Genomic DNA, 262,710 nt, shown 5'->3' on the forward strand with positions numbered 1-262,710 from the left:
CTGTCCTGTAGGGTCGCTATGAGTCAGATTTGACTTGATGGCACTGGGTTTCATTTGATTTTTTTACCATTGAGTCAATTTTGACTTAGAGCCACCCCATGTGACAAAGTAGAACTGCCCACAGGGTTTTCTAGGCTGTTATCTTGACAGAGCAAATAGCCAAGTATTTCCTCTTTAGAGCCACTGGTGAATTTGAACCGCCAACTTTTTGGTTAACAGCTGAGTGCTTATCCATTGAGCCACCAGGGCTCCTTAGTCTGTGCCTTAACCACGTGAAACCCCGAGAATGAACATTGAGTATTCCTAAGGAGCACTGGTGGCACAGCGGTTAAGAGCTCAGCTACTAACCAAAAGTTTGGCAGTTCGAATCTACCAGCTGCTCCTTGGAAACCCTATGGAGCAGCTGGACTCTGTCCTATGGGCTTGCTATGAGTCAGAATCAACTCAATGGCAATTTTTTTTTTTTTTTAGTAAGGGGACCCTGATTTAGATTTAACAAAAAGGACATGGTTCTAAACGGACATCTCTGAGAATAATACCTCTTGGTGTTTCAAGGTGTCTGTCTCCTCACCCCCTCACCCCGCCCCATGTGTGTAATCTGCCTTTATTTTTCTCTTTTTAGAACTCAGAAATGGTTAGGTTTAGGATCTGCTATACTCTGGTATGGAGCCCTGGTGGCGCAGTGGTTAAGAGCTCAGCTGCTAACCAAAAGGTCAGCAGTTTGAATCCACCAGCCTCTCCTTGGAAGCCCTATGGGGCAGTTCTACTTTATCCTATAGGGTTGCTATGAGTCAGCTTCTACTCGACAGCTGCAGGGCCTGTACACTCTGGTATGACATCACTAACATATCAAAAGAAAAATCCTACTTCCAAACAGGGTTTTATTTTCAGGTACATGGGTTAGGATTTCAACACATATATTTGGGGGTCAAAATTCATAACAATCATGCATTGCTTATATATAATCCGGAAAACCAATACAGCTATTTCCATTTAGAAAAAAAGTTGAAATAAAAATGTCTGGTTGTGATCTGAACCACATACAGCTTTACAGAGAAAGACCTCAGGAGGAAATACCGCAGCTCCGCCTCTGGGTGATGCACGTATGCCTGACTCTGGCCCTCTGCTTCTTTATATGAGTTGCCTTTCAATGAGCGTGTATTCTTTCTGGAGCTAAAAAACTCACTGCCGTCAAGTCGATTCCGACTCATAGCGACCCTATAGGACAGGGTAGAACTAGAGATGAAAAAAGAAAGCTTATGTATAAAAAATACATACACACCTAAAACACCAATGTGTTGATAGTAATTGTCTTTGGCTAAAGGAGCTTACAGAGATTTCTTACATTAATTTTTTTTAAGTAGTGCATTTTTAACGTGTGGTAAAATAAATATAACATAAAATTTACTATTTAACCATTTTTAAGTGTACGATTCAGTGGCATTAAGTACATTTCACAAAACTGTGTAATGTACTCATCACCACCACCTGTCTCTAGAAAGTTTTCACCATCTCAAGTTATATTATTATTTTTTCTAAATTGTCTTAGTTATCTGGTGCTGCTATAACAGAAATACCACAAGTGGACGGCTTTAAAAAAGAGAAGTTTATTTTCTCACAGTAAAACAGTAAAGTAGTATAAAAGGCTAAATCCAGTGTGCCAGCTCCAGGCAAAGGCTTTCTCTCTCTGTTCGCTCTGGAGGAAGGTCCTTGTCCTCTGTCTTCTCTTGGTCTGAGACCATCTCAAGCACAGGAACCTCAGGTCCAAAGGACACGCTCTGCTCCCAGCAGTGCTTTCTTGGTGGTATGAGGTTCCCAACTCTCTGCTTGCTACCCTTTCCTTTTATCTCTTGGGAGATAAAAGGTAGTTCAGGCCACACTCCAGGAAACTCCCTTTACGTTGGATCAGGGATGTGACCTGGGTAAGGTTGGTGTTACAATCCCACCCTAATCCTCTTAACATAAAATTACAGTCACAAAATGGAGGACAACTACAAAATACTTGGAATCATGGCCTAACCAATTTGATACACACATTTTTGGGGGGACGTAATTCAATCCATGACATAAGTGTATTGCTTTTTATTAAAAAAAAAATTAACTTATTTTGTTGTTGTTGAGAACATACACAGCAAAACATACCCCAATTCAACAATTTCTACATGTACATTTCAGTGACATTGGTTACATTCTTTGAGTTGTGCAACCATTCTCACCCTCCTTTTCTGAGTTGTTCCTCCCCATTAACATAAATTCACTGCTCTCTGAGTTCCTATCTAGTCTTTCCAGTTGCTATTGTCAGTTTGATCCCACATAGGTACATCTTGAAAGAACACAATGTACAAGGTAGACATTCTTTACTAGTTAAGCTAAACTATTGCCAAACTACATTCATTTTTTTAATGCTTCTGAGACAGGCCTCTTTTTTTTTTTTTTTACTATTATTTATTTATTATTTTTTGTTGTGCTTTAGATGAAGATTTACAGAAAAAATTTGTTTCTCATTACACACTTAATACGCAGTTTTGTGACATTGGTTGCCAACTCTGTGACATGTCAATACCCTCCCCTTCTTGATCTTGAGTTCCAGATTTCCATTCGTCCAGCTTTCCTGTCCCCTCCCACCATCTTGTCCTTGTCCCTGGGCTGGTGTGCCCATTTAGTTGAGCTACGTGTATTATTGTTTGTTTTATGGGCCTGTCTAATCTTTGGCTGAAGGGTGAACATCAGGAGTGACTTCCGTACTGAGTTGAAAGGGTGTCTGGGGCCGAGACAGGCCCCTTATTAAGGAGTGCTCATGAAATGATGTCATGGCTCAAGGCAATTTTTTTTTTTTTTTTAATGGAAGAGGAAAATACAACTTGATTTCAAGGCTTGTCATAGGCACTAATAACACCCATTTGGAAGAGCTGGCTCAGTGAAGGACCCAGCACAGGACCTCTGTGAAAGCAAGGGCTTTGCCTCCTTCGTGGGGCAGCAGAAGGGTTTTAAATCAATGCTAGTTATCTGTGAGAAGACAGTGATGAGCTTCCTTTCATGGCGTTATCATATGGGAAATCAGCATGAGCTTTCTACATTGCCACCATTTAGTCGAGATTTTGTTCTCCCACTGGTGTAGAGTAAAATTCTAAAAGGCCATCTATATGAGATCCAAATTCCAGATGGCCCAGCATCCCCCTGCCGAGACCCTAGAGCAAGGGACAGCCAGTTGTCAGGGGCTGGCACCTGGTATCCTTTCAGATCCCCTAAAATTGTGTGTGTACTGGGGGGACTGTCAAAAAATAAGCTGCCAACCTTTCCAGGGGACACATACTGGTCCACTCTCATGGGAGAACCCCCCTCTTGGGGGAGAGGATGTTCTGAATTATCAAAAGAGTCAAATTTGCAACATATTTGGCATCCTAGTTTGTTTTAAAGAATCCCCATATTTTAAGGATCGACTATATTCGGTGGGTGAAAGAGGAGGAAGGAAGTGTGAATGGTAAGAACAATTGGGGAACTATTTTATTTAATCCTAAAAACAACTGCATTCACCTAAAATTTAATGCAACCGTTTAGTGTGTCCTCCCACAAATTTTCTCTTCATGCAGGATACAGACTTTTCAGGTCAGCCAGCAGGTCAGTGCTAAGTAAGTGTCTGTAACCACCCACAGGAGGGCTTATGAGGGAGGCCTTAGGAGAAAGACTGCCTGGAGTCAAATTCTAGCTCTGCTACTTACCTTTCTAGGCCTCAGTTTACCCATCTATAAAATGGGACTGTGAAGGTGACAAGGTACCCTCCTGTCCTAAGATTTAAAAATCTTCATAAAGGTGAGGTACTGGTAGACATGTCTGGCCCTCGAGTTTCTGCTGAATACAGTATTTTGCACCCAGAATCATCCCAGAAGCAGTGGGCACACAGAGCCGGGCACCGCTGGGGTCCGGTCTGCACAGAGCCTCCTTGTTCACAACACCAGGCACCCCCTCGGCTCTTCTCCCTTACTGTGTGGTTGTTTATCCAGCCCTCCTAGTGTTCTTTTTCTCTCCACAGCTTGTTCTTTGTCTGAGTCACAAATTCAGAATTCTTCTAAACTGGCTACAAATGAAAACATCAAGAATGCATGACATATAAAAAGCGTGTACTCAAATTTCCAAGCAGGATAGAAAACAGGCAGAAGGACAGTTCTGAACAGACTTCACACGGGAAAGGGCACAAGGGATAGAAAACAAAGGATGGTAAAATATTTGTCCTTTTAGGGATCAGGGTTATGTGAGTGATAACAACTTTGCAGTGGATGACACTTTTCATAGTTACTAAAATAGAAGAAAATTTGCAAAAACTATTAGCACCTTTGGTGTGATGGACCACTATTGTGTGACCTTTCTTGCCATGGTTTTGTAATTCCCACTCAGGCGACTGGGTGGGACTGTGCAGATGGGGTAATTGTGGCCCACCAAAAGACAGATTGCATTGTTCAAATCTCCTGCAAAACACCCCTTTGAAAAGCAAAGATGTCACCTTGAGGACTACTGTGCACCTAACCAAGCTGTGGTGTTTTCAATGGCCTCAAATGCATGCGAAAGCTGGACAATGAATAAGAAAGACTGAAGAAGAATTGACGCCTTTGAATTGCAGTGTTGGCAAAGAATATTGAATATACCATGGACTTGCAAAAGAATGAACAAACCTGTCTTGGAAGAAGTACAACCAGAATGCTCCTTAGAGGTAAGGATGGCGAGACTATGTCTCACATACTTTGGACATGTTATCAGAGGGATCAGTCCCTGGAGAAGGACATCATGCTTGGTAAAGTAGAGGGTCAGCGAAAAAGAGGAAGACCCTTAACGAGATGGATTGACACAGTGGCTGCAAAAATAGGCTCAAGCATAGCAAGGATTGTGAGGATGGAGCAGGACCAGGCAGTGTTTCGTTCTATTGTACGTAGGGTCGCAGTGAGTTGGAATCAACTTGACGACACTTAATAACAATAGCATACCAGCAAAGTGTTCCAAGCTGTAAGTAAGGATGAGGGTATCTTAAGTGCACAAAGAGCCCTCTGGAGGAAATAATTGGGGGAGGGGGATAAGCAGGTTTAACACAGGGTTGTCCTTGGAGGACTAGGAAGAGAGCAGACCAACCCCACCAAGAGATAATGTGAACTGGCAGTAATTTAGAAGCGAAGGAGTGGGGGAGATGATAAAATGCAGAGATGCTCAGCTCACTGGGAATCCAGGAGACCCTGAGGTGGGTCCTACCCATAAGATCGGCAAAAACAGCAGAGTTTGGAGAGTGTTATATATTGGAATACAAAAAGTGCAAGCCCCCATGCCCAGCAATTGACTTCTTGGTCTACAGCAGCAACTCCCCAAACTTTCTTGCTTTCAGGACCTGTTATGGTTTGAACTGTGCCTCAGAGCTCCACCCCCCGCCCCCCCGCACCAACACACACACCAAGATATGTTGAAATCACAACCCCTGTACCTGTGAACATGAAATAGGGTCTTTGAAGATGTTATCAGTTGAATTAACATGAGGTCAGCCTGGAGTAGGGAGGGTCCTAATTCCATCTGAGTGGTGTCCTTATAGAAGAGAAGAGACAGAGGAAGATGAATGCCTGGGGCTACCAGAAACTGGGGGGAGAAAAAAAACCCTAGTCTTCTAGTCTGACTCATAGCAACTGTATAGGACAGAATAGAACTCCACCACAGAGTTTCCAAGGAGTGCCTGGTGGAGTCAAACTGCTGATCTTTTTGTGAAGCCATAGCACTTAACAACTACACCACCAGGGTTTCCACCAGAAGCTGAGAAAGACAAGAAAGGATCTTTGGAGAAAGCATGGGCCTGCTGACACCTGCTATAAGGCAGTAATATTTTCTGCAGGTACATTGTGGAGCCCTGGTGGCACAGTGGTTAAGAGCTATGCCTGCTAACCAAAAAAAGGTTGGCAGTTCGAATCCACTACCCTCCTTGGAAACCCTATGGGACAGTTCCACTCTGCTGTATAAGGTCTCTGTGAGTTGAATTTGACTCGACACCAATAGATTTGGTTTGCTTTTTTTGTTTCTGGGTACATATACATATTTCCAAGCCATAGAAAAGGTCTGCAGAGATCACCTCAAACTGATAGCAGTGGTTACCTCCGTGGAGGTGGAAGGGGACAGAATTGGGAGAGGGGTGTACGATTTTAATTTTTTTCAAAAAGAATATATTCAGGTATTTACTGTATAATTAAATATTAACTAAGAAAATGATATAGTTTAGCTTTCCTGTCTGAATTTCACCTACTTGCTAAGAGATTTATCCAAATAAGTCCAACTTTCTAAGATTTTTAGACATTTTCCAAAGCCTGAAATAGAAATAACCACTGTTCATTATCCAGAGTGACTTGCCATGAGGATTCCACCCCAAGGCTGTTTAGAAAGCTGACATCCAGGGTCTGGTACCCTCCGAGTCAGACTCAGTTCTTAGAAAGTTCCCACCAGCACTTAGCGAGCACGCTTCTCCCTTACTCAGGAAAGCTGAGCTGGGCAGGGCTTCCCACCTTCTGCTCCCGGCTGCTTCTGAGGCACAGGCGACGGTGGTTAAACTATGATTTAAAAAATTCAACCTAAAGGATGGAACCAGTCCTAAGAGTCATTAGCAACAGAGTTGAAATAGAGCCCCCACAGTGCTGTATTAAAAACCCTGTTTCCTTTGCTGGAACTTACTATTATTTTCCCCGCTTTGCATTTGAACCCTGCTTTTGCCTGGAAGGTTGTATATAAACTCCATTGCACCTGCATAACATATAACTAAAAATGTTCCTGATGTAACTTGTATGAACTCCCTACTTACAAACCCCTTTAAAGGTAACTTGCCCACCTGCCCTCAGTGAGCAGTCTTGGGAGCAGCAGTTCCGACTAACTCCTTTCCTTGTACAACTAAATAAAGGTGGCTTTCCTGTTCTCCCACTTCGGTCTCTCGTTTATTGGCCAATACGAGTCACGCTTAACAAGAATCTGGGATTTCTACCCGGTAACAGAGTGAACCCCCATCTGATGGTTCAGCTGAGAAATTGTGGACAGAGTGGCTTGTGACTGAGCCATGGAAAGTTTTATACATTCAAAAAATAAAGAAAGAGAAGGTGGAAGGGGAAAAGGGGGGTAGGCGGGGGAAGGAGAAGGAGAAGAAGAGGAGCAAGAAGAAGAAGTTCAAAGGAAAGGGGATTTTCTCACCTAATCACAGTTGCAATGGTGAAATTTAGGAAATATAACATCAATACAGTACTCTTATCTAATATACAATCCATATTTAAAATTCACCGATTGTCTAATTCTTGTCCATTTTAGCACTTTTTTCCCCAGTCCAAGATCCAATCCAGGATCACACATTGTATTCTTTTAACTTTTAATTTTGAGATCATTTTGAATTTACAGAAGAGTTGCAAAAACAGTACAGAGAGTTCCTGCAACCCCTCCACCCAGCTTCCTGTTATATCAATGTCTTACATAATCATAGAACAATGATAAAAACTCAAAAATTAACCTTGGTGCAATATTAACTACAAAATTTATTTGGATTTCACCAGTTTTCCCATGAATGTCCATTTTCAGTTTCAGGATTTAAGCCAGGATCCCACATTGCATATTAGTTGCCCTGTCTCCTTCCTCTCCTACAATTGATAACAGTTCTTTAGTCTTTCTCTTCTTTCCTGACCTTGACACTTTTGAAGAGTCCAAACTCAAAATCCAAATCCAATACCATCGAGTCAATTCTGACTCATAGTAACTCTATAGGACAGAGCAGAACTGCCCCATAGGGTTTCCAAGGCTGTAAATCTTTATGGAAACAGACTGCCACATCTTTCTCCTGCGGAGTAGCTGGTGGCTTTGAATCCACCAACCTTTCAGTTAGCAGCTGAGCACTTAGCAACGGTACTATTAGGGGTCTTTTTGAGGAGTATTGGCCAGTTATTTTGTAGAATGTCCCTCAGTTTGGGTTTGCCTGACCTTTCTCATGATTAGATTGAGACCTTGCACAGGGGCTATTCTCAGTGTGTCTCAGCAGGGGGTGCATGATGTCACTGCATCTTATGACTGGTGATGTTAACCTTGATCACCTGGGTAAGGTGATGCCTGCCAGGATTCTCGACTTTGAACTTACTATTTCCCCCTTTGTGATTACTAAGTGACTTGGAGAGATACTTTGAGACTAAGCAGATATCCTGCTTCTGCTTAAACTTTCACCTTCTGAATTTACCATCAGCTGGTGGATCTTGCCTGTGGCGATCATTACTGTGTGATTTTAATGGTGATTTGCTATTTCCCTCATTTCTTCTACATTTATCAGTTGGAATTCTTCTACAAGGAAGAGTTGTCCCTTCTCCCTCATTTATTTGTTCAATTATTCATTACATCCTCATATACTTATCTATATTATTATGGACTCATGGATATTTGTTTTACTCTTTGGATTATAATCTGTCGTTACTTATTTTGTTGCTCAAGTTGTTCCAGCTTTGCCCTTTGGGAGCTCTTTCAGGTTGGCTCCTGTGTCCCTTTAACGTGCCCACATCCTTTTGATTCTAGAACACTTCCGGGCTCATCCTATGTATACCCTGCCCCAGCCCTAGAATCAGACATTTCTCCAAGGAGCCCTAGTTCCTTTTCTTGAGGAATGGTATTGCTGTGTGATGGATCACTTTTATATGGCCTTTTTAGCCATGGTCTTGTAACTCTCATCAATTGATTGGGTGGAACTATGCAAATAAAGCGTATGGAATCCTAATGAGAGGATTGGTCAGTTTTGCCATCTCACTAGACTTAAAATGAGCCATTCTAGAGTCAGAAAGGGAGGGACCTGACTACCACCAAGAGATGAGAGTGGAACATGTCCTTCGGACCCGGGGTCCTTGTGCTGAGATTCTCCTAGACCCAGGAGACAGAGAGAGAGCTGTAATGCCAGAGATGGAGCAAGATGCTGAGAATCAGTGGCAGAGAAGCAGCAATAGCAGAACCAGGAGGTCAGCGTGAGACAGCACAGTAGGCTTCCTGGCCCACAGAGTAAGGCGGTTACAGTGGGCGTGCTGACCCACAGAGCAATAGAGCTGAGCACCTTTGGGCTGAGGCTTGCTGGCACAATGAGGGTACCCCCAGACATTTACTGGCAGAGCTAGGGTTTTGCAACACTTGCCTGTTCAGGGAAGAGGCCGGGCATAGGGGCTGAGAGGCCAAGAGCCAGAGAGAGCCCTGCCTGTGGACACAGCTGAGAAGAGACTGTCCTGATCAAAGAAGTGTATCCTGAGTATTTCCTGATCTTGAATTGTATAACCTGTTACTTCCCTGATAAACCCCATTACCAAGAGTATGGTCTGTGACTTCTGTGTGGCCATTGCAACGAATTATGGAACCCAGCAAAGAAGTGGAGTGTGCTGTGGGAGGGATGGTCGGTGTCAGAACTGATAAAGATGGCAGAGAGAGGAGGCATGTCTAATCTCTGCCTCACAGGAATCAGACTTGGGCTAATGATCTTGATTCTCCTTCCCTCTTGTGAAGTTAGAGGAGGTCAGATGCCCCATCACATCATTTTTACAGATATTTAGATCTGGGTGAATGCTAGGTGTGCTCACTGCTACCTGAGTGTCATTGCTTCTAGTCCTCTTCAGTAGCAGCAATGGTACCCACTAGTAATGGCTGAGTGTATTTCCTAGCAATGTATTGTAACGACCCAACACATTGAATGTTGTTGTCATGTTCCTTTGCTCTCTTTTAATCTTGAACATTTCTGAGTGTTCAATTTCATGACAGTGGCATTTTTAAAGGGCTAGAAACTATGTGGTCCTCCTGTCATGCCTGTGGGGCTGAATTAGGAATCTCAGTGTGGCGATCAGCATCCTGGACAGGGCTGCCAGTACTACAGGCAGGACCACCTGCTGCTCAGTGTGCTCCCAGGGGTCAAGGCCTATCTTTGATTCTCTAGAAAGGCGAGGGGCACAGGTACAAGGTGTGGGGCACAGGTGGGCAGTGGGCCATCTCATGGACACACCATGTGACAACAGAGGAGAGGTTGGAGCAATGCGTCTACAAACCAAGGGATAATGAGAATCGCTGGAAACACCAGAAGCTAAGAGAAAGGGACAAGGTAGATTCTGCTCTAGAGCCTTCAGAGAGAGCAGGGCCCTGCTCATGCTTTGATTGCAGACTTCCAGCCTCCAGAACTGTGAGATAATAGAAGAGAAAGGAAAAGAAGGATGGGGCCCTGACAGCATAAGAAGTAAGGGGAGAGGGAGCCCACAGGGAGACTGAGGAGGAGTGGCCCAAGAGGCAGGAGGAAAACTGGAGAGTATGACATCTCAGAAGTCAGGAGAGGACAATTTCTAGAAAGTTGGACTCATGAGTTACTCCAGGGATCCTGGCTGAGGGAGGTATGTGCCGTCTTTGACAGGGCTTCCATCTCTGGGCCCAGGGCAGCTGTTTTAGTTGTCCTTAAGGAAAGGGGAAGTGGCTTTGCAGCTAAAGAGATGGCGTGGGAGCTGCCCAATCACTCCCTGTCCCATGCTAGTGGCCTGAACTCCATCACTTGGCCACATTAGGTACCACATGAATGGCTAAAACTGGTGGGGGCAGGAAGATGGTGTTCTATTAATATGGCAGGGGGAGGCAAGGAGAATAGGGCTCCAGGGGTCCAACTGAAAAGGCATTGCTCTAGATGAACTTCTACATCTCTGGCTGGTCAGTCTCCTGCGAACAGTGGTCCAGTCACCTTCACTTGTCTCCTCCATCCTACCACTCCCCTGCCATGGATGGGCCCAGCTGAGGTGTGCAAGGGTGTGAATATACACAGGTTAAAGTCGTTTCCCCTGACCAGCCCTGCATCCCCACATGAGCCCCAGCAGCACCTTCCGTAAGAACAGCCCCCTTCTTGCCCTCTTTTCTCCCTGCTTTGGCCCAGACCTAGAGACCAACTATTTGTGGTATTTTTGGTTACAGCACCACTAAGAAATGAAGACAGTCTTCTAGAGAGCAACTAACTGGTCAGATGGCAATGAGAGTGAAGAGTAAACCTTGATTTCGATAAGCCGCTGAATTGGCCAATTATTTGTTACACCAGCTGGTAAAAATTACCTGGACACATTTTCCACATGCAGGTGGATACTTAAAATACCCTTGAGGGAGATGATCATGAGGATGATATCGTGGTGGCTATTGGGATAGGGGAAACCCTGGTGGCTTAGTGGTTAAGTGCTACAGCTGCTAACAAAAAGGTCGGCAGTTCGAATCTACCAGGCGCTTCTTGGAAATTCTATGGGGCAGTTCTACCTGATCTATGGGGTCCTTGTGAGTTGGAATCGACTTGACAGCAATGGGTTTGGTTTGGTTTTTATTGGGATAGGTTGATGGTGACAACAGAGTTGGTACTTTGGTTATGATGAGGACAGCATTCACGGTTGCTTGATGCTAGTGCTAATGACTGTGGTGGGGTGAGGTGGTGGGGTGAGGTGGTGGGGTGAGGGAGGGAACGGAGCCAGTGGTGGTGTGTTAAGTTCAGGCTGCTGTAATGGTTGTGAGGGAGTGATGCGGATGGCAGTGGAGGTGGTGTGGATTGTCTTACTGGCTGTGGGAACCTGGAGTGGGTGTTGACAGTGATGGCACTGACTGTGGGGGACAGCAGTGGCCTGGTAGGGGATGGCATCTTTGTTGTGATTGGGGATGGCGGTGGTGCATTTGGCATGGCTGCGCTGGGGTTGATGGCAGTAGGTGGGTGGGGTTGTGTACATGGCTCTGTGGTGGCAGCCTTGCTTGTAGATGTGGTGGGCCTGGAACAGAGGCCGTGGGAGGGAGAATGGTGGATTGAATTCCCAACATTCCCTGCGGCTTTTTCACCTCAGGAAATCTGCATCCTGATCTTGAAGTTTCCTCCCTTCTTGCCTGCCCTTAGGGGAGTCACAGCCCCCGGGGTAGAGGAGGAAAGGGAGAGAGAAGTTAAAGAAGAGAAACAAGTGAAAGAGAAGGTGAGAAAGGATGAGACTACAGAAGGATGGAAGGTCAAAGGCCATTTTAGGGAAAGAACGTGCCCTCTCCAGGCGTTTCTGTTGCAGTGGTATAAATCTGTCCTCTCCTCTCCGCTGCGGTCTTCAGCGTAGTCTACTCCACTCCCTGCCGCATTGTGAGGACAAGTTTTTTGGGAACTTGGAGAGGGCCAAATATTTATAAGAAACTGGCTGGGGACAGCCCAGGGAGAAGCAGGTGCCAGGAGACAGGAGGGCTGAGAACCCAGGTCCCCAGGACCTGGCAGGTCTAGGGTCTAGCTTGGAACACCCAGGGATTGTGGAATTGGCAGGGTGGAGCGGGACAGCTCATTTTACCAAGAGCCTGAGGGACAGAGATGCCCCAGCTGACATCTGCTTACGACAAAATGAATCCAGGTTTCCAGAAGGAGTCGTCCTGGGGTGGTAGAAGTGGTTAATGCATTCAGCTACTAACTGAAAGGTGGGCAGTTTGAGTCCACGCAGAGGTGCCTGGAACCAAAGGCCTGGCAATTTATATCTGAAAGGGCACAGCCATTGAAAACCCTGTGGAGCAGTTCTACTCTGACACACACGGAGTCGCCATGAGTGGAGTCAAATCGAAGGCAACGGGTTTTTGATTTCAGAAGGCACCAGACTCGGGTGTCGAGAGGAAGAAAAAAGGTCTCTGAGCTTAGATAAGACAGCAGAGCATCTGTTTTATTTTGGGCTACTGGTGGCTGGGCTGACCAGGGCTAGGGGCCTGGGGAGTGGGCTGTAGCCTAGGGGTGAGGGGGCAGGGCTCAGTGCCAGGGCCCAGTGGTAAGGCACAGCAGGCCAACCAGGAGCACCAGGCCCAGAATGGCTACGGCAGCCAGTGCGATGTCCCACCAGATGCCAAGGGAGGCCCAGGAGGTCTGCAGCTGCCAGCCGCAGTTGCCCAGCTCATAGCCAGTCAGCTGGCTCAGTGGGCGGCCGGTGGCTAGGCTGGGGCTGGCACAGCGAATGAGGTGCAGTTCCTCAGGTGCGTGGTCCTCCAGCCAGAGGCGCAGGTAGGTGAGGCTGCAGTCGCAGTGCCAGGGGTTCTGTTCCACGTTGAGGGTCTGCAGCTGGGGCAGGTGGTCGAACGCACCTGGGGGCACCTCGCGCAGGCTGTTGTTGGTCAGCAGGAGGTGGCGGGTGTGGACAGGCAGGGCGGGCAGTGCTGTGAGCCCCTGGCCTGAGCAGTCTACCCCCAGCCCCATGGTCTCCAGGGGATGGCAGATGCACCGTTCGGGGCAGTCCTTGTTGGCCTCCACCACAGCCCAGAGCAGGAACAGGGCCCCCCAGGCAGGCATCGGGAAGCTGGGTGAGGGCAGAGCAGTGTGAGGGAGGGCCCAGCAGCCTGTGTCCACCCTGAGGGGCACAAGCTCCAAGCCCAGGGGCCAGGGGCCACTCACCTCTCTCCTCGGGCCTCAGCTTTCACCTCTGTACAATGGCTTGGAATGAAGGAAGCGAAGGGCATGCCCAGCCCAGGCCTGGCTGACCTCACACTGGGCACCCAGGGCCAGCTCTGACTGGAGGTCGGTTTGAGGGTGAGTCAGGAGGAGCTGGATGATGATGACGGTGATGGGGAGGAGGAAGTGCAGAGGGTGGAGGCCCAACGGGGAGAATAGATGTGGGGGAGAGGAGCAAGTTCTCGGGAAGGGCCAGGAACATCCTGGTTCCCTAGCAGAGGTACCAGCCCCTGCTTAGGAGGATGATTGCTGAATAAGTCTCAGCCCGGAACACAGAACAGGAAAGCTTTGGAGAGGGCAGCTCCCGGGGTCCGAGCCTAAGCCTGGGGTCAGCTTAGATTTCCTAGGTTTGGCAGCTAAGCTTACATCAAGCCCAGTTGGTGCCACACATTCTTGGCCAGCTAAGTGCACACTTTCTGATGCCGTTGTAGAAAACTGCACGGCAAGCATACTGAGGTAGAAACGGGGGACCCAGAGGGTACTGCTTGCAATGCCACTCATCTGGCTAACACTCAGATGGGGCCAGAGAGGGAAGGCCCAGAGAGGGAAGGTGACTTCTCCAGGGCCACCTAGCCAGCTGTGTCAGCAACCAACCCTAATTCAGGGCTCACGAGCCCCAATTCGAGTCCTTCTCTCCAGGCTCTCTCTGGCTTTCTGCCTTCCTTTAAGGGCTCAGTGTGGGGCTGTCCCCTTCCTAGGATAAGGCTGGTGCCTGGCCTGGAGTAAGTTTCCCAAGGAATATTTCTTGAATGAACAAACCTTGACTGAGTCAAGACAATAGCACCTCAGTGTGAACACCCCCACTCGACCCAGCCCTGTCTTTGAAGGGGATCGAATGAGGGACAGGGCCTGGAAGGCCTCCTTTCTCTCTGCCAGGCTTTGTCCCACCACCCACCTGGGAGGAGGATCAGGGAAGATAGCAGGTGGTGCTAAGTAAGGAGGAGAGCTGCTTACCTGTAAAGGCCAGGGCACCCGTCTGCGGTCTGATGAATCCATGGTGGCAGCTCTAGGCGATGGTGGGAGGAAGGAAGTGATGAAAATAGCCTGGCTTATCCCCAGGGCAACCCTGGCGGGCCTATCTCCAGAGGCAGGAGACACCCGGGGGCTGTGGCCAGGAGCACAGAACCACAGGCCAACCCTGTATTATGGGGCGGGGGGGTCCCACAGTGGATGCCACAGCACCATCATCCCATGATGGGGTTCATAGAGGGTTCGTGGGAGAACCCTAGAGCCCTCTGCTTGGCCCCAGGAGGCAGGGGAGGCTTCTGGGAGGAAGGGACCCTGAGATGAGTGGCTTGACTTGCTGTTCTCAGTTTCGCTGGGAGGAAGGGACCCTGAGATGAGTGGCTTGACTTGCTGTTCTCAGTTTTGCTCATCTGCAAAATGGGAGCAATAATCTCCTTCCTCTTTGCCTCACAGGGGTGTGGGTTGGGAATCTCCCCTGGACTAATGTAGTGGTACAAGAGTAGGCCAAGAATCCCATGGGGGCAGAGTGAATGAGTTTTCAGTTCTCTTCTGTCCTGAATAGGGCAAGGAGAAAGTCTCTTTTTGGTGCCATGATGTCTGAATACCCAATATTTTCTTATCTCTCTTCTGTAGGCCTGGGGCTCAGAGTCTCCAGCTCAGGCATTTCTCTCAGTCTTCGTTATCTAGTGCTGCTATAACAGAAACACCACAAGTGGATGGCTTTAATAAAGAGAAATTTATTCTCTCACAGTCTAGTAGGCTAGAAGTCCAAATTCAAGGTACCAGCTCCAGAGAAAGGCATTCTGTCTCTGTGGACTCTGGCAGAAGGTCCTTGTCATCAATCTTCCCCTGCTCTAGTTGTTTCTCAGCGCTGCGACCCCCAGTCCAAAGGACATGCTCTCCTGTCTCTATTTTCGTGGTTCAAAGGACGTGCTCTGCTCCCAGCACTGCTTTCTTGGTGATATGAGATCCTCCTGTCTCTCTGATTGCTTCTCTCTTTTATGTCTCAAAAGAGATTGGCTTAAAACACTAACTAATCTTGTAGATCTCATCAACATAACTGCCAGTAACCCATCGTATTACATCATAGCGATAGAATTTACAACACATAGGGAAATCACATCAGACAACAAAATGGTGGACAGTCATACAATACTGGGAATCATGGCCCAGGCAAGTTGACAGACATTTTTGTGGGACACAATTCAGTCCACGACATCAGACTTTCCAAGCACAGTGTTTCTACTTAGGTCAATGACTAGTTTTACACTGACGTTAATGATAGAAAGTTGCCTTTTAAAAACAAATGTATTTTTATTTTAATCATATTTTTAATATTGTAAAATATTAATCAAAATTAAGCATAATAGTTAAATATTATAATATAAACATTATATTACTGAATTTAAATATCAATGCATACCTTTTCTATTAAGCTAAAAAAACTTCACTGATATGAAATTTTCACTAGACGTAAAAAAGGGTTGGTAGAGATGGCAAGGTTAGTGCCTGCGGAGAGCGCAGGGAGGGGACTGAAGTCTGGGAACCCCTGGGATTCAGGAATACTTTAGGAAAATATGGAAGAGGTTCTAACAACATCAGTGAACAGAGCCCTTCTCTGGCCAGAGGGGCCCAGGAAAGGAGCTTGAGTGGGAGCCGCTGAGGCTGGGCTGTCTATGAGTAGGGATGGGCCTCCCAGGAGAGGAGGAACCCCCTGGGCCATACCTCATGGACACAGCCAGTGTTGGTCAATGAGGTCAAACCCAAGGAGGGGGTCCCAGGCCCCCAGACTGGAGGTGCTCAGAAGCCATTAGGGCCAGTAAGGAAAATTGAGGCCCAGAGCAGCTGTGTTACCTGCCAAGGCCACATTGAGCAGGGCCCGGATTTTACTTAGCCAGGACAGAGGAACTCTGTAACTGTTGTTTGTTTGTTTTTAATAGTGGCATATAAGTAACGAAGAATTTGCTATTTCAGCGATGTTCACATGCACGGTTTAGTGACATTAATTGTGTTCATCATGGTATTCAACCATTGTCCTTATTCATTCCCAAATTTTTCCATCATCCAACTGGTTTTTGTTAAGGCAAGGTCACAACATCAAAAGTCACAGTGGCCAAAATGAACAGTCAAGGGCAAAGGGGCTGAGCGTGCTTTAAACACACCCGCTCACATATTAGACCCGCAGGAATGTTCTTTACATCCACAAAAGAACTTAAGTGTTTGTCTTAGTCAGTGTTCTCCAAAGAAATGGAACCAGCGTTATCTATCTATATACTGTATTTTCACGAAAATAACGCATACCTTCTATGCTTCTTTGACAACCACACCCTCCCCTCAAGAGATGTTTTCATAAGCTCAGCTATGCCAATTTTTTTTACATGTTGCTGTTGGCAAACAAACACAGGAGGCAGGCATTATTTGTGTAAAAATACAAGGTACCTATTCATATATACATATGTCATCTTAGTGGCACAGTGGTTAAGAGCTTGACTGCTAACCAAAAAGTCAGCAGTTTGAAGCTACCAGCCACTCCTTAGAAACCCTATGGAGCAGTTCTACTCTGTCCTATCAGGTTGCTATGAGTCAGAATCCACTCAAAGGTAACAGGTTTGGTTTGGTTTTATAACTATAAGGAGCCCTGGTAGTGCAATGGTTAAGCACTCGGCTCCTAATTGAAAGGTTAGTGGTTTGAACCTACCAGCCACACCACAGGAGAAAAGACCTGGCAATTTGCTCCTGTAAAGATTACAGCCTAGGAAATCTATTGGGGCAGTTCTACTCTTTTACAGGGTCACTATGAGTTGGAGTCAACTCGACAGCACATAACAACAAATACTTGTATAGTTATGGATGGAATTTTGTCCCCCCAAAATATGTGTTGGAATCCTATACCTGTGGATATAATTTCATTTGGGAAAATAATTTTTTCTTGTTATGTTAATGTGGCCATATCAGTGTAGGGTGTGTCTCAAACCAATCACTTTTGAAATACAGTAAAACCTGAGAAAGCTGGAACCTGTGTAAGGTGGAAACCAGTCAGAGAAGGAAAATGCAAATATTTTCCACTAAAATGAGCAATAGAAAAGTGGGAAGACTGTACCCTGTCAAAGGCGGAAAACTTGTGAGACCTGGAAAAACAAGGCAATATCATTGAGTTCCTGCTCTCACAGGTTTCACTGTGTGTGCGTATATATATATATATATACATATATATGTGTGTATGTGTGTATATATATATATATATATGTAAAACCCATTGCCGTTGAGTCGATTTTGACTCACAGCGACCCTATAGGACAGAATAGAACTGCCCCATCGGGTTTCCAAGGAGCCGCTGGTGGACTGAAACTGCCAACCTTTTGGCTATCAGCTGTAGTTCTTTACCACTGCACCACCAGGGCTCCATATATATGTATAGAAAGAGAGAGATTTACTTCAAGGAAATGGCTCACACAATTGTGGGGGCTGGGAAGTCCCAAATCCATAGGTAGGTGGTAGGCTGGAGAGCTCTGCTGGCTCATGGGATTGTGGAGAGCTGGCAAGTCCAAAATCTTCAGGTCAGATGGTAGGCTGGAGACTTCTGCAGGCTTACGTCCCAAGATCCATAGGTCAGGCAATGAGAAGGGTGCAGGGTCTAGAGAGAGAGCAGGAGCTCTGCCAGAATATCCATTTATATTCTGGAGGCAAACCACACTACCAAGGAAACCCCCTTTCAATTGATTGGTTGGTAACATCAGATCACATCATGGAAGGGGGCTGATTACGTGATATTACATTACATTACATTATGAGGCAGCAACCAATCAAGTGTCTGGCCAAACCATTGAGAATCATAGCCTAGCCAAGATGATGCATAAAATTAACCATCACAGTCCACCCCTTGTCAACATGGCACTTTACACATCTCCTTAAACCATACATAATCTCCAAATGAAGACAATTATTAAGTCATAGTTCTGCCTAACATGATACAATTAACATGCATACGACCGAAAACATACTAACCCCCTTTTACATCTTGTATTTTATGATAAGTAATGGGAAAAAAGGACAGAAGAGAACAAAGGTATTTCCTATAAGTACATACATGCAGACACACACATATAACAAAACAAGGAAGAATACTCATAAAAACTTCAGTCCTCATTTCTGTAACTGGTCATGTGGTTGTAGCTGGTATTTATAACTATCTTCTTCCACTACCCATTCCATATTCTCTTTGTCCTCAGCAAGCACTTCAGTTGTTCTCGGTTCTTTGCCTGGTGGGGTGAGCCAAACCTTCATTCCTGTAGGGTCTGAGCCATTAGTAGTCCTGTCTAATTGGGTTGTTGTAGTTTTCCATTGACTTTAATCCCACAACACGGTAATGCTAACAGATATCCTAAAGGGTCTCCTGTATCCTAGATATACTCTTCTTTACCTGTATTATATGATAACATTTCAATTTTCCCTTGGTAATCAGGATCAACCACTCCAGCCAGTATAATAACTTCCGTCTTTGCCTGTTGATTCAGAGGAATGAGGAGCACAAAGTGGCTGGGTGGCATGCTTTACTTCCAGTTCAGTGGAATCAGTGTTGTGTCTCCTGGTGTGAGCATTCCTTCCTTTTGAACAAAGACCTCTAGACCAGCAGAGCACACGGTAACAGGGACAGGAAGCAAAAATTTTGTGTGTAGTTTACTAGGGGTAACAGTAATGGTGCCAATCTCATTTCTACTGCTTGATTCCTGGACCTGGGAATCCTGGCTATGGGAGAAATAGCACGACATATTTGACACCGAATTAGAACATTGGACATCAGCAATATTCTCATATAAACCTTATAGGACTTCTTTTAGTTTACTCAGTCCTTTGTAGCTAACTTTGGTTCCATGCAATTCGCGGTCAACAGCAGTCTGAAAACTTTATCAGCTTCTACATAAGAGTTCTAGACATCTTAATTCAGTTTAGTGGTATACCATAGTACTTTTCATAATTCCAACATAGTCCATCTTTCTGTTGAAATATTTTGGTCAAGCATTTTTAGCAAAGTAAAACTTATCCGCAGATGACAAAATTCAATATGGAATGATAATATTTTTTAAAAATGAAAGACCTATGGGAATTAATTACAAAAGATAATGCAGAGCCTAATAAAGTCAATTCAGACAAAAATATCTCGAAACATAATGATTAACCTGATTTTAAAGAGCTTCTGACATAACATAATAATCTTGAGACGTGATACTGTATAATCAGGACATACTGAGGATATACCAAGATTTTCAAGTCTCTAAATATCTGAATAGTAATAAAAACTCCATGGGTAAACTATGTGAATTCTCTGGTTAAAATCATCAGCTTTAATGATGCTAGATTCAAAAGAAGCAAAGTTGTGACCAAGTTAGCAATTAAAAAGTAATAAAATTATGACATAATAGTTTGTGCTTGTAGTGTCTAGTCTCAGGCAAAAACATAAGAGGAAATACTAACACATAAATTTTAACCCAAAGAGAATCGGGCACTTCTCTTGATTTGACAATATATTTCATGTAATTTATAACAAATAAAACCTTTTGGCACTTTTCTCAGAAACAAATCCTTTATGGCTTTCCACAAAGTTTCAGAGTTGTCAGGAGTATATTATAGGTCACTGAGAAACAATACTTAAATTATTTAACCAAAGCTTTTAAAGGTAAAAAACCTTAGCTTTTTTTTTTCAGAGCCATGCTACTTGGTTTTCAACTCAGTAATTTGTTCTAATGAGACATTGAACCCTTGTCTTTGAGGCAGATTACACAAAGAATAGATTAACTCTTCAACCAGTAGTTAAACAAATTTTGCTACTTTAACAGTGAGAAACCCAACACTTTGTATTTGACTTTAAATCTTTTTAGAAATTCTCATAAATTAACCCATCAAACTTGCAACCAGACAGATAAAAACTTTCACTATATCAAAGAAATTCCCTTTTTTAATAAAATGTTTAAACTTTGTCTTTGCTTCATATCTCTTACAGTACGACCCTTTTAGTGGCAATAAGGAATATACCCATTAGCAGACCTAAATATATATATCTTTTCTCTGTGGCATAAAAAACAAAAGCATATAAAGTTAAATTATAATGAATATTAGCTTAATTAATATTATTTGGTCAAATAACCCAAGAAGCTGCACTGTATGAAGAAGAATGCAGCATCAGGATTGGAGGAAGACTCATTAACAACCTGTGATATACAGATGACACAACCTTTCTTTTGTCTTAAAAAAATGTCTTAACCTACTTGGTAGGGGGCCTTCAAAAGATTCTCTGGAGCTACATGGCCTCAGAGGCTGGAGGCCAGTGAGACGTGATCCTTCCCTGCCCTCCCTATCTTTTGGTTAGTGATCAAAGACAAGAATCAGTAGTCCTAATTCATTTACAGAAGTTTAAGTTGGCCTAGATATTTTGAAATTCAAAAGATAAACAAATTCTCTTTTAATATTCTCTTCTTAAGCAGTTTTACCTTCTCTTTATCACAGGTTTTTATCTACCCAGTAAATACCAAGGCACTTTAGCAACTCAGTAAAGGAACGCCTTACTTCGTGGCTAGCGAAGGCTTGTCTTATGCCTCCCCTTTCCCGTTCTGGAACTACTAGTATTACTTTAAGACAAAATTACCACTTTTTCTTAAATAAAACACATTTCATATAATATGTAGTTTAAGTTACTTAGGAAGTTTTTGTTTTTAAGACTGAGGTAATACAGAACGTAAAAATCTTTGTCAGAATAAACTCATTTTCATTAATTCCTGAAAATATTTGGACTATTAAATTTATATAAAGACTTATTTATATTAAACCAATCAGAAGAAATATGATAATCTAATTTAATAATACCATGTAGAGGTAGGAGATTATTACTTTTTCGTAATGCTATTTTTTGCATGTTTTATAGTATCCTTTTTTTTCAGAGAAGCAATTTAGAATAATCTGTCCCATTTTAAAGCCTCGCTATGCCAATTAAAATAAATAACCTGTCTTATTTCAAACAGACCATTTTATATCAAAGTAGCTATTAGAAGTCCAAATCATAAGACAGGTGCAAAAAACAGTTTTTCTTGGAAGGGAAAAGAACTGAGAGTTGCCCAGTGGCTAAGAGCTTGGCTGCTAACCAAAAGGTCAGCAGTTCAAACCCACCAGGGGCTCCATGGGAGAAAGATGCGACAGTCTGCTTCTGTAAAGAGTTAGAGCTTAGGAAACCCTATGAGGCAGTTCTACTCTGTCCTGTAGCCTTGCTATGAGTCGGAATTGACTCAACAGCAATGGGTTTGGCATCCATCTTCCCCCATCTCTGTTTGCTTCCCTATGCCTACTCTGTTCATTTTGTATCTCAAAGGTGATTAAAGACACACCCTGCACTGATATGGCCTAGCTGACATAACAAAGAAAATCCTATTCCCAAATGGGACTATACACACAAGTATAGGTGTTAGGATTTACTAAACATATTTTTTGGGTACTCAGTTCAATCCATAACACCCTGTCTTAGTTATCTAGGGCTGCTATAACAGAAGTCCCACAAGTGGATGGCTTCAACAAACAAGTTTATTCTCTCACAGTCTAGTAGGCTGAAGTCCAAATTCAGGGTGCCAGCTCCAGGGGAAGGCTTTTTTTCTCTGTCAGCTCTGGAGGAAGGCCCTTGTCATCAATCTTTCCCTGGACTAGGAGTTTCTCAGTGCAGGGACCCAGGGTCCAAAGGACACACTGTTTTCTTGGCATTACTTTCTCGGTGGTATGAGGTCCCACTGTCTCTCTGCTCAATTCATTTATATCTCAAAAGAGATTGGCTCAAGACACAATCCAGTCTTGCAGATTGAGTCCTGCCTCATTAACATAACTGCCACTAATCCCATCTATCAACATCATAGAGCCAGGATTTACAACACATAGGAAAATCATATCAGATGACAAGATGGTGGGCAATCACACAATACTGGGAATCATGGCCCAGCCAAGTTGGCAAATATTTTGGAGGGATACAATTCAATCCATGATACCCCTTAAACAAAAATTTCCTTTCCCCCTCCTTCCCACCCCTGGTAACCACCAATAAGTGTTCTTATTTCTTATCACATGTGCCCTGTGTGGCTGTGTGCAGGCCAGGACACCTGGACTTGGTAGGCCCTGAAGCCCAGGGTCTCCCCTTCCAGCAGCAGAGGTCTCCTGCCCTCTCTCCTGCCCAGATCCACCCAGTTCTGCTCTCAGAGCAGGAGTGGGGCTTTCACTCAGACGGGGAGTGACCCAGGGAGGCCATGGGCATGCCCAGATCTCCCAGCTGCCAGGCTCTGGCTCCCAGTGGGCCAATGTCCAAACTCCTGCCTTTGGTTAGGAACGAGAAAGCTGCTGCTGGCCCTACAGTCACACCCTGTCTCCACGGGGTCATCAGGCTGGGACTTCAGTGAGGACTTTGACCAGAGCCTGGACCCCAGAAAGGAGCCTCAGCCTTTTTTGGGCCTTCCTTACCCCCCTCTCTGAGCCTCTTGCTTTCCCACCTCCACGCTTTATGGCAGCAGGATTGGGCAGATTCATCACACAGGTGTCGGCGGGGCGGTGGGGGGGCCGGGGGAGCCCTGATTTCCTTCTTATTTTTAATGTGCAAAACTTCAAAAAAAAAAAAAACCTAACCCACTGCCGTCAAGTCGATTGCGACTCATAGCGACCCTACAGGATGGAGTAGAGCTGCCCCACAGAGTTTCCAAGGAGTGCCTGAAGGATTCGAACTGCCGAACTTTTGGTTAGCAGCCATTGCACTTAACTACTAAGCCACCAGGGTTTCCGTGCAAAACTTAAAACAACAAAAAACTACACAAATAACAAACCATTTTCACTGTGGAAAAATCAGAATATTCAGATGGGCAGGAAGAATACAAAAATTTCCGTAATCCTGCAATCAAACAAGAACTACTCTGGAGTTTTCTCCCCTTTTTTCTGTGTATGTTTTTTTCTACCCAAACTGGATCACACACATTCCCCATACTCTTTCGGAATTTCCTTTTCCTCCTGAGAATAAACCCACATGTACGTCACAGTCCTGTGGGTGGCTCAGCACCCGCTGCCTGGATGGGGCATTATTTATTTAAGGCATCTCCTGAAATAAAAGGCCACCCTCCTTCCCAAGGCTCATGTCCTTATCTTGGTCATACAGGGCCTTGGTGTGTATATTGGCGGGCGAGCGGTTTTGGGGTGGGAAGGGAGAGCTGTTTGGGCTTCCTCAGGGAGGAGGGGCTCCTTCCAGGGGCTGCCACGTTGGCTGACTTGGTTTACTGCACTGCTTTCCCCTGGGAAAACTGAGGCATCCCCTCATTCTGCCCCTTCAGGCTGCCTGCTAGGTCACCCCCCAGTTCCCTGTATATGGAAGTCCCCTCTCTCAAGGCCCCTTCCTTTCAAACTGTAAACATGTTTAAGCCAAAAACCCATTGGCATCAAATTGATTCCAACTCATGGCGACCCCCTGTGTTACAGAGTAGAGTTGCTCCATAGTGTTTTCTTGGCTGCAATCTTTATAGAAGCAGAGCGGCAGGCCTTTCTTCCGTGGTGCCTCTGGGTGGGTCTGAACTTTTAGGTTAGTAGGTGCCAGCCTCCTTTATTCTCGACAGATCATGTGAACGCCTGTGTTGTGCGCGTGCATGTGTGTGTGTGCGCGTGTGTGCATGTGTGTGTTTGGACCCCTCCCTGCTCCTGCCTTGTTTCTCCCCTTTGCTTCATAGCCAAAGCAGGTACTAGTCCTACGTCCTGTGGGCAAATCTTTATCCCCAGGCATTTGTTTTCTCTCTGACCTTCAAATCCAGCTGCACCCACTGGGCCTGCCCATCTCTGACCTCGGCCCATACCTGGGCATCCTGCTGTCTCCTGGATGTCTCCTCTAAGTGTCCTATGGGACCCTCAGACTCACCATGGACTAACTGGACTTCGTCCTCCCACCCCACAGCTGGTCCTCTCAGTGTTCTCTAACTCAGGGAAAGCCCACCCACCCAGTCACCCAACCAGTGACCAAGGGCGCCTCCCTCTCCCTCGGTTCCACACCAAGTTCGGCCGTCTTTCCTTCTGCATTTCTCTGGAATGCATCCCCCCTTCTGTGACCCCCTCATCTGATGACATCTTCCACCCCTCTCCAGCTCCCCCTTATGTGTCAGCAGCAACACTAAGCCCTCACCTTTTCCTCTGATGCCCTCCTCGTAGTCCTTCCCCCAGGACCCTGCAGCTGCAGTGGTGGGAAGTGGGGTCTGAGCAATTCTTTCTCTTCCCCTACCAGCTTTTTTGAAGAGCACATCACCTGGCTAGGCCACCTGTGGCCACCCTCTACCCCTCCTAGCTGCTCCCTCTCATTGACGGTGACCTCACTTCTGCTCCCTGGCTTCCTGTCCCCATGAGAGCTGTCCTCCTTCTCCATGACTCTGACATCCTGCAGACAATTCCGGGGCACTCTGGCCTCACAGGTCTTGAGCCTCCTTTCCCCTCATGATCCTGCCCTCTGCTCCACCTCAGCTGCCCACTCCCACAGTCCTACCTGGACTTGCCACCCTCAGCCACTGTTCCCCTTGAAATTGTGATCCAAGCTCCCACTCCAGCTCGACTCCCCACACCAGCTTGTCTTTGAGCAGCTCCGTTGCGGCCTATCTCTGACCTCAAGGCCTCTGGGCCAGTGACCTATTGCCTTTCCTTTATCCCTCTCACCCTCATAGCCTCACAAGCTGACTCAGGGATGACCAGTGTCTTCAGCATCAGCTCTCACCTCCCCCCTTTTTTTAAAATTGTACTTTAGATGAAGGTTTACAGAATAAACTAGTTTCTCATCAAACAATTAGTACACATATTGTTCTATGACATTGGTTAACAACCCTATGACATGTCAACACTCTCCCTTCTCAACCCTGGGTTCCCTATTACCAGCTTTCCTGTTCCTTCCTGCCTTCTAGTGCCTGCCCCAAGGTTGACGCGTCCCTTTAGCCTTGTTTAGTTTCATGGGCCTGCTCAATCTTTGGCTGAAGGGTGAACCTCAGGAGTGACTTCATTACTGAACTGAAAAGGTGCCTAGGGGCCATACTCTCAGGGTTACTCCAGTCTCTCTCAGGCCAGCAAGTCTGGTCTTTCTTTTTGAGTTAGGGTTTTGTTCTACATTTTTCTCCAGCTCTGTCCGGGACCCTCTATTGTGATGCTTGTCAGCGCAGTCAGTGGTGGTAGCCAGGCGTCATCTCGTTGTACTGGGCTCAGTCTGGCAGATGCCATGGTAGATGTGGTCCATTAGTCCTTTGGACTAATTTTTCCCTTGTATCTTTAGTATTCTTCATTCTTCCTTGCTCCTGAAGGGGTGAGACCAGTGGAGTATCCTAGATGGCCACACACGGACTTTTAAGACCCCAGACACTACTCACAAAGTAGAATGTAGAACATATTCTTTATAAACTATGTTATGCCACTTGAGCTAGATATTCCCTGAGATCAAGGTCCCCACGGCCCTCAGCCCAGCAATTCGGTCCCTCAGGGAGTTTGGACGTATCTACGGAGCTACCATGACCTTGCTTTGTACAGGTTGTGCTGGCTTCCCCAGTATTGTGTATTGTCTTACCCTTCACCAAAGTTTCCACTTATCTATTGTCTATTAAGTTCAACTCTCCCCTTCTTTTACACACAAATAGAATTTTAGCTGGACACATGGTGTCCCAGTGAAAGACTACATTTCTCAGCATCACTTTCCTTGAGACGGTAGTCATGTGACCAAGTGCAGGCCAATGGGAATGGACAGAAGTGATGTGTGTGGTTCTTGGCTCTGCTGGTGAAGAGAAGGGGCATCCTCTCCACTTCCTCTTTCCCTCCTTCCTGCTGGCTTACAGGGAGCTACAGAGGTCATCTTGGTTCATGAGGAGGACCCTGAAGTGAGAATGGCAGAGCAGAAAGACAGAAGGAACCTGGGTCCTTGAAGATACTAGAACTGCTGTTCCAGCTCTGGTATGCTGATCTGGACTTTTCCCTGAGAGAGATAAAATTTTATTTTGTTTAAGCCACCATCTTTTCAGGGCTCTTTGTTACAGCAGATGAACGTGCTCCTATCACCAAACCCTCAGTCTGCCTGTAGCTATGCCCACACCTTTTGCCTTCTCTGTGCTGCTGTGGAAGAAGGCCTCTGCTCCCGTCTAAGGCTGTGGTAGGCAGAATTTCTAGGAATGGCTCTGAAGATTTTACATCCTAATCCCCAGAACCTGTGAATGTGATGAGGAATCACTCCTGATTGTGCTGAGTAATATGGCACAGTTGATTTCAAAAAGGGAGGTTTTCCAGGTGGTCTAAGCTCATCATAAGAGCCTTAAAAGCAGAGAACTTTCTTTGGTTGGTAGTAGAAGAAGTCAGAGAGTTTTGAAGCACGAGAAGGACTTCAGTGCCAATGGGCTTGAAGATAAAGGAGGACTGGATTCTGCCAACTACCTGAAGGATCCTGGAAGTAAGTTCCCCCCAGAGCCTCCAGAAAGGAAGGCAGCCCTGCTGACACCTTGATTTCCACCTGATGAGACCTAGCAGGGAACCCATTTGAGCCTCCTTGTGCCTGGATTTCTGACCCAGGAAAACTGTGAGGAATAAATGAGTGTTGCTGTGAGCCTTAAATTTGTACTCATTTGTTACACCAGCAACAGAAAACCAGTTCATAGGCCAGTCCTTGCTCTTGTGCTTAGAATCTTGCCCCCTTCCTCTTCTCCAGGACATTGCTCCACAGCCATCCCCCTCTCCCACACCATCAATTTATCCTTTATTGGATCCTTCCCATCAGATTACAAAAAACAAAACAAAAAAACCAAATCTGTTGCCATCAAGTTCACTCTAATTCATGACAACCCCATGTGTGTCGGAGTAGAACTGTGTGGTCCATAGAGTTTTCAATGGCTGTGAACTTTTGGCAGCAGATTGCCAGGACTCTGCCAAGATGCCTCTGATTGGGTTCGAAATGCCAACCTTTCAGTTAGTTGTTGAGCACAAACCATTTGCACCACCCAGGTAACCTCACCAGGTTAGAAACAGGCCAATACATCAGCTTTTTGAAAAGCCCTTCCTTGACCCCACATCTTCCTCTGACACCACCCTGCTTCTCTGCTTCTTTCCACCACAAAACTCCCCCAAAGTCTCGTCTTTACTTGCTGTCCAGTCCATCAATGATTCCTGCTGTCTCAGCCCCAAAATGTACCCAGAACATAGCCATTTTTTCTTCCCTGTATTGCTACGAAGGAGCCCTGGTGGTGCAGTGGTTAAGCACTTAGCTGCTAACCAAAAGGTTGGCTGTTGGAATCCACTGGGGGAGAAAGATGTGGCAGTCTGCTTCAGTGAAGATTTACAGCCTTGGCAACCCTATGGGGCAGTTCTATTCTGTCCTATAGGGTCGCTAGGAGTTGGCATTACCTCGATGGCATTGGGTTTGGGTTTGGGGCACTGCTACTGCCCTGGTCTCCTCCTACCTACCCTTGGCTTCCCATAGCAGCCAGAAAAAAAACCCATTCCTTATTGCAGCGTGCCTGGCCCCCTGTGGTTTGGCCCCTGCTGACTTGGCCTCTCCCCCTGCTTGCTCATCTCAGCCACACTCACCTTTATTCTGTCCCTCACACATTCCTCTAGTTTCCCCCTCAGGGCCTTTGGTTTTGCTGATCCCTTCACCTGGAACCTTCTTCCGCAGAGCCTCACATGGCTTCCTCCTGATCACTCACGTCTCCCATCAAATGACTCCTCCTCAAAGACCACCTCTGGCCAGGCAGCCCCTCCATCACTTGTAGCATGCTGCACCTTTAATTTGTTCACGGCACTTAGCAGTACCCGAAATTGTCTTATTTTTTAATTTATGTGTTTATTAGATGTCTCCTCCCACTAAAGGTAACCTTCAAGAGGACAAGGACTCTGTCATTAACTGCTGCATCTCCAAGATCTATGCTGGCACACAGTAGGTGCTTAAAAATGTTTATCGACTTTGCTGGTCACTTCCCCTGCTGTCCTGGCCTCACCCAGTATTGTTGTCTGCCTGTTGCTGTTCTCTGCCTCTGGCTACAACATCTTTTTTGGCTTCCCAGTGTCTGAAGGATAAAATTCAGTTTCTCAGCGAGTTCTCCTTGGCCATCCCGTGCCCCGTTCTCATTTGTCATTTCTTCCCAACCCGGAACTCTGTGGCAGGCCTTCGTTGTCCCGTACTCCCCAGCCCACTGCTGAATCTGGTCTCTATGGCTTTGCCTCTGCAGTACCCTCTTCCTGGGGCCCTCCCCTAATGTTTGTCTGGCACACCCCACCCTTTAAGGTTCATCTAGTGTCATGGATTGAATTATGTCCCCCCAAAAATGTGTGTCAACTTGGTTAGGCCATGATTTCCAGTATTGTGTGTGGTTGTTCACCATTTTGTAATCGTAATTTTGTGTTAAAGAGGATTACGGTGAGATCGTAACACCCTTACTAAGGTCACATCCCTGATCCAATGTGAAGGGAGTTTCCCTGGGGTGTGGCCTGCGCCACCTTTTATCTTACAAGAGATAAAAGGAAAGGTAAGCAAGCAGAGAGTTGGGGACCTCATACCACCAGGAAAGCAGTGCCAGGAGCAGAGCGTGTCCTTTGGACCTGGGGTTCCTGCGCGGAGAAGCTTAGTCTTAGAGAAGGCCGACGGAGAGAGAATGTCTTCACTTGGAGCTGACGCCCTGAATTTGGACTTTTAGGCTACTTTACTGTGAGGAAATAAATTTCTCTTTGTTAAAGGCATCCATGTGTGGTATTTCTGTTACAGCTGCACTAGATGAGTAAGACACCTAGGGTGTGATGTCTTCCAAGAAGCTTTCCCAACCTCCTTGCCAGCTGAGTTAGCAGTGTTTCTGTTTGCTTATCTGTCCCATGAGCCCAGCAGCTCCTTGGGGACTCTCAGCACCCACTAGTAAAAAAAAAAGTTGCTGCCAAGTCCACTTTGACTCATGGTGACCCCATTGTGTCAGAGTAGAACTGTGCTCCATGTTGTTGTTGTTAGGTGCCATCGAATCGTTTCTGACTCATAGCGATCCTATGCACCACAGAACGAAACACTGCCCGGTCCTGCACCATCCTTACAATTGTTGTTATGCTTGAGTTCATTGTTGCAGCCACTGTATCAATCCACCTTGTTGAGGGTCTTCCTCATTTCTGCTGACCCTGTACTTTGCCAAGCATGATGTCCTTCTCCAGGAACTGATCCCTCCTGACAACATGTCCAAAGTATCTAAGACGCAGTCTCGCCATCCTTGCTTCTAAGGAGCATTCTGGTTGTACTTCTTCCAAGACAGATTTGTTCGTTCTCTTGGTAGTCCATGGTATATTCAATATTCTTCACCAACACCATAATTCAAAAGCATCAATTCTTCTTCGGTCTTCCTTACTCCTTGTCCAGCTTTCACATGCATATGATGCGATTGAAAATACCATGGCTTGGGTCAGGCACACCTTATGTCTTCAAGGTGACATCTTTGCTTTTCAACACTTTAAAGAGGTCCTTTGCAGCAGATTTACCCAGTGCAATGCATCGTTTGATTTCTTGACTGCTGCTTCCATGGCTGTTGATTGTGGATCCAAGAAAAATGAAATCCTTGACAACTTCAATCTCTTCTCTGTTTATCATGATGTTGCTCATTGGTCCAGTTGTGAGGATTTTTGTTTTCTTTACCTTTAGATGTAATCTATACTGAAGGCTGTGGTCTTTGATCTTCATTAGTAAGTGCTTCAAGTCCTTTTTACTTTGAGCAAGCAAGGTTGTGTCATCTGCATAATGCAGGTTGTTAACGAGTCTTCCTCTAATCCTGATGCCCTGTTCTTCTTCATGTAGTCCAGCTTCTCGGATTATTTGCTCAGCAGACAGATTGAATAGGTATGGTGAAAGGACACAGCCCTGATGCACACCTTTCCTGACTTTAAACCAATCATATCCCCTTGTTCTGTCCGAACTGCCTTTTTTTTTTAATTGTGCTTTAAGTGAAAGTTTACAAATCAAGTCAGTCTCTCACACAAAAACTTATATACACCTTGCTACATACTCCCAATTACTCCCCCACAATGAGACAGCCCGCTCTCGCCCTCCACTCTCTCTTTTCATGTCCATTTCTCCAGCTTCTAACCCCCTTCCCTCTCTCATCTCCCCTCCAGGCAAGAGATGCCAACATAGTCTCAAGTGTCCACCTGATCCAAGAAGCTGACTCCTTACCAGCATCCTTCTCCAACCCACTGTCCAGTCCAATCCCTGTCTGAAGAGTTGGCTTTGGGAATGGTTCCTTTCCTGGTCCAACAGAAGGTCTGGGGGCCGTGACCACTGGGGTCCTTCTAGTCTCAGTCAGACCATTAAGTCTGGTCTTCTTCTGAGAATTTGGGATCTGCATCCCACTGCTTTCCTGCTTCCTCAGGGGTTCTCTGTTGTGTTCCCTGTCAGAGCAGTCATTGGTTATAGCTGTGCACCATCTAGCTCTTCTGGTCTCAGGCTGATGCAGTCTCTGATTTACACGGCCCTTTCTGTCTCTTGGGCTCGTAATTACCTTGTGTCCTTGGTGTTCTTCATCCTCCTTTGGTCTAGGTGGATTGAGACCAACTGATGCATCTTAGATGGCCGCTTGCTAGCATTTAAGACCCAGATGCCACTCTCTGAAGTGGGATGTAGAATGTTTTCTTAATAGATTTTATTATGCCAATTGATTTAGATGTCCCCAAACCCCTGCCCCTGCTACGCTGGCCTTCGAAGCATTCAGTTTATTCAGACTTCTTTGCTTTTGGTTTAGTCCAGTTGTGCTGACCTCGCCTGTACTGTGTGTCGAACAAACTGCCTCTTGATCTATGTAAAGGTTCCTCATTAACACAATTAAGTGTTCTGGAATTCCCTTTCTTCGCAATGTTATCCATAGGGTTTTCAAAGACTGATTTTTTGGAAGTCGATATCCAGGTCTGGTTTCTGAGGTGCCTTTGGGTGGACTCGAACCTCCAACCCTTTGGTTAGCAGATGGATGCATTTGCACCACCCAGCGACTCCACAGGGGAAGTGTAATAGATGCTTGTTCATAGAGCAAGTGAATGGCAGAAAGTTGGGCAAGCTTCTTGGGTGATTTCAGGTGATACCTGCTTGTGACATTAAAAAATAAGACTCACAAGTGAGAGTTGCTCCTTTCCCCACTGTATGTGAAGGAGAAAACTTCAGGTTGGAAGCTGCTTAGGAAAATCCTTATCTGGAGTTCGGGACCCTTTGGTATCCCCCTGAAACACTTTTTCTTTCTCTGGGTAGGCAGAGGGGAATAAGAGGCAAGGGATAGTATTTAGCATCTTTAGCCTGTGTGCAGCCAGGGAGGAAAATGAGCAACCCCACTGACTGCTGCCCGGAAGTCCCTTGGACCAGATACCCTGCTTGCAGACACATGGCTCTAAAAAGAAAGGTGTTCAGATCAGGGCTTCAAACTGGCTCATTCTGGCTCAATTCTGCTGAGAATTTGCATGTCCACTCCAGGTATACTGAATCGGAATCTACATTTTAACAAGATCTGTAGATTCTGATTCAGTATATTTGGGGGTGGAAATGCAAATTTTCAGCACTTCACCTGGGGATCTTGTTAGAATGTAGATTCTTATTCAATATATCCGGGGTGGAAATGCAAATTATCGGCAGGGGTTCGAAACAGAACAAACCAATTTGAAGCCCTGGTTCAGACTCAGGCTCTGGGGCAGCATGCCTGGCTTCCAAACCTGGTCTTGGTACTTACCAGCGTCTCTCAGGCTCAGTTTCCTCATCTGTAAAATGGGGGAAATAAAAGAGCCTGCCTCCCAGGGTTGCTGTGAAGATGGAGTGAGAAGCATGCAAAAGGTTCACTGGGAGCCTGGCACAGTTGGCGCTGGGTAAGTCAGCTTTGTGCAGGAGCTCCGGATACTGCCAGGCAATAAAAAGTGAGTGTGGCACCTCCCATTTGTCTCTTGTATCCACGACTTTGACTCATTGTAATTCAAAGGACAAAACACCCTGGCTGGGTACAGGGAGGGTCCCAGCAGCTCTTAACACCTATGGCTTTGACCTCTCTGTCACCCTTGCTTGTCCTCTCAGGCTCAGCAATTGTATCTACTCAGAAGTTAATAACGTTGTTTTGTTTTTTGTGAACTTACTGTTAGGTTACTTTCTCTGTAGGGCAGCTGAGACTGGTTTCTCAATTAAATTAGAGCATTTAAGCGTTCCATTAAAAATACATTCATATAAGTTTTAAAAGGGAGCTGATTCTAGGAAAAATATTAAGTAGAAAATAGCACAGGCGGTGGGGAGCTATGGCAAATACCCAAGGAGGGAACAGTCAAATGAGTTCAGTTCGGGACTCATTTCCTGACCTCTGCCTTTGAGGTAACGTTGAACTTTTGCCGTTCATTCCTCTATTCGATGAACGCGTCCGCCACCTAGTGGCAAAGCCGGGGAACTACAGGATATTTTTTGGGTGGTGGTTGGCGGTGGTGGCGGTGGGGTACGGGGAGCTGGAGGGGGCAAGCGGGGGTGGGCGGGGTGCGCAGTGGAGGGGGAAATTTAAGGTCCTTGGAATGACTTTGACGCCAGAAGGTGAGAGAGGATATTAGTTGGAATTTCCCAGAAAACATTTTTAACATGTTTCAGAAATGCAGAAAATATTTTAACGAGACCATTTGAGATCTTCTAGGAAAAAGGCAAATGAGTGGTAGTGATGAAGGCTGTTCACAAATACACCGAAACTGCTGTTCTTCCTGAAACGTGGTAGGATTACACCTCCCGCCCAGTCCCAGGCCCGCTTCAAGGCCATGCAGCCAGTGTAGCTGCACAGGGCTCTGCGCAACTTGGGGGTTTAATGCTCATTGGCTGTCCTAAAATTTTGTGTTACTTTTACCTTTGAATGCGTAGTTTGTAAGTAAAGTCTGGTTGGACGGTGGAGCATGTGCTGGGGGCTTGGCGTCTCAACTTGATGCAGTGCCACCTCCTGTCACCTCCTTGCCTCTCAGCCTTCTCCCCTGGTCCCCAGGTGTCTCCCTATTACCCACCCGCCCCTGCCCCCAGGAAAGGAAAAAGCTTTATATGTGCCTTTAATGACATTTTTCTCCTGTTTTTTTGAACAAGGAGCCCAACATTTTTATTTTGCCCTGGGCCCCCAAAATTATGTAGCTGTTCCCCCCCATCCCATGAAGCTAAAAAAGGACTATATACCTGCCTTTGGTCAATGAGATGTGAGCAGAAGTTATGTCACTTCTGAGAAGCCATGAGTGTACAATCCTTCACATTCTCTTTCCCCTGCTGCGTGGTGGTGGAAGCACACATTGACACACGGAGCCTCTGTCAGTGTAGGTCCTTGAGTGACACCCATAATCGGACCCACCTGGACCACTTGTGTTGGAGATGAAGCGTGAGCGAGAATACTCTGCTTGTATTAGCCACTGGGAATTTTTTGTTGTTACTGCAGCGTAAGCTAGCCCATACTGACTGATATAAGGAGTTACTGCTACATCAATGTTTATTTATTAGTGTGTTCAGATGTTCCTGGACATACAATATGAAAGATGTCTGTATAGGGGATTTACAGGGTATTGGGTCCCTGAAATAACTGTATAGGGGATTTACAGGGTATTGGGGTCCCTGAAATAACTGTACACTGAGAGCCTGCAAGTCCTGGGATCCAGCTCCCACTTTACCACTTACTAGTCTTTGGCCTTGGGAAAGTGCCTGCACTGCTCTGGCCTTTGGCTCCCTTCTCTGTACAATGTATACAGTCTTTGCCCTGCCTACCTCATAGGGCTGTGGTGAGGACATGGTGTGGTCAGGCAGGTGAAAGTACTTCCTAAATGGTGGAATCAGCACAGTGGTGGGTAGGGCTCACCTGGAGCTCAGTTCTAGTATATCACTAGATTCAGAGTCACCGATAATCTGTGTTGTGTATTTGCTGCCAGACCTTGGTAAGGAAAGAAACTCACAAACATAACATTTCCCTTGGCGGGGGGCGGAAAATTTTGGGATATACTGTATGTAGCCAAAAGCCAGAAATGCCCACAGGCAGAAGTCAATGGACAGTGTAGACAGGACAGCCATTCCAGATACTGCCTTCACCTCTCTGTGCTTCGATTTTCTTCATCTATGAAATGGGAATGTTAAAATCTCCACATCTCACAGATGCTTTAAGCTCTCCATAAATCATCAAATTAAAATTTCGTCTCAACAAATTCTGATTGTATCCACAGGCATTTCTGCCATTCTAGCCGCGTTCCTGCTGTTCTTTGTGGCCATGCTCAGTAAAGGCCCTGCCCATTTATCACAGAGCTGGCTGGTCAAGTGGCTTCCACCACGCGAAGAAGGACAACACTCCAGGGAATAGAAGAGCAGCAAATGGAAGGAGCCTGGATCCCCATGTGACCATGTGGAGCAGAGCTGCCCTGCTAACCAGCACCACGCACCTCCGACTGTTACAGGAGAAGGAAATAAACTTCTGTTATGTTTGATCCAGAGTATTTTGGAGTCTCCTTATTAGGGAGACGTAGCCTATACTGTAACTAATCCAGACTCCAAACCGTTAGCAAGTCCAGCGTTTACTAGCCAGAGGAACCTAGCAGTATATAAACGTACCTGAGACTTGGCCTCAGAAGACAGGGGACCCCAATCCAGGCTCAGATACTCATTAGCTCTGTGATGCTGGGTAGCTCACCTAGTCCCTCTGGGCACTCCAAGATCCTGCCCCACCTTATAAACGTCTTCAATGAGCGGCGTGCAAATCGATTGCTGGGCAGCGGCAAGGGGGTTTTTATGCGGGAACTTGCCAAGACTGAGGCTTAGTGTGGTTGCAATCTCTAAGAACCCTCTCCACCTGCTGTCTGGAGATCCCAGGTGGTTGGAGCTGGGGGAGCTTCAGAATGTCTTCTGACCCCTCTTGTTTTATTTCTTAAATTAGTATAAAGTAAAACTGACTTTTTTGGGGAGGGATTTCTAGTTCTAAGAATTTTAACACGTGTAGATTCATGTCCACCACCCAAATGTCAGTTTGTCCTACTGTGATGGCTTGTGTGTTGCTGTGATGCTGGAAGCTATGCCACTGGTATTTCAAACACCAGTAGGGTCTTCCATGGTGGACAGGTTTCAGTGGAGCTTCCAGACTAAGACAGACAAGGAAGAAAGGCCTGGTGATCTACTTCCAAAAATTAGTCAATGAAAACCTTATGGGCCGCAACAGAACACTGTCCAACTTGCTTGCTTTGGACGCATCACAGCGGGGATCAATCAGTGGAGAAGAACGGTGAAGTAGAGGACCAGTGAGGGTGAGAGAGACCCTTGGTGAGATGAACTTGTACATCCCAGTGATGGTGAGGATGATGCAGTACTGGGCAGCTTTTCATTCTGCTGTACATGGGGTCGCCATGAGTCAGAGTCTACTTGGCAGGAGCTGACGACAACAATAGATAAATGTAACCCCTCCACGTTAGCACCCAGAATAGCGGCCCCTCTTACTGGCAGATGTGGGCTTCTGGAGTCCAGCAGTCAGCAGCAGCAGAGCTGGAGGAGCCCCGGGGCTCAGGCTGGGGCTACCTACTCTGCTCAGATCAGCATCCCAGGGTCTGGCCCTGCGCACTGGCCCTGGGGTGACTTGGCGCCCTTACCAACAGGCCTGTCCCATTGTGATGGCCACTGGCCTTGGGTTCTGTTATTCCATTTCCAGAGGAACTGTCTGGAAACTGGGATTGGGCCTGTGTCTCCCTTCTTGAGTGCCTGCAGTAGCTCCCTGCTCCCTCCTGTTCCCCTCCATCTGCCTGAGCTGCTGAGTGCCTGAGGCCAGCCCAAGCCCCTCCTTCCTCACTCCCTGTAGCCCCTGCCCAGGAATGCCCATTCTCTGGGCTTCCTACCCCTGCCAGTGACACCAATAACTGCACATCTGCCAAGCCCCAACCCCCCCGGCCACCCCTAAAGCCCTCTGTCCCCCACATCCCCTCTTCTCTGCCCCCATGGCTCCGGCTCGAGCCTCCTTGCCCTCCATTCTTGCAGCAGCATCTTTTTCATGGTACCCTGCCTCTAGCTCATCCCCCACGTGGCAGCCTTATCCTGCTGGAAACCTTCCATGGGTCCCCACTACTGTAGGGTAAATTCCCAGATCCCTGTCCTGTCACTGGGGCCCCTGTGATCTTCCTGCTCTGCACCATGGCTCAGAACGGACCAGCCCCTGTCCCCATGACCCTGCTGAGTGCCCCCATGCTCCTGCTCACACGGATCGCTCTGTGTCCAGCTCTCGTAGCAACTGGTACTTCACCTCCATTTCTCTTGATTCCATTCACACTGCTTTGCAGTTACTGGCCAGTGGATCTTTCCCTCGTATGAACTTTAAGCTAATGGGATAGGCGTAATGTCTTAGCCATTGCTGTGACCTCAGGAGGCCGAGCACCCAGTACGTGTTTAGGAAACAAGGGTTTCTGGTGCCCCCACACTTTTGCTCTTGCTGTGACCTCAGCTTCCCTCCTCTTTGTCCATCCAGATCCTACCTCTCTTCTAGAGCTAGTTCAAGGCCAGCTTCCACCAGGAAGCCCACAGTAATCACTCCTTCTTTAGAATTCCCCTTAGTCTTTCTTGGTCTTCGACATTTCCTGGGGCTGTGGAGTTTCCCCCAAAGGGACCAAGTGTGTCCTTAAGGTTGGGATCAGTCTCCCAACCTGAGAGCAGCAGGCACACTGCTCCGAGGGCAGGAGAAACAGCAGCAGGTACAGGCTGATCAAGCAACTGCCAGCTATAATGTGGAGTCTGGCAGTAGGAACACAGGGGCGGCCAGGGAATCTGAGAGAAGTCCATGGAGGGGTACGTGCCAGTCTCTGCAGTGGGAAGTGCTGGGTTCAGACCAGTCTTTGAAGGAGCTTCCAGAGTTCCAGCGAACATAGTGAGGGCCCCTAGTGGCCCAAGCCTTATAAACCTGGAAGTGATGGCAGTTATGGGCCCATCACGGAGGGTCAGATGGTAGCCCACATGCTGTGGGGGGTCAGATGGCAGTCAGTCTGGCTGCTGCTGCTCTGATAGTAGCCAGGCTGACCAGGTGACCCCTAGGCCAGTGACCTCAGCAGGAGATGAGGAGGGAGTCAGTGTGGGCAGGTGCTGTGGAGGCCGGAGCTGAGGTCTGTCTCCGCAAGAGCTTGCAGCTGGCCAGGGCTTGGTGCAGGGTATCCAGCTGGGGCCCAGCTCTCCCCTCTGGAAGGAAAGGACAAGGAGATATAGAGTGAGCCTGCAGGGCCCAGCTCTGCTCACCCTGCCCACAGAGCCACTGTCCCTCCTTCCTGGGGCCCGGTCCTCACCAGGGCACCCACTGTCATGCCCTGTGCCCCTCCCAGCCCTGTTCAGCTTCCTTTGAGCCCCCTGCTTCTACCTACTCCGCTATCCCTTTCCCACGGAGGACTCTGGGGAGGTGAGCTTCCAGCACACAATTCTTGATTTCCTCCTTGACACCAGGCCCTGTGTGGGGTGCTGGATGTAGCTGGATGAATAGGGCCTTCGGTCTTGCCCAGATGTGCCTGGTGAGGCCCAGCGAGCAAGGGCTACACCACTGTCGGTCATCCCATCAGCCCTGGGGAGCTTGTCCTTGCTCGTCTTGGTTTCATGGGCCACAGGCTGGCATTGATGGAACTCTGCTGCCCTGAACTCTGTCCAAACATGGAGGCCAGATAGCCTAGTGCTTAAGAAAGATGCTCTGGCTAGAACCCTGGCCTTGGGTGCGGCCAGTGCTGCCTCTGTGCCTCGGTGTCCTCATCTGTGGAATGGGTGATAACAGTACCTTCCTTGCAGGTTTACTGTAAGAACTCAGTAAGTTAAAAATATTTAATGCATTCACCCTGTACGTGGGGTCCCTGGGTATAGCAAATGGTTAGCAGTCTGCTAACTGAAAGGTTGGGGGTTTGAGTCCAACCAGAGGGACATAGGAAGAGAGGTCTGGCGATCTACTTCTGAAAAATCAGCCATTGAAAACCTTATGGAGCACAGTTCTACTCTGATACACACAGGGTCACTGAGTTGTGGTTGACCGGATGGCAGCTGGGGAGCGGGGGTACCCAGCGCTGGCATGCAGTAAGCCCAAGCAATGGTCAAGTCTGCACTGCCAGCAGGGTGCTCCTGCCCACTCTTGTTGGACTGATCCTTGGCTGCACTGGCTTCTGGTTGGGAGTGTTGCTCCCCTGCTCTTGTTGAATAGCACTTTTAACTTTCCTAAGTCTGTTCCATGATGATATCTCTTGGAGGTATACAAGGCAGGGAGAATGGCACCATTCTGCAGAAAAGACACTTAGGACAGACAGTGCTGGGCCTGGGTTGAGGCTGGGGTTCTGCATCAGGATGCCCTCTAGCCATTATTCCGGTACAGAAAGACTGGGAGCTCTCCTACCTTGTGGGGGGTCCCTGCAAGCGTCCAATGTACTCAGCAAAATCTTCCCCAAGGCTCTTTTGGAAATGTTCTTAAAAAGAAGTGAGGAAGGGCTGGATCAGATGAAGCTGCCTTGTTCTCATTCAATGGGGCAGGCACGGGGGCCTCCGTCAGCTCCCTGGGGCAGTAAGGTCCCCCTCTCCCATCACCCTTGCCTGGTCCCCATCCCCAGGCTGCTTGCTGGGTTCCCCAGAGACTCTTGGTGGTGGCTGGAGAGTATGCAGGATCCATGCATTCAAAGGTCGCATATTTATGATTTACTGTCACTTACATACATTAACTCATTTAATCCTCCCAACAGCTTTCATTTTGAGGCCAAAGTTAGCATAGCTTCATAAAATGAGCTGGGGAGGCTTCCCCTCCTTTTTTGTTAACTTTTCTGAGCCTCCACTCCCACATCTGAATAAAGGAGATAGATGACACCTACCTACTGTAAGGGGAGCCCACAGCCCAGTGCTTGACTCTGGCAGGGCCCCCTCCCCAGGGCTCCGTCCCATCCCGAGTGCCCGGCTCCCCCCCGTGATCCTACCAGGGCCCGGAGCCTCTGCAGGAGCTGCAACACGTCCACCAGCTTCTCCTCCAGCAGGGACAGCCGTACCCTCTCCGTCTCCACTATCTGCAGCTCCAGCCTCAGGTGCTCATTCTCCTCCACCTTCCGCTGCAGCTCTGCCTGCAGGAGCAATTGGCTCAGTCCTCGAAGCTGCCCTCTCCCTGGTACTCATGGCATAAGCCCCACGCAAGGCCTGTGGCCTGTCTCGACTTCCTCTGGCCTCTTGCCCAGCAGTCATCTCATCTGGTCTTCCAACACATGCTAGGTGACAGGGAAGATAAACCACCCTGTCCCCTCGAGGGTGGCACTGAGGCTCAGAGGGGCTGAGTGCCCAGTCTAAGGCTGCACAGCAAGTAAGACTGATGTAAGAAGGTGCATATTTTGTTTCTTAGTCCAAGGACTCTGTTCTCCCTTTGTTTCTCAATCTGGTTTCTTTAAAAATATTTTGATTACAAGCAATAGAAACCCATCTGACTAGCTTACACACCAAGGAATTTACTGGCAGGCTAGTGGGTAGCTCACAGAAAGGACTGGCAGCTGGAGGACCTTAGGAATGGGGCGGCTATGGGGATCAGACAGCAGGAATGTCTCAAACCCCTTGCTCCAACTCTTCCCCCGCCCTCTCCAAGACTGAGAACCAGGGAGAGGGGCCTGATTGGCCTAGCCCAAGTCACTGCCCACCTTGGCTAGTGGGGGTTAGTCCCACCAGGATACCTGCCCCTGGGAGAGGGTATCGCACAAGTGTCACATGTCCACCTGCAAGGACGTGTGCAAGGAGCCGGGCAGTCCTACACTTGGTGTCGATGGAGGTAGGTGTTGAGTCTTCGGGGCTCAGGGCCCACTCTGAGTTCCAGGCAGGAGGAGACCAGGCCAGTGGCGACCCCATTGCAGATGGGTCTGGAGAGCGGGCTCAGGACCCAAGGGCCTTCCCAGCCCATGCATCTCACGAAGTGTCTACTTCTGTAGCCCCCATCCCCCTATTTCCTTAAAGTCTACTTAGAAAAGGGGTGGTGGCTGTGCCCTTTGGAAGACTGTGCCTGCCACTTTATTTCAGGATGGTTAAGAGTACTACATGGAGCCCTGGTGGCACAGTGGTTAAGAGCTCAGGCTCCTAACCAAAAGGTTAGGATTCATCCTTGGAAATCGTATGGGGCAGTTCCACCCTGTCCTATAGGGTCGCTATGAGTCGGAATCAACTCGATGGCAATAGATTTTTTTAAGAGCACCACACTTCGCATGTACAGTTCCCCCTCACCAGCCACAACGGCTGCAATGTCCTGCAGGGTGCTCTGGTGGGCGTGGCCAAGACATCAAAGGCAATAGAGCAATGGTGGAGAGGAAACAACAACATTAAACATGTAATAAGACCAGTACGACATATAAAGTACTAGAAGGTGTCTACTTCCAAACAGCGATATCCATAGCTCCTATTTATGGAGCGCTCACAGCAAGTGTTAACCCATTTGATGCATGTAGCATGGTACTGCCATTTTGTCCATTTTTCAGGTGAGGAACCCAAGGCACAGAAAAGTTGAGGAACTTGCCCTGGGCAAAAAAGCTAGGATTTGAACCCAGGCAGTCTGACTTAAGGTGAGTAACCTTTCTTCTGAATCACATTTTTAGACTCTTCAGGGCCTCTCACAGTAGGGGGTGCTCCACTCCGAGACAGAGGCCCCAGAAATCAGAGGAGCTATAAACCCCTTTTCACTGGAAAGGTGTGGACTAGCCACACTGGTCTACATTTAACAACATTCATCCTCGTTTCCTTTTGCAGATCTCAACAAAATATGTGTATGACCATGAACTTTGTCCAATTTATTGAAATGCTCAAGGGATTGTTTTTTTCTGTCCTGGTTTTTTATCTCGTTTACTGAGAGGCTGGAGACTAAACAGGCCCTCTGTCTTTTCACCCCCCGGTGACTCATCCAAATGGTCTTCCGAAGGAGACAGCAGGTTTGAGGTGGCACAGTGGGGTGGTTAAGGTCACAGCTTCAAGCCCAGCCCAGCCGGCCTCTCTCTCCCTGGGTCCTCACCTCAAAGGTGGGCTCAAACATCCCGCCCATCCCTATCTCATCTGGCTCTTCATGGATAACACAGAGCAAAGCCTGTCCAGAGCCTCACACATGATTAGTGTGCCATGCGTATTAGCTGGTATTGTTTTTATTATTTAAGGAGAGAGGGCTGCATCAGACCACAGATATGTGAAAAACAGGACATATTTAGAATTTCAGGTATACAATAAAACAAAACACTATCTTATATCAAAACCACTGTTGGCAAAGTACAGCAGGCTAGGGGCTCGTGGAATAACTTTTAATATCATCCCGTCTGGTTACTGTGAATAGAAAAGTCACTATGGAGTAGATAAGGCTGGAAAAATGCTACGTGGCCTCACCAAAATGAGGACACTTTGCTTGGGCCCATCTGTCAGTGTTGCCTGCCCAGACTCGCTTCCTCCTCTTGGACTTGGAGCAGCACTCCCTCTCCTTTGGGAAACTGCCCCTGCTCTCCTTCCTCTGACTGTGGTGAGCTGCCAATCACAGAAACTTGCCCTTCCCCCTGAACACAGGGATTGACCCAGGGACAGATATATGACTGAGGCTGGGCCAATTGGAGTTCTTCCCTGAGATTTTGTGTACTGGGACTAAGACTCTCATTCTCCCTCTGGGGTTTCTCAGGTGGGCCAATGAAAGCCTGGAACTGTCTGTGGTCCTGCTTTCCCTTCTTCACCTACATGGAGGAAGCTCCTCTGAAGTAGTGGAAAGTGGGGCCAACACCCATAGAAATACAGAGCTGAATGGGTGGAGATAATCTGGTCTGAGTCCCTGGATCCAACTGTGCCTGATGCTCGTGTTACCCCTGTACTTCTCAGCTCCATGTTCCAGTAAAAGATTCCTCATTACATTGAAATCAAAGGAAATCACGTCTCCTCTCTGAGTCTTGGTTCACTTGGTGTGCTCATCTGTGAATGGGACTGAGCTCCCTCGGGTCCAACCCTCAACCTCTGGGGCCCAGCTGACCTCCTCCCCCGGTGTCCCCAGGGTCTTTCTGCCGCAGCCCTGGGTTCCCAGCTGCTCCACCAGCATGGCAACATGGGCCTCCAGCTCCCCCAGGGCGCAGGTGTGGTCTGCATTGCCAAAGTGGCTGAAGTAGGTCATAAGCTTCTTGGCGGGCTGGCCGTCACACCTGCAATTGAAAGAGAGCACCAATGCTGTGAGAAGCTGCCTTCCAGCATCTGCTGCAGCCATGACTAAGCCTGCCTCCTCCCAAAAGCTGAGCCAGGCCACTCCCTGCTCAGCACACTCCCACAGCTACCCCATCACTGAGAGGAAAAGCCAAAGACTTCACCTGATCTGCTCCTGTGACCTCTCTGACCTCAGCCCCACACCTCCCCTACACGCTGTCCTCCAGCCAAGGGCACCTGCTCCCTGTCCCTCCAACACGCCTCAGTGTCTTTGCACTTGCTATTCCCTCTTCCTGGAATGCTCTTTCCCTGACATTTACACTGTATATGCCCTCACTTCCTTCCCATCTCTGCTCACGTGACACCTTCTCAGGGAGGCGTCCCAGCATCTCCCTGCAACTCACTCTGCCCCTTACCCATTTGTCATTCTTCATGGAATAGAAGCTTCAGAAGAGGAGGGCCTTTGTCTTATTGCTGTTTTCCCAGGACTCAAACAATTGCCTGGCACATAGCAGGTGCTTAACAAATGTTTCTTGACTTAAAGACTTGGTGATAACAATAACCTCAGAAATTCACAGCACTTTACACTATAATAAAAGTCAATGCTGCCTCCAGTGGTGTACCTACTATGGTCCTGTTAAGGATTTTATATCCTTGTTCTCAAATCCTCACCAAAGCTCCACCAGACAGGTGTTACTGTCCCATCTCAGAGACGAGGATACTGAGGCTCAGGGCTGTCCAACAACTTGTCTGAGGTGCCCTGGGGATCCTCAGCTAGGGTAGCCATGAGGATTAAAAAAACTAATACATATGAAAGTGCCCACCCAGGGCCAGGCTGGATGAAGGGCTGGAAACAGTGTTTGTTACAAGAAACTGGATTAGGGAAGGGTCTGCTGTGTCAGAGAGGGACACTGGGGCTTTGGGACATCTCTTGGGACAGTGACCAAAGGGGTGGGAAGTCATCACAACCACCCCAAGGTCACTGAATCCCCACACAATGCTCCCCCAACAGACAAGGGGACAGAGCCAGGACTGGACCAGGTTGGTGGGCCGCCCAAGTCCAAGCTCTGGACAAGCAGTGGCTCACTGCAGGCGGGTCCTGGACATCTGCCTGGCACACGCACCCACTCCCGCAGCCAGAGAGGCCTGCCAGCAGCTTCTTGACTTCGGCCGCTGGTGGCCTCTGCCCCTCCCGCCACTCCTCCTGGGCGTCCTCCTCGTCCGAGGCGGCCTGGCCCTCCACGGAGCGGAAGAGCTGCTCGTCCCCTGCTGGAGAAGCACAGGCATGGAAGCAAAGCCAAGCGCTGGGTCAAGGGGTAATGGGATGTGGTTAGTCAGGGGAGACCTGATGTTCTCTCCTACCTTCTCCAGATGTCTGCTCCTACCCACTCCCCATAGCACCCAGCAACTGCCAAGGACAGTACTGTCCTCTGTGTGACTGCCCAGGAATGAGGCTGGGCCCCCCACAGCCCCTCCCTGAGACTGTACACAGGGCCACTGGGAGAGGTGATCCAACAGCCAGGGCCTGTCTGTGGTCTCAGAGGTGAGCACTATTTCCATCTTAGAACATGGCAGTCCTAGCCAAAGAAGGCCAGGCTGTCTCTTAGGTGTTGGGGTCAGAGTATGGGGCACCAGGTCAAATGAATTTTCAACTCTCAGGGAACTGAATACTTTTAACCTTTGAGAGTATGTGGAGGAAGGGGGTGTCATGAATGTGATCATCTGGGGTCCCCAACATTGCTGTGCTTTGGGTGGTGGGCGCCAACCTGACTGAGCCTCAGAGAACCCTGGGGTCAGCTGTGGTCACCTTGATTCTCCCTGGGCACCCTCCCCCTCTCCCAGGGACATGAGAGTCAGGCCTGGCCAATCAGAGCACAGAACACTGTGCCACAGTGACTGGCACAGGGAAGGGCAGGGGGTCCAACTGAGCCAACAAAAGTCAGGCCAAACTTTGACTGGAACTTTCAGGGAAGAGAAGTGCCCCTTTGCTGTGGTCTGGGAGTTAGGGGTGTGGCCATCTTGTCCCCCGCCCCCCAGGGGAAAGCATTCTGGAAAGTAAATACATGCAAAGAAAAGTGGAGGGGAGGGCTTCACGAAGGACAGGGATCTGCTGGCATTTCAGCTGTGCCTGAAACCTACTCACACTTTTTAATTATGTGAACCAGTAAATTTCCTTTTAGCTTAAGTCAGTTTAGGTTGAATTATCTGCCACTGGCAGGCAAAAAATGTTTTAACTGTTTTAAGAAACGACAAAATTACGAGCTCCCACCCCAGAGAATCATGTGTGGTAGAGCTGGGTGGTCCCGGGCAGCTGTGTCTGTAAAAGGCTCCCAGGTGGTGCTGGTTGCCTGGGAGGTCCGGGAGCCCCTGACCGGAGAGTATCCTGACTTTCCAGTGGCGTGTACTAATGATGCTCCTGTTCTGTCTTAGTAAAAAGTGTCCAAGAGCAAAGAGAACCAGAACTGAAGTTAGCGGGTCATGACTTTTTGATGGTGTCAATGCATTTCCAACATTGACAACTGGTTTTTTTCACTGAATTTCCTGATGCTGTGCCTGTGTGTGTGTGCGCGTTTGTGTGCACATAAGCACGTGCACATGTGAGCATCTGTGTGCGTGTGCCTGGTGCATGAGCATGTCTGTGTGCAAGTGTGCACGCATGTGTGTACTTGGGCGTGTGCATGCGTGTGTGGTATTGTTATTGTCTTGGCGCCCAAAGCTGGGTAGGTGAGGGGCTCTGAAGGTGGGTGGGAGTGATGGAGCCCAGCAGCACCTCTGCAATCGCCCACGGCTGAGCCAGTGAGCCCAGGCACCACCTCAGTCAGATTTTTTAGCCCTTGAGAGAGCCAGTCTCTTTCCCTTCATCTTGATGGCTCCATATGCACCAGGGCCTGGTTCAGGTTCTTAAGACCATGGGCCTCTATGTGGTCTTCTTGAGGGGTAACCATTCAGTCCCTGCTTACTCCCCTCTGATGGTGGGGAGCTTACTCTGGCCCAACTCCCTGGGCAGCCAATCACTCCCTGCCTAAAAGTGACAAGGATTCGACTGGAACTGGCCTCCCTGGAGTTCCCAGTGGGGGTGCCCCACCCCCCGAACTGGCTGTCATGCTCTCGGGAAAGGGGCACCTGTGGGCTCAGAGCAGCTTGAGCAGGTAGGGGAGGGGAGTTCTGATGGACACTGGGTGGTCGCATTGGGGCAGACAGGCCCTTGGGAGCAGAGCAGGGCCACAGCCAATTGACTGTGAGCCAAGTGGCAAGCTTAGGTGTGAGGGACCAACCTTCATCCAGGCGTCTGCTTCCAGAGCTGCTGTCTGACTGCCAGGCTGCTCCCTCAAGAGGAGGGCCTGGGTCTCTGGTCACACTCTCTTCAGGTTCACCACTGTTGGCTTCTGGATCTGGGCTGGTTTGTGATGAGGCTGAGAGCTGGGTGACCTCTGACCTATGGGCAGGGGGAGAGCCACAAGTGCTGAGAAAGAGGAGCGGTATTTACCAATTCCCTGAAAGAGTGTGGGGTGGGCCCACCCTCTTCCACTATTTACTCTGCACAGGTAAGCTGTCTAGGAGGCACTCAAAGTAGACTCAGGGATTAACCTACTGGCTGTCTACCCAGGGCCCAGCCATTTGTAGTCCCATCAGAGTCAGCATTCCATGACCCAATGGGAAGTGGCAGATATTCATAATCCCAGCCTCCCTTGCAGCTAAGGCAGGGGCATGTAGCCCAATTTTAGACAATGAAATCTGAGGAGCCTCCAGGACAGAATTTCATCCCTTGTGGGAAAAAAAAAAAAAAAGGACCAGAAAAGGAAACGTCCTGTCCTCCCTGTCTTTGGACATTGTCATGTGAGGATGTGATGTTTGGAGCTGCAGCAGCTATCCTGTGACCACGAGGAGATGGCCAAGAAAATTGCAGAGTAGTTGAACAAATTCTCTGACATCTTTTAGCTGCTGAGTTGACGAGCTCTGAAGCCATCCATCTCTGGACTTCTTATTATAGGTGAGATAAAAAAAAAAAATCTTCTCGAGAATATATAAAGAACTCCTACAACTCGATAACAAAAAGACAAACAACCCAATTAAAAAATGAGCAAAGGACTTGAACAGACATTTCTCCAGTGAAGATATACTAATGGCCAATAAGCACATGAAAAGATGATAAATGACATTAGTCACTAGGAAAATGGCAAATGCCAATGCCAATAGAGATACCACTTCATACTCCCTAGAATGGCTATTATCAGAAAAGTGAAAAATAACAAGTATTGGCAAGGATGTGGAGAAATTGGAACCTTTATCCACTGCTCCCACACTTTGTCAGTTTGTTGTACTGTGGGGGCTTGTGTGTTGCTGTGATGCTGGAAGCTATGCCATTGGTATTCAGATACCAACAGGGTCACCCATGGCAGAGAGGTTTCAGCTGAGCTTCCAGACTAAGAAGAAGGATTCAGCAGTCTACTTCTGAAAAGCATTAGCCAGTGAAAACCTTATGAATAGCAGCGGAACATTGTCTGATATAGTGCTGGAAGATGAGCCCCCCAAGTTGGAAGGCACTCAAAAGACAACTGGGGAAGAGCTGCCTCCTCAAAGTAGAGTCAGTCCCATTTTATTCATGCGAAAGCTGGACAATGAATAAGGAAGACCAAAGAAGAATTGACGCCTTTGAATTGTGGTGTTGGTGAAGAATATTAAATATACCATGGACTGCCAAAAGAATGAACAAATCTGTCTTGGAGGATGTACAACCAGAATGCTCCTTAGAAGCAAGGATGGCGAGACTACATCTTATACACTCTGGAGACGTTATCAGGAGGGATCAGTCCCTAGAGAAGGATATCGTGCTTGGTAAAGTACAGGGTCAGTGAGAAAGAGGAAGACCCTCAACGAGATGGATTGACACAGTGGCTGCAACAATGGGCTTAAGTATAACAATGACTATGAGCATGGTGAAGGACTGGGCAGTGTTTTGTTCTATAGCACATAAGGTCCCTATGAGTCGGAACCGAATGGACAGCACCCTAACAATAACAACAACATCCATTGCTGGTGGGAATGTAAAACGGTGCAGCTGCTGTAGAAAACCGTTTGGTGGTTCCTCAAAAAAACTAAAAACAATTCCACTGCTAGGCACATACCCAAAAGACATGAAAGCAGGGACTCAAACAGATACTTGTACACCAATGTTCAATGCAGCATTACCCACAATAGCCGACAGGTGGAAACAACCGAAATGTCCATCAACAAACAAATGGATAAACAAATATGTGGTACATCTATACAATGGAACATTATTTACTCATGAAGAGGAAAGAAGTTCTGATACATGGATGAACCTTGAAAACATTATGCTGAGTGAAATGAACAAGAAACAAAAGGACAAATATCATATGATCCCACTTATGTGAAATATCTAGAATAGGCAAATGCATAGAGATAAAAGTCTATTAGTGGTTACCAGGGGCTGGGACAACGGAATGGGTGTTTTTGCTTAAGGAATACTGGGTTTCTCTCTGCGGTGGTGAAAAACTTTTGGACATAGGCAGTGGTGATGGTTGCCTAACATGATGAGTGCAATTAATGTCACTGAATTTTACACTTAAAAATTGTTAGAACAGCAAAATGTTTTGTTATATATATTTTACTACAATACAATTCAAAACAAAACAAGACAGTCTTCAGAGTCTCAGCTACTTTTAATTGCACATTCTATTCGTTGTCCATGAAAGACTTCAATTGAAACATTTCCCTTCTCTGGGTTTCAGAGAATCTCCTTTGCCCTCAGCAATCAATTTTCTTGATATACTAAGGTCCTCTAAATATTCGTTTTCTGTTTGCCTCCAATGACAAGGTTAGAGAAGAAAGAAAAATCTGTCATAATGTGAAAATATTCACTAATGAACTGACTACTGATTAAAATAGTTTCCACTCCAGCAACCCCCAAACTGACTTTACACCAGCATCTGCCCCTCGCCCCAACTTTTTCGTGTCTTTACTCAGTCGCCCCTCAGTGGCCAGTTGTATCAACCCAACGCCAACCATGTACAAAGTGAAAATCTGCGTCTTGAAAAACAAGAGGTTTGGTAGGTCAGTGAAAGGGAGGCTGGAGAACTGCTTGAATCACAGGCAAAATCGCTGGCAGTGAGGACGAGGCACAGCTGGACCAGCTCGCAACTGAAGAGGAGAAGGTCAACGGAAGGAGAGGCCAGGCCCGTCGGAAGCGGCTCAGAGGCTGGAAGAGCCCTAGAAAACCCCACCAAGCCATCAAATACTTTTTGCAGAAATGGCCCTTCTTATGATTAAGCTGGAGCCCTGGTGGCACAGTGGTTAAGAGCTCCGCTGCTAATCAAAAGGTCATAAGTTCAAATCCACCAGCCACTCCTTGGAAACCCTATGGGGCAGTTCTACTCTGTCCTATAGGGTTGCTATGAGTCCGAATCGACTTGATGGCAATGTTTTTTTTTTTTTTTTTTGGTTTTATGATTAAGCTGCAAAAAAAAAAAAAAACAACGAAGTTAAGGGCGCGCCATAGTAGTCTCAATTTTGTTGGAAAAAGTACGCCAAAAGGAATAATCCCTTGAATCATTCTACGTCTAAGAATTAGTGCATTGTACTTTAGTAACAAAGATTACTTTTAAAAAAGAAAGACTGACTAGTTGAAAATATCACTTGGTTTTAATAAACAAATAGTACAACAAATGCACTTTAATAAATTTTACTTTTATTTTTCAAGTTAAAGTCCTAATCAAATCTTGCACACACACATTCTGTGTGGATTCACTTTAGTGGATTTCCCAGGACCAAACATTACTGAAAAACAAGGAGCCTTCCTACTTAGCTCAGAGGGTGCTGTTTGGAGCCACTCACAAGTCCACTCTAAGGCGGACCTAGAGCACACCCAGGGGCAGGACACGGAGCCTGGATGCAGCAGGGCCCTGGAGTAAGGCACCTTGGCTTCGAGCCCTGGCTACCAACAAGAACTGGCAGCAGTGGGACCCGACAACCTCCGAGGTCTCCCCAGCTCTGCTTTGAATTCCGAAGGTCAGGACAGCGTGGGCAGGCAGAGAAGCTGAGGCGCCATCAGCCTGGCCAAGGGCTCTGCTGGCCGTGTGCGTGTCACAGAAACCACAGCAGCTGCTCCTGGAAGGGGAGCAGATGTGCTGTGGCAGCTGCGGGAGGCAAGAGTCACGTCAGGGGATGGCTCAGAATCCGGAGGGCTGTCGGGCGCCTAGAGGAACCACTGAGCCAAACAGGAGGCACTGCTGTGGCTGCACGTGAGGGCAGCGCTGTCTGTGGCTGCCCCCTCCACCTTGGTGATAGCTCTCTGATTTCACCCAGGTTTTTTTTTTTTTTTTAATCTACCTACCTACCTACCCCCACCCACCCCTAGGCTGCATAGGCTGCATAGTCTCAGCCCCCAGCTAATCAGCATAACCCCAGACCCCGGCCACAGTGATTGATCCAGGGCTGCACAGGCAGCCAGTGAGACACAAGAGCTGCTTTCCGGGAAAGAGGAGCTTCTTCTCTATCTAGCTCCCCTCCTGGTGAGGGGGGAGGATGAGGTCAAGAACTGTAAGGGACCATTTGTGACTCTGAAGGAACTGCCTCAGCTGCGGGGGGCTAGGGTTAGCGCCTAAAGATGAAGGCAACAGAAACAAGGGCCTTAGTAGCATTATTTGAGTTGCTGGATCAGGCGCTGCTTAAAACCAGGGCTAACCTGAAGCTTTTCTGTTTTATAAGTTAATAACCACGTGACTAGAGCTTAGGTCATGCTAGTTGAGATCTAACTGGGGAGAGGACAGTCCCTCTCTATGCCAAAGGCTCAGACCACAGCCTGGAGAAGACAAGACGCAGGGACATAAGGTCACTGTGTCCAAAACTCAAGGGTAGCTTGTTCCATGCCCCCAGAGGGTGGTGTTTGACCAGGTTGAGGGGGGAACAAAGGTGAGAGTTGGAGACCCAAATGGAGGCAGGTTTTAGTTCACTGAGAGGGAGAATTTTCTCACAGGGAGAGCTGACCAAGAAAGGAAAGGGCTGCCCTGAAAGGGAGTGAGGCTCCTGGCAGAGGAGGTATGTAAGCAGGTAAGAGACTTCAGGGGGTGGAACAGAGTTGGAGGTGAACTAAACAATATCAAAGTCTTCCCGCTATCAGATAGTTTTTCTAAGATATTTAAGGGCTTTCAACAAACAAAAAGAGATGGTGGGATAGCCCTTACTGAGTGGCTTTACTAAAAGGTTCTTGGAACAGGCTGGCTTGGGTAGACTGGGTCCCTATACTCCCCACAAGCCCACAGCCACTCAAGTCTTAGACAGCGTGCTCCAGGCACAACTCTGTACGTTAACAGCAACAACAACTAGCTCTTTCAGAGTGCTTCCTAGGTGCACTGTTCTCAGGATTTTAAACCTTATGAGGTAGGCAACATCATTAACCCCATTTTACAGATAATGAAACTGAGGCACAGAGCACTAGAGTAACCTGCTCAGGCCGCACAACTTAGAAATGGGAGAGCCAGATTTACACTCAAGCAGGCTTCTCCGGGACCCACATGCCTGGTGTGACCCAGCCTATCTGCCACCCTCATTAGGTGCCTACAGGTCCCAGAAGAGGAAGCCACCAAGAACAGAGCCATGAGAAGAGTGGGACAGATGAAGATATGCTTTGGAATTTTCCAAGGAGTAAAATGTGGCTGCACCGGCGGTCATGGTCCCCAAACCTTCTGTTGGTCCAGGACAGGAACCATTCCCGAAGACAACTCATCAGACATGGAAGGGACTGGACAATGGGTTGGACAGAGATGCTGATGAAGAGTGAGCTACTTGTATCAGGTGGACACTTGAGACTGTGTTGGCATCTCCTGTCTGGAGGGGAGATAGGAGGGTAGAGAGGGTTAGAAACTGGCAAAATTGTCACGAAAGGAGAGACTAGAAGGGCTGACTCATTAGGGGGAGATTAAGTGGGAGTATGGAGTAAGGAGTAAGGTGTATATAAGCTTATATGTGACAGACTGACTTGATTTGTAAACGTTCACTTAAAGCTCAATAAAAATTTATTTAAAAAAAAAATGTAGCTGCAGAGAAACAGAACTATGAATTTCCCCAGGGAGATTTGGCATTTGCTACTCTTGCCGTAGGAACTGGTATTTAACTGCTTCTACCACTGTCCTTCTTCCCTGGATCATCCTATAAGATCATTCTCTCAATCATACAAACGGTGCTGGGTTGTCTCCATCTTAAAACAAGCAAACAAAATAACCTTCCCCGACCACATGCTTCCCCCAGCTACCACCCCTCTCTCTGCTCTACTTCACAGCAAAACTTGAAAGAGCTGCCTCTCGTCCACATGCCACCCAAATCACATCCTGCCCCCACCAGGTCACCCATGACTGCTGTCCCGACAAACTCTGTGGCTGTTTCTCATTACTAACCAGACTTGACCTACAGAGAAAGAACTGATGCTAGGTTACTCGTTCACTGGAAACACTGCTTCACGTGGCTTCCAGGAGACCATTCTCCCTGGGTTTTCCTCCTTCTCGGTCTGTTTTGCTAGTTTCTCCTCTCCATCCTCACCACTAAATGCTGGTGTGCCTCAGGGTCCATGGAGGACCTCTTCTGTTCTTCACATACACTCATACTATAAGGGCTCTCAGCCAGTCCCATGGCTCTAAATGTTGATGACTTCTAGATTTGTGTCTCCACTCTGGTCTCCCTTGAGCCCTAGACTCAGTTCCAGTTTTCAAAATCAAGTTCTCCAGGCACCTCAGGCTCCTCACCTGCCCCCTGAGTTCATCCTCGTCATCCTCCACCTGCTCCTCCTCCCTCCCCCTCAGCAGCTCAGAGAGGCCACTGGGTCTGGCCATCTGGAGGTCATACATAAGAACTCAAAGTCTGGCATCTCTAGCTTCCCATGCCAGTGTCTAGCCCAGGGTTCCTGTTAAGAGGCTGTTCGGCAAATAGCTGGTGTACAGATGCTATTTTGTGGCATCTACCATGTGCCCAGGTCAGTAGAGGCATGGGGAGGAGGTGGGAGGGAGAAAGAGGATAGAAGGAGCAGCAAGATATGGCAGAGCAGCCCCTGCCGGCAGTGGACTGGTCCGCTGGGCAAGACCTCAGGCCATCAGGCACAGACAGCAGACAGGCCTTGGCTCTTCAGGACCAGCTCTACTGGTCTCAGGGCCAAACCTACACGCTGGAAGGGGTGTGGCACGGTCAGAGGGGAGGACTCACGGAGTCAACAAGAGTGGGGCTGGACAAGGGGGAAAAATGGGGTGAACCAGCCTGAACTGAGCCCTCTGCTCTGGGTTGGGGGACTATGTGTGCTCTTTTGTGTAATGCTCTGTAAAAATAGTGTGGGGACAGCATCTGACCTCCTCTAACTTCACAAGGGGAAAGGAGAACCAAGATCAACCGCCCAAGGCTGATTCCTATGAGGTGGAGGTCAGGTATGCCTCTTCTCTCCAACATCTTTACCAATTCTGCTACCAACTTTCCCTCTCACGGCACACTCTACTTCTCTGCTGGGTTTGATAATTGATTGCAATGGCCACACAGAACTCACAGACAATACTCACTATTATAGGATTATTAGGGAAGTAACAGGTTACAATTCAGGTTCAGGAATGCTCAGGATACAGTTCTTCCATCAGGACACCCTCTTTCCGGCAGTACTTGCAGGCACACCTCTCCCTGGCCCTCTGCCTCTGCCCAAAGGCACTCAGCTTTCTTGTTCTGTGGGCTGGAAAGCCCAACGCGTGGTCTCTCCTGCTGGTCTCTCCTGCCACTGCTTCTCTGCCACCACTTCTCACCGTCTTCGAGGTTACAGCTTGGTGGGTCCAGGAGTTTCTCAGCACAGTGATTCTGGGTCCAAAGGATGTGTTCTCTGGTCCTGGTTGTTCTTCCTTGGTGGTGGTGGAGTCCTCTCCGGCCTCTGGGGTGGTTCATTTCAAGCCCAGAGGGATGGCAAAACTGACTAATCCCTTTGGTGGGCCACAGTTACCCTACCACACAGTCCCATCCCCTCACTTGGGTGGAATTTACAAGATCATGGCTAGCAAGGCCACACAAAAGTGATCCATCGCACTGTACTCTCACACCTGGGAACTATGACATTGCTATCTACAAGAGGAGAAAATTAAGTCACAGAGGTGGCTGGGGGCAGAGTGGGGATTTGAGCCTGGGCCTAAACCTCCCAAACCTGACCTTGTCCCACTGTCCCTTCCATGTTTCGCCAGGCCACTGCTAGACTCATACAGGCCTTATTTATCCTATAGATGGTGGAAGCCAGTGGAGGTTTGCATGTATTAGGTTCAACTGTACCGAATTGGTGATTATTACTGCTATTGACCTGCAAAACGGCAATTTCAAGGAGTCAATCTAACAGAATGTATTCACATAAAAAAAAAAATGAATATATTCATACACTCTTTCTTAATTGACTGAATGCAAACCCATCACTTCAGTAGTAGGTATCCTGGTTTGTGAAAGTCTTTGTTAGAAGTTTCTGGGCCTAGATTCTGACAGATGTTGGACCTGGAACTCTACACGTCACATGGTCCAGTGGTTTAACTCAAGTTTTGTGTAAGAATGTGCTCCCTGGAGTTGGCTCTGGGGAGCTGGGGTGGAGCTGCCTTCGCTTAGCTGCCTGGGGATGGGGTGGAGGCATCCTGAAGCCTGGCTGGCTGTGCCAAGTGCTCTTGGCCTGATCCTCTCCCTCACTTTTCCAGAGGCTGGGAGCTCCCGGCTTGCAGGTCCAGCTACCTCTAAACTCCAGCCCCAAGGACACTGAGCTGACCTTTCAACAGGTCTCTATTCTCTCCTCATACAACAGCCATCAGATCTTGATGCCATGGTCATTTTCTTGAAAATAGCTCTGACCCTGATCCAAAATCTTCTGTGGCTCTCCATGGCCAGCCAGAAAGGTCCAAGACCAAACCAAGCCTTGCCTTCGAGCTGATTCTGACTTATGCCAAAAAATAAACCTGTTACCATCAAGTGGATTCCAACCTGTCAAAACCAAAAAAAAAAAAAAAAAAAAACCCAAAAAACCTGTTGCTTTTTACTCAATTCCGACTCATAGCGACCCCATAGGGTTTCCAAGGAGTGGCTGGTGGATTCAAATTGCCAACCTTTTAGTTAGCAGCCAAGCTCTTAACCACTGAGTAACTAGGGCTCCAACTCATAAGTACAACTACCCCCATCGGGTTTCCAAGGCTGTAAATCTTTACGAAAGCAGGTTGCCACATCTTTTTCCAGCAGAGTGGCTCATGGGTTCCAACCACTAACCTATTGGTTAACAGCTGAGCTACTATAAACGCTGTGTCACCAGGGCTCTCACATCAGAGAGGTCCAGATCCCCTAATACTCAAGGCCCAGCATGAGTTGAAGTTACTAAAGCACAGATTCTAAGGGGTTATCAGGGACTGAACTGTGTCCCCCCAAATTATCTGTCAACTTGACTAGGCCATGATTCCCAGTATTGTGTGATTGTCCACCACTTTGTCATCTGATGTGATTTTCCTATGTGTTGTAAATCCTGTCTCTATGATGTTAATGAGATGGGGTTAGAGGCAGTTATGTTAATAAGGCAGGACTCAATCTACAACATTAGGTTGTGTCTTGGGCCAGTCTTTTTTGAGATACAAGAGAGAGAAGTGAGGAGAGAGGCAGCTCCAGGAGCAGAGCGCATCCTTTGGATCCAAGGTCCCTGTGCCTGAGAAGCTCCTAGTCCAGGCGAAGATTGATTACAAGGACCTTCCTCCAGAGCCAACAGAGAGAGGAAGCCTTCCCCTGCAGCTGGCGCCCTGAATTTGGACTTCTAGTCTCCTAGACTGTGAGAGAATAAATTTCTTTTTGTTAAAGTCATCCACTTGTGGTATTTCTATAATAGCAGTGCTAGATAACTAAGACAGGAGACAAGAAAATATTGTGTTTAGGGCAACTTTATGGGTGGGGAAAAGTCCCCTTACACACCTTCCTGCCTCCAGTTCTGCGCCCCCCCACCCCCGTTCCCTCTCCACTCTGGCTACAGGCAGTTGTCCCAGCACCATTTGTTGAAGAGATTATTTGTTCCCCATTGGATGGGCTCAGCACCCTTATCAAAAATCAATCAGCCATAGATGTATGGGTTTAATTTCCGGATTCTCAATTCTATTCCATTGGTCTATATGTCTATTCTTATACCTCTACCAAGGAGCCCTGGTGGAGAAATGCTTAAGTACTCAGCTGCTAACCAAAAGGTCAGTGGTTTGAACCCAATTAGAGGCTCCATGGGAGATAAGATCTGGTAATCTTCTCCCATAAAAATTACAGCCTAGGAAACCCTGCTTTGTCCTATAGGTCGCTATGATTGTAACTGACTTGATGCCACACAACAACAACAACATACCAGTACCACACTGTTTTGATGACTGTAGCTTTAATAATATGTTTTGAATCAAGCAATGTTGAGTCCTCCTACTTTGTTCTTTTATTTTTTCAAGATTGTTTCAGCTATTTGGGGCTGCTTGAAATTCCATATGAACTTGAAGATTAGCTTTCTCATTTCTGCAAAAAAGGTTGTTGGAATTTTAATAGAAATTGCATTGTATCTGTAAATTGCTTTGGGTAGAATTGACATCTTAACAATATTAAGTCTTCTAATCCATGAACATTGGATGTCTTTCCATTTGTTTAATTCTCCTTTAATTTCTTTCAGCAGTGTTTTGTAGTTTTCAGCATAGAGGTCTTTCATCTTGGTTAAATTTATCCTCAGGTATTTTATTCTTTTAGATGCTATTGTAAAAAGAATGGTTTTAATATCCTTGTCAGATTTTTCATTGCTGGTATATAGAAACACAGCTGATTTTTGTGTGTTGATCTCGTACCCTGCAACTTTGTGGATTCAATTATTAGCTCTAGTAGCATCTTTGTGGATTCTTTGGGATTTTCTCTATATAATATCATGTCATCTGTGAACAGAGATAGTTCTACTTCTTTTTCCATTTGGATGCCTTTGATTTTTTTTTTTTTTTTGTCTTGCCTAATTGCTCTGGCTAGGACTCCCGGAATGATGCTGAATAGCAGTGGTGAAAGCAGGCATCCTTTTATTGTTCCTGAACATGGGAGGAAAATACCAATTTGGCACTGACTGTGTACGGGGCACTGCTGTGTTTTTATGCAAGCTCATTTAATTCTCACAGCAACCTTAAGAAAGGGGGACTCTTATGATGCCATTTCACAGATGAGGAGACTGAGGTACAGAGACCAAAAGTAACTTGCCCAACTTAACAGACTCTCCTGCCTGCAGCATGCACCCCCTAGCCCAACTTTTCTGACTGGAAAATCCTACTGGTCCTAACTCCCCTATTCCCCAACTCAAATGTCACTCCCTCTCAGAAGTCACCTCTCCCTCTTCCGGATGCCCATAGTGTGTATTTTCTCACGTCAATGTGTTATGACATGTCTCCCTCACAGACTGGGATTTCCTTGAGGGCATTCAGCACAGGGCCAGGAACACAGAGTGGCCCAATAAGGGTTGTTGAATGAATGAATGAATCAGTTGGTTCAGTTTAGGTGGGGAGGAGCAAGGGCAGGCCAGGCCCAGGACCAGCACATAGCCTGAGTGTCTATCTCAGGGACCTCCGAGCACCTTCCACTCTCAGACTGTTCCAGAAAAGACAAAGGAAAGAGCACTAGATGTGGAGCCACAGATCTGGGTTGCATCCCAGCTCCATCACTCCCCAGTTCTCACCAGGAGCAAGTCAGCTTTTTCCTGCCTCTTCTGTCCACAGGAGATAGCAATGCAGACTTTCCTAAACTGCAGGCATTTTTGGTCACTCGCCCTGTTATTTACTAGCATATGTTTCTTTTGGTGTCCATGGGTGGTACAAATGTTAATGTGCTCAACTGCTAACTGAAGGCTTGGAAGTTTGAATTTACCCAGAGGCATTTCAGAAGAAACACCTGGGATCCACTTCTGAGGAATCAGCCACTGAAAACTCTATAGCATACAGTTCTACTCTGACATACATCGGGGCAACAATTCCTTCAGGAAGGGAACATAACCAACCATGAAAAGCCAGTATCTTTTGCTATAAATATAAAATAACCATTAAAATACATGAAAACAAAACAAAACTAGTCAATTCTAAATAGGTCTTATTTTCTGTCTGCCCCTGAACCTGAGGCTGTTCTTGCAGTTAAAAGTGAGGTTAGCAACTATTGGGAGGTATTAGAGACTCCCAGCTCCAAACCACGATTTGGAATAAGTGGGGCTGAAGGGAGCAGGAAAGGGCTGGCATCCCTACCTGGCGTTATTGTGACTTAGTCCCTGGGCCTGTGACACTGCAGGCACCCCCGCCACACTCTGGACTCTCTCCTTTGGGAACCATGGGGGAAGGGGACACAGAGATTCTGTGGATGCAGGATGCTTGCTCGCCCACCAGGCATTGGTGGGATGCCCCTTCCAGGCTCCAGGAGGCTCTGGGGTTAGGCCAGTTCACTGTCCTCACACTTTCACATCCGGACAGACCCGGAGTCCTCGTGCGGGTGGGTGTTCCTCTGGTTGGCCACATATGCACACCACTTGGAGCCCCGGGAGCCTCTGATGTCTTCTTCCTGCTGGAGGCCCATGGCCACATCTGGCCACCAGCCCAGCAGCTTGCACAATCTGACAAGGACCAGATGTTGCTGTTCTTCCTGTCCTCCAGTGTAGGGGAGGACAGTCACACAGTTCAGCGCCTGGCTCCTGGCTCAAAATCTCCCTCTGATAGACCCCTCTCTCAATTCTCAAAAGCCACCAAATCTGGGTTCCATCTCTGCAAGACCGTGGCTTTAATGTGTGACCTTCCACAAGTCCCTCTGCCTCTCTGAACCCCACTCATTCATCAGTAAACATTGACTGAGGCTCTGGGCTGGGTTCTTGGGGAGCCCACAGTCAAGTGTAGACCACGGTCAAGTGTAGACAGGGCTATTGTGAGGATGAAATTAAATTAACACGGTGCTTCTCAACACGTGGCATTCTGCCTGTGCCAGTATTTGAGATGATTTTACCTGGTGCTTGGATGAACAGGTGGGTGTGTGCGTATATGTGTGTGTGTGTTAATTAGTTAAGTATTTATTTTAATGTTTATTAGGAAAAAATGGACATATCAATTTTGGTTTTACGTTTATGGCAGTGATATAATTTCCTGGTAAAACAGATTTAAGTAAAAGGAGTAAGCCAATTGAAGGAAGATGGTGCAGGATCAGGCAACATTTCCTTCTGACGTACGTGGTGGGGTTACCACAAGTCGAGGCTGATGCAATGGCAACTAACAACAACAATTTCATAATATAATATACATTCCAATATGCAAATACTCAGCCATAATGAAGCTTTCAGATGCTTACACCTACTTACAATGAATAAGTTTGAATTTAAGAGAAGTGAGTAATATCTGGAGTCCCTGGGTGGTACAAATAGTCAAGCGCTCCACTGGTAACCACTTCGGAAGAAAGACTTGCTGATCTACTTCTGAAAAATCAAGCCATTGAAAACCCTAGGAAGCACAGCTGTACTCTGACACACACGGGGTTCCCATGAGCTGGAGCTGGCTTAAGGCAACCAACAGCAACAAACAACCCCAAAGGTAACATTCACCTGAATGCTGCCGACACTCTCTGTATCTGACATTTTGAAATAAGGGCTAAGGAAATATATTTATAGATACAGTGGACTCACTGGGATGCAAGCATAACATATGCTAACTGACATCGACATTTTTTATAAGCAAGTTAAACACCACCAGTGTTTTTACCATCTGCAATATGGCTCTGAAGTGATGAACAACTCTTGGAAAATTCCAAATAAAACGAAGTGTAACCATTCCTCTACCACCCTTCTGTCAGTTTGTCATGCAGTGGGCAAATCTGCTACAAAAGACCTCTTTAAAGTGTGGAAAGCAAAGATATCACTTTAAGGACTAAGGTGTGCCTGACCCTAGCCATTGTGTTTTCAATTGCCTCACGTGCATGTGAAACCTGGACAAAAAAGTAAAGAAGACCGAAGAAGAATTGATGCCTTTGAATTATGGTATTGATGAAGAATATTGAATATACCTTGGACTGCCAGAAGAATGAACAGATTTATCTTGGAAGAAGTACAGCCAGAATGCTCCTTAGAAGCAAAGGTGGTGAGACCTCGTCTCATACTTTGGAAATGTTATCAGGGCGGAATAGTCCCTGGAGAAGGACATCATGCTTGGTAGAGGGTCAGTGAAAGACAGAAGACCCTCAATGAGATGGACTGACACAGTGACTGCAACGATGGGATCGAGCACTGCAAGGATTGTGAGGATGGCGCAGGACCAGGCACCGTTTCATTCTGTTATCATACATCCGTTGATGTAGAGTAGATTTCGACATAGGGTTGCTACAAGTTGGAACTGACTCTAGGGCACCCAACAATAACAACACAACCATCCCTCAACTCACACAGCACTGCATTCTTGGAAAATTCTTTGTATATTAAAATTGTGCCAAAAATGTGTTTATATGTAAATCTGACCCTAGATTCTGGTCTCAGTTAATTACAGTGAAATCCTAAATAAATTCACTGCATAAATTCTGGCTGGACACTTGAAGTAGTGTGGGACACAGGAAAATCCTTGGGTGTACAGGACCTTCCCAGATGGCTTATATCCCTGGCAGATCCCCCAAGGGCCAGGAGATCCATCCCCCAGCCACTGAAACAAACACCCCCTCCCCACAAATTTCCAGAATGTTCCTAGGGGATATACTGTTCCCATGAAGACTCCCTGTTAGAGACCTCTCCCCTGACCTCTGGCCTCAAGTCCCACAGCCACGGCAGCCTCCTTCCAAGCCTGGCTCTTGGCAGTCTCACCCTGGGACTCTGTGGTTCTGCCTCTGCAAGGTCCCAACCCCTGAGGTTTGGAATTGGAGGCTGCTGGGAAGGGTAGCATCCAGGCCCCTATGTACCAGTGCCCTGCTTACCTGCAACCAGCCCTGGCCCCTTCCCACGTGGCCTCTGGGCTCACACAGTGTCATAAGGGTCCAGCCTCTCAATCAAGGGCACCCCCATCAAGCCACTTTTGAGACTCAGCTTCCTCAGCTCTTAAGTGGGAGTAAGTAACCCCATCTCGTGGGATGAAAGTGGGGATTCAACAAGGGCTATATGTGTCTGGCATGTGGTAGGCACTTGACAAATGTTACCTCCCTTTTTCTGCTCACAGCCATCTCCTTGTCTCTCTTCCTTTCTCCTCTATTCACTTACATTTTTTTTTATGGTAGCAAATATATAGGTAACAAAACATTTGCCATTTCTATCATCTTTACATACACAGTTCAGTGACATTAATTACGTTCATCATGTTACTCAACCATCATCATTAACCATTCCTGAACCACTTTTTAATAAAATCAAATAAATGCTTGAATTTCAGCATGTGGTAGTCCCACCATTTCTTAATCTAACCTGCACTGTCTAATATGGTAGCCATGAGCCACATGTGGTTATTTAAGTTAATTAAAATTAAATAAAAGAAAAAATTCAGTTCCTCAGTTGCACTGGCCACATTTCAAGTGCTTAATAACCACACGTGGTGCAGAGTTACCATACTGGACAGCATAGATATTGAACATTTCTATCATCACATAAAGTTCTATTGGGCTGCCTTGATCTAAAGCTTATGTTACAAGTTAAATAGTTTACAGTCATTTTGCCCAGAAATGCAGTTCTCACTTGTAAGCCATTGATTCAATTTGCTATCATGGTTGTGCAGTGAAAAGCTTCTACTGCAATCATCTGAACCTAGAACCCAACTCTGTTGTACATACAAACACAAAATATATCATGAATGAGGTTCCTGCCACAGTCCCAAATCTTCTAGGAATTACGTAATAGGGTATCAAACCACTGGGATAAATGCTGACGAGGGTTCTGTTTGAGCTTCTAAGCCCCACATGAGTGAAGATCTCCACCCTGCAACAGAGGGAGAAAAATTAAGCTGGGTGCCTGTCTACACCACCTAAAAGAGTGGACTTGGAGTAGGTTAAAGACTTAAATGCAAAAGGTAAAATTAAAATAGAAGGAAATACAGGGGAAGAAGTTTGTGACCTATGTATAGAAGGACAACTCAAAAAATTAAAAGCAAAACTCAAGGCTAAAAGAATTTGGTGAATTCACCCATATCAAAGAACATCTTGGAGTCAGATAACATTACTTGTTTAGATTATGTATCTGCCTTCCCCACGACCCTATAACTCCTCTCCTGGATATTCGTTTCGGAGACATTCTCACACCAGTCTACGAGGAGGTGTGGACAAGGGTGTTCTCTGCAGTGTCATCTGGGGAGGGGAGTTGGAGGTGTCCACTCCTGGGAGTGAATGGAGGGCTCTGCGGAAGGTAGGAGCCATGGATGATGGACCCCGAGCAGGATGGATGCGTCATAAACACAGTGCTGAGTGTACAAGGAAGATGCAGAATGAGACATAGCACAGCACCATTTCTGTAGATGGAAAAGAGACACACAAATACATATTTCTCAAGAACACAAACAAATAAGAAGATATATGAAAATCACATTAGAATGGTTGCCTAGAGGGCAAGAAGGGGGACAGGAATAAAAAGTGAGAAAACCCATTCCTATCCCTGCGCTAATCCAAGTCTCAGATAATATGAGGTACCCAAATGCAGAATCAGTGGCCACCAACGACCAGTTGTAAGGACATTACCATTTAACTCAGGGGTCTGCAAATCTTTTCTGTAAAGAGTCAGAAAGTAAATATTTCAGGCTTTGCAGGTCAGATGGTCTCTGTTGCCAAAACTCAACTCTGCCACTGTAGTGTCAAAGAGTTAGAACCCTCACGCTATTAAAGTAAAAGCAAAGAGATTTATTGAAGATAGAGCAATTCATGAATTGGGGAAACACAGGGCAGAGAGGAATCTACCAAGTGCTCCTACCTTCCGAGGGAGAGGCGAGTCTTTTATATGTTAAGAGGGGGAGGGTAGACACGTGATGCCACATGACTAATAGTAAAACGGGGCAGCAGAGACCATTAACACCATAATCTTCTCTCAACATCAGCAAACTGGGTAGGGGCAGCGAGAAACCACCAACATCATAATCCACAAAACCACCAACATCATAATCCACAAACCCTTCCCGGAACAGCCACATTCTTACCCCTACTCTTGTCTGCTAAGAGCGGTTAAGGTTTAGGGAAGTCGAGGGCTACAGTCTCAGGAATGCAGAGGCAGAGGCTTTGGTCAAGCTAAAACCTGATTCAAAATGGAGTCTAGCTAACAATGTGGAGTCAGATTCAAACCAGGCTTACTATCCTGTTCCAGCCATGTGCCTCTATTTGGAGTATTCCTACACAGTAGCATGAAAGTAGCCACAGACAATACATAAACGAATAAGAATGGCTGTGTTCCAATAAAGCTTTATTTATGGACACTGAAATTTGAACTTCATGAAATTTTTATGTGTCATGAAACATTCTGTTTTTTTTTTTTTCCGCCAACCATTTAAAAATGTAAAAACCATTCTTAGCTTACAGACTGCACAAAAATAGGGATCGGGCTGGATTTGGCCCACGGACCATAGTTTGCTGACCTCTGACTTAACTGATGACTTCTGCCTTCAGTCCAGGGAACATTTAGTCCAAGGAACACATGGTGAACTGAGGTCTCATCTCTACTCCCAAGGCCACCCAACACCTTCTGGATTTGCTAAGAACACTGAATGAGTTACTAATAAACGAACCATCTGTTTGGGAGAGAAAGGATACCCTGAGGATCTCAGGGACCCTGAGTGGCTAGGACAATGTATCAATCTGGGTCACCAGGAGGGAGGGCTGTTATTTTAGCTGCTCTGATAAGGTCAGTGGATGACTGACAGTCTTTGTAGGACACATGATCTCATACAGGTACAGGGCCACATCAAGCTCATTTGTGGAGTTTAGGGCTGACTCAAGTTTGGGGTTGACCCAAAAGTCCAATATGCAGCATGCTGCAGCAGCAAAAGATCTAGTGGTGGCAGCAATGGTGCCCCAGCAGACTGCTCCTGAGGTCACCTGGGTCTGCCCTCCCTTGCTTTCTGCCTGAGTCTGACCTTCCAACATACCTGTTATGAACTAAATTGTGTTCCCCCAAAAGATAGGTTGAAGCCCTAACCCCTGTACCTGTGAATGTGATCTTGTTTGGAAAGAAAGCTTTTCTTTCGTTGTTTTAACGAGGTCATAGCAGAGTAGGGTGGGTCCTAAACCTAATCCCTTCTGAGTGGTGTTTTATAAAAAGGGAAAACAGACACAGAGAGACACACAGGGGGAAGATAGATGCCAGGTGGTGACAGAGACAGATGCATCTATAAACAGCAAAGGGACACCAGAAACTAGGAGAGAGGCCCAGGAGGGAGCTTCCCCTAGAGCTGATACCCTGATTTGGACTTTTGGCTGAAAAGCACAGCCCTGCTGAAGCCCTGCATTTGGACTCCTAGCCTCCAAAACTGTGAGACAATCAATTCCTGTTCTTAAAAGCCACTCACTTGTGCTTATTTTTGTTGCAGCATCAGCAGGAAACTGAGGCGCTACCCGTGGCTTCTATTAGCTGCAGTATGCTCTGCCCACCAACTTCCTTCCCGCTTTAATGAGTTTTTTTTTTAATGAGTTACCATCAGTTCCTGTTGCATGCCACCATCAACCCCTGGCTGGTAACTCACGCCACCATCAACCCCTGGCTGGTAACTCATGCCACCATCAACCCCTGGCTGGTAACTCACTTCCCTTTTCCAAACCTCCCCTTTCTTTCCAATGAAACGTCTGCCTCCCTGTGGCAGGCACACTGGTCACCTTGTGGTAGGCAGAATTTCTGGGAAGGGTCCCCCAAGATTCCACACTTGATTATGGACTTTAATGACACCTGTAAAATACCTCTCCAATGGTTGAATAACTGCCTACCCACATGGACGCATCAAAAAGCCATCACTCCCCCTGGAGTAGATGGAAAACATCAGTTGTGTTTTTTTCTCTCTCTGCTTTTAACCCCTGAGCTATTCAGTGAATCCTCAAGCCTTAGGAAGCTGCAGGGCTGACAGGATCCCACAACCCAGCCAGGGAGGCAGGTTTGGGCTGTCAGGAGCCCGCCCCCATGCTGTGTCTGAGCTGAGAGGTGACAGGGAGGCCTTGGAGGCTCACACACAGCAGCTTCCTTTGCTTCGTGGCATTTCCTGAGAGAAGCCTCACAGGAAACAAGCCCAGCATGTGAAAACAAGAGAACAACAGTAGGAAGAAGGGCTTGAGAAGGGGGGCAGTGGAGGAAGAGCCGAAAATAAATTACGAAGAGAGGTGACAGCGCCCAAGTGTCAGTGTCCTCAGGGCTGGGGAACGTTCCCAAACAATCGTCATCTGTGGACCCCATGCGAACACGGGGACCGATGGGGTCCCACTTGCCTTACTGAGCACAGGTAGGGGGAGGTGCTGGCACTCTCTGGACGCTCAGAAAAACTGGGCTGAATAAAGAAAAGTCAATGATTAGCTCTGACAAAATTACTGAAACAAAACAAGAAATTTCTGCCCCATCCCTTAGTGGGTCTCTGACTTGCGATGGCTCCGAGCTTCTCTCAGTCCCCTCAGTCCTCCCAGGAGAAGTCCCCCTGACTCAAAGCAGACAACAGGAAGCCTCCAAAGTTCCCAACAGTCCCCACATTTGCCCAGTCACTGAGGAAATCATCAGCGCCTCCTGGGACAGGCCCTTGGCGTGATAGCTCGGACAGAAAAGAGAGGCAGTGGGCGCCATCACTGCCCATGGGAGCTCCCAGTCTAGTGGGTACTATTGTCCTTTGGAGAATCCACCCCTCCCCTTCTCTTATTCCATATGACACAGGCAGTGGGGGTGGGCCATTGACCCAGGTCTGGTCCATCAGAAAGGCAGTGATTGGTCCAGAGTGTTCATATGACCCCAGCCTGGCCAATCAACATATTACATGTCCCTGGTAACAGTGACTGGTTCAGGGATGGGCATGTGACCCACGTCAGGGTAACTGGAATTAATCTCAGGATTTTGTTGGAGCTACTGGGGAAGAGAAGCTCTTTCTGTTGGGGGTGATTGGGAGGATAGGAGCTAATCCTGTTGATAATGGCAGATTTTTGTTACCATATTGGAACATCTGAAAGAGGAGTCAACTTGAGGAAAGCAGAAATAAGAAACGGAATGGGAGAGATTCTAGATGACATTACTTGAGCCCCTGGATCCAGCCATGCCTGAGGCCAACAAAATGCCCTTGGGATTTTTAGTTGATAAATAAATATATGCCCTATTTTCTTTGGGGGCGGGGGGCGGGGGTCCTTGGGTGCCGTAAACAGTTTGTGCTGATCTTCTAACAGAGAGGTTGGGAGTTTGAACTACCTGGTGGCACTATGGAGAAAGGCCTAGCTACGTACTTCCGCAAAGATTACAGCCAAGAAAATCTTATGGAGCACAGTTCCACTTTGTTACACGTGGGGTTGCCATGAGTCAGAATCGACTCCACAGCAATGGGTTCCCCCTCTTTTGGCTTAAGGCAGTTCAAGTTTGGTCTCGGTCATTAGCGACTAAAAAAATCCTATATAACATAGAACTCTCCCATCCCCAAAAGCATGTATTTATTTCTCACCATTTCTATACCTCATGCAAGAGTGATAGGTATACGAATTCTACACAGGACCACCTTGATTGTCTATGCCCTAGCATGTACCATCCGACAGTTGGAGACCATGTGTCTACTCCCTCATGTCCTTGAGGTTCCCTGGGTCTGCAGAAGCCATCTGTGCCACCCACAGCCTGAGGCCAGGTCATGCTAGAGCCCTGGTTCTAATACCTCCAGAGTAACAAGAGGTGCTGGACCTCCATCAAGAACTTGTCTGTCCTTCCCATGTCCCCTTGTGGGTAAATAACACCTTCTATAAAAAAAAAAAAAAATTTTTTTTTTTATAGGGTCGCTATGAGTCAGAAGCAACTGGACAGTAACGGGTTTGGGTTTTCTGGTAAGAAGAGAGACCTCTTTGGACAGGGCCACCCTGAACGAGGGGAAATATCAACACGTGCCAGGACTCTAACTCTCTGGGAAACCAGTACACTGCATAAAAATGTCCAACATCCGGTTCACAGGCCCAAACAGCTGCCTTTTCATTTTCTCTTTTTTGGTGTTATGCCACAGTCCTTATACATGTGGATTTTCACTTCCAAGGGGGAAGTTCACAAAGTAGACACTGGTTGTCTGACCTGCATCCTTTTTTTTGTCTCTTGGTAACAGAACCACCTTCCTTTTTTTTTTTTTTTTTATAATAGTTTATTGTGTTTTCCATGAAAGTATACACAGCAAATTAGGTTCCCATTTAACAGTTTCTATACAAATTGTTCCTGATGTCAGATGGATCCTTGCTGAAAGCAGAGAATACCAGAAAGATGGTTACTTGAGTTTTATTGATTATGGAAAGGCATTCGGCTGTGTGGATCATAACAAACTATGGATAACACTGCGAAGAATGGGAATTCCGGAACACTTAATTGTGCTCATGAGGAACCTTTACATAGATCAAGAGGCAGTTGTTCGAACAGAACAAAGGGATACTGAGTGGATTAAAGTCAGGAAAGGTGTGCGTCAGGGTTATATCCTTTCACCATACCTATTCAATCTGTATGCTGAGCAAATAATCCGAGAAGCTGGACTATATGAAGAAGAACAGGGCATCAGGATTGGAGGAAGACTCATTAACAACCTGCATTATGCAGATGACACAACCTTGCTTGGTAAAAGTGAAGAGGACTTGAAACACTTACTGATGAAGGTCAAAGACCACAGCCTTCAGTATGGATTGCACCTCAACATAAAGAAAACAAAAATCCTCACAACTGGGCCAATAAGCAACATCATGATAAATGGGGAGAAGATTGAAGTTGTCAAGGATTTCATTTACTTGGATCCACAATCAACACCCATGGAAGCAGCAGTCAAGAAATCAAAAGATGCATTGCATCAGGCAAAGCTGCTGCAAAAGACCTCTTTAAAGTGTTGAAAAGCAAAAATGTCCCCTTGAAAACTAAGGTGCACCTGACCCAAGCCATGGTGTTTTCAGTCGCCTCATACACATGTGAAAGCTGAACAATGAATAAAGATGAATTGAGGCCTCTGAATTGTGGTGCTGGAGAAGGATATTGAATATACCATGGACTGCCTAAAGAACGAACAAATCTGTCTTGGAAAAAGTACAACCAGAATGCTTAGAAGCAAGTATGGCGAGACTACGTCTCACATACTTTAGACATATTGTCAGGAGGGATCAGTCCCTGGAGAGGGACATCATCTTGGTAAAGTAGAGGGTCAGTGAAAAAGAGGAAGACCCTGAATGAAATGGATTGACACAGTGGCTGCAACAACGGGCTTGAGCATAACAATGATTGTGAGGATGGCACAGGACCGGGCAGTGTTTCGTTCAATTGTTACATAGGGTTGCTATGAGTTGGAACCGACTCGATGGCACCTAAAGATAACAACAACAACAACATACAAATTGTTCAGTGACACTAGTTACATTGTTCACAATATGTCAGCATGCTTTTTAATTGCGTCCTGGTTGTTTTGTTTCTAGTGCCCTAGTTTCCATACCCCCTTATCTTCTCATCTTTGCTTTAGAGTAATTGTTGACCTTTTGGTCTCATGTAGATAGTTATTTAATGGAGCACCATACTCATGCATAATGTCCTTTATTTTGTGTGCCAATCTGTTATTTCACTAAAGTGTGACCTCAGGGGATAGTTTCAGTTCAAGTTTTGAGGAGTATCGTAGGGCAATAATCTTGGAGTCCTCTCAGACTTACTGGTCCAGTAAGTCTGGACTTTTTAAGGGTGAGTTCTGTTCCGCGTTTTTTTCCTATTCTTTGGTGGGTGTTATCAGAATTCATCTATAGTGGTCCTGGTCAGAATGTTCAGTCTTGGTAGCCAGTCACCATCTAGTTCTTCTGGTCTCAGGGTAGATGAGGCCACGGCTTATGTAGGCTATTAGCCTTGTAGACTAGTTTCTTCTCTTAGACTTTGGTTTCCTTCTTTCAGTTTTGCTCCTGGTGAGTAGAGACAGATGATTGTATCTTAGATGGCTACTTGCAAGCTTTTAAGACCCCAGATGCTACTCACTTCACTAGGATGCAGAACATGAACTCTGTGAACTATATGATGCCAACTGGCTGAGTTGTCCCATGAGACTAAGGTCTTAAGCCTTCAAACGCAGAAAACCAATCGTGCAAGGTGTTTGGGTATGTCTGAGAAGTACCTGTAACTGTGTCCTCCATGAATACATACACATGCACACACATATCTGTACGTACAGTACATACAGATACTTCTATCTGTGCACACAAATGTACACGCTTGTGCTTACCCATACACATATATGCCTGTACACATACATATGTGACCATATACTCGTTTTCTGGTTATTGTTGGAGCTATTGCCAAATTGGAAACCCTGGTGGCATAGTGGTTAAGGGCTACGGCTACTAACCAAAGAGTCGGCAGTTTGAATCCATCAGGCACTCCTTGGAAACTCTATGGGGCAGTTCTACTCTGTCCTATAGGGTCGCTATGAGTCAGAATCGACTTGATGGCACTGGGACTGGGTCTATTGCCAAATTATGTATGTCATAGTCTTTAGCACAAACATCCTTTTTTCTTGTGCACTCTTTAGTGGCATCGTTTACTTTGGTCAAGCTGTGCTCATTATACCCACATTTGGTGCTTAGCACCCGCCTTTCTTTGAGGAACTGTTTTGCTCCATGACCATCATAGCACCCACCCTTCCCCAACTACAGGGTTGAGTGTGTGCCCTAGTTCTGGACAATAGAAGTGCTGACCCCATGTGCAGACACCACCTGTCAGCGGAGGCTTGCATGTTGCTACGATGCTGAACAGGTTTCAGTAGAGCTTCCAGACTAAGACAGACTACGAAGAAAGGTCTGGTGATCTACTTCTGAAAATCAGCCAGTGAAAACCCTACAGATCACAACAGTCCAATCTGCAACCAATCACGGAGATGATGCAGGACTGAGCAGTGTTCATTTCGTTGTGCGTGGGGTCACCATGAGTCATGGGCCAACTCAATGGCAGCTAACAACAAAGCACCTAAAAAAAAAACCAACAACGACGAAGCACCTAAGTCACAGTAATGGTCTAGAGGTGGGGCTGTAACCTGAACTGGTCCAATCAATGCTCTTCCCTGGGATTTTATCTACAGATGCTGGAAGGCAGGCTGCTGGGTAATAGAAGTTGAGAAGTGATGGATCTGGGGTCACCGCAGTCATGTTCCCTGTCATGTGGAGTGGGACAAGCAGAGGTAAGGGTGGCAGAGAGTGCTGGTGGCATGTGATAGAAAGTCCACTCCAAGGAGTGTGAGGCAGACCTAGGAATGCTCCACAGGTGAGAACGAACTAATGGTGATATTTACTGAGGGCTTATTTTGTACCAAACACAATTCTGTGTGTTTTACATATTATCTCATTTAATTCTTATCCTCTTTTTTTTTTTTAAGGTAGGCACTAAAATTAATCCTATTCTCCAGATGAGAACACTGAGGCACAAACGGGTTGAACGAGAGGAAATGTATGACCCATAGAGGCCAATGGACAAGGCAGCTCACAGCCAAAGGCTCCTACCTGACACCTCAGCCCCGCCCCTAGGCCCTGTGTGGCTTCCCCTGGTCTGGGGCGGAGCCTCAATATCTTAGTTCACTTGTAAACCATCTACAGGCCTAAGGCCACGCCCCTGGCCTGGAATTGAAAAAGCCGGGAATTGAAAACAGGGAGTCTAACTCCAGAATCTACCCTCTTACCCTAACCACGCAGCCATGGGAACTGCTACAGCTTATTCCCAGTGCAAAAATGGAAAGAGTCCTCGGCTCGTGGGCTCTTGGAAAACTGAGTCGAGCCTGGATTGTGCCCCTGACTTGCTGTGTGACCCGGGCTGGATCACCTCCCTCTCTGGGCTCCAGCTTCCTTCTGAGGGGCACACTTATTGTACTTATGCAATAAATACCCTTCTCCCTGGGAGGGGCATAAGGCCCCAGACCCTAGAGAGGGTATCTCTGGGCTGTTAGACAAAGGGCTGGTCCCAGGCTCTGTTCCCAGAGAGATCAGGCTGGAGCACACATTTAAATGAGAGCAGATTTCTCTGGAAGACACTACTGATGTACATTCAGGGGACAATCACACCTCCTCTTCTCTTGTGGCCTCATCTCTTGGGGTTGAGCAGGCCTCTCCCTTGCTCCTCCATCATGTTGCTTTGGCCAGTGAGCTTCCATGAAGCCCACCAGTGGTTCCTGGGCAGGCTTTGCTTTTCACATAGAAGAGATGTCCTCTTCTTTCCGCCTTTAATCCAGCTGTAGAGCTGGGGTAACATCTTGCAACCAGAAGGCCACATGCCTTAAAGAACACTGACGAGACTCACAGAGCCCACCCCAGACTTCTTGTTAGGAGTGAACAATAAACCCCAGTGTGTTTGAGGTACTGTTAGGTGAGTTCTCTGTAACTGGCAGCTGAAAACATTCCTAACTGTTAAATCCACTATCAGAGACCTCTTCCCAGCAATCCACAGAATGTCATCCTTACACAGGTGGGGTATGACCACCCACATGTGACACCTGGTCCTATTGTGTAGCAAGATGGCATCGGTGGTGTAGTAAGAGTCTACCTGCAACTTGAACTTAGATCCAGGTGGCATGGGTTGCTAAACGCAGCTTTGCAAACTTTGGCTGTAGTTTCAGGGTGATGGAGTTGGAGGATAGAAGGTTTGGCGAACCCTGCCCCAGGGCTTCCTGTGCTCTGGTGGGGCCCTGGCAGGATACATGTGTCATCACCCAAACGCATCTCCCTCAAGAAAGCTGTTGTTGTTGTTAGTTGCCCCTGAGTCAGCTTCGACTCACGGCATCCTTATGTACACCAGACCAAACCGGTGCCCAGTCCTGCGCCATCTTCCAGCACCATACTGGACAATATTCCATCAAGGTCCATAAGGCTTCTATTGACTGATTTTTGGAAGTAGATCACCAGGCCTTTCTTCCTAGTCTGACTTAGTCTGGAAGCTCTGCTGAAACCCATCCACCATGGATGACCCTGTTGGTATTTGAAATCCCAGTAGCATAGCAGCCAGCATCACAGTGACATGCAAGCCGCCCCGGTGTGACAGACTGATGGGTGGTGGTGAGAAAGCTGAAAACCAAACCCACTGTCATCAAGTTGATTCCGACTCATAGCGACCCTATAGGACAGTGCAGAGCTGCCCCGTAGGGTTTCGAAGGAGCAGCTAGTGGATTCAAACTGCTGACCTTTTGGTTAGCAGCCATAGCTCTTAACCACTATGCCACCAGGGCTCTGAGAAAGCTGAGGGGTCATGAAAAAGCACATTCACTGAAAATCCCCACCCTAGCCTGTGCCCAGCAGTACCCTTGGCTGCAACGGAACCCTTTGAGTTTCACTGTAAATGTAATCCATATAAGATTCACAGGTCCGAGTATTCACTGTCACTGACCTCTGAGGGGCCAGCCCCTCTACCCATGCTTCTTAAACATGCCCCCCATTATCTCAGAGCGCTCTATCGATGCCAGGCCAAGTCCCGTTCCCTGACCCACTACGAGGTGAGAAGCTCCAGCCTTGTTCTGGGTGGCCCCTTGCTGGCTCCTCTACCTACAGGAAGTTCCTCATTATCAACATGGCCCCTGAATCCAGCTCTAAAGTCCACCTCAGCCAGCAAACCCCAAGAGTCTATACTCAAGGAAAGACCTATCTTGGCAAGGAGAATGGCAGGGCTGAAGCTTCCCAGTCTCCAGGTAAGGCCTCTGGGGATGAGGCTGGGGGTCCATCCTTTCTTTGGTCTCATACTTTCTCCACTGGACCCAGAAACATCATTCTCATCAGCCTCTTTGCCTCTCACCTCCCTCCTGCCCAGTCTGCCCTCCACCTGTAGCCTGGTGGGGTCTTCACGAAGCTCAAGTCTGATCACTTCTCTCCCTGCTTCGAGCCCTTCTCTGTCTCCCTTGTTCTCTGGAGTAAAGGCTCGTGCCTCAATCTGGCATTCAGGGCCCTTCACCAACCCCCACCTGCCTCTCTGGTCTCCTCTCCTGCCACTTCCCACCTCAAACCCTCTAGTCACAAATCTTCTTCCCAAGAGGCATCAAGGCCTTTCATACTTCTGAGCCTTTGTACTCATGGTAACCCAAATCTGGAATGCCTTTCCCCACCTCTTCCCTGAGAAAACTCCTATTCATCCTTCAACACTCCACTCAGATGGCATTCCCCAGCCAGAGCTGCTCACGCTGACCCCTGTGCCTCCCCTCACTCTGCACTCTGTCAGGGTCCTTCCCACACTGAACTGAAACTGCCTGTTTGCCTGCCTGGTGGTCCCACACACAGAGGGTTTCCTAGGGCTGGGACCCTGTGTTGATATTAACATCACCCACCGCCATGACTGGTTATGGGGCGCATGCTATATGGTAAGAATTCAATAAGGGATAAGTGGTAATAATGAACTTTAGTATTTATTAAGCATTTTCTCTATGCTAAGCGCTACTCTACACACTTCAAGTACATTTATCTTCAGAACAACTCTATGAAGCGGGAATATTATCATCCTCATCACTCCCATTTTACAGATTAGAAAATCAAGGCTCACAGAGGTGAGAATGACTTGCTCTGGGTCACATTCCCAGAGCTGCACTCTCAGCGTGCCACCCCACCGTCTCCCCCTTACCTCGCTGAATACCCACGCCACTACCCAGAGATACAGAACCCCGTGCTCACTTTACGGATGAGGAAGCTGTGGCTCACAGAGGTGAAGGGCATGTCTCATGGTCCCATTATAAATGAATGGAAAAGCTGGGATTCAAACCTAGGTGGGGCTGGGTCAGCTAAGCCCACCCAGACCCTGCCTGCTAAGCTGTCTCTGTGTCCCCAGGGCACTGGGTGGGCCATGGGACAGGTGCCGTGCACCGCCCCTTTGCGAGCTCTGGGTATTGCCCCTGGGAAAAAGGCTGGGTTCCCACCACAGCCACCCGTGCATTGCTCTGAGGATAAGGGAATCCACAACCAGGCACCTCCTTCCTCCTGGCTCCAGATGGTGTCCCCTCTCTGCCACCCCCCCTCCCCCGCTGTCTGCTCCCTCCCTCCCTCCCCTGCCCCTGACAGCTAACTTTGGCCCCCCAGGTCAGGCCAGGCTGCAGCAACGGGGCAGAAGAAGGAGGTGGCCCTCTGATGGCCTCATTTCTGTGTCCCCTCCGTGAGGCTGACCAAATGAGCAGCTCTCAGCCCCCTCCCTTCATCCCTCCCTCCTCCAGCCTCCCACTGCCCCCCATCACGCCTTTTCATCCTCTCCCAACAACAAAGACTCAGAGGCCCTTCCTCCCAGCTCCAGTTTCCAGCTGTGCTGGGCTGAGTTTTCTGGCTCTTTGCACCCCAGCCCCTGCCCTGCTGTGCTGGCCCTGCTGCCTGCCCAGTGGGGTGTCCTGAAGTTCCCGCGGAGAGAAACCAGCTGTTCCTGGGTCCAAACAGGGTGCAGGGGGGAGACTGGGGCAGGCAGATGGCTGAGACATGGGAGATTTCTTCTACCCAGAGTCAAGGATGACCCCTCCAAGGAGCCCTCTGCCTCAAACCACAATCAAATGGAGCCCTTAGCATCCATGCATATGTGCATCCATTCGTTTGTTCATTCATTCATTCACAGTCTTCCTGTGTGCTCACCCTTGGACTCAGGCTGGGGCAAGGAAATGCCAAGACGGTGTCCCTCCCCAAGGGGATCATGGGCTAGGGAAGAAGGCTGGTAGATAGCAAGTCCTGGAGAGCCTGACCAGGCACAAGGCACAGTGTCCCAGGCTACATTCAAAGCTCTCCCATTAAAACCTGTTGCCGTCCAGTTGATTCCGACTTATAGCAACCCTATAGGACAGGGTAGAACTGCTCCATAGAGTTTCCAAGGAGCGGTTGGTGGATTCAAACTGCCGACCTTTCGGTTAGCAACTGTAGCTCGCCATAGCTCTTAACCACTGCGTCACCAGGCTCAAAGCTCTCAATAGCCTGGAAAAGCTGACTTGGAGGCAAGTCTGTCCCCTCGTCTGACCTGCTTTCTCTGGGTCCTCTCCTGCCCAGGAATTGCAGAGTTGCCACATGTGGGGGTGTTCCTGAGAAAAGAAAGACTCTGGGCTGCAGGCTCCAGAAAGGGGCAAGGGGCGGGGGCAGGGATGTGTTGTTTCAACACTTACCAGATTCACTCCCCACAATTCTGGAGAGACACCCACTCACAGTCCCAGGTTCCCTGGGGCTGACTGGCTTCAGCAGCGGGCAGGTGATTAAGGGCTGACCAATCAGAGCATCCCATCTGCCTGACCCCTATGACAGGTTCAGTGACGAACATGTTTCCTAAATGGGTCCAACAAGGCTCAGTTCCAGCACTTCAGTGGGATGGCTAAGGCAATAGATTATCTTTTACTGGAGCTATGGGGATTTTTATTTATTTATTTTTTATAAGCTTGGCACCCCAGGAGCTACTGAGGGAGAGAACTTGCCTGTAAATGAAACTGTCACAGAGGGAAGCAGAGCTGGTGATTGATATATATGCATAGGAAAAGTGAGTCCATGTTTGAGTACCTGGATCCAGCCACGCCTGAAGTTGCATATGCCTAGACGTTTCAGTTCTATGAGCCAATACCTTCTTTTTCACCCAAGTCAGTTTGAGCCAGGCTTTCCGGCACTCATCTAAGAAACCCAGCTGATAGAAAGGAAGAAAGAGAAAACAGAGGGGAGAAGGGTAGACAGTAGTTGGTCTAGGTGGGGAGAAGTGCCATGAAACACCCTAGTTGGACAGGAGGCTAAACGACATTTTAAGAATGGCGATGCCAACTATTCCATTTGAAGTTGTTTGCACTCTTGCAACATGACCCCCTCTTCCCCTCCAAATCATCAGTAAAGTCTACTTGCTCAAAAATGTGTGCAGGATGTACTATCTTGTGGGGTTTGAAGAGGAGCTGAGTTTTTTGGTCTGCGATGAGGTGGCGTGCGACAGAGACCAGCCGTGGGGAAGCAGGAGCCCAGAAGCCGAGGTGGCCATGGGGAGTGGGCAATCCCTCTGTAAAGCTCCATATTCATAATAAGTACTCTTAAACAATGCTGTATACACAATTCCATTTAAAAAGAGGCCTTCATGCTTTCCAGAGTTGTAGGCACACTTCTTCAGAGATAAGTTTGTAAAGCTCCATACTCACAAAACCCTATCAACTATTTGAAAACGTCCCTAGAAAGAGGTTGTTACAGAGTGTGTTCAGCAGGCTGTGGGCTGGGCAGGTGGGCTCCTTGGCCATTTTCTTCCTGGTTTTGGGGGGTCTGGGGATGCCTTCCACCCCTGGGTTACCTCTATTTGATCTGGGACGCCTGTCCAAGCTCTCACCATAACTCTAAAAGTAGCAGTAGCTTCCTCGTGGCCCACAGCACATAGCACATTTGCGTTCTAACACGCATGTGCATGACCTGCTCCCCTTGGGCCCAGGGAACCTTTGGAAGGTCGTGGACATGTCTATGCCATTTCTATGTCCCCAGAGTATCTGCACAGGGCCTGGTCCATGGAAAAAACTTAGAAAATGTTGTTGAATGGATAAATGAATGTCTCCAATTGCTCAGGAACCTCCCTTCTCTCAAATATTTACTGTATATTCTCCTAGGTTGCTGATCAAGATGGTGGATTGAGGTGCTATGGGAAGCTTCCTCTCCATCTACAAACAGAGAGGAATGCTGGATAAAATATAACGATTTGAAAGAATATAGAGGCAAGGTCAAAAACAAGAAGGAAAGACCTCCAGCTTGTAGTGGGGAATAAGAGATGGGGCCGAAAGACCCATGGAAGGGCCAGGACTGGGGCTTAATGCCCGCGAGGGGACAGGTGCAGAAGGCCTTGCATGATGAGTTAATAGGAGGAGGCTCCCCACACAAAGTCGGGAGCCATCAAGGGGGTGTCTCATCCATCAACAGAGATGAGAATGCTCTACTCATTGGCCTTGGGATACTGTGCCCAGATGTGGAACTCAAATTCTCACTACCTACATTGTCGGTATCAACTCGACAGCACTGGGTTTTTGGTTGGTGGGACATAGTTAGGAGACGCCAAGCTAAGAAACTAATTTAAAAACCAGTCTAGACTCAGACCCTGGTGGAGGCAGATGGGAAACTGCTTTGCAAGAAACTCCACCAAAAATCCATTGCTGTTGAGTTGATTCCAACTCATTGAGGCCCTATAGGACAGAGTAGAACTGCCCTATAGGGTTTCCAAGGAGTGGCTGGTAGATTCGAACTGCTGACCTTTTGGTTAGCAGCTGAGTTCTTAACCACTGTGCCACCAGAGCTCCCAGGGAACTCTACAACCCTGGTTATATGTGGAACTCTCAAGGATCATGCCTTCTACCAAAGATGAGCTCATAGACAAAAATTACAAAGCACACCAGGAACTCATCATCATGAAAGACAGCAAATGTTGTAAGCCAAAGGAAGCTCAGATTTCAGAGAAATTCAAAAGAGCCTCTAAGATAAATATATTTAAACTGTTTAAAGAGATCAAACATTGGATTGAACCCAAGATGAAAAAGAACTAAATAGAAGCCCTATAAATGAAAAATATAACCACCGAAAAATCACTTTAGCGAGGTGACGGAGAAGGGGAAAGGACACCTGATTCAGAGTTAGGAAATGCAGCTGTTTCAGTTCAATCAAATTTTGGCTGCGTGGCTTTGGTCAAATCACTCCCCCACTCCAAGGCTCCATTTCCTCATTTGAAAAATGGTGATGTAATACCAACCTTGCAAAGTTATTAGAAGGTCAGAGTGAGTCAGTTTCTGTGCACGCGCTTTGAGAACTGAAAGATGCTAGAAAAGTGGGGGGGTCAGGTCATTCATTCTAACCAAATGGCTTCAAAGCTGTCATCCCCAGGAGAGAATCCATCAGTGTACTCTTTTTGACCCAAAGGCACATCTGCAGAGCACCTGGAGGCAATCCAGAATAAAGTCACTTAAGGGGCATGGTGTGGCTATGGTCTTTGGCAGAGCACCTGGAGGCAATCCAGAATAAAGTCACTTAAGGGGCATGGTGTGGCTATGGTCTTTGGCAGAGCACCTGGAGGCAATCCAGAATAAAGTCACTTAAGGGGCATGGTGTGGCTATGGTCTTTGGCAGAGCACCTGGAGGCAATCCAGAATAAAGTCACTTAAGGGGCATGGTGTGGCTATGGTCTTTGGAGCATGGGGCCTCTTCCTCCCAGTAATTCCTCCAAACTGCAGGCCCAACTGGCCCAGCTGCAGGGAGGGAGATGGCTCAGCTCCACCCTCAGGGGGCAGTTGAGCTCCAGGCACTTAAAATGCAAAAGCCAAGGAAACATCACAGACCTTTCCAGCCTGTAAAATGTCCTGCAGACATTTCTGGTGGTGAGAGAGCCCAGGAGGACTTGAACATGCTACCAAACCCAACCTGGGTATACAGCTTTGGGGCCATTCCGGCTGGGGTTTGAATCTTGGCCTGGTCACATACTATCTGTGCCATACCAGCTGGTTTTCTCAGCTGTGAAATGCAGAAAATAGCATTTTTCTCTTAGGGTGGTTTAGAGGCTACTATGAGCTAACAGGAAACCCTGGTGGCATAGTGGTTAAGTGCCACGGCTGCTAACCAAAGGGATGGCAGTTCGAATCCATCAGGCGCTCCTTGGAAGCTCTATGGGGCAGCTCTACTCTGTCCTATAGGTTCACTATGAGTCAGAATCGACTTGACGGCACTGGGTTTGGGTTTTGGTATGAGCTAAAAGGGATGAAGTGCCTGGCACTTTGCCTGGTAGATAGTCAATACCCAATAAATGCCTGTGGCTGTTCTGTCCCTTCCCCTTTCTTTTCTTCAAAGAGGGAGAGCTTTGGGGCAAGTCAGTCCTTAAACCCACAAACTCTGACCATATCAAATGGGCAGAGAAGGTCTGCCTCCTGGGGCTGGGCAAGGTTGAGTAGGGACAGGAAAACAAGTGACAGAGCCATCACCTAGTTACTGCATCACTCACCCTCTGATCCTCGGTCTCCTCATTCACTGAGCACCACCTCTGGGCAGACCCTGCTGATTGCCTCCGCAATATCTCTTTTCCCTTACTCCTTATGAAGCGATTTTGTTTGGGGCATCAACATGCCCAACTGTCCTGCAGGTATCAGTAGTCACGCAACACAGTTCTAGCCAATGAGATGTAGGTGCAAAGCAAGTTCTAGCAGGGAAGGGGCAAAGCCTCATTAGGAGAAAATCCCCCTCCCCCCATCCTCCTTCCTTCTTATGCTGAATGGCAGACACGAGGCCTGGAGATGCAGCAGCCCTTGTGCAACCATGAGGCAACAAAAAATGTCGAGTGGAAGGAACACAGGCTATGGGGTCAGGCAGATCTTACTTTTTCACTTCCTGGCTGCTTGGTCCTGGGTATGTTACTTCTCAGAGCCTCACTTTCCACCATCTGTAAAATGGGAATGTCATCTCTACCCTGTACAGTCCTTGGGAGAATTAAGTGGTGCAACGGATATAAAGCCACTTTTTCTACGCTAAAGGGCTATACCGATGTTTATAGTTGCTCTTACAATCATGCTATAAAGGATTGGCTATTACTTTAGGGGAAAAAAAGAGCAGACCCTTTATTTCTCCTCTTGGAGAAAGTTTCAAGGCTAGACATGGTCCCCAAGCCAGCCAGCCCTACTCTTTAGATGATCAGCTATGCAAACAGGAAACCACTCTCCAAACATTTGGAGCTGCAGGGCTGGCCCAGGGTCTGCCTCCTAGGGAGGCCTCCCTCCAGCCTTCTCATCTCCCAGCTGTGAGTGCCTCAGAAGTCAAGGACACAGCCCCTCCTCTGAGAGTGAGGGTGAATGCCACCCCTCTGGCTGCCCTGCTTCCAGCCAGGGCCAGGCCACCTTCTGCTCATGCTGGAAGAAAGACAACAGCCCCACGTTGGCTCCCCACTCTCTTCCCACATCTCTTCATAACTGTAGCCAGGGTAATTTTTTTTTTCTTGAAATGTAAATCTGATCTTGTCACCCTTTGCTTAAAACTTTTCCATGGCTTTCCATTGCTCTTGAGACCGAAGTCCTTGCTGCAGCCTTCAGGACCCTGAATGGCCTGGCTTTTGCCAACCCTGCAGCTTTATCCCTCCGGCTGCTCTGTCTTCCTTTTAGTGTCTGGAACCTGCCAAGGTCCCTCTGCCTCTATTCCCATACCGTTCCCACTTTCTAGAACACTCTCCCCTCTTCCTACCCGTGGCCTATCTTGCCAGGAAATACCCTATCCTCAGCTCTCAGCTAAGATATCAAGGGCCCTGTTCCTGTCCTTCCCAGCACTCATCCAGCCTGCAAGGACACACTTATTCAGACAAGCTCACTCATGCCTGCCTCCTGCCCCACTCAGCTAAGGGCTGCTCAAGGGCAGGGATTTTTGTCTGTCTTTTTTTTGGTCATATCCCTGGTGCCTGGTGCAGCACAGACACAGAGCAGGTACTCAGTAAGTATGAAAGGCAGGCAGGCAAGCAGGTAGCCTTTATGATGCAAAAGGGAGAGAGAGCTCCTGTTTACTAAGCACCTACTGTGCGCCAGGCAGGACCTCAGACCTCATCACTTCTGGCAGGCAGGGATTCCAATTTATGTGCCGCAGAAGAGGAGACAGAGGCTCAGAGAGGGGCAGTGATTTACCCAAGGTCACACATCTATCAGAGGCCCGGCCAGGATCTGAGCCTTGGTCCCAAGCCCAGGTTCCTGCCTTGGTGGAACCCACCATCTAGCACAAGGAATCATTCTCAACCTGTTTCCTCATCTGTAGAACGGGTACATAACAGTACCTACCTCACAGGGTTGTTGTGGGGATCAAATGAGTTAAACCATGTAAAGCGCTTAGCTCAGAGCCAGCCACATCTAAGTGCTCAACAACTGTTAGCTATTATCATGACTGGGAGCTCTGGTGGCACAGTGGTTAAGAGGTTGGCTGCTAACCAAAAAGTTCAGCAGTTGGGATCCACCCACTGCTCCTTGGAAGCCCTATGGGGCAGTTCTACTCTGTCTTATAGGATCGCTATAAGTCAGAAGTGACTCGACCGCAGTGGGTTTGGTTTTTGGTTTGGGTTATTATCGTGATTATTTTGTTGATTAGATCAAAGAACAAACAAAAATTAATATTTTCAATGGCACTCCAGGAATGAGCACCTAGACAGACTTTGTGGGTGAACAGGTGGATGGACGGATGGATAGATGGATGGATAGTGGATGTATGGATGCATGGGAGGGAAGCAAGCAATGGAGTCGAAGTCGAAGGATGACCTAAGAAATGAAAGACCCGACTAAGGGACGGCAGAATACGTAAACAACGAATCCAGAAACAATCGCTGGAACACGAAGACAAGCTGGCCAGGGAGCAGGCATGCACACCTGAGCGTTGGGAGAACAGGAGCTGACACGGGGCACCCGGGCCGCTCGCCCGGGGACCATGCCCCCCCTCACCTGTAGCGCTGCAGCTCTGCCTCCAGCCGCCGCACCCAGCGCTGCAGGCCGGGCACCTGCTGGGCTAGCGCCTCGAGCTCGCGCACGCGGCGCAGGCTGCGCAGCACGGCCTGCCGGGCCTCCTCGGCACGCCGCCGCACCTCCGCCTGGCCCCGTTGCAGTCGCCCTGCGCGGGCCTCGGCCGCCGCCAGCGCGCCCTGCGCTTGCCGAAGCTCCCGCGCCGCCGCCTCGGTCCCGCTGGGCCCCACCTGGAGGTCGCCTGCCTGGCTCTTCCAGAGGCCGACCTGCGGGGACAGGGCAGCAGGGGGCAGGCGGTGAGCCGCCGGCGGCAGATGAACGACAGGAACACAGGCTACCATCCCAGCACACCCGGAAGCACCGGAGTAATGGTGCCCTAGGCCCAGTGCCTATCCGAATCAGGCGTGGCTCTAAGAGCCTGGTGTATAAGAGCTCACCCAACTGTCACTGGGGAAACCCTGGTCACGCAGTGGTTAAGAGCTACCGCTGCTAACCAAAAAGTTGACAGTTCAAATCCACCAGGTGCTCCTTGGAAACCCTATGGGGCAGTTCTACTCTGTCCTATAGGGTCGCTACGAATTGGAACCGACTCGAGGGCAACGGGGTTTAACCGTCACTAGCATCTGACAGAGGCAGGAGTTCTACCTAAAAAATATCCCCTTTTTATGGATGAGGGAAACTGAGTCACAAGTCCATAATCTGCTCTTTGCATTATACCAGTGATCCACAAACTTCCCTATCACTCGACCTTCTGGGGCTCCTCTATTTCCCAGACTCAGGAACAGTTCAGTGCCTCAAATTGGCATCTAAGGCTCTCTCTAGACTGCTCACTGGACTGTCAGCTCCTTGAGGGCGCAGTTTTGTCTGTCTTGTTCACAGCTGTATCCCCAGAGCCTAAAACAAGCCTGGTAGGCAGTAGGTGTTCAATAAATACCTGGCAAATAATTCATCCTGCAGTCCCAGGACACGTCCCAGGCCTCCCCATCCACTACTTCTGATTCCAAACCACCGGAGCACTCTCCCATCTCTAACCTTTGCTCATCCGTGCCCCTTGCCTGCCCTTCACTTCCACAAACATGGTTACAAAAACAGCACCATGCCCCCCCCCCCACACACACACCCTGTAGCACTTTCTCTGCTCCTCAGAGCCAGATGACTACACCAAGCAGAGGCTAAGACAATGTCAGCTCCCTCCTGGCCAATGGACCCCTTTAGGTCCTTTTCCTGTCTGTCCCCTTGCCCCTGCATCATCCTTGGCACACAGCTGGGCACAGTGCCGAAGTGTTTGTAGACTGATGGCAGACGTGTGTGGGAGGGGTCGGGGGGGGTCCATAGCGTATCAGTGCTTCCTTCTCAATACCTGAGAGCAGGTCTGGCCAGCAGGCCTGAGCGAACAGTGACTGCCTGTCCGCATTGTTACCGACACTATTTCTCACAGGGCACCATGAGTGAGCCCCATAAGTAACTGAATAGAGAACGAGTTGTTGTCTACGCCATTAGGCAGGATGCTCCTTGAGGTTGGGACCAGGGCTTTCCTCACACCTCTGTCTCCTAAACCCGAAGCCTGGCACCAAGAGCTAAAGATGCTTGTTGCATGACTGAATACGGGAAACGACCCAGGTTTCCTGGGAAGGCTCAACTGAGATAGAAGGGGAAAGAAAAGATGGGAGTTAGGACGGTGTGGGATGGTGTCTGGGTGGCACTGGGGTTTAGGGGTCGGATGGGTGGGAACAGAGGTGAGATGAAGTGGACTGAAGTGGGATGGGGTGAGTGGAGGTGAGGTCGGGTGGGGCTGCCCTTTTCTCCTTCTCCGCTCGGTTCGGGCTCCTCCGCCAGCCAGCTGCTCAGGCAAACCCCTAGTCCCCACCCGCTCACTAGACACCGACCCCGGCGGCGCACCTGCAGCGCTAGGCAGCGCGCGTCACTGCTCTGCAGCGCTGCGCGCAGGTCCTCCACCAGCTCCCGCAAGCTGCTGTTCTCTTCCTCCAGCCGCGCCACAAGTTCGCCATCTGGGCCGCTGTCCGGGCCAGGCGCTCGGGGCTGGCGGCGGCGGCGGCGTGGGCGGCGCAGACGGATCTGCGTCTCTATGTGCTCGCTGAGCGCGCCGCGGGGCAGCCGGGGCCCTGCGCGGGTGCCGAAGTAGCCGCAGAGGCGCGCGTGGAACTGGCGGAAAGTAAGTTCCGGAGGCTCTGCGCACAGCGCCAGGCGCGCCTCCTCCTCGGCGTCCGCGTCCCCCTCGGCGACCTCGCCAGCGGCCGCGTCCCCGGTGTTCGCGTCCCCGGCTGCCTCCCCGGCGACAGCGGTCCCCTCGGCGCGCAGCCCTAGCACTGCGCAGAGCGCGCGGAAGTCAGCGCGGGGCAGGCGGCCGGCTCCGCGGCAGTCCAGGTGGTGGAAAACCTCCTGCAAGTACTGGTCCAGGCCTGTGGCCAGCACCACAATCTCGTTCTCCACGCCGCGGTCCAACCCGTAGTGGTGCGCCAGGGCGCTCAGCAGCCACTGCGTGCGCCGCGCCGGCCGCCGATATGGGTCGCCCGCCGCGCCCTCCATGCCGGCCTCCACGCTGGGGCCGCCTGGCTCCATCGCCTCAGCCGCGCGTCCCCACTCCGGTCTTTCCGCCCCGCCACTTCCAGAGTTCCTCGAAAGGAGGGGCTTAGCGGCCGCAGGCTGGTTGGAGCGGCGCCGGGGGCCGCGTCCGGCAGTTGCGCTGGCCCTGCAGGAAGTCTGTGTTCCCCCCACCCACCATGGCTTAGAGAGGGGCTAGGGTAAGGGGGTGAGGAGCCCCTGAGACCACCGCGATGGTACCACAGACCCGTCTCTCTGCCGCTTCTGCTGGGACCTCAGCGCTCTTCCGCCGCTCAGAACTCCCGCCCGCTCCACCCCCGCGTTCAGGCGTCTACTCTTTTCTTGCCCTTTGGGAGTCGTCAGCTTTCAACTCCCGCATCCTCTGCCCCTAGGGGTAGGAAGCCCAGGAGGGACTGGCAGGTAGTGGCTTTTTCCGGTTGCTGGGAACATGTCCCCCACCCACAGGCGTCACTGCATCCCCTCCTCAGAAAGCCTTCCCAGGTTAGCCATGAATGCCTGCAACATCTTAAAGGGTGTGCAGAAGCCCCCATCCCTTTTAAATTTAGCTCCTGGACTCCCAGACCCACTGTTATGAATTGAATTGTGTCCCCGGAAAAGATATGTTGAAGTCCTAACCCCTGTACCTGTGAATGTGACCCTGTTTGGAAATGAGTTTTTCTTAAGCACTGGACTACTAGCGGAAAGGGTGGTGGTTGGAACCCACCCAGAGATGCCTGGGAAGGCAGGCCTGCCAACCTGCTTCTGAAAGGTCACAGCCTTGAAAACCCTGTGGGTCAGCTCTCCTCTGCACACATGGGGTTGCCATGAGTCAGAAGGGACTCCATGGTAACTGACAACAACAAAGTTAAACAACGTCATACAGGATTAGAGCGAGTCCTAATTCTAATCCCTTCTGAGTGGTGTTTTATAAAAGGTGAGAACAGACATGGAAGCACACAGGAGACCATAGCATGTGAGGATGGGTTTAAGAGCAAAGAAATGCCAAGGAACGCCCTGGGCTACAGAACTTGAAACAGACAAGGAAGGATCTTCCCTTAGAGCTAGGAGAGAGAGAGAGAGCATAGCCCTGCCAACACCCTGAACTTGGACTTCTGGCCACCAGAACTATGAGTCAATACATTTCTGTTCTTTAAAGTCACCCACCTTATGGTATTTCGTTGTGGCAGCTCTAGCAAACTAAGACACCCACTTCTCATCCCACGTGGTTGCACACCCATTTGCAAACTGGATGGCACAAAGAGCTCCAAGGGGTCAAGGTTCAGGATGCTTCACTGGTAAGAAATAATCTGAAGTGGACCCTCTGTTCTCTAAGCTGTGTATGTGGTTTTGGGGGTGGGTAGGACTCCCCAGAAAGGCGTGGTCTCTGGTCTGCAGGAGATGGTGAGTTGGTGATGGGGCCTGAGTTCCGTCCTTGCACTGGGGTGAGACTAATGCATAGGCTAGTGCATTGCAATTTGGCTAGCATTTCCTCTGGTGCCTTAAAACACATTTCTGGAAGGTGAAAGAAAAACCAGCTTTTCAGGTGTGTGCTGGGCTGTTTTCCCTTTCTTTTTTGCAAGAGTGGTGTAGAAATGTTGTGCATCTGTTACCTGCACTGGAAACGTTTTCCTGCTCCCTGTCAAGATGCCGGCCATGTGGAGCAGGAGACAGGCTGACTTCTTCTGACTGTCTTTCTTCAACAGTCCTTGGCTGTAGGATGTGCAGAATCTTGCATTGTGCACAACTCTTATGATTTTTAAATGTTTCCCTCTGGAATTTGAAAAGCAATTAAATTCTAAAGGCGCCCTTCTGGTAGAGGCTCAATAAACATGGGGAGGTGCTTTGTTTTCTTGTCCTAGCCTTTGTACTTTTTGTCTCCTCTGCTCCAAAACCAAAAAACCCATTGCTTTCAGGCCAAATCCAACTCATAGTGACCCTATAGGATGGAGTAGAACTCCCCTATAGAGTTCCCAAGGAGTGGCTTGTGGATTTTAACTGCCAACCTTTTGGTTACCAGCTTGAGCTTTTAACAACTACACCATGAGAGCTCCTCCTCTGCTCCAGTGTTCCACAATCAGCGCTGTGCCTATTTGGCAAATTCCTACTTGAAGACTTTGCCTGAGGGAGGAAGGAGTTAGATCCTCCTCCCCAACCACCCTTGTTTTTTAATTATAAAAATAATAGTAATTTGACAGAGTTCTAGATCAGTTCCACTTCTTGGCTTCATTGCTCATAATAGTGAAAAATTGGAGACAACCTGGTGCCCATCAGTAGGAGAAAGGAGCAAAGAATTTTGGAATGTTTCGGGAGGTGGAGCCAACATGGCGCTATAGACAGAGGCACCACACCATCCCTCCACAGCAAAGACCTGAAAGACTAAGTAAAACAGAGACAAACATGAATCCTGAAACCCTAAGTGTCAAAAGAAGAGAAAAAGAATTCAACCAAGCACCGAATAGAATACGAAACTGACAGAACAGAGATCAAGGAGAAATATGAGCAGAGGTCTCCTGTCAGCTAATGCAGCACAGCTTCACCATCTTAGACTTCTGTCAGAGATGGGCGGACAGGGAGTATGTACAGGAAGGCAGCTTCACGGCGCTCCCAGCAGGAGACAGAGCACCTGGTAACCAGCAATACACGCTTTCCAACCCCCCACCTTTCCTCCCCTTGCTCAGCCTCAGCCGCTTCCCAGCCGGCCAATCCACCACCCACCGATACCCAGTGGGCCGAATGACCACGGACAAACCAGCAGGCTCCTTCAGTGCCGTTTCTTTGTTGGTTTTTTTGGCTTCTTTTGGTTTCTTCCCTGCCTCTCACCTCCTCCTCCTCCTTTCTCCCAAACACCTGATTCCGTGTGCCATCTTTGCTTCTTCTTGACAGGCTATGAAGTACCACTCAGCTGGGGAACAGCTTCTCTGGTCTGTGCCACCATGTTGGTGGGATCCCTGGGGCTTTTTTTTTTTTTCCTTTCATTTTTCTTCATTTCTTGGTTTCTTGTCTCTTTCTACTTACCTTCTTTTCCTGTCTCATGAATACCTGGAGCTGTGTGCCATCTTCACCCTTTCTAGCTGGGCTGCATTGCACAGTTTGGGAGCCACTTCCCTGGTCTGTGAAGCCTTGCCAGTGGGACCCCTGGGGGCACTTTTATCTTTTCCTTTTTGTTTTTCTTCATTTCTTGATTTCTTGTCTCTTTACTCCAATGGCAGTTTTCCTCAGCACTTTTTTTTTTTTTTTTAGGCACCTGTTTCTCTCTTCTCTTTCCCTTCTTGCCCATACCCAACCTAGCTCCACACATCACAACTTCCCCCCTCCTGCGTATCTGCACTGTGTGCTGAACATCCTACCCCTGAGCAGCACAGGCACGGCCTACTGGAACCTGCCCTCCACTGACCCCCAGCCCACCTTGTCAGCCCCAGTACATGCCACAAACAATCCGTCCCAGCCCCTCCCCTTCAGCTGGACCTGGCCTGCTGCATCATAGCTGAGCGACTGGCCCTGCCCATTGGACAAGGAGGTGAAAAATATTGTGCCCACAGATGAGCTAACAACAAAGAACACACAGCCTGCCTGCTCAGACATAACCAAATAAAACAAAAAAGCAGGATGAAACAAATCTACAATCAATAAATGAAGAAAATAACTACTGAATATCCTGAAGACAGCAGACAATATCAAAACATACCAAAGAATTGGACAAGATTCTAGTAGGCCTCCAAAATAAAACACCAGATGACTTTCCGGTAGAAGAAAAGGCACTGGAACTATCTGATATGGAATTCAAGTCTCTAATATTCAGAGCTGTCCAAGAGTTGAAGAAAAAAGCAGACAAAAATGAGGAAGAATCTTGGAATGTTTCATGCAGTAGCTAAGGGGAGGGCACTGAATCTTACTACATAAGTATCCAGGAGAAACACCAAAGATGAGTGAAAACAGCATGTTACAGCATATTATGTACAGCGTTAATACTTTCTTCATTCTAATAACAACAAAACCACACAAAACAATACTTACTATTTCCCACTAGGACATATGTATATAAATGCAAAGAAAAAGATAAAAGGGTTTATGAACTGACTCTGGTTATTTCTGGGAAGGGGAAGAGGGAAGATTTTCCAAAGGACCTTCAGCCTTCTCTAACGTTTCCCTTTCAGATAAATCAATGTTTTTTGTGTATTTCTTTCTTCTCTCTCTTTTTTTTTTTCCTTAGGGGAGGATACACTATTTTTTAAACAGCTTTATTGATATATAATTTATATAAAGCTCATCCACTTGGATATAATAAACCCAAACCCATTGCCATCGAATCGATTCTCATACTGACCCTATAGGACAGAGTAGAACTGCTCCATAGGATTGCCAAGACTGTAAATCTTTATAGAAGCAGACTGCCACATCTTTTTCCCCCGAAGCAGCTGGTGGGTTTGAACCACTGACCTTTCAGTTAGCAGCCGAGTGCTTGACTGCTGCACCTTCAGGGCTCCTTTTAGATATATTAATTTGTAATTTACATAAAGTGCCCCTGTTTAAGGTGTACAAATCAATAGTTCTTAGTATATTTATAGAGTTGTGTAACCATCACCACAGTCTAATTGTAGAACATTTTCGTCACCTCTCAAAAAAACCTTGTACACATTAGCAGCCCCTCTTCATCCCCTTCCACCTTCTCACCACCCCATCCCTAGGCAACTGCTTACTTCCTGTCTCTATGGATTTGGCTATTCTGGACATTTCATATAAATGGAATCATACAGTACATGGCCTTCTGTGGCTGGTTTCTTAAAAAAAAAAATTTAAAACATTAGCACGTTAATAAGGTTCATCCGTGTTGTGTAGCATATATCAGTACTTCATAGCTTTTTATGGCTGGATAATATTGCATTGTATGGAAGTACCACAGTCTGTTTATCCATTTATCGGTTGATGGATATTGGGTTGTTTCCACCCTTTGGCTATTATACTGCTACTACAAACATTCATGTACAAGTTTTTGTATGAATGTATATTTTTAGTTCTCTTATAAAATTCGAATAGCAGTAATAGTAGTAGCGCTGTCAGAACCTGTCTAACTTCAGTGGGGATAATGACCAGGATCAGCCCAAAGCTGATTCTCATGAGGTGGACGTCAGACATACCTCTACTCTCCAAACTTTTTAACCAATCCTGACACTATTTGTCTCTCTCATGGTACCATCCTTTTTGCTGAGTTCAATAATCCATTTCCTCAGCCCCTGAGGGCAGGCTCCCCTTGGCCCCCTGAAGACAGGTTTCTCTTGGCCCTGCCATCTATCACCACCAACTCTGTCACTAGGCCCTTCCCAGGTCCGTCACGGCCTTCAGTGTTAGAGCCCTTGACTTGTGTTACAGCAGTTTGAGGAGGTTCCTTGCCTCCTTTCTCTCTGCTTCTTCTCTCTTGCCTTTTCTGCTTCCTGTCACTTCCTTTCTGAAAAAAACCTCTGTGGGGCTGGCTGCTTATAACTACACACTCCTCAATCTCATGGTATGGCCCTCCCACTAGGGCCTCAAACTGACCAATCGCCTGTTGGTAAGCCACATACACTTAATTTGCATAGTCTATAGTCACTTCATTTGCATAGTATATTGGCCAGTCCCTGCAAGGTGCATACCAATCACAGGGCAGGCTGCAGCCCAGGACCAGACTAAAAGTATCAAACCACAAGTTGTTTATAGCTTACCCAGGAAACATCAATCAACCTGGAGAACAGTAACAAACCCTCTATGGTAGTAAACTAGGGCAAAGGTTAACTCCTCAGGGCTTAGGGGAAAACTCTCTCAAGATGTTTTTCTAAAGAACCAAGGCAAAAAGTCCACATAAAGGAACTCATTTCATCACAAGTATATACCTAAGAGTGGAATTGCTGGGTCATGTGGTAACTCTGTTTAACTTTTTGAAGAACTGGAAGTTTGTTTTCTGAAGTGGCTGAGCTGTTTTACATTCCCACCAGCAGTGTATTTCATATGTTGTTGATATGTCTGGTAATACAGGTATCCTCAATCCTGGATTCTCACTCCTCCTGCCCTCAGCATTCTCCACCTCAGTTCATGGTGCCTCCAGCCTTCCTCAGCAAAACCCTTGCTGCCATCTTCGGTTCCTCTCTTGCCTTTCTACCCCACATCCCAACTGTCAGGCCGTCCAGTGGCACTACCTTCATTCAAAATCTGTACTGAATCTGACTCCTTCTCTCTGCTCCACTGTTGGAATCTGGACCAAACCCTAACACTGTGTTATTGCAACAGCTTCTCTCAAGTGCTGTCCTTGAACCCCTACAGTCTGTTCTCAACTCAGTAGCCAGAGAGAGCTTGTTAAAACTTAAGGCAGACCATGTCCCTCCTCTGCTCAAGGCCTTCTAATGATTTTCCTCTGCCTGGTGTAACTGAATGAGGGTTCTTGTCCTACCTTACTAGCTGATCAAAATAAGACGGATGCTGCACCACCAGTTGCAAGGGAAACAGTGGAAATTTATTGTTTGCTCAAACAAGGAGCAATGTGGGGCCTAGCAGCCGAAAGACCACGTGCTCCCAGCCCCAGGGGAGCTTGGAGCCTTTATGCCTTCCAGTCCCCAGGGGGCGGGATTGGTGCCCAAACCCTGACACCCTGGTCCCTCCAGGTGCTGAGTCATTTTCAAAGGAAGAGAACTTTCACTTTGTAAATGAGCTCAGATGCAGCTGTGTGCTGGAGAACATCTTCCTTTCTGGGGAAGTTCAGGTCCATGGCTCTTCATGTCCTGTGCATGCCAACCGAGATCTCCATTTGCGAATGTGCCAAATTTCTATGCCAAATTCAAACAGCTGTTGGGGCCCTCAGCGGTCAGGCCAGGCCATAGTTACAAACCGTGGCTTGGCCCACTAAGGGGGGAAACTGTGGCAGAGAAGGGGAAGCCTCAGTGGCGGCTTCACTGGTAGTAAAAACTGAAGTCCTCTCTATGACCTCAAGGCCTGACACAATCCTCCCCTGCCAACCTCTCCAACCTCATCCACTACCATTCCCTTCCTCTCTGACCTTCTTGCTGTTCTCCCAGATATTTTTTTGCACCTGCTTCCCACAGATATTTATAGCTCCCTCCCTCACTTCCTTCAAGTTCTTTGCTCAGCTTCACCTCAGCGAGGCCTTCCGTGATGACCTCATAGCACACAGCGCCTTCCAATGTACTACATCGTTCCTCATCTGTATTGTCCATCTCCCCTTGTCAGACTATAAGCCCATAAGCATAGAGATACTTAAGTTTGGCTCACCTAGAACAGTATATGGCACACAGAAAGAAAAAGATCTTCAACTTGCATCCCAGCTGCCTCCTCATAGTTGCCATTGTAAATGGCATGGCATGTGGCCTTCCAGGTGTTTTCTTTGCCTATAAATGATTTTTTTTTTTTAAACAGCCACTGTACTACACTGTCACTTACTTGTGGGCCTCTCCTTCGGTCTGAGCTTCTCAAAGCCAGGGACCGGACCTTCCTTGCCCTGGTGACCTCCAGTGCTCAGCATGGGGCCTGGCACAAAGTAAAAAAAAAAAAAAAAAATTTTTTTTTTTTTGGCACAAAGTAGGTGCTCATAAATTTGGTTTGCATGAACACACACTTGTAGAAGTGAGCTCACAGCGTCATGAGGAAAAATCACCAGAGGGCCCTGAGCAGAGGAGGGACATGGTCTGACTTAAGTTTTAACAAACTGTCTCTGGCTGTTGAGAACAGACTGCAGGAGTTCAAGGACAGCACTTGGAAGAAGCTATTGCAGTCATACAGTGTTAGGGCTTTGTCCTGGAGCCCTGGTGATGCAGTGGTTAAGTGTCCAGCTGCTATGCAAAAAGTGAACAGTTTGAATCCACCAGCCACTCCTTGGAACCCTGTGGGGCAGTTCTACTTTGTCCTATAGGGTTGCTATGAGTTGGAATCAACTCGATGGCAATTGCTTTGGTTTTCTTTTCTGGGCCTGGTCCAGGGTGGCAACAGTGGAGCAGGGAGGAGTCAGATTCAGGATGGATTTTGAATTAAGGTTGTTGTCATTCGTGGGATTTGAGCATCCCGAGGCCCAGCCATGTTGGAGTCAGAGAGGCTCTGAATGTCGGTAATTGATGGGATCCGCTCCCTCCGCTCCGCCAGCGTTAGAAGCCCCCGGGCCTGGAGCCCCACCTCCCAGGGCTTAATGTGTGTATTTAGACCAGGACTCTGTGGGACTTGGCTCTGGACTTTCAAGTTCCGCCTCTGCAAATGAATGCGATTTTATTTCATGTTAGTGTGGAGAGCTGGTAACCTAGGCAAGACTGCAAAGCTTGCCCCCCACCACTGTCGCCGCAGCTGGTAACTAACTGCCTTTGGTGAAGGAATCCTTTGAGCAGTAACTTTCCTGGCCCAGTCAATATTGAAAAGAAAGCCTTACAATATCTTGCCTTGGAGCTGTTGCCTTGGGCCCCACTCCCCCCGCAGCTCAGCGGGGGCCATGCAGCCAGGGAAGTCAGGATTTATAATGGGGAGCTGTCAGGCCTGTCTGTCTGCCAGGCAGTGTTACCAGGCGCCTCTGAAGTAATTCCGGTTGGATCCACAAGGTTTTTGTTTAAGGTTCAAAGTGAGCAAACCCAAAGGTCTCCCTGTGTTCTTTTGTGCGAGCGGGGGGATGGGTGTGTGTCTGTGTGTGGGGGGCAGAGGAGAGGCCCTGGCAAAGAAGTTGTATTCTGAAGTCCGTTCAGTATTGTTTGAGCCATTTCAAAAAGTATCTTCTTCGAAGTATCTTTAAAAAGCTCAGAAAAATGCTAAAAAACAAAAATCATCCACCATTGCTCCATTAAGAGGGGACCACGGTGTGTCTCTGATGTATTTATTTCCAGTTTTCTGTGCAGCTGCCCATGAAAGAACTTTTTGGGTGTTGGAAATATTCTATATCTTGATTGGGGTGGTGGTTACATGATTGTATGCGTCTGTCAAAACTCGTTGAACTGTACACTTCAAGTTTACACTGTGTAAATTGTCCCTCATTAAACTTGACTTAACCAATACATTTGAAATGATACTGCTGGGCTTTTTCTTTGTGTAGTACCATACTTCACGTACAGCTTTGCCATCAGTAACGTTTCTCTGCTAAGCTTGTCCCGGAGGGCTGCTCTGCACACCCGCTTATGGTTTAACCATCCCCCACAGATGCACAGTGAGATGGTTTTCCGTTTTTCTACCTTAAAACAACGCTGCGAACAGTTTGTTCTGTATGCTAAGCGATTTATGTCTGGGTCGAGGAAGTTGAACATTTTCTAAGCTCTTGATATTGCCAAATTGTTTTCTAGAAATTTGATGTCATTCTATACAGTCCCCAGAAATGTGTCATAAAGATTTTGGATTGTTAGGTGTCTTGGTTAGTGGACTTGCTTCAAATTTAGACACCACATTTTATTTCTCTTTATTAAAATGGGTCTGCTGCTAGGCAAAGAGTTCTTCGAAATGACACCAAAAGTATAGTCCAAGAAAGAAAAAGTTGATAACCTAAACCTCATTGTCTTAGTTATCCAGTGCTGCTTGAATAGAAATACTGCGAGTGAATGGCTCTTACAACTCAATAATAAGAAGATAAACCCCCCGATCAAAAAATGAGCAAAAGATATGAATAGGGACTTTACCAAAGGAACATATGGATGATCAATAAGCATATGGAAAATGCCTATTATGATATGAAAATACCATTAGTCATTACAGAAATGCATATTAAAACCACAATGAGACACCATTTTACACTCACTGGTGTTGTTGTTAGGTGCTGTTGAGTCGGTTCCGACTCATGGTGACCCTATGTACAGCAGGACAAAACACTGTCTCGTCCTGTGCCATCCTCATGATTATTGTTATGCTTGAGCCCACTGTTGCAATGACTGTGTCAATCCATCTTGTTGAGGGTCTTCCTCTTTTTCACTGACCCTCTACCAAGCATGATGTCCTACTCCAGTGACTGGTCCCCCCTGATAACATGTCAAAAGTATGTGAGAAGAAGGAGCATTCTGGTTGTACTTCTTCCAAGACAGACTTGTTAGTTCTTTTCACAGTCCACGGTATATTCAATATTCTTTGCCAACACCATAATTCGAAAGCATCAATTCTTCTTTGGTCTTCCTTACTCGTTGCTCAGTTTTCGAATGCACATGAGGCTATTGAAAACACCATGGCTTGGGTCAGGTGCATCTTAGTCTTCATGGTGACATCTTTGCTTTTCAGCACTTTAAAGAGGTCTTTTGCAGCACATATGCCCAATGCAATGTGTCTTTTGATTTCTTGACTGCTGCTTCCATGGGTGTTGATTGTGGATCCAAGTAAAATGAAGTCCTTAACAACTTCAATCTTTTCTCCTTACAACGGTGTTGTTTATTGGTCCAGTTGTGAAGATTTTTGTTTTCTTTGTGTTGAGGGGTAATCCATACTGAAGGCTGTAGTGTTTTATCTTCATCAGTAAGTGCTTCAAGTCCTCTTCACTTTCAGCAAGCAAGGTTGTGTCATCTGCATAATGCAGATTATTTATGAGTCTTCCTCCAATCCTGATGCCACGTTGTTCTTCATATAGCCCAGCTTCTTAGAATTATTTGCTCAGCATACAGATTGAATAAGTATTGTGAAAAGATACAGCCTTGATGCATATCTTTCCTGACTTTAAACCACACAGCATCCCCTTGTTCTGTTTGAATGGCTGCCTTGTGATCTACATGCTGGTTTCTTATGAATACAATTAAGTGTTCTGAAATTCTCATTCTTCACAATATTATCCATAATTCATTATGATCCACACAGTTGAATGCCTTTGCATTCAATTTCGATCTTTACGCATTTCATTCTTGGCAATTTCCAGTTTTCCTAGATTTATACTCCAAACATTCCAGGTTCCGATTACTAATGGATGTTTGCAGCTGTTTCTTCTCATTTTGAGTTGTGCCACATCAGCAATGAAGGTCTCAAAAGTTTGACTCCATTCATTCATTCATTAAGGTCAACTCTACTTTGAGGAGGCAGCTCTTCCCCAGCCGCCTTTTTAGTGCCTTCCAACCTGAGGGGCTCACCTTCCAGCACTATATCAGATAGTGTTCTACTGCTGTTCATAAGGTTTTCACTGGCTGATTTTTTTTTCAGAAGTATACAGCCAGGTACTTCTTCCTAGGCTATCTTATTCTAGAATCTCAGCTGAAACATATCCACTAAGGGTGACCCTGCTGGTATTTGAATATGGTGGCATAACTTCCAGCATCACAGCAACATGCCAACCCCCAGAGTATGACAAACTGACAGACATGTGGGTGTTATGCTCACTAGAATTGCTCTAATAAATAATACAGACAATAACAAGTGTTGGTGATGATGTAGTTAAAGAGGAACTTCATACGTTGTTGGTGGCAATGTAAAATGGTACGGCTGTTTTGGAAAATAGTTTGGCAATTTTCAAAAAGCTAATCATAAAACTACCATACCAAAAACCCAAACCAAACCCAGTGCCGTCAAGTCGATTCCGACTCATAGCGACCCTATAGGACAGAGTAGAACTGCCCCATAGAGTTTCCAAGGAGCGCCCGGAGGATTCAAACTGCCGACCCTTTGGTTAGCATCCATAGCACTTTACCACTACGCCACCAGGGTTTCCAAAACTACCATATGACCTAGTAATTCCACTCGTAGGTATTTATCTACGAGAAATGAAAACATAAGTCCACACAAAGACTTGCATTAGAATATTCATTGCAGCATTAATCATAATAGCTCAAACCTAGAAACAGTCCATCAACTGATCAAAAATTTTCTGTCCACACTGGAATACGGTACTATTCGGCAATAAAAAGAAACAAACTACTGATACATGCTACCACGTGAATGGACCTCGAAAACATTATGCTGAGTCGAAGAAGCCAGACACAGACCACATATTGTATGAGTCCACTTACAAGAAAATGCAAACTTATGGGGACAGAAAATAGATTAGTGGTTGCCTGGGGCTTGGAGTGGGAGCAGAGAGTAACTGTAAATGTGCATGAAGGTTCTTATCAAGGGAATGAAATGTTCTAAAACTGATTTATGATGATGATTGCATCACTTGATAAAGTTACTAAAAATCATTGAATTGTACACTTGAAATGGGTGAATTCTGTCATATGTAAAGTATACTTTACTAAAGCTGTTAAAAAAAGGGAGTGACCTGCTTCTGCTAAGTTAAGGGTGGCAAAAAGAAGGTGAGCTGTTCCTCAATACCCTTCCAACTGCCCAAGTCTTGGAATAACTTCAGAAATCCTTCTGAGGGCCCCATGAAAATTTTAGGGCTCCCCTATACTGGAAGGAAAAAGGAAGTAGTAATAGGTTGTTCAGTGGCCACAAATTCCTCCCATTCCTGGACACTTGCCCTATTGCAATGTGACTTGTCTCTTCTTCCTATCTAGAGATGGGGTCTATTTCATTATCCCCTTGGATCTGGGATGGCCTCACGACTTACTTTGGTCAGTGGAATATGCCTGAAGTGACATTAGCCAGTTCCAAGCCCAGGTCTCAAGAGGCCTTTCAGCTTCTACATTGGCCCTCTTGGAACACCACCTGAGACTGCCATGTGAAGAAGCCAGGCTATCCTATTGAAGGATGAAGGGCTATGTGGAGGGAAACTGAGATGGCCCAGCCAATAGCCGGCACCAACTGCCATATATGTGACTGAGGCCATCTTGGATCTTCCAGCCCTATTGACTCTCCAGATGAATGCAGCTCAGTGAGTGAGTCCAGGAGAGGAACCACCCAGCTGACTCATAGAATTGTGAGAAATAATAAATAGTTGTTGTTTTAAGCCACTAAGTTTTATGATAGTTTGTTATGCAGCAATAAAAACTGAAACACAAGTTTCCTTTCCTTTGCTTCTGGCCTTGTCAGCCCTGAGGCCGTCTTTGCTGAGCTGAGGTTGTGGACCCACCTCTCACACCTAAGTACCTCCTGGCACATCTTTGCATATCCTGAGCTGGACACCATCTCTCAGTGGTTGCAAGCCTTGGCTGTGCAGAGTATATATATATATACAGTGCAGTGGTTAAGAGCTCAGCTGCTAAACAAAATGTCGGCAGTTTGAATCCACAAGCTGCTCCTTGGAAACCCTATGGGGCAGTCCTACTCTGTCCTATAGGGTTGCTATGAGTCAGAATCTGATTGACAGCAACAGGTTTGATTTATACATAAAATTTTTTTTATGTATATGTGTACATACATATATATGTATATATTCCAGTTTTTTTATTGCTATACAATAAATCTCCCCAAAACTTATCATATCAGTAATTTACTTTGCTTGTAAATCTGCAATTTGGGCAGGGTTTGGTGGAGACAGCTTGTTTCTGCTGCATATGATGTCATTTGGGGTGGCTCAAAGGCTGGGGGTTGGAATCATTTCAAGTCTTGCACTCTTGCATGTCTGCTGGTTGATGCTAGCGGTCAGCCGGGGACTCAGCTGGGCTGTCAGTTGGAACATCTACATGTGATCTTTCCATGTGACTACTAGGGCTTCCTCACAACATAGCAGCTGGATTCCAAAAATGAGTGCCCCAAAAGAACAAGGCAGAAGTATGTGAAATTTTTATGACCTATTCTCAAAAGTCACATAGTGTCATTTCTACCATACAGTATTGGCAGAGAAAGTCACAAAGCTCTGTCCAGGTTCCAGGAAGGGGACTAGACCGCACCACTCCATGGGAGGAGTGTCAGCCTCACATTGTGGGAAGACCATGTGGGAGGGATCTATTGAGGTGGCCATTTTGGGACATAAGTACCATCTGACCCAGGCTTCTCAGCTTACCCTTGGAGAATCAATCAGTAGGTCTGGACTGGAGACTTGGAATTGTTCTTTTGATCTGTTCCTGGATGATTCTGATGCACACCCGGCCTGAAAGCAGTTGGCTAGTCTGTAGTCCTCTCTGGGCATTGGCCTTTGTACAGTTCTTATGGCTTCTGGACCCCAGGCTTGGAGATCTTGGGGCGAGATCTGCCACTGGCCCAGGTGAGAATGTGACCAGAGAAACCTCTGGAGGGAAATCAGCCTCAGGCCGGCAGGTGGGACCTGAGGTGCAGGAGGCCTGGTGTGTCTGTTCAAGGGAGGAGCTGTGCTAACCTGCCTCTATTAATGGGCCCTTCTGGGAGCCGAGGTTCCTTGTAGCTTTTTCCCCTTCCAACTCTGTGTGCCTCTCTTTAGCCTTTCTGGTTTGCAGTTGTCTGTGTCTTCACACTGCTGATGGTGGGGTGTGGACAGGTGGTTATGGCCCTCAGTGGTGAGAGTTTGAGCCCCCTCCCCAGGTCCCCAGCTCACTGTCATTCAGGGACTTCACCTCACAGCTGTTCTCAAGGCTCAGTTTTTTAGGCTGATTGAACCTGAGAAGCACTGGGGGCCCCAGTCAGCAGGCAGTACCCTGGAAGGAATGACCTCATACCCAGTGGGTAGTCTAGGGAGCCGTGGACTGGGAGGCAGGGGACCTGGGTTCCAGGCCCAGCTCAGCCACGATTTTGCTCTTTGATCTTAGCTTGGCTCCTCAGTTTTTTTCCAACAGTCCTGTGTGAGTGGAACCTCTGCTTCCATTCTGAACAAACTAACTACCCGAGTGATCCTAACGTGGCCCCCCACTGCCGTAGTCTAAGCTCCCTACCTGCCCTTCCCAGCTGTTTACCATCTGGTCCCCTAACACACACACCTGGCCCTAGCCTCATCATCTGTTCTCTGAACTTGCCATGTTTCACCCCCTGGACCTTTGTGTATGCTGTTGCCTCTGCCTGGAATGCCTGCTTTCGTTTCACTGTTTAGCAAAACCCAAGCCTGGCTTTGTCACCTCCTCCATGCAGCCTGCCCTGACCCCTCTGGGCAGTCACCTCTGAGGTGTGCATCACCCCTGCCCCGCCCCACCGCCAACCACAGCTCCTTTGGTGTTCTATAGCCCTCTATGTCTGTCTGCTCTTCTGGAATGGGAGGCCCAGGGCACATTTCTCAGCTCTGGACTTTTGCAGGAGGGCCAGCTTTGGGTTCAAACGGGTCTGATTTCAACCCAGTGCTGCTACAGACTCTGTGTGGCCTTGGACAGATGGCCTCACCTCTCTCAGCCTCAGCTTCCTCATTTCTAAATTGAGTCTCATGACCCCTAAATACAGAATCGTCAAGATATTTTAAGGATATCAGGGACAGAAACAGAAAGTCTATATAGGAGAGGTTTGGGCTGCAAACCTCAGTTAGTGGAGCCCGTTACCAATCGGGAAGGCCTTTTCCTTTATCAAAGAATGGGAGGGGGAGCTGATGGAGATACGGAGAGGAACAAGCGCCCCCCCCCCTCCATAATGTAGGGAAGGGATGGGTGCATAATAGGCGTCTACGTTCAGGGCAGAAATTCCTTAAAGACTGATTAATAGGACGAATGAATAAATGCAGGCAACTGGCTTCCGAATTTGGACACACCTATTTGACAACACCTTTTCTGAGCACCTGGTGGCGCAGTGGTTAAGCGTCTGTGGGCTAACCAGAAGGTCTGCAGTTCGAATCCACCAGCTGCTCCTGGGAAACCCTATGCGGTAGTTCTACTCTGTCCTATAGGGTTGCTTCCAGTCTAAATCAACCTGACCGCAATGGATTTTTTTGTTTGTTAGCTTTTGATCTGGGATCTGCGGCCGCGGGGAGGCCCCGCCCCCAGAGGAGCCCCGCCCCCTGCAGCCTCGCCCCTCAGCAGTCAGCGCCCCTCTCCTAGCAACTGTCAAACAGAGTTTGGCTGCCGTTGTGGGCGGACAGTCCTTGGAGACTCGCCGGGGTGGCTGTTGAGCGGGCGTGGGCAGCTGACGACCCATTCTGAGCCCGGGCCTGCCCCCCAACACATCCACTCACAGGTACCGCTGGGCCTTGGCGGTGATTGGGACCTTGACCCTGGCCACCTTGGCCGCCCCAGTCCAGGCATTCCTTTCTTCCCCATCCCGCGCAGAACAAAGTCTCCTTTCTGAGCGTTAGCCCGAGGCTCTGCCTCCACAAACCCTGGGCTTGAGCCCTGAGCCTGGCGTTCAATGCCCCTTGGTGCCTTGCCGCGGGGGTCGCACCTTCATTGATCTCACCAGGCTCTTGCATGTGGTCTCCCCTTTGCCTGGCTTGCCTTTCCCCAAATGGCAAACTCAAACTGTTCTTTGGCACAGCTTCCAAGCATCCTGAGGCCTCCCTGGAGTGGAAGCTCAGGGGAGTGGCCGCCCATGGCTATGGTTCCCTGGGGACTTTGCTCACCTGGGACAGGCATTCCTTAAGCACAAAGCCCTGAAGGTCTTATCTGGGGTGGCGGAAGGACAAAGACGCCGGCTGGAGAAGCGGGCTGCTCAGTGTCATGACTACTGCCATCCATCATTCCCTGGGGTTCCTTCTTCCATGCATTCTCTAAATTTATTGAGTGCCAACTGTGTGCTAGCAGGCCAGGCCTGGACAGCACAGGGAAGGGAGGGAGCAGAAGGGTTAGAAAAGAAGGGTGGGATCCCTGCAAAGGCAGGGCTCACACCTGGGAGAGAGGGTGGTGACAGCACATGACATTCTTTTCTCCCAGGCCAAGCGCTGCCGGACAAGGCGCCCTGTGGTATGTCGCTGCAAGCCTGGGAGTGTGGGGATGAGGACCAGGTGATCACAGAGCCCATCTCCTCCTTCACCAGCTTCCACCAGTCTGCAAGCCAGTGTGATGTGGAGGAGTACCTGAAGGCCAAGGCCAGGGCCCAGGAGTCTGACACAGACCAGCAGTCCAGCAGCCAAGAGTCCTCAAATGAGCCTGCCAGTACCTTCAACTCTGACGTGCCTCAGGTCGTATCCTGCAAGTTCATCATCTCACTGGCCTTCTCAGCCAATGCTGGTAAGTGCTAGGGCAGAATTCCAGCACGCTCTGCAAAAAAGAGTTTAGGGCACATAAGCCCCTTGTCCTCCCTCTACCCCCTGGGAAGAGGGGTGGCAGATGCCAGGAGCCCCATTCTCAGAGGCCAGAAAAGAAGCAGATGGAGTTACTCCTACCGTTTTTTTTTACAGATGAAAAAACCACAGTGAGGTTAAGGCATTGGTTCCCATAATGGGTTGTGCATCAACTCGTTGCTTGTTTAAAATACTGATTCTTAGATATATTGACGCTGAGTGTAAAGTTATATCAATTAGCTATTGCCACAAAAATGCTGTGTAACAAACCCAAAAAGCCTCCCAACTCAGTGACTTCAAAGAGCTATCTCTTTTTTCTCTTGGCTGTGCAGGTCAGCTGCTCTGGGCTGGGCTCTGATGGAAAGGCTCTGCTTGGCTTCCTGTGTCTCCCATCCTTCTCCTGGACAAGTGGGCTAGCCCAGACACATTCTTATTATGGAAAGGCAGATACAAGATACACACAAGAGGGCAAGCCCAGTCACTCAAAACACACTTCAAGTCTGAGCACATCCCACCTGCTAACATTTTATTGGCAAAGCTGGTCACATGATCAAACCTTAAATCAAGGAGCAGAACAGAGAAAAGCACTCTACATCTTTTTCTTTTTTAATTTTTATTGTGCTTTAAGTGAAAGTTCACAAACCAAGTCAATTTCTCATAAAAAATTTATATACACCTTGCTATATACTCCTAGTTGCTCTCCCTGTAATGAGAAAGCACACTCCTTCCCTCCACTCTTTTTTTTCGTGTCCATTTGGCCAGCTTCTGACCCCCTCCACCCTCTCATGTCCCCTCCAGACAGGAGATGCCAACATAGTCTCATGTGTCTACTTGATCCAAGAAGCTCGCTCTTCACCAGTATCATTTTCTATCCCATAGTCCAGTCCAATCCCTGTCTGAATACTTGGCTTTGGGAATGTTTCCTGTCTTGGGCTAACAGAAGGTCTGGGGACCATGACCATTAAGCCTGGTCTTTTTCTGAGAATTTGGGGTCTGCATCCCACTGCTCTCCTGCTCCCTCAGGGGTTCTCTGTTCTGTTCCCTGTCAGAGCAGTCATCGGTTATAGCCAGGCACCATTAAAAAAAAAAAATTTACTCGCCATCCTTGCTTCTATGGAGCATTTTATATACTTTTTTGGTTGTTGTTGAAAATATACACAGCAAAGCATATACCAATTCATCAATTTCTACAAATACAATTCAGTGACATTGATTACATTCTTCAAGTTGTGCGACCATTTTCATCCTTTTTTTTTCTCCCCCGTGAACATAAACTCACTGCACCCTAAACTTCCTATCTAACCTTACAGTTGCTATGGATAGTTTTTTCAAAAGAGCAGAATGCACAAGGCAGGCATTCTTTACTGGTTAAACTATTTTTTGTTTTAAAGAAGACTTTAGGGAATATTTTTGGTTTAAGATTTAAAGATTATCTCAGGGCAACAGCTTCTGGGGTTCATCCAGCCTAAATGGTTCCAGAAAGTCTAGATTCCATGATAACTAGAAATTCTGTTCTGCATCTCCTCCCACCCCCTTTGGATCGGGATTCTTCTGTACGATCTTTGATCAAAATGTCCGGTAGTAGTAGCCGGGCACCATCCAATTCTTCTGGTCTGATGGCAAAGGAGATAGTTGTTCAAGGAGGCAATTAGCCACACATTCCATTTTCCTCCTCCTATTCCTGACTCTCCTTCCTCTGTTGCTCCAGGTGATAGAGATCAATTGTTGTACCTTGGATGGCTGCTTACAAGCTTTTAAGATCTGAGGCACTACGCAAAGAACTAGGAGGTAGAACAGAAGCACAAAACACCATATTTGGCTAATTAACTGGGATGTCCCATGAAACCATGACCCTAAACCTCCAAGCTAAGAAACCAAATCCCATGAGATATTTGGTTGTACTGAGTGCCTCAGCAGCTGCTTTTTTTTTTTTAATGTATCTCACATATTTGCCAATTAGCACTCTACCTCTTGATAGACTTTTTTTTTTTTTGTCTGCTTGAACTCTCCCACAGTGATGATTGAATTAAGCTCCTCATTGTAGTTCTGTTGATTGTTGCTTCACCTATGTTGCAGCCTTATTTTATTAGGTGTATACCTGTTTATTTATTTTTATACCTGTTTAGATTTGCCATATCTTCTTGGTGAGTTGAACTTTTTGTCATTATGTAGTGATCTCCTCTATCAATAATTAATATTTTTATTAATAAATAAAATAAATAATGATAACTATCTTGGATCTATTCATATCAAGGAAAATAGCCCGGAAAAAGACATTTGACAAATATCAACCAAAAGCAAATTGGTGCTTATTTGATCACCTTCACCCCTCTATCTCTTGCAGTATCTCCTAGGCTTGTATTTCTTATTTTGGTACTTCCTCCAAAGGCATTTTCAAAATAGATCTTGTGTGGCAAAACTTTATGAGGCCTTGAATGCCTGGAAGTATTTTTATCATGCCAAGGCCTTTGAATGACAGTTTAGCTAGATATAAAATTCTAGGTTCAATGATTTTTTTCTTTCATTACCTATTTATGGGTACGTGTATAAATGTTTATTTCTATAAATAGATTATTTAAAAGAAGTGATATCCTTCATGTTCTCTTCTACAACTTGATTTTTTAAACAATTTGCTCTTTTATTTGATGGAATATCTTAGAAGATATGAACACATACTTTTTATTTTGTTGTTGTTTTACTTTTAACACCTATATAGTATCTAATTGCATGGCTCTACTCTAATCTATTCTGCCCCTTATTGGTGGACATTTAAGTTGTTTCAAAGTTTTCTCTGTTACAATTCTTCAATGTTGTTGTTGTTGTTAGGTGCCATCGAGTCGGTTCCAACTCACAGCGACCCTATGCACAACAGAACAAAATGCTGCCTGGTCCTGAGCCATCCTTACAATTGTTGTTATGCTTGAGCCCGTTGTTGCAGCTACTGTACCAATCCACCTCATTGAGGGTCTTCCTCTTTTCCGCTGACCCTGTACTTTGCCAAGCATGATGTCCTTCTCCAGAGACTGATCCCTTCTGACAACATGTTCAAAGTACGTAAGACATAGTCTCGCCATCCTTGCTTCTATGGAGCATTCTGGCTGTACTTCTTAAAAGACAGATTTATTCATTTCTTCTGGCAGTCCATGGTATATTCAATATTCTTCACCAACAGCACAATTCAAAGCATCAGCTCTTCTTCGGTCTTCCTTATTCATTGTCCAGCTTTCACACGCATATGATGTGATTGAAAATATCATGACTTGGGTCAGGTACACCTTAGTCTTCAAGATGACATCTTTGCTCTTCGACACTTTAAAGAGGCCCTTTGCAGCAGATTTACCCAATGCAATGCGTCTTTTGATTTCTTCACTGCTGTTTCCATGGCTGTTGATTGTGGATCCAAGTAAAATGAAATCCTTGACAACTTCAATCCTTTCTCCATTTATCATGATGTTGCTCTTTGGTCCAGTTGTGAGGATTTTTGTTTTCTTTATGTTGAGGTGCAATCCATACTGAAGGCTGTGGTCTTTGGTCTTCATTAGTAAGTGCTTCAAGTCCTCTCCACTTTTAGCAAGCAAGGTTGTGTCATCTGCATAATGCAGGTTGTTAATGAGTCTTCCTCCAATCCTGATGCCCCGTTCTTCTTCATATAGTCCAGCTACTCAGATTATTTGCTCAGCATACAGTTTGAATAGGTATGGTGAAAGAATAAAATCCTGACGCACACCTTTCCTGACTTTAAAGCACTCAGTATCCCTTTGTTCTGTTCAAACAACTGCCTCCTGATCTATGTAAAGGTTCCTCATGAGCACAAGTAAGTGTTCTGGAATTCCCATTCTTCCCAATGTTATCCATAATTTGTTATGATCCACACAGTCGAATGCCTTTGCATAGTCAATAAAACACAGGTAAACATCCTTCTTGTATTCTCTGCTTTCACCCAGGATCCATCTGACATCAGCAATGATATCCCAGGTTCCACGTCCTCTTCTGAAATCGGCCTGAATTTCTGGCAGTTCCCTGTCGATATGCTGCTGCAGCCGTTTTTGAATGATCTTCAGCAAAATTTTGCTTGTGTGTGATATTAATGATAAAATGATATTGTTCTATAATTTCCACATTTGGTTGGATCACCTTTCTTGGGAATAGGCATAAATATGGATCTCTTCCAGTCAGTTGGCCAGGAAGCTGTCTTCCATATTTCTTGACATAGACGAGTGAGCACCTCCAGTGCTGCATCCGTTTGTTGAAACATCTCAGTTGATATTCCATCAGTTCCTGGAGCCTTGTTTATCGCCAATGCCTTCACAGCATCTTGGACTTCTTCCTTCAGTACTGTCGGTTCCTGATCATATGCCACCTCTTGAAATGGTTGAACATAGACTAATTCTTTTTGGTATAATGACTCTGTGTATTCTTTCCATCTTCTTTTGATGCTTCCTGTGTCATTTAATATTTTCCCCATAGAATCCTTCACTATTGCAACTCGAGGCTTGAATTTTTTCTTCAGTTCTTTCAGCTTGAGAAACACTGAGCATGTTCTTCCCTTTTGGTTTTCCATCTCCAGCTCTTTGCACATGTCATTATAATACTTTGTCTTCTTTAGCTGCCCTTTGAAATCTTCTGTTCAGTTCTTTTACTTCATCAATTCTTCCTTTTGCTTTAGCTGCTCGACGTTCGAGAGCAAGTTTCAGAGTCTCCTCGGACATCCGTTTTGGTCTTTTCTTTCTTTCCTGTCTTTTCAATGACCTCTTGCTTTCTTCATGTATGATGTCCTTGATGTCATTCCACAACTCGTTCAGTCTTCAGTCACCAGTGTTCAATGCATCAAATCTATTCTTCAGAAGGTCCCTAAATTCAGCTGAGCTTCCAGACTAAGACAGATTAGGAAGAAGGACCCGGCAGTCTACTTCTGAAAAGTATTAGCCAGTGAAAACCCTATGAATAGCAGCAGAACACTGTCTGATGTAGTACTGGAAGATGAGCCCCCCAGGTTGGAAGGCACTTAAAAGATGACTGGGGAAGAGCTGCCTCCTCAAAGTAGAGTCAACCTTAATGATGTGGACAGAGTAAAGCTTTCGGGACCTTCATTTGCTGATGTGGCATGACTCAAAATGAGAAGAAATAGCTGCAAACATCCATTAATAATCGGAACTTGGAATGTACAAAGTATGAATCTATGAAAATTGGAAATCATCAAAAATGAAATGGAACGCATAAACATCAATATCCTAGGCATTAGTGAGCTGAAATGGACTGGTATTGGCCATTTTGAATTGGACAATCATATAGTCTGCTATGCTGGGAATGACAACTTGAAGAGGAATGGTGTTGCATTCATCGTCAAAAAGAACATTTCAAGATCTATCCTGAAGTACAGTGCTGTCAGTGATAGGATAATATCCATACACCTACAAGGAAGACCAGTTAATACAACTATTATTCAGATATATGAACCAACCACTGAGGCCAAAGATGGAGAAATAGAAGATTTTTATCAGCTGCTGCAGTCTGAAATTGATCGACATGCAATCAAGATGCATTGATAATTACTGGTGATTTTAATGCAAAAGTTGGAAACAAAGAAGAAGAATCAGTAGTTGGAAACTATGGCCTTGGTGATAGAAACAATGCCAGAGATCGAATGATAGAATTTTGCAAGACCAACGACTTCTTCATTGCAAATACCTTCTTTCACCAACATAAACGACGACTATACACATGGAGCTCGCCAGATGGAACACACAGAAATCAAATTGACTACATCTGTGGAAAGAGCCAATGGAAAAGCTCAATATGATCAGTCAGAACAAGGCCAGGGGCTGACTGTGGAACAGACAGACCATCAATTGCTCATATGCAAGTTCAAGCTGAAACTGAAGAAAATCTGAGCAAGTCCACGAGAGCCAAAATATGACCTTGAGTATATCCCACCCGAATTTAGAGACCATCTGAAGAATAGATTTGATGCATTGAACAATTCTGCAGTGGAAATCCTTATATGTATAATTTTGTGCAAATGTGTGAGCGCTTCTGTAGCCTGAATTTCAAGATGTGGAATTGTTGGGTTAAGGTATGCATTTAAAAATTTTGGTAGGTATTATCAAATTGCCCTCCCAAAGGGTCATAACAATTTGCTGTCCCATCAATAGAAAATGAAAAAGCCTGTTTGTCCACTTGCTGGTCTACCTTGGATTGAAGCAGAACACAGACCAGTGAAGAGCTGCAAACTTTCTGGTCAATGGTACCTTTTCAAGAAGTTCTGATGTCTGCCAAAAATGGACAACCAAAAAAAAAAAAAAAAACCAAACCCAGTGCTGTTGAGTCGATTCCAACTCATAGTGACCCTATAGGACAGAGTAGAACTGCCCCATAGAATTTCCAAGGAGCACCTGGCGGATTCAAACTGCCAACCCTTTGGTTAGCAGCCAAGGCACTTAACCACTACGCCACCAGGGTTTCCAAAAATGGGCAGGAGAAGCTTTATGCCAAATTCTACACACAAACTAATTATTCTGAAAGCACAAAATTAATGCAGAAGCAGCCTCCTATATGTTAAAAACTTGAATTTTTAAAAACTATGGCTTTAAAGATAGTCATATTTTGTAGAATGAAATTTGGACTAAATATTTATGGAGTGCCTGAAACATCTCATTCTGGTGTGAAAAGCCCTAGCCTAGAAGACACAGTTCAAGGAGCCCTGGTGGGGCAGTGGTGAAGAGCTTGGCTGCCAACCAAATGCTCGGCAGCTTGAATCCACCAGGCAGTCCTTGGAAACCTTTTGGGGCAGTTCTACTCTGTCCTATAGGGTCGCTATGAGTTGGAATCGACTCGATGGCAATGGGTGGAGGGTACGATTTAAGTCCAAGATCAGGCCATGGAGGCTTCTTGGGCCCTGGCCTCTGGCTGAAGCTCCAGCCTCGCCTTCTGCATCCTATGCTCCAACCACCCCATACTGTGCAGCTTCCTCAATGAGGTTTGTGCTAGGCCATTCCCTCTGCCTGGAATGCCTTCCCTAATCTGTCTGCTAGCTTCACGCCTGCAAGACTCCTACATGACTCCCCGCCCCCCGTGCCCAGGCAGAGTTCATTCCTGCCTCCTCTGTTGTACTTCAGAACCTCGTTCATTCTGCTGTCATTACACATATTGCATTGTATATGATTATTTATTTATTTTTTTATCAGCACCTTACTAAGGACCAGGACTCACTCAAAGAGTCATGTACGTAAAATTTTTACCCTAGATGCCTGGCTTGTCTCACCCTCTTCCAGGCCATGCTGCTCCTCTGGCTAGGAGGAGGACTGGACCCGTCTATTATGCAGCCACAGCCGGCATCGGAACTGTGGGGAAGGGTCTGCTCTTGCACATGAGGTTAAAACAAGACTCATTTAATCTGTCATTTTAGGTCATAAAGGAAAATATCCAACTTTGATCGAAAAATACAGGAAACAGTCTAAAGGAGAAAAAGCTGTTACAAAGACTCGCCGTTTCTACCACATTGAGTATTACCTTCTGCCTGATGACATACAGCCTAAAAAAGTTGACGTGGTGGTGTTTCCATCCGTGACCAAAGTGTTCCTGGAGTCCGGCATAAAGGTGTGTGTGCGTGCATTCATGTGTGCATGCGGGCCCATGTGGTTAACTTTGCGTGTAGACTAATACTGGCTACCCGATGTGTGGCCTGTCGACCAGCAGCATCATGGTCACCTGGGAGCTTGTTGGACATGCAGATTCGTAGCCCAACCCCAGACCTGCTGAATGACTCTGCCCTGGCCTAATTCCAATTTGCGGGACTTTTTATTTAGGTGTTTTTACCCAGTCGTTTCGTGGGTGTTTCAAAACCTTTGCAGCTCTTGAGATTTCTTTCTTTCTATATGTGTTTGAGTTTGTGTGCATGAGCTTGTGAGCGCGAGTACGCCCATGAGTGTGTGCATGTAAGTATGTGTGAGTGCGTGTGTGTGAGTGTGTGTGTGTGTATATGTGAGTGTACCTGCTCACGCATGCACATCCCTGCCAGTGGTTTAGCTCTGGGTCAGTCCTTGGAACCATTAGGAGAGGACACAATTGGAAGGTGGTTGCTTTGATTTTACTTTTTCCAAGGAACCCAGGGGTCTGACAGGGCCCAGTGTATTATATCCCAGTTCCTGACCTGAGTTTGGAGCCAGGAGAGAGGCAGACACAGTGGTGGGACTAATGGAGAGCCAAGCCTCAACTTCACTGCTGAGGAGGGTGTTGGTGGGAGTTGTTTAGATCTGTAGATGACTGAGTCTTCCTATCTTTACCACAGTTAAAGTCTCAGTGTTGCTTTCCACAGACAGTGAAGCCGTGGCTTGAAGGTGATAAAATCTGGGTGTCATGGACCCAAGCTTTTACCATCAACGTGACAAAGGAATTATTAAAGAAAATAAATTTTCATAAAATAAGCTTGAAGCTCTGGGACACGAAGGACAAAGTTTCGAGAAGAGCCAGGTATTATCGATTAAAGGTCCCTGGTCACTCGGAAGATATCGAATCTTTTGGTAAGTCACGTACTCAAGTTTTAGTTGAAATGTTCCTAGAAGCTGTGTCTTCTCTCTAGTCACAGAATAAAAGCCAGCTCCCCTCATTTCCCTCATCTCATTTTCATGGGGCACTCACTGGTTTCTGTATCAGTGCTGTGATTTCCCCCTTCTGCCTGTATGGGGGTTGGGAAGTGCTGCTGGGTGGAGCGCTGGCTATGTTGGGCTGGACATGTCTGCACACGTGGACATTAGGACTCCACCTCCACCCTTTCCACCTTTCGGGACCTCCTGTCCCAGGACCGCTGACATGGGCACCCACCACCACCTGTCTCCCTGGATGAATTGTATGTTCATGGAAAAAAATTAGAGGATACCAAGTGTCTTAATCACCTAGGGCTTCCTTGGTTCCTTGGCGTTCTTTGGCTTGTAAACGATCCTCACATGGTATCTGTCTTCCCTTGTGTAAGCCTCTGTGTCTATTCTGGTTTTTTTATAACTCAGAAGTGATTAGGTTTAGGACGTACCCTACACTGCCATGACCCCATTAACATAACAAAAAGAAAACCCAATTTCCAAACAGAATCACATTTACAGGTACAGGGGTTAGGATTTCAACACGTATTTTGGGGGGGACACTATTCAGTCCATAAAACCAATAAACAAAAAAGAAAACTTAAAAGGCCCACCAGCCCAAGACAGCCACATTAACATTTTCATGTAGACCCTTCTGGGCTCTTGTGCAAATATTAAATCAATGTCAGAAAGTCGCCTTTTCAACTTTCCTTTAAGGAGATAGTGGGAGGGGTGGAGAGATCCAGGCTCTGAAGTCAGGCAGCCGAGTCCAATCCTATCTCCATTTTGTACTAGATGGTGACCTTGGACACATTCCTGAACATCCATTGCTCACTTGTAAAATAGGGGAAATAAATAGTAGCTACCTCACTAGAGTTAGGCAGGGCGATGGGAGCAGAACACCCTGGGCTTAAGCAGTAACCGTGCGCGTTGTCTACAGAGAATTTAAAAACTATAATAAAATTCTGTCAATTAAACTATTAAAAAAAAAAAAAACTTGCCGTCAAGTCAATTCTAACTCACAGTGGACTTATGTGTTACAGAGTAGAAGTGTTCCATAGGGTTTTCTGAGCTGTAATCTGAACAGAAGCAGATCTCCAGGCCTTTCTTCCATGGTACTGCTGGGTGGGTTCAAACTGCCAGTCTTTAGGTTAGTACCTGTTACCATCGATTCGATTGTGACTCAGAGCAACCCTATAGGACAGAGTAGAACTGCCCCATAGGGTTTCCAATGCTGTAAATTTGTACAGAAGCAGACTGCCACGTCTTTCTCCCACAGAGAGGCTGGTAGGTTTGAATCGCTGACTTTTTGGTTAACAGCTGAGTGCTTAACCACTGTGCCACCAGGGCTTCTTTTTAGGTTAGTCATCGAGTGCAAACCATTTGTGCCACCTAGGGACCTCAGATGAAACCATGACATGGTATTAATTGTAAGATGTATCCTGAATTTTCTAGAGATGTTAAAAGGTAAAAAGACGTGCATATTACTCCATGCAATATGGCCATGTTATTGTTAGTAGCGTCCAGACAAGTATCATTATCCCCATTTTGCAGCAAGCAGACTGAGACTGTCACTTGCGTGGAGTGAGTGACAGTGCCAATATCAGACCCTGTGCTTTCTCTGGTTTCCAGCCTACCTTCTTGTGGAGGCTTTCTGATATTGGAGGCTTGGGATGTCCGATTTTTGATCTTTCATTCATATCCAGAGTTTCTTACCCTTGGCACTATTAACATAGTGGGTTGGATAGTTCTTTGTCATGGGGCCATCCTGTGCATTGTAGGTGGTTTAGCAGCATCCCTGACCACTAGAAGCCAGTACTAGATGCCATTTGTGCCGTTTGTGACCATCAGAAATATCTTCAGATATTGCAAAATGTCCCCTTAGGGGCAAAATTGCCCTTGGCTGGGAATCACTGACTTATATTCAAACCTATATCCAAATTACTAAAATGTGTGCTCCAAACCTCCTGCCTCAGATGCACTTGGAATATGTGCCCAAATGCAGATTCCAGGGCCTGGCCCAGAGCTGCTGAGCCAGAATTTCTGGGGTGTGTTAGGTGGCCCACTGGTAAACATCTGCCCTGCTGTGGACTCACACTGAGAGAGGTGCTGGGGTAGGGGCATCAGGAAGTCTTCCTGTAGGTGGGAGCGTTGGGACCAAATTTGAAAGAGCCAATGGAATCCGTTGGCCGTAAAAGGGAGGAGGAAAGGTGTTCTAGGCCCTGTAGGGAGAACCCATTGGCCTTTGGCTGTCAGTGCTCTTGACCTGAGGCCACCTGCCCTTCTGGAACCTTGACGCAAGCCTGGCATCACTGCTTATTTAAATAAGAAGGGTATGTTCACTTTGTAAAATAATTTAGAAATAGACTAGCAAAAAGGAAAAAAATTTAAATCATAGGATGCCTGTCCTGAGATAATCGACGTTAACATTTTCCTGTGTAGTTTATATGTGGGTACAAATGTTTTTTTTTGTTGTTTAGTAAAAATAAGGTCTACTGTACATGCTGTCTTCTTGTCGTTAGGTGCTGTCAAGTTGATTCCGACTCATACTGACCCTACGCACAATAGAATGAAATACTGCCCCCTCCTTTATCATTCTCATGATCATTGTTATGCTTGAGCCCATTGTTGCAGCCACTGTGTCAATTCATCTTGTCGAGGGTCTTCCTCTTTTTCAATGACCCTCTACTTTACCAAGCATGATGTCCTTCTCCAGGGACTGATCCCTCCCGATAACACGTCCAAAATATGTGAGACATAGTCTGGTCACCTTTGCTTCTAAGGAGCATTCTGGTTGTACTTCTTCCTAGACAGATTTGTTCATTCTTTTGGCAATCCATGGTATACTCAATATTCTTTGCCAACACCACAATTCAAAGGCGGGAATTCTTCTGCATACGAGGTGATTGCATTGGGTCAGATGCACCTTAGTCTTCACGATGACATTTTTGCTTTTTAACACTTTGAAGAGGTCTTTTGCAGCAGATTTGCCCAGTGCAATGCGTCTTCTGATTTCTTGACTGCTGCTTCCATGGGTGTTGACTGTGGATCCGAGTAAAATGAAATCCTTGACAACTTCAACCTTTTCTCCATTTATCATGTTGTTGTTTATTGGTCCAGTTGTGAGGATTTTTGTTTTCTTTACGTTGAGGTGTAATCTGTGCTGTGATCTTTGATCTTCATCAGTAAGTGTTTCAAGTCCTCTTCACTTTCAGCAAGGAAGGTTGTGTCATCTGCACAATGCAGGTTGTTAATGAGTCTTCCTCCAATCCTTATGCCCCGTGTTCTTCTTCATATAGTCCAGCTTCTCAGATTGTATGCTCAGCATACAGATTGAATAGATACGGTGAAAGGATATAACCCTGATGCATACCTTTCCTAACTTTAAACCATGAAGTATCCCCTTGTTCTGTTCAAAAGACTGCCTCTTGTTCTATGTACAGGTTCCTCATGAGCACAATTAATGTTCTGGAATTCCTATTCTTTGCAATGTTATCCGTTGCTTGTTTTGATCCACACAGTTGAATGCCTTTGCACAGTCAATAAAACACAGGTACATCCTACATTTTTTCACTTAAAAAGGTATCTGACTGAGGCCCTTGTTTCTTGGGAGGGAGAAACACCGTAGAGGTATGTTAAGTGTTACAGTGGGGATAAAGAAAAAAAAAAATCCGTTACCATCGAGCCGATTCTGACTCATAGCAACCCTATAGGACAGAGTAGAACAGCCCCGTACTGTTTCCAAGGAGCACCTGGTGGGTTCAAAGTGTTGCCTTTTCAGTTAGCAGCAGTAGCTCTTAACCACTATGCCACTGGGGTTTCCTACAAAGGGTTTAGGACATTGCTTTTGATGCACTATAGATCACATGCCAGAACTCGTCACCTTTCAGCCCGCTGGCCTCTATTGCAGTATCCCAACCAGAACTGGTATTGCTCTTCTCTCTAATCTACTAGTCCTCTTGGTTTCTCAGTGTTAGACAAATACTCCGTCACTCTCGAAGCCTGGAGTCATATTTGAATTCTCCTAGGCCCTCACCTCTTGGCATCCCCCACCCCCACCCGACATCTAGTTGGCCAGACCCGTTTGTCGTTCTTTAGAACTGTCTACCGCACAGCTATCTCCTCTTCCCTGGCCCTGGCTCTCTCTGCACACAAGCTTTCCCCTGCCCACTCTGTTCTGCCATCGTTGCCCAGCCTTTATGTGTTACCCTTTGACCCTGGCGCTTCATTGCTCTGCAACTTTCCATAGCTGCTCAGTGAGTCTAGCCTTGAAGGCATTTTATAACTAGTTCCTCAAGGTCGTCACTACTCCCACTTCCACCTTCACATTCTTGCTCACCTCTTGATGCCTCATTGATTGCCTTCAGGAAGCTGGCCATAACTTGAGGGATTTTAGCCTCATCTCTTTTTCCAAACTTTTTATTTAACTTCAATACTGAGTTCAATTTCACCTCTTTCTTGTAGCTTTTGTTATCTCCATTCATTCACTCACCCTTCCATTCACTCATTATTCCACACAGTTTTGGTTGCTGCCATGTGCATGCAAAGCCCCATTTTGATAGACATGAAAGTCCTAAGAAGGGTGTATTCCCTGCTGAGGAAAGGAGCTCTGAATATGGTCCTGGCTTTTCTCTGGACCAGCTCTCTGACCATAGGAAAGTTACTAAGTGCCCAATTCCTCATCTGTAAAATGGGGGAATTGGTAATGATGTCCTGTAAGAGTGATGATTAAATGGAACAACACACGCCAAGCACTTGATGACCTTATTTAGTAGAAGAAACCATTGCCAACTGAGACCTGTGCTTCTCCCAAACATCTGTGTGGTTATTCTTCTGAATTTCCTAGTATTTGGAAGTAGCACCTTAGGCAACAGTTCCAGGATGTCAGGATCTTACCTATCTTATCTGTTGCTTTATCTCCACCTCTAGGGGAAAAAAAATTTTTTTTTTTTTTAGGGGAGTGGTTTTCCCATAAACTTGTTGCCATGGAGTGGATTCTACTAGCAATCCTATAGGACAGAGTAGAACTGTTCCATAGGGTTTCCAAGGCTGTAATATTTACAGAAGCAGACTGCTACAACTTTCTCCTGTGAAGGAGCTGGTAGATTCGAATTGCCAACCTTTCCGTTAGCAGCCATGCGCTTTGCTTGTCACATAGTAGGTACTCGGTAAGTATTTATGATTGATTAATTGATTGAGTCAATGATCCTTTCTTCTCCTCCTTTCTAGAGGAAGTGAGACATTTGGTTTTAAATCAGAGAAGAATGTCTGAAAAGGGCATTTCCAAACCCAGCACTATCAGAGAGGAGTGGAGCCAGGAGTATCTACCAGGAAAACAAGAAAAAGCAGAAAAATACTCAAAGTCTTTTCAGGGTGAGTGGAGACAACCTTTGAGGATAAATTGAGTGCAGGACTATGGCAGGAAGAGTGATTGGTGCCACTAGTGTGTATGTGCACTGGTGATCCTCCCATGTATGAGCTATTCTGCTGCTCATCCTATGAGGCAAGCACTGCTTTCATTAAATGGCTCACTTTTTTGTAGTTGATCCTTTTTCTTTAATTTGTTTGTTTTGCAATTTACAAAAATGAACCAAAAAAAAAGCTTTTCTAACTGTAGAAGTTACTTTTTTTTTTTAGAAAATTTAATTTTAAAAAAGTATGTAAAAACAGGGAAGATAATCTATAATTCCACCACCAGGAGCAATCACTGTAGCATTTTGGTTATCATATTTTGGCAAATTTCTTTGTTTTTGTTCTAGGATTTTTTTTTTTATGTAGATGATGAGGTTATCCTGGATACATAAAAATTTTGTATTCTAAGATTTTAATTAACATTGTCGTTTGCAATTTCTAACATCCTTAAAAGCTTTCCATGAACTTCATTTTTAGTGGCTATGTAATACTTCATCTGCTGGAAATACTGTAATTTTCTTAAATATTCTTTATAGTTGGGAACTTCGAACTTTTCAAGTGTTTTCAGTCTTCTGTAACATAAATAGCGCTGAAGTGAATAATTTAACAGGTATAGACTTTTTTCTTCTTTTTTTCTCTGTGAGGTGTTATATAAGGAACTGGAGGCCTCTTCCTGACTCCATTCATCTAAACAATTAGAGCTGTATGTTCATTCATTGATTCATTGATTATTAATGAATAATTTTACTGAATGCTTACTATGTACCAGGCCTTCTGCTTGGAGACTTGTGCTACAAGAATGTGTGAGCTGCCCTCATTTTTTAGAGAACTGGTATGGAGGAAGAAAATGTTATTGGCAACATTTGCTAATAAATATTATCAGGTTCTTACCAGACAGAGCCTGAAACTTCTTCTAAGAACAGCGAGGAAAATGAGAAATCACTCAAAATGGATGATTGTTCCACAGTTCGGTAAGGATGGACCCATGTTATTTTGGGGAGTGGGAGTGGAGCCCCTACAGACTTCCACCAAGAGTCGTGTAGACTCTTTAATAACTCCATTTAAATTAGAGTTCACATAATCCAGGTGAAATTAAAGGAACAGGAGAAGGGATTCTGGTGCTTTGGGCGCATGTTGTACTTTAGGCACTGTGTTCTCTGCACACATTATTTTGTCTCATTTAAATCTTAATGATCACTCTGGGAGGTGGTATTAATATCTCCATTTTCTACACAAGGTGAATTAGTGGGTAAGTGATTTCTACAGTCATAAAACCAGAGTTCTTGGTAGATTCAGGATTCCAGTCCACACCTTCAGACTCTGGAGTCTACAGCTTTTCTTGCTGTGAGTGCAATTACTCTAAGGGCTTCTGTTAGCCTAGGAAGGGTCTGAAGAAGGTGGTTACTTGGATGCTGTGAGGAACAAGGGCAGAATAGAAGCCCACCCGGTGGTTTGGGGAGAACAAAGAGAATATGTTATTTAAAAAAGTCTTGATTTTTTTATAGTTTTGCATTGAATTTATAGATTAATTTGGGAAGAAATGACATTTTTACATTGTTATTTCATCCATGATCATAGTATATCTGTTCACTTAATTCAGATCTTCCTTCACGTCCTTTTATAGAATTTTTTTTCTTCCTATAGATATTATACTGTATCTGAATTCCTAGGTATATTATAGTTTTGGTTGCTCTTATAAAAACATCATATTTTCCATTATCTATTCTATTGGTAGAAACTTGATTGTGTAAATGTAGTCTATGGACCAATAGCTTCTGCATCGCTGGGGAGCTTGTCAGATACACAGAATCTCAGGCCTTGACTCAGACCTACCGAACCCCCATCTGCATTTTATTTACTGAGATCCTTAGGTGATTTGGGAACTCTGGTGGTGTAGTGGTTAGGTACTACAGCTGCTAACCAGAAGGTTGTCAGTTCGAATCCACCAGGCACTCCTTGGAAACTCTATGGGGCAGTTCTACTCTGTTCTATAGGGTCGGAATCAAGTCGGTGGCAACGGGTTTGGTTATTTATTTTTTTTCAGGTGATTCATATACACATTGAAATTTGAGACTCATTTGGTTAGAAGAATGCAATGTCATTGTTTTATCTGCTCACATTTAATCCAGTAAATAGATCGTCAGAGCTGGTCTCCGATTTTTTCACTTTCACTTATTTTTTCCTTTGTGAATTTTCTAGGTGGAATATTTCAAGAGGATCAAATGTTTCTTTAGGAGGAATAAACATGGCAGAGATCAAGGAATTAATTGAGAGGTCATCGTTTGGCAGCTTAACAAGCATGTTAGACAGGAAAAAGTCTCAGAGTAAGTTAGAAGGAGATTTTGGAATTTTATAACTGGATTTGCAAGAATTATGAAATAAGCGCATTTCAAATTCAGGGTACTTGAACAAGATTCTTTAATATGTGACTGAACATTACTCAAAAGTAAAAGAGTACTGTACACACTTTCATCTTATTCATCCCATCCCAACCAACATTATCCATCCATCCCTACCATCCCTCTATCCATCCTCACCATCCATTCGTCTATCTATACCATCCATCCATCCCCAAAATCCATCCATCCACCCATTCCCACCATCCACCCATCCCTGCCATCCATCCATTTCCACCATTCATCCACCCAACCAGCCCCACCATCTATCCACTTATCCATTCATCCATCCCCACCATTCATTCAGTCCACCATGCATCCATCCACCTACCATCCCCACTATTCACCCATCCCTGCCATCTATTCATCCCTGCCATCCACTCATCCCCACCATCCATCCATCCCCACCATCAACCCATCCTCACCATTCATCCATCCCCACCATCCATCCATTTTTACCATCCATCCCCATCATCCAACCATCCCGGCCATCCAGCCACCTATTCCGCCCATAATCCATCCCTACCATCCATCCATACATCTGTCCGTCCGTCCGTCCATCCATCCATCCATCTCATTTATCTGTCCTCTTGAATGATAAGAAGTTATTTGCCAAGTGGAATAAGGAAAACATCATCCCAGGCAGGAAACCCTTGTGCAGAAGCATGTACTCTTAGTCACAGACTGACAAAAGACAAGAATTCTCAGAAGCTACTAAGTCCATCTCCTCACCAGTTTTTCACCCAGCAGTTGGGTTTCCAGTATGAGATGGAAAATTCTAGAGCCAGTGCACTCGTTGCCCTCTTGGATAGCTATTTCATGTTTGTTCATTTGTGACTGCTACAACTCACTTTCTTAACTTTTAATTAATTAATGTGTTTTTCCTGACAATGACCTGATTGTAGTTCAACAATCTGAGGCTAGGTGTTGGAGATACAGTTGAATAAAACTACTTCCTATTTTTAAGGCCCTTACAGTCTAGTCCACACTTTCATATCTGAACACCTTTCAACTCCTAAGTTTTCTCTTTTCCAGTTTAAACAGCTCATTCTTTTTAATGTTCTTTAAGCATTTTCATGAATTTTTCAAACCACTCTTTTTATTGTGAATTATTTAAACATAGAAAAGTTCACAGAAAAATATAACAATAATGTAGTCATGATTCAGATTTATGTGTTAATATTTTGCCGTATTTCCTTTGTTTCTTTATTTTTTCTTTATTTTTCAGAAATAAAGTTTACAGATACAGCTCAAGTCCTTTTTGTGTCCTGTCCTTTTTTGAGAAGCATGCTCTGCCCGGACATAGAAATTGGTGTGATCCTTTTCCTTTCCTTTTCTCTCTCTCACATTCACACAACAGTGTATTGATTTGTTTTTAGAGTTATAGAAATGACTTCAAACTGTTCCTATATTCCTGCAGCTTGCTCTTTACGTTCAACTTTTTTTCTGAGATTAACTAGTGTTGATAATGCAGATCCAACTTCTTCACTGTAATGTCTGTAGATATTAGATGGATGTACCACTCTTTTTCCATCTGGTCCCCAGTGAGGAACATTTGCATAGTCTCCAATATTTCGCTCTCACGAGCAATGTTGCAGTGAGCATCCTTGCATCTGTCTCCAGGCGCACATGTGTGCAAGACTAGGGCATTTATCTGGTGGAATTCCTGGGGCGCAAGAGATGTGCCTTCTCCATACCATTGCTAGATGTAGCCATCTAGCTAAATAGGTACTCTCCAGTAAGTACTCTCCAGTAAATAGCTACTCTCCAGATCATACCTAATTACTCTCTGTCTTAGTTATTTAGTGCTGCTATAACAGAAATACCACAAGTGGATGGCTTTAACAAAGAGAAATTTGTTTTCTCACAGTCTAGGAAACTAGAAGTCCTAATTCAGGGTGCTAGCTCCAGGGGTAGGCTTTCTCTCTCTGTCGGCTCTGGGGGAAGGTCCTTGTTAACACTTTTCCCCAGTTGAGGAACTTCTCAGCACAGGGACTCCTGGGTCCAAAGGATGCACTATTCTCCTGGCTCTTGTTTCTTGGTGGTATGAAGTCCCCACTTCTCTGCTCACTTCTCTTTTTTATATCTCAGAACAGATTGACTTAAGACAAAATCTAATCTTATAGATTGAGTCATGCCTCATTAACATAACTGCCACTAATCTCACCTCATTAACATCATAGAGGTAGGATTTATAACACATAGGAAAATCACATCAGATGACAAAATGGTGGACAATCACACAATACTGGGACTCATGGACTAGCCAAGTTGACACACATTTTTGGGGGGAAACAATTCAATCCATAATATCCTCCTACCAGCAGCATCTGAAAAGTCCTCCTTCTCCATGTGGCCACCCATGCTTTATGTGGTCAGACATTTCATTCCTGATTCCTGATGAGGCTGGATAATGTTTCATAAGCTTATTTGATCATTCAGATTTCCTTTTAATTTATTTGCCTCCATGTTTCTTTGCTTATTTTTCTATTGGTTTTTGAATTTTTTCTTATTGATCTATATGCTTTGTTGTTACATCTTCTGAGTAATTATGCTATGTCAGTTACGTGCATTGCAAACATCCCAGACTGGGATCTGTATCTTCTTACTTTACTTATGGTGCCTTGTATACCAGTTATTTGTTTTAACTATTCCTTTCTAGGTTGTAGTTTTGGTGATGTTTAAGAACTTCCTCATTCAGACGCCAGTATAGTCTCCTATGTATTCTTCTAATGATTTTGAAGTTTTTGCTTTCCATTTTTAGTCTGCAGTTAATTTTGCACATAGTGTGAGGTAGCTTGATAATTTCATTTGTTTCCAAATGGGTAGTCAATATAATGTATTGACTGGTCCGTCCTTTTTACTGATTTTAAATGCCACCCCTGCCATATATTAAGTTCCTCTGTGTATGTGGATCGGTTTCTGGGCTTTCTAGTCTGTTCCACTGATCTTTATGTCACTGAATCAATAGCTTATGTTTTTAATGAGCATAGATTTGTATTATCTCCATTTTCTTCTTGATATGAGCTGGGCACTGAGCTAAGCATTTTATGTGTTGTTGTTGTTGTTAGATGCCGTCGAGTCGGTTCTGACTCATAGTGACCCTACGCACAACAGAATGAAACACTGCCCGGTCCTGAGCCATCCTTACGATCGTTGTTATGCTTGAGCTGATTGTTGCAGCCACTGTGTCAATCCAGCTCGTTGAGGGTCTTCCTCTTTTCCACTGACCTTGTACTTTGTCAAGCATGATGTCCTTCTCCAGAGACTGATCCCTCCTGACAACATGTCCAAAATATGTAAGATGCAGTCTCGCCATTCTTGCTTCTAAGGAGCATTCTGGTTGTACTTCTTCCAAGACAGACTTGTTCGTTCTTTTGGCAGTCCATGGTATATTCAATATTCTTCACCAACACCACAATTCAAAGGCCTCAATTCTTCTTCCATCTTCCTTATTCATTGTCCAGCTTTCACATGCATATGATGTGATTGAAAATACCATGGCTTGGGTCAGGCGCACCTTAGTCTTCAAGGTGACATCTTTGCTCTTCAACCCATTAAAGAGGTCCTTTGCAGCAGATTTACCCAATGCAACGTGTCTTTTGATTTCTTGACTGCTGCTTCCATGGCTGTTAATTGTGGATCCAAGTAAAATGAAATCCTTGACAACTTCAATCTTTTCTCCGTTTATCGTGATGTTGCTTATTGGTCCAGTTGTGAGGATTTTTGTTTTCTTTATGTTGAGGTGCAATCCATACTGAAGGCTGTGGTCTTTGATCTTCATTAGTAAGTGCTTCAAGTCCTCTCCACTTTTAGTAAGCAAGGTTGTGTCATCTGCATAACGCAGGTTGTTAATGAGTCTTTCTCCAATCCTGATGTCCCGTTCTTCTTCTCGGATTATTTGCTCAGAGTACAGATTGAATAGGTATGGTGAAAGAATACAACCCTGACGCACACCTTTCCTGACTTTAAACCAATCAGTATCCCCTTGTTCTGTTCAAACAACTGCCTCTTGATCTATGTAAAGGTTCCTCATGAGCACAATTAAGTGTTCTGGAATTCCCATTCTTCCCAATGTTATCCATAATTTGTTATGATCCACACAGTAGGATGCCTTTGCATAGTCAATAAAACACAGGTAAACATCCTTCTGGTATTCTCTGCTTTCACCCAGGATCCATCTGACATCAGCAATGATATCCCTGGTTCCATGTCCTCTTCTGAAACCGGCCTGAATTTCTGGCAGTTCCCTGTCGATATGCTGCTGCAGCCGTTTTTGAATGATCTTCAGCAAAATTTTGCTTGCATGTGATATTAATGATATTGTTCTATAATTTCCACATTTGGTTGGATCACCTTTCTTGGGAATAGGCATAAATATGGATCTCTTCCAGTCAGTTGGCCAGGAAGCTGTCTTCCATATTTCTTGACATAGACGAGTGAGCACCTCCAGTGCTGCATCCGTTTGTTGAAACATCTCAGTTGATATTCCATCAATTCCTGGAGCCTTGTTTATCGCCAATGCCTTCAGAGCAGCTTGGACTTCTTCCTTCAGTATTGTCAGTTCCTGATCATATGCCACCTCTTGAAATGATTGAACATCGACTAATTCTTTTTGGTATAATGACTCTGTGTATTCCTTCCATCTTCTTTTGATGTTTCCTGTGTCATTTAATATTTTCCCCATAGAATCCTTCACTATTGCAACTCGAGGCTTGAATTTTTTCTTCAGTTCTTTCAGCTTGAGAAACACTGAGCATGTTCTTCCCTTTTGGTTTTCCATCTCCAGCTCTTTGCACACATCATTATATGTCATTTTATGTACCTTTGTTCACTTCCTCTTTTCAACACCCTGGGAGGCAGGTGCTGTTGCCCGTGTTCAACAGAGGAGGTAACTAAGGCTCAAAATGGTTGGGGTTCTTTCCCAGTGTCACACAGTACAAGAGTTAGAGCTAGTTCAGGAACTCTGATTGTTCAACTCCAAAGTCCAGACTTTAACCATACACTGGCTAAGAGCTACTCAGAGGAGAACTTTCAGGACCTTGTGGCATTGTTGTTATAGTGGCAGCCTTAGTTCCCTCTGCCCACATTCTTGGGTACCAGCAGAGCTGGGGGTTCAGAACACTCCTGCATCCACCTAAGAACTGGTCTGTTCTGGACTGTTGGCACCTCTTCTGGTTGCTGGGAAGGGGCAGCAGGTCAAAGAGCAGCCTCGCCTGCGAGAGCTTATGGAACCTTTCTTCATCTCTGCAGCATGTGCACATCCTGTGTGCCAGCTAGGAGAAGACCTACTAATGTTTCTTTCCTTCTCTGATTTCACAGTTAAAAGGAAAGATTCTGACATGAAAAAGAAGATCCAGAAGAGAAGGAAGCAATCGAAAATAGAAGAGGAAGGTGATTCCAAACTGACAGGCTACTGGAAGCAGGGTGTCTTCTCCATCCAGCTGGCAGTGATGCCACTCCTTGCCGGTAGCTAACCCCACACCCCAGCAGTACTGTTGTCTTGTCACAGGAGGCCGGGTTTCCATAAACGGGATGCTCACGGTGACTGAGCCCTTGTTCTGGTTGCTTTATTTCATCCTCACAGCAACCTCAAGGCAGTGGGGGAGGGGGTATAATTGTCTCTATTTTACAGAGGAAGAAGTGGAGGCACAGAGAGGTTTTAAATAAGTTGTACAAGATCACACAACTAGTAAGTATGAAGCCAGGATCGGAGCTCAGGTCTGTCTGATTCCAAGGTTCAAGTAAACCTGTGAGAATAACAAATGTGGTAATTTTGTTTGCTAAATAAGATGCTGATTTTTATAAATATTTACTACATATTTTTTCCAAAGGAATCTAGTAAAGGGACTGAGGAAAGGGAACCAGTTTTTACTGAGCATCTGTTAGGTGCCAGGCACCTTACATATGCCAAATAATTTACTTCTCATCAAACTCTGATCTTCTCAATAAACTTGTGGTGGAGGTGGTATTGGGAGCGGGGAAGTAATCATTGTCATCATTTTTTCAGTGAGGAAACAAAACCTCAGAGAAGTTAAGTAACTTGCCCAAGGCCACACAGCTCAGTGTCAGAACAGAATTTTAATTCTTTTGCTTTATAAAATCTACCACAATTTATAAACTAGGTTTTCTACATTTTGGTAAATAATGAATAGATATTTATTCTATCCATATATTTTGATGGTGGAGAGCTTAGAATATATTTTGGGTAACATTATGTGGCTGTTTAAAAAAAGAAAAGCGTAAGGTTTAAAAAAAAAACTTTTTTTTTTCTTTTTCGAGAAAATCCTCTCAAGCCTCTTCCATTTTTTGACCATCATGTTGAATGTGCTCCCTCTACTGGCCATTCTGCAGAACCGTAGACTTTGGTCTTTTCTGAGATGGAAAAAAGCTTTTGTAGAATTGGGAGCCAAACCCCAAAAAGTGAACAGTGTCGCGTTCAGTTCCACAGGGGTCGGGAAAACCATAATCTTCACAAGCCTTTGGGCTGATGTCGATACATTTTGAGGAAATACTATTAGCTTTTTAGTTTTCATTTTTAAACCGAGTTTTGAAAACCAGCTTTCACCTAAAGTTGGTCCTTTCTGACTGCCTTAATTTTCTCGTAGCGTTCAGTCTCTTCTAGAGAAGTGAGTACATTTTCACAGGGATCTCTGCCCATTCACATGCTGTGCTCCACAAGTACCAGGCTCCCACACAACTGTTGCGTGCATTGCTTTGAGCAAAAGTCTTTGGTAAGATGTCTCCTTAGTCCTTGAATCCCGGAGAGGAATCGGTGGTCCTTCGGTGGGTGAGCTGTGTGTGACCTGCCCCGCTGTGGGTCTGGGTTAACGTTGCTTCTTAGTTTTGCTGCCCGAGTAAGGATTGTCTCAGCCTGCTGTGTGTGACTATTCCCAGCAGGGTGAAACTGACGGTGTCCAGCCTCCCTTCTACTTTAACCCGTGCTATGCTGGCTGTGTAATATGGCAGTTAGTGCAAGAGCAGTGCTGACAGCCACACTTTGAATCTTGACTCAGTCACTTACCAGCAAGTTCCCTGCTTTCTCTAGGTCTCAGTTTTCTCATCTGTAAAACAGGGGTGATAATTTCCACCTCAGAGGGTTGTTGTAAGGATCACATGAGATAATGTGCGTAGACTGCTTAGCACAGAACTTTGCACACCGTAGGACTCGAGAGCTGGTCAGTGTGGAGGTGGGAGCTGCTCCTGCCAGGACATTTCATTGGGTGAGATGCAGAGGACTGGGCCTCTAACCAGGAAAACAGAAAGATAAACCACCTCCCTTATACTGTACCTGTTGCCGTCGAGTTAATTCCCACTCACAGCGACCCTCTAGGACACAGTAGAACTTCCCCACAGAGTTTCCAAGGAGTGGCTGGTGGATTCGAACTGCTGACCTTTTGGTTAGTAGCCACATCTCTCAACCACTGTGCCACCTTATACTGTAGACATAGTTTATTGGCATAAACCAAGAGTGACCTCAGCATAGTGGGCCAATTGTATGCTCATTCTTGCCCTAAAATGGTAGCATCAGTTATCTATTCTAAAACCAGAATAATTGTTTTTGGTAATCATCTTCGGTTTCAAATTAGGCCATAGATCTTGTCTATCTTAGTAGTAAATATTGGTTGACCAGTAACCCGATAAGATTCTACTTAGATTCTGTGTTTGGAGTGGCTCTTACTTTGAAAGGAGGTGGTATGGCATAGAGCAGAGGGGTAAGCTTGGCCAGGCAGGATTGGTTCGGATCCTGGTTCCACAGCTTATTAGCCAAGAGGCCTTGGATGATTACTTAATATCTCTGAGCTTCAGTTCCTCCGTTTATAAAGCACCGATGATAGCGACCACACAGGGCTGTTCTGAGGACTGGATAACATTAGCTCAGGATAACGTGTGGCAATTGTAGGTACAGTGCCTGTTCCCTCCCACCTTTTCCCTTACTTTGCAACCAAACCAAAAACCTGTTGCCATTGAGTTGATTTCAACTTATAGCAACCCTATAGGACAGAGTAGAACTGCATCCTTACAGAAGCAGACTGCTACATTTTCCTCCCACGACTCTGGAACAGGGGATCTCAATCCAGTGATTTTGCTCCCAGGGGACATTTGGTAATGTATGGAGACATTTTTAGTTGTCACACCTCGGGGAGGAGGGTGCTACTGGCATCAACTGGGTAGAGGACAGGGTTGCTGCTAAACACCCCACAAAGCCCAGGACAGTCCCCATGACAGAGAATTATCTGCTCCCAAATGTCCATAGTGCCAAGGCCAAGAACCCTGCTCTGGAATAATGGCTGCCATCTCTCTGAATTTCCACAGGGATTTCTTCTAACATGAGCAGTCTTTGATATGAAAAGGATTACAAAGTTATAAAAAGAAAATCACAATTAGCTATGGCCTTAATGAGGCGGTTTTGTTTAAGAGAGTAAGCGAGAGCAGGGAGTTTGCCCTAGAAGGGCACCCTGCTGCATGCTCCTAGCCTGCCCTGATGTCTGTGGCACGCACTAGGCCATGGCTTGTTTTAGAAGTGACTCCACTTTCTGAGTGTGAGTGACTTAGCTCTTGTGTGCTTTGGAAATATATTTACAAGTATTTTGAAAGGAGAAGAACTGATCTTCTTGAGTATCTGTTAGGCAGTGTCCCTGACACCTTCCCATACAAAACCTCTTTGCAGATGAGTCAGAATTGACTTGATGGCAACGAGTTTTTTACAGAACTTGTAGGACCTCAGTTTGAAAAACACTGGTGTATAGCATGGTGTCTGTAAACTTCTCCCAATTCATTTTTTTTTTTTTTAAGTTTTCCTCTTTTCGTTGTAATTTTATCATTGGCCCTGTTCAGGTTACTTGACCCTTCGGTGCTTGTCTTGGGGCTGTCATGAGTTAAGGCCTAATGCTGTGTATATTTCTCCCACAGGATGGCAGACTGTTGTGAGTCGTGGCAATGAGAGGACTGCCAGCATTTTAGATTGTTTTTTGACTTTACAAACAGAGGTACCTATCATGAATGAAGAACAAAGGCAGGAATTAAACCCCCTGATCATAAAGATCAAGTGTGCTTCCTGCCTTCCATCACAACCTGTGCCCATTCATGAACTAGAGGTAAGAATATAAGCCAGAAAAGTTAAGAGTTCCTCTTCTCAGCCAGCTGCCCAGTACACATCATCTCTAATACTCCCAATGGCACTATGTGGAAAGTGTGATTATCATCACTACTTTACCACTTAGAATCTCACAGCAAGATATGAAAGAGAGTCCTAGGATTAGGAGCTACCATGTCCAAGGTCTCTTCACTACACCACGTGTGCTCTTCAAATGTAGGTGACCATCCTCCCTTCAAAAGAAGTCCCTAGGCTTTCTTGTTACAGCAGCAGTGCTCACGTAGATGTTTACTCATTTTGAACCAACCAGTTTCAGCATTTATGTTTATCTTGGGGATTCTCTTTTCGTTCTTTCAGTTTGATCTGTGTCTCCTGGGTTCTACGTCTTCTTGCTTTGTTTGCTCTCAGTTTTGATGGAGGATGTCTCTAGCAGGTTCTTGAGAAAAGATTGATGGCAGATAATTTTTTTGAGATAACGTATGTCTGAAAACAGCTTTATTCTACCCTCATACTTCATTGATAGTTTGGCTGGGGATAGAATTGTAGGTTAAAAATCAATTTCCTTCAGAGCTCTGAAGGCATTATTCCATCACCATTTTATGTTCTGTGTTTCTGTTCAGAAGTCTGAAGCAGTCTCATCCCTATACCTTCTCTCAAACCTTGTAGAACCTTCATTTTGTCTTCTGAAACTGCTTAATGATGTGTCTTGATATAGATATATACATATATTTCTATTTAATATATGTATATGAATAATTTTAGAATCACAGGAATTTGCAAAGAGGGCCTATGTACCCTTCACCCCGTTTCCCTCAGTGGTTACATCTTACATAACTACGGTATAATGTCAAACCAGAAAAGTGACATTGGTACAACATGTGTGTTTAGCTGTATGCCATTTTGTCACATGTGTACATTTATGTAACTATCACTGCAATCAAGTTACAGAAGTATTCCATCACCACGTCTCCCTTATGCTATCCTTTTACAGTCCCACAATTTCTAACTCCTGATAACCACTAATTTATTCTCCATCTGTATAATTTTGTCGATTTGAGAATGTTATATAAATGGAAACATCCAGTATTTGACCTTTTGAGATTGGCTTTTTTTTTTCACTCATTATAATGCCCTTGCATAAAGTTGAATCATGTTTCTTTATTTACTCTGCCAATTTCTTCTAGCTGTGTATTTTAGACCATTTACATTTAATGTAATTATTGATCTGCTATGGCTTTAGTCTGCCATTTCATTTTTTGTTTTCTGTGTGTTTCCTCTGTTTTCTTTTTCCTGCTTTCCTGTGGGTTACTTAAGCAAATTTTAGAATACCATTTTGATTTTTTTTTTATAGTATTTTAGAGTATATGTCTTTGTATAGATTTTTAGTGGTTGCTCTAGTAATTGTATTATGCTTACATAACTTATAACGCTCTACTTATGTTGACATTTTATCAGTTAGAGTGAAGTGTAGAAACCTTACCTTCTATTAAATTTCTCTACCTTCCCTCATTTATAATTGTCTTAGATACTTCCTCTACATATACTGAAAACACATCAGACGATGTTATAGTTTTTGCTTCAACTGTCAAACATAATTCAGAAAACTCAAGAAGAACAGGAAAGTGTATTGTATTTACCCATAATTTTTCTCTTTCCATTGTTCTTTCTTCCTTTCTTATGTTCTAAGATTTCTTCTTTTATCATTTCCTTTCTGTTTCAAGAACTTCCTTTAACCATTTTTTTTAGGGTCAGTTAGTTTTCCCTTGTCTGAGATGTCTTTACTTCTCCTTCATTCCTGGCCTCCACTGACACTGTGGGAGGAGGGTGGTTTGTTACCACTGGGGAAGAATGGAAGTCCTAGCTTCCTACTTGAGCTTTTCTGATACCATCTCAGTGAGGGGGGTAGCAAGGGGCAGCTTGTTACAGCCAGACAAGAGTGGAAGTCCAGGCTCCCAATTTGGCCTTTGCTTAAGGGGGTGAGGATAAGGCTGTGTTTTTTCCATAGTGTTTAAGGTTGGGTGGTTAATTATCTAAAAGTTTTCTGTCTTGCTAGATTGTCCCTTTATTGGTTGGTTGTTTGGAGAAAGCTGGCTTTTCTTGAGGCTTTTTTCTGCCTGCTGCCATTTGCATTTCTCAATTGTTGGCTTCTCCAATATCCAGTCCAAATAAAAATCTGAAGGAACTCACCATATCTTGTTCTTTGGATGCTTCTTCTCTCCATCTTTCAGAGTCTTCTTATGTTTGTTTTATATATAATGCCCAGGGTTTTTAGCTGTACTCAGCAGGAGAAATAAGGAGAAGTGTGTCTATCCTATCTTGGCCCAGGACTGGAAGACTGTGGGTGTATTTTATCCATCAGTCTGGAGGAACCAGTGAGCCTTTTCAGACTATGTCCTTCAATTCTGGGAAATTGTCTTGAATTATTTAACTATTTCCTCCTTTTCTTTCTTCTTTTTAGAACTCCTGTTATTTAGATGTTGAATCTCCTGGATTGGCCTTCTAATTTTTTTTTTGATACTTTTTCTTCCCTGTTTATTTTTATACCAGGTGTGCACAAAAGAGTTAATATAGCAGGCCTTAGACTACTATACTTAAAAGGTCTGCTTGCAAGCTTGGCCTTGACTAGCATACGGGAATTTGCATTTCAGGGGAGTTCCAACCATTCTGTGATAAGAGTGGATCACTATGCCTTACGTGTTTATGCAAAAAATATGGTTTATGCTGCACACCTGTTTTCCTTCTGGGAGTCTGGACTTTTGGTACATGCTAGCCTTCAAAAAACACCTTGGGTCATTTCATCTACATTATCTAATTATTTAGATATTACAGTTGTTCATAGTATTCTCTTAGAATCTTTTTTTTTTTTTTAACTTTTATTAAGCTTCAAGTGAACGTTTACAAATCCAATCAGTCTGTCACATACAAGCTTACATACATTTTACTCCCTACTCCCACTTGCTCTCCCCCTATTGAGTCAGCCCTTTCAGTCTCTCCTTTCCTGACAATTTTGCCAGCTTCCCTCTCTATCCCCCCATCCCCCCTCCAGACAACAGTTGCCAACACACTCTCAAGTGTCCACCTGATATAATTAGCTCACTCTTCATCATCATCTCTCTCCCATCCGCTGACCAGTCCCTTTCATGTCTGATGAGTTGTCTTCGGGGATGGTTCCTGTCCTGTGCCAACAGAAGGTCTGGGGGGCATGGCCGCCGGGATTCCTCTACTCTCAGTCAGACCATTAAGTATGGTCGTTTCATGAGAATTTGGGGTCTGCATCCCACTGATCTCCTGCTCCCTCAGGGGTTCTTGGTTGTGCTCCCTGTCAGGGCAGTCATCGATTGTGGCCGGGCACCAACTGGTTCTTCTGGTCTCAGGATGATGTAAGTCTCTGGTTCATGTGGCCCTTTCTGTCTCTTGGGCTCTTAGTTGTCGTGTGACCTTGGTGTTCTTCATTTTCCTTTGCTCCAGGTGGGTTGAGACCAATTGATGCATCTTAGATGGCCGCTTGTTAGCATTTAAGACCCCAGATGCCACATTTCAAAGTGGGATGCAGAATGTTTTCATAATAGAATTATTTCGCTAATTGACTTAGAAGTCCCCTCAAACCATGTTCCCCAGATCCCCGCCCTTGCTCTGCTGACCTTTGAAGCATTCATTTTATTCCGGAAACTTCTTTGCTTTTGGTCCAGTCCAATTGAGCTGACCTTCCATGTATTGAGTGTTGTCTTTCCCTTCACCCAAAGCAGTTCTTATCTACTGATTAATCAATAAAAAACCCCTCTCCCTCCCTCCCTCCCCCCTTCGTAACCACAAAAGTATGTGTTCTTCTCAGTTTTTACTATTTCTCAAGATCTTATAATAGTGGTCTTATACAATATTTGTCCTTTTGCCTCTGACTAATTTCGCTCAGCATAATGCCTTCCAGGTTCCTCCATGTTGTGAAATGTTTCACAGATTCGTCACTGTTTATCGATGCGTAGTATTCCATTGTGTGAATATACCACAATTTATTTAACCATTCATCCATTGATGGACACCTTGGTTGCTTCCAGCTTTTTGCTGTTGTAAACAGAGCTGCAATAAACATGGGTGTGCATATATCTGTTTGTGTGAAGGCTCTTGTATCTCTAGGGTATATTCCGAGGAGTGGGATTTCTGGGTTGTATGGTAGTTCCATTTCTAACTGTTTAAGATAACCCCAGATAGATTTCCAAAGTGGTTGTACCATTTGACATTCCCACCAGCAGTGTATGAGAGTTCCAATCTCTCCGCAGCCTCTCCAACATTTATTATTTTGTGTTTTTTGGATTAATGCCAGCCTTGTTGGAGTGAGATGGAATCTCATCGTAGTTTTAATTTGCATTTCTCTAATGGCTAATGATCAAGAGCATTTTCTCATGTATCTGTTGGCTGCCTGAATATCTTCTTTAGTGAAATGTGTGTTCATATCCTTTGCCCACTTCTTGATTGGGTTGTTTGTCTTTTGTGGTTGAGTTTTGACAGAATCATGTAGATTTTAGAGATCAGGCGCTGGTCGGAGATGCCATAGCTGAAAATTCTTTCCCAATCTGTAGGTGGTCTTTTTACTCTTTTGGTGAAGTCTTTAGATGAGCATAGGTGTTTGATTTTTAGGAGCTCCCAGTTATCGGGTTTCTCTTCATCATTTTTGGTAATGTTTTGTATTCTGTTTATGCCTTGTATTAGGGCTCCTAGGGTTGTCCCTATTTTTTCTTCCATGATCTTTATCGTTTTAGTCTTTATGTTTAGGTCTTTGATCCACTTGGAGTTAGTTTTTGTGCATGGTGTGAGGTATGGGTCCTGTTTCATTCTTTTGCAAATGGATATCCAGTTATGCCAGCACCATTTGTAAAAAGACTATCTTTTCCACAATTAACTGACACTGGTCCTTTGTCAAATATCAGCTGCTCATACGTGGATGGATTTATATCTAGGTTCTCAATTCTGTTCCATTGGTCTATGTGCCTGTTGTTGTACCAGTACCAGACTGTTTTGACTACTGTGGCTGTATAATAGGTTCTGAAATCAGGTAGAGTGAGGCCTCCCACTTTCTTCTTCTTTTTCAGTAATGCTTTGCTTATCTGGGGCTTCTTTCCCTTCCATATGAAATTGGTGATTTGTTTCTCTATCCCCTTAAAATATGACATTGGAATTTGGATCGGAAGTGCGTTAAATGTATAGATGGCTTTTGGTAGAACAGACATTTTTACTATGTTAAGTCTTCCTATCCATGAGCAAGGTATGTTTTTCCACTTAATTATGTCCTTTTGAATTTCTTGTAGAAGAGCTTTGTAGTTTTCTTTGTATAGGTCTTTTACATCCTTGGTAAGATTTATTCCTAAGTATTTTATCTTCTTGGGGGCTACTGTGAATGGTATTGATTTGGTTATTTCCTCTTCGGTGTTCTTTTTGTTGATGTAGAGGAATCCAAGTGATTTTTGTATGTTTATTTTATAACCTGAGACTCTGCCAAACTCTTCTATTAGTTTCAGTAGTTTTCTGGAGGATTCCTTAGGGTTTTCTGTGTATAAGATCATGTCATCTGCAAATAGTGATAACTTTACTTCTTCCTTGCCAATCCGGATACCCTTTATTTCTTTGTCTAGCCTAATTGCCCTGGCTAGGACTTCTAGCACGATGTTGAATAAAAGCGGTGATAAAGGGCATCCTTGTCTGGTTCCCGTTCTCAAGGGAAATGCTTTCAGGTTCTCTACATTTAGAGTGATATTGGCTGTTGGCTTTGCATAGATGCCCTTTGTTATGTTGAGGAATTTTCCTTCAATTCCTATTTTGGTAAGAGTTTTTATCATAAATGGGTGTTGGACTTTGTCAAATGCCTTTTCTGCATCAATTGATAAGATCATATGGTTTTTATCTTTTGTTTTATTTATGTGATGGATTACATTAATCGTTTTTCTGCTATTAAACCAGCCTTGCATACCTGGTATAAATCCCACTTGATCAGGGTGAATTATTTTTTTGATGTGTTGTTGGATTCTATTGGCTAGAATTTTGTTGAGGATTTTTGCATCTATGTTCATGAGGGATATAGGTCTGTAATTTTCTTTTTTTGTAATGTCTTTACCTGGTTTTGGTATCAGGGAGATGGTGGCTTCATAGAATGAGTTGGGTAGTATTCCGTCATTTTCTATGCTTTGAAATACCTTCAGTAGTAGTGGTGTTAACTCTTCTCTGAAAGTTTGGTAGAACTCTGCAGTGAAGCCGTCCGGGCCAGGGCTTTTTGTTGTTGGAAGTTTTTTGATTACCGTTTCAATCTCTTTTTTTGTTATGGGTCTATTTAGTTGTTCTACTTCTGAATGTGTTAGTTTAGGTAGGTAGTGTTTTTCCAGGAATTCATCCATCTCTTCTAGGTTTGCAAATTTGTTAGAGTACAATTTTTCGTAGTAATCTGAAATGATTCTTTTAATTTCATTTGGTTCTGTTGTGATGTGGTCCTTCCCGTTTCTTATTCGGGTTATTTGTTTCCTTTCCTGTATTTCTTTAGTCTGTCTAGCCAATGGTTTATCAATTTTGTTAATTTTTTCAAAGAACCAGCTTTTGGCTTTGTTAATTCTTTCGATTGTTTTTCTGTTCTCTAATTCATTTAGTTCAGCTCTAATTTTTATTATTTGTTTTCTTCTGGTGCCTGATGGGTTCTTTTGTTGCTCACTTTCTATTTGTTCAAGTTGTAGGGACAGTTCTCTGCTTTTGGCTCTTTCTTCTTTTTGTATGTGTGCATTTATCGATATAAATTGGCCTCTGAGCACTGCTTTTGCTGTGTCCCAGAGGTTTTGATAGGAAGTATTTTCATTCTCGTTGCTTTCTATGAATTTCCTTATTCCCTCCTTGATGTCTTCTATAACCCAGTCTTTTTTCAGGAGGGTATTGTTCATTTTCCAAGTATTTGATTTCTTTTCCCTAGTTTTTCTGTTATTGATTTCTAGTTTTATTGCCTTGTGGTCTGAGAAGATGCTTTGTAATATTTCGATGTTTTGGACTCTGCAAAGGTTTGTTTTATGACCTAATATGTGGTCTATTCTAGAGAATGTTCCATGTGCGCTAGAAAAAAAAGTATATTTTGCAGCAGTTGGGTGGAGAGTTCTGTATAAGTCACTGAGGTCAAGTTGGTTGATTGTTGTAATTAGGTCTTCCGTGTCTCTATTGAGCTTCTTACTGGATGTCCTGTCCTTCTCCGAAAGTGGTGTGTTGAAGTCTCCTACTATAAATGTGGAGGTGTCTATCTCACTTTTCAATTCTGTTAAAATTTGATTTATGTATCTTGCAGCCCTGTCATTGGGTGCATAAATATTTAATATGGTTATGTCTTCCTGATCAATTGTCCCTTTTTTCATTATGTAGTGTCCTTCTTTATCCTTTGTGGTGGATTTAAGTCTAAAGTCTATTTTGTCAGAAATTAATATTGCTACTCCTCTTCTTTTTTGCTTATTGTTTGCTTGATATATTTTTTTCCATCCTTTGAGTTTTAGTTTGCTTGTGTCTCTAAGTCTAAGGTGTGTCTCTTATAGGCAGCATATAGATGGATCGTGTTTCTTTATCCAGTCCGTGACTCTCTGTCTCTTTATTGGTGCATTTAGTCCATTTACATTCAGCGTAATTATAGATAAATAAGTTTTTAGTGCTGTCATTTTGATGCCTTTTCATGTGTGTTGTTGGCAATTTCATTTTTCCACATACTTTTTTGTGCTGAGACGTTTTTCTTAGTAAATTGTGAGATCCTCATTTTCATAGTGTTTGACTTTATGTTAGTTGAGTTGTTATGTTTTTCTTGGCTTTTATCTTGAGTTATAGAGTTGTTATACCTTTTTGTGGTTACCTTATTATTTATCCCTATTTTTCTAAGTAAATACCTAACTTGTATCGTTCTGTATCGCTTTGTATCACTCTCCATCTGGCAGTTCAATGCCTCCTGTATTTAGTCCCTCTTTTTGATTATTGTGATCTTTTACCTATTGACTTCCATGGTTCCCTGTTATGTGTATTATTATTATTATTATTTTTAATTAATCTTAATTTGTTTGTTTTTGTGATTTCCCTATTTGAGTTGATATCAGGACGTTCTGTTTTGTGACCTTGTATTGTGCTGGTATCTGATATTATTGGTTTTCTGACCAAACAATATCCTTTAGTATTTCTTGTAGCTTTGGCTTGGTTTTTGCAAATTCTCTAAACTTGTGTTTATCTGTAAATATCTTAATTTCGCCTTCATATTTCAGAGAGAGTTTTGCTGGATATATGATCCTTGGCTGGCAGTTTTTCTCCTTCAGTGCCCTGTATATGTCGTCCCATTCCCTTCTTGCCTGCATGGTTTCTGTTGAGTAGTCTGAACTTATTCTTCTTGATTCTCCCTTGAAGGAAACCTTTCTTTTCTCCCTGGCTGCTTTTAAAATTTTCTGTTTATCTTTGGTTTTGGCGAGTTTGATGATAATATGTCTTGGTGTTTTTCTTTTTGGATCAATCTTAAATGGGGTTCGATGAGCATCTTGGATAGATATCCTTTCGTCTTTCATGATGTCAGGGAAGTTTTGTGTCAGGAGTTCTTCAAGTATTTTCTCTGTGTTTTCTGTCCCCCCTCTCTGTTCTGGGACTCCAATCACCTGCAAGTTATCCTTCTTGGTAGAGTCCCACATGATTCTTAGGGTTTCTTCATTTTTTTTAATTCTTTTATCTGATTTTTTTTCAGCTATGTTGGTGTTGATTCCCTGGTCCTCCAGATGTCCCAGTCTACATTCTAATTGCTCGAGTCTGCTTCTCTGACTTCCTATTGCGTTGTCTAATTCTGTAATTTTATTGTTAATCTTTTGGATTTCTACATGCTGTCTCTCTGTGGATTCTTGCAACTTATTAATTTTTCCACTATGTTCTTGAATAATCTTTTTGAGTTCTTCAACAGTTTTATCAGTGTGTTCCTTGGCTTTTTCTGCAGTTTGCCTTATTTCATTTGTGATGTTTTGAAGCATTCTGTAAATTAGTTTTTTATATTCTGTATCTGATAATTCCAGGATTGTATACTTTTTTGGGAAAGATTTTGATTCTTTTGTTTGGGGGGTTGGAGAAGCTGTCATGGTCTGCTTCTTTATGTGGTTTGATATGGACTGCTGTCTCCGAGCCATCACTGGGAAACTAGTTTTTCCAGAAAATCCGCTAAAAAAAAAAATGCAGTCAGATCCCTATCAGAGTTCTCCCTCTGGCTCAGGCTATTCGGATGTTAATGAAGCCGCCTGGGGAGGGTGGGGGAGGGATCAGAGAGATAGGAGGGTAGCACCTCAGAATATAGCCAGAGTTGCTTGTCTTGCTTGGAATGACTGTTATATCTGAGATTTCCACGGGGCGCGTCGCCTATGTGTGCTGGCTGTGTGGAGATTGCCCCCGGGGGGTCTGGCCCGCTGGAGTCATGGTCAGATCCTCCGCTGCCAGCCCCACGCCCAATGTCAAGGTTCCCCTACTGGGACGGTGCACTCCCGACTCCAAAATCAGTCGCTGCCTCCTGGGGACTCCCCATCCCGCCAGCCGCGTCACCGCGCCGCCTCCGAGAACCGGATGGGCCCCCCCCGGGTCAGCTCAGGCGAGCGGAGCAGCTCCCTGTGCCTGCGCCGCGACTGCGCATCCCAGCTGGGACGCCGCTTTCCCCACTCCAAGACAAGTCGCTGCCCCCCGGGGACCTCCCCCACCGGCCGCGTCGCCACGCCGCCCGCGCGAACTGGCTGGGCCCCCTCCCGGGGTTAGTTCAGGGGCGTGGAGCAGCTCCCTGCGCTTATGCCGTGCCCGCGCCCTGTCAAAATGCCGGCGGGACGGCTCCCCGGCTGGGACGCTGCTCTCCCTGCTCCAAGACCAGTCACTGCCTCCCGGGGACTTCTCCCACTGGCTGCGTCGCCACGCCGCCAGCATGAACTGGCTGGGCCCCCTCCCGGAATGAGTTCGGGGGCCAGGGCTGGGCCCCTTGTTTGTGCTGTCTGCCCCCCTGGGCTCTGCCCCAAATCGGGCGCTGAAGGTCACCTGACTGGTACACTGGCTCCAGGCTCTGAAAACAATCACTGCCTCCCCGTATTTGTTTGTTCTCCGTCTCTAAATCTATGTTTGTTGTTCAGGGTTCGTAGATTGTTATGTATGTGATCGAGTCACTTGTTTTTCCAAGTCTTTGTTGCAAGAGGGATCCGCGGTAGCGTCCACCTAGTCCACCATCTTGGCCCCGCCTCCTTAGAATCTTTTTTATTTCTGTGGGGTTGGTAGTAATGTCCCAGTTTCATTTATTATTTTAATATTTTCTCTTTGCATTTTTTCTTATCAGTCTAGCTAAAGGTATGTCTATTTTATTGATCTTTTCAAAGAACCAACTTCTGGTTTTGTTGATTTTCTCTACTGTTTTTCTGTTCCCTATTTCATTTCTCTCTGCTCTAATCTTTATTATTTCCTCCCTTCTGATGTCTCTGGGCTTAATTTATTCTTCTTTTTCTAGTTCCTCAAAGTGTAAAATTAGATTATTGATTTAAGATCTTTTTCATTGTATGCATTTACAGCTATAAATTTTCCCTCTGAGCTCTGCTTTTGCTGCATCCCACAAGTTTTGGTATGTTGTGTTTTCATTTTCATTTGTCTCTAGGCATATTCTAATTTCCCTTGTGATTTCTTCTTTGATTCATTGGATGTTTAAGAGTCCATTGTTTAATTTCCACATATTTGTAAATTTCCAGTTTTCCTTCTGCTATTGATTTTTAATTTCATTCCATTGTGGTTGGAGGAGATACTTTCTATGACTTCGTTCTTCTAAAGTATATTGAGACTTGTTTTGTGATTTAACGTTAGCTTCTCCTGGAGAATGATCCAAGTACACTGGAGAATAATGTGTATTCTGGTGTTGTTGGGTGGAGTGCTCTATATACATTTGCTAGGTCTAGTTGATTTATAGTGTTGTTCAAGTCCTGTATTTCCTTATTGATCTTCTGTGTAGATACTTTATTATTGATGGTATATTGAAGTCTCCAGCTATTATTGTAGAACTATTTCTCCCTTCAATTCTGTCAGTGTTTGCTTTATATATTTTTTGGCTCTTATGAGGTGCATACATATCTACAATTTTTATATCTTGATGTATTGACACATTCATCATTATGTAATGTGCTTCTTTGTCTCTTGTAACAGATACTCACTTAAGTCTGATATTACTATAGCCACCCCCACTCTCTTTGACTACTATTTACATGGAATATTTATTCTGTCCTTTCACCTTCAACCTACCAGAGTTGTTGGATCTAAAGTGGTTCTCTTGTAGATAGCATATCGTTGAAAGGGAATAAATATGTTACACTATTAAAAATCAATTAAACATATCCTCTAATACTACCTACTTTTGGTTTAGTTGATTTTTGTGGTGAACCATTTTGATTCCCTTCTCATTTCCTTTTGTGTATATATATATATATATATATATATATATATTTAAATATTTTTGGTGGTTACCATTGGGATCACATTTAAAATTCTAAATTTATACCAATGCAGTTTAAATGAATACCAACTTAACTTCAATAACATACAAAAACTGTTCCTATACTGCTCCTCCCTACAAATTCATCTTCAACCATTGTGTGCCCAATAACATAAATTTATAATGATTTTTATATGCATTTATATTTTAAATCATGTAGGACATAGCAAATAGAGTTACAAACCAAAAATAGCATAAAATTGGCCTTTGTATTTACCCATGGAATTACCTTTACTGGAGACCTTTTCTTAGTTCATAGAGCTTCAAGTTACTGTTTAGTGCCTTTTTTTTTTAACCTTAAGAACTCTCTTTAGCATTTCTTGCAGGGTCTAGTGCTAATGAACTCCCTCGGCTTTTGTTTATCTGGGAATGTCTTAATCTCACACTCATTTTTGAAGGACAGTTTGGCTGTATATAGAATTCTTTCAGCACTTTAAATATGTAACCCCACTGCCTTCTGGCCTCCATGATTTCTGAGGAGAAATTCGTGCTTAACCTAATTAGGTTTCCTTTGTATGTAACAATTCACTTCTGTCTTGCTGCTTTCAAGATTTTGTCTTTGGTTTTCAAGAGCTTGATTATAATGTATCTGAGTGTGGATCTCTGGGTTTATCTTACTTGGAGTTTGTTGAGCTTCTTGGATATGTAGACTCATGTTTTTCATGAGATTTGGGAAGTATTCAGCCACTATTTCTTCAGATAGTCTTTCTACCCCTTTCTCTCTTCTCCTTCTTTAATCCCCATAATACATATGTTGATCCACTTGGTGGTATCCCACAAGTCCTCTAGGTTCTGTTCACATTTCTTTATTTTCTTTCCTTTTTGCTCTTCAGATTAAGTAACTTCAATTGTCCTATCTTAAGGTTCACTGATTCTTTTTTCTGCTAACTCAAATCTGCTAACAGATTCTTCCAATGAATTTTTCATTTCAGCAATTGTACTTTTCAGTTCCCATGTTTCTGTTTGGTTCCTTTTTAAAATTTTTATCTCTTTATTCATAGTCTCATTTGTCCCTGTATTGTTTTCTGGATTTTCTTTAGTTCTTTATTCTTATTTTCTTTAGCTCTTGAGCATATTTAATACTATTGTTTTAAAGCCTGTCTAGTAAGTCCCTTATAAGGATAGTTTTTGTCACTTTATTTTGTTATTGTAAGTGGGTCAGCCTTTCTTGTTTCTTTTTCTTTTTTCTCATTCAGAAAATTTATAAACATATTGTTTTGTGGCATTGGTTGCAATCCCCACAATGTAACAGCATACTCCCCCTTTCCACCCTGGGTTCCCTGTGTCCATTTGACCAGTTTCTATCTCTTCCTGCCTTCTCATCTTGCTTTTGGACAGGAGCTGCCCATTTGGTCTCATGTAGTTGATTGAACTAAGAAGCACATTCCTCATGTGTTCTTGTTTCTTTTTTTGTGTGATTTTTGCTGTTGTTGTTGAAACCAGGACATTTGAGTATTATAATGTGGTAGGTTTGGAAATCATATTCTTCCCCTTCCCTGGGTTTTGCTTTTTTTTTTTTTTTTATGATTGTTGAAGGCTGTAGCAGTCCATTTGTTTAGTGACTTTCCCTAACTATTTTTGCAAAGATTACCTTTCTGGACATGTGTATACTGGAGATTCTATTTCTTAGCTTGAGTTCAGGTAATGTTTTGGCAAAGATTTTCTCTAATGCCAGGGATGGGGAAAAAAAAACACAACAAAAGAAAACAAAATGTTACCAAAAACCTGTCCCAGTCTTTGCAAATTGGCTTTATGCTTAGGCTCTCATTCAACACTTAGCCAGAATTGCAATGAGCCTAGGTATCCCCAAAATGAAAGCACAGGGTCTTCTCAGGTAATTTCTGTACATGCATCTTACCCTGGTCTCGCATGTGGCTTTCTCAATTCCCCTATATTCATGGTGCTTTTGAAAGTCTTAATTTCCAAAAGGAACTCTCTCCCCAGCCTCTCTTTCCAGCTTACTGTATGCCTTTATGGCCCTTTTCAGCCCCTGGCTGCTATAGGCAGTCATAGCCCTAGGTCACTGCCTGTTGCCCCTCATCCCTGTGCCAATTCTGAGACAAGCCAAACCAAGACAAACACCTTGCTTCAGTCTTTTAGGCCACCCCCAGACAAGTTATAATAGACACATGCAGTAATTTACTTCTAAAGTCTGCTCTGCTTAGAGCCAAAGACCAAACTTCTTTTTGAGAATGTAGGTCACAGTCACTGCTTTAAGACAGTCACACTGACCCAGGGAGGGTGTGGGTAGAAAACTGAAACTTTCCTACCATTTATATACTGTCTTTTTCTTGATTCAGTGTTTGCTTATTGCTATAACCCTTTGACTAGTTTCCAGAGTTCTGACACCACTGATCCTGCCAGTTTCTGCTTTTTGTTTGTTTGTTTTTGTGGGAAGATGGGAGCATGCAGCTGCTTATGCTGCCATCTTGCTCCACCTGTCTGAAAGTCTGAGCCATTATGTCTGCAAATATTTTTTTTCTGCATCTCACTTTTTCTTCTCTCCTTCTGGGACTCTGATGATATGAATGTAAGACCTTTTAATATTGCCCCACAGGTTCCTGGGGCTCTGTCTACATTTTATTTTCAATCTTTTTTTTTCTTTGTGTGTTCAGATGGCCTATTTTCTTTTGATCTATTTTCAAGTTCACTTAATCTTTCCTTTGCCATCTTCATTCTGTTATTTGTTCCATCCAGTGAATTTTTTATTTATGTTTTTATATTTTTCTGTTCTAAAATTTCCATTTGTCTCTTCTATATAGTTTCTATTTCTTCACTGAGACCAGCTGTCTTTCCATATTTTTCAAGTATGTTCACTGTTAACTTCTTCCACATGGTTATAATAGCAGCTTTAAAGCCCTTGTCCAACAATTCCATTATCTGAGTTATCCCACAGTTCACATATGTTGATTGTCTTTCCTCCTTAATAATTAGACTTTCTTGGTTCTTTTTATATCAGGCAATTTTGGATTGTATCTTAGACATTTTGAATGTTTTGTTACAAGACTCTAGGTCTTGTTTAAATTCTATGGAGAATGTTGGCTTTTTTGTTTTAGTAGACAATTATTCCAGTTAGAATCAAGCTGGAAGTTGCGACCCATCTTCTGTGGGCTGTAGTTCCAATGTCAGTTGTCAAAGATTTTGTAGTGCTATTCAGATCTGTCCTGCATGTGCACCACACAGGGACTAGTCTGAGATCTGAGCAGTGGTCTATTCTGTAGTACAGTTCTCAATGCCTCTGATAGTGCTGTTTAAGGTCAAATCCATACATGCACAGTTCATAAATAAGCTCATGAGTTTATACACAACTTTATAGGATCCCTTTCTTGAGTTCCCTTCTTCTCCCAATCTCCTCCATACTCTTCAGCTTCTAGGGAGCCCCCTTCATGGTCCTCTGGCTAGAAAGATGTAATTTTAATATTCCCACTCTAATATGCACTTCCCATGACTGGGTCTGTCTTTGAGAACAAGTTATGAAAAGATATATATAGAACTGCAATGGGGATTACTCCCACACTCCTTGGACTACAATTCCTTTGGCCAGAGAGAATTCCAGTTTCTCAGGTTTTGTGGTATCTGTTCAGCTGCTGCCATTGCCACCAGACTGCATCTTTGGAAAGTTAACTTGCCTGAGGACAGGACCAAGAGAGAAAAAAACAGATTATCCTCCACTCTTTCTGTCCCCTCCCACTCCTATACTAGAGAGGGCTTCTCTTAGAACTCTCTCTGTTCATGGCTGGTACACAATTTTGGGATTTGGGCTTCTTTTGATTCCAGTCTGGGGCATACAGAATAAAAACAAAACCAAGGAAACTCATTGCTGTGTTGGTTGTACTTCGTTTGATTTCCTCCCAATCCACCCACACACAACCATTTACTTTTTAGAGTCCTTAGATAGCTGCTCCATAGTCTCTCCAGGGTTTTTAGTTGCATTCATTAAGATAGAAAAAAAAAAATTTTTTTTTTTTAAGATAGACAGGGTGAAATGTGCTTGCTTATTTCGTTTAACCAATTTAGAAACTCCTCTTTTACTATTAAAAAAAAATTTTTTTTTATTACTGTAGTGTTTTTTTTTTTTTTTTAAATACTCTGGATACAAGTCCTTTGTCAGATATATATGTATTGCAAACATTTTCTTCCAGTCTGGGGCTTGACTTTAATTTTCTTAATAGTGTCTCTGATGAAGTTTTGTTATGATTAGTGCTTTGGGTATCTTGTCAAAGAAATCTTTGCCCACCCCAAGTTCATGAAAATATTAGGCTATATTTTCTTCTGGAAAATATATGATTTTAGCTTTTACGTTACATCTATTTTTTTTTTATGATCCATCTAGAATTAATTTTTACATATGGTGTAAGGCAGGAGTTGTCTCTATTGAATTATTGTGGTGCTTTTGTTGAATATCAGTTTTTGATCCTCTAAGTATTGGTCTACTTCTGGACTTTCTGTTATACTCCATTGATCTCTTTGTCTGTCTTGATTTCTATAGAGCTATATAAGTCTTGGGAAACCCTGGTGGGCATAGTGGTTAAGAGTTCAGCTGCTAACCAAAAGGTCAGCAGTTCGAATCCACCAGATGCTCCTTGGAAACCTTATGGGGCAATTCTACTCTGTCCTATAGGGTCGCTATGAGTCGAAATGACCTGACTGCAACAGGTTTTTTTTTTAATATAAGTCTTGAAATCAGGCAATGTCAATCTTCTACCTTTGTTCTTTTCTCTCTCTCTCTCAAGATTGTCTTATTTATTCTAGATACTTTGCATTTCTATATAGAGTTTAGGATCAGCACATTAATTTCTACCAGGAAAGTCTGCTGAGATTTTGATGGGGGTTGCACTTCACGTATACATCAATTTGAGAAAAATTAACATCTTAACAATATTGTGTTTTTCTGACTGTGAAAATGGGATATTTCTCTATTTAGGTCATCTTTAATTTCTGTTTATAATGTCTTGTAGTTTTCAGTGTGCAGTTCTTTCATTTAATTAAACTTATCTTTTATTTTATTTATTTAATTTCTTCCTAGTTTGTTTTCAATGCTATTATAAATGGTATTTTTAAAGTATTAATTGCTAGTAAATAGAAAGGTCCCTGGGTGGCCCAAATGGTTAAGTGCTCAACTACTAGCCAAAAAGTTGATGGTTCAAACCTATCCAGAGGTGCCTCGGAAGACAGGCTTCTGAAAGGTCACAGCGTTGAAAACCCTATGGAGAAGTTACATTCTGCACACATGGGATCATCACGAGTCAGGATCAACTTGATGGCAAATGACAACACAACAGTAAATAGAAATACAATAGATTTGACCTTGATGATACTATTCTATTTTTAAAGCTATCATGTATACTTGTTTTATGTACCTGATCATTCTAATATCTTAAGCCATTGTGTATCTGATTTTGCTAAGGGAACCTTTCCTTCTTAGTTGTTTTGAGATTTTTATTATAAGCTCTGTTCAATGGAACTTTCTCTGTGAAACTTCTTTGAGGTCTAGGTTGCTACTGGATTTTTCCAGAGAGATTTTTTTAATTGCTTCTCCAAGTACTGACAAGCACCAACCTAGGTTATTTTAAAATAAATTCTCAGCTTCAGTGGAAAATAAAATGTATACTTGGAGTATAATTTCAGATCACAAACTTTTATAAGGGTTAACTTTTAATTACGAAATCATAGCACCAAGGTTAAAACATACAAGTTTCCCTGCTTTCTGCACTTTTGTTCTTATTCTCCAGGCCTTCTTCAGCCCCAAGCTCCTCTGAATCTTTCCTCTTCCCCTTTTTGCAACTTTTAACTTGGAGGCCTATTAGCATGCTGAAGGTGAGCCTGGGCCAACCCTGCAGATGTACGTCTGGGAAATTTGGATAACATTTTCCATAAACCACTTGTCTTCACCTCTTTTGTGCCCAGCCTTGGGCTGGGAACTAGAAATATAGATGTGAAAAAGACACATGGCCTGTCCTCATGGCAGTCACAATTTGGGGGGAAAAACATAATGATTAATAGTTATTGAGCCCCTGACTTATGCCAGCCACCATCTTGGTGCTTTCATGTACATTACATCACTCCATTCCTGGTAATGAGCTTGAGCATAGGTTCTCTCATCAGTGTTTGTGGATGAGGAGACTTGGGCTCAAGGGGCTGCAAGTAGTAGAATGGTACTGAAATTTAAGCTCACTGAGCTGGGAGCCTCCCCTTACCAGAGGCAGAGTGACTGCCATGGCAGCTGAGTGACCTGCTGTGACCTTTTTCTTTCACAGAGGCTGTGCACTCCAGTGTACTGCAAGTACCAGTTCTACAAGACTCCAGTTCACAAGACAGAGGGGCAGCCCCATGGAACCCATGTTTACTTCCAGGACATCAATGTCATCCTCCTTGGGGCGTTGTGCCCCAATGACCTGAAGGAATACCTGGCAGGCCCCCCCATGGTGGTGGAAGTTCATGATCGTGACCTCAAGTCAGAGGAATATTCCCGGAAGCCCACCCTGTTTGGGGAGGACCCCCTGGATACATGCCTCAACCTTCAGGCCCTCATCTCTCCCAAACAGACAGAGAATAACCCCTTTGAATCCCACAACAAGATGTGGGATCCTTACGGGGTCGCCCAGGTCAGCTTTGCCGACCTTCTTCTTGGCCACACATACCTGAATCTCTTTGTTCCCATCCACAGCTGTAAGCCCAAGCCCACAGGCCAAGGCCACGACAGCAGGAACAGGAAGGTTGTGGGGTTTCGGGTTCCAACAGACCATCTCCAGCATGGCCCAATGCCCATGGGCAACTACCTGGAGGCCAACTCCCTCCTCAAGCTGCGAGTGGATCTCGCAGTGCCACTGCATTTCAGGACGGAAGCCCCCGACCAAGACCTGGTAGGCACCCAGTTTGGCCTCATCATTTTCGTGTTTGACTCCAGGAAGACCTTCCTCCTCCACAGCCTGCTACAGGACATCACCATGATCAATGCCAAGGCCCTTGACCTGGACTCGTACCCTCTCAGAAACATCCAGCAGATCCTGTCAGCTTTTAAGATGCGGGTGAAGGTCCAGGACCAGCTGGACCTGGATGTGCTCACTGGTTTCCACCTGCTGGATGGGAAGATCCACCTCTTCATTCTGGAAGGTTTAGCTGACCAAGGCTTGAGGCGGCTGTGGGAGAGCCACCAAAGCCGGTAGGTGGCTTCCTTTGCATTTTAGTAAAAGTGGTGAAGTTTGGATACCCCATGAGTGAAGAGATATTTCAAAGCCAAGACCCAGTTTAGCGTCCTTGTTGATTTAGTTCCTCTTCGGGTATAAAAATATTGCAGGGTATTTACCAGGGCTCCGAAGTTGGACTTGACAGTAGGAAGATTTAGTTGCCTTTGGTTGAAGTGAAGAATTTAGAGACATAGAGAAGAGAGAAGGTGGCTCAGGAAAATAGGTCCTGATCTCAGGCTTGTGAATTATATGGTATGTGGTTGTTTCCAGATTTTGAGTATTACAAATAAAGCTGCTATGAACAATCATGTACAGAGTTTTGTGTGGACATAAGCTCTCATTTTGCTGGGATAAATACCCAGGAGTGAGGTTGCTGGATCATGTGACAAGAGTATGTTTAGTGTGGTAGGGAGAATTCTAAGATGGTCCCCAAGGTTTCTGTCCCTAGTGTACACACACCTTCTCCGCGTTATTCAATCAAACACTAATGTAGGTGCTTCTGTGAAGGCATTTTCCAGATGTAATTGAGGTCTTAAATCTGTTCACCTTAAGATGGGAAGGTGGGCTTTTGAAGGTGAGCCCTTTAAAAGTGCAGAGTTTTCTCTGGTTGGTCTACATGTCAGAGACAGAAGAAGCTAGAGATTTGAATCACAAGAAGGATTCAGTGTGCCATTGCTGCCAAGGAATGCAGATGGCCTCTAGGAGCTGAGTGGCCCCTGGCTGACAGCCAGCAAGGAACTGAATTCTGCCAACAACAAGCATGACCTTGGAACTGGATTGTTCCCCAGAAGAGATCTCAGTCTGGCTGACACCTTGGATTTCAGCCTTGTGAGACCCTGAGCGGAGAACCCAGTCACACTGTGCTGGACTTTAACCTACATAACTATGAACTAAGGAATTGTTTTATGCTGCTAAATTTGTGGTAATTTGTTATGCAGCAATAGAAAATGAATACATTTAGTTTTTTTATTTATTGTAGGTGAAAGTTTACAGCTCTAGTATCTCATACAAAAATTTATACACATGTTGTTGTGACCCTAGTTGCAATCCCTACAATGTGGCAGCACACTCCCCCTTTCCACCCTGGTATTCCCCTGTCCATTCAACCAGCTCCTATCCCTTTCTGCCTTCTCATCCCACCTCCGGACAGAAGCTGCCCATTTAATTCATGTATCTACTTGAACTAAGAAGCACACTCCTCACAAGTATTATTTATGTTTTATAGTTCAGTCTAATCTTTGAAGAGTTGGCTTTGGGAATGGTTTTAGTTCTGGGTTAATAGAGAGTCTGAGGGCCATGTCCTCTGGGGTTCCTCTAGTCTCAGTCAGACCATTAAGTCTGGTCTTTTTACTAGAATTTGAGTTCTGCACCACACTGTTCTCCTGCTCCGTCAGGGACTCTCTGTTGTGTTCCCTGTCAGGGCAGTCATTGGTGGTAGCCGGGAACCACGCAGTTTTTCCGATCTCAGGCTGATGGAGTCTGGTTTATATGGCCCCTTTTGTCTCTTGGGCTAACATTTTCCTTGTGTCTTTGGTGTTCTTCATTCTCCTTTGCTACAGGTGAGCCAGGACCAGTTGATGCATCCTAGATGGCCGCTCGAAAGCTTTTAAGACCCCAGAGCCACTCGCCCAAGTGGGATGCAGAACATTTTAATAAACTTTGTTATGCCTTTGACCTAGATGTCCCCCGAAACCATGGTCCCCAGACCCCTGCCCCTACTACTCTGTCCCTCGAAGTGTTTGTGTTCAGGAAACTTCTTAGCTTTTGGTTTAGTCCAGTTGTGCTGACTTCCCCTGTATTGTGTGTTGTCCTTTCCTTCACATAATTCTTGCCTACTATCTAGTTAGTGCTATGGCTGCTAACCTAAAGGTCGGCAGTTCAAATCCGCCAGGCGCTCCTTGGAAACTGTATGGGGCAGTTCTACTCTGTCGTATAGGGTCGCTATGAGTCGGAATCAACTCAATGGCAATGGGTTTGTTTTTTGTTTTTTTTTTCCCTCCCCACTCTCATAACCATCAAAGAATGTTTTCTCCTGTGTTTAAACCTTTACTTGAGTTTTTATAATAGTGGTCTCATACAATATTTGCCCTTTTGCAACTAACTAATTTCATTCAGCATGATGCCTTCCAGATTCATCCATGTCGTGAGATGTTTCATGGGTTACGTTGTTCTTTATAGCTGTGTAGTATTCCATTGTGTGAATATACTGTAATTTGTTTACCCATCTGTCCACTGATGGGGACCTCGGTTATTCCCGTCTTTTTGCTGTTGTGAACAGCGCTGAATGAACATGGGTGTTCCTGTGTCTATTCACGTGATGGCTCTTCTTTCTCTAGGATATAGTCCAAGGAGTGGGACTGCTGGATCATATGATACTTCTAGCTTTTTAAGGAAGCACCAAATTGATTTCCAAAGTGGTCGTACCATTTTACATTCCCACCAGCAGTGTATAAGTATTCCAGTCTCTCCACCTCTTCAACATTTATTATTTTGTGTTTTTTGGATTAGTGCTGGCCTTATTGGGGTGAGACGGCATCTCATTGTAGTTTTGATTTGTACTTCTCTAAAGGCTAAATGATAGCATTTCCTCATGTATCTGTTAGCCACCTGAATGTCTTCTTTGGCGAAGTACTGTTCATAGCCTTTGCCCATTTTTACATTTAGTTCTTTAAGAAGCTACCAAACTGTTTTCCAGAGCAGCTGTACCATTTAACATTCCCACCAGCAATGTGTGAGAGATCCATTCTCTTTGCATCCTTACCAGCATTTGGTGTTATTATTTTTTATTGTAGCTATTCTAATAGGCATGTAGTAGCCCTATGGGGCAGTTCTACTCTGGCCTACAGTGTCACTATGAGTCAGAATCAACTTGACGGCAACAAGAATGGCTGGTGATGTTGAACGTCTTTTCATGTGTTTATTTGCCACCCGTATATTCTCTTCAGTAAAATGTCTCTTCATATCCTTTGCCAATTTTCTGGTTTTTTTTTTTTTTTACTATTGAGTTTTGTGAGTTCTTTATATATTCTAGACATATATTCTACAGCCTTGTCAGATATGTGGTTCACATTTTTTTTTTCCAGTTTGTAGCTTATCTTTTCATCATGTTAACAGGGTCTTTTCCAGAGCGAAAATGTTAAATTTTGATGAAGTCCAATTTATCTTTTTTTTTTTTTAATGGATCATGCTTTTGCTATGTCTAAGACCCAGGTCCCCAAAATTTTTTCCTAAAAGTTTTATGGTTTACACTCAAATCTATGATTCCTTTTGAGTTATTTTTTTATATAAAGAAGGAATTTTAGTTTGAGGGTTTTTTTTTTTTGGTCTATGGATATTCAATTGCTACAGCACCATTTCTTGAAAATAATATCCTTTTTCTATGGAATTACTTTTTCACCTTTGTCAAAAATCAGTTGGCTGTAATTGTGAAGGTCTATTTCTGAGTTCTCTAATCTGTTCCACTCATCTATGTGTCTATCCCTTTGCCAAATACTACACAATCTTGATTACTGTGGCTATACGATAAATCAAAGTTAGGTAGAGTGATTCCTTCCACTTTATTCTTTTTCAAAATTCTTTTAGCTCTTCTTGTTCCTTTGCCTTTTCATATAAATTTTACAATAAGCTGTATATACCTACAAAACATCTTGATGGAATATTGATAAGAATTGTGTTGAACCTATATATAATTTTGGGGAGAATCAACATCTTTGGTATGTTATTTTCCAATCTATGAACACAGTATGTCTCTCCATTTATTTAGGTATTCTTTGATTTCTTTCATCAGCATTTTGTAGTTTTCAGAATATAAGTCCCACACATGTTTATTCAATTTATATCTAAGTATTTTGGTTTTTTGAGTGATTGTAAATGGTATTTTAAGTTTCAGTTTCTATGTGTTCATTGCTAGTATACAGAAATGCACTTGACTTTTATACGTTGATCTTGTATCCTGCACCCTCACTGAACTCATTACTGGTTCTAGGAGGTTTGTGGTAGACTCCTTGGAATTTTCTACATTGATGATCATGTCATCTGCAAATATGGACAACTGAGTTTCTCTCTTTCCAGTCTAATACCACGTATGCCTTTCTTTCCTTTTTTTCCCTTATTGTGCTTCCAGTGCAATTTTGTGTAAGAGTGGTGATAGCAGATATCTTGCCTTGTTTCTGGTCTTTGGGATAACACATTCAGTCTTTCCCCATTAAGGACAATGTTAAGTGTAGTTTTTTAGATCTCCTTTATCATTTTGAGGAAGTTCTATTCTATTCCTTATTTGCTGAGAGTTCCCTAATTTGCTGGCTCACACAAGTCACAATAATCAATTCCAGGCAGATTAAAAGCTTATTTTTTAAAACTTTTTATTTTGATGTAATTATAGACACACATTAAGTTGCACAAATAGTAGAGAGAGGGCCTTGTACCCATTACCCAGCTTCCTGCAATGGTGACCTCTTACATAACTATAGTACATTATCATAGCCAGGAAATGGATTGGCACAGTAAATTATCTAGACTACAATTATCTGCTGTTATTCAGATTTCACCAGAAAAAATCTAAAATTATAAAACTTTTAGATGCTAATACAGGAGAACATGTTCATAACTCCAGAACAGAAAGAGATTTCTTGAACAAGACATAAGAACAAAGCATAAAGGAAAGGATAACGCATTTGACTACATTAACATCAATAACTTCTGTTCCTCAAAGACCATGAAAATTATGAAAAGACAAGCCACAAACTGAGAAAAAAAAAAATATATCTGCCTTATGTAGAACTGACAAAGAGCTAGAATCGTGAATATATATAAAAAAAAAATCCTATGAATCAATAAGAAAACAGTAAAAACATCCCTGTAAAAGAATGGGCAAAAGACTTGAACAGGCACTTCACAATGTCCCAAACCACAGCTTCCTGAACAGTGTCATGCAGAAAAAGTGTCACCAGGTTCAACAAAGTGTAGAAGGAGCAATGTAGCGAGCACAGGGAAGTAAAATGGCAGGATGTTTAGACACTTAGCCAGGTTGACAATGTCAGAGTGCAAAGTGTGAGTGCCAGGGTGGGGGAGATGGAGGAGGCAGAGAGGGGATATGGAGGGAAGTGGCCGTGGAGGGGATGGGGATGGTGGGACAAGGCTGGTTTCAACATTTTTGCTGCCAACCTCCCTTTCAAGGTCCCTGGTTTTGAAAGATTTTTATCTACCAGGTGGTATTTGTTATTAATGTATTTCTCGTTTGTTGAAGTTTAAATACATAAAAATTTCCCTCTACCTGCCAGACAGAGCTAAGAAGCATACCCAAAGTGTTCCAAGAACCTGCATACCAGTGTTAAGGCTCTTAACTGTGGCCTTCTCTTGCAGAATTCCCAAATCAGAACATGGCAAATACAAGGTGCTCTACAACTCCCAGCTCTTGTTCCATCACCGCCTCTATGCAGACCTGGAGACCATCCTGTACCATGTGCACCTCTTCAAGCCTCTGTCACTCCTCATGAAGCACTCCCAGCTCTATGTCCGGAACGTGGTGCCGCAGGACGCCTTTCAGGCCCTGGTCAGGTGGGGCTGCTCAGCTGCTGTCCCCGTGGATGGCAGCTGGATGTCTGCTTGGCCAGGCCACCCTTGTGAGATCCACTGTGGGCTACACAGTGGCTCTCTGAGGTGTAGTTTGTATTATTCTTTATGCACAAAGGAGCTGAGCCAGGGGTGGAGTTCAGTTCAGGGTAACACTAGAGCCAGCTTTTTCCACTATTCCACATGATCTTCCAAGATAGTTTCAGAAGCATCAAACACACGTCATGAGTCTACTTTGTCTGCTCTTCTTGGGGAATGCCCTAGAATAGCCTGCGGAGTGACCAACTGGCCAAGATGCACTTTCTGACGGAGGGATGGGGAAGCGGTGAAGGACCGGACCCATCGACAAACCACCAAAGCTTCCTATCCCAACTGAATATTTCCTCTTTCTGTCTGCTTTATCCTACATACCCTGTCCTGCCCTCCCTCCCCATTCCTCAGGAAGCCCTTCTCCAAAAATCAGCATCTTTCAGTACTTGCATACCTTTGATGTGCTGTTTCTTCTGCTCAAATGCCAGTCCTTCCTCTGTCCACCTGCTGTCTCAGCCTTCGGATGTCAGTGCACACTAACTCACCTGGGAAGCTGCTACTCCCATGGGCTGTGAGCTGTGATGCTTCCCTTCTATTAATGAGCCCTCTGCTGAGCCCTGCCCCTGCATGTCTGTCTCCTCCATTCATGTGTTAAACAGTCACTCTAACAGTCTGCTCCTCTAGAAGCGCCAGAGACATCAGATCCGTCTGGGGGGGGGGGTCCCCTCTCTCTGGGAGCCTCAGTTTAGAAGGGGAGGCACACAAAAAAATAAGTGCAGTAGGGTGTACTGGGACCTCATGCCAGCCTGCACCAGGCGTGGTGAGCCGCTAAGGAAGGGGAGTAGCGAGTGGAACCTTTGAGGAGGTTCAAGGCTGAGTGTGGAGAAGCAGCGAGCAGGTGTTCACCCGCTGCTGGGGAGGAGGCTGGAGGTGCAAACTGTACCTTTGTATTTTTAGAGCCAGCAGCAGAGCTGGCCCAGAGTCAGCCCTCAGCTGGTGCCTGCTGAATGTATTAAGAAGACAGTGCGAGAAAGGTTGAGAAGGTGTGCCTTTTATCCCACCCTCAGCTCTGCCAAGGCACTGGGCAAGCACAGATTGGGGAATCCCAAAACAGCAGGGCAGGGGCTCCAGGTCAGGGAGGGCACATGGGCGCTGGGCAGCAGAGAGTCATGTGGGGAGGCGCAGAGCATCTGCGGGTCAAGAGCCTTAATGACCAGTCAGAGGACTAGGTCATGACTGGTGGTGACAGGAAGTAGCTGAGGGATTCTATTACAGAAAGGGAAGAGAACTATTAAATGCTTATTGCATCCTAGGTAGTTGCCCACATTATGGTTTTATTCCTTTCTAAAAGATGAGGAAATAGAAGCTCAGAAAGATTAAGCAGTAGGCCAAGGTCACTCAGTCACTAAGAGGTCAAGTCCAAGTTCCACAGGCATCTGCCTCCCGGCCACACTTCAGAAGTAGTTGAGACAACGAGCTCGCAAGTTACAATTCCTGAACATGTGTTCCTGGAGAACGTCAGTGTCAATCACATGCCTACTGCATGCTAGGCCCTGGGCAACGTGAGTTCAGTATTGCTGCCCTTCTAGACTGTAGTCTTCAGAGCTGGGGGTGGGGGGGTGGGTTGGATAGGGGGAGGGATGACTGTTCAGTCATTGAGCTTTGTTAAGAAATGAGGCAATGCGTATACCATTCTTCTCCTGGTGCAGGGGGCTCGAAGATCTATAATCCAGCTGCCAGCTCTTTGGCACTGTTCCCTGGTGGGACATGGGCTGGTGAGAAGCGTGAGAGAATGCCACAGTAAAAGTATTTACAGCAGAATGTGGGGAGACCTTTAAGTTTGCGGGTGTGGGGAAGAGAGGCAAGGAGGCATTCCTGGGCCCCTTTTACATCCCCTTTCTGGAGTCATCAGCCTTGAGTCTGGGCTCTTCATTTGCTAGCTCTGTGACCTTGGTGGCAGTTACTTGACCTCTCTGAACTGAGCAGGGTGGCTGTTGTGTATTTCAGGCTTCACTACATCTGTCATCACAGCACCAAGCTCAAGGATGTGGTCACAAGAGACCTGTTGCCTTCCTCTGCCATGATCAAATGTTTGAGTCAAGAGTTTGGGATGCCCATTTCACAAGAAGAACTTTCAGATGAAAAACAATTGGCCCTACCACCTCATCCTGCCCCCAATCTTGAAGACCTCCGAAGTCGGAAGTCTACCCTCACTTTTGAGATCCAGGCCCACCAGGAGAAGTACCTGCAGTGGCGGACCGCCATGATGCTGAAAAATAAAGACCATAAAATGAGTGTAATCCAGGTGGGCATCCTCACCTCCCTTGCATCAGGGTCCCCAGGCTTTTGTCCCACCTGGGCTGTCCAGTCACCTGGTGAGAGATATAGGGCATATATTGAATTTTTGAGCTGGGCATCTGCCCCTGGCCCTTGTCTGCTCTCTTACTGGGCCAGATGGGCAAGAAGCACAGGGCTGATCCAGGCCAGAAGCTTTCATTTCCAGGCCTGGCTTATCATAGCCTTCCTGAAAGGTAAGAAGGAATGCTCTTAGGTGTACATTACCATTACCATGGTCCTAGAGTTCATCTTAGAGAAAGAACCATCATGTGTGTATGTAGCATCTTGCTAAGTTGTTAAGGGCATGGGTGTCATAAAATGTCCAAGCAACACAGGGAAATAGTAAACTAATCTGCATGAGAGAATGAGGAGGCAGGGAAGAAAAGGAGAGGGAGAAGTTGGTAAGGCAATGGACAGCTGGGTCTATGTGGGCTGAATGGCCAAGGAAAACCTCCCTCACCATTCTGCCAACCAAAAAAGACTCAACTGAAAACACAGCCATCTAAGGTGTGATTTAAGTTGCTTCTCCCAATCTTTAGTAAAGTCTCCTACAAGCTTGAAAGCTTTGTATGTGTGTGTTCTTTATGAAGGCTCAGTGATTGAAAACCGTACGGAGCACATTTCTACTCTGACACACATGGGTTTGCCATGAGTCAGAATTGACTCCATGACAACTGGTGATTCCATTTATTTAGATCTTCTTTAGTATCTTTCAAGGAGCCCTGGTGACACAGTGGTTAAAGTGCTTGGCTGCTAACCAAAGGTTGGCCATTTGAATCCACCAGCCACTCCATGGAAAAAATGTGGCAGTGTGCGTCGGTAAAGATTTACAGCCTTGGAAACCCTATGGGGCAGTTACACTGTGTCCTAAAGGATTGTTGAGTCAGAATTGACTTCATGGTGGTGGGTTTGGTTTTGGGTTGGCTAATATCTTTCACCCCCACGTGTCTGTCAGTTTGTCATACTCCAGGGGCTTCCGTGTTGCTGTGATGCTGGAAGCTATGCCACCGGTATTCAGATACCAGCAAGGTCACCCATGGAGGACATGTTTCAGCTGAGCTTCCAGACTAAGACAGGCTAGGAAGAAGGACCTGGCAGTCTACTTCTGAAAAGCATTAGCCAGTGAAAACCTTATGAATAGCAGCGGAACATTGCCTGATATAGTGCTGGAAGATAAGCCCCCCGGTTGGAAGGCACTCAAAAGATGACTGGGGAAAAGCTGCCTCCTCAAAGTAGAGTCCACCTTAATGACGTGGGTGGAAAAAAGCTTTTGGGACCTTCATTTGCTGATGTGGCGTGACTCAAAATGAGAAGAAACAGCTGCAAACATTCATTAATAATCAGAACCTGGAATGTGCAAACTATGAATCTAGGAAAATTGGAAATCGTCAAAAATGAGATGAAATGCATAAACATCAATATCCTAGGCATTAGTGAACTGAAATGGACTGGTATTGGCCATTTTGAATCAGACAATCATACAGGCTACTATGTTGGGAATGACAACTTGAAGAGGAATGGTGTTGCGTTCATCGTCAAAAACAATGTTTCAAGATCTATCCCTAAGTACAGTGCTGTCAGTGATAGGATAATATCCATACGCCTACAAGGAAGACCAGTTAATACAACTATTATTCAAATTTATGCACCAACCACTAGGGCCAAAGATGAAGAAATAGAAGATTTTCATCAGCTGCTGCAGTCTGACATTGATCGAACATGCAATTAAGATGCATTGATAATTACTGGCAATTGGAATGTGAAAGTTGGAAACAAAGAAGAAGAATCAGTAGTTGGAAGATATGGCCTTGGTGACAGAAACAATGCCGGAGATCGAACGATAGAATTTTGCAAGACCAATGACTTCTTCATTGCAAATACCTTCTTTCACCAACATAAACGGCGACTATTTTTTTTTTTATACACATGGACCTTGCCAGATGGAACACACAGAAATCAAACTGGCTACATCTGTGGAAAGAGACGATGGAAAAGCTTAATATCATCAGTCAGAACAAGGCCAGAGGCTGACTGTGGAACAGACCATCAATTGCTCATATGCAAGTTCAAGCTGAAACTGAAGAAAATCAGAGCAAGTCCACGAGAGCCAAAATATGACGAGTATACCCCACCTGAATTTAGAGACCATCTGAAGAACAGATTTGATGCGTTGAACACTAGTGACTGAAGACCAGACAAGTTGTGGAATGACATCAAGGACATCATACATGAAGAAAGCAAGAGGTCATTGAAAAGACAGGAAAGAAAGAAAAGACCAAGACAGATGTCAGAGGAGACTCTGAAACTTGCTCTCGAATGTTGAGCAGCTAAAGCAAAAGAAGAATTGATGAAGTAAAAGAACTGAAGATTTCAAAGGGCAGCTCGAGAAGACAAAATAAAGTATTATAATGACATGAGCAAAGAGCTGGAGATGGAAAACCAAAAGGGAAGAACACGTTCGGAGTTTCTCAAGCTGAAAGAACTGAAGAAAAAATTCAAGCCTCGAGTTGCAATAGTGAAGGATTCCATGGGGAAAATATTAAACAACACAGGAAGCATCAAATGAGATGGAAGGAATACAGAGTCATTATACCAAAGAGAATTAGTCGATGTTCAACCATTTCAAGAGGTGGCATATGATCAGGAACCGATGGTACTGAAGGAAGAAGTCCAAGCTGCTCTGAAGGCACTGGCGATAAACAAGCCTCCAGGAATTGATGGAATATCAACTGAGATATTTCAACGAACAGATGCAGCGCTGGAGGTGCTCACTCGTCTATGCCAAGAAATACGGAAAAAGATCCATATTTATGCCTATTCCCAAGAAAGGTGATCCAATCGAATATGGAAATTATAGAACAATATCATTAATATATCACACGCAAGTAAAATTTTGCTGAAGATCATTCAAAAACGGCTGCAGCAGTATATCGACAGGGAACTGCCAGAAATTCAGGCCAGTTTCAGAAGAGGATATGGAACCAGGGATATCATTGCTGATGTCAGATGGATCCTGGGTGAAAGCAGAGAATACCAGAAGGATGTTTACCTGTGTTTTATTGACTATGCAAAGGCATTCAACTGTGTGGATCATAACAAATTATGGATAACATTGTGAAGAATGGGAATTCCAGAACACTTAATTGTGCTCATGAGGAACCTTTACATAGATCAAGAGGCAGCTGTTTGGACAGAACAAGGGAACACTGACTGGTTTAAAGTCAGGAAAGGTGTGCATCAAGGTTGCATTCTTTCACCACACTTATTCAGTCTGTATGCTGAGCAAATAATCTGAGAAGCTGGACTATATGAAGAGGAACAGGGCATCAGGATTGGAGGAAGACTCCTTAACAACCTGCATTATACAGATGACACAACCTTGCTTGCTGAAAGTGAAGAGGATTTGAAGCACTTACTAATGAAGATCAAAGACTACAGCCTTCAGTATGGATTGCACCTCAACATAAAGAAAACAAAAATCCTCACAACTGGACCAATGAGCAACATCGTGATAAATGGAGAAAAGATTGAAGTTGTCAAAGATTTCATTTTACTTGGATCCACAATCAACAGCCATGGAACCAGCAATCAAGAAATCAAAAGACTCATTGCATTGGGTAAATCTGCTGCAAAGGACCTCTATAAAGTGTTGAACAGCAAAGATGTCACCTTGAAGACAAAGGTGTGCCTGACCCAAGCCATGGTATTTTCAATCGCCTCATATGCATGTGAAAGCTGGACAATGAATAAGGAAGACCAAAGAACTGATGCCTTTGAATTGTGGTGTTGGTGAAGAATATTGAATATACCATGGACTGCCAAAAGAACGAACAAATCTGTCTTAGAAGTACAGCCAGAATGCTCCTTAGAGGCAAGGATGGCAAGACTGCATTCTACATACTTTGGACATGTTGTCAGGAGGGATCAGTCCCTGGAGAAGGACATCATGCTTGGCAGAGTACAAGGTCAGCGGAAAAGAGGAAGACCCTCAACGAGGTGGACTGACACAGTGGCTGCAACAATGAGCTCAAGCATAACAACGATTGTAAGGATGGCTCAGGACTAGGCAGTGTTTCGTTCTGTTGTGCATAGGGTCGATATATGAGTTGGAACCAACTTGATGGCACCTAACAACAACAACAGTGCCTTTCAATAATGCTTATATTATTTTTCATTAAAGTCTTATGTCATTTATTAGATTTATTTCAAGGTACCTTATATCTTTATTTTTATTAGTTTTCCTTTTGTTATTGGTTTCTAGTTTCATTCTATTGTGGTCAGAAGATACTTTTTATGATTTAATCTTTTTAAATTTATTAAGACTTGTTTTGTGGCCTAACATATGGTCTGTCCTGGAGAATGTTATATGTGCATGTGAGATTTCTCCTTTATTCTGTTAATGTGGTGATTTTCAAGTATTATATCAGCCTTGAATTCTCAGAATACAACTTGGTTTATTATTCTTCTCATATATAGCTTTAATTGATTTGCTGATGTTCTAAATTTCCATAAAATTCTCAGGGAAATTTATAGCTATAAATATGCAGATTAAAAAGAGAAGAAAATCTCTTATCAGTAACTTAACTGTACATCTTAAGGAACTAGAAAAAGAAGAGCAAAATAAACCCGAACCCAGCAGACAGAAATAATAAAGATTAGAGTGAAGACAAATGAAATAGAGAATAGAAAAACAACAGAGAGATACATGCACCTATATCCATAAAAGGGACTGCCACATAATTTTCCATTCTTGTAATAGTTATGTTAGGTTTTGGTTTGAAGTTAAGATTGGCCTGATACAGTGCTTTGGGAGGTGTTCCTTCTCGGAAAGAATTTATGTAAGATCGGTGTTCTTTAAATATTTGGAAGAATTTGCCAGTGAAGTGATCTGGACCTTAAGTTTTCTTTGTGGCTTTTAAATTACGGATTGTTTATTTAATAAATAAGACCATTCAGATTTTCTCCATTAGAATGTGTCAGTTTTGCTAAGTTATGAGTTGCATTTTTCTGGGAATTTATTTCATCTGAATTTTAAGTTATTGGCATGAACTGGTTTCTAATATCCTCTTTTACAGAATCTGTGGTGATGTCCCCCTTTCAACTTCTAATATCGTGCTTTGTCTTCTTTCTTCATCAGTCTTCCTCAGGATTTATGAATTATTCTCTTTAAAGAACCAAATGTTTTGATTTCCACTACTATATAATCATTTTCTATTTTATTTTTGTTTTTGCTCTTACTCATTTCCTTCTTTCTACTATCTTTGGATTTTATTTGCTGTTCTTTTTCTAACTTCTTCAGATGATGCCTAGATCATTGGTTTGTAACATTTTATAATATATGCATGTTTGCCATAAATTTCCTATTAAGTTAGGTACATCCCCACAGGCTTTTGTATATTTTCATTATCAGTTAATACATTTTCCAATTTGCTTTAATTTCTTCTTTGATCCATGGATTATTTAATAATATATTGTTTAACTTCACGGTCATCAGAGAATATATTTTGTATAATTTCTATCCTTTGTTGAGATTTGCTTTATGGCCCAACATATGTCAATTTTAGTAAATGTTCCAGTGCACTTAAAAAAAATGTGTATTCTGTGGTTGTTGAAGTACCGCTGTCATTAGGTGTCACTGAGTCGTTTCTGACTCATAGCGACCTTACGTACAACAGAACAAAAACACTGCCTGGTCCTGCACTATCCTCATGATTGTTGTTATGCTTGAGCCCACTGTTAGAGCCACTGTGTCAATCCATCTCGTTGAAGGTCTTCCACTTTTTCACTGACCCTCTACTTTACCAAGTATGGTGTCCTTCTCTAGGGACATGTCCCTCCTGATAACATGTCCAAAGTATGTGGGACGAAGTCTCGCCATCCTTGCTTCTAAGGAGCATTCTGGCTGTACTTTCAAGAGAGATTTGTTCATTCTTCTGGCAGTCCACAGTACATTCAATATTCTTCACCAACACCATGATTCAAAGGTATTAATTCTTCTCTATATGTAAATTACATCAACTGTATTGTGGTTTCGTATCTTCTGTATCCTTACTGATCTTTAAGACCTATTTCTCCTTAGAGTTACTAGGGGAAGTCTGTTAAAATCTGCAAATATGATTATGGAGTTGTCTCTTTCTCTTAGGTGGATCTTTTTTTTGCTTTATATATGTTGAGGCTATGTTTTAGATACAAATTTAGGAATGTTTTATCTTCCTGTTGATTTGACTGATCATTTTGTAACTATGATAGGCCTCTTTTTATCTCTGGTAATAATTTTTTGATGTATACATTAAATATAATACAATGCACAAATCTTAAGTGTACAGCCTTATTCATTTTTATTTATGTGCATACCCGTGAAGCCATTACTTGAATCAAGATACAGAACATTTCTATAACTCTTAATGTTTTCCTTTTCACTGGTCAGGGCTCTGGTAAAATGTTGAAAATGCAGTGATAATAACTTTGTTTTGTTGCTGATCTCAGTGTTTTCAATATTTCACTATTCTGATATTTGGTGTACGTTTTTATAGAAACCCTTTATCAGATCAGGAAATGTTCTTTCTATTCCTAGTCTACTAAAAGTTTGTTTTAATCATGGAGGGGTGCTGAATACTAAAAAATTCTCCGCATCTACTGAGATGATCACGTGTATTCTTCTGTTGTTGTGTGGAGTGTTCTGTATATGTCTGTTAAGTCTAATTGGTTTATGATGTTGTTGAAGTTCTCTCTTGCCTTATCAATCTTCTGTCTGGTTGCTCTATCCTTAAAAGTGGTGTGTTGAAGTCTTCAAATATTATTGTAAAATTGTCTGTTTTTCCCTTCAAGTGTGCCAATTTTTGCTTCACATATTTTGGGACTCTGTTGTTAGGTGCTTATATGGTTACAATCATTATATCTTATTGTGGGATGGAGCATTTTATCAATATATAATGTCCTTTGTCTCTTGTAGCCCTTTTTGATTTAAAGTCTATTTTGTCTGATATTAATATAGCCACTCCAGCTGTCTTTTGGCTACTATTTTCATGGAGTATCTTTTTCCATCTCTTTACTTTCAACCTCTTTATGTCTTTTTATCTAAAGTGAGTCTTTTGTCAACAGCATATAGATGGATATTTTTTATCCAGTCTACCTAATCTCTGCTTTTAACAGGACAGTTTAGCCCATTTATATTTAATTACCGATAAGAACTTACTTCTGCCATCTAGCAATTTGTTGTTTTCTGTATCTTATGTTTTTTTGTTCCTCAGTTCTTACATTAGTGCCATTTATTGTGTGCTCAGTTGAATTTTTGTAGTATATCATTTGATTCCCTTCTTTCCTTTTCTGTATATGTTTTAGTTATTTTCTTAGTCTTTACAATTAACACCTAAACTTGTAACAACCTAGTCTGAATAATACTACGTTATAATGGTGTACATACACTCTGACCCTATACATCTCTGTCTCTTCCCCATTTATATTATTGTCATAAATTATATTTTTATATGTTGTGTGCCCATTAACATAGATTTATAATTGTTTTATGCATTTGCTGTTTAAATCATATATGAAAAAAAGAGGAGTTACAAATCAAAAGTACAACGCTGGTTTTTTTTATCTACATATTTTATCACTGTTCTTTATTTTTTCTTATAGCTCTGAGTTGCTATTTAGTGTCTTTTTTATTTCTTGTAGGGCAGGTTTCCTAGTAATGAACTTGTTCAGCTTTTGTTTACAGGGAATATCTTAAATTTCTTCATTTTCAAAGAACAGTTTTGCTGGAAATTCTTGACTTTTTTTTTTTTGTACTTTAAATGTCATTCCACTGTCTCCATGGTTCCTGAAGAGAAATCAGCTGTTAATCTTATTAAGGATCCCTTGTATGTGACAATTTGCTTCTCTCATGATGGTTTCAAGATTCTCTTTTTTGTTTGTTTTACAAGTTGGCTATAATGTGTCTCAGTGTGAATCTCTTTTCAGTTTATCCTGTTTTGAGTTCACTGAACTTCTTGAATGTATATATTCTTGTCTTTCATCAGATTTGGGAAGTTTTGGCCAATATTTCTTCAAATATTTTTTTCTGCCCCCTTTACTTTCTCTTCTCCTGGGACTCCAATGATGCTTATGCTGGCTCACTTGATGTTGTCCCACAAGAGTCTCCCAGGCTCTGTTCATTTTTCAATTTTTTCTTTCTGCTCCTCAGACAATAATTTCAATTGTCTTATCTTCAGATTTGTCCATCCTTTCTTTTGTCTGGTCTAATCTGCTGTTGAACCTCCCTAGTGAATTGTCCGTTTCAGTTTTTGTACTTTTGAGCTCCAGAATTTCTCCTTGATTCCTTTTAATGATTTCCCTTTATCGATATTCTTATCTTGCTCATGCATTGTTTTCCCAACTTTCTTTAGTCCCTTGTCCATGGTTTCCTTAAGCTAATTGAGCACATTTAAGATAGTTGATTTAATGTCTTTTTTTTAATTAACTTTTATTGAGCTTCAAGTGAACGTTTACAAATCAAGTCAGTCTGTCACATATAAGTTTACATACATCTTACTCCATACTCCCACTTCTCTCCCCCTAATGAGTCAGCCCTTCCAGTCTCTCCTTTCGTGACAATTTTGCCAGCTTCCCACTCTCTCTATCCTCCCATTCCCCCTCCAGACAGGAGATGCCAACACAATCGCAAGTGTCCACCTGATATAATTAGCTCACTCTTCATCAGCATCTCTCTCCCCCCCGCTGACCAGTCCCTTTCATGTCTGATGAATGGTCTTCGGGAATGGTTCCTGTCCTGGGCCAACAGAAGGTTTGGGGAGCATGGCCGCCGGGATTCCTCTAGTCTCAGTCAGACCATTAAGTATGGTCTTTTTATAAGAATTTGGGGTCTGCATCCCACTGACCTCCTGCTCCCTCAGGGGTTCTCTGTCGTGCTCCCTGTCAGGGCAGTCGTCGATTGTGGCCAGGCACCAACTAGTTCTTCTGGTCTCAGGATGATGTAGGTCTCTGGTTCATGTGGCCCTTTCTGTCTCTTGGGCTCTTAGTTGTCGTGTGACCTTGGTGTTCTTCATTCTCCTTTGCTCCAGGTGGGTTGAGACCAATTGATGCATCTTAGATGGCCGCTTGTTAGCATTTAAGACCCCAGACGCCACATTTCAAAGTGGGATGCAGAATGTTTTCATAATAGAATTATTTTGCCAATTGACTTAGAAGTCAACTTAAACCATGGTCCCCAAACCCCGCCCTTGCTCCGCTGACCTTTGAAGCATTCATTTTATCCCAGAAACTTCTTTGCTTTTGGTCCAGTCCAACTGAGCTGACCTTGATTTAATGTCTTTTACTAGTAATTCCAACATCTGGGCTTCCTTGGGAATGATTTCTGTCAAATTTTCTTTCCTATGAATGGTTCATACTTTTCTGTTTCTTTATATGTTTTGCAATTTTTTTTTGAGAACTGCACATTCTGGGTATTATAATGTGGTACCTCTGTAAATCTGATTCTCCCACTCTTCAAGGATTGCTGTTGTTACTTAATGAAGGATGCAGCTGCCTGTTTGTTCAGGGACTTTTCCAAACTATTTTTGAAATATTGGGTGTAGTCACTGAAATTTGTTATCTTTGTAACCACTCAGTAGCCTGATGGGTTTCTCTCTCTCACACACACCACTAGCCATTTAATGCTGGCATAGCCAGCAGAAGCCAGTGCTGTGAGAGGGCTGAAATTACAGCAGTTGTCTGCACGGATCCCTCAGGGCACCACCAGACCAACCCAAATATGTAGACTGTACAACCCTAAAATCTTGGAGGACAAGGTTTCCTCTGTCTGCCCTGGTACCAGCCAGCTGCTTTAGGAATGTGGGCTGCTACTCCTATCACCTTTGTGGGGCTGAGCAATGGAGATGATACCCAGTTGGTGCATCTGGCTCACCTAGGAAAGATCAGCAGCCTCTGCCTTCATCAGGCACTTCCCTGTTTGGTATAAGTGTCTGATCAGGCTCCAGAGTTGCAAAACAGTTGATTCCAATCGCTATTTCCAGTTCAATTGTTTTGGTGGGAAGACTGACCCCTAGAGTTTCCTCGTCCACATTTTGTGTCTGTCGCACACCTTATGATAGATTTTTATTTGAACTCTTTTGTCAGATTATTAAGAATGCTGTCATGGATTGAATTGTGTTCCCTAAAAATCTGTGTCAACTTGGCTAGTCCATGATTTCCAGTATTGTGTGATTGTCCACCATTTTGTCTCATGGTGTTATTTTCCTACATGTTGTAAATTCTACCTCTATGATACTAATGGGAGACCTGATGGCACAGTGATTAAGAGCTTTGGCTGCTAACCAAAAAAGGTTGGCAGTTCAAATTCACAATCTGCTCTTTGGAAACCCTATGAGGCAGTTCCACCCTGCCCCACAGGGCTGCTAGGAGTTGGAACTGACTCAATGGCAGTGGATTTTCTGGTTTCATGATGTTAATGAGGTGGGATCAGCAGCAGTTACGTTGAGGCAGGACTCAATCTACAAGATTAGATTATGTTTTAGGCCAATCTCTTTTGAGATATAAAAGAGAGAAGCAAGCAGAGAGACAGGGGGACCTCGTACCACCTCAAAACAAGAGCAAGGAGAATAGTGTGTCCTTTGGACCTGGGGTCTCTGCATCGAGAAGCTCCTTAATCGAGGAAGACAGATGACAAGACTTTCATCCAGAGCTAACAGAGAAAGCCTTCCCCTGCAGCTGGCATCCTGAATTCAGACTTCTAACTTCTTAGACTGTGAGAGAATGAATTTCTCTTTGTTAAAGCCATCCACTTGTGGTATTTCTGTTATAGCAGCACTAGATAACTAAGACAAATACCATTCCAGCTTTTTTTGATTTAGTCTGATTTTTGGTCTCCTTTTGTCTAGTGTATCTTTTTCTTCCCTTTAATTACAGTCTATGTTTTTAATTTAAAGTGTTTTAGATATATAGCCTATTGTTTGCTTAAAAAGCAAATCCAATCTGAGCTTTAACTGCAATTTTAATGCATTTACTGTAATTACTGTTAGATTAGTAATTACAAATCTCATTTTCTTTGAAACCCCTCCTTTCCTGTCCTTGAATAGATCAAGTTTTCTTCTGCTGACTTAAAAATTACATTTTATTTGTTTCTACAATGTTACCAAATTCATTTTTATATGTTCCTACTGAATTCTTAAGTTTTATGATTGACATTAATTTTCCTTAAAACACACATAGAACACTTTTGTTTTCCTTATCCATGCCCCACTATCCTTTTAATAGTCTCTAGATTTTCCATTCTAGGTTGTTATACTTCATTTTCTCCTGGTCCTTTTTAGAAAAGAAAACTTGCTAACTCTAGACACCCTTACTTACTAACTCTGTCTAAATCCTCCTGGATTTTCCTCCTCTATTTAGAATTTTCTTCCAACATTTTTAAACGATAATCTTTGTGCTAAACCTTCTAAGGCCTTGTAAACCTGGGGGTATGACCTCACAATTAAATGGACAGTTTGGTTGGGTATAAAGTTATAGGCTCAAGTTCTTTTACTTCAAATCTTCTTGTTTAGTGTTGCTGTTGAGGATAGTCTGATACTTTTTCCTTTATAAATGGGGTCCGTTCTTTTCCTCTGGACGTTTTCAAAAGTTATCCTTGCCTTTGTTGTCTTAAATCTCACTAATGTGTCCAGGCTTGGGTTTTTCCTTATCTATTCTTTTTGACACTCATTTTTTCTTTAAATTTTCCTAGTCTCATTTTCCTCTCCTTTTGGGGCATCTATTATTTGGATGTCGTGACTTCTTTTTCCGTCCTCTATACTCTTAGGTTTTCTTATTTTATTGTTTTATCCAGGGCTGTCTTTTGGGTGCATGTATCAATCTGATCTTTCCATTCACTAATTCATTCTAAGTTGTATCACTTCTGCAGTGTATCTCATTTACTTGTGTTCTTTGTTTTGACTTAAATTTTTATACCTAATACAATAAAACCTGTGAAATCTGGAATCTGTGTAAGGCAGATATGTGTTAGAGAAGGAAAACTCAAATATTTTCCACTAAAAGAAGTGATAGAAAAAGTGTTAAGACTTCACTCTGCCAAAACAAGACTCAGAAAAAAAAGGCAGTCTTGTCAAGTTCCAGCTTTCACAGGTTTCACTGTATTTTTCTTTGGTCTTGCTTCTGCTATATTAGTAATATACCTTTACTTATATCGTTTAAGAATGATTATTATATTTATCCTAAATTCTTGTTCTTTCCCTGAAAAATTTTGCTTCAGTTGTCCAGTTTGTGGTGTTTTTTTAATAGTGGACATACTTTTCTGGCATCTAGTTACTTTGGCTATGAGTCCAAATTTCCCTGCAGGTATCAGCCCCAGGGCAGAGACTTTCAGGCATCCAGAACAACTACTGACCACTCCCGTTTGCTTTCACTCCACCAAGCAACTTGAGAGTTTAAAAGAATTTCAACTTTAAACTCTCAAGAAGCAGTAGCATGGACAGAATCTATCTCCCTAGGTTATAATCCACCAGCTCTAAGGTTTGGAGGGAGCACTTCTGAATAATGGCAGACTGAGTAATTTAGACCAATCCTCTCACTAGAAAATACTGATTTAAGTCATGCGTGGGCCATGGCAGGATCCCAGCTCTACATGTCTTCTGTCCTTGAAGGAGCTCAAAGGTCTGGGCTTTGTCTTCATCCGGTGACCCATGGCTGCCTTTGCCTTCAGCCCCTGCTGCTCCAAGCCACAGGGGTCTTGTTGCCTAGACAGCCTTTTCTCTTCTGTATGTGAATCACAGATTAATTAACTGACTGCTTCTGCACTGTCTTCAGAAATTCTTCAAGAATTCCAATGTCAAGTCATTGGGGTTTGGCCTAAAGAGATAGTTAACATGTGGGTTAAAGTCACCATCTCGAGCTAAGAATTGCTCTGTGTGTTTCATAGCAAAGATGGTAATTCTGCTGAAGGTTTAATAGGCAATGAAGTGTGCTTAACAATTTAGAGTGGTCAACTCTTCCTCCTTCTCCCTTTTATGGGCTCTAGAGCCTTTCTCTGCATTCCTATGTTGTATCTTTTATCTCTTCCCTGTCATTTTCATTCACAAAGGAAGCTGACAGGTCATCTTGTTTCATGGCTCTAATGGTAGGTAGAAGCAAAGTGGCCAGGTGACCTGTGATTCCTTTCTGTGACCTTAGACAACTCTCAAATGCTCCTTTTTGGGCCTCTGAAACCCATTTTGGATAGTGAGAGGCCGAACTAGATGGCCCCTTTTGTCCAGACTCAATGATGAATTAATAGCATCAATTCCTGAATTCAAGAATCATTCCTGTAGCACGACTACGTCCCAGAGGAGATTTCATTGAATACAAACTGGTAGTCGGTGGTGATGAGGCTTTGTGTGGTAATGACTGGCATCTTTTTCTTCAGAAAAATATTGCAGGAGCCTATCAGGTCAGCAAGAAGCCTCTGAAGTCTGTGGTGAAGGTGATTAGAATTTCAGCCCCTGTCAAAGAAGCTGTCTACAACTATAGTATTCAGGCCCTAAATTCCACAGAGCTTGCCAAGAAGGAGCTATATCGAGAGATGGCCAAGGTGAGCAAGAGGCCCAGAGTGGAAAACAGTGAAATGCTTACACTTCAGACAGAATAACGGCAGTTGGCTAATCAATGAGCTCTTCTCTCTTTGAACAACCTGGAAGTCAGCAGGTTGGAATCTCAGGTGTGCAGAAGAAAACCATCCAGACAGGGGAAGAAGACAGGGAGTGGATCAGGAGATGGGAGAGAGGCCCAAGGGTTAGCTAAAGAGATCCTCAACATACACTCAGATATACATAGGTGAAAACCATTGCAGGTTCCTTACCTGTAGTGAGGTTGTTGCTGCTCATAAAAGGCAGCTGTCACTGTCCAGGTGGAAAAGGCTTGCCTTGGGCTTCTAACACATATACATGAACTTTAGAAAATCAATCTTTCATAAAAGGGGACAATATGACCCTCATATGGTTGCATAGTTCAGATAATCTGAATGCACAATTTATATGGTCAGGAACTGTCATTATGTCCCCAGTTGTCTATGATACCTACTTGGAAACCTGATGACCAGTCAACCCTATCCAAGCCTGCTGCCTGCCCTTCAATCCAGATCTGTTTGCCCCCTCTTTTTCAGGAGCCAAGGAAAAGGTTCACATACTCACAGGACTACCTCTCAGCCATGGTGGAGCCTTACGACTGGGAGGCAGAGCAGAAGAAAGCCGAGAAGAAATCCCGCCAGGCCTGGCTCACTGCGAGTGGATTTCAAGTGCCGGGTCTTCACAGCCATCACCCCAGGCTGCCACCCGTTGGCCAAACCGAAGAGCTAAATGAGGTCCACAGGGATGAGCAGGGCATCAGGTGGGGTGCCCATAGGGACCTCCTTCCCCCTAACTTATCCCCCCAATTTAGGAGTGGAAGGAAAATGCACTGTATGCTAATGTGCTGGAGCCTGTGTTGGACCGGAAGAGCTGGGGCTGGGCCCAGCGCCACATGGATTTTGATCTGTACAAGAAGCCTCCCCCTTTCCTCAAGCTGCCCTCTTCTTCAGCACTGAAGCCCTAAACAGGTAACGGACAAGATCTTTGCAAAGCTGAGCCTCCTGATGCTGTTGGCAGGCAGGAACTCAGTGCCACTTTGAGTTTCCAGAAGTATCCACTTTGTTTTAGATATATGAACTTTCTGTGTTGGGAAATCCAGGTTAAGAACAGGCATGATATAACAGGCTGAATGATGGGCTGGAGCTCAGGAGACCTGGATTCTTACCCCTTGCAATTGAATCGATTCTGACTCATAGCAACCCTATATAGGACAGAGTAGAACTGCCCCACAGGGTTTCCAAGGCTGTCATCTTTATGGAAGCAGACGGCCACATCTTTCTCCAGTGGAATGGGTTATGGGTTTGAACCGCAGACCTTTCAGTTAGCAGCTGAGCGCTTAACCACTGCATCACCAGGGCTCATTCCTGGATTCTAGTCCCAGGTAAAACACTAACTTGCTCTGATTTTGGGCAAGTCCTTTCACTGCTTTGGGCCTATTTTATCTATAAAATGGGGAGTTGGAGAATGTTTAAAGGCCTTTGAACTTCAACACTGTGTTACCCATGACTTCCCTCTGAATGCCCAGGCCAGCAGCTGGGGTTCAGAGGCTCTGAGCTTCCCCGGGAACTTCTAACACCCTTCCAGCTCCAAGATGCTGCCTGTTCTCCATCTGTGGGCTGGAGGGTGGGAGACTGGAAGCATGGGTCTTGCTACACCAACCCCTCTGAGTCTTCTTTTTTTCCCTCTTCATCTGTCCGTTTATGAAGACTGAGCTCAAAATCATTTATAGACCGATACAGAACCCAACTTTGTTGGTTAACAGAGCCAGCCTTTGTTCAGGAAGGAAGGAAGGGATGAGTTTATCTAGCAACAAGGTTTACCACAGAAACCTTTCCCAGAAGAGTAGATCAGACAAACAAGATGAATTTCTTTTCTTCCCTGACTCCTGGGGACAGCTGGTAAAAGCTCCATGAAACAGAAGGAAGTGCTAACAAGTTGTTAAAATTTCAGTTTTTCCACTTGATAGGATTTGCTCCCTCCCTCCAGAATAGGCCGTAGAACTTCTAGGGCTGCATGAATAAAAGCTCCTGCTATCTGCCTATGCATCCCAGGCACAGAGTTAGCGCTGTGGCTCTTGAGGAAGGCTCCAGTTAAGACAACCGTCTACCAGGAATGCAAGGCTTGCCTCACTGGCAAGAGTCCTTCTGAGTGGGCATCACTAGAGGCCTTTTCAGCAAAACTTCCCTGGGCATCTCAGGCACCTGTGCATATTGCTGAAAATATATAACAAATTCATGCCAGGGTCTCCCCTCTCCCCAAAATATTTAGAAAAAACTGAGAAACTGCACGTAAGAAAAGGAGACTTTAAAAGGTGCTGAGGCCTTTTAAACTCAGCTGGATGAAAAGAGAAACAGCTGCTCACAGGGTCTTACAGGCCACCAAGGCCTACAGTGAAGCCCCCCGTCCAGAGGACTGTTCACTGTACAAAGGAACCTCAGCAAGGAGCTCCATGCAGCTTCCTGTCCCTGGCACTGTCCAGAATAATGACATTACTCTCCATTTTGTGCAAAATGCCTCACTCCAATCATTTATTACTAGTTAACAAAATACTTGGGTTTCACTGGAAAGTTATTTCCAAAGTCATCATATTTGTAAATTTCCCTTTTCTTAAGATGAGTTACCAAAGCCTTTGCACAGTGCTCAGCATCCTTCAGTCCCAAAAAGCCTGCTCCACTGTCAGCATTCCCAGCCTCCTCTTTGCTTATATCCAGCAACCCCATGGATTACAAAAAAGAAGAGATGACTTTGGAGGAAAAACTGAGAGCTTGGCCGCCTCCTCCTCCAACCACAAGGCAACATCTACAAATGGGCTTTTTAGAGCCCCAAACCGCCTACAAATCAGACTAAAGCTGAAAGCCTGCCAGTGTTAGCATGCTGGAAACCAGTGTATGTTGTAAATAACGGCACAAAGGTGTCTGGAGAAATGCAAAGGCCTGTTAGCATACAATCAAGAGTACCTTCTGGTCCTCTCTTCAGAGTGGAGGCCAATCCATGAAAAGCAGGCAAAAAAAAAAAGCGCTAGCTACGTGGTAATAGGTAATCACTGGTAATATGTAATCAGTGACCAGGCAAGGTAATTTTATATCCATTACAAAGAAATATCAAAGATAAGGGCTTACTGTGGCCTTGGACTAGGAAGCTCTCCCTTCTTGCAGGGTTAGGACAAAGACTGGTGGTGGTCATGCTGTCATCCATTAATTGGTTCTGAGGAAAAAGGGGACTAGCACGCCAAAGGCTAGAAGGGGAAGCACAAATGATGACATTTTATATTCTTTTTATTAAATGGTTCCTGGTACACCTTTCCAGTGCCTTCTGTTCCTAGTTTAAATGAACAACCCATAGACAGCTTTCACGCTCTCTTGGAAAAGCTGTGATCGAGCAAAAATGGCTTCAGGCCTGAACCAGGTCCCCACCAGCTTCATGCCACGGAGACAGCCACACGAGTCCCAGTTTCCACTGTGATGTCACCTAACGATCAGATCCAATTCCAGATAACCGGCAATCCGTGTTCTCTCTCCATCTTTATTCAGAAGCTATAATCATGTAGACAGCAATGCTAAGGACAAAAAGTTGCAGGGCAAAGCCTAAAGGAGGCTCTTTCAGGCAAGGAGAAAGCCCTTCTGTTTGTAAACCTGGAAAAAATGGCTGGAACCTTACGAAACACAGTGAGAGTTGAACAGCAACTGGCTGGAGAGCCAGGCGACACCTCACTGTGCCCGGGGCAGGCAGCAGCAGGGAGCACTGGCCCCCTGCCTCAGGACGTCTTGTCCAGAGGGTGAGCACAGATGTAGGTTCGCTTCTCTAGGACTTGCTGGGCCACCTTCTTAATCTTTTCATCTAAATTTTCTGGAGAATCTGGGAGGAAAAAAGGGAGTGGATGATTTTTCCGCATGTGATAATCAAACACGGCTGAAGCTAGAGCTTTTTTTGTCCAACAAAGTCGGTCCATCCAACTGAAGGAGTCCTAAAGGCGGATCCCACTGCCCACACGCCCTCAGGAAGTGATTCTGGGCTACTGAGAGAAAAGGGATACAAACTCCACTCTGAGTAGCCAAGAGGTCATCCTGGTAATCCCTAAAAACCCCAGAGGTGTGGGGGTGGGGTGGGGAGAAGGCTCTTGCTGGATAAATGGTCAATTTGCGGTTCAGGCCTACTGGAAGAGATACCATTTCTTCACCCTGCACAGCATACACAGTCATGTTAGCACCTTGGAGGTGCCTGGACCAATACCCAGAGCCAGTAGCTGCACAAAATTATATGCTGCTCTCCTCACAAGTGCCACATGCTGGCTGCCTCTCCACCATCACCTGGCAACAGGGCTGGGCTTGGCAGGGGACATATGATACCGAGTCTTCAGGCCAACAGTATATGAACCAGGCATTCCAAGACGTGGCCAAGTAGCTATGGAAGGGGAAGAGAATTCCAACAAATTGAACAGCGTAAGCAAAGTCCTGACACTCTCTAGGGCCAAAGCCTGGGACATGTGCAGAGAACTGCAAGTTTATTTTGGCTGCAGTGCAGGGGTGAAGACCCAGAAAAGGTGAAGAGGCAGGCTAAATGCTATCTCCCAAATCAAGTATAATGCCTCTTTCCTTTGTGACCCTTCCCTGGGCAGCTTCAAGAATCTGGCCACGTGTGTTGGGCAGACCCCAGCAGGGCGCAGCCCAAATGTGCTGGCTCCAGAACTGTATGTGCAGGCTAATGCTCCTGTCTCCGAGGCACTGCTGCAGGGGAAGCCAGGCCGACCAAGGATCCCACTCAAGGCAGAAGTCTGTCAGCAGCCAGCAGGCCCTGGGTCTCAATAGCATCCACGAACAGCTCATGAGCACCAGTAGCCTGGAATCTGGCCCTCCGTGCCCTCCCCAAAGCCACCCCACTCACACTTATCCAGCTGAGCCAGGGCAAAGACATTCTGGTGATAAGCTTCCACGCAGAAGATGTTGGCCAACAGAACCTGTCAGGACCGAGGTCAGAAGGGTAACTGCTGAGAACTCTAGAATCTCAAAACTATAGGGCATCCCCTCCCCGGAGTCTGATGTCTCAGTTTCAAGGAACAGTACTGTCAGCCACACTGGGTGGCTTGGCTCAGAAGTCACAGTCCTAGGTTCTAATCCCAGCCCTGACCCAAACCAGCTTTGTCCCCAAGGGCAAGTTACTCAACATCTCTGAGCCTCAGTTTCCTCCTCTGCGAAACAGACATCATAACCTCAGTCTCTGCGGCAACTGTGGGATAAGCATGTAAAAAGCCTGCACACTGTAAGGTCCACACCTCCCAACAGGGTGAGGACAGGCAGGGTCTGCCCCTCGGTGGAGAAAAGCTGATGGGTGAGGGCTGCTGGGCTCCAGGACCCCTGTCACTCACCCCATGGTCTTTCCCTCTCAGGTCAGAAGACTCGAAAAAGGGGTAACCCTATCTCCTGAGCAGCAAAGACCCTCCCAGCAGAGGTGATGGTGCTCACAGCCTCTTCAGTTGGCATCTGTGTAGACCCTTGTGACCCACAACCCTTTCTCAGTGACCACCACCAGGAATCACAAGCTTAGCTCACTGAGCTCCTCCCTCTGAGAACATGGGACCTGCCCCCTCCCCCCACCTTCATTAAAGTGCACCAGGACAAAAGCCTAACAGGGGCCATATTTATGACCAAGGCTGGGCTGGGTGGGGCTCACCTCGTGGTCATGGTTTCGCAGTCCGATGCGAACTGAGCGGCTGGCCCGTGAGAGGACGGCCGTCATGCTGTACAGGTTGATGAGGATGTTGGCCACCCGCTTCAATACCATCTGCTCCTCCACGATGGTCTGGAACGCCAGAGGCACCGAGCGGACAACTGCTGTCTAGGACTATCCACGCCCCAGCACTGTCCCTCACCTTGACCACATTTTTGCCCAGCTCTAAGCCTTGTGTTAACCTCGGTAAAGTGGGGCTAATGATTCCTTTCCCTTAGGGTTGGGTAAGGCTGGCTCATCACTGCCTTTTGCCTTCCTTTCTCTGGTCTGTCTAGATGTGGCATGGGTCAAGGCAAGACCAGGTCCCAGAGACCTGGCTGAGACCAGAGGAAGGCGCTGAGTGTGCTTAGTGCTACCTTCAACAGCAACAGTGTCCCAGATCAGGACCCTTGACTCTGGGCCCGGGTGGGGCTGCCCCCTCCTGATTCCAGAGTCTCTCCTCACCTAGAAGACTTATGGGAGGATATCAGCAGAAAACCATCACCAAGCTGGGGACCCTACCAGACAGTTAACTATAGCCCCCACGACAGGCAGCCTGACCTCTCTAGCCCTCCATGACAATCGGACCTTCTCTTCTAGTCCTGGTACCTAGAGCATTCACCTGGAAATCTTTCAGTTCCACCAATAAAAAACAAACCAAGCCCACTGCCACTGAGTCAATTTTGACTCATAGCGACCCTACAGGACAGAGTAGAGCTGCTCCATAGCGTTTCCAAGGCTGTAATCTTTATGGAAGCAGACTGCCATATCTTTCTGCCACAGAGTGGCTGTTGGGTTTGAACTGCCAAACTTTTTGGTCAGCAGCCAACCACTGTGCCACCAGGGCTCCTTAACTCCCACAAGGAAGTTAAACTGCCAAATAGGAGAGCTGAGGTCCCAAAGGTGGACACTTGGCAAAAGTCATCAAAGGATGCCGGCCACATCCTTCTGACCCCGAAGGGGTGGACCTGCTGCGGTCCTAGGTCTGGCAGGGGGCCTGGTTACCTTGCCAAAGCGGAGCAGCAACGTCTCAACAATCCGGCCAAAGTAATACACATTCTCCTCTAGCTTGTTGGCACTGTCCTGTTAAGCCAAAACACAGGACCCAGCTCAGCATCTCCTCTCAGACCCATCCCAGCCTACCTGCAGAGGGCACAAACCCATCTTGAGAGGTCTGAGGGGTATCTGAGTGAGAGAACCGGACAGATGGGTAGAGATAGGGGTGGGGGCATTAGGATTAGGTGGTCCTCCCCATCTCCCCATGGAGGAATGTAATAGGCCCCTGGCCGTACCCTTATAGGAAGAGGATATCCAGCATCAGGACACCTAACCCCTCTAACATCTGCCTAAGGGCAGCCCCACCTCCTAGGCCCACTTACCTCAAGACTAGGGTGCACAACACCATCCTTGCCGGTCAGTCCCAGGTCCACAGTACGGCTCAGGGAGTCCCGAAGCCTCCGGCCAATAGTCTCCACAATCATGTTTACATTTCCGCGTTTAATCTCTCTGTAGGAAGTCCACGGCCCCATGATCTGAGTCTCTACTGCTGGCTCCCACTGCCTAGCAGCACGGCCCCCCAGCACCCTCAGGGTTCTAGGCATACCATTCCTGTTCCCAAACTATCTAAAACCAAAAAGGGACCAACTCAGGACCCATTTGCCTCTCTCCTCCTCCCTGCCTGCGAGCAGGCACCCAGTCTCCTGAGGTGGAGACACATGTTCTCTTCACACAGGGAGCTGCCACAGCCGGCTTTCAGGCTTCTCCCTGTCATGTTAGCACGTCTGCCACATGCTACTAGCAGCCCACACTCGGGCTCCAGCAGTACTTCCCATGGCTCTGTCCCGACCATGGGGGTGGGGGCGAACAGGAGAGGAAGAAAAGTCAAGAGAGAGAAACTGGCTTTATATGGGCCTCAGAGCCTGGTACCTATTGGAGTTGGAAGGACATGCCTCATTTCTCTGGTTCTGAAAAAACAGTTCCCTCCAATGTGGGAGTCTGGAGCTACTCGGGAAGGGTGAAGTGGACTTCAAGAGGGGGCTGGAGGACAGTGTGCAATGAGGGCTTTCCTGAGCAGCTGGCCTCTTCTATTGCCCACAGCGGAAGGCCGAGCTCTGAAGCCTGACTTTCAAGGTCTACCTACTCTCCAGCCATTGCTCCTGCCTCTCCCTACCCCCGCCAGCTAGTCCAAACCTAGCCAGCCTGCAGAAGCGCTGCAAGGCTGCACCACCCCCCTTCATCCTGGGGCAGGGCAGCCTTCCCTTGTGCCACCCCGTCAGGTGGGACACCCAGGAGCCAGACAGCAGGAACAGCACCTACTTGATCCTTGCAGTCAGGATGCGGCCAGCATGCTGCAGACCTGTCAGGGCGATGTACATCCGGAGAATCTCATTGGTTCCCTGTAGCCAGCAGTGCAGAGGTCAAAGGGCGCTCCCATCAGGGCTGCTGCAGCTGCTCTAGATCTGGCCTGTCAGGGCAGCCATGGCAGTGCCCCATGTGACTGGGGAGCTGAGCCACTGCTCACTGTATCTCACTGCAGAAGTCACTGCTTCAAAAGCAGCAAGGACTAAGGCTGTGACCAGGGGCTTGGGACAGGTAGCCTCTGACTACAGCAAACACAGGTTACTGCTTCTACAAGGACCAGAACAGATGGCCACAGAGTTCCCCTGGGACTACCTCTCTATGACCAGCCTACATGTGTGATTGCTTTCTCCAAGCCTCAGATTCCTCTTCTTTAAAATGGGAAAAACAGCTTCCTCTGGTTGGTGAGGGACACTGATGCCTGGACACAGCAAGTGCTGGACAGACTGCAGCCGACTCCAGGTCTAGGCCAGATTCCTCAGGGGAGCTGCAAACAGCTAAGGAGGAGCAGCTGTGGTCCCCTTGAGCCAGATCCTAACAAGCAGAGGGCCCCCCCGGTTCTGCAGCCACCCCGCGTGCACACTGCTCCACACCACCCACAACTGCGTTGGCTCGCTTGTGAGGGAGGCCAGCTGGGGACCTCTGCCCATTTTGCACAATGGTACGGCGGGTCGGAGAGGGGCAGGGGCTTGATTCAGGCCACATAGTTAGTCCTGGTTACTGCACCCTTGCAGCCAGGCTGGCACCACAAAAGCAAGTGCCGAGCTGCTGACCCGCCAAGACTGTCAGAGGAGAGAAGAGGGTGTGCAGATGCCTCCGGGCAAACCTTCCCTGTTCCTGGGCAGCAAGTCTTCAGACAAGTGCGTCTGCTTCACACTGAAGGATCTGCCCTTTCCAAGAGACTCTGGTTTTGAGAGCTTCCTGAACCCTGCCTAGCCACCCTCGCCCTGCCATGGCAGAGCTGACCACTAGGCTGACCACAGACCTTGGGAGATTATCAGTCCCAGGCACGTCCCAGTGCCCTTGGGAAACGATGCCCCTTGTGTCCTCTGGCTGGCCCACACCCCGTCTGTCCACCAAGGGGGAAGAAAACCAGGCTGGGAAATGTAGATTATGAACGGGAACAAAACTAGTCACTGAGGCCTGTCTACTTTGTAGGATAAACCAGGAGGCCCCAAAACATTTTAAAAAGAGGTACTTCAGGTTGCCTTCTGCTGCCAGACAGTCTGAGGATGCCCCTCAGAAACCTGACCAGCTGCACCCCGTCTCCTGCACACCCTATGTCATCAAAAAGTCTTCTCTCCACAGCCTCCATCCCCTGCCTGCTGCTGTGAGCTCCCCTGCCCCAGCTGGGCCCTCACGTTCCTGGCCTCTGATCTCGCCTCTACAGCCCATCCTCCACATCATCCCCCAAGGAGAACCTTTCCAGGCTACAAATGCAACCAAATCACTCCCTGCTCAAAAATTTTACGGCTTCCACCGCCCTCACAAGATGATCCGTATTCCTCTCCTTTCAGTAACGGTCCTTCTCAATCTGGCTACTTTTCCAGCCTTCCCAACTACCCTTGCAGCCCCCACTCCCTTACCTAACTCCTCCGGCCCTGCCACACTGAGCACAGCTGACCACTACTTCTAAACAAACTTTCTTACTCTCCCTCTATTCAACTCACGCTAGCAGGTAAGGTACTGTCTGGGCCCAGCACTGTCCTGTTTCCTAGTCCCCCGTCCTAACTGCCCTTCCCTAGCCATGGCCAATGTCCTTTCTGCCCCTAAGGCCAGCACATTTGCTTCATGAGACTCCACCTCCCTTCTGGGGGGAGCATTCATCTTACTGTCTCTCACTGCACTTCTATGCCAGGGTCCTCCTTGACCTGTCAGGCCATACGATCTAGAACACAAACATCCCAAAGGCAGGGGTGGTGTCTGAGTCATCTGTGGCCCCAATGCCCCATCATCCAGCCCCAGCCCCGGCACATATGACTGAATGGACTCTTTAGGCTTTGACTTCACAGACAGCAACGAACGGAGAATGAGGAAAGTGTCAGGGCTAGGAAGGAAAGCCCTTAGAGAGGACCCTGATTAACTGCCTCAATATACTGAGGAAGAAACCAAGACTCAGAGAGTTTGCATTTGAGGCAGAGCCAGGACTAGACCTTGGGTCTCCAATGAGAAGACCTCTGCTTGTTCCACCATGTCCAGCCAAAAACAATTTGGCAAAGCAGACCTACGGCAGGTCACTAGGAGGCAGTACACGCAGAAGCGCTCCTAGGAGTGTGACTCTGAAGGGGCCGCTTAGCCTCTTTCAGCCTCAACTTCCTCCTCGGTAAAACAGTGTCTCTGCAGGGTTGCTAAGAGGGTCAAATGAGAGAACACACCCTAGACAGGGCCAACGGGGGCCTCTGCTGGGGCCCTCAGCAGCACCTCCCAGGCTTCAAGAGCTGCCTGACCAGGTAGGCCGGGAAAGGGGGAGGCAGGAGAGGATGGAGCCCTCAGTACAGGATTCGCGTCAAGCATAGTCTAGCTGGCAGCAGGGCCACTCACCTCGAAGATGAGAAGGATGCGGGAGTCGCGGAGCAGGCGCTCATAAGGGTAGTCTCGCATGTAGCCCAAGCCACCAAGGACCTGCAGCGCCTCACTCACACACTGCCAGGCAGCCTCTGAGCTGAACACCTGCCACAGGCCAAGGCCAAGGTCAGCACAGGGTCATTAATGTTGAGCCCCTATCAAAAGCAAGACCTAAACCGTGAGGAGCTGGCTGGCTGGGCTTGGGGGCTCTGTGCAGAATCGGGCTTTGGGATCAGACCCACCCAGGTTGGAATCCTCATTTGTCACGTTCTTCCTGGGTGACCTTGGGCAAGTCCTTTTCCTTCCTCAACCACACTGACCAGCTTGTAGTTCCCCATACACACTTAAACTTTTCAGACCTCTGTCTTCCACAGGATGGAATGTACTTTCACATCTGGGCAAACCCCTATGCTTTAAACCCCATCCAAGGTCCCCCCTTTTCCAGGACTCCTGAGTACCTTCCCTCAGCCTCATTCACCTCTGCCCTTGAACACAGGTCTGCTGTACACACTGCCCTGCATCATCATGATTCACTTTCTCTGTTTGCAATGTGAGCACCTTGAGAGCAGAGGTACTGTCGTATTTAGCCCTGGGCTTAGCCTCTGGAGAAAGGTCTGCTTATGGGTGCCAGTTAATGTCTTCAGTTATTTTTGAAGGGTTGTGAGAGGATTAAATGATAAGTGCAAAAGCTCCGAGCAAAGACTGCACATAGAGGAGACTTATTAAAACACTGGATAAAAGTCTAAGCCTCCTAGGTGGACTTCCCTACCTACACTTGATCCTTGCTTCTCTGAACTGCCACTCTGTCTCCATTCCTCAAGAGTGCCATTCTAGAAACCAGTTTAAAAACATTTATGGCTGACTAAATCAGGCTGGCTGTGACTTTTATTATAGCTAAAAAAAACAACACCCCCTCCCAAACAAAATAAAAACATCAAGAAACTAGTATCTATCTCAACCGAATATTCCATAAAAGGAAGTTTTGATTCCATAAAGTCAAAAGACTACAAGCCCAGAATAAGAGTCCTCCCCCAGAAGGTGCAGCTGCCATCTTATGCTGACAATGAAGTTCTTGTCGGGTGCCATCAAGCAGACTCCAACTCATAGTGACCCTACGTGGCAGAGCAGAACTGCCCCACAGGGTTTCCTAAGGCTATAATTTTTACAGGAGCAGATCACCACATCTTTTCCCCTGCAGAGCAGTTGGGTTGGTTCAAATTGCCAACCTTTTGGTTAGCAGCCGAGCATTTAACCATTGCGCCACCAGGGCTCCCTGATGTGAAGTTACATTGTCTGTATTTTCTGTTTTTGTTATAAAGGCTCCACATTGCCCAACAACAAAGTCCAGACTCCTCAGCACAGTGTTGAAGACCCTTAGCAAACTGGGTCCAATTAACCTCATTGGTCTCAGCCACTATATTTTTAACCCACTTGTATCGCCCTGTGTTCTAGGGAAATTCAATTTCTTACTGTTCCAAAATGGCAGACCACACTCTTTCATACTCAGAACTTCTCAGAAATTGTTAGAAGCCAGGGACACTCCTATTTCCAGTCAAAACTTGAAGAGCTGCCCGGACATTTTTTTGTGGCATATTTTAAATGTTTACATCTAACAAACAGATGCTTTTGATACATAAAAATCATAATCCCATATAATTGTACTATTCAGAAAATATTTATAGATCTATTTAAAAATTGAATTCATAGTACATGGCAGCCAATGGAATATGAATTTAAATTTGTATGATGAATATTTTCCCTTCTTGGTCCTGTGAGTGGATGCCATGACTGTCGGCATATTGAAGATATGTCATGAATGTAAAGCCTAAGCCAAAAGGTGTCCCGGTCTCCCCTTGACCCCCAGGAGGGGCACGCTTCACATCTCTACAGCTCTCCACTTGGTTTTCCTAATGTCTGGCCAGCTCTGACTCAACACCTAAAACCTAGTTCATATATCATTTCTGAGGCCTTTTAAGATGCCACTACGTTCTCCCAGAGTGTACCTGGCAATACTCTATGAAATATTGAAATAAATGCTATGAAAGAGGCAGACACAGGAAAGTTGGTTTATATCTACCTTCCCTGAGACTTTTACAGTTTATTCAGAATGAGGCCTTTGAGTTACTCACCATGCCTGGCACATAGGAATTCTCAGTGGTTCTTAATTCTTAGACTTTGGCATCAAAGTGAAATGTCAGCATGTAGACATTTCCTGGTTTCTGGGGACATATATTTGAGTATGGTCAGTATCCTTCATCTGGATCTTCTGTTTTTTTCAGGTCTTCATGCCTTTTTTATGCTGTTGTTCTGGGATTTCATACTTGAATTTTTTTCCCCACGTTTGAATTTAAAATAGTAACAATAAAACCTTTAAAAAGCACAATAAAAGTCCAAATTTTTCTGATGAGGTTTCTTTAAAGCAATGTGTCAGCACTCTCCCCATTTCCTCCCTGGGTTCCCTGTTTCCATTAGTCTGGTTTCCCTGTTCCTCTCTGTCTTCTTATCTTTGGTTTTGGACAAACGTTGCCCTTTTGGTCTTGTATAGTTGATTGTTCTAAGGAGCACGTTCTTCAAGAGTTTACTGTTTATTTTATAGCCTCGTCTATTATTTTGCTGAAAGGTGGACTCCGGGAGTTTTAGTCTCAAGTTAGAAGGTTCTTTGTTTTAGGGCAATAGTCTCAGGGTTTCCTCCAGTCTTTTTCAGACCAGCGAGTCTGATCATTTTTTTTTTCTCAGTTTGAATTTTGTTCTGCATTTTTTAACTGGGACCTTCTATTGCGATCCCTGGTCAGAGTGGTCAGTAGTAGTAGCCGGACGTCATCTAGTTCTTCTGGTCTTAGGTTAGAGGAGGTTGTGGTTCATGTTTAAAATATTTTTTATGTACATTTTTTCTCCATTCCTACTGCCAATAACTAGGCCCTTCCCCATCCCGTTAGAGCATTTCAACAACCTCTGCAGTAATGTCGTTGTCTAGGTAGCTCCTTCTAACCATTCTGGACACTCCTGCCATATAAATTTTTTTAGGACTCTTGATTTTTCCTGTTCAGAACCTATTACTTACTGATGCCTAATTTCTGCACCCGGTATTCAAAGCCCTGCATACTTTGGCCCCAACCTTATCTCTGGCTCCATTGCTTATTGCTGGTTCTTTGCTAAGGACATAGGTCATCTTGCCTTTGTCTCCAAACATACCAGGCTTTCATTCTACCCATTCTTTGAGGTCCAGAAGGAATACCACTTCCTCCTTGAAGATTATTGCTCAGCATACAGATTGAATAGGTATGGTTAAAGGATAGACCAATGAAAATTTGGTCACAAACCACATTGGTAAAACACTGCCCCCAGCTGACTGCTGTACTTTGTTTTTCCTCCTGTGCTGTCCTGGCGTCCCACCTGTCATAGGGGCATGTCTGCTCCCAGAGCACTGTCACAAATGGGGATATCATAACTACTGGATCAATGACAAACTGACCTATACTCTAATGGGGAGAGGAAGACAGAGACAACACTACAGGTCTGAAAGGTGGAGTTAAGGAGCTGCCTTCAAAGTCTCTCTCAGGAGCCAGCTCTCCAGTTATGCTGGGATTACCTTCACTATGGCAGCCTCGACAGAGCAGTCGGGAACCCCTGGCCGGTCCAGCAGCCCCGCAGTGAGGTAGGCCATACTTTCCATTACATAAGCCTTCTGAGCCATCAGGGCAAACTTTTCCTGGAGAATTCAGAAAAAAACACAATCAAGAAGCTATTTGCATGTGCTGTGACCCAAAAATGTCCACTAGAGAGAAGGTAATTAAATCAGAAGCCTCACTGACCAGGAGAACCAAGCCCAGACACTCATGAAAGTAACTCACACGAAATAAAGCCTTATCTAGTATCCCTCCCAGGTCACTGCATGGCAAGCTGTCACCAGGACAGAGACCAACAAAGCACATTTTTCATGTCCACATGGTGAAACAAACAGCTCTTATAACCTTCCATACCTGAATTAATCCAAATTCACTGAGTTTCTTGTTGAACTGTTTCCTTGTGCAGGCATATTCAGCGGTCATTTCTGAAGAAGAATAGAGTTGTTTTAAAATACAAATTTTAAAATGATCTCCAGAGACTGTCATCATTACCCTTCAAATGCTCAGGTAGAAACTGTGAGATCAAATGCCCTGGAGATAGAGCACCTCCATTCCAGCTTATTTGAATCCAAGAAGGACCGTCCACTCCTGGTTTGTGTGCACAGGCAAGGGACAGCAGCTGGAGCTCCCAGAGTGCAGGGTCAGACACAGATTTGAATCTTGGCACGTTTTCTTGCCAGTGAGGTAGCCTGGGCCAAGCTGTTCCACTCTCTCTTCCCTTGTAAGATGGGGACAATACCACTGCCCCTAGTACTGCTGTGAAGATGGATGCAGGCAGAAGCTATAAGGAGCCTAGCACAAACTCAGGAGCAAAGAAACTGCCCCAGCAGCTTTGAAAATGCAGGCTGTGGCTTCAAAGTGTCCAGCTGTGAAGACACACTGTGTCTCACAGCGTAGCACCAAGTGAGCATGGTGCCTCTCCCATCCGGTCATTAGCACCACCCCTCCCCTCCCCACCATCAACATTCTCCCAATGCTTTCACACCCATGATCCACTTATGGACTGGTCCCCATGACAGGCTGGTGAAGCAGATGTCACCCATATTCTACACACTGAGCCTCCAGATCTCATTAGAAGTTCTGCATCCTTTACAAGACAGGCTGACCACAAGTGGCTGTGAAGCTGTTGAACTCAGGAGAGTTGCCCAGAAGAGGAAGCAGAAGCCCAGAGAGGTCAGATCCTAGGAGCAGCATGGCAAATCAAGAGCACTGAGCGAGGCACCTGGCAGGCTTGGCTTTTAGGCCCAGGTGCATGGCTTTGGGCAAATCACTTAACCCCTCTGAGCCTGAGTTTCCTTATCTACAAAATGGCGGTAAGTGCCTCAAACGAATCTTCATGTCCCCACTTTGCCTTGAACTCTGAGACACTGTGTCAGAACCTGGCACTGAGCAGGGACTTTATAAGGCACTCAGGAGTCCCCAGTGCAAACCCTCCATCTGCATTCAGTGCCCTCTGCATCTCTCTGCAGCCACTTCCACAAGCTATGACGGTAATTACCACCTTTTAAGCCAAACAAACCCCCTGTAGGGCAGTTTTAAGTTCACCGGCAAAGGAAAATCTAGGTTTCAGGTATCTTTACAGACAAAAGAACAAAGGAAAGATCCAGAAACTGAGGGGTCTGGGTTCCAAAGCTGGCTCCATTCATCAGTCACTCTCCAGCTCCAAAAAGCCACCTATAAAACGGGGATCCTTGACTAACACAATTTGCAAGGATTAGAGCTAATGCTTATTCAGTGTGTGGCGCAGTTAGAAGTTCACTAAGTAGCTCTGTTCTAGCGGTCACAGCAGCAACCACTTTCTACCTGACAGGATACCCATCCTCCCTCCCCTTATCCTGTGTGTACAGGTACAGAGGAATGCTGACACAGAAGAGTGGAGGTAGACTGAAAGCATTCTTGGGTCTAAACCAGGCTTGGGCAGTCACAGTCCAGATCCCAAACCGCAGCCCGGATGCCTACCCAGGTGACCTAGCTCCAACCACCAGCCCACAGGAAAGAGCAGAGCCTCCCAGGATGGAGTGGGGCAGGGGCAGGACTGTGCCACTCCTGTCCCAGCTAACTTACCAATCAATTTCTTGAGCATCCCGGCTACGGTGCTGCCCATGCTGAACCGCCCGCTGTTGAGGATGTTCATGGCCACCTGCAGGGAGGGTAGGGGGCACACTGTGGACTCCTGTCCCAAGCACGCTGTCACCTCCCATTGGGCTGGAGAAAGCCCAAGGCCACTGAGGGCAGCAGAGCTAACAGACCACAAAAGCACTTATCTATTCTTACCAGAGACTTCTCGAAAACAAAAATCAAGTCTGGGAAGAGTTTTGTACCAGCATCTGGGCTGGCCTTTGGTCTGGGAGAAAGGGTGGTCCCAACATCTGAACACCAGGTGATTCAGTCACTGTTATGGCTCTCATGAACATCCTTGGCATCATTCCCCCCAAAACGGCATTGGACAACATTATTCCAAGAGAACACAACAATTCACTTAGCCCTCAGGGGGCGGAGAGTATAAATATAAACTAAGATTAGTTTGGTACATGCTACAAGCTACTCATGCTTCCCCAACAATGCTTCAGTCAGGATCCTCTTTTTACAAAGAACCTAAGGTTCAGAGTGGTGAAGTAATTCTCCCCAGGTCACACAGCAATCATCTGCCTGCCACCCAAGCCCATTCTCTATCCACCGAACCAGCCTCCTTATACTGATGACCCCAGCGAACTCAGCAATGTTCAGACAGCAACATGCCCCACCCCCGAAACTCCCACAATAATACCCTGATCACTTTGTCAGTTACCCCCCTCTTTTCATATCCTCTTGTCCTACTAATGAGGACTGTGAGCAGCTTGTGACAAGAACAGGCACACGTACTGCTTCCTAAGGGCCAGGTTATATAGGTTCACTGAGGCTTCCCCTGTCGGCATCGCAGGCCAAGAGGGCCGATTATAATTTATTGGTGAGAAAATGCAAGCTACAATACGTACACACACCACACACACACACACACACACACACACAAACACACCACTTATGTGCTATACATACTCTTAAAAGATCTGGAAGGACAAGCACTAAAATATGAACAACAGTAATCCCCTTGGTGCTGGGTTTTAGGTGATTTCATTTTTTCTTTTTGCCTATATTTTCTAATTGTTGTGTAACATCTTGGTTATACTAATAATAAATCTATTATTACACATCTACTGTTCACTTGCTGTTTGTCCCTCAACAGCTGTTTGTCTGACATTCACTGAGCAGCCTGTCGTTGTCAGTGGCTTCGGTTAATGCTGCTTGACCTGATTATCATAACATCTCAGGGGAGGAGGGAGCTGTTACACTGATCCCTACGTCAGAGCCAAGGTGGCTGGGGCTCCCTAGGGTGAAGATACTTGCCCAGGTTACCTAGTAAATTAGGGCAGGTCAATAATAAAAAGACAAATAACTCAATTAGAAAATGGTCAAAAGGTCTGCATAAGTATTTCTCCAAAGAAAATAACACAAATGGCCAATGAACACATGAAAATATGCCCAATATCGTTAGTCATCAGGGAAATATAAATCAAAGCCACAATGAGAAACCTCATTTAATTATTATAGTCATCCTACTAGGATGACTATAATAATTAAAAAAAAAAAAAAAAAAAAGACCAGTAACAAGTGTTGGTGAGGATGTGGAGAAATCTGGAACCCTCACACATTGCCAGTGGGAATGTAAAATGGCGCAGCGTTTTCTCAGGTTAGACAGAGTTATAACACAACCTGGCAAGTTCCTTCCCAGGCCTATACCTGAAAGAACTGAACACCTACGTCCACACAAGCTTGTACACGAATGTTCAGAGCAGCATTATTCATAACAGCCAAAAAGTAGAAACAACCCATATGTCCATTAGCAGAGGGATGATGAATAAAACATGGTATATTCATACGATGGAGTATTTATTCGGCCATAAGGAGGAATGCAGCGCTGACACATGCTACAACGTGGATGAACCTTGAAAACATTAGGCTGAGTTAAAGAAGCCAGACACAAAAGGCCAAGTATTGTATGATTCCGTTTATATGAAATGTCCAGAATAGGGAAATCCACAGAGAGTAAAACAGTGGTTGCCAAGGATAGGGGAGGAGGGCATTGGGAGATACGGCATTTCTTTCTGGGGTGATGAAAAATGTTCTGCAATTTGACAGTGGTAATAGTTGCAAACAGAGTGAATATACTAAAAGCCACTAAAGTGTGCACTTTAATGTACACACAAAGTGGTCAACTTTACATCATGTGAATTATCTCTAAATAAAAAATAACACAATAAATCTGACTCTAAGAAGAAAAACATATTAGGGTAGGGATGCAGACCCAGAGTTGTGTGCTCACAGAGCCTGACTCTTCCAAAGCCCCCTGGCATCCTTTCTTACTCCTCTGGGGAAAGGGGTCTTAGCCCTCACTGGAGGCAAATGACGCCTCAGACATTAGAAAGATTCCTGATTCTAACTACACACTCCTTCTGGGAACATACCAGTCCCTCCACTCCACTTTGCCAACTTTCCAGTGGAGAACCAAGGGCCACGTCCCAAGCACAGGCTGGTCTGCTACAAACAGGGATGGGACAAAGCTGGGGGCCAATAAGCTAGATCTATGAAACTGCCCAGCACTCTACAAAGAGCTGCTGCCGAGAACTCACCTTAAACCCACCTCCTACTTCTCCAAGGACATTTTCGACGGGCACCTTGGTGTTTTCAAAATGGACTTCACAAGCTGAAACACATGAAATTCAAGACTTAACCTGACAAGTGCAAATTATTCTACATTTGGCCCGCATGCATGCTATGCAGATCATTCATTCATTCATCTGACATCTACTGCTAAGAAAGCACAGAAGGACAAGGTTCTATCCTTGTGGAGCTGTTCATATTTTGGTTGCAAACCAAAACATACCTGTTGCCATCGAGTGGATTCCAACTCACAGTGACCCTATAGGACAGAGTAGAACTGCCCCATAAAATGTCCAAGGAGTGCCTGGTGGATTCGAACTGTAACACTTAACCACTACACCACCAGGGTTTCCATAATTTGGTTAGGGAGATAAATTATAAACAAGATGACACAGTATGTGGTAAGTGCGATGAATGAAATAAATAGGGAATGGTGACAGAGAGAAATAGAGGTGGGAGGGACATAAGTGCTTATGTCTGTCTGACCTTGCTGAAGTGACATTTTAGCAGAAGTATGGAGGATGAGAAGGAGCCAGTCATGTAAAAAGCCCCAGAAAGAACATGAGCCAGATGGAACAGCATTTTCTAGGGTCTTTGCAGTAGACAGGATTACTAACTCCACTTTAATACATCCATTCCCTTGCAGTATAACTCTATAGTGCCCCACCCTGTTGGGGAGGAGTCAACTTCCCTTTCCCTGCCCACTGAGCTTGGGCTTAGCCATGGACTTGCTTTGGCAATAGAATGTGGCAGGCTTGACATGAGCAGAGGCCACCAGTGTGCTTATAAAGTCTGGCTTGGCCCTTTGGGATCCTGTGATGTGCCATGAGAAGATCATATTCCAAGACAGTAATGGAGAACAAGTAAGAAACCCATGGGGCAGCCCTGACCCTAGCCCACAGCCTGTACCAGTCAACCCATGGACCTGTGAGAGAAAAATAAATGCTTATTGTTGTAAGCTGAGCTCTGAGGTGGTTTGTCAGGCAGCATGACTGTAGCAGTAGATGATTAACAGACCTTAAAATGAAGAAGAACTTGGCATGCTGGAGAAATAAAGAGGAGTCAATGTGAATGAAATGCAGTCAGCAAGGGCCAAGAATGAGGGCAGAGGGGGAGCCATGTTTCGGGAGGCTGTGAAGGAATAGGGGCTTCTGCACTGCGTTTTCTGTTAACAAAGTACCTGTGCGTGTTACTTAAGCACAGCAGCTCCCAGCAATTTACACATGAGAAAAGGGAATCTTGAAACAGAGAAGGACATGGGTCCAGAGCAGGCAAGTCAGGTATATGCAAACTGGGACTGCTGTTCTTTTATTCTCCTATTACAAATGTGCTCAAATAGCTTAGCTGTGAAATATGTGGGCTGTAGGACCAGACACTTCTCCTGAAGGCTCTTGTTCCTTCACAGGTCCCCAAGTATGGGTAAGATCCTGCCTCCCTCTCTGACCTTATCTTATGCCACTATGCCCTCTTCCAGGGCCACTGCACTGCACAATTCCAGAGGCACCACTTACCCAGAATCTGTGGGGACAGTGCTGCTGGAGTGGTGCATGGCAGCCCTGCTTCCTCCCTACACCGCAGTCCTCGGGCCACCGTTTCCCACCAACACGCCAAGCTGTTTCTTACATTAAGACCTTTGAGTATGTTCCTTCCCCTCCTGGAACATTCTACGTAGGTACTCAATAAGCAGCACTAGTAGGAATAACAGCACTAAAATGGAAGCAGTTACCATTGTAGTGTTACAGGTGCACAAAGCACTTTATACTCATTGTAACATTCCATTCTCTTGTCCACAAGGTGGCTCTTTTATTACCCTCCCACCAGCCCTTTGTTTAGCTGAGGAAACTGAAGCACAGAGAAGTCAACTGGCTATTCCAAGGCACATAAGCTCTAAGTGGTAGAGCTCAAGCTACAGCCCTCTGACCCACCCCTCCACCGTACGTACAGGCGGGAGTCGGGGAGGGGAGCAGAAAGGCAAGCAAGACAGAGAGTAGAAGAAACAACCTGACCCACTTCCTGGAGATCAGAACAGAACACGCAGGCCCTTGGGGCAAAATGTTCCGGCTGTGGGGTGGAACCAATTGAAATGTTCTAAGATTTATCTTGCAGGACCTTCCCCTGCCCGCTAAAAGGGGCGAGGTGACAAAGGGAACCAGTGTGCCTATGTCACATCCCATGATGAGTTATGTCAAGGGGAACCAAAGGACTTCCATCTTGAAGAAATCCTGTGTGTGTACCTGTATTTGCATAACCCAAACCCTTCTCAGAAATCTCCGCCCCCCCCAACCTCATGAATAAACATCCAGACCCCTCCTTATTGAAACCCTTAAATACTTGGCTCTTAAGCACATCAGACAGACAGTCTCTCTGAAGGTTCTAGCCTTTACTGTCTCCTTTTGCAAGCCGCTGGCAAAATAAATTCGCTTGTGTGACTCCAGGCTGCCTCAACAGTCTTACTGGGCGGCGTGAATCTGGTTGGGTTCAACTGAGGAAGGGGCCCGCGCTAACAAGAGCAGTTAGTTTGGCAAACAGTACCATCTAGGAAAAGGATTTCCAAAGAAGAGGTGGCACACAGAAGCAGGTCCAGGAGGTGCCAAGGGCAGCACTGCAGCCCCCTCTGCACAGACACTCTGACCTGAACTGGAAGACCCAAGAGGTAGACCCATGTATAGCAGCACTGAGCTGGTTAAGGGCCACTTCTTACAGGACACTAGAGTGACCCAGGGGCTACAGGTGGGCCTGGGTGGGAGAAGGGAGGGCAAGAGGAAGGTGGTTCCAGGCAGGAAAGACATGGGGCTTCCTGCAGTAAAATTTCTACCTAGGACATCCCACTATCCTTCTTGGAGTCCACCACTACTCCCCCCACAAGGCTGAGCTCCATGAGGCTGGGAGTGTCTCCCTCACTCTGAAATCACCAATGACCAATGCATTGAGAGATGCACGATAAATGCCTGTTGAAATAATGAGTTCATTTCAGTGAACTCATCTGCATTTGCCATGGAAATCACTTGTGGCATTCTTAATTTGATTTTGCTAACATGCTTAAATGAAACCAAAATTATTTAAATTTCATTTTATCTGGATATTCGGATGGGGCTGGGGGTACTCTCTCTCTCTCTCATACACACACACACAGACACACACACAGGCTACCTACTGTTGGAGCCGCGAATGCCTAGCTTATCTTCAGGTTTCCCGTTAGTGACTCCACCAAAGTTTCTTTCTACTATGAATGCTGTGATTTTGTCTTTTACCAAATTGTTGGAATCGACAATCTGTGTCTTTGCAAACACGGTAAAAATATCGGCCAGTCCTCCATTGGTGATCCACATCTGAGAAAACAAAGAAAAAGGACTTTGGAGAAAACCAAAACCATGGGGCACTTCCAAGCTCCAGCTTCCCACAGGCACATCGGCTGCTGGTGAAACTTTAGGCCAGACATGTAAAGCTCCTGGCTCTGGAGAATCCAAGCCTGTGTGATCAGAAGACAGTCTGGGGTGGGGAGACCCTCAATCCAGAGTCTGCCCGGGTTAAGGGTCTTCCCAAGAGAGCCAGGTGGCCAGGGCACAGGGGCTATGGAGAATAGCAGCCAATAGCACTAAGACAGCTCTGGCTCTACCATCAAATAACCAGGTTTCTTCAAGAAAGAAGGAAGATGAGGGGGACCAGAGAGAGAGGGAAGGAGGAAAGAAAAGGGAGGGAAAGGGAGAAAGGAAAGGGAAAAGGAGAAGGAAGGAAAAAATAAGAGACTTCTCAACAAACTGCAATGTATGGAACTTACTTGATCTTGGGTCAAACAAGCCAATTGTTTAAAAAAAAAAGTGGGGGGGAGGGGTATGAGACAATCAGGAAAATTTGAACACTGACTAGATAGAAATTATTTTCATTTTTTAAAAGTGATAATGGTATTATGGCCTTGTCTTAAAAAAAAAAAAGTCTCCATCTTTTAGAGATGCAGAGTGAGAGCTATAGATGAGACCCAGAGGCGGAGACAGTGACAGAAGAGACACAACCGCTATGAGCCAGTAAGGATGAAACTTGGTGGTGACAGGTACATGAAGGTCATTATACTATACTTTTGTATGTTTGAAATTTTGTATTTAAAAAAAAAACCCATAAAGCAGCTCAAGGAGGGAGCTGGTACAATGGCGACATGTAGTCCAAGCGCCCCCCAGCGTGGTCATGCTTCACATTCCTGGGGCACAGCAGGTGGTCATCAGAATGGTAACTATGACCATGACTGAGGCCCTGAGTGGGCTACGGAGCTGTACCTTGGAGCCAGTGAGGATGTAGTGCTTCTTATCTTCGCTTAATGTGGCTCTGGTCTGGATAGATGCTGCATCACTCCCACTGCGGGGACAGAAACACGTGGTTGAAAGAGAATAATGCTGAGCATAAACATGAATGGTTTTGAAGGCCTGAAAATGGAGGTTTTTAATACTTTAATACAGTGGCTGACAAACTTTTTAAATAAAAGGTTAGACAGTAAACATAGCTTTGCAGGCCATGCAGAATGTCTGTCTCAACTACTCAATGCTGCTGCAGCAGCATGAAAGCAGCTGTAGGCCATCCGTAAACAAACGGATTACACACTGATAAAATTTTATTTGCCAAAAACAGGAAGCGGGCTGGATTTGGCTGACCTCTACTTTAAGATGTCAGGTAAAAGAAGTGGCAGTGAAAATAATGTTGGCTTAGGGTTAAACATGGAGATGTGTGCTCAAAATGGGCTCATCGGAGCTCCCTGCAATGATGAATTCAGGCAACCCAGGAGGAAGACACCCAATCAGGCGGTGTGGAAGCTGAGGAGGAAAGCAGAAGTGGAGAGGCACCTCCAAATCTACAATACCAAAATTCTACCAGGATCAGGAGACAACCCTGAGAAGGTCTAAATAGGCAAATGCTTGGGTTTCTTAAATTATTTTTTAAATTAGTGACATTAGGTATCTAGAGCCAACTCATGTGCTGCCCTTAGTGGTTAAGAAAGAGAAGGAAAGTGAAGGACACCATTAAGTTCCTAGCTTCCAAGGGAAAAAAAAAAAAAAACCCCAATTCCAACATTTAACCAGCTACCAATAATAAATCCTCTGTGGATGCTGGTTCCCACGTATCCATGTGAGGGGAAGTATGGTGGAGGGTGGTCCAAGTAACAGACTGGCCATCAGAAGTCCACAGTCCTATCCACCTGTTTCTTCCTAGCTGTGTGACCTTGGGCTCATCACACAACCTCATGGAACCTCAGTTCCTAATCTGTAAAACAGAGACAATACTGCCCACCCTACATACTCTGAAAGTTACTTTGAACCCTGAGTGTATTATCATATGCCAAGGTATGTTGCAAACTCAAAAAATTTTTATTTAATAGGTGCTGTCAGGTACACAATCTCATTTGTAAGTCTCACTGGGACAGAGAAATAAGGTAAAGATAGAGACAATGAAGAGAATTGTCAAGAAAAGCTGTTGAGCTGATTCTTTGGGAGGTTCCAGAGAGAAAAAATAAAAGCCACCTATTTAACAAAACAATAGCCCCTTGTCCCAGGGAACCTTAAAAAGTGCAAAGGCTGTTTTTATGTGACATTTACAGCCAAGGGCCAGACCTGGTTGGCTCTGTAAGGCAGAAGGCTGCAATGTGCTCTCCCGATGCCAATTTTGGCAAGTATTTCCTCTTCTGTTCCTCATTGCCTGTTATGATGATCCCCTAAACAAAACATACACAGACCAAATTCAGCTGTGGGGAGACAAGAGAATGTGAAATGTGCTTGCAAAACATTTCCCCTTCGGAAAAAAAATATTTACATCAAGTCAGAGGAAACACTATGGGCTCAGAGCTGGCAGCCTCAGTTAAGAACAGGGAAGTGGTAGGGAGCACAGACAGCCAGACTGCTAAGGAGACCACACGAGAGGGCATACACCAGGGCAGGGTGGGCTTCGAGGATTAGCAGAGCACTGGAGTCAGAGAGAGCAGGATTTTCACTATAGCTCCTCCATTTCCTGGCTGTGTGGCCTTGGGCAAGGAATGGCCCTTTTCTGAGCCTCCATCTCAAAATCTATAAACTGGGGAGAATCCTACTTATGGAAGAGTGGTCTGGATGATAAAATGAGAATACAGGAGAGTACCAGAACCCATACCTAGCATGAAGAAGGTGTTCAATCATTGTCAGGACTTTCCCACCCCCTTCCCAGCCAGCACCCAGTGGATGGTCCACTCTTTTCACAAAATGACCGCATCCAGTATATGCATTCTCTGGGATGAGGAGGCTGAGCATGTTGCTCATTCAGCTATCACTGATGTCTACACTGAGCAGAAATAATATGAGTAACGGGTATGTCATAAAGAGCCAGGAGACCTCAAACAAGCCACTTACCCCCCTGCCCTAGAATGCTCCAAGCCCAGTGGGATGAAGAGGACATGTGCATGAACAGCAGGGAGACTGCCCCCAGGCCCCTGAGTGACTTGAGAGCTGAAAGGGAAGGCCTATTTTTAGGCCAAGCTGAAGGAAGTCTCCAGGAAGGCAGTGGCACCTGACCTAGACCGTGAATGATGGATGGGTCAAATGGGATGGGAGGAGGAGGTTTCAAAGAAGGACCAGTATGATCAAAGGGTCACTGCTCTGTGGGCAAGTAGAAGCCGTGTGAGCAGGGCCTGAGGGTCGTCTGGGGTGGCTGGAGAGATGGTGTGCACAAGTGAGGAGTCAGAAGGCTACAGGGAGAATGCCAAGAGGAAGGTGGACTCTCCTCCAGGGCACTGTGATAACAAGCTCAATCAGTTCCTTGTAAAAGTGAGCAAGCCTCCTGCTCAACTGAAGACATTCAGAAGGCAACAAACAGGAACCCCCAGACACTTGACCTTGAGGCCTATAGACTGGTGTGCCGCCAGAGTCACAGTAATAGATGCGTCCAGGGCAATGATTTCCCCTAACCGTGCATACATGGTGCTGGAGAGGCCCAAGCCACCTAGGAGAAGAAACAGAGCAGTTTTAATTATAGTCCAACCCCAAATCTCTCCCACAAGGCAAACAGCTTAACTATTTTTCTGTGATTATAATCTCAGCACACTGCTAAGGAAAAAAAAAAAAAAAATACAGAAAGGTACAAAGAAAACAAAAATCACCCATAATAATCTTATCACTCAGAAACAGCACTTTTGTGTATATCCTTTCATATTTTTTTTAGGTATGTAAGCATATATGAACATATTTTATTATAAAAAATATCTATACACACACTAAACCACTTATGCTATGAATACCTTCTATCACAGATATATTTCTTTTAAACAGAATAGCTACATTATACAATATCCCACTCCCCAGTATCTAGTGTACCCCAGGACAGGGTTTCACAGCCTTGGCATGACTGACATTTTAGACCAGATAATTCTCTGTTGTGGGGCTGTCCTATGCATTGCAGCATGTTCAGCGCATTCCTCGCCTCTACCCACTAGGTGTTAGTAGCACAGCCCCACGCCTGGTTGTGACAACCAAAAATGTCTCCAGACACTGCCAAATGCCTAACCCCGCCCCCTGCCATGGAGGGCAAAATTGCCCCCAGCTGGGAATCACCAGTCTAGAAGTAAGATGACAAAAGATTAGGAGAAAACAAACAAAACTCTACTGTACTTGAGTGTTTTCCGTTTAATATCCACAATCCTTCCAGAGGTGACTAGGTGGCCCAACGCCCATTTTACAACTGACAAATTGAGGTCTAGGGTCATGCAGCCAGCAAGTAGCAGAGCTGGGCCCTGAACTCAGGGCTTTGGGTACTGCTCCTGGAGCTGCGCCACTGCCCAACTCCAGAGGGCGCCATTTGCACAGAAAACAGAGCGCAGGTGTCCCCTGCAGCTGTCTCCCCTAAACTCTATGACCTTTAACTGAACAAACTTAGAGGCAGTTGCAGCAAAGGCTTGGAGGACAGGAAAGAGTCTCAGAGACGGGTGCAGGGTGAAAGCTGCAGAACCCAGGGCCACACTTTTATGACAAAAGGGTCTGAGAGTGAAAATAAAGGATGTATGTGTGTTTCTGTGTGTGTGCATGACTGTATTCTGGACCTCAAAAACATTTTTTACCTCCTCCCCAACTTCTTGCCTGTGACCCTAGTCCCCACAGAACTTCAATGATCAGCTCTAAATTAAACAAAGAGAGACAAGCTGCAGTCACTGGCCAAATCTAATGAGGCAGGATTAAAGTAGGATCCTGTGGAGAAAGGTAAGGCCTTTTACCTGGGGCCTTAAAGAATTGAAAAATAGTCAAAAGGACAAAGGACCCTGCTTGAAGGGGGTCAAACCCCCTGAAGCCGGCCGCTCCACAGCAGCTCCTCATGAAACTGGGGTGAGAAGCCAGGCCTGGTGGGCTGTGAAGGGCTGAGTGAGCCCTTACCATAATGTTCTCCCTCCAACAGAAAGTGCTAGTTGCTTCAGGAGCAATTCTCTGCCTAAGCGATCCAAAGGCTTTAAAGTGGAGAAGACAATGAAATCAGCCAATGCGGCTTTGAGGTCAGTCGCAGCCCCTTCACCATCCGCAGGAACCAGAGAGCATAAACCCCCTGCAGGGGGAAGTCCTCGTCCACTGCAGATGAAGCAAGCGCAGGGCTCAACAGCTCTTCTGCCCAGCGGGTCATCTGCTCCATCCACAGACATCAGTCAGCCATCCCGTCTTTAGCCCACAACTAACATTTTTATTAATTTTGGCAGTTTTCCAGCTAGACCTGACATACTGCATTCAAAAGCTACCTTTCCCACACATAACCCTGTTCTGGACAAACAGGGTGCTTTCTTAAGAGCCAAATCAGTTGGGTGTTGCTTTCCATACTTACCATATTCTTCTGGGACCTGCATTCCAAAAAGCCCCAGGCTCTTCAATTTCTCTAAAGTTTCTTCGGGGATTTTTCCTTCCCGGTCAATTTTTTGAGAGTCCACTGTCAAGAGGAAATACATTTATCAAGCAAAATATAAACTATGTTTATAGAAATACAAGTAAACACAACAGAGCATAAAACTAAAAACCCACTGCCGTCAAGTTGATTCCGACTCATAGCGACCCTATACGACAGAGTAGAACTGTCCCACAGAGTTTCCAAGGAGCAGCTGGCGGATTCGAACTGCTGACCTCTTGGTTAGCAGCCATAGCACTTAACCACTACACTACCAGGGTTTCCGAATAGACTACAGAGTGTACAATGCCAGTATCGGAACCTTTTCAAAACTGGAAATTGTCTGGTCATAGTTTTTCAACATATGTTCAATTTTACTTAATTAGCTGGGAAAGAACTATATTTCTAAAATTACCTTGCCAGGTAATGTTCTGTTTTTTGATCTGGGTGCAAGTCACATGAATGTATTCATTTTGTCAAACTGCAGCAAACATTCATGAGATGCAAATATTTCTTTAGGCATACTAAACTTGAAATTTAAAAAATTACCAGTACCTTCTACAATATTAGAGATTAAGTACTGTTCTCCTGGTACTGCTCTAAAACTAGGCTACATAAGCACACTCCAGGCAATATCTGGGCCAAAATCTGCGTAGCTTTCAGAAGTTATGTCTCTTCTCACCCTAGTCCACAGGTTCTGGGGACAATTTAATCTAAAACCAATATGCACATTCATTAGAGCAAAACTTTACAATTGCTAGCAGTAGGCTTACAACTATACCCTTTTGTATGAATCAAGTTAATTAAAGTACCTTTTAAATTGCTAACAAATTTAACTTCATTACTATTTTAAATTTTTAAAAAATCACCACAACCTACTCATATGAATCTTCTATTACATGGCTCACTAACTTTACTGACCTATATAACTGCACATATTTAAAGTAGGTAATTTGTTGAGTTCTGAGGTATGTGTTCACCTGTGAAGCCATTACCACAATCAAGATAAAAAACATTTCCATTACAAACACAAGTTTCCTTTTTAAATCTTTGTAAATCAATCCTTCCCTCCACCTCCATCCCCAGGCAACTACTAAATCTGCTTCTTGTCACTATAGTCTTCTTGAGAATTTTATATAAATGGAACCACACAGCATATTTTGATAAAATGAGTTCCTTCATGTGGCCGTTTGCCTTGGTTCTTTGGAAAAACAGCTCGAGGGATTTTCCCCCTAAATCCTGAGGAGTTACTTTTGCCCTAGCTTTCTATTCCAGAGGGTTTGTACTTTTGCCAGGTTGGTTGATATTTCCTGGGTGAGCTGTCAACAATTTGGTTTGATATTGTTTGTCTGGTCCTGAGCTACAGCCTGCCCTGTGATCGGTATGCACCTTGCAGGGACTGGTCAACAGAGTATGCGAATGAGGTGAGTTATAGCCCAGCCATCCTACCATGCAAATGAAGTATCTGCGGCCTACCGAGAAAGGATTAGGCAGTTTTGTGGCCTCGATGGGAGGAGCCGTGCCTGGAAATTGACAAGGAGTTGTGTATTTAAGCAGCCAACCCCACAGATGTTTGGAGACAGAAAGAAGCAAGAAGGGAAGCTGCAGGACAGAAGCAGAAGGAAGAAAGAAGAGAGAAGAAGCAGAGAGAGAGAGAGAAGGCAAGGAATCTCCTAAAAGAGCTGTAACACAAATCAAGGGTTGTAACATTGAAGACAGTGAGAGGTCCAGAAGGGGCCCAGCAGTAGAGCTGGCAGCGACAGGCCTAAAAGGTGCCCTGAGGCAGAGTCAGTGGTAACAGGCTGCAGGGCCAAGAGGATGCCTGTCCTCATGGGGCTGAGAGGAGGCCTGTCCTGAGAGAAAGAGACCTACATGGCTGAGGGAAGCTGGCAAAGCTGTTCCGCACTGAAGTAGAGAGACTTTGCGTGCATGCTTCCTGATCCTGATCTTGAGTTGTAGCCTGTTGATCCTGATCCCAAGTTGTACCTTGTTCCTTAATAGAACAATTAATTTTAAGTATGGTCTATGAGTTCTGTGTGGCCACTGCAATGAGTTCATGAATCCAGAAGAGAAGTAGAGGGTGCCGTGGAGGGGGGATGGCTGGTGTCAGAATTGGTAAAAGGTTGGAGAATGGAAGTATGTCTGACCTCTACCTCAAAGGGTCACCTTGGGCTGATCTTGGTTCTCATTATCCCCCTGAAGTTGAACACACATCGAATATACTAATGATACCACTACTCCTCCCGCCATTTTACATATTTATTTTCTTTTTGGTCTGGCTTCTTTCTCCTGGCTTAATGTGACTGAAATTTGTTCATGGTGTTGCATGTATAAATAGTTCATTACTTTTTATTGCTCAATATTCCACTGTACAGATATGTCAAAATCATGTACCTTCTCACCCCAATAAACATTTGAGTAGTTATGAATTTTTTGCTGTTAGAAATAAAGCTTCTGTGAACATTCGTTCTTATTCTAGTCTTTGTGTGGATGTACATTTTCAGTTCTCTTGGGTCTTAGGTGGATGTACATTTTCAGTTCTCTTGGGTCTTAGTTAGGAGTGGAATGATTGGGCTGTACGGTAGGTTAAGCACCTTTTAAGAAACCAGGATTAGGGGAGTCTTCTGCTTTCTGCCAAGATGAAGTAACAAGACTAGATTTAACGTCCTACCTTAAAAATTTTTTAAAAACTAGAAAAATGTATGAAACATAGTTTACAAACACTGGATAACAGACAGAACAGGAAAATGATCCCCGGGGTTGGGGGGGGAGGGAATGAGATGAGCCCTACGGTTGTCCCAACTTACTGCCCAAAGCATTTCTAAACTTAGGGCAGGAAGGGAAACCCAGATAGGGCCCAGCAGAGTAAGGGGAGGCCAAGGCAACTGGAGTCCACAGGGCACAGCACCAAAGAGGAGAGCGCTACAGACAGCTAGCCCTGAAGAAGGTGTACCATGTTTTTAGCACAGTACCTGTCAGTGCATGTATGTGGGAAAACTACCCAAGGCCAGGGAAAGAACCACCCAAAAAGAGCAGACAGAAGAATTCCTGAAGCTCACAAAGGCCCTGACTAGTTAGCATTTACAGCAGGCAGAGTGGAAAGCTTCACAATACACAGGGCACTGGGTACAGTACTCAGAAGGGTACTATGTCAGTAAAAAAAGTGGAGCAAAACTTAACCCTAGACTATGCATTCTCAACAGGGGCAATATCACCCTAAAGGAGCAAGGAACTGGTTGGGGGCGAGGGGCAGGATGTTACTCTTTTTATGTAGAAAGCACAGATATACATACAACAAACAGATATACAATATATCTGTGGTATTAAAATTTCTTAAGGGGGAGGTGATTAGGGAAAAAAAGATGTCTAAAAAGGGTCCTGAAAGGGGACGTAGGGGTGGATAATAAACAAAGGTTGAGAAACACTGTCCTAGACTAAAGGTGCTCTGCTCTTGTCTTAATGACTTGGTTAAGGTGATGTCTGCCAGGATTCTCCACATAAAATTATTTTCCCCTTTGTGATTCATAAATATTATGGGGAGCTACTATGAGACTATGTAAGCACCCTGTCTGTCCTCAAACTTTCACCCACTGACTTTAGCATCCATTGGTAAAACCTGCCTACAACAATTTTTACTATAGTATTTGCTTAATGGTAATTTTGTATTTCTACAATTCCTTCCTCATTTATTAAGTGGAAGAAAAATTCACTTTAAATATAAAAACACAAATGGGTCAAAGTAAGAGGATGGAGAAAAATATACCATGCTAACACTAATCAAAAGAAAGCTGGAATGGTAATGTTAATATTAGAGAAAGTAGATTTCTGAGCAAAGGCTATTAACCAGGGATAAGGAGATCAATTCATCATAAGGACATAAAAATCCTGATAAGGATTTATTTAGGCACTTAATACCAGAACGCTGGAAGTACTCACTGGTCTATGCCAAGACATTTGGAAGACAGCTACCTGGCCAATCGACTGGAAAAGCTATGTATTTGTGCCCATTCCAAAGAAAGGTGATCCAACAGAATGCAGAAATTATCAAATAATATCATTAATATCACACACAAGTTAAATTTTACTGAAGATAATTCAAAAACAGTTGCAGCAGTACATCAACAGGGAACTGCCAAAAACTCAAGCCAGATTCAGAAGAGGATATAGAATGAGGGATATCATTGTTGATGTCAGATAGATCTTCGCTGAAAGCAGAGAATACCAGAAAGATGTTTACCTGTGTTTTATTGACAATGCAAAGGCATTCAACGGCGTGGATCATAATAAATTATGGATAACACTGTGAAGAATGGGAATTTCAGAACATTTAACTTGTGCTCATGAGGAACCTGTACACAGACCAAGAGGCAGTTGTTCGAGCAGAACAAGGGGATACTGTGTGGTTTAAAGTCAGGAAAGGTGTGTGTCAAGGTTGTATCCTTTCACCTTTATTCAGTCTGTCTGCTGAGCAAATAATCCAAGAAGCTGGACTATATGAAGAATAACGTGACATCAGGATTGGAAGAAGACTCATTAACAACCTACAATATGCAGATGACACAACTTTGCTTGCTGAAAATGAAGAGAACTTGAAGGACTTACTAATGAAGATCAAAACCTACAGCCTTCAATATGGATTACATCTCAACAGGGAAAAAAAAAATTCTTACAACTGGACCAATAAGAAACATCTTGATAAACAGAGCAAATGCCCATGGAAGCAGCAGTCAAGAAATCAAATGCTGTATTGCATCGGACAACTCTGCTGCACATGACCTCTTTAAAGTCTTGAAAAGCAAAGATGTCACTTTGAGGACTAAGGTGTGTCTGACCTAAGCAACTGGCATTTTCAATTGCCTCATACGCATAAAAAAGCTGGATGATGACTAAGGAAAACTGAAGAATTGATGCCTTTGAATTACAATGTTGGCGAAGAATGCTGAATATACCATGGATTCCCAGAAGAATGAACAAGTCAGTCCTGGAAGAATTACAGCCTGAGTGCTCCTTGGAAGTGAAGATGGTGAGACTTTGTCTCATGTACTTTGGACATGTTATCAGGAGGGACCAGTCCCTGGAGAAAGGACATCTTGCTTGATAAAGCAGAGTCAGCAAAAAAAAGGAAGACTCTCAATGTGATGGATTGATGGGCTCAAGCATAGGACTGTGAGGATGGCGCAGGACCAGTTAGCATTTTGTTCTGTTGTATATACGGTTGCTATGAGTTGGAACTGTCTCAGTGGCACCCAACAACAACAATAACAAACTTCAAAATACATAAAGAAATAAACTAATTGAAATGAAAAGAAAAATAGGTAAATACACATTTATAGTTGGAGATTTCAACACCTCTCTCAGTAATTGCTAGAACAATTAGGAAATTATAAAGGATACAGAAGACCCGAACAACACCATCAACCAACTAGTCTTAATTGACTTTTTAATAATTTATTTTATTTTTTGTTGTTGTTGAGAATATACACAGCAAAAACATACACCAATTCAAGTTTCGACATGTACAATTCGGTGACACTGATTACATTCTTCAAGTTGTGAAACCATTCTCACCCTCCTTTCCTGGGTTGCTCTTCCCCCGTTAATGCAAACTCACTGGCCCCTAAGGTTCCTATCTAATCTTTAGCGTTGCTATTGTCATTCTGATCCCATATAGCTAGATCTTAAAAGAGCATAATGGTCGATGCAGACATTCTTTAGTAGTTAGGCTAAACTATCGTTTGGTTTTAAGAAGACTTAAGGGTATGTACCCTAGGGAATCTAACAGAAGTGACACAAACAGACATATGCACGACTGTGTTCACTGCTGCACTATTCACAATAGCAAAAAGGTGGAAACAACCTAAATGCCCATCACTAGATGAATGGATAAGTAAAACGTGATACACACATACAATGGAATACTACTCAGCGATGAAGGAAAATGAGTTCCCAAAACATCTTGGAACAGAGATGAACCTGGAAGACATTATATTGAGCAAAATAAGTCAACATAAAAAAATGAGTATTTTATGTTCTCACTTTTATGAAATGACATGAACAGGTAAACTCAGAGAAGCTAATGTTTACTAGTGGTTACTAGGGATTGGGGGGAGAGAGGAATTCACTCTCTAGATAGTAGACAGTTGTTATTTTTGCTGATAGGAACAGTAACACCGAATGAGGGAGAAGTATACATAAAAAATAGGGCTTGTTGGTAATTGCTATGGCATACATAATTTTGAAACAAACAAAAAATACAGGTGTGGGTATATATCTATATAGGCATAAATACTGCTGCAGCAGTATATTAACAGGGAACTGCCAGAAATTCGGGCCGGTTTCAGAAGAAAATGTGGAACCAGGGATATCATTCTGATGTCAGATGGATCCTGGGTGAAAGCAGAGAATACCAGAAGGATGTTTACCTGTGTTTTATTGACTATGCAAAGGTATTAAGCTGTGTGGATCATAACAAATTATGCATAACATTGCGATGAATGGGAATTCCAGAACACTTGTGCTCATGAGGAACCTGTACATAGATCAAGAGCAGTTGTTCGGACAGAACAAGGTGATACTGAGTGGTTTAAAGTTGGGAAAGGTGTGTGTCAGGGTTGTATCCTTTCACCATACCTATTCAATCTGTATGCTGAGCAAATAATCCAAGAAGCTGGACTATATGAAGAAGAACGGGGCGTCAGGATTGGAGGAAGACTCATTAACAACCTGCATTATGCAGATGACATAACCTTGCCTGCTGAAAGTGAAGAGGACTTGAAGCACTTACTGAGGAAGATCAAAGACCACAGCCTTCAGTATGGATTACACCTCAACATAAGGAAAAACAAATCCTCACAACTGGACCAATAAGTGACATCATGATAAACGCAGAAAAGACTGAAGTTGTCAAGGATTTCATTTTACTTGGATTCACAATCAACACCCATGGAAGCAGCAGTCAAGAAATCAAAAGATGCACTGCATTGGGCAAATCTGCTGCAAAGGACCTCTTTAAAGTGTTGAAAAGCAAAGACGTCACCTTGAAGACTAAGGTGTTTTAACCCAAACCATGATATTTTCAATCGCACCATACGCATGTGAAAGCTGGACAGTGAATAAGAAGACCGAAGAATTGGCACCTTTAAATTGTGGTGTTGGCAAAGAATACTGAATATACCATGGACTGCCAAAAGAACAAACAAATCTGTTCCGGAAGAAGTACAACCAGAATGCTCCTTAGAAGCAAGAATGGCGACACCGCGTCTTACATACTTTGGACAAGTTGCCAGGATGGATCAGTCCCTGGAGAAGGACATCATGCTTGGTAAAGTACAGGGTCAGTGGAAAAAAGAATTGACACAGTGGCTTCAACAATGGGCTCAAGCATAACAACGATTGTGAGCTTGGCGCAGGATCGGGCAATGTTTTGTTCTGTGGTACACAGGGTTGCTATGAGTTGGAACTGACTCAACGGCACCTAACAACAACAGGCATCTATGTGTCTAAGTATGTATGAATGTGTGTATACAGGTGTACGCATACGTATATGCATCTATGTGACTATATGCACATAAATATTCATATATACAATAAAGCACATAGGGGCACAGTTATGGATACTTCCTAGACATAACCAAATACCTCACAGAATTGGTTTTCGAGGTTTGAAGGATTAAGGCCACAGTCTTTTGAGACTTCTCAGTCAATTGGTATAATGTAATTCATAAAGATATGTTCTACATCCTAGTTTGGTGAATAGTGTCTCGGGTCTTAAAAGCTTGAGAACGGCCATCTAAGACACAGCATTGGTCTCTACTCGTCCAGAGCAAAAGACAAAGAAGGAAATCAAAGACTCAAAGAAGAAACTAGTCTACAGGGCAAACAGTCTACATGAACTATGGGCTCATCTACGCCGAGACCAGAAGAACTAGACGGTGCCTGGCTATTACTACTGGCCATTCTGATCAGGGTCACAACAGTTGGACCTTGAAAGAACAGGAGAAAAATATGGAAGAGAACCTCAAATTCCTTAAAAAAAAAAACAAACGAACAAAACCAGACTTACTGGACTGGTTGAGACTGGAGGACTCTCTGAAGACTATTGCCCTGAGATACTCTTCAAACCTTGAACCAAAACCCCTGAGATTACCTTGTAGCTAAATAACGGACTGCCTTAGAAAATAGTGAATGTTACCTGTAAGTCCTGTGCTCCTTTAAAAAAAAATCACCTATATGAGACCAAACAGTCAACAATCACTTTAAAACAAAGATAAGAATGTAAGTAGGCAGGGAACCTAGACTAATGGAAATGAAACAACTGGAAGGGAAGTAATAAGAATGGCTCATGGAGGCTGACAGTAGACTATTAAGGCCTACATAAAGTAGTGTCACTTGCGGCTTCAGCTGTTTCAGACATGGTATCAACAGTGCAGAAAATACAGCAGGCTAAATGAGAATGGTACTCAGTGACTGATCTTGCAAATGCCTTTTTCTCCATATCAATCTCAGAACAGAGCCAGCTGCAGTTTTCATTCATGTGGGAAGGATCTCAACTTACTTTCACTACATTGCCACAGAGATACCTGAATTCACCAGCTTACTGTCATAGTTTGGTTAGAAGAGACTTAAGACTTTGTGCAAATGTCAAGTGTAATGATTCATTACATTGACGATATTCTGTTAACATCAAACAGGCGAGAGCTGATCTGAATACAGTAGTGGCCCACATGATCAACAGAAGCTGGTTAATAAATCCTGCAAAAATCCAGGGCCCTGCCCAAACGCTGAAATTCTTGGGAATAACCTGGGCAGGAGCCACCTGTGACATTCTGCATGCAACTAAGAGTAAGTTGTTGTCACTACCTACCCAAGACTAAGCAGGAGATCCAATGTTTGGTTGGTTTATCTGGACTTTGGTGAATGCATATTCCACATCTTAGACTATTGCTGGCCCCCATCCATAAAACCATTCAGAAGAAAAATGCATCTGAATGGAGGCCAGGGCAACAGCAGGCTATGCCTCAATTACAAAAAGCAATTTTACTTTTCCTGCCATTAGGCCCTTATGATCCACATTCATACATGATTTTGGAGGTGTTTGTCACATGCGCCTATGTAGACTGGAGCTTACGGCAAAAACCTGAGCATTCTGCCTTATGGCGGCCACTGGGATTCTGGACTAGGAAGTTTCCAGATGCTGCAGCATGATACATGCCATTTGAAAGGCAGTTACTTGCCTGCTATTGGGTACTGACCGAGGCTGTCTCAAAGACAGAAGGACATAAAATCATCACGAGACCTGAAATACCTATAATGTCTTGGGTGATGTCAGAGGAACACTCTGATGAGGAAGGAAGTGCTCAAAACAGTTCCATAATAAAATGGGAATGGTTCACATAAAGAACAAGCTACTGGAGGAATGCAGGGAGGCATCCACAGTACCTATGATCAGGTAGCCCCTTTTCCCATAGGTCCTACTCTGGAACCACCTGAGAAGCTGCCAGGGCCCACTGCCACGCGGATAATTTTCCGCTGACCAGGAGAAGGCTCCTTGGTTCACAGATGGCAGTTTCAGGGTACACGGACAACATGTGACATGGAAAGCTGTTGCATTAAGACCAGCAGATGGAAAGACTCTGAAAGAAGGTAAGAACAGGTCTACTCAATGGGCTGAACTGCATGCTGTCTTCCTAGCCGTGATAGAAGAATTGCGCAATGGTGAAACGCCCTTATGTTTGGATTTTTACTGGTTCACGGGCAGTGGCCAATGGCCTGGCTATATGGTCAGGCAAATGAGTGATGGAAAATTAGACTATTAAGAGGACACCCATGTAGGGCATGAACCTATGGAAAGCACTCTCGGAACTCAGAGGGAGCATCAGAGTAGGACATGTCGATACCCATCAGAAAAACTCTCTTCCTGGACCAGAAGGCAACTGGAATCAGCAAGTGCACAGATGGCCTGAATCTAGACACATCTCCCTTGCACCCTCTGAGGCACAAAATGCCAGTAAGGACTGCTTTGTCTGTTAGCAAGAAAGAGAGAGGTTGCAGATGGCTTTGGGGCAGATTCCCCCGAGGGAAGGCACTGCACATAGCTGGCAGGTTGATTATATCAGACCAATGACACTGGTGGCACCAGGTAGCTACAAATGGGTCCTCACAGAATAGATTCCTACTCTGGACCGGGCTTTGGATATCCCGTGACAGATGCAAATGCCAAAAATACCATTAAAGGATTGGAAAAAAAGATACTGTGCCAATTTGGGCCACCGAGTTATATTTCATTAAATGAGGGAACAACTTTACAGGCCATGGGGTACAGAAATGGGCCAAGAAACATCATATTAAATGGACACTCTCAGAGTAATGGTTTGATGGAGAACTGTAATGGGCAATTGAAACATCTGTTATCTAAAACAGGGGAAGATAAAGTATGAAGGGCTGGTTCACATGCCTTTATGAGTGTGTGTTCACACTCTCAACATGAGGGGGACAAAGGAAGGATCACCACTGGACACATTACAATGCATCTCTGGGGGGTCTGGAGAAGAAGGGGTGGGAACGGATGCTGGTGCCACTGTACAGTTCTTCTCCACAACACCTAAAATTGCTTTTTTCCTGCTGGGTGCTGTGGTTTCAGAACCAGGGATGCAGCTGCGAGTGCTGGAAGCAGTGTGATCCTTAAGCAAGAGACTATAACTATACCCCTGGACATGTATGCAAGAATTCCCAAGGGCCTGATGGGATAGATTATACCTTCCCCCATCTGGCAAAACTGGGATTGACAATGAATACTGCCATATTGCCTAGTAGGTGAGATAGCCCACTAGTGTTGTATCTATTTAACCCTACCCAACAATGGAAGTGGACTGAGGAGGAAACACCTGCTAGACTGGTCTTTCTACCAGCAAGCTAGACTAGCACAGCAGCTGAACCTAATGTACCTTCCCAAGGCAGAAAGGTTTCGATAAAAATAAATGAGAAACGGAAGGAAGGCGAAATAACAGCTGAAGGTAAAGGAATGAATAAATGGGTTATGACGCAGAGGAAACCTAACATTATGCTGACAACTCAAGAGAGACTCAGAGCAAGGGAATAATAATCTCAGTCGAATTTTCTCAGAGGCCAGAGAGGGTGAAGATGATATGACTTGTGAAGAACCTGACCAGATCAAATGGAAACAGCAGACCTGAATGGTTGGCACCGGAGTAAACTATCCTTTGGACTCTGCCTTATTGAAGGACTTATCGTTAATGACTGTTTTGGACTGGTAAAATGATTGTGGGGGGAAGTTATCCACCAAATATGAAAAAACCATACATAAAAAAGCCAGAGGGTAGCCTGCGGTGTGATGAATTATTTAGTATGCCCTTTCTCACCATGGTCTTGTAACTGCCACCCAGGTGACTGGGGTGGGGCTGTGCAAATAAGATAAATTGTGGCCCACCAAGGGGATTGGTCAGTTTTGCCTTAAAAAACAGCCAATTCCAGAATAGAAAGAAGAACCCACCCCCACCAAGGCAGCAGGAGAGACTAGCAGGAGACAGCATAGTGGGCTTCCTGACCCATGGGGTGAGAGAGCTGAGTGCCTATGGGCAGGGACTGAGGACCAGGGAGAAGCCTATGCCTGACCTACGAATTTGGGACTTGCCAGCCTCCACAGCCATGTGAGCCATTTCCTTTATACAGTTCATGAGTTCTGGAGACATTGCCTTGAATCAGGGAACCCAAAGACGGGAGGGAGTGTGCTGAGGGGAGAGGGATTAGTTGACGTTAAGAGATGATAGAGTGGTGCAGCAGCTTGGAAAAGCTGGACATTTGGGACACCTTTAACTTCTGCCTCATAGGAACCAGCTTTGTGCTGATCCTCATAATGGAAATTATTCATTTAGTAACCATTAAGGAAATGCAAATTAAAACCACAATATCATTCCACATCTCAGAATTGCTAAAATAAAAAATAAGGACAACACCAAATGCTGGTAGAAAGGGTGGAGAATTTGGATCACTCATACACTGTTGGTGGAAATGTAAAGTGGTATAGCCACTTGGAAAACAGTTTGGCAGTTTCTTAAAAAACTAAACATGTAACTACCATTGTTGTTGTTGGTTGCCATCCAGTCAATTCTGATTCATAGCGACTCCATGTGTGCACAGTAGAACTGGTCTATAGGGTTTTCAACGATGTGTGCTTTCAGAAGCCGTTCACCACGCCTGTCTTCCAAGGTACCTCTGAGTGGGTTCAAACAGCCAACCTTTCCGCTAGTAGTAGAGCATTTAACTATTTGTGCCATCCAGGAACTCTAGCAATTGCACTCCCGGGTATTTATTCCAGAGAAATGCAGACTTACATTCACACAAAAACTTGTACATAAACATACATAGCAGTTTTACCTGTAAGAGGCCCCAAACTGGAAACAATGCAAATATCCTTCAATACGTGAATGGTTACAAAAACTGCAGTACATTCACACCATGGAATATTATTCAGGAATAAGAAGGAACATCTCACGGGACATCTAGCTCAATTGGCATAACGTAGTTTATAAAGAAAATGTTCTACATCCTACTTCGGTGAGTAGCGTGTGGGGTCTTAAAAGCTTGTCAGTGGCCATCTAAGATATCCACTGGTCCCACCCCATCTGCAGCAAGAGAAAGTGAAGAAAACCAAAGACACAGAAGAGAGATTAGTCCAAAGGACTAGCGGACCAGGACTACCACAGCCTCCACCAGACTGAGTCCAGCACAACTAGATGGTACCTGGCCACCACTAACAACTGCTCTGACAGGGATCACAATAAAGGATCCCTGAAAGGCAGAAGAACAATGTAGAAAAACTTTTAACTCACAAAAAAAAAGACGAGACTTACTGGTCTGACAGAGTCTGGAGTAACCCCAAGAATATGGCCCCTGGACACCCTTTTAACTCAGTACTGAAGTCACTCCTGAGGTTCACCCTTCAGCCAAAGATTAGGCCCATAAAGCAAAACAACTAAATGGGCATACCAAGAGGCAAGGACGAGAAGGCAGGAGGGGACAGGAAAGCTGGTAATGAGGAACCCAAGGTTGAAAAGGGGAGAGTGTTGACATGTCACAGGCAACAAATGTCAAAAAACAATATGTGCATTAATTGTTTAATGAGAAACTAATTTGCTCTGTAAGCCTTCATCTAAAAAAAAATTGTTTTTTTCTTCATCTAAAGTACAGCTAAATAAAAAAAAGAAATAAAAAGGAAAACTATTGATACATGCAACAACTTGTATGGCAAATTAATTATGCTAAGTGAAAAAAGCCAATTCCAAAAGGTTATATACTGTATGATTCCATTAAGATAACATTCTTGAAATGACAAAATTATAGAGATGGAGAACAGATTAGTATTTGCTATGGGTTACGGACTGAGATAGAAGATGAGAGGTGGCTGTGGCTATAAAAGGGTGGCATGAGGAATCCCTCTGACGTGACTGTTCTGTATCTTGACTATGGTGGTAGTCATATAAATCTACACATATGATAAAACTACATAAGTACACAGCACACACTCACACACTCATGAATCACTACACGTACAACTGGTGAAATCTGAAGGAGGTCAAGTGTATTGTATCAATATCAATTTCCTGGCTGAGATATTTTACAAGGTTTGAAGTACTTGTCTGCTAACTGAAAGGTCAGCAGTTTGGACACACCAGCCACTCCGCAGAAGAAAGATGTGGCAGTCGGTTTCCGTAAAGATTACTGCCTTGGAAACACTATGGGGCAGTTCTACTCTGTCTTATAGCATCGCTCTGAGTCAGAATCAACTTGATGTCATTACTGAATGTTATTTCCTCTAATGAGAACAACCCTGTAGTTGGGCCAAGAAATCCACAGGGAAAAACCTACACTTTCTGGAAGTTCAACTAAAACTGATCTTCAACAAAAAAACTATGATACGATGAGTGCCTTTTTTTTTTTTTTTTTAACGTTGTCTGTATTTTCTAAATCTTCTTTAAAAAGTGCGAATTTATTTTATTAATGAAACAAAATGTAGATTGTAAAGAAAAATTCAGAAGTAGAAAAAAGTATATTCAGAAAAAAGTAGAATTTCACATCATCGTAAAAATAATTTTTTAAAAATTACTTCTATATACTAGCAACAATCAGAAACTTAAATTTGAGAAATAAAATACTATTTACGACACCAAAAGATTTTAAATACAAACCATCAAAAAACTTTTGACAAAAATTGTTCAAGGTCTGTATGCTGAAAGCTACATACAAACACTGCTGAGAGAAATTAAAGAGGACCTAAACAAATGGAGAGATACAACATCACCATGGATCAGAAGAGTCAACATTGTTATCATCTCAATTCTCTCCCAAACTGATCTATAAATTAACTGTAATCCTAATCATAAACCCAGTAGAATCTTTTTTTTTTTTTCTTTTTGTAGGAACTGAAATGCTAATTCTAAAATTTATAGGGAAATGCAAAGGACCTGAAGAGTCAAAACAACTTTGGAAAAGAACAAAGTTGGAAGACTAACACTACCTGATTTCAAGCCTTATTACAAAAGCTCCTTAAACAAGACAACGTAGTATTTGCATAAAGGCAGACAAATGGATCAATGGAACAGAATAGAGAGTTCAGAAATAAACCCCACACATAAAAGGTCAATTGATGTTTTACAAAGGCGCCAAGTCAATTCAACAGGAAAAGGACAATCTTTTCAACAAATGTTGCTCAAACAATTGAACAGCCACATACAAAGAAAATCTTCAAACTTTACCTCATACCATATACAAAATTTAATTTTGTATAACTACCATATAACCAGCAATTCCACTCCTAGGTATACATAAAACCAAAAGATCTGAAAGCAGAGACTCAAACAGAAGACCCGTACACCAGTGTCCACTGCCGCACTATTCACAATCGCCAAAAGATGGAAACAATCTAAATGCCCATTGACAGATGAATGGATAAACAAAACGTGATACATACATATAACGGACTATTACCTAGCTAGTAGGAGAAATGAAGTCTTGATACATGCTACAGTACGGAGGGAGCTTGAAGACATTATGCGAAGTCGAATAAGTCAATCACAAAAGGACAACGATTGCATAAAAGACAAGAAGAGGCAAATGTATAGAGACCAAAGGTCATTCCTGGTTACCAGGGATGGGGGAGGGCAGGTTAATGGTGACAGACAAACAGCACTGAGTAAGGGTGGGCTGCACAGCTGATTATTGCAGTTGCTGTCAATAAGCTGTGTGACAGACTTACAACAAGGAAAAAAAACAGTAGCGGCTGATTTGGTTCCTTGGTTTCAAGGTTTAGGGTCATGGTTTCATGCGATATCCCAGTTAATTGGCCTAATAATGTGTTTAGTGCTTTTGTTCTACCTGCTAGTTCGTTGTGTACTGCCTAGGGTCTTAAAAGCTTGCAAGTGGTCATCCATGACACAATAATTGGTTTCTATTCGCCAGGAGCAACAGAGGAAGGAGAGTCAAGAACAGGAGGAGGATATGGAATGTGCGGTTAATAGCTTCCATGAAAAACCACCTCCTTTGCTATGAGACCAGAAAAACTGGATGGTGCCTGGCTACCATTATTGAACATTTTTAATCAAAGATTCTGTAGAAGAATCCTGATCAAAAGGAGAAAATGCAGAACAGTATTTCGAATTCTCATGGGAGCCAGACTTTCTGGAACCATGGAGGCTGGAACTCCTGAAACTACTGTGCTGAGACTATCTTTACACTTTAAACCAAAAATATCCTGAAATCCTCTTAAAACCAAGCAACAGTTTAGCTTAACTGGTGAAGAACGTCTGCCTTGCACATTATGCACTTTCGAGATCTATCTATGTGGGATCAAAATGACAACAGCAACCCAAAAGATTAGATAGGAAATTTGGGGGCAGTGATTTTAGGCTAATGTGAAAGAAGTCACAAAAGATGGGTGAGAATGGTTGCACAACTCAAAGAATGTAACCAATGTCATTGAATTATACATGTAGAAACTGTTGAACAGGTGTACATTTTGCTGTGTATATTCTCAACAATCACAACAAAATAAATAAAATTAAAAAAAATTAATTAGGGAGGCGGGGCCAAGACGGGGGAATAGACAGATGCTTCCAGCGGACCCTCTTACAACAAAGACCCGAAAAAAAAAAACAAGTGAAACGAGTATATTTATGACAAGCTAGGAGCCCTGAACATCAAAGGCAAAGTTAGAAAACGGACTGAGCAGCAGGGGGTGGAAGAGACGGTTCAGAAAAGGAGAGGAGTTACTGGACCTGAATCGCTGGGAACCCTCAGGCAACATTTCCAGGAGCAGCTGCGGTGGGCAGATACTAGCATTCGGCTGCAGTTTCTGCATGGAGAAGTGGCCAGCCACACAGCCTACTCACACCTCTGGAACCAGAGAAGAACGGCACTCTCGGCAAAAGCTATGTACTTGTGTATATTTTACCATGCCCCCCACCCCAAGACGGCTTCAGTGGCTGTTCGTTTCCCTAGGCCTGAGATAGGCCCTGTTGAGTGCCTAGAGCTATCCTCCCCGCCCCAAAACGGCTTCAGCCGCTGTTCGTTTCCCTAGGCCTGAGATAGGCCCTGCTGAGTGCCTAGAGCCATCCTCCGGGCCCTGGAGAAGGGGTAAATTCACAATTGGGGGAAAAGATAATTTTCCAGCTCCACTAACCTGGGGAGCTCAGGACAGAAGCGGCTCCTGTCCAGGCATAAATGGTCCGTGGACTTTGAATACCTTCCCCCACCCCCTGCATGGACCTGTGTGGGCCTATTTCAGGAGAATAGGCCCTTGTTGGCAGACTGCAACTGTTTTAGCTGTGTGGTGGAGAGGTGGGTGTTTGATGTTTGACACCACTTTGCCTATTAAACAGGGTCCTCACCTACCCACATCAGGGGCCTAAGGGCTGGTGGCTCCACTCAGGTCACCCAGCCACCCGCAACTGGGGTCCAAGGATAACTGGTACCTCCCAGTCATTACAACCAAAAACATTGAGTGCCCATGGTCCGTCTGCAGAACCCACCCAACTGTACGCTCTAGGGAAGAGGGACACACCTTCCTCAGAGACACTTGGGGGATGATTTTCAGCCCCCTGCCTTTTTCAGAGGGTGACCCCTGCTACAACCAGATACCAGTACCTACACCAATCACCCCTCCCCCTCTAAGACTGTAGAACAGAGCCTGTACCACACACTTGATGATCAGCTACCTGGACACCTGAGCTGAATTCATACAAGAAAACTGAATGGACTCCTAGACTGATATACCTGGTAACAGCTCTAGCCATCTGGGGACAGGACATCAGAGCTCCAAAGGTGAAAATAACCAAGCCAGCTCACTCAAGCAACTCATTTGGGCTTATCAAAACAAAACAAAGCAAGAAGCTACGACACAGTAGACAAACATAAAATAAACTAATACAATAACTTACAGATGGCTCGGAGACAACAGTCAATATCAAGTCATATAAAGAAACAGACCATGATCGCCTCAACAAGCTCTCAAATCAAAGAATCAAGGGATCTTCTAGATGAAAGTGCCTTCCTGGAATTACCGGAGGCAGAGTACAAAAGATTAATACACAGAACCCTTCAAGACATCAGGAAGGAAATCAGGCAATACACAGAACAAGCCAAGGAACACACAGATAAAGCAGTTAAGAATTAAAAAAGTTATTCAGGAACATAATGAAAAATTATATAAGTTGGAAAAATCCATAGACAGGCAGCGATCAGAAATTCAGAAGATTAACAATAAAATTACAGAATTAGACAACTCAATAGAAAGTCAGAGGAGCAGAACTGAGCAAATGGGAGGCAGAATTTGTGAACCTGAAGATAAAGCATTTGGCACCAAAATATTTGAAGAAAAATCAGACAAAAGAATTCAAAAAAATGAAGAATGCTTAAGAATCATGTGGGACTCTATCAAGAGAAATAACCTATGAGTGATTGGAATACCAGAACAGGAAGGGATAACAGAAAATACAGGGAGAACTGTTGAAGATTTGTTGGCAGAAAACTTCCCTGATATCATGAAAGATGAGATGATATCTATCCAAGATGCTCACTGAACTCCACATAAGGTAGATTTTAAAATGAAGACATATTATAATCAAACTTGCCAAAACCAAAGATAAAGACAGAATTTTAAGAGCACTGAGGGATAAACGAAAAGTCACCTACAAAGGAGAGTCAACAAGAATAAGCTCAGACTACTCGGCAGAAACCATGCAGCAAGAAGGCAATGCAATGACTTATATAAAGCACCAATGGAAAAAAACTGCCAACCAAGAATCATATATCCAGCAAAACTGTCTCTCAAATGTGAAGGTGAAATTAGGACATTTCCAGATAAACAGAAGTTTATGGAATCTGTAAAAAACCAAACCAAAACTACAAGAAATACTAAAGGGAGGTCTTTGGTTAAAAAATCAATATCATCAGGTATCAACCCAAGACTAGAACACAGGACAGAGCAATCAGATGTCAACCCAGATAGGGAAATCACAAAAATAAATCAAGATAAAAAAAAGCTCAAAACAGGGAAACAGCAATGTCATTATATAAGACAACATTAAAACAATAAAGAGGGACTAAGAAATTCACATAGAGAAGAAGACAAGGTGATCTAAAGGAATAAAAGTTAGCTTTGGATTTAGAAAAATAGGGGTAAATATTAAGGTAACCACAAAGGAGATGAACTATCCTACACACCAAAATAAAATACAAGAAAAAATAGAGACTCAGCAGAAGAAAAATCAACAACAACTAATATGAGGAAAAGACAATATATAAACTACTCAGCACAAAAAATTAAGTGGGAAAAAGAAACTGTCAACAACACGCAAAAAAACACATCAAAACAAGAGCACTAAATTCATACTATCCATAATTATGGTGAATGTAAATGGACTAAATGCACCAATAAAGAGACAGAGTGGCAGAATGTATTACAAAACATGATCCATCTATATGCTGCCTACAAGAGACATACCTTAGACTTAGAGACACAAACAAACTAAAACTCCAAGGATGGAAAAAAAAAATGTCAACCAAACAACAATCAAAAAAGAACAGGAGCGACAATATTAATTTATCACAAAATAGACATTAAAGTTAAATCCATCATAAAGGGTAAGGATGGACACTATATAATGATTAAAGGGACAATATACCAGGAGGATATAACCATGTTAAATGTTTATGCACCCAATGACAGGGCTGCAAGATACATAAAACAAACTCTACCAGCATTGAAAAGTGAGATAGACAGCTCCACAATAATAGTAGGAGACTTCAACATACCACTTTCGGTGAAGGACAGGACATCAAGAAAGAAGCTCAATAAAGAAACAGAAGATCTAAATGCCAAAATCAACCAACGTGACCTCACAGACATATACAGAACACTCCACCCAACAGCACCCAAGTATACTTTCTTTTCCAACGCACATGTAACATTCTTAGAATAGACCACATATTAGGTCATAAGCAAGCCTTAGCAGAATCTAAAACATCGAAATATTACAAAGCATCTTCTCTAACCATAAGGCCATAAAAGTAGAAATCAATAACAGAATAAGCAGGGAAAAGAAATCAAACACTTGGAAACCGAACAATACCCTGCTCAAAAACTACCGGGTCATAAAAGACATTAAGGATGGAGTGAAGAAATTCATACAATCCAATGACCATGAAAACGCTTCCTATCAGAACCTTTGGGACACAGCGAAAGCAGCGCTCAGAGGTCAATTTATATCAATAAATGCACACATACAAAAAGAAGAAAGGTCCAAAATCAAAGAGTTATCCCTACAACTTGAACAAATAGAAAGAGGACAACAAAAGAAACCCTCAGGCACCAGAAGAAAGCAAATTATAAAAATTAGAGCAGAACTAAATGAAACAGAAAACAGAAAAACAATTGAAAGAATTAATAAGACCAAAAGCTGTTCTTTGAAAAAATTAACAAAATTGATAAACCATTGGCCACACTGACAAAAGAAAAACAGGACAGAAAGCAAATAACTCAAATAAGAAATGAGATGGACGATATTACAACAGACCCAACTGAAATTAAAAGAATCATATCAGATTACTTTAAAAAATTGTACTCTAACAAATGTGAAAACCTAGGAGAAACGGATGAATTCCTAGAAACGTACTACCTACCCAAACTTACACAAACAGAGGTAGAACCACTAAATAGACCCATAGCAAAAGAAGAGATTGAAAAGGTAATCAAAAAACTCCTAACAAAAAAAAGCCCTGGCCCAGACGGCTTCACTGCAGAGTTCTACCAAACTTTCAGAAAAGAGTTAACACCACTACTACTAAAGGTATTTCAGAGCATAGAAAAGGACAGAACACTCCCAAACTCATTCTATGGAGCCAGCATATCCCTGATACCAAAACCAGGTAAAGACACCACAAAAGAAGAAAATTACAGACCTATATCCCTCATGAACTTAGATGCAAAAATCCTCAACCAAATTCTAACCAATAGAATTCAACAACATATCTAAACAATAAATCACCATGCCCAAGTGGGATTTATACCAAGTATGCAGGGATGGTTCAACATTAGAAAAACAATCCATCATATAAATAAAACAAGAATCACATGACTTTATCAATTGATGCAGAAAAGGCATTTGACAAAGTTCAACACCCATTCATGATAAAAACTCTCAGCAGAACAGGAATAGAAGGAAAATCCCTCAACATAATAAAGGGCATTTATACAAAGCCAACAGCCAACATCATCCTAAATGGAGTCTGAAAGCATTCCCCTTGAGATCGGAACCAGACAAGGATGCCCTTTATCACCACTCTTATTCAACATTGTGCTGGAGGTCCTAGCCACAGCAATTAGGCTAGATAAAGAAATAAAGGGCATCCAGATTGGCAAGGAAGAAGTAAAAGTATCTCTATTTGCAGATGACAGGATCTTATACACAGAAAACCCTAAGGAATCCTCAAGAAAACTACTGAAACTAATAGTTCAGCAGAGTATCAGGATATAAGATAAACATACAAAAATCAGTTGGATTCTTCTACACCAACAAAAAAGAACATCGAAGAGGAAATCATCAAATGAATACTATTTACAGTAGCCCCGAAGAAGATAAAATATTTAGGAATAAATCTTACCAGAGATACAAAAGACTTATACAAAGAAAACTACAAAACACTTCTGCAAGAAACCAAAAGAGACCTACACAAGTGGAAAAACATACCTTGCTCATGGATAGGAAGACTTAACATTGTAAGAATGTCTATTCTACTAAAAGCAATCTATAGATTTAATGCAATTCCTATCCAAATTCCAACGGCATTCTTTAATAAGATGTAAAAACAAATCACCAACTTCATATGGAAGGGAAAGAGGCCCCGGATAAGTAATGCATTACTGAAAAAGAAGAACAAAGTGGGAGGCCTCACTCTACCTGATTTTAGAGCCTATTATACTGCCACAGTAGTCAAAACAGCCTGGTGCTGGTACAACAACAACAGATACATAGACCAATGGAACAGAACTCAGAATCCAGACATAAATCCATCCACATTTGAGCAGCTGATATTTGACAAAGTTAAATGGGGAAAAGAGTCTTTTTAACAAATGGTACTGGTATAACTGGATATCCATCTGCAAAAAATGAAACAAGACCCATACCTCACACCACGCACAAAAACGAACTCAAAATGGATCAAAGACTTAAATATAAAGTCTAAAATGATAAAGATCATGGAAGAAAAAATAAGGACGTTAGGAGCCCTAATACACAACATAAACACTATACAAAACATTACTAACAATGAAGAAGAAAAACTAGATAACTGGGAACTCCTAAAAAACAAACACCTATGCTCATCCAAAGACTTCACCAAAAGAGTAAAAAGACTACCTACAGGCTGGGAAAAAGTTTTTAGCTATGACATTTCCGATCAGCACCTGATCTCTAAAATCTACATGATGCTGCAAAAACTTAACTACAAAAAGACAAATAGCCCAATTTAAAAAAGGGCAAAAGATATGAACAGACAATTCACTAAAGAAGACATTCAAGTAGCTAACAGATCCATGATGAAATGCTCACGATCATTAGCCATTAGCAAAATGCAATTCAAAACTACAATGAGATTCCATCTCACTTCAACAAGGCTGGAATTAATCCAAAAAACACAAAATAATAAATGTTGGAGAAACTGTGCAGAGACTGGAACACTTATACACTGCTGGTGGGAATGTAAAATGGTACAACCGCTTTGGAAATCAATTTGTGCTTCCTTAAATAGCTAGAAATAGAACTACCATACGATCCAGCAATCCCACTCCTTGGAATATATCCTAGAGAAATAAGAGCCTTTACACGAACAGATATATGCACACCCATGTTCACTGCAGCACTGTTTACAATAGCAAAAAGACAGAAGCAACCAAGGTGCCCATCAACTGATGAATGGATAAATAAATTATGGTATATTCACACAATGGAATACTACGCATCGATAAAGAACAGTGATGAATCTGTGAAACATTTCATAACATGGAGGAATCTGGAAGGCATTATGCTGAGTGAAATTAGTCAGTTTCAAAAGGACAAACAGAGGCAGACCACTATTACAAGAACTTGAGAAACAGTTTAAACAGAGAACAAAATATTCTTTGATGGTTACCAGAGGGGGGAGGGAGGAAAGGAGGGAGAGTGGTATTCACTAATTAGATAGTAGATAAGAACTACTTTAGGTGAAGGGAAAGACAACACACAATACAGGAGAGGTCAGCACAACTGGACTAAACCAAAAGCAAGGAAGTTTCCTGAATAAACTGCTTCAAAAGCCAGCACAGCAGGGGCAGGAGTTTGGGGACCATGGTTTCAGGGTACATCTAAGTCAACTGGCATAATAAAAACTATTAAGAAAACATTCTGCATCCCACTTTGGAGAGTGGAGTCTGGGGTCTTAAATGCTAGCAAGCGGCCATCTAAGATGCATCAATTGGTCTCAACCCACCTGGAGCAAAGGAGAATGTAAGAACCACATGAACCAGAGACTACATCAGCCTGAGACCAGAAGAACAAGATGGTGCCTGGCTATAACCGATGACTGCCCTTATAAGGAACACAACAGAGAACCCCTGAGGGAGCAGGAAAGCAGTGGGATGCAGACCCCAAATTCTTGTAAAAAGACCAGCCTTAATGGTCTGACTGAGACTGGAAGGACCCCGGTGGTCATGACTCCCAGACCTTCTGTTAGCCCAAGTCAGGAAGCATTCCCAAAGCCAACTCTTCAGACAGGGATTGGAAGGGACAATGGGATAGAAAGGGATGCTGGTGAAAAGTGAGCTTCTTGGATCAAGTAGACACTTGAGACTACGTTGGCATCTCCTGTCTGGAGGGGAAATGAGAGGGCGGAGGGGGTCAGAAGCTGGCGGAAATGACAGGAAAAGAGAGAGTGGAGGGAAGGAGTGGGTTGTCTCATTCGGGGGAGGGCAACTAGGAGTATACAGTAAGGTGTGTATAAGTTTTTGTATAAGAGACTGACTCGATTTGTAAACTTTCACTTAAAGCACAATAAAAATTAAAAAAAAAAAATTAATTTCATAGGCCTAAAACTGTTGTGACCTTAAGTTTGGCGAAGATTTCAAAAACAATACAAAAAGCACATATAAAAGGAAAAGAAAGAAAGGAAAAACTGCACTTACTCAAAATCAAAACTTTTGCTCTTTAAAAGATGCTGTTAAGAAAATAAAAAAGCTAGCCATGGACTGGGAGAAAATATCTGCAAAACATACTGGACAAAAGACTTAAATCTAGAATATATAGTTGTCACAACTCAGTAATAAGAAAACCCAAATGTTAAAAAAAAATGGGTAAAATATTTGAAAGAAGCTTCTCCAGAAAAGCAAAGGGAATGGCAAATAAGCACATGAAAAGAGTCTCAACATCATTAGTCATTAGGGAGATGCAAATTAAAACCACAATGAGATACCACTTGTTATGGATTGAACTGCGTTCCCCAAAAATAAGCTTTGTGAATCCTAAACCCTATACTTATATATCTAACCCTATTTGGGAATAGGGCTTTCTTTGTTATGTTAATGAGGCCACATCATCAGAAGAAGGCTTGGCCATGTAATTCTGAGAAATCAGCCACTGAAAACCCAATCACTTTTGAGATATAAAGAGAGATCAAGCACAGAAGCAGGGAGCACTAATTCGGGAAGAACTGACGCCACACCACATGAAGATCACCAAGGAACCCAGGAATAGAAGTTGAAAAGGGACAAAGACCTTCCCACACAGCCAAAAGAGAGAGAGCCTTCCACTAGAGTGGGTGCCCTAAATTCAGACGTCTAGCTTCCTAAACTCTGAGAAAATAAATGTGTGTTAAAGCCACCCACTTAAATGGTATTTCTGTTATAGCAACACTAAGAAACTGCTGTATTTCCACCAACCAGTTGCCATCAAGTCGATTCTGACTCATGGTGACCTCATGTGTGTCAGAGTAGCACTGTCCTCCATTGGGTTTTCAATGGCTGATTTCTCAGAAGTAGATGGGAAGGCCTTTCTTCCGAGACACGCTCACTAGAAGAGCTAAAATTAAAAAGACTAACCATACCAAATGTTGCTGAAAATGTGGAGCAACTGGAATTTTTATATATTGCTGATGGGTATGTAAAATGGCAACCACTTTGGAAAACAGTTAAGCAGTTTCTCAAAGAGCTAAACATGCACCTACAATATGCAAATGGAAACAACCTAAGTACCCGTCAACGGATGAACAACCACCAAGGTTGCCATACGCGACTAAGCACCTTTTAAAACGAGCAACATACTGATGGGAAGCTGCGGTTCTCAAAGTGTGTCCTGGGGAACTTAAGACCCTTCCAGAGGGTCCACAAAGTCAAAACTATTTTAATAATCATAGTAAGATGTCATTTGTCTTTTTAATTCCAATTCTGTCATGAGCATATAGTGGAAATTCTCAGAGGCTACATGATCTATGATATCACAACATATTACATGCCAAAGCAGATACGAGACTCCAGTTTTCTTTTAATAAGCCAAACATTGAAAACAGTTGCAAAAACATAAAACGATGCCACTCTTTTCTCTAAATTTTTTGTTTTGAAAAATTTTTTCTTTGAAAACAGTGTTTATGTGAACTACAGAATTATCATATTTTATCATTATTTTAAATAAGGTAATAAATAAGTACAGAATTTTTTTTAGTTTCCCAGTTTTAATTTCTAATAGGGTAAATACAGGGAAACAAGACCGACATAAACAAACGTTCTTTGGATCCTCAATTATCCGTGTAAGAGTGCTCTGAGACCAAACAGTTTGAGGACCGCTGATGTCAATCTAATGTCACTGCACCCTCTGTGAGCATCCTCAGGAAGAAGCAGTGTCCCCTGTTTGAGGACTGGCTGACCACTCAACAGAAGGACCCTGCATGGGGAAGGGATTTGTCTAGATAAGTGCTACTCAACCATCATCATCTGCAGGCCGGTGCTGGTCTGAAAACCATTTCTGATTCATAACAAGCTAATTACAGAAATTGAGACTAAACCTTTAAAGCAATTTTACATTACCACAACAACCAAACACATACATAATTAGTGGGCTTGTATTTTGTATGTCTTTTTTATCTCATTTTCCTAGTAATTTTTATTGTATTTTACAAAAGTGTTGGACTGCAACAGACTGAAAATGTTTAAAAGTGGTCCTTCCCCACAGATGCACTGAGAAGCAATGAACTAGATGTCCTGCAATTAAACAGCAATTGAGATGACCCTGAAAGTAAAAGACCAGTAGATACTGGTTCTCTGTGATTAATGACACTCAAGAGAGCTTCCCCTACGTATACCACTTCTAACATAAATCTCTCTCTTAAAACAGAACTCTGCAATGATAAAGAAAATCATACATACCCTCTTCAGTGAAGAATTTTTCTACTGGTCCAAGAAACTGATTAATTTCATTAAGCTCCTCTTGATCAACTTCTGGAAATGGGAAAACTTCTTTCTAAAAATGATAAGTATTTATTGAAATTTTAAGTTTTTAGTAACCTCCCATCATGGTACTGTCAGTCAAAAGGGAAGGAGAAGGTTTGCCAGATTCCACATGTAGCTGGTAGGACATTACCCACTGAAGGAATCAGAAAGTAAGCCTCAGACTGCTTCATACACAGGAACCGTGTGTTAGACTGCAGCACATAGGCACAGCTTCCTCTCAAGCAGGTTTAGTCCTGGTTTTGATCAGTCTTCCTTTTCAGTAACGTGTTATAAGACTTGTCCCATGAAACAAAGAACCCTAGGCCAACATTTAGAAGTCCTAGGTTCTGGTCCTTCATTTGCTGCGTGTGGCCTTGGCCAAATTCCTCCACTACTCCAAGCTTCCACTGTCTCACCCATAATATGCAGGTAATATTTACTCAAAATTGTTGTGAGGATCATGGAAGATAACAGATGTGAAAGCATTTTACTAAACCGTAAAGGTCTATATCAATTATTCTGTGAGTTCAAAGATGCTGCCACTGACCGGAGCTTTGTGGTTAAAAGGTCTGACATCGAGCAGGCCTCCCACCAGGCTGCAAACTCCAGCTTCTTCCTGCCCGTTCCCTGATGTCTTGTGCCAAATGTGTGAGGTAGCATGGTCACTAGATGAGGCCCAGACGTGGAGTCAGAGCAACCCGAACTCAGCCCTGGCTCTGCCACTTCTTAGATGTGTGACTTGGGCAAGTCACACAGTCTTTCTCAGTGTCAGTTTCTTTTCTCTTACCAATGATCCTATTTATCTCAGGGGGCAGTTGTGAGGCTCAAAAGGTATAATGTTACCTGAACATAAAGTAGTTGTAATTACTTGTATCAGATACTGTCTCTGTTCTTGCTGCCATCTCAGGGTCTAGAAAGTGACTTCGCTTCAAGTCTGTCTCAAACTGGTGAGTGGCCAATGTTTCCAACCACCCAGGAGTCCTCACTGGACCATCACCATACATTGCTTGTTTAAATCATCCCACTGTGTCCACAGCTCCTCTGGCTTTCTGTGCTCCAGCTGACCTTCAGCTGTCAGCATGACATGACTAGCTGAGAAGGGATGTCCCAGGTCATGAGCCACTAGCTTCCAGGAGCCCTGCCTTTCTTCATGACACCTCTCAACAAGTGTTTTGAGAAAGGTCTTCAGAGGAGTCCCCAATCTTCCCTCCATTCCAACCCCTGTCTATCTAATCAGTGACCAAAGCCTCTCCACTCTAGTAATATGCTCCCAAATATATTTTCCCTTTTATAGGTAGGTCCCTATCTGTCTTAGTCACCTGGTGCTGCTATAACAGAAATACCAAGAGGGGATGGCTTTAACAAATAGAAGTTTATTCTCTACTAGGCTAGAAATCTAGTAGGCTACAAGTCTATATTCAGGGCATCAGCTCCAGGGGAAGGCCTTCTCTCTCTGTCAGCTCTGGGAGAAGGTCCCTATCATCAATCTTCTCCAGGTCTAGGTGCTTCTCCACATAGGAACCTCAGGTCCAAAGGATGCACTCTGCTCCCGGCACTGCTTTCTTAGTGGTATGAGGTCCCCATGTCTCTCTGCTCACTTCTCTCTTTTATATGGCAAAAGAGGCTGGCAGAAGACACAATCTGATAGGTTGAGTACTGACTCATTAACTGCCGCCTATTTCATCTCGTTAACATCACAGAGGTAGGATTTACAACACAGGAAAATCACATCAGATGACAAAATGGTGGACAATCACACAACATTGGGAATCATGACCCAGCCAAATTGATATACTTATTTTTGAGGGACACAATTCAATCCATGATACTACCCAAAAGTCACAGCTGACTTAAAGGAATCCCTTCCTCCGGGCCACCCCAGGCTTGCCCTCACAGTGGTCTAGAAAGCAAAGATGCTGATGACTCTCATCACTCTGCAGGCCCTCAGAACAAAGCCCAATCTCCTTAGCTTGATATACAGAGGTTCAGCCTATCCCCACCGCATTTTCTGTCACAGCCTTATTGGTTCACCCTGGGGCCTTGAACAATGGGCTACATTATAGGAAGATTATTCTCGTACCAGTAAGCATGCCAGGTAACAAAAGAGAAACAGCCCTCAGCCACACCCAGAGGATAACTGCTACAGGGAGAGAACTTGGGTGGGTGTAAGAAATAACCCTGGTGACAATATTCAAAAGCTGAATGAGCTCCCTCACAGGTGGTATGTTCAACTTTTATTAGCAGTTTTCAAGTTGATTTTGTTTTGTTTTAGCAATTTTCAAGATTTTTAAAGCAGTAGAACCTGTTCTGCCAATAAATCTAGTGCAGAAACCAAATATGGTCAATCCTCAATATCTGCCAATTCTGTTCTTTACAAATTCTCCTACCTTCCAAAACGTACGTGTAAACCCAAATTCAGCACTCACATCACTCTCATGGTCATTGACTGGCATGTGCAGAGCAATGACAACTCTGACTGGCCTGACGCACACGCTCCCAGCTGAGGTGGAACAAGGCGACTCTTTGCCTTCTTGAGGATACTGCAAACAAGTGTACTTTTCACCGTCTACTGAGTGCCACACTTTTTGCATTTATGCACTATTTGCTGATGATTTTGCTGTTTAAAATGGCCTCCAAGCATAAGACTGAAGTCTGTCCAGTGTTCTAACCACAGGAGAAAATACATGTGTTAGATAATCTTTGCTGAGGCATGAATTATAGTGCTGTTGGCTCGAGTTCAATGTTAACACATCAACAATATATATTAAATAAGGTGTCTTTAAACAAACACACAAGGTTATATATACAAAACTAGGTTATATACTGATGTTAATGAAAATGTTGTGACCAGAGGCTTGCAAGAACCTAACCCTGTATTTCCCCAGATGTTCGGTATGTACTAATTCACTGTTCATGGAGACTTTAAAGAATATAACTACCACAAATAACAATAATCGACTGTATATTAAACAGTCCCACCCACTCAACCTCCCAGCAGACCCTGTGGTAGCCCCAGGGGCACTTGCATGAACAGCTAGGGTTCGATTGAGGGCAGTGTAATAACTACTAGTCTATATGGTCCTCAAGGTCTCTTTTTATTCTGACAGTCTAAGCATTGTCGCCACTTTCCTGCTCAATTCCCAATAATGTTGTAAAAGGTGATTTGGCCTGAACCACAGTGGCAGCAGTGGGGGTGCTGAGAAGTGCTCAGATGCTGAATAGAACCTGAAGGTAGAGAAAACAGGATTTACTATCAGATTAAATGTAGTCTGTAAGAGTAAGAGGAGTCAAAGACGATGCTAGGTGTCTGGCCTGAACACGTGGAATAACAGAGCTGCTATTATAGGGTTGCTATGAGTCGGAATTGACCTGGCAGCGATGGGTTTGGTTTTGGGTTTATCCACGATAAGACTGCAGAAGAAGTGGGATTATTGGATATGTTAAGTTTGAGACAGGCACTCCTGGGTGGCACGAATGGTTAAATGCTCACCTACCAACCAAAAGGTTGGTAGTTCAAATATACCCAAAGGTGCCTCGGTAGAAAAGCCTGGCAGTCAACTGCCACAAGATCACAGCTATTGAAAACCACATGGAGCACAGTTCTACTCTGATACAGATGGGGTCAGCATGGGTCAGAAGTTACTCGAAGGCAAGTGGTTTTGAATTTTTTAATTTGAGATACCTATTAGGCAAATGGAGCTTTTGAGTGGAAAGGTAGGTATAAAGAATCTGGAGTACAGGGGACAAATCTGAGCTGAATAAGTAAATTAGAGAAATCAGGATACCGAGGGTGTTTAAAGCCATGATATCAAATAAGAGTATCAAAGGGAGGATTACAGATGAAGCTCCAACTCCAACTGGACTATTTGGAAACAATGGCCAAAGTTTAGAGGTCAAGGAGACAGGAAGGAACCAAGAAAGGAAACTGAGAAGTCAGTGACGTGGATAGAAAACTCAGGAATAAATGATTTTTTAGAAGCCAGCTGTGGTGCAATTAATTTACTTTGTGTTTGGCCTTTCTAGCCATGATCTTGTAACTCCAACCCAGGTGATCGTGTGACAGGGTAATTGTGGTCTACCAAGGGGACTGGTCAGTTTTGCCGTAAAAGAGAGCCAATTCAAGAGCAGAGAGGAGCCCACCACCACCAAGGAAGGGGAGGCCTGCAGCAAGAGAAGGCATGGTGGGCTTCCTGGCCCATGGAGAAAGAAAGCTGAGTGCCTTTGGGCAGAAACTGAGGGCCAACGAGACGCATGTCTGCAAGCACAGCTGGGGAGAGGCTGTCCTGGTGGGAGAACTGTATCCTGAGTGTTCTTGAGCCTGTATTGTAACTGTTACTTCCCTAACAAGCCCCATAACTGTGAGTATGGTTTGTGAGTTCCGTGTGGGCATTTCAAAGAATTATTGAACCCAGTAGAGAGTGCTGTGGGAGGGACGATTGCTGTCAGAATTAGTAAAGACAGCATAGAGAGGAGGCATGTCTGATCTCTGCCTCATGGGAATCAGTCTTGGGCTATTGATCTTGATTCTCCTTTACCCTTGTGAAGTAAGAGGAAGTCAGACACTGCCCTCTAGCTGTTTTTATACCAGCTAATGCCAAATTTGAAAAAATTGAAGATTTTTACCTATTTCTGCAGTCTGAAATTGATCAAACATGCCATCAAAGATGCATTGATAATTACTGGTGACTGGAATGTGGAAGTTGGAAGTAAGAAGAAGGAACAGGAGTTGGAAAATATGGCCTTGGTGACAGAAATGATGCCGGAGATCGCAAGATACATTTTTGTAAGACCAATGACTTCTCCATTGTAACATAAAAGATGATTTTTTTCAACAACATAAAAGGCAACTATACATGTGGACCTCGCCAGATGGAGTACACAGGAATCAAGGCAACGACATCTGCAGAAAGAGGCAATGGATAAAAGCTCAATATCATCAGTCAGAACAAGCCAAGGGGCCGACTGTGGAACTGAACATCAACTGCCCGTGTGCAAGTTCAAGCTAAAGCTAAAGAAAGTTAGAACAACTCCACAAGAGCCACAGTACGACCTTGAGTATATCCCACCTGAATGTGGAGACCATCTCAAGAACAGATTTGATGCATTGAACACTAATGACCAAACACCAGATAAGTTGTGGAACGACATCAAGGAAATTATACATGAAGGAAGCAAGAGTTTATCAAAAACACAGGAAAGAAAAAACGACCAAAACGAATGTCAGAAGAGACTCTGAAACTTGCTCTTGACCGCACAGTAGCTAAAGTGAAAGGAAGTAATGATGAAGTAAAAGAGCTGAACAGAATATTTCAAAGGGTGGCTCAAGAAAACAAAGTATTATAATTAAATGTGCAAAGACCTGGAGTTAGAAAAACAAGAGGAAAGAACATGCTTGGAATTTCTCAAGCTGAAAGAATTGAAGAAAAAATTCAAGCCTGAGTTGCAGTGCTGAAGGATTCTACAGGGAAAATATTAAATGACACAGGAAGCATCAAAAGAAGACGGTAGACTTTCAACCATCTCAGGATATAGCATACAACCAAGAACCGATGGTAATGAAGGAAGAAGTTCAAGCTGCACTGAAGGCGTTGGCAAAAAACAAGGCTCCAGGAGGCAGAGCCAAGATGGCAGACACACTAAGCCATCCCATTGCAACAAAGACCTGAAAAACCAAGTAAAACAGATACAGACGTTAGTCCTAGAACCCTGACCCTTAAATGAAGGGATAAATTATTTGATTGGAAGTCACTGAGGAGAAGAAGAAACTGACAGAACACGGGGAAGAAATAGGGATACATAGTGGAGGTTCCTGACCAAATGGCATGACTCAGCATTGCCATCTTGGAATACAGCCAACAACTCCGCATGCAGAAAGGCACCTCCACGGAATTCCCAACAGGAGATAGAGGTATGGCATGGATACACCCAGGACTAAGTAAAATCACACTTGCTGGCTGCAACTCTAACGTTAAGCCCAGATCCTCTCAGCCAGTAACCACAAGAGTATACTCCTACAACCCCCAACCCTCTGGCAGAACAGCTGCTGTAACTGCCCCATCACAGCAACCCCATCTGCTAGGATACAGAGTACCAACCCACCCTATTGCCCTCCTCCATCTAGCCCCCTCTGCCCCTGCCTTTGCCCACCTCCTACCTCTCTCCTCTGCCATGCCACCAGCAGCCCCAAAGGGATCAGGCCCAGACACCTCATGCCACTGCCCATGGCCCAAGAGGACCCAGCCCAGACCCCAGGCTCTTTCACACTGGCTCTGGACCTCTCCCAAGGCCCACCACAGCAACCAGGGAACCCTGCTCAGAACCCAGGCCCCTTTGCATCGGCTATGGACCCCTTCCACTGCCCACCATGGCACCCAGAGGACCTGGCCCAGGTCCCAGACCCCTTCTGCTGGCTCCAGATCCCTCTTACCACTGGCCACAGTACTGAGGGGATCCGATCTGGATGCCAAGCCCCTTCCCACTGGCTTTGGACCCCTCTCGCTGCCCATCGCCGACCACGGCAACCAGGGAACCGGACCAGACCCCAGGCCCCTTCCCACTAGTTCCGGACCCCTCTTATCATCTCCTGTAGACCTGAAGGGACCCAGCCCAGACCCCGAGCCCCTTCCTGCTGACACTGGTCCTCCCCAGTACTCAGGGGACCTGGCCTGGACCCCAGGCCCCTTCCCACCGAGTCCGGACCCCTCCTGCAGCCCACTGTGGCACCCAGGACCAATTCCAGACCGCAGACCCCTTCCCACAAACTCCAGACCTCTCCTGCCACCCACCACAGCCCTGAAGGGACCTGACCTGACCCCAAGCCCGTCCCCGCCAACTCAAGACCTACCCACAGACCGCAGAAGCCCCACTCCAGGCCCTGGCCCAGTTCATGCTGTAGACAAACAACCCATCTCCACCACTCTCATTCCTGCTAGACCTGCCCTGCTGCACCATAGCTGAATGACCAGCCCTGTACACCAGGACAAAGTGATGAGAACTATCACGCCTACAGACGAGAAAGCAACAAAGCACGCCCAGCCCACCCACGCAGACATAACCAAACAACGACAACAAAAAAAGCAGGATGAAACAAACCTACAATCAATAAATAAACATACTAAAACCTGACTGTCTCAGAGATAGCAGACAACATAAAAAAATATTTAAAAAAACAGAACAAGGTGGCTCTAGTAAGTGACCAGAATAAAGTACCAGTTGACATTCCAGCAGAAGAAAAGGCACTGGAACTACCTGATACAGAATTCAGAAGTCTAATATTCAGGGCTCTCCAAGAGATTAGGAAAAAGACGAAGAAAAACACAGACAAAGTTATGGAAAACACAGACAAAACCAACCAAAACAAAGCCAAAATCAAGGAAAACACAAAGCAATGGAATAATTCAATAACACAAGAACAAAATGTCAAAATAAATAACTAGAAATCATAAAAAAACAGCAGTTAGAAATCCAAACAATAAACAACAAAATTTCAGAGACAGACAACACAACAGAAGGTTTTAGGAACAAATTTGAAACAATGGAAGACAGAATCAGCGAAATTGAAGACAAATCCATGAATGCCACTTTGTTATAGGAAAAAGCAGAGAAAAGAATGAAGATGAACAAAGAAAACCTAAGAACTATGGGGGATACAATCTAGGGCAAAAATTTGCATCGGATCGGAATTCCAGAACAGAGGGAGAAAATAGAAAACACAGAGAGGATCCCAGAAGTTTGCTGATCGAATACTTTCTGAATATCATGAAAGATGAAAAGCTGACCATCCAAGAAGCTCAATGTACCCCACACAGGACAGATCCCAAAAGAAAATCACCAAGACATACCATAATCACACTCGTCAAAACCAAAAACAAAGAATCCTGAAAGCAGCTCAAGAAAAACAAAATGTCACATACAAAGGGGAAGCAGTAAGACTAAGCTCTCACTATTCGGCAGGAACCATGCAGGCAAGAAGGCAATGGGAGGATATATATAAAACCTCGAAAGAAAAAAATTACCAATGATGAATAATATATCCTACAAAACTCTCTCTCAAATATGATGGCGAAATTAGGACATTTCCAGATAAACAGAAAGTAAGGGAATTAGTAAAAAAAAAGAAAAACAAAAACAAAAAACCAAGCAAACTTACAAAAATTATTAAACGGAGTCCTTTAGAGAACCAACATCAGAAAACAACCTGAATCTAGGACACAGGTCAGTATTAGCCAAATACCGACCTAAGTAATGATCTCTCAAGGATAAACAAAACTAAAAGATGAAAACAGGGAACCAGAGAGGTCAATCTGTAAATGGCAACAATGTCAGAACAATAAAATAGGAAATACATGGTGTAGGTATAGAACTTCCAAATGGAGAGGAAGTCAAGGTAATATCAAGTAATAAAAGACTGGTTCAATCTTAGGGTGATAAGGGCAAATTTCAAGGTATCCACAAAGTTAACAAATCTACTCATAAAAATGAAGAAAAACATCAAGTCTCAGTAAATGCAAAATCTACAATAACGGAAGAAACAAAAAGAAATTTCACAAACAAAAGAAGCTCGGCACAGGAGAGTAAAAGGAACAAAGAAAACGCCAGCACCACAAAAAAAAAAAAGCACTACAGAATGACAGTAATAAACTCACACCTATCGATAATCACACTGAATGTAAATGGCCTAAATGCACCTGTAAAGACAGAGTGACAGAATGGATGAAAAAAATGACCCATCAATATGCTGTCTACAAGAGACACACCTTAGATACAAAAACGTACATATACTAAAAAATGATGGAAAAAATATATCAAGCAAACAGCAACCAAAAAAGAGCAGATGTAGCAATACTAATCTCAGATAAAATAGACTTTAAGGCAAAATCTATCATAAAAGATAAGGAAAGACATAAATAATGATTAAAGGGGACAGTCTACCTTGAAGACATAACCATAAAAAATACCTATGCACCCAATGACAGAGCTCCAAAATACATAAAACAAACTCTAACAGCACTGAAAAGAGAAATTAAAAAAAGACAGTTCCACGACACTAGTAGGAGACTTCAATACACCACTCTTGGTAAAGGACAGAACATCTAGAAAGAAACTCAGTGGTCTTAAGGTCACAATCACCCCTCTTGACCTCACAGACACACAGAACACTCCACACAACAGCAGCAAAGTATACATTCTTTTCCAACACACATGGGACATTCTCCAGAATAGACCACATCTTATGCCAAAAGCAACCCTCAACAAAACGCAAAACGATGAGATAACACAAAGGATCTTATTTGATCACAACGCCATAAAAGTAGAAATAAATAATAGGAAGAGCAAGGGAAAAAAAAAATCAAATACATAGAGGCTGAATAACACCTTTCTTAAAAACCACTGGGTAATAGCAGAAATCAAAGACAGAATCAAAATATTTCTAGAATCAAATAAGAATGAAAACACATCATACCAAAACCTACTGGACATGGCTAAGGCAGTGCTCACAGATCAATTTATAGCAATAGATACATACATCAAAAAAGGAGGGACAAAATCAAAATGTTACCCCTACAACTCTAAAAAACAGAAAGAGAACAACAAAACAAACCCACAGCCACTAGAAGAAAGGAAATAATAAAGATCAGAGCAGAAACAAATGAAATAGAGAAAAGAAAGAATCAACAAAATCAAAAGTTGGTTCTTTGAAACGATCAACAAAATCAACAAACCACTGGCCAAAATTACAAAAGAAAAACAGGACAGGAAGCAAATAACCCAAGTGAGACATGAAATGGGGGGCGTTAAAACAGTACCAACGGAAATAAAAAAGATCATAACAGAGTCCTACGAAAAACTATACTACAACAAATTTGAAAACCTAGAGGAAATGGATAAATTTCTTGAAACACAACACTTACTTAAACTAATACAAACTGAGATAGAAAATCTGAACAGACCCATAACAAGAGAAACGACTGAAAAGGTAACAAGCAAACAAACAAAAACTCCTGACAATAAGAAAAAGTATTGGCTCAGAGAATTCTACCAAACATTCAGAGAAGAGGTTTCACTAGTACTACTCAAACTATTTCAGAACACAGAAAAGGAAGGAATACTTCTGAATTCTTTCTATAAAGCCAGCATAACACTGATACCAAACCAGGCAAAGACACCACAAAAAAAGAAAATTACAGACCAATGTCTCTCATGAATATGGATGCAACAATTCTCAACAAAATTCTGGCCAACAGAATTCAGCACTGTTTAAAAAAAATAATACACCATGACCAAGTGGGATTCATGCCGGATACGCAAGAACAGTTCAACATTAGAAAATCAGTCAATGTAATCCACCACATAAATAAAAGAATCACATGGTCATCTCAATTGACACAGAAAAGGCATTTGTTGAAGTCCAACACCCATTCCTAACATAAACTTTCAATAAGATAGGAAAAGAAGGGAAATCCTTCAACATAATAAAGGGTATCTATAAAAAACCAAAACCAACAGCCAACATCATTTTCAGTGGAAGAGGCTAAAAGCGTTCCTCTTGAGAATGGGAACCAGACAAGAATGCCCATTATCACCACTCCTATTAAACATTATGCTGGAAGTCCTAGAGCTACAGGGCAAGAAAAAGAAATAAAGGGCATCCAAACTGGTAAGGAAGAAGTGAAACTATCCCTATTCACAAACGATATGATACTAAGAGAACCCTAAAGACTCCACAAAAAACTACTGGAACTAACAGAAAGATTCAGCAGGGTAGCACAATACAAGATAAACATACAAAAATCAGTTGGATTTCTATACACCACTAAAGAGAACTATGAAAAGCAAGTGAGGGAAGTCATGCCATTTGTAACAGCCCTTAAAAAAATAGAAGCTTAGGAATAAATCTAACCAGGGACGTAACAGGCCTATACCAAGAAAACTACAAACCACTACTACAAGAAACCAAAAGAGACCTACATAAATGGAAAAACATATCCCACTCATGGATAGGCAGACTCAACATTGTGAAAATGTCAATTCTACCCAAAGTAATCTACGAATACAATACAATCCCAATCTAAATACTAACAGCATTCTTTAACATGATGGAAAAGCTAATCATTAACTTTATATGTAAAATAAAGAGGCCCCAGTAAGTAAAGCATAATTGAAGAAAAAGAACAAAATAGGAGGCCTCACACTACCTGACCTCAGAACCTACTATACAGCTACAGTAGTCAGAACAGGCTGGTACTGCTACAACGACAGACACACTGACCAATGAAACAGAATCGAGAACCCAGGTGCAAATTCATCTACCTAGGGCGACCTGATCTTTGACAAAGGCCCAAAGTCCATTAAATGGAGAAAACACAGTCTTTTTAACAAATGGTGCTGGCAAAACTGGATGTCCATCTATAAAAAAAAAAAAAGAAACAGGACCCATACCACACACGAAACACAAAAACTAATTCAAAATGGATACAAGACCTAAATATAAAACCCAAAACTATAAAGATTATGGAAGAAAAAATAGGGTCAATGCCACAGGCCTTAATACGTGGTATAAACACCATACAAGCCATAATTAACGATACAAAACACCAGAAGATATGCTAGATAAATGGGCTCTCCTAAAAGTTAAACACTTATGCTCATCAAAAGACTTCACCAAAACAGTAAAAAGAGAACCTATAGACTGGGAAAAAAATTACGGCTATGACACATCCAACAAAGGTCTGATCTCTAAAATCTATGAAAAATCCAACACTTCTGCAATAAAACGACAAATAATCCAACTAAAAATGGGCAAAGGATATGAACAACACTTCACCAAAGAATACATTCAGGTGGCTAACAGATACACAAGGAAATGCTCGCGATCACTAGCCATTAAAGAAATGCAAATCAAAACTATAATGAGATACCATCTCACCCTGACATTACTGGCATGAATCAAAAAAAAAAAACAAAAACAAATAATGGAGAGGCTGTGTGGTGACTGGAACTCTTATGCACCACTGGTGGGAATGCAAAATGGTACAACCATTTTGGAAAACAACATGGTGCTTCTTAAAAAGCTAGAAATAGAAATACCATACAATTCAGCTATCCTACTCCTAGTAATATAACCTAGAGAAATAAGACCCATCACATGAATAATATGCACACCCATATTCATTGCAGCATTATTCACAACAGCAAAAAGATAGAAATAACCTAAGTGCCAGTCAACAGATGAATGGACCAAAAAAACTATGGTACATGCACACAATGGAACCCTACCCAACGACAGAGAACAATGATGAATCTGTGAAGCATCTAACAACGTGGATGACTCTGCAGAGCATTATGCTGAATGAAATGAGTCAATCACAAAAGGACAAATACTGTATGAGACTACTATTATAAAAACACATGAAAATGTTTTCACACAGAAACAATTTTTGATGGTTTCGAGGGAGAGAAGGGGTGGTGAGGGAAAAAGACTAACTACATAGTAGTAGGTAAGTGGTAACTTGGGTGAAGGGTAAGACAGTATACAATACTGGAGAAGTCTGCATAATTTGACTGGGGTAAAGTCCTAGAAGCTTCACAAACACATCCAAATGCCCTGAGAGACCAAGTTAACTGGACTGAGGGTTAGTGGCCATAGTCTCAGGGGACATCTGGCTCAACTGGCATAACAGTTTATAAAGAAAACATTCTACATCCAATGGTGTGAGTAGCAACTGGGGTCTTAAAAGCCTGAGAGTGGCCATCTAAGATACATCTACTGGTCCCATCCCGGTTTGAGCAAAGACACAAGGGAAAGATTAGTCCAAAGGACTAATGGACCACAACTACCACAACTACCAACAGACTGAATACAGAACAACTAGATGGTGCCAGTTACCACCACTGACTGCTCTGGCAGGGATCACAACAGAGAGTCCTAGAGAGAGCAGGAGAAAAATATAGAACAGAAATCAAATTCACAAATTTTTTTTTAAAAAAGACCCGGCCTGCTAGTCTGACTGAGACTGGAGAAACCCCAAGAGCTTGGCGCCCAGACACCCTTTTAATTCAGTACTAAAGTCACTCCTGAGGTTCACCCTTCAGCCAAAGATTAGACAGGTCTATAGGGCCAATAATAACACACATGAGGGACGCGCTTCATAATTCAATCACGTATATGAGGCTAATGGGCACACAAGCCCAAAAGCAAAGACAAGAAGGCAGGAAGGGACAGGAAAACTGTACAAATGGAAACAGGGAACCTGGGATGGAAAAGGGGAAAGTGTTGACACATCACGGGGTTAGCAACCAATGTCACGAAACAATTTGTGTACTAACTGTTTAATGAGAAATTAATTTGCTATGTAAACTTTACCTAAATCATTAAAAAAAAAAAAAAACCAGTACACTAAAAAACAAGGCTCCAGGAACGGACAGAATGCCAATTGAGATGATTCAACGAATGGATGCAGTGCTGGAAGTGCTCACTCGACTCTGCCAAGAAATCTGGAAGACAGCTACCTGGCTAACTGGCTGGAAAGAGATCCATATTTGTGCCCATTGCAAAGAAAGATGATCCAACAGAACGCGGAAACTATTGAACAACATCATTAATATTACACACAAGTAAAATCTTGCTGAAGGTCATTCAAAAGCAGTTGCAGCAATACATCCTCAAGGAACTCCCAAAAATTCACACTGGATTCAGAAGAGGACGTGGAACGAAGGATATGATTGCTGATGACAGATGCTCCTTGCTGAAAGCAGAGAAACCAGAGAGATGTTTACCTGTGTTCTACTGACTATGCAAAGGCATTTGACTGTGTGGATCATAACAAATTATGGATAACATTGCGAAGAATGGGAATTCCAGAACACTTCATTGTGCTCATGAGAAACCTATACATTGACCAAGAGCCAGTCATTCGAACAGAACAAGGGGGTACTGCATGGTTTAAAGTTAGGAAGGGTACGTGTTAGGGTTGTATCTTTTCACCACACCTATTCAATCTGTCTGCTGAGCAAAAAATCTGAGAAGCTGGACTGTATGAAGAAGAATGTGGTATCAGGATTGGAGGAAGACTCACTAACAACCTGCAATATGCACACAACACATCCCTGCTTGCTGAAGATGAAGAGGATTTGAAGCACTTACTGATGAAGATCAAAGACCACAGCCTTCAGTACGGATTACATCTCAACATAAAGAAAACAAAACTCCTCACAACCTGGACCAATAAGCAACATCATGATAAAAGGAGAAAATATTGAAGTTGTAAAGAATTTCATTTTACTTGGATCCACAATCAACACCCATAGAAGCAGCAGTCAAGAAATCAAACAACGCATCGCACTGAGAAAATCTGCTGCAAAAGATCTCTTTAAAGTGTTAAAAAGCAAAGATGTCAGTTTAAGGACTGAGGTGTGCCTGACTTAAGCCATGATGTTTTCAGTCGCCTCATATGCATGTGAAAGCTGGACAATGAATAAGGAAGACTATAAAAGAATTGATGTTTTTGAATTACGGTGTCAGCGAAGAAAACTGAATATGCCACGAACTGCCAAAAGAATGAACAAATCTGTTTTGGAAGAAGTACAGCTAGAATTCTCCTCAAAAGCAAGGATGGTAGGAGTTCATCTCACATCCTTTAGACATGTTACCAGGAGAGACAAGTCCCTGGAGAATGACATCATGTTTGATAAAGCAGAGGGACAGTGAAAAAGAGGAAGACTTTCAACGAGACGGACTGACACAGTGGCTGCAATAATGGGCGTAAGCACAAGAGTGGTTGTGAGGACGGTGCAGGACCAGGCAGCGTTTTGTTCCGTTGTTGGAGGTGGAATCAACTCGATGGCAACTAACAACAAAACGGGTGGAAAAGGTCTATCAAAGAGGGGGGAGTGACGAAATGTGTCAGATGCCACTGATGGGTCAAGTCAGATGAAAACCAGGAACAGACCACAAGATCTGGCAATGTGGAGGTCACTGCTGTTCTTCCCGAGAGCAGCTTTAGTATACCATACATAGTTCAGGACAAATGCCCGAACGGCATGGGCTCAAGATCCGGTGGAGAGGGAAAAACTGATGATGCATGTCTTAGCTTCCCAGTACTGCTGTAGCAGAAATACCACAAGCGGGCAGCTTTAACAACCAAAAAAATCCATTGACATCAAGTCAATTCCGACTCATAGCGACCTTACAGGGCAGAGTAGAACTGCCCTGTAGCATTTTCCAAGGAGCGTCTGGTGGATTGAAACTGCTCGCCTTTTGTTTAGCAGCCAAGCTCTGAACTACTGCACACTAGGGCTTCAGAGCAGCTTTAAAAAACAGAAATCTATTTTCTCACAGTTCTGGAGGTTAAAGTCCAAATCAGGATCTCAGCCAGGTCAATTCCTTCCCTGTCAGTACCCCTAGGTGTTCTCTGATGATCCCCCCCATGGCATCTGTCCCATCCTGTCCCCCCCCCCTCCCCCCGTGTGTGCATGTGTGTCTCATCTGCTCTTTTTATAACTCAGAAGTGATTAGGTTTAGGACACAGCCTACAGTGGTATGGCCTCATTAACACAACAAAGAAAGTCCTATTGCCAAACAGGATTACATCCATAGGTATAGCGGTTAGGATTTCAACACATATTTTGGCAAGGACAAAATTCAATCCACAACAATGCAGATGAGAAAGGAGAGAATTTCTGGATCAATGTCCTTGAGTAGGTGAGAAGGCATAGCATCTAGAGATGAGTTGGCCTTTGCTAGTAGCCATCCAAAGTGATAGAATGTAGAAGATGTGGACACACATGATGGGAGGAGACGGCAAATGTGGTGATGGAAGTTCTCATCTGACTACATGTATTTTCTCAGTGAGACGGGCAGCAAAGCTGAGAGTGAGGATGCGGGAGGTGGTGGCAGAGGTTTGAAGAAAGAAACATGACAGATGTGTGTTCTCTCCTCACCATGCTTCTGGGAGGCATGAGGTCCCAGGACAGAGCACCACATACCCCCAAGTTTTGGGGAAAATGGTTTTCCAAATTTTAAAGACCTAGCTTTGCATTTCCTAGAGGGGCAAACCACTCTCAGTCTGAGTCTCAGCTCCTGCAACTGCAATGTCTGTATAAAGGTCTGACAAACTTAGAGGACTGTTCTAATGACAAACCAGGAACTAAGTGATACAGTACCAGCCAACATTTGGACCAAGTCTTGCTCAAAGCACTTCATACAAATTTTTTTTTTTTTTTTGGTTTGCAAGGCACCTTTAGGAGGAGATGAGTACTGTTTTTACTCCATTTCGTAGATAAGCACACTGGGGCACAGCGGCGTTAAGTGACAAAACTAGTAAGTACTGAAGCCAGCGTTACTTACTCTGCTGCCTCTTGTATCTGCAGCGTATCTTAAAAAAATTAAAAAAATAAACAGAGTATCTTACAGTTTAAAAATCACTTTCATGCACCATATATTTCATTGGGGCGTTACAGCACATCTGTGACGTAGAGACAACACTAGTTCCATTTCAAGGTTGAAAGAACGAAGGCTAAAGTTACAAAAAAAACTCAAGGCCAAATCCAAGTCTTCCAACTATAAAAGGAGAGTTACAAGCCCTGGTGGCGCTGTGGTTAAAGCGCTGGACTGCTAGTGGAACTCGGGAATCCGGAGTTTTAAAACACCCCACACCGAGGTGATTCTTGTCAGGCAGGTTTGGGGGCTCTGACACGTCGACCCCAGTCTTCCTGCTAAGGGCGAAAAGCGGGGGCCCGAGAGCAAGGGTGGGCGTTACCTTCTCGATTGTGCCTAGGAAGAGCTCCTTGGCGAAACCTTGGCTCGGTGGGCTGGTGCGCAGCGAGCGTCGGCTCGCCGTGAAGGCCGCCAGAGCCCGGCAGGCACGCGCCGTCGCCGTCGCCGTCGTCGCTGCCGCGCGCAGGAAGAGTCCGCCGCCGCTCATGCTGCCTGAAGTCGCTCAGACTACCAGTGTCACCTCTTCCTCAGCGCTTCAGGCTGAAGTACGCGGGATGGCGCCGCCTGATGACGCCACTGGCCTGCTAGGCGCCGCCGGTCGCCAGTGCGCATGCGCTGAGTTGGGCCGCAGGGGAGGGCAGGGCGAGTGGGCTGGGGATCACCTCAATGGGCGGCTTCTCACGTTAGTTGCTGGGGGCCCCCGGGAAGGTTTTGTTTTCAAACGCGAGCGGTTGTTTGCGTAACCCTCAGCCCTGAGAGTCTTCCAGGTGCTTAAGAAGCGGCCCAACTGCCTCCACTTGCCTCTCTTCCTGAGGCAGGGGCAAGCAGTACAAGGTAAAACTAAAGCAAAAAAAAAAAAAAAAATCCGTTGCCGTGGAGTCAATTCCAACTCCTAGCGACCCTAAAGCAAAAAAAAAAAAAAGCAAAGGAGTGGGGGAAAAAAGACACGAAATTGGTTATCACCGGAGGGGCGCTCACAGTGCAGATAATATTGCATTTTTTAAGTAGGTGATAGATACATGGGGGTTCATTTTGTTTTGCTTCTTTCCTCGCGTGACAATGACTACTCTGCTTAAAACGGAAGTAAAGAGATTTATTGAAAAAGACCAGACTTACTGGTCTGACAGCCTGGAGAAACCCCGAGAGTATGGACCCCCGGACACTCCTTTAACTTAGTACCAAAGTAACTCCTGAGGTTCACTCTTCAGCCAAAGATTAGACAAGCCTATAAAACAGTAACACACCCGTAGCTGAACCTGTATAGGAGACTAAGTGGGCACACCAGCCCAGGGGCAAGGATGAGAAGGCACGAGGGGACAGGGAAGCTGGGCGAATGAAAATGGGAAACCTAAGGTCCACGTTGTGTAAAAACACAGCGGCACCCGAACCCAAGGTGGGCGGCATCTCCAAGAGACCAGATAAAAACTCTGGAACCAGCGATCATGACATACTGTTTATTCCCGAAGGTTACTTACAGACCGTGGCCCAGGGCGGTGCCTGGACCAGTTCAGCGCTTTGCAACCACCTAGCAGGAGGCACAAGCTTACGTACCGTTCCAGCTGGGACAAAGGCTCGTTGTTTTCTCCCACGTTCTTGGGCATTACTGTTCCCAGGAACTTCACTTCCAGGCCCAGATGTTCTCCTTCTTGTTGCTAAGGCATTCTTTGGCCTTGGCCACTGGCCCAGTCACACCACCCCCAGCCTTGTACGGTAGCCTGAGTCCATCCCGAATTCATCCCCAGCATGCTTTGGGGAAGAGCAAAAGAGACTCCATTAGGAGGGGATGCGTATAGCTGAAAAGCATGGCAGTCCAGAAGGGAAGAGTGTTGACGTGTTGCAGGGTTAGCAACCAATGTCACAACAAAACAATGTGTGTATTAATTGTTCAACAAGAAACTAATTTGCTCTGTAAACTTTCACCTTAAAATCACCAACCCACTAAGCACAATAAAAAAAAATTAAAAATATATTTAAGAAAAAAAGATTTATTGATAGCAAAGGAGCTGGGGACACATTTGATCTCACAAAGTAAAAACCAGCTCTCCAAAAAGCTGCAGTCACATGGGCATAGTTATAGGGTTGAATCAGGAACTTAGTTTATAATATTCTAATTATGAGGCATGCAATTAGTGAAGTTTAAAGAAAACAACAACGAACATCTTGCTGTCCAGTGATTCTGACTCTTAAGTAGGAGGCAGGAAACCACCAAGCAGGAGGGGGTAGGGCTTTGGTTGGGATTGGTTAACAGAGTTTATGTGAGTTAAGGGGATTGGGTATACTCACATAACTGCGAAAACAAGATGATTGATAGGCCAGGGTCTACTGGTTCCACCCAGCCAGAAGCCCAAGATTATTTGCATACGAATGGGAAGACACCAAGCTTACATTCTCAGGAATGCAGAAGCAGATGCTTGTAACAAAATGGAGTTTTAATTCAGACTTCATGTCAGTCATTCTATTATGCCAGGTGCTTCAGCTTTAAAGGTTTGCTAGCACACTTTATAATTGCATGCTTGCCTACTCCAAGTCCAAGATCTAATTTTCAGAATCACATAAATCAAACATGGGTGAGACTTTAGGCATATTCTATCCTGGGGCAGAAGTCTTCTTCATCTGTGATCCTGTGAAATCTAAACCAGAAGTTACGTATTTCTAAAGTACAACGGTGGGACAGACACCAGATAGACATTTCCATTACAAATGGGAGAAATTGGAGGGAAAGAAGGGATAATAGGCACCAAGGAAATCCCAAACCTAGAAAAAATTTACATTAGCCCTCAAGGCTTGAAAATAACCATCTATTCTTTGAGACCATGAGGCAATGGTCCCGCCCTCCAGACTCTGGGTGTTGGCCATGCCCTCTGGATTCTGGGTGGTGGCCTTTCACCCTGGGCTTTGACTCCACCTTCCAGGCCCACTGAAACGGCAACTCTACTCACTCGCATTTGGGTAGTCTTATTCCCCTAGTCCTAGTCTGCGTGGCAACCCCACTCCCTCGGCTCCAGCAGGCCCCATTCTTCTGTCCCCTCGGCATGGCAGACCTGCCTCCTCAGCTTTGGGTTGTGGCCCCATTCCTCTGGCACACCTTACTGTCAGCCCCACACTCCAGAACCCAGCTGGCAAAGATCCAACTCTGAAACCTAGGAGGCTGTGGCCCCACCCTATGAAACTGAGAAGGACCTGCTTCCCATACTCCTTTTAACAGTTCTGGTGATCTCCAAGCTGCTCCAGGCATGGTCCTTTTCTTTTCTTGGAGGACAACAGATGTAGCTCCTTTGGCCTATTTCCTGCCTGTAGAATTCTAAGAGGTAGACAGCCTTCTTTCCTTTCATTCTTTCTCTGTACCCCTCAGTCTAAGCTGATGAGTTTCCTGCTGTGGTAGTTGGTTAGATCCATCAGTCACAGGCCTTAATCTCTTTAACAAAAGATGTGTAGCCACGTTCTTGGTGAACATTCTAGGACATGTGCCCTTAATTTGTACAACAGAATTTTCCAAATCTTTAAGTTTTGTTTTCATTTTGTACAGTTCATTTTTAAGTCTATGTCTTTCCTATCTCACTTTACTATAAGCAGCAAGGAGAAACCACACAGCCCCTTTAAGATCTTGCTTAGAAATCTCCTCAGCCACATATCCAAGTTCATCAAGTTCTACCTTCCACTAAACATTTGAACATAATTCAGACAAGTTCTTTTCCACTTTATAAAAAGCATCACCCTTCCTCCATTGTCTGATCACATGTCCGTAATTTCCTTTTAAAGCCTCATCAGAAGCACATTTAATGTCCACATTTATAGCAACATTCTGTTGCTGGCGCCATATGTATTCTCTAAGACCATAGAGACTTTCCCTATGGCTCTCCTCACCTCCTTCTGAGCCATCTCCAGAGTTGCCTTTGACATGCATAATTCTACCAACATGCTCTTCAAGGCAACCTAGGCTTTTACTACTAAAAAAAAAACCTGTGGCCGTCAAGTCAATTCTGACTCATAGTGACCATATAGGACAGAGTAGAATGCCCCGTAGGGTTTCCAAGGAGCAGCTGGTAGATTTGAACTGCCAACATTTGGGTTAGCAGCCGAGCTCTTAACCATTGCACCACCAGGGCTCCACTTTTACTGTTACCAAAAAACCAAACCCACTGCCGTCGAGTTGATTCCGACTCATAGCAGCCCTATAGGACAGAGTAGAACTGCCCCATAGAGTTTCCGAGGAGTGCCTGGCAGATTTGAACTGCCGACCTCTTGGTTAGCAGCTGTAGCACTTAATCACTACGCCACCAGGGTTTCCACTTTTACCGTTAGTCACCTTAAAATGCTTCCAACATCTACCCATTACCCAATTCCAAAACCACTTCCACATTTTAGGTATCTGTTAGAGCAGCACCCCACTCTTTCGGTACCAAATTCTGTCTTTGTTATCTCATGCTGCTATAATAGAAATACCACAAGTGGGTGGCTTTAACAAAAGGAAATTTATTTTCTCACAGTTAAGGAGGCTAGAAGTCCAAATTCAGGGTGCTGGCTCTAGGGGAAGGTTTTCTCTCTCTGTTAGCGCTGGAGGAAAGTTCTTGTCTCTTCAGCTCTGTTTCCTGGTTCCTTGGAGATCTCCATGTGGCTTGGCATCAGTCTTCCTCATCTCTACTTCTTTCACTTGCTTGTTTAATCTTTTTTATATCTAAAAAGAGATTGACTCAAGATACACCCTATACTAATCCTATCTCATTAGCATAACAAAGACAACCCATTCTCAAATGAGATTATAACTACAGGCATAAGGCTACGATTTGCAACACATACTTTTGAGGGACACAATTCAATCCACAACTGACACCTTTGAATTGTGGTGCTGGCGAAGAATATTGAATATACTGTGGACTGCCGAAAGAATGAACAAATCTGTCTTAGAAGTACAACCAGAATGCTCCTTAGAAGCAAGGATGGTGAGACTGCATTTTACATACTTGGAACATGTTGTCAGGAGAGATCAGTCCCTGGAGAAGATATCATGCTTGGCAGAGTACAGGGTCAGCAGAAAAGAGGAAGACCCTCAGTGAGGTGGATTGACACAGTGGCTGCAACAATGATCTCAAGCATAATGATTGTAAGGATGGCTCAGGACTGGGCAGTGTTTCGTTCTGTTGTGCACAGGGTTGCCATGAGTCAGAAAAGACTTGACGGCACCGAACAACAACAACAATTCAATCCGTAATCTCAAGCATGTGAACAATGAGTTTAGTCAAGCTTCCTGCCTCAATATCCTAATAAAAGGCACATAAATGGTGCAAAGTTTATTGCTATTTTATTTTCTGCTAAGAAGTTGGTAATACCTTAATGTCTAGAGACCAAATACCTATATGTAGAAAGGTGTCCCTCAAGAGAATACCTGTGTCTCATACTCTAAATTTATACTATCTATGTAAAAATGGCATGGTATAGGCATCTGACCTCCTCTAACTTCACAAGCGGGAAAGAGTATCAAGATCAGCAGCCCAAGATTGATTCCTGTGAGGTGGAGGTCAGACATACCTCCTCTCACCAGTCCTTTTTACCAAATCTGACATCATCTGTCCCTCCCATGGTGTACTCTATTTCTCTGCTGAATTTGATAAATTGTTATAACGGCTACACGGAACTCACAGACAATACACATGATTATGAAGTTTATTAGAGAAGTAACATGTTACAGTTCAGGTTCAGAGATGCTCAGGATATAGTTCTTTGATCAGGACAGCCTCTCCTCAGCCATGCCCTCCATCAGGTCTCTCCCTGGCCTCCTGGCCACTGCCCTGCTCAGACAAGTGTTACAAAGATCTTTAGCTCTGCTGATAAGTGCCTAGAGGCACCCCACTCCACCAGTAAGCCCCTGCCCTAAGGTGCTCAGCTCTAGCTTCATAAATCAGCAAACCTAGCTCCCCCAAATGCCCAGAGGCACCCTACTCCACCAATAAGCCTCCTGCCTGAAGGCACTCAGCTTTCTCACTCCCTGGGCTGGGAAGTCCACTGTGCCGTCTCCTGCAGTCTCCTGCTAGTCTCTTGCAGTTTCCTTTCAGTCTCCTGGTTCTGCTGCCACTGTTTCTCTGTCACTGCTTCTCGCCATCGCCAGTGTTACAGCTCTTTCTCTCTGTCTTCCACATTACATGTTATAGCTCCTGCTCTCTCTCTCTCTCTCTCTCACAGTGTCTTGGTTCCAGGAGCTTCTCAGCACAGGGATCTTGAGTCCAAAGGATGCACTCCACTCTTGGCGGCGGTGAGATCCCCTCCTCCCACCTCTGGGGTGGCTCATTTTAAGCGTAGCAGGATGGCAAAATTGACCAATTCCTTCATTAGGTTTCCATAGACCTTATTTGCATAGTCCTACTCGATCACAGTGAGTAAGTCACAAAGGCTATGGCTAGAAGGGCCATATTAAGCAATTCATTGCACTGCAGTCCACTATTACTTCCTACCCATTCGATGTATATTAGTTCCCACTTGAGGTACATTAGTTATTAGGGAAACATGATGTCATTGGCACACAATGTTCTAGCACTCAAATAGGGCCTACTAGTGACCACAGGACTTTGGGTTATGTCTTAGAACCCATACATCTAGTGCTCCTGTTATGGTGTGGAATCAATAGACTCCTAAATGATAGGCCCCTGACACAGTTAAACATTTTGAGAAAGCCCTTTTCAAAGAGGGATAAGTACATAGATAACTAACTACATAACTGACTTTGGCTATAAAAATCAGCACAAAGCTGGTTCCCATGAGGCAGAGGTTGAACATATCTTCATTTTCTGACTTTCTCCATTATTTCTAACACCAGCTGTCATAGTTAATGTCATGTGTCAACTTGGCTTGGCAATGATTCTCAGTATTTTCCTCCATTTTGTGGTCTGATGTTAAGGGGAATTTCCCTGGGGGTGTGGTCTAATGTTAAGGGGAATTTCCTTGGGGGTGTGGTCTGCATCCAATATATATGAACATTCTGGCTAAGCTCTCACTCCCTCTTGATCCTGCATCTGACTCATCATAACCTGGCCTCCAGTTCTTGGGATGTGAGTCAGCACCCTGTCATCTGACCTGTCAATTTTGGGTTCGTCAGCCCCTGCAACCACGTAAATCAGAAGAAGCCTTCAGCCAGATGCCAGACCCATAGATTTAAGACTTGCCAGCCTCCACAACTGTGAGCCATTTCCTTGAAATAAATCTACGTATATATTTATATATATATACATTTCACTGGTTCTGGTCCTCTAGAGAACCCAGCCTAAGACACCAGTTGTCCCACGGACCCAATAGAAAGCAGAGCACCAAGCTCGTGTCTAGCCTAGACATGGATGTCTTTTTCTCTGCTGAGTTCAATAATTCATTGCAACATCAACAAAACTCATGGGATCTCCCTACCTGCAATAACAACTTTAATATAGCAGAGAAAGATATAAACACAAGCGAAGATATGTCTATGGGGGGGAGTCCAGGAATGCTCTCAGCATGGGATCTCAGTATCTCAAAGGGGCACATATGCTTACCATCCTGAGAACAAACGTTCATTCTCAAATGCTCCATGATATCTCTCTGGGGAAGAAACGCTCCCAGCTGGTGCACATCTCTGAGCATGTTACAGCTTTCACCCAGGTCTAAGAGGTTTTCCGGCACAGGAGCTTCTATGTCCTAATGGACACACCACCCTCTCAGCTCTCCACCAAGGAGCTCTTAAAAATCTCTGTTTTCTCCAAGCCCGCTTTCTTCTCCAACTTCTCTGCCCAGCCCATTGGCTTCTCTTGGCCGCTGCCATTTCGCCTGGTCACTGCCGGCTGCTCTGCTTTCTGCTGGGTCCGGATCTTTACCTGGGTCCAGCTCTCCATCGGAGTTACAGTTCTTTGCCAGGGCCTCTGTGTCCTGAAGGGCATGCCTAACATTCCAGCTCTGAGAGTCCAGGATGCCCCGAAACCTCTGTTTTTCAGCCCTTTATATGGGGCATTTCTTGGCAATTTCTAGCCTGATTGGAGTCCAACTACTCCACAATTACCCAGTAGATGTCAATCAACTCAGGCCTTGTCAATTACCAGGCCAGCCCACAAAAGTAACAAACCATCAAGTTGTTTACAGCTTACCCAGGAAATGTCAATCAACTTGGGAAATCCCTCCCAAGTTTATTTTCCACAAACCCAGAGTAAAAAGGCCACATAAGCGAACCCATTGTGTGACACCCTTAGACTAGAGAGAGGCCCTTATACCTATAGTATAGGAGAGGCCCTTATACCTATAGTATAGGTAGGAGAGAGAACAAATGTAGGAAAGAAACCAAGGAACTAGGAAGCAATAATAATAATAATAAAAAAACTCAAACCAAATCTGTTGCCATTGAGTGGATTCCAACTCATAGCAACTCTATAGGACAGACTAGAACGGCCCAATAGGGTTTCCAAGGAGTGCCTGATGGATTCAAACTGCTGACTTTTTTGGTTAGCAGCCGAACTCTTAACCACTACCCTACCAGCGTTTCCAGGAAGCAAAAGAACCATGCAATTCTGGGCAAGTGCCCTCACCTGTGAGCCTCAACTGTATTATCTATGACCCGGAAGCCATACTGTGGCAGAGACAGCTATTAACTACACAAAAGTACATGTGCCCACTTCCATAGTATCCAGTTGTCAGTCCAGTCCCCCTCCATCCCGGTGATAATTTCACAAACAGAATGTGAGTGGAAGTAATATGTGGCTTCTGTCCAGTTTTTAAGAAATACGTGACCATTCTTCACTATTTCCTTTTTCACCAGCTGGAAGCAGAGGACTCCTAGACCCTGAGGGTTCGTGGTACAAGATGGGAGGAGCCTAGGTCTTTGAATCAACCATACAGAGGAAAGCCAGTCACAGAATAGGGAGGCCCACATTGAACATGAGCAAGAAATATTTATTGTATTAAGTCATTGGAATTTTGTGGTTTATTTGTTAACAGCCAGTGTTACCTTCATTAATAAAAATACCCTCCAAGTGAGAGAGGATTAGGCTGGAGCAGGGCTGGCTGGGCTCCCAGCACATAGGCCGGGAAAAGGTCAAACAGGACAGAGAGTAGAATAAACAACCTGACTTATTGGCACTAGTGCAACCATAGCCCTCCCTCCTGAAAACTAGAACAGAACGCACAGGACCTGTGGGGAAAAATGTTCCGGCTGTGGGTTGAAAGGAACTGAAATGTCCTAAGATATTGCAAATAAACAGTTGATGTAAATCTTGCAGGTCTCCACAGGTGCAGAGCATGCACAACAGAAGTAAGAACTACTGCTGTTTGATCTTCCCGTACCCCCCGAAGGGGGTGATGTGAAGAAGGGAACCAGCGCACCTGCATCACATCCCATGATGAGTCATGTCAAGGGGAACCAAAGGACTTCCATCTTGGAGAAATCCTGCGTGCTTACCTGCATTTACATAGCCCAACCCCTTCTCAGAAATCTCTGCCCTTCCCCTGAGAACCTCATGAATAAACATCCAGACCCCTTCTTGTCAAACCATTAAAAACCTGACTCTTAGGCAAATCGGGGAGACAGTCTCTCTGAAGGTTTTAGCCTTTGATGTCTCCTTTTGCTAACTGCTAGCAAAATTAATTTGCTTGTGTGACACCAGGCTGCCTCAATAGTCACTGGGCTGCACGAATCCAGTTTGGTCACAAGGTAGGGGCCCTTGGTAACATTTTTGGTGACTCTCTAGGGACAGTCATTCTTTGTCCCAGGTTCCCAGCAACTGGGATCTCCAGAAGCCTGACCTTCCACCAGTGACAAGTGGCCACCCGGACCTTTTAGTTTGGTGTCTCCTCTGGATGGTGAGTTTGCGTGGGATTCCCAATCTCTTGAGGAATCCCACACAGGCAAATTGCATCTAAACTCTTTTCAGATCCTCTGCCTGACTGCCGGGTCTTTGGGGCTGTCTTTGGTTCTCTCTTTTCATTTTCACTTTCTTCTATTGCTTCTTCCCGTTCCTAATATGGCAGTTCTACCTGTTAACGTATTTTGACCTGAAGGGTGGTCTGCTTACCGGATTGCAGTCCACTCCCCGGGCTTGATCACCCTGGGAGGCCAAGGGCTGGGTGCTCCCATCCCTATGGCCTGAAAAAGGGACCTCCCGAGACAAGAGTCCCTCCCTGCCAGTTGTTGGATTTTCTAGTCTCTTATAAGGTTTTGGTACCATTTGTGTTCTATTTGTCATCTCTCTTCTCTTTTTTCTTTCCCTCTCCACATGGATGTCTGAACACATTGTCAGATTGTATGACACTTTATTCGGCCTCCACAATTTGCTTGTCCCTTCCACCTGCCCCCATTGCTGTCCAGATACCAACTGGTCCCAGCTCACTGGGAATTCTCCATTGTCAGAGAGGCATCTGGTTCGCAGGTCCTTCGTCTGGCAGCATCACACGTAGTTCATTTGCACACCAGTCCCCTGCCCGAAGGAAGACTGTTTCAAGGTGTCCTGTTTCATTTGCCTGGGCACAATTGCCACCCCTCAAGGGAGGCCTAATTTCATCTCTTTCTGTAGCACTGTCGGCTTGGGGAGCCGATCCTCCCCTAGCCCACCCTTTCAGGCCCAACATTAGAAGACCTGTGTATTGTGGGAATTATAGGAGTTTTAAAGGGTTTTGAGAGAGAATTCTACAGAGTAGCATATCGGGAGTGGACTTTGAGGACAGCCAAAAATCAATGGTGGCATCCCAGTCCAGCACCACTCTTAATTGATCATAAACTTTACAGAAAGAAGGAAAGGATGGGCAATCACAGAAGCACACTTAAAGACTCCCCACTGGGTTGACTCCTACAGAACTGGTCTGAATTCCAGGTAGACGGGCTGAAAAAGAAGAAACTTCTTTTTGTTTGTAATACTGTCTGGTCCCAGTATTAGCTGGGAGACCAAGAGAAATGGCTCAAACACTGGTCCTTAGGGTTTAATACCATTTTGCAATTAGAGAGAGGAAATGGGATGAGATCCTTTATGTCCAAGCTTTATGAGTTTATATCAGAATCCAGAGCTGCAAAAGAAATGTAAGGAAAAATGTCCTCAAGGGAGGGACCCTTATACCACCTTTGTTTTAGGGTCAGAGGGCCCTGATATCCTGGACAATCCTGTTCTGCAAACCCCACTGTGGTGCCCTATGCCTCCCAGCCCGCCTGCAGCAGCGACTGCGGCTCCAAATGCCCCACCTGTGGTGGCTGGCCCAGGAGGGCCATCTGACTTACCCCCTGGAATAGGGAGGCCCAACCCTCCTCCCTATAATCCTCCATCCTCGACCTCACAGACCCCCGAAGCCTATGAAGGGCTGGTGTCTGCTGCACAGAGCTGTCACCAAGGGGCCTTAGATCCGGAACAAAGTTGCTCCCTCTCCGACAGGTAGCAACTGACGAAGGGGACATTGTTAGGGTTCATGTACCTTTCTCCTTTTCTGATTTGAGCCTTTGCAAAGAAAAGTTTGGCAGCTTCTCTGAGGACCCAGATAAATTTCAGAATGAGTTTCTTAAACTGAGTCTTACTTTTGACTTAACTTGGCAAGACATATGGTAATCCTGACTAACTGCTGTACCCCGGATAAAAAGATGAGAATATTAACTAAAGCTAGGGAGCGTGCAGACAGCCTGGTAGTAGCCAACCCCAACCACCAGGTATTGAGAGTGGGAGGAGAAGCCGTCCCAAACACGGATCCCCTTTGGGACTATGAAGATGCTGTAGGCAAGCCAAGAACGCAGCATTTGATAACTAGAGTGCTGGCTGGGATGAAAAATTGTGTTGTAAAGCCAGTGAACTATAATAAGGTAAAAGAGGTAACCCAAGGGAAAGAGGAGAATCCTGCTATTTTCCTCAACCACCTAACAGAGGCCCTGAGAAAGTTCACTAATACTGACCCAGAGTTTCAAGAAGGCCAGACCTTATTGGCAATGCACTTCATTACCCAGTCGGCTCCTGATACTAGGAGAAAGCTGCAAAAGTTAGAGGCCAGACCATAGGCTCCCCTAGCGTGCTTGACAGTGGAGGCCTTTAAAGTATTTAATAACCAAGACAGGGCATAGAAAGCTGACAAAGATAGGCAAGCTGAGTGAAAGCCCCAGTTGTTGGCTGTGATAATGCAAGGGCTACCTTAGGGCAAGCCCTTGGGCTCAAGAAGACCAGGACCACCGAAGCCCTGGGGATGGCAGCCAGCAAAGCTGGGGCCTAATCAATGTGCCTACTGGAAAAAGGTTGATTGGAAGGTTGATAGTCCTGGGTGCTCCACAAAGGGGCACCCAGCAGATAATCCCTGACAGTTGCCCCCTCTCCTGGCCAATTTCTCTATGGACAACGCTGAGCTCTCTGACTGACAGGGTCCACAGGACTGACTCCTCTCGAGCAGCCTGTTCTCATCATTTCCGCAGAGCCCCAGGTTACTCTTGACGTGGCAGGTAGGAAAACTGAGGTTTTGCTTGATACAGGAGTAGCTTACTCTGTCTGACCTCGAACCTTGGTTCCCTGTCCAACTGTGACTGCACTATTGCTGGAGTTGATGGTAAGCCAAGTTTAAAACCTCTTACCTTTGCTCCTGAGTGTGAGGTAGGAACACGGACCCTTACCCATTCATTTCTCTATATCCCAGAGTGCCCTTTCCCCCTGCTCAGTTGGGACCTGTTAAGAAAGAGGCTTCAGTTTCATTACAGTGGAATCAAGTCCAAGTCCAAGTGGAACCCCAACAGGGGCTCCATGTTTTAGCTTTGATGGACGGGATGGAAAGAGATACCCATGAGCCAATCCCAGACTTGATTAAAAGCCAAACAAACCCACTGTCTGGGACACCAATATCCCAGGAATAGCAATACAGGTGCCTCCTGTAAGGATTCAGTTGAAGCCCAACGCAGCCTACCAAAGAGAAAATAGTACCCCTTGAAGAAGGAAGCCTTAGAGGGCACTTGCCCTGTACTAAAGAAGTTCCTGCAGCACAGACTAATACAACCCTGCCCTCCCCCTGTAATGCCCCCATTCTCCAGTAAAAGACCCAATGGAGAATATTGCTTATCCAGAACTTAAGAGCAGTGAATGAAATGATAGTTCCCCTCCATCCCATCATTCCAAACTCCTATACGTTGCTTACTCAGGTTCCTGGAAATGCTCAGTATTTTTACAGTGCTAGATCTAAAAGGTGATTTCTTCTGCATCCCATTACACAAGGAATCTAGATATCTTTTTGCCTTCAAGTGACAAGATCCTGAGACCAGAGAAACTACCCAATATTGCTGGAATATCCTCCCTCAAGGATTTAGAGATAGTCCCCATTTGTTTGGAAACACCCTGGCAGGAGAGCTAAGGGAACTTAGATCAACAAAAGGAATTCTCCTTCGGTATGTTGATGATCTTTTGATCACCAGCAAGACTGAAGAAGCCTCAGAACACCATACTAGTCCTGAATTTTTTAGTTGAAAGAGGGTATAAGGTCTCCCCTTAGAAGGCTCAGGTTTCTAAAAGGCAGGTACAATACTTAGGCTTCATACTAACACTAGACAGTTGATCACTGGCTCCGCAAGGAAACAAGGCATAATTTCACTCCCTACACCAAGACAAAGAGGCAATTGCAGGGACTTTTGGAAATGGCAGGCTTCTGTAGAGTTTGGATACCCAACTTTGGAACTGTAGCAAAGCCACTTTGTGAGGCTTTAAAAAGGGATGAATGAGAGTCTCTAGACTGGACCTCAGAGCGTGACCAGGCTTTCAAAAAGTTAAAGACAGAACTGGGACAAGCCCCCACTTTAGGCTTGCCAGACCCAACAAAACCCTTTAAATTGTATATGCATGAGAGGAAAGGGGTGGCCCTGGGGGTACTTACTCAAAAATTTGGACCTACTGATAGATCAGTTGCCTACTTCTCAAAACAACTGGATGCAGTACCCCAAGGGTAGCCTGCCTGCCTGAGAGTTGTGGCAACAACTGCCCTCCTCGTGAAAGAGGCTGGTAAGTTGACCTTGGGTCATGCCCTTGAGGTCTTCACCCCACATCAAGTGCAGACAGTATTACAAGTAAATCACAACTACTGGCTATCAGGGGGCCGAATAACCCAGTATCAAGCTATTTTGCTGGACTCTTCTGACATTACCCTAAAGGTCTGTCAGACTTTAAATCCAGCAACCCTAAGGGCTGAAGGCTCCGACCCAGCATTAACTGATGATTGTGTAGCAACTACGGATCTCGCCTATTCAAGCAGAAAAGACTTATTAGGTATGCCCTGGATGCCCCAGATGTAGAGTTGTTTACAGACGGGAGCAGCTTTGTCGAAAACAGAACCAGGAAGGTGGGATATGCTATTGTAAGCTTATTGCACACTATCGAATTGGAAGCATTACCACCAGTGACATCAGCACAAAAAGCAGAATCGATTGCCGTAATCTGAGCCCTCCAGCTAGCCACAGGAAAGGGCATAAATTTATATCCTGATTCAAAATAGTCTCACCCAGTTTCGCACGCCCATGCTACAATCTGGAAAGACAGGGGAATGTTAACTGCTAAACACTCCCCCATAAAGCATAGAGACTTAATCTTAACAACTGCTAGGGGCTGTACATTTGCCCAAGCAAGTGGCTGTTATGCATTGCAGAGGGCACCAGAGGGGAGACTCAACCTTGGTTCAGGGAAATGATAGAGCAGATGCAGCTGCCAAATAAGTGACCTGGAACGGCCACTTCTCCAAAGTGTGTGGATTACTCCCAACACCTCAGCCCCTGTCTGATAAACCTTTATACTCAGAAAAGAGAGAGGCCACCCAGATTGGTTGCTCTCAGACGATCATTGGGTGGCTGATAGACCACACAGGTAAAATAATTGTCCCTGAATCTATGTTGTGGAAAATTGTCAAAGCTTTCCACACATCCACCCAATATGGACAAGAGGCCTTGTACTTGCTTATGAAAAGGCTGGCGAGGGCCCAACATCGAAAGACAGCAATCAAACAAGTGGTAGAAGGTTGTAAAATCTGCCTCCGCAATAATCCCCAAAGCCACTCAAATTCACCTCCTTTAACCAGACCGGTCCAGCATTGGGGATCGTACCCAGGGGAAGACTGGCAGTTAGACTTTACTGTAATGCCTCCTAAACATGGATATAAATATCTCTTAGTCTTTGTAGATACTTTTGCTGGCTGGGTCAAGGCTTTCCTTGCAAGAACAGAAAGGGCTGCAGAGGTACACAAAAGCTTACTTAAAGAGATAGTACCCCAGTTCTGGGTGCCCCGATCCCTGCAGAGTGATAATGGACCTGCATTCATAGCCAAAGTCACGTAGGGACTTAATAAGGCTTTGGGGATATCCTTCAGGCTACACTCAGCCTGGCACCCTCAGTCCTCAGGAAAGGTAGAACGAATGAACCAGACCTTTAAAAGGACCCTTACCAAGCTGTGCCAAGAAACCCAAGAGCCCTGGATTAATCTACTCCCTATTGCCCTCTTGAGGACTAGGGCGGCACCTAGAGGAAAGTTAAAACCAAGCCCTTTTGAGATGTTATACGGAAGACCCTTCCTAACTACAGATTTGTTAATAGACCCAGAGATTAATTATGCCCTCAAATACTTCATTAATTTACGACAGGCCCAAGAGGCAATTAGACATTACGGGAATCAGATACAACCCACTCCCTCGTCTCAACGAAAGGAAAACTCAAAAGTAAAACCTGGAGATCTAGTCCTATTAAAAATTTGGAAGGAAGGGTCCCCTGAAGACCAGTTACAGAAAAAATGGACTGGCCCATACCAAGTGATCCTAGCCACCCCCACGGCCGTGAAACTACAGGGGGTGAGACTTTGGGTACACCATTCCAGAATAAAACTTTATTCCTTCCAAGGACCCCAGACGGAGGCCAAGCCTACTGAATATACCTGTGAACCACCTGAAGATCTGAAGTTTCTCTTCCAGGAGGCTGCCGTGACTAACAGATGAGTAATCCCAATGGTAGAGAGGCTTCTATTTTAGGAGTCACTTTTGCCCTTGTTCTTCTTATCTTTTTTATATTAATCCTTTCTTGCCAAATCCCCTTTTTGGGGTCTAGATATGTCTCTTGGTGTTAAAGCAAGCGCTTAAGTCCTCTCCTCCTCTCAGTCATGGTCTTCCTGGGCTTTGCTGAAACTCACCGTGATACAATTATCAGAAGCCATAGGTATGGGCATAATGTGACTAACTGTTGGGTCTGCCATGACAGACCAGTAGGGGCTGCCTCACCATGATTTTTCTTCCACCCAATAACAAACCTTGGCCAGATTGTGCCCATACCTTGTGATATCAACGCATGAATCCAGTACTATGCATACACTTCAATCCCCCCGCCCCCGCCACTGTCTTTAGACACTCTCATATATAACCAAACCACAGGGGGAAGAGATGACCAACAAAGGGAGTGGATAGACCCTAGTTGGAATACCACTTCTTACTCCTGCAACCCCCGAGCTGAAATTGTTTATAGCACTTACACGCAAGGGCTAGGCTCCTGCTCTAATGGGACGTGGACCCGAAATTCTTCCATTAATGCTGTTTGGGTAAGATGCTGTGACTCAGATCCTCTGTGCTTTAGGCCTTTCATGAACATTTCCCAGCTCCCTGATCACCATCCATTTCAAATTTTGATGTACTTTGATCCTAAGAAACCCCAAAAGGACCAGGTCTCATGCATCCACAAATATACCAGCTGGAGAGGAACTAAAACATGGAACCAGTCCTGCCTCAAAGAGGGACCAACAAGCAATTTTAGCTACTCTCTGAGACAGGCTTTCGCCTATCAATTTTTTTTTTTTTTTTTTTACAGAATGTTTTTATTGGGGGATTTTTTTTTTTTATTAACTTTCATTGAGTTTCAAGTGAACGTTTACAATTCAAGTCAGTCTGTCACATATAAGTTTACATACATCTTACTCCGTACTCCCACTTGCTCTCCCCCTAATGAGTCAACCCTTCCAGTCTCTCCTTTCGTGACAATTTTGCCAGCTTCCCGCTCTCTCTATCCTCCCATCCCCCCTCCAGACAGGAGATGCCAACACAGTCTCAAGTGTCCACCTGATATAATTAGCTCACTCTTCATCAGCATCTCTCTCCCACCCACTGTCCAGTCCCTTTCATGTCTGATGAATGGTCTTCAGGGATGGTTCCCGTCCTGTGCCAACAGAAGGTTTGGGGACCATGGCCGCCGGGATTCCTCTAGTCTCAGTCAGACCATTAAGTATGGTCTTTTTATGAGAATTTGGGGTCTGCATCCCACTGATCTCCTGCTCCCTCAGGGGTTCTCTGTTGTGCTCCCTGTCAGGGCAGTCATCGATTGTGGCCGGGCACCAACTAGTTCTTCTGGTCTCAGGATGATGTAGGTCTCTGGTTCATGTGGCCCTTTCTGTCTCTTGGGCTCTTAGTTGTCGTGTGACCTTGGTGTTCTTCATTCTCCTTTGCTCCAGGTGGGTTGAGACCAATTGATGCATCTTAGATGGCCGCTTGTTAGCATTTAAGACCCCAGACGCCACATTTCAAAGTGGGATGCAGAATGTTTTCATAATAGAATTATTTTGCCCATTGACTTAGAAGTCCCCTTAAACCATGGTCCCAATCCCCGCCCTTGCTCCGCTGACCTTTGAAGCATTCATTTTATTCCGGAAACTTCTTTGCTTTTGGTCCAGTCCAATTGAGCTGACCTTCCACGTATTGAGTGTTGTCCTTCCCTTCACCTAAAGCAGTTCTTATCCACTAATTAATCAATAAAAAACCCTCTCCCTACCTCCCTCCCTCCCCCCCTGTAACCACAAAAGTATGTGTTCTTCTCAGTTTTTACTATTTCTCAAGATCTTATAATAGTGGTCTTATACAATATTTGTCCTTTTGCCTCTGACTAATTTCGCTCAGCATAATGCCTTCCAGGTTCCTCCATGTTATGAAATGTTTCACAGATTCGTCACTGTTCTTTATCGATGCGTAGTATTCCATTGTGTGAATATACCACAATTTATTTACCCATTCATCCGTTGATGGACACCTTGGTTGCTTCCAGCTTTTTGCTGTTGTAAACAGAGCTGCAATAAACATGGGTGTGCATATATCTCTTTGTGTGAAGGCTCTTGTTTCTCTAGGGTATATTCCGAGGAGTGGGATTTCTGGGTTGTATGGTAGTTCTATTTCTAACTCTTTAAGATAACGCCAGATAGATTTCCAAAGTGGTTGTACCTACCATTTTATATCCCCACCAGCAGTGTATAAGAGTTCCAATCCCTCCACAGCCTCTCCAATATTTATTATTTTGTGTTTTTTGGATTAATGCCAGCCTTGTTGGAGTGAGATGGAATCTCATCGTAGTTTTAATTTGCATTTCTCTAATGGCTAATGATCGAGAGCATTTTCTCATGTATCTGTTGGCTGCCTGAATATCTTCTTTAGTGAAGTGTGTGTTCATATCCTTTGCCCACTTCTTGATTGGGTTGTTTGTCTTTTGTGGTTGAGTTTTGACAGAATCATGTAGATTTTAGAGATCAGGCGCTGGTCGGAGATGTCATAGCTGAAAATTCTTTCCCAATCTGTAGGTGGTCTTTTTACTCTTTTGGAGAAGTCTTTAGATGAGCATAGGTGTTTGATTTTTAGGAGCTCCCAGTTATCGGGTTTCTCTTCGTCATTTTTGGTAATGTTTTGTATTCTGTTTATGCCTTGTATTAGGGCTCCTAGGGTTGTCCCTATTTTTTCTTCCATGATCTTTATCGTTTTAGTCTTTATGTTTAGGTCTTTGATCCACTTGGAGTTAGTTTTTGTGCATGGTGTGAGGTATGGGTCCTGTTTCATTCTTTTGCAAATGGATATCCAGTTATGCCAGCACCATTTGTGAAAAGACTATCTTTTCCACAATTAACTGACACTGGTCCTTTGTCAAATATCAGCTGCTCATACGTGGATGGATTTATATCTGGGTTCTCAATTCTGTTCCATTGGTCTATGTGCCTGTTGTTGTACCAGTACCAGGCTGTTTTGACTACTGTGGCTGTATAAGAGCTTCTGAAATCAGGTAGAGTGAGGCCTCCCACTTTCTTCTTCTTTTTCAGTACTGCTTTACTTATCCGAGGCTTCTTTCCCTTCCATATGAAATTGGTGATTTGCTTCTCTATCACCTTAAAAAATGACATTGGAATTTGGATCGGAAGTGAGTTATATGTATAGATGACTTTTGGTAGAATAGACATTTTTACTATGTTAAGTCTTCCTATCCATGAGCAAGGTATGTTTTTCCACTTAAGTATGTCCTTTTTAATTTCTTGTAGTAGAGCTTTGTAGTTTTCTTTGTATAGGTCTTTTACGTCCTTGGTAAGATTTATTCCTAAGTATTTTATCTTCTTGGGGGCTACTGTGAATGGTATTGATTTGGTTATTTCCTCTTCGGTGTTCTTTTTGTTGATGTAGAGGAATCCAAGTGATTTTTGTATGTTTATTTTATAACCTGAGACTCTGCCAAACTCTTCTATTAGTTTCAGTAGTTTTCTGGAGGATTCCTTAGGGTTTTCTGTGTATAAGATCATGTCATCTGCTAATAGAGATAATTTTACTTCCTCCTTGCCATTCCGGATGTCTTTTATTTCTTTGTCTAGCCTAATTGCCCTGGCTAGGACTTCTAGCACGATGTTGAATAAAAGCGGTGATAAAGGGCATCCTTGTCTGGTTCCCGTTCTCAAGGGAAATGCTTTCAGGTTCTCTCCATTTAGAGTGATATTGGCTGTTGGCTTTGCATAGATGCCCTTTATTATGTTGAGGAACTTTCCTTCAATTCCTATTTTGGTGAGAGTTTTTATCATAAATGGGTGTTGGACTTTGTCAAATGCCTTTTCTGCATCAATTGATAAGATCATGTGGTTTTTGTCTTTTGTTTTATTTATGTGATGGATTACGTTAATCGTTTTTCTGCTATTAAACCAGCCTTGCATACCTGGTATAAATCCCACTTGATCATGGTGAATTATTTTTTTGATATGTTGTTGAATTCTATTGGCTAGAATTTTGTTGAGGATTTTTGCATCTATGTTCATGAGGGATATAGGTCTGTAATTTTCTTTTTTTGTAATGTCTTTACCTGGTTTTGGTATCAGGGAGATGGTGGCTTCATAGAATGAGTTGGGTAGTATTCCGTCATTTTCTATGCTTTGAAATACCTTCAGTAGTAGTGGTGTTAAGTCTTCTCTCAAAGTTTGGTAGAACTCTGCAGTGAAGCCGTCCGGGCCAGGGCTTTTTTTTGTTGGAAGTTTTTTGATTACCGTTTCAATCTCTTTTTTTGTTATGGGTCTATTTAGTTGTTCTACTTCTGAATGTGTTAGTTTAGGTAGGTAGTGTTTTTCCAAGAATTCATCCATTTCTTCTAGGTTTTCAAATTTGTTAGAGTACAATTTTTCGTAATAATCTGATATGATTCTTTTAATTTCATTTGGTTCTGTTGTGATGTGGTCCTTCTCATTTCTTATTCGGGTTATTTGTTTCCTTTCCTGTATTTCTTTAGTCAGTCTAGCCAATGGTTTATCAATTTTGTTAATTTTTTCAAAGAACCAGCTTTTGACTTTGTTAATTCTTTCAATTGTTTTTCTGTTCTCTAATTCATTTAGTTCAGCTCTAATTTTTATTATTTGTTTTCTTCTGGTGCCTGATGGATTCTTTTGTTGCTCACTTTCTATTTGTTCAAGTTGTAGGGACAGTTCTCTGATTTTGGCTCTTCGTTCTTTTTGTATGTGTGCATTTATCGATATAAATTGGCCTCTGAGCACTGCTTTTGCTGTGTCCCAGAGGTTTTGATAGGAAGTATTTTCATTCTCGTTGCATTCTATGAATTTCCTTATCCCTCCTTGATGTCTTCTATAACCCAGTCTTTTTTCAGGAGGGTATTGTTCAGTTTCCAAGTATTTGATTTCTTTTCCCTAGTTTTTCTGTTATTGATTTCTAGTTTTATTGCCTTGTGGTCTGAGAAGATGCTTTGTAATATTTCGATGTTTTGGACTCTGCAAAGGTTTGTTTTATGACCTAATATGTGGTCTATTCTAGAGAATGTTCCATGTGCGCTAGAAAAAAAAGTATACTTTGCAGCAGTTGGGTGGAGAGTTCTGTATAAGTCAATGAGGTCAAGTTGGTTCATTGTTGTAATTAGGTCTTCCGTGTCTCTATTGAGCTTCTTACTGGATGTCCTGTCCTTTTGTGAAAGCGGTGTGTTGAAGTCTCCTACTATAATTGTGGAGGTGTCTATCTCACTTTTCAATTCTGTTAAAATTTGATTTATGTATCTTGCAGCCCTGTCATTGGGTGCATAAATATTTAATATGGTTATGTCTTCCTGATCAATTGTCCCTTTTATCATTATGTAGTGTCCTTCTTTATCCTTTGTGGTGGATTTAAGTGTAAAGTCTATTTTGTCAGAAATTAATATTGCTACTCCTCTTCTTTTTTGCTTATTGTTTGCTTGATATATTTTTTCCATCCTTTGAGTTTTAGTTTGTTTGTGTCTCTAAGTCTAAGGTGTGTCTCTTGTAGGCAGCATATAGATGGATCGTGTTTCTTTATCCAGTCCGAGACTCTCTGTCTCTTTATTGGTGCATTTAGTCCATTTACATTCAGCGTAATTATAGATAAGTGTTTAGTGTTGTCATTTTGATGCCTTTTTATGTGTGTTGTTGACAATTTCATTTTTCCACTTACTTTTTTGTGCTGAGACGTTTTTCTTAGTAAATTGTGAGATCCTCATTTTCGTAGTGTTTGTCTTTATGTTTGTTGAGTCGTTACGTTTTTCTTGGCTTTTACCTTGAGTTATGGAGTTGTTATATCTCTTTGTAGTTACCTTATTATTTACCCCTATTTTTCTAAGTAAAAACCTAACTTGTATTGTTCTATATCGCCTTGTATCTCTCTCCATATGGCAGTTCTATGCCTCCTGTATTTAGTCCCTCTTTTTGATCATTGTGATCTTTTACATATTGACTTCTGTGATTTCGTTATGAGTATTTTTTTTTAATTAATCTTAACTTGTTTTTGTGATTTCCCTATTTGAGTTGATATCAGGATGTTCTGTTTTGTGACCTCGTGTTGTGCTGGTATCTGATATTATTGGTTTTCTGACCAAACAATATCCTTTAGTATTTCTTGTAGCTTTGGCTTGGTTTTTGCAAATTCTCTAAACTTGTGTTTATCTGTAAATATCTTAATTTCGCCTTCATATTTCAGAGAGAGTTTTGCTGGATATATGATCCTTGGCTGGCAGTTTTTCTCCTTCAGTGCTCTGTATATGTCGTCCCATTCCCTTCTTGCCTGCATGGTTTCTGCTGAGTAGTCTGAACTTATTGATTCTCCCTTGAAGGAAACCTTTCTTTTCTCCCTGGCTGCTTTTAAAATTTTCTGTTTATCTTTGGTTTTGTCAAGTTTGATGATAACATGTCTTGGTGTTTCTCTTTTTGGATCAATCTTAAATGGGGTTCGATGAGCATCTTGGATAGATATCCTTTCGTTTTTCATGATGTCAGGGAAGTTTTCTGTCAGGAGTTCTTCAACTATTTTCTCTGTGTTTTCTGTCCTCCCTCCCTGTTCTGGGACTCCAATCACATGCAAGTTATCCTTCTTGATAGAGTCCCACATGATTCTTAGGGTTTCTTCATTTTTTAAAATTCTTTTATCTGATTTTTTTTCAGCTATGTTGGTGTTAATTCCCTGGTCCTCCAGATGTCCCAGTCTGCATTCTAATTGCTCGAGTCTGCTCCTCTGACTTCCTATTGCGTTGTCTAATTCTGTAATTTTATTGTTAATCTTTTGGATTTCTACATGCTGTCTCTCTATGGATTCTTGCAACTTATTAATTTTTCCACTATGTTCTTGAATAGTCTTTTTGAGTTCTTCAACAGTTTTATCAGTGTGTTCCTTGGCTTTTTTGGCAGTTTGCCTGATTTCGTTTGTGATGTCTTGAAGCATTCTGTAAATTAGTTTTTTTATATTCTGTATCTGATAATTCCAGGATTGTATATTCATTTGGGAAAGATTTTGATTCTTTTGTTTGGGGGGGGTGGAGAAGCTGTCATGGTCTGCTTCTTTATGTGGTTTGATATGGACTGCTGTCTCCGAGCCATCACTGGGAAACTAGTTTTTCCAGAAAATCTGCTAAAAAAAAATGCAGTCAGATCCCTATCAGAATTGTCTTTGGATTGTAACCGCCACCTTGTTCCCTGTAAGGGTGAAAGTCTGAGATTTGGATCATATATGCTTGGCTGTAACTGATTCTGTGTTTTTAGTCCAATTAGGGGTGGATTTTTGGTCCCTGGGTTTTTTTTGTTTTGTTTTGTTCCTTCTCTCAGGCCGAAAGAGTGGGTTAGGAAAAGACCAAATGAAGAAAAAGAAAAAAAAAAGGGGGGGGGGGAAGCAAAGCCGCTGCGGAGCCGGAGCCGTTCTCCCTCTGGCTCAGGCAATTCCAATGTTAATGAAGCTGCCTGGAGAGGGTGGGGGAGGGATCAGCCAGATAGGAGAGTAGCACCTCAGTATATAGCCAGAGTTGCTTGTCTTGCTTCGAATGACTATTATATCCGAGATTCCCGCGGGGCGTGTCGCCTGTGTGTGTGCTGGCTGTGTGGAGATTGTCTCCGGGAGTCTGGCCCTCTGAAGCCACCCGCTGCTAGTCCAACTCCTAGCGTCAAGTTTCCCCTGCTGGGACGCTTTACTCCCGGCTCCAAAATCAGTCACTGCCTCCCGGGGACTTCTCGTCCCTCCACCCGCGTCGCCACGCACCTCCGCAAACCGACTGGGCCCCCTCCCGGGGTTAGTTCAGGGGAGTGGAGCAGCTCTCCGTGCTTGTGCCGTGACCGCGCCCAGTCAAAATCCCGGCGGGACGATTCCCCGGCTGGGACGCTGCTCCCCCAGCTCCAAGACCAGTCACTGCCTCCCGGGGACTTCTCTCACTGGCTGCGTCGCCACGCCGCCCGCGCAGACCAGCTGGGCCCCCTCCCAGGGTGAGTTCAGGGGGTAGGGCTGGGCCCCTTGTTTGTGCCATCAGGTTCCCTGGGTTCTGCCCTAAATCGGGTGCCAAAGGTTACCTGACTGGGATGCTGGCTCCAGGCTCTGAAAACAATCGCTGCTTCCCCGTATTTGTTCGTTTTCTGTCTCTAAAACGGTGTTTGTTGTTCAGGGTTCATAGATTGTTATGTATGTGATCGATTCACTTGTTTTTCCAAGTCTTTGTTGCAACAGGGATCCGAGGTAGCGTCTACCTAGTCCGCCATCTTGGCCCCGCCTCCCTATCAATGTTTTAATGGCACCCGTGACACACATACTTGCAAAGAGAGGTCTAGTTGGCTGGTAGATTCCTGCACAGGGATGGTCACAAGCCAGTCTACCTTAGAAGTAGGATTTAAGTGGGCAGAAGCCTCCTGGGGAACTATCAGGGAAGAAAGATAAAACCTGCCCCTCCTTTGTAGAGTACTTTAGCTTACAAGGCTGGGCAGATCAAGGAAACGCTGCTTTGCTCTGTGCTCCACCGGGAGTCTGGTTTGGATGCACTGGGATTCATGGGGAACTTTAGGCCCTAAATTGCATAGATCGGAGTGCAGTCTGAGCTACTTGCTCCATAGGCAGGGTAGCCCCAGCTGAAGAAAGAGCTCATGTCTATACTGAGCTGCAGCCCATACCTAGTTCAATGTTGGCTGATTAGAACTGGAAAAAGAGAAAGGCCATTACCCTGACTGCCATAGGTATTACAGCTCAGGTAGCAGCCTTGGGAGGGCTGGCTGGGAGAATAATTTACAATGCCCAAACTATCCAAAATACCTCAGAAATATTAGAAAAAGTAGCTGAAGATTCCGGACCAGGATTACAAGCCTTGCAAACCTCCCTAGACTCATTAGTTAATATGGTCATGGATCACCAAATGGTGCTTGACTACCTTCTGGTGGAACAAGGCAGGATGTATGTGATAGCAAATACCTCCTGCTGCATGTATATCAGTTCTTCCAGGGAGAAGGCTGCATGGCTAATAGAGACCCGAAAAGATTTGGCCAGTTCCCTTTGGAACCAGATCAAAATTTATCTACCCTCCTGGTTCTGATTCCTCCCTCTGTTAGGACTTCTGACTGTAGTCCTGCTTCTGTGAATTTTTGGACCCTGGATTTACAAACTCTTCCTGTGATTCGTTATCAAAAGACTCCAACAATTTCAAGTCAAACTTATGGTGTTAAGGGGTCTCAGCCCATACCTAGAGAAGGTCCATCTGTCCTTGATGGTAGGCTGAGTCAGGCAGAGAGAGATTTCTACTCCGTTAGGCAGGCCAATGACCAAATGTCAGCTTGAAGCAGTTACAAAAGAGACTTGCATCTCCACTCCCTCCTAAAGACTTAGGGGAGTATGAAATCTCTCAGTGGGGAATGAGCCAGGATTAGGCTGGAGCAGGGCTGGTTGGGCTCTCAGCACATAGGCCAGGAAAAGGTCAAACACGACAGAGAGTAGAATAAACAACCTGACCTATTGACACTGGTTCAACCATAACCCACCTCCTGGAGATTAGAACAGAATACACAGGCCGTGTGGGGAAAAATGTTTCAGCTGTGAGTTGAAAGGAACTGAAATGTCCTAAGTTGTGCAAATAAACTGTTGATGTAGATCTTGCAGGTCTCCACAGGTGCAGAGCATGCACAAAAGAAGTAAGAACTACTGCTGTTTGATCTTCCCGTGCCCCCCGAAGGGGGTGATGTGAAGAAGGGAACCAGTGAACCTGCATCACATCCCATGATGAGTCATGTCAAGGGGAACCAAAGGACTTCCATCTTGGAGAAATCCTGCGTGCTTACCTGCATTTACATAGCCCAACCCCTTCTCAGAAATCTCTGCCCTTCCCCTGAGAACCTCATGAATAAACATCCAGACCCCTCCTTGTCAAACCCTTAAACACCTGGCTCTTAGGCAAATCGGGGAGACAGTCTCTCTGAAGGTTCTAGCCCTTACTGTCTCCTTTTGCTAGCTGCTGACAAAATTAATTTGCTTGTGTGAATCCCAGCTCCCTCAATAGTCTCATTGGGCAGCACAAATCCAGTTGGGTTCGACTGAGGTAGGGGTCCTCAGTAACGCAAGTTTCAATAAAAATATTATGTAAGGTACAGTATAAAGAGTCATCAGTACTATGGGCCAGTCACATCTACCAGGCAGATTGATGGAGCAGCCATGTCTTTATTATTGAGCTCTTTCCTGGTCT

At 44.6% G+C, this 262,710-nt stretch overlaps 4 protein-coding genes across 6 annotated transcripts; 1 reads left to right on the forward strand and 3 right to left on the reverse strand.

The window, feature by feature from the left end:
• Window positions 1–12,065: 12,065 nt before the first annotated feature.
• On the reverse strand, window positions 12,066–14,493 carry GP9 (glycoprotein IX platelet). Its single transcript, XM_023548096.2, has 3 exons — window positions 14,414–14,493; window positions 13,403–13,552; window positions 12,066–13,307 (listed from the first exon to the last, which is right to left on the reverse strand). The coding sequence occupies exons 2-3, from the start codon at window positions 13,465–13,467 to the stop codon at window positions 12,767–12,769; spliced, it is 606 nt and encodes a 201-aa protein (XP_023403864.1). The 5' UTR covers window positions 13,468–13,552; window positions 14,414–14,493; the 3' UTR covers window positions 12,066–12,766.
• Window positions 14,494–33,782: 19,289 nt separating this feature from the next.
• On the reverse strand, window positions 33,783–83,675 carry EFCC1 (EF-hand and coiled-coil domain containing 1). 2 transcript variants are annotated; one of them, XM_003409953.4, is made up of 8 exons: window positions 82,991–83,675; window positions 81,074–81,357; window positions 45,836–45,996; window positions 43,685–43,826; window positions 42,397–42,562; window positions 39,356–39,496; window positions 38,788–38,857; window positions 33,783–37,604 (listed from the first exon to the last, which is right to left on the reverse strand). In XM_003409953.4, the coding sequence occupies exons 1-8, from the start codon at window positions 83,669–83,671 to the stop codon at window positions 37,474–37,476; spliced, it is 1,776 nt and encodes a 591-aa protein (XP_003410001.4). In that variant the 5' UTR covers window positions 83,672–83,675; the 3' UTR covers window positions 33,783–37,473. The 2 variants fall into 2 exon arrangements, with proteins under 2 accessions (XP_003410001.4, XP_064130875.1); XM_064274805.1 differs by having other exon boundaries at window positions 43,685–43,829.
• A 16,424-nt stretch (window positions 83,676–100,099) lies between these two features.
• On the forward strand, window positions 100,100–168,008 carry CFAP92 (cilia and flagella associated protein 92 (putative)). Its single transcript, XM_010590160.3, has 14 exons — window positions 100,100–100,494; window positions 107,953–108,143; window positions 108,862–109,075; window positions 114,350–114,493; window positions 115,416–115,503; window positions 116,732–116,856; window positions 122,251–122,397; window positions 125,842–126,026; window positions 143,804–144,708; window positions 150,095–150,289; window positions 152,342–152,639; window positions 166,065–166,229; window positions 166,800–166,997; window positions 167,075–168,008. Exons 1-14 carry the CDS (start codon window positions 100,230–100,232, stop codon window positions 167,225–167,227), a joined length of 3,273 nt encoding a protein of 1,090 aa, XP_010588462.3. The 5' UTR covers window positions 100,100–100,229; the 3' UTR covers window positions 167,228–168,008.
• A 1,512-nt stretch (window positions 168,009–169,520) lies between these two features.
• Window positions 169,521–237,038, reverse strand: ACAD9 (acyl-CoA dehydrogenase family member 9). Of its 2 annotated transcripts, XM_003409955.4 has the most exons (18): window positions 236,859–237,038; window positions 220,039–220,132; window positions 194,022–194,123; window positions 192,058–192,164; window positions 190,808–190,908; window positions 189,482–189,560; window positions 188,368–188,542; window positions 185,183–185,256; window positions 182,580–182,655; window positions 180,870–180,940; window positions 180,479–180,598; window positions 176,866–176,994; window positions 174,283–174,362; window positions 173,346–173,472; window positions 172,972–173,049; window positions 171,931–172,059; window positions 171,145–171,217; window positions 169,521–170,118 (listed from the first exon to the last, which is right to left on the reverse strand). In XM_003409955.4, the coding sequence occupies exons 1-18, from the start codon at window positions 237,021–237,023 to the stop codon at window positions 170,018–170,020; spliced, it is 1,881 nt and encodes a 626-aa protein (XP_003410003.2). In that variant the 5' UTR covers window positions 237,024–237,038; the 3' UTR covers window positions 169,521–170,017. The 2 variants fall into 2 exon arrangements, with proteins under 2 accessions (XP_003410003.2, XP_023403633.2); XM_023547865.2 differs by lacking the exon at window positions 220,039–220,132 and having other exon boundaries at window positions 236,859–236,959.
• Between the last annotated feature and the right edge of the window lie 25,672 nt (window positions 237,039–262,710).

Source organism: Loxodonta africana, chromosome 22 (genome assembly GCF_030014295.1).
Source record: "Loxodonta africana isolate mLoxAfr1 chromosome 22, mLoxAfr1.hap2, whole genome shotgun sequence".
NCBI lineage: Eukaryota > Metazoa > Chordata > Mammalia > Proboscidea > Elephantidae > Loxodonta > Loxodonta africana.

Bases quoted from the DNA above. Each gene is read 5' to 3' on its own strand.
- ACAD9 (XM_003409955.4), bottom strand. From the start codon at position 237,023: ATGAGCGGCGGCGGACTCTTCCTGCGCGCGGCAGCGACGACGGCGACG. The intron at 174,363-176,865 runs GTGAGTGGCCCT...TGCTGGCTACAG, and splicing joins GCATCCTTCTCATCTTCGAG to GGAACCAATGAGATTCTCCG. The intron at 173,050-173,345 runs GTAAGTGGGCCT...TTGGCTTAACAG, and splicing joins TTGTGCACCCTAGTCTTGAG to GACAGTGCCAACAAGCTAGA.
- EFCC1 (XM_064274805.1), bottom strand. From the start codon at position 83,671: ATGGAGCCAGGCGGCCCCAGCGTGGAGGCCGGCATGGAGGGCGCGGCG. The intron at 43,830-45,835 runs GTTGGTCCCTCA...GTGCTTCTCCAG, and splicing joins AAGCAGACGCCTGGATGAAG to CAGGGGACGAGCAGCTCTTC. The intron at 37,605-38,787 runs GTAGGAGAGCTC...CTTTCCTTCCAG, and splicing joins TTGCAGGGACCCCCCACAAG to AGGGGAGAGCTGGGCCCCAG.
- CFAP92 (XM_010590160.3), top strand. From the start codon at position 100,230: ATGTCGCTGCAAGCCTGGGAGTGTGGGGATGAGGACCAGGTGATCACA. The intron at 115,504-116,731 runs GTAAGGATGGAC...TGAATTTTCTAG, and splicing joins GATGATTGTTCCACAGTTCG to GTGGAATATTTCAAGAGGAT. The intron at 166,998-167,074 runs GTCCACAGGGAT...CCCCCAATTTAG, and splicing joins AAACCGAAGAGCTAAATGAG to GAGTGGAAGGAAAATGCACT.
- GP9 (XM_023548096.2), bottom strand. From the start codon at position 13,467: ATGCCCTTCGCTTCCTTCATTCCAAGCCATTGTACAGAGGTGAAAGCT. The intron at 13,308-13,402 runs GTGAGTGGCCCC...GCCCTCACCCAG, and splicing joins GCTGAGGCCCGAGGAGAGAG to CTTCCCGATGCCTGCCTGGG.